Source organism: Elgaria multicarinata, chromosome 8, assembly GCF_023053635.1.
Source record: "Elgaria multicarinata webbii isolate HBS135686 ecotype San Diego chromosome 8, rElgMul1.1.pri, whole genome shotgun sequence".
NCBI classification, from domain to species: Eukaryota; Metazoa; Chordata; class Lepidosauria; order Squamata; family Anguidae; genus Elgaria; species Elgaria multicarinata.
This window is the reverse complement of record NC_086178.1, coordinates 4,984,683-5,245,169: the sequence shown is the minus strand read 5'-3', so window position 1 is coordinate 5,245,169 and position 260,487 is coordinate 4,984,683. Positions and strand designations below refer to the sequence as shown.

At 45.4% G+C, this 260,487-nt stretch overlaps 6 protein-coding genes and 1 non-coding gene across 10 annotated transcripts in view; 3 read left to right on the top strand and 4 right to left on the bottom strand.

Annotated features, from left to right (window-relative positions):
* Positions 1 to 5,130: 5,130 nt before the first annotated feature.
* Positions 5,131 to 12,988, bottom strand: C8H2orf72 (chromosome 8 C2orf72 homolog). The gene is made up of 3 exons (XM_063131755.1): positions 12,286 to 12,988; positions 7,646 to 7,762; positions 5,131 to 5,884 (listed from the first exon to the last, which is right to left on the bottom strand). Exons 1-3 carry the CDS (start codon positions 12,986 to 12,988, stop codon positions 5,793 to 5,795), a joined length of 912 nt encoding a protein of 303 aa, XP_062987825.1. The 3' UTR covers positions 5,131 to 5,792.
* A 14,983-nt stretch (positions 12,989 to 27,971) lies between these two features.
* RPL35A (ribosomal protein L35a) lies at positions 27,972 to 34,355 on the bottom strand. The gene is made up of 5 exons (XM_063131748.1): positions 34,327 to 34,355; positions 31,536 to 31,578; positions 31,060 to 31,212; positions 29,320 to 29,464; positions 27,972 to 28,038 (listed from the first exon to the last, which is right to left on the bottom strand). Exons 2-5 carry the CDS (start codon positions 31,544 to 31,546, stop codon positions 28,015 to 28,017), a joined length of 333 nt encoding a protein of 110 aa, XP_062987818.1. The 5' UTR covers positions 31,547 to 31,578; positions 34,327 to 34,355; the 3' UTR covers positions 27,972 to 28,014.
* Positions 34,356 to 34,662: 307 nt separating this feature from the next.
* On the top strand, positions 34,663 to 60,899 carry IQCG (IQ motif containing G). The gene is made up of 10 exons (XM_063131754.1): positions 34,663 to 34,697; positions 40,299 to 40,446; positions 41,712 to 41,959; positions 45,466 to 45,594; positions 48,101 to 48,182; positions 50,251 to 50,412; positions 53,569 to 53,643; positions 54,773 to 54,904; positions 58,585 to 58,686; positions 60,753 to 60,899. The coding sequence occupies exons 1-10, from the start codon at positions 34,663 to 34,665 to the stop codon at positions 60,897 to 60,899; spliced, it is 1,260 nt and encodes a 419-aa protein (XP_062987824.1).
* On the top strand, positions 53,014 to 53,137 carry LOC134403222 (U6atac minor spliceosomal RNA). The gene has a single exon (XR_010025761.1). It is a non-coding gene; the product is annotated as a U6atac minor spliceosomal RNA (small nuclear RNA).
* Positions 60,900 to 65,193: 4,294 nt separating the features above from the next.
* Positions 65,194 to 181,678, bottom strand: LRCH3 (leucine rich repeats and calponin homology domain containing 3). Its single transcript, XM_063131753.1, has 21 exons — positions 181,183 to 181,678; positions 145,436 to 145,580; positions 140,012 to 140,138; positions 136,589 to 136,694; positions 136,291 to 136,427; positions 131,834 to 131,943; positions 125,089 to 125,182; positions 121,209 to 121,329; positions 118,194 to 118,258; positions 112,573 to 112,649; positions 104,780 to 104,831; positions 104,514 to 104,663; positions 100,948 to 100,995; positions 98,180 to 98,233; positions 90,812 to 90,892; positions 87,825 to 87,873; positions 87,016 to 87,135; positions 83,345 to 83,463; positions 80,718 to 80,855; positions 79,485 to 79,562; positions 65,194 to 66,954 (listed from the first exon to the last, which is right to left on the bottom strand). The coding sequence occupies exons 1-21, from the start codon at positions 181,676 to 181,678 to the stop codon at positions 66,787 to 66,789; spliced, it is 2,535 nt and encodes an 844-aa protein (XP_062987823.1). The 3' UTR covers positions 65,194 to 66,786.
* Positions 181,679 to 188,513: 6,835 nt separating this feature from the next.
* FYTTD1 (forty-two-three domain containing 1) lies at positions 188,514 to 228,921 on the bottom strand. Its single transcript, XM_063131787.1, has 9 exons — positions 228,772 to 228,921; positions 212,317 to 212,445; positions 209,755 to 209,900; positions 204,678 to 204,790; positions 200,893 to 200,989; positions 197,391 to 197,452; positions 195,056 to 195,130; positions 192,952 to 193,078; positions 188,514 to 190,325 (listed from the first exon to the last, which is right to left on the bottom strand). Exons 1-9 carry the CDS (start codon positions 228,848 to 228,850, stop codon positions 190,230 to 190,232), a joined length of 924 nt encoding a protein of 307 aa, XP_062987857.1. The 5' UTR covers positions 228,851 to 228,921; the 3' UTR covers positions 188,514 to 190,229.
* A 6,253-nt stretch (positions 228,922 to 235,174) lies between these two features.
* Positions 235,175 to 260,487, top strand: part of RUBCN (rubicon autophagy regulator) — an 84,907-nt gene continuing 59,594 nt past the window's right edge. For all 4 annotated transcript variants that reach the window (XM_063131767.1, XM_063131765.1, XM_063131766.1 and 1 more), the window contains exons 1-2: positions 235,175 to 235,281; positions 257,207 to 257,360. In XM_063131767.1, coding sequence (XP_062987837.1) covers positions 235,253 to 235,281; positions 257,207 to 257,360 — 183 coding nt within the window. In that variant the 5' untranslated portion in view covers positions 235,175 to 235,252. The remainder of the gene's footprint in view (positions 235,282 to 257,206; positions 257,361 to 260,487) is intronic.

Here is a 260,487-nt window from a genome sequence, read left to right as displayed (position 1 = left end):
AGGCAATTCCGTCCTAGGGCAGCAGGAGAAACGGAAACGGGGGCCCGTCTGGAACGGGGAAAAAAGAAAAAAAAAACAGGCCGCAGTCATAGGCACGTTTGGACAGAAAGAAGTCCCCCAGCAGGGCATGCTGGGAGTTGTAGGCCTTCCTCGCCCTGTCTAATCACGCCTAGCATTGTGCCCTAAAGCAAGCAGGCGGCGGAACGGGCATCCCAACCCCGTCCCAAAAACATCTCTCGCAGGGGTTTTTTTAAGACACGTGTTATGTGTGTTTCTTAAGAACAATAGACAAAGTCAAGGGATGGCCCTTGATGGTGGGACTGATGTTGTTGGGTCCTGTGACAGTGTTGCCTGAATACACACGTGGGGCTGAGTTGGCACTTGGGTCTATTGCATTAAGATAAAAACGAGTATACAAAATTTAAAATTCTAAAACACGGAACGTACACACATAAAGCATTAAAAAACATTAAAAGACTAAACGTTTGTGATTAAGATGTGCCGCCATATGCCTGGGCAAAGAGGAAAGTCTTAACCCAGCACCAGAAAGATAGCAGCGTTGGCGCCAGGCGAGTCTCATCAGGGAGATCGTTCCATAGTCTGGGGGCCACCACCGAAAAGGCCCTGTCCCTCGTTGCCACACCCCGAGCCTCTCTCGGAGTAGGCACCCGGAGGAGGACCTTAGATGTTGAACGCAGTGAGCGGGTAGGTTCATGTTGGGAGAGGCGTTCCGTCAGGTATTGTGGTCCCAAGCCATGTAAGGCTTTATAGGTCAAAACCAGCACCTTGAATTGGGCTCAGAAACATACAGGATCGCTGTAGGAGGGCAGGTCTGTAGGACAGGACTTGTCTGCCTCTCAAGGCTTCTGAGAGAGAAGTGTCTGCTGCTGGGTTGGAGTTCACTGATGATCCGTTGCAGTGGTTTCAATTGGGGGCTGTAGGTGACCACCAGTGGTGTACGTCTCTTGGTCTGTTGTCCTTCCTGGGTATCCGTATGGCCCTGTCCATCTGTCTTTAAGTTTAAGGTGCTGCCAGTGTTGGTGATCATCTGTCCAGTCGTGAACGAGAAATAATGTGTTTGGCTTGTGGGGGGGGGGAGGCAGGGTCGGTGTCTGACAGGGCATTTGTGCAGTTGGGAAATTTACTTTTTTAAAAACCCTGATTTCTCACACCTGCCTGGGCTGATGGGCTCCTTAGGAAACTGCCTTATACTCTGTCAGACCTTCAGTCCATCAAGCCCAGTACTGTCAACACTGACTGGCAGCAGCTCTTTGGGTTTTTCAGGCAGGCTCCTTTCCTAGCCCTACCTGGAAAAGCTGGGGTTCAAACCTGAATCATAGAATAAAAACATAGAATAGTAGAGTTGGAAGGGGCCTCTAAGGCCATCGGGTCCAACCCCCTGCTCGATGCAGGAATCCACCCTAAAGCATCCCTGACAGATGGTTGTCCAGCTGCAACTTGAAGGCCTCTAGTGTGGGAGAGCCCACGACCTCCCTAGGTAACTGGTTCCATTGTTGTACTGCTCTGACAGTCAGGAAGTTTTTCCTGATGTCCAGCTGGAATCTGGCTTCCTTTAACTTGAGCCCGTTATTCCGTGTCCTGCACTCTGGGAGGAGCGAGAAGAGATCCTGGCCCTCCTCTGTGTGACAACCTTTTAAGTATTTGAAGAGTGCTCTCATGTCTCCCCTCAGTCTTCTCTTCTCCAGGCTAAACATGCCCAGTTCTTTCAGTCTCTCTTCATAGGGCTTTGTTTCCAGACCCCTGATCATCCTGGTTGCCCTCCTCTGAACACGCTCCAGCTTGTCTGCATCCTTCTTGAATTGTGGAGCCCAGAACTGGACGCAATACTCTAGATGACGCCTGACCAGGGCCGAATAGAGAGGAACCAGTACCTCACGCGATTTGGAAGCTATACTTCTATTAATGCAGCCCAAAATAGCATTGGCCTTTCTTGCAGCCATATCGCACTGTTGGCTCATATTCATCTTGCGATCTACAACAATTCCAAGATCATTCTCGTTTGTAGTATTGCTGAGCCAAGTTTCCCTCATCTTGTAACTGTGCCCCATCTTGTAACTTTACATAACACGCACAGTATATCTTACAAATTTCAATCGGTATAAAGCGATTTATTTAATTTTTACATTGCCTTTCTGAAACCAACCACGGTTAGACGGAGTTTACGCGAGGCTTATGCGGTTTTGTAGTACTTGTGTTTATTTACAGATATACAAGGTGGGCAAAGTGGAGGTACACAGCTTCCAAACACTCCAATAGATCAAAATCCGCCCCCAAAATGTTATTCAATTAAAGCCTGTCCCTCGTACCCACATACCCGAGATTCCTTCCTTCTTTGCTGGGGTCAGGGCGGTGGGGGGAGGGGGAGGTCTGCCCCCTTCTCTTAGTTTTCCCTATTCAGATCTTCCCCCAAACATATTGCCCGTAGTTTAACCTAACAAAGGGATGTGCTTTGCCAGACTGGACTCGAGAATCCTCTCCTGCCCAGCTCCGCCAATGGCCATGCTGGGCGGGGATTATGCCAGTTGCAGGTCACCATGTCTGGGGAGCTTCAGGCCGGGGAAAGCTGCCGTGCCCTGTGCATTACAGCCAAGGCTGAATTGCAGTCCTCCAATTTATCTCCAGGTAGCATGATGCGCCATGCAGCCCAAAGGTTGATCGATGAAGCTGCTGAAACTGGACCAGCTCAAGGCCACGTCATTTGACCCCCTCTGCAACGCCACCTTTGACCACTTCATTTGACCCCTCTGCAATGCCACCTTTGGCCACGTCATTTGACCCCTCTGCAACTCCACCTTTGGCCACGTCATTTGACCCCTCTGCAACGCCACCTTTGGCTACGTCATTTGATCCCTCTGCAACGCCACCTTTGGCCACGTCATTTGACCCCTCTGCAATGCCACCTTTGGCCACGTCATTTGACCCCCTCTGCAACGCCACCTTTGGCTACGTCATTTGACCCCCTCTGCAACGCCACCTTTGGCCACGTCATTTGACCCCTCTGCAACGCCACCTTTGGCCACGTCATTTGACCCCTCTGCAACGCCACCTTTGACCACGTCATTTGACCCCTCTGCAACGCCACCTTTGGCTACGTCATTTGACCCCCTCTGCAACGCCACCTTTGGCCACGTCATTTGACCCCCTCTGCAACACCACCTTCCCCAACCTGGTTCCTTCTAGATGCGTCAGGCTACAACTCTCAGAACCCCGTGGTTCTACACCTCTGGAGGACACCAGGTTACGGAAGGCTACTGGAAGCGATACAACAGAGTACTGAATATAGCCAGGGATAGCTATTGCTTGAATATCCCTCTTTAAATCCTTGCTTTTCCACCCATGAGCTGTGGCGCACTGAAATGAACTCATGAGCTTCCACGAGGCAAGACTGAAACGTTTAGTTTTGTATTTTAAGGACTCCTTGCTTTCAACAGGTCGCACGACTGCTCCCAGCCTAGCCCACCGAGTTAAATGCTGTGCAAGTGTTCTGAGTATTACAGACATACAGGCCATTTCTACACCTGTCTTATTCCCCCTGGATCGTCCCTGGATCATCCCTGTGCATCCAAATGACACACAGGCCCTTTCTACAGCTAAGGATTATCCCAGGAAAATGGAGGGATTCTCCCTGCCTGCTCCTGGGATCCCGTGTGTCATTTGCATGCACAGGGATGCACTGGAAAAAAGGCAGGTGTAGAAATGTCCACAGAGGATCCCAGGAGCAGGCAGGGATGATCCCTCCATTTGCCTGGGATAACCCTTAGGTGTAGAAAGGGCCACACACACACACACACCCCAAAATGGGAGACATTGAAGTGTCATCACCTACTTTTTCTCTGTGTCATTGTTAAAAAGTCAGGCTGGTGGTGCTGGGAGGAAGATAACCTTACAGCAAACTTCCCCAGCCTGGTGTCCTTTGGATGTATTTGGCCACAACGCCCATTATCCCCAGGCAGCATGGTCTGTGGGGTGATGGGGCTTGTAGTCCAACACCTCTGGAAGCTGCCACGTTGGGGGGAGCCGACTTACAGACGGAGACTTAAGAAGGGGAAGCTGACCTCGCCCAGCTGGCCTCTCTCTTCCTGCCTCTCCATTCGGCCCCACGCTTGCTACCCACGTGGACGTCATTCACGCCCTTTCCCCATTGTTCAAACTCCTCAGAAGGACGGGATGCCCGCTTGCCCAGCATGAATGCCATGGAAAGGGAAAGAGAACAACTAACACCTTCATACTCTGATCTACTGACAATGGAAAGCGAGATTAATCTTATGATATCTTAGACTAACGAACATCCTTTATTGGCAAACTACTATGCACCAAAGCCCTCTTGTTCACACAGGTGAAGTCCAGCAGGTTGAGGAAAGGTGGCCCGGGCCACTAAAATGCAAACCCATCCCGAAAAGGGGAGGGCAAGATTTCTAAGGAAGCTCCCCCAGGGCGACATTCAATGCATAAGATGCTTTGGACCCCCATTGTTATAGAAAATGACCTACGGGCTTGAATAGTACCTGTAGAAGGTCTGCAATACATTTTGAGAGCTAGAACAACCATGGAGAAGAAGCGAGCGATCCGTGCTCTGCGCACCTGGTCCCGCAAAGGAGTTGACTGAGAATCTGGGTGGAATCTCTTCGCGATGGTAAACAATTCCAGGTAGAAAACCGGGAGCAGTTTGTTTTAAACGCATCAGGGTTTGCCTCTCACTTTTCTCCCAGGTGTAACGGCTGTTGTTGTTGTTGTTATTATTATTATTATTATTTTATATAGCACCATCAATGTACATGGTGCTGTACAGAGTAAAACAGTAAATAGCAAGACCCTGCCGCATAGGCTTACATTCTAATAAAATCATAATAAAACAATAAGGAGGGGAAGAGAATGCAAACAGGCACAGGGTAGGGTAAACAGGCACAGGCTAGGGTAAACAGGCACTGGGTAGGGTAAAACTAACAGTATAAAGTCTGCACAAAATCAAGTTTTAAAAGCTTTAGGAAAAAGAAAAGTTTTTAGCTGAGCTTTAAAAGCTGCGGTTGAGCTTGTAGTTCTCAAATGTTCTGGAAGAGCGTTCCAGGCGTAGGGGGCAGCAGAAGAAAATGGACGAAGCCGAGCAAGGGAAGGAGAGACCCTTGGGCAGGCGAGAAACATGGCATCAGAGGAGCGAAGAGCACGAGCGGGGCAAGAGTGTGAGATGAGAGAGGAGAGATAGGAAGGAGCTAGACCGTGAAAAGCTTTGTAGGTCAACAGGAGACATTTTCCCTATCTATTTCACACTGGAAGGGAGCAACTCCTGAACTTAAAAGTAAACATTAAAAAGAGAGAAGCCAGAGGTAGTCAGAGCCATGTGCTCGAACACCGCTGTGAGGTGGTGCGCACCCCAGCCCACAAGCAGCACTGCGCTGCCACTTCTTGTGCAAGGTTCAAGCATCTGATGTGGTTCTAGTGCAGTCGGAGATGCCAGGCTGTCACCCCTTTTACTTCACTGAGCAGAGACAGCGCTGCCCCTGGGTGGGGCCTTGCACTGGAGCACAGGCGGCGGCGGGCGGAGGAGGTGGCGGCCTCACCCAGGCCGGTTGCATTGCTGCGTCTTTGCTACAAAAGGGCTTGCGAGGATCAAACAAAGGCAAAAAACAGCTTCTTTCAAAGAAACTGAGTAGTGGATTTGGAAGGCGTTTTCTCCAAAAGTCATTATTTGGACAACCCCCTGCCCACCATCCTTCTGCTTCCAAAAGGAGACGGAGGGAGGTTCCAGCCGCAACGGAGGAAATCCACCGGGTGTTCTAAGGGCCTGCCCCTGCGCTGCCGTCTTCACAGTTCCCGTTGGGCATCACGTTGGTCAAAGCGATGCCTTCATTTGGCTCATGCAGGGCGTCTGTGTTGGGAAAAGGAAAAGCAATTTAGGACAGGTCATAGAATCATAGAGTCATAGAATAGCAGAGTTGGAAGGGGCCTCTAAGGCCATCAAGTCCAACCCCCTGCTCAGCGCAGGAATCCATCCTAAAGCATCCCTGGCAGATGGTTGTCCAGCTGCCTCTTGAAGGCCTCTAGTGTGGGAGAGCCCACAACCTCCCTAGGTCACTGGTTCCATTGTCGTACTGCTCTAACAGTCAGGAAGGTCCTTTATAAACATAATCTCCATTTCAGGTGTTGCCTAAGGGTGACAGCTTCCCCTCCCCCAGCTTAGCACCCTCCAGATGTGTTGGGATGATGGGAACTGTAGTTGGGATGATGGGAGCTGGAGGGCCCCAGGTTGGGGAAGGCTGTCCTACGGGTTGACTCTCTCTTTTTTTTTTAAGTGGAGGCTGGCGCACAATTGTCCTTTCCAAGAATGGTGCCCTCAACTCAAAGTCACAAGAGATCTAGGAAAGTTGCAGAGTCCTGGAAAGAGATTGTACAACAGGATTGGCACTTCTGGAAGACTTGTGGGACTAAACCCAGAGCAAGCAAAGTAAGGCCCAGGCAAATGACGCAGTGAAACAGAACAACTGGGTTGAGTACACTGGTGACAATATAAGCGGTGACAGTAGCAATTAGATAACAATGATGATGAAACAATTTAAAATTATTTAATCAATGAAAACAAATACCAATATATATTGGGCCACTAAAAACTCAACAGTATAACATTTAAAAACTGATACCAAACGCATTTCGACCAATGGTCTTCTTCAGTGGTAAAGTAAACATACACTCTTGTATAATATACACACACACACACACACACACACACACACACACACATATATATATATATGTTCACAATACATACAACACAAATATCAGTAAAGCACTATTGAAGTGTTAAAACCTGTAAATAAAAGGACATTATTATATTAAAAAAGGGTTATTTATTAAAAATACAACCCAGTTCTGTTTCACCGCTGTATTTTAAGGGGTTGGGAGAAATTTCCAGTTTTTACCAGGCAAATGAAAATGCATCAACAAAGTGCAACTGGCCAGCATCAACCCACACAGGGTACAGGCAGGTGCGTTCAAGGGGAAATAAACAGCAGTCTGTTACACAAAAGGAAGCATCAGCCAGCATATGGCATACTTCCAAATCATGTGAGGTACTGGTTCCTCTCTCTTTGGCCCTGGTTAGGCCTCATCTAGAGTACTGCGTCCAGTTCTGCGTCCAGTTCGCCAGCAGAGCCCTGGACTGCACAATACCAAGCGTCATGAGAGGTAGAAACTTTAAGGGCTTAAAAATAAATGAAAATGACCAGAAGATATCGCTGCACTCTTGCCAGGATCTCTTCTCGATCCTCCCAGAGTGCAGGACAGGGAATAACGGGCTCAAGTTACAGGAAGTCAGATTCCGTCTGGACATCAGGAAAAACGTCCTGACTGTTAGAGCAGTACAACAATGGGACCAGTTACGTAGGGAGGTGGTGCGCTCTCCTGCACTAGAGGCCTTCAAGAGGCAGCTGGACAACCATCTGTCAGGGATGCTTTAGGGTGGATTCCTGCATTGAGCAGGGGGCTGGACTGGATGGTCCAGAGAGCTTCAGCTATTGGGTGGTATAGAAATGTAATAAATAAATAAATAAATAAATAAATAAAATGGCCTTAGAGGCCCCTTTCAACTCTACTATTCTGATAAGGCATGTTAGAATCACTCAAACAGTGTTACCTTCGTTATGTTGCTTGCCGGCTGATTCCAAATGCCTTTTCCTTTGCAGTCCCCTTCTGCCCCAGGGGAGACATTGCAGGAAGGCAGGGAGTCTCCGCTTCTTGGTTTCCACCCCATCTTTGAAACGGAAAAAAAAGACGCCATAGTCAGATCTTTACGGCGCAAACTTACTGGCAGAAAAGATACACTGGGCTCAGTTCAAATTTGATGAGCAAGTTGGTCTAACGTGCAAGATATAACAAGGGCCCTGAATCTGGATCAGACCAAGGGTTTGTCTAATCCAGCATCCAGGTGTGGAAGCCCACATGAGCGCAATAGCACCGTCCCACCCATGTTCCCCAGCAACTGGTGCACACAGGCATACTCTGCCTCGGATATTGGAGGTAGCACATAGCCATCAGGGCTAGTAGCCATGGATAGCCTTCCCCTCCAGGAATTGATGCACCCCCCTTTTAAAGCCATCCAAATTGGTGGCCATCATCACCTCTTGTGGTAGAGAGTTCCATAGTTTATGCGCTGTATAAGAAGTCCTTTCTTTTATCTGTCCCGAATCTTCCACCAATCACTTTCATGGGATTTTTCTAGAAATATTTGGAAAGTGGGGGGACGGGGGACATTTTTTTAAAAAAATCATGGGTTCCCCCAGCCCAGTGTTTCTCCCTACCCTGCCACACCCTAAGGCATTCACATGACTACACAGAACAGTTTATTTATTATTCATTATATTTATATCCCGCCTTTTTTCCTCCAAGGAACCCAAGGCAGCATACATAATCCTCCTCCTCCACCTCTCCATTTTATCATCACAACAACAACCCTGTGAGGTGGGTTGGGCTGAGAGTCTGTGACTGGCCCAAAGACACCCAGTGGGTTTTCATGGCCGAGTGGGGACTAGAACCCAGGATCTCCAAATTCCCAGTCCGACACTTTAGCCACTAAACCACACTGGCTCTCCAGTTTATACATTTAAAAAAATGAAGGTGAAGTTTGCCATCAATGATTATAACTCATTCCACCTTCCAACTGTTTGACAATGGAACCAGTTACCTAGACAGGTGGTGGGCTCTCCCACCCTAGAGGCCTTCAAGAGGCAGCTGGACAGCCCTCTGTCAGGGATGCTTTAGGGTGGGTTCCTGCATTGAGCAGGGGGTTGGACTCGATGGCCTTAGAGGCCCCCTCCAACTCTACTATTCTATGATTCTATGATATAAAATGAAACTTCTATCAATGGATCTGCTCTAAGTGGGATTTTCGCTGGATTTTACCCAATGGGTTGGGAGAACAGCAACGACCTGTTCACCTTCACCCGTATCAGCTTGCCTCCACTTTACAATCAGAAAGAGAAGCTCTTCTCATATGCCCATCTGTGAGAGCAATTAGGTGGGTGCCCGCAGCGGAGAGGGCCTTCTCTGCGGCGGCCCCAAAACCTCTGGAACAAACTCCCATCGGAGGTCTGCCATGGACCATCCTTGCCGGCTTTCAAGAAGACCTTAAAAACATTCTATTTTACCATGGCCTTCACAGGATAATTTTTATTTATTTATTTATTTATTACATTTTTATATTTTTTATTTATTTATTTATTTATTTCATTTTTATACCGCCCAATAGCCGAAGCTCTCTGGGCGGTTCACAAAAATTAAAACCACAGTAAAACACCCAACAGTTTAAAACACAATTACGAAATACAGTATAAAAAGCGCAACCAGGATAAAACCACACAGCAAAGTTGATATAGGATTAAAATACAGAGTTAAAACAGTAAAATTTAAATTTAAGTTAAAATTAAGTGTTAAAATACTGAGTGAATAAAAAGGTCTTCAGCTGGCGACGAAAGCAGTACAGTGTAGGCGCCAAGCGGACCTCTCTGGGGAGCTCGTTCCACAACCGGGGTGCCATAGCGGAGAAAGCCCTCCTCCTAGTAGCCACCTGCCTCACTTCCTTTGGCAGGGGCTCATGGAGAAGGCCCCCTGTAGATGATCTTAAGGTCCGGGCAGGTACATATGGGAGGAGGCGTTCCTTCAGATAACCTGGCCCCAAACCGTTTAGGGCTTTAAATGTTAATACCAGCACTTTGAATCGGGCCCGGACCTGGACTGGCAGCCAATGAAGTTGTAAAAGAACTGGCGTAATGTGATCTCGCCGGCCAGTCCCTGTTAATAACCTTGCTGCCCTGTTTTGCACCAGTTGAAGTTTCCGGACCGTTTTCAAAGGCAGCCCCACGTATAATGCATTGCAGTAATCTAAACGAGAGGTTATCAGAGCATGGATAACTGTAGCTAGGCTATCTCTGTCCAGATAAGGGCGCAGTTGGTATATCAGCCTGAGCTGATAAAAGGTGCTCTTTGCCACTGAGTTCACCTGTGCCTCAAGTGACAGTTCTGGATCGAAGAGCACCCCCAAACTACGGACCCGATCCTTTAGGGGGAGTGCAACCCCGTCCAGGACAGGGCAAACATCACCTCGCCAGACAGAAGAACCACCCGCTAACAGTACCTCCGTCTTGTCTGGATTGAGTTTCAGTTTATTAGCCCTCATCCAGTCCATTACCGTGCCCAGGCACTGGTTCAGAACAGCCACTGCCTCACCTGGGTTTGATGAAAAGGAAAGGTAGAGCTGGGTATCATCCGCATATTGATGACACCTCAGTCCACATCTCCGGATAACCTCCCCCAGCGGCTTCATGTATATGTTAAACAGCATAGGGGATAAGATAGAGCCCTGTGGAACCCCATGGCTTAGGAGCCACGGCACAGAGCAATAATCCCCCAGCAACACCTTCTGGAATCGGCCATCCAGGTAGAAGCGGAACCACTGCAACGCAGTACCTCCAACTCCCAGCTCAGACAACCTATCCAGAAGGATACCATGGTCAATGGTATTGAAGGCCGCTGAGAGGTCCAGGAGAACCAACAGGGTCACACTCCCCCTGTCTCTCTCCCGACAGAGGTCATCCCACAGGGCGACCAAGGCAGTTTCCGTTCCAAAACCAGGCCTGAAGCCCGATTGAAATGGATCTAGATAATCCGTTTCATTCAAGAGTGCCTGGAGTTGTCCTGCAACCACCCGCTCAAGCACCTTGCCCAGGAAAGGGATATTAGCCACCGGCCTGTAGTTGTTAACATCCTCCGGGTCCAGATTAGGCTTCTTCAGGAGTGGTCTAATTACCGCCTCTTTTAAAGAGGCCGGCACCGCTCCCTCTCTCAAGGAGGCATTTACAACCTCCTGGACCCAGCCGGCGATCCCCTCCTTATTTGATGTAATGAGCCATGAGGGGCAAGGGTCAAGCACACAGGTGGTCGACCGGACTTGGCCAAGCACCTTGTCCACATCCTCGGGCCTATACTGCCCAATAGCCGAAGCTCCCTGGGCGGTTCACAAAAAATAGAACCATTAAGAACATAATAATCATGCCAGTCCTTTTCCAGCTTCGTTGGCTGCCAGTCCAGTTCTGGGCCTGATTCAAAGTGCTGGTATTAACATTTAAAGCCCTAAATGGCTTGGGGTCAGGCTATCTGAAGGAACACCTCCTCCTGTATTTACCTGCCCGGATCTTAAGGTCATCTACAGGGGCCCTTCTCCGCGAGCCCCTGCCAAAGAAAGTGGGGCAGGTGGCTACCAGGAGGAGGGCCTTCTCTGCTGTGGCACCCCGGCTGTGGAATGAGCTCCCTAAGGAGGTTCGCTTGGCACCTACATTATATGCTTTTAGACGCCAGGTGAAGACCTTTTTATTCTCCCAGCATTTTAACAGTCTATAAATAAATTTTAACTTGGTGTTTTAAATTTGTAATTTTGCATTGCTGCTGTTTTTATCTTGGTTGTGCTTTTATATTGTATTTTATATTATGGTTTTATACTGTTGTTTTATACTTTGAATGGCTTTAATTTTTGTGAACCGCCCAGAGAGCTCCGGCTATTGGGCGGTATAGAAATGTAATAAATAAATAAATAAAACATCCCACAATCTAAAAACCCAAATACAAAATACAATATAAGTATTGTTATTGATGTTGTTGTTGTTATTATTGCTATTGTTGTTCCTGCTGGTTTTATTGTTTTACTTGCTGTTTTACTGCTTTTAATATTTTAGGTATTTTGTGGCGAGCCGCCTTGTGAGCGCTTTGCCCTGAAAGGCAGCCAAGGAGTGTTTTAAATATAAGTAAATATAAGTAAAGACATGACAGCACTCTTCCAATACTTAAAAGGTTGTCACTCAGAGGAGGGCCAGGATCTCTTCTTGATCCTCCCAGAGTGCAGGACACGGAATAACGGGCTCAAGTTACAGGAAGCCAGATTCCAGCTGGACATCAGGAAAAACTTCCTGACTGTTAGAGCAGTATGACAATGGAATCAGTTGCCTGGTGAGGTTGTGTGCTCTCTCACACTAGAGGCCTTCAAGAGGCAGCTGGACAACCCTCTGTCAGGGATGATTTAGGGTGGATTCCTGAATTGAGCAAGGGGTTGGACTTGATGGCCTTGTAGGCCCCTTCCAACTCTGCTATTCTATGATTCTAAATAAACCCTCCGATGGGGCCGGTGTGGGGTGGGGGGCAAAGCGTGCTAAACCCCGTGAGGACGGGACGGATCCGGATTAGCGGCTGTTGCGCTGCGCAGGCGCCTCTCCCCGCCCCCCCGCGCACCTGCTCGGAGCTTCAGGGCGGCTCTCAGCGCTCGGCAGGCGGCGGCCCGGACCTCGGCGGCCCCCTGGGCGTCCCCCGGGCGGTACGTGGCGGCTTGCAGCGTGTCCTGGTGCCCCGGGCGCCGGCCGCGGCGGAAGACTTGCCGGAGCAGCGCCTCCAGCTGCAGGCGGGCTTCTTCGGCCTCGGCCGGCTGCGCGCCACGCTGCTCCGAGGGGCCGCTGCACGCGTGGGTCCCCGGCAGCTCGGCCGCCGCCACCACCACCACGCCGACCACGGCGGGCGGAGGCAGCGCGGAGGCAGCGCGGCGTCCGGGCAGCTGGCTGCGCAGGTCGCGCAGGATCTCGCGCAAGCGGAGCCGCTCCCGGCGCCAGCGCGGCTGCAGCAGCGACCCGGCGCGGAAGAGCACGAAGAGCAGCGGGCACGACAGGCGGGGACGCCCGCGCCCGCACCCGCCGGGGCCGCCGCGCACCCGCACCCGCCGCGCCACGGGCGGCCGCGCCGGCTCGGCCTGCGGCGGCTTGCCCGGCTCGGCGAAGAGGTCCCGGGCGAAGGCCTCCAGCTGGGCCCGCGGAGGAGGAGGAGGAGGCGGCGGCGGAGGCGGAGGCGCGCCCGCCCGCGCCTCGCCCACCAGCAGCAGCCGCTGCCGCCCGCCCACGCGCTCCACCAGGCTCTGGAACTCGCGCAGCGCCTCGGCGCGCTCCATGGCACAGCCAGCCGCGCGCAGGAGCCCCGCCGACGCCGACGCCGCCTTTTCTAGCCGGGCCCCGCAGGAGGCAGGCAGGGAGGGAGGCAGGCAGGCAGGCGCCGCCCCCGGAGGCCTCCTGGCAGCCCAGCCCGGCCGCGAGAAGAACGCCGCGCTTCGCTCTTGGCTGGCCTTGAGGCTCGGGAAAGGGCGGCTTTCGCCCCAGCTCCTAGGCGTCTCCTCGCCAGTAAGAACATCACAGAATCATAGAATGGCAGAGTTGGAAGGGGCCTACAAGGCCATCAAGTCCAACCCCCTGCTCAATGCAGGAATCCACCCTAAAGCATCCCTGACAGATGGTTGTCCAGCTGCCTCTTGAAGGCCTCTAGGGTGGGAGAGCCCACAACCTCACCAGGCAACTGATTCCATTGTCGTACTGCTCTAACAGTCAGGAAGTTTTTCCTGATGTCCAGCCGGAATCTGGCTTCCTTTAACTTGAGCCCGTTATTCCGTGTCCTGCACTCTGGGGGGATCGAGAAGAGATCCTGGCCCTCTTCTGTGTGACAACCTTTTAAGTATTTGAAGAGTGCTCTCATGTCTCCCCTCAGTCTTCTCTTCTCCAGGCTAAACATGCCCAGTTCTTTCAGTCTCTCTTCATAGGGCTTTGTTTCCAGACCCCTGATCATCCTGGTTGCCCTACTCTGAACACGCTCCAGCTTGTCTGCGTCCTTCTTGAGAAGAGCCCTGATGCTGGATCAGACCAAGGGCCCATCTGGTCCAGCACTCTGTTCCCACAGTGGCCAAGCAGCTGTCAGCCAGGGAGTCACAAGTGCAACAGCACCCTCCCACCCATGTTCCCCAACAACAGGTGCACACAGGCTTACTGCCTTGGATACTGGAAATAGCACACAACCATCAAGGCTAGGAGCCATATATAGCCTTCGCCTCCTCCAGGAATTTATCCAACCCCCCTTTTAAAGCCATCCAGATTGGTGGCCATCACCACATCTCGTGGCAGTGAGTTCCATAATTTATTAAAGCATGCAATCATAGAGTTGGAAGGGGCCTACAAGGCCATCAACTCCAACTCAGTGCAGGAATCAGTGTACATGGGGTTCCCTGGTAGTTGCCCTTCCAGAAACTGACCAGGCCTAGACTCACTTAGCTTCTTCAAGGTTGCAGCATCCCATGCCATCACACCAGATAAGCTGGATTTATTTATTTATTACTTTTATTTATTTATTACATTTCTATACCGCCCAATAGCCGGAGCTCTCTGGGCAATTCACAAAAATTAGAAGCATTCAAAGTATAAAACAACAGTATAAAACCATAATATAAAATACAATATAAAAGCTCAACCAGATAAAAACAGCAGCAATGCAAAATTACAAATTTAAAACACCAAGTTAAAAAAAAACTATAGACTGTTAAAATGCTGGGAGAATAAAAAGGTCTTCACCTGGTGTCTAAAAGCATATAATGTAGGTGCCAAGCGAACCTCCTTAGGGAGCTCATTCCACAGCCGGGGTGCCACAGCAGAGAAGGCCCTGCTCCTGGTAGCCACCTGCCTCACCTCCTTTGGCAGGGGCTCACGGAGAAGGACCCCTGAGGATGACCTTAGGGTCCAGGCAGGTACATATGGGAGGAGGCGTTCCTTCAGATAACTTGGCCCCAAGCCGTTCAGGGCTTTAAATGTTAATACCAGAACTTTGAATTGGGCCCGGACCTGGACTGGCAGCCAATGAAGCTGGCTGCCAGTCCAGTACACACTATTGTCTCCTCACCACTGCGGTGGTCTACCCGAGGCTGGGCACTGCTGTTGGGCACTCGCCGTGCACCGCCTTACATCACCTATCCCAGGGCTGGATTAAGGCCCTCAGCACAGCGCATCATGGTGCCTCCTTGGCCCTTCCACTGCTTAGCCGGCAAGACATTAAGACTCCATAAGTGCTGAATGTGAAATAAGAATGAAAAACTCAGTTTTCTTCAAGGCCATCTCCCAGCCAGAACACACAACTGGTTAGGCCTCATCTAGAGTATTGCGTCCAGTTCTGGGCACCACACTTCAAGAAGGAGCGTGTTCAGAGGAAGGCAGCCAGGATGATCAGGGATCTGGAAACAAAGCCCTACGAAGAGAGACTGAAAGAATCGGGCATGTTTAGCCTGGAGAAGAGAAGATTGAGGGGAGACATGATAGCACTCTTCAAATACTTCAAAGGTTGTCACACAGAGGAGGGCCAGGATCTCTTCTCGATCCTCCCAGGGTGCAGGACACGGAATAACGGGCTCAAGTTAAAGGAAGCCCACCCTAGAGGCCTTCAAGAGGCAGCTGGACAACCGTCTGTCAGGGATGCTTTAGGGTGGATTCCTGCCTTGAGCAGGGGGTTGGACTCGATGGCCTTGTAGGCCCCTTCCAACTCTACTATTCTATGATTCTAAATCTAAACTATGTTTTGTTATATTTATTTAGCACTAAATAGCAGGAAGCAATATAAGCCAATGACTCACTTAGAACTAGAGCAACAGAAAAAATACAAATTTTCATCACTGTTTCAGGCATTTTTTAATAAAACTGTTATAAGGGGGAAATGCAAATGCAAATGCAAAACGTTATTGAAAACGATTTTTAATCTGGAATTCCTTAAAATTAGATGGCTACAGCTATGGTACTGGTAGGCTGCGGTGCCCCCTTCCCTTGGGGCCCTAAGCACGTGCTTATATTATTATTATTATTATTATTATTATTATTATTTATTTATTTATTTATATAGCACCATCAATGTACATGGTGCTGTACAGATAACACAGTAAATAGCAAGACCCTGCCGCATAGGCTTACAATCTAATAAGTTGTAGTAAACAATAAAGAGGGAAGGAGAATGCAAACAGGCACAGGGAAGTGTAAACAGGCACCGGGTAGGGAGAAGCTAACAGTATGACCTATCCATTCCAGCGAGATCTAAGCCTAGCATCTCCTTGACCTGTTAGTTTTCTGTGATGCAGGGACATTTTTCTTCACACTTCAGGCATCTCAATCCCAGCCAGCCTGCAGCACCCTAAAGTGACCCAGGAGTGGATTGATTGCTTGAGTTCATGCGTGCTTACTCCCAGGTAAATGTGGGTAGGATTGCAGAATCGGAGCTGACAGAATTGGGATATCATTAGTAGCTGTACTAACTAGCACTGGAGGCAATGAACACTGGTTTGCATTATTATTATTATTATATTTATTTATTTATTTATTTATTTAAAGCATTTTTATAGCGCCACCTCACCATTTCTGGCATCGAGGCACTCTACAATAACACATAAAACAATTCCATTAAAACCCTTAACCCACATTACAACAATTCCATTAAAACCCTCACCCTCAAACCATTATTATTATTATTATTATTATTATTTATTTATTTATTTATTTTTATACCACCCAATAGCCAAAACTTGCTGGGAAGTTCACGCAAAGCAAACAAACAAAAAAACCCACAACAACATAATACAGTAAAGAAAAACATAGTGAAAAAATTTTTAATGTTCAACATTTAAAACAATTTAAGAGCTATTAAAAATTTCAATAATAGACCTGTTCAAGACAGCTGACCTTGGTGCTCCATGATATGGTATTAAATGCCTGGGAGTAGAGCACAGCGCAGTCTTAACCTGGCACTGAAAAGAGCGGTCTTGGTGGGCAGCTCGCTCCGAAGTTGGGGGGCAACCCCAGAGAAGGCCCTCTCCCTCGTTTTGGAGCAATGTAATGGTTTGGGCCTACTGTGCCCAAGTCTAGGATACCAGTGAGGAGCAATCAAACAAAGTAGTATTTGCTCAGCCTTAACCTGGGATGTCTGTCAGTCGTGCTAAGAAATAAATACATTCCTAAATATTCTGCAGCCAAATTCTCAAACGAAAGCTAAATTTGCATTTTACTTTGCATAATTTATGCTGCAATTATTACAGTTTTGCACAATCTATTCTGATCATCCTGGGGCACAAGACTGAGCCACATGGGGCACTGAAGTTGCATCCCATAACCCCGGGCACCAGCATCCGCTCTGGCTTCTGAGATTCATTAGGCGTTGTCCAAAAGCATTGATTATACCAGTTGTCAGGAACGCTAGGAGTTGTTCTCTAAAACCAATCAGTGGCACCAGGTTGGTGAAAGCTGCCCTAAGGATTAGAAACTTGCTTTTAAATAAGTGCTGAGATTCTCAGCTGAATCTTGTGATTTTTGTAAACCAGACCCGTCTAAATGTGGCATATGTTCAATCCTGGCCGTAAACATACAGATCTGAAGCCTGGCTCTTTGGCTAGTGTGTAGTTAGCAGGGCAAGAAGGCACCGCTGTGCAGGTGCCGATTGAGAGACCAGCTCTGGTGCTGTTAAAAATGATTAAAAACTTTAATAGTTGTCTGTGTCTGGAATGTTTGACGTTTCGGATTAAAAATAATCCCTCAGGAGCTACAATCAATCAGATTGTACAATGTGTTATGCATATAGTTTACTATACTAGTGCCAGCATAGGACAGTTGAAACTGTAAAACGTTTTGAAATTCAAACAAAATAATCTTCAGGTGGTTTTACAATGCAGGCTTTGCAAGAATTTTAGTGTGATCATCGAATCACAGAACAGCAGAGTTGGAAGGGGCCTACAAGGCCATCAAGTCCAACCCCCTGCTCAATGCCGGAATCCACCCTGAAGCATCCCTGACAGATGGCTGTCCAGATGCCTCTTGAAGGCCTCTAGTGTGGGAGAGCCCACAACCTCCCTAGGTAACTGATTCCATTGTCGTCCTGCTCTAACAGTCAGGAAGTTTTTCCTGATGTCCAGCTGGAATCTGGCTTCCTGTAACTTGAGCCCGTTATTCCGTGTCCTGCACTCTGGGAGGATCGAGAAGAAATCCTGGCCCTCCTCTGTGTGACAACCTTTTAAGTATTTGGAAAGTGCTATCATGTCTCCTCTCAATCTTCTCTTCTCCAGGCTAAACATGCCCAGTTCTTTCAGTCTCTCTTCATAGGGCTTTGTTTCCAGACCCCTGATCATCCTGGTTGCCCTCCTCTGAATACGCTCCAGCTTGTCTGCGTCCTTCTTGAAATGTGGAGCCCAGAACTGGACACAATACTCTGAATGGGGCCTAACCAGGGCCGATAACTACTGTGGTTCATGTTTAATGCTCTAGAGAAAACCATTTGCTGCACTTTGTGAGAATTAAAAAAAAACCCCAAAACTTCTTATAAAACTATGAATCAAAGTACATTATATAGATATAAAAAACCCTCTAAATTTGATTGTATAGGCAATAAACCTCTATTAAAATGTTAAGAATACCATAGGTGTTGTACCCCATGTGAGTTTGGTTTTGTAAATAAGTTTTAAACAGTGTTAAACTGATTGATTGTAGCTCCTGGGGAAGGATTATTTTTAATCCGAAACATCAAGCATTCCAGACACGGACAACAACTATTAAAGATTTTAATTGTTTTTAACGGCACCAGAGCTAGTCTCTCAATCTGTGCCCTTTGGCTACTGTCCATCTTTATGCTGGCACCAGTGGTTAAAGGACCAGGAAGAGTAAGAATTAGAGAAGTGCTGTGTTTAAGGGATTTATGGGACAGGTGGAATTACCAGTCCTTCCCCCACCACCAATGTCAGATTAATGCAGGTCTGGTAACAAGCGTGGAGAATTGCATTGCTAGTTTCCCCACATATTCAACTTCAGCTCAGCTCCTTGTCACTGGCAGACTTTTCTTTCCAATGTGATGCCGATGACAAAAGAGTCCTGTCTGGAAATGTGAACATCATCTATGCACAATGTACACACTAAAACTGTTTACCTTTCCTTTACTGATTAACGGAGTTGAGACCTCGGCTCTAAGGTTTACTTTTCTTGCACGCTGATGAACTGATAAGCAGATCGATTGTTTGCTGCTTTTAAAAAGCAGGGGTTAACTTCACAAAAAAAAAGTGGTATGTTACGTGTGGACGTGCCGTGGCTAAAGTTTGCCTAACACAGGGATGGGTGAAGATTAGAAGACTTCTCGGTGTCCAGGGCTCCGCCAGGTGAACCAAACTGCCTCTGTGGACGTTGTCTGTTCAGCAGGTACCGTGGGCCCCGATGCATCTCAAGTTACTTGTGACTTAAGGCCAACTTAGACAGGACAGGTGGCTCTTTCATTCTTCCTCCCAACTTCTTTGTTTTGATTTCAGTCATTTTGTCAAAATTTCTTCGTGATGGATCCAGGTCTGCTTGTTTTAACTTGTCATACAGAACTGAGTGCACACACTCAGAGACATCAGATATTACAGAATCAAAGTAGAATCATAGAATTGTAGAGTTGGAAGGGGCCTCTAAGGTAACTGGTTCCATTGTCTTACTTCTCTAACAGTCAGGAAGTTTTTCCTGATGTCCAGGCTGTTTCTGGCTTCTTGTAACTTGAGCCCATTCTTCCGTGTCCTGCACTCTGGGATGATCAAGAAGAGATCCTGGCCCTCCCCTCTGTGACAACCTTCCAAGTCCTTGAAGAGGAAGCAGTTTTTTCACATGCAGCCCCCCACCCCCAACCCCAGTAGTGTCAAAACCATTTATGCGCAGTGCAATCCAATATTATGGAGAAAGGTATGGATGAATATTGCAACCTCAAGTCAGAGCGGACAGTTCTTTCTAGGGCTGTGCACAGACTCCCCCCCCCCCGGATCCCCAACTTCCGGATCAGGTCCGCTCCACCCTGCCTCGATCCGCCTATGCTCCGGTCCAATCCACTGTGGGGCACCAGATCCGAATCGGAGCGCCGCAGCGCCGCCGCCAGGTAAAACCCCCTCTTCTGCTTCCGTCGTGGTCTGGTGGCAGCTTCAACTGAGGCTGAGGCCTCAGTTGAATCCGCCGCCAGACCACGACAGAGTCAGGTAAGCCCCCCCTGCCCCCTTACCTGGCCCTGCCACCGTCGCTGCATGGACTGCGGCGGCGCCAGGTAAGCCCCCCTCCCGCCACACTTACCTTTTTTTCGGAGCTCCGGATCGAGGCTAAGGATCCGCTTTGTCTTGATCCACAGCTCCCCTGACCCGATTCATCTCCACTTTTGTTGGAGGCGAATCAGGCCGCTTCGCTATCGGTTCTAAGAACCAAAGCGAAGCGGAGCACAGCCCTAGTTCTTTCCCCACAATTGCCACTCCTGTTAGGAGGGAAAGTTTCAAGTATGAAAAACTCCCATGTTCTTATATCTTTAAATATTTTAAAGCAGCAAAAGAGGATACAGTCACTGCATTCTTGCTCCCATTCCCCCCCCCCCCAGCTCCTTGGGCTTCTCCTTCCTCCTGTAGCAAGCAGGACTCTGGGTTTACCCGATGGTGGACAAGAGTACCAGTGGAGGAACAAGATGGAAGGCAGGGAAGCAACATCTGTTTCCTGCCATTTGAGAATGTTTAAGGGAATTGGGCAGAATCTCTGGTTCTCCTAAATCTGGCCACAAGATCAGCGTTACCACCACAGACCAGCCCACACAATTCTGACCACCTGGCCCCGAGTGTAAGAGCAGAAATGCAGAAACATAGCTGCAGAGGAAAATATTTGCTGGTTCAAGCAATTAAGCTGAGCTGCATATTACAGGCAACCGTCCCCAGGGTCTCTAGTATAACTAGGATGTTTTTCTTTGCAAGCTCCTATGTGGAGATTAATTAATTCTCAAGCACAAACAGCCTGTTCCCAAAGGAAATTTGGTGTGTATTCACACACGTTTTTAAACGCTGTCCCTATGAGAAACACCACTGCTTCTGTCACTGGGGTGGATTCGAAAGGGGACCAACCCTGGACCAGAGCAATAACCAGCTCAAGTATTACAAACTATCAACAACATTGTACAACCCCTCAAATTGTTATTGACACAATGTTTACTAGGACAAGAGGGCAAGGTCTACCTACCTCTTCGTACAGAGCTAGCAGCAGCAGGTCATAGAATCATAGAAAAGCAGAGTTGGAAGAGGCCTACAAGGCCATCGAGTCCAACCCCCTGCTCAATGCAGAAATCCACCCTAAAGCATCCCTGACAGATGGTTGTCCAGCTGCCTCTTGACGGCCTCTAGTGTGGGAGAGGCCACAACCTCACCAGGCAACTGATTCCATTGTCGTACTGCTCTAACAGTCAGGAAGTTTTTCCTGATGTCCAGCTGGAATCTGGCTTCCTTTAACTTGAGCCCGTTATTCCGTGTCCTGCACTCTGGGAGGATCGAGAAGAGATCCTGGCCCTCCTCTGTGTGACCTTTTAAGGTCTGCAGAGCAGACATTTTGCACATCTCCTGGGAGGGCCCAGATTTATCGTCACGCCCAAACATATACCCTTGAGCATCTTAAATATACCTGGACACATGGAAGGCTCTAAAAAGTCCCATAATAAATGCTCCTCTCCCCTCAGTTGTGACCCCCAGCAGACATGCCGGCATAATGTGCCAAGGAAGATGAGAAGGCCATTCTGCCTTGACGACAGACTTAATTTTTTTCCCCTCTTGCGTTTTCATTCATTGTGTATTTTGTCTTCTTGTATTGAAAGCTTGCAAGCAGGGACGATCTTCTTTTACTAATTATTTGTAAGCTGCTCCTGGAGTCTTTTGGGGTGAGGGGTGGAATAAAAATAGACTAAATAAAATGAACTGCCCAGAGAGCTGCGGCTACTGGGCAGTATAAAAATGTAATAAATAAATAAATGCATGTTCTGGCCTCCTGTTCAAAGAAAAGTGTCTATGGAAGAGAGGGGAAGTTTGTGTACTGCTGGAAGCCAGCCACTTACACATCTTGGCAGGCTTGGATTGCACCATAATTGCCATGGTTCAATCATCAGTTATCCACACGTTGGCAATGCCCAGCTTAGATTACTGCAACACACTGTGGGTGGGGCTGCCTATGAAGACTGCACAGAAATGATAACTGATTTAGAATAGAGTAGGCAGGCAATTGACTGGGATTAGAATCCTACAATAGTAGAGTTGGAAGGGGTCTCTAAGGCCGTTGAGTCCAACCCCCTGCTCAATGCAAGAATCCACCTCAAAGCATCTCTGACAGAGGGCTGTCCAGCTGCCTCTAGTGTGGGAGAGCCCACAACCTCCCTAGGTAACTGATTCCACTGTCGTACTGCTCTAACAGTCAGGTATCCGGCTTCCTTTAACTTGAGCCTGCTATTCTGTGGCCTGCACTCTGGGAGGATCGAGAAGAGATCCTGGCCCTCCTCTGTGTGACAACCTTTCAAGTCCTTGAAGAGTGTTATCATGTCTCCTTGCAATCTTCCCTTCTCCAGGCTAAACATGCTCAGGTCTTTCAGTCACTCCTCATAGGGCTTTGTTTCCAGGCAATATTCATTAAGTTGAAGATATTAAACTGGTGCAGAGAGAACGTCACTGGTGTCCAGTGACTTTCCAGGATAATCCAATGGGCTGGTTTTTGACTCAAGCCCCAAACAGCCTGGGAGCAGAAGATCAAGTAAAAGCTTGCCTGGGTATACAGATATTCAGTGGAGGCACTACTCTGGGTGCCGCTACCCCTGGAGGTAAGATGGGTAGCTACCTCAGGAGGAACCATTTTGGACTGTTCTGCCCCTGGTTATGTAACACTCCAGACATACCATGCGCCCACATTTCTATAGTTTGTGCCAGGTGAAAGAGATTTTATTTTCTTTGGTTTTTCGAGATTTGATTTATTCTTTTGGCCACCTTCTGTCCATGGACACACAACGCAGCTCTCGAGATTAAAAGCAACAGGAGATTAAACTATAAACATGCTGTCAACATGAAAAATAAATGGGTGAAGACAGCAGCAGATAAAACCAAATTAAAAAACCAGCAGGTTAAAAAGCCAGGCCTAGTAAATGTTAAAAGAAACATACGAACGCCGAAACAAGTGTTAACACCTTATTATACACGAGTTCACGTTTCTGTTGTCATTTTGCTGCTGTATTTTGTATTGTTGTAATTTTGTAAGGTGCCTTTTTTGTTGTTGTTTATTCGTTCAGTCGTTTCCGACTCTTCCTGACTTCATGGACCAGCCCACGCCAGAACTTTCTGTCGGCCGTCGCCACCCCTAACTCCCCCAAGGTCAAGTCTGTCACCTCCAGAATATCCTCCATCCATCCATCTTGCCCTTGGTCGGCCCCTCTTCCTTTTGCCTTCCACTTTCTCTAGCATCAGCTTCTTCCCCAGGGTATCCAGTCTTCTCATTATGTGGCCAAAGTACTTCAGTTTTGCCTTTAATACCATTCCCTCAAGTGAGCAGTCTGGCTTTATTTCCTGGAGTATGGACTGGTTTGGTCTTCTTGCAGTCCAAGGCACTCTCAGAATTTTCCTCCAACACCACAGTTCAAAAGCATCTATCTTCCTTCGCTCAGCTTTCCTTATGGTCAGGCTCTCGCAGCCATAGGTTACTACGGGGAATACCATTGCTTTCACTATGCGGACCTTTGTTGTCAGTGTGGTGTCTCTGCTCTTAACTATTTTATTAAGATTTGTCATTGCTCTCCTCCCAAGAAGTAAACGTCTTCTGATTTCCTGGCTGCAGTCAGCGTCTGCAGTAATCTTTGCGCCCAGAAATACAAAGTCTTTCACTGCCTCTATGTTTTCTCCCTCTATTTGCCAGTTATCAATCAAGCTGGTTGCCATAATCTTGGTTTTTTTGAGGTTTAACTGCAACCCAGCTTTTGCACTTTCTTCTTTCACCTTCGTCATAAGGCTCCTCGGCTCCTCCTCGCTTTCAGCCATTAAAGTGGTATATACACAGGTGTGCATTTCACAAAGTTAGGCTTATAGAGCAAGGAACCTACGTTTGGATCTGTATGTTCACTGTATTTTTTCCCCCTGAGCACCATGCTGATGTGTGCTGCTTCCACTCAGGAAAAGCAGGAAGCAGAAAGAAAAAGAGCTGGGCTGGAAGCAGCAGCCGCAAGCAAACAAAATCATCCAGTACATCCAAAGTGCAAAGCAACAGCAATCGATTATTAACACCCAGGGAGCAGAGGTTACGGAAAAGCACACAGGGGAGAGCATGGGGTCACCTGAGATGGGTCGGGGAACCATAGCTCAGTGGCAGAAGCACTGCTTTGCAGGCCCTCAGCATCTCCAGATAGAATGATCTCAGGTGATGGGAAAGACGTCAAGAGATCCACAGAGCAGATTGACCAACGACTAGTATGAGCCGATTTTATATGCAATGTCATATGGACAGGCACATTTGTGGAAAAGGCAGCAAGGGCTCCAGAAGCCAAATGAACCAGGGTCCCACCATGCTGGAAGCCAGCCCCTCTTGTCCTAGGAGCCATAACAGTCAGCAATAGAGCCAGAGCTGCAGTGCAAACACAGCCAGAGACCAATTCATCAGAGGAGAGCCATGGCTGCCAGTCATTGTCAACAATACTGCGCTAGATGAGCCCCAATAGAATCACTGACCATAAGACCCGTAGGAATTTTAAGGTGGACAAGTTTTCTCTTCAAATGCTGTTAGGGCATGCCTGAAGGAAGGGTAAAATCTTGGATAGACATCTGGCAACCCGGGCATAAATTTTGTAGGACGCCATTTTGTTTTGGGCATATACCCGCAGTAGCTAATATTGAATTTCGTACTATTTTGTTCTTGTCAGTATACCTATACTAAATACGACATGGTTTTTGGATTCCTTATACAATTTCCTATTAGATAAGACTATTTTTATTCCTCTAGGACATTTGAATGTGACTATTTTGACTCTATTTTGCTAGTATTAAAACCATTTTTTAAAATTTTATCTACTTATTTCCTGACAAAAGATATTTATATTTTGATGTACAAATATAACAGCATTTGAAGAGAAAAATATATATGCCCAAAACGAGTACCCAGTTAGCTGGGGGAAAGGTAATAACGGCCGGGGAAGGCAACGGCAAACCACCCCACTATAAGGCCTGCCAAGAAAACGTCAGCGAAACCAAGAGTCAGTCATGACTCAGTGCTTGCACGAGAGGTTCCTTTCCTTTCCTTCAGGCATGCCCTAACAGCATTTGGCATCTAAGGTCCTCCTCCGAGTGCCTACTCCGAGGGAAGCTCCGAGGATGGCAACAAGGGAGAGGGCCTTTTCGGTGGTGGACCCCTAACTGTGGAATGATCTTCCCAATAAGGCTCGCCTGGTGCCAACGTTATCTTTTCGGCGCCAGGTCAAGAACTTTCTCTTCTCCCAGGCATTTTAACAGCATTTAATAACGTTAAGTTTGTTTTAATGGACCCCAGAATTGTTGTTTTAAATGAATACTGTTGTTGTTTTTATACTGTTTTTATGTTTTTTAAATTTTTTGTATACTTTTAATGTCTACTATTTTAATTGTTGTAAACTGCCCAGAGAGCTTCGGCTGGGGGGTGGTATATAAATGTAATAAAATAAATAAATAAATAAATTTGAAGAGAAAACTTGTCCACCTCAAAATTCCTACGGGTCTTATGGTCAGTGACTGGACTACCCATGGTCTGACTCCGTAAAAAAGAACTTCCTATGTGGCTTCAACGAAATGGGCCTTTGGAGGATACCAGAACCAAGTACTGGGACCAGTGTGGGGGAACCAGGACACTGAAGGCTTGAAGTCGAGGGTTTTTATAGGATTTCAACAAAAGGATCAAAGCAAATAGTTCTTGGTCCAAATGAGATGCCCTAAAACAAGGAAGGGAAATGGCTTTGAGTACTGTTGGGACAGCAGCTTCAACAAGACGGATCTCAGACGGACCCCAATCCAATCACTAAGTGATTATAGTTCTTGAAGGTGTGGATCTTCTACCCCATCGCAGTGCTTGACACCAATTCTAGGGACAGGCAATATACTGTGACCACTTTCCTTACCACAGTTGCAGTTCTCCCAGACAGGCCTTTACTCACTGGGTTTTGAAACAGCTACATGCAAGGATTGTGCGCATTCTCCAGCTCCAGTGGCACAGTACAGACAAGCATAATTGAGCAACTGAAGCCACCGAACGTTAGGACAGCAGCTGTCTAGAAGTTATCAGATGACAACTCTCATCATCATTGACCACTGGCCATGCTTGCTGGGGCTGATGGGAGTTGAAGTCCCTCATTATCTGGAAGTCCACAGATTCCCACCACTGCTTTAGGCCTTCATGTATCTTAGAAAAGCTGTAACATTAGTAGAGGAGGGCCAGGATCTCGTCTCGATCCTCCCAGAGTGCAGGACACGGAATAATGGGCTCAAGTGACAGGAAGCCAGATTCCGGCTGGACATCAGGAAAATCTTCCTGACTGTTGGAGCAGTACAGCAGTGGAACCAATGACCTAGGGAGGTTGTGGGCTCTCCCACCCTAAAGGCAGGTGGACAACCGCCTGTCAGGGATGCTTTAAGGTGGATTCCTGCATTGAGCAGGGGGTTGGACTCGATGGCCTTAGAGGCCCCTTCCAACTCTGCTATTCTATGATTCTACTAGAAGTCAGAAGGGGCTGCCAAGGAGGGCCTCCCTTGGGCAACAGACGGGGCTCCAAGACGCCTCCTCCATCACAGCAGAAGCAATTGAGCTTAGCTGCCACGTCTACCAGGTGCAGAGTATGACTTTTCTTCAGAGATGAATGTGGGTCACCTTGGTGGAGAATCCACATTCCTTTAGCTTTGAATATTCACTCTCCGAACAAAATCTTCCCTTGAAAAGGCTACCTGAACACTTCTTGCATTGCCCCAAAGTTCAGTATATTGTAGTACATGAAAGAGAACAACACTCAGTCAAACAGCACGGATGTTCAACTGAGATCAAAGCCCCCTTCGCTACTGGAGAAAGAAGTTGTGTTGCACATCACCAGTTATTCAGCTTCATTTCTGGGCATACATTTAGGCTGCCCAGCCTGCATCTAGGAGAGACATTTAGTTGATTATGGATTTCACTCACTGCAATACTCAACGAGGGTGGCTAGTTTCCAACCCTAGCTCAGCAGGAGAGCACCTGCTTTGTGTGGAGAAGGGCCCAGGTTCAATCCCTGGCATTTCTAGGAAGGGCTGGGAAAGTCTTCTCCCCGGGAGCCACTGCCAGGCAGTGCTAGATAGACCAAGGGTCTGACTCGGTATAAAGCAGCCTCCCACGTGCCTAAAGGCTCTGCAGAAGACTTAAACCACGTCTTCACCCACTCTCCCATGTGCCCTGGGGCTTGCTTCAGCAGGTAGGATGGTGGCTGAAGAGAGTAGGAACAGGGTGGGCTATACAACAGCTGCAGCCAGTTTTGCTGCCGTAGAGAGTTTAAAGGCAAAGAAACAATGTTCTGAATTGGGACCTGGCAAATTCAATTATTGGCAAGGAACAAGCAGAAGAGAACACTGGTGGCCAGGGAACTAAGCAGACGAGAAACAGGCATGTGCGGGCACACTTCATAAATACATCCATCCAGTTTCATATGCTCTTACTGAAGAAGTTTAGGCATCTCATTTAAGTCACAGTTCTTTCAAAGATGTCGAGATGGGTGGAGGAAGGAACCAAATGTCAATTTCCACTAGAGCCTAGCAAGCAATTAAACTGTAAAGCCGGGGTGGGCAACGTGTGGCCCTCCAGATTATTGGACTGCAACTCCCATGGTCCCTCACCACTACCTATACTGGACCGTACAGATGGGAGCTGTAGGCCAGAATATCTGGAGGGCCACGAATTACCCAGCCCGTGCTCTAAACGCACAGCATTGGAGAATCTGAGATTCAGAACTGCCATAAACTAACCTTATACTCTTCAGCCGACGAGAAACTTATTAAATTGGGATCAGGTTTTGTGCCAGGACTAGCTACAGAGGGACTTACTTCAGCCGCATACTGAGGGAGAACTTGGGCACCTTAAGTCCTATTAGATAACTTGAATAGGACCAAGAATGCTAGCGCTGGTGGAGATTACCATGAATATGGGTTACTGCTTTATTTTAAAAGGAATCTGTTACTGCAATGCCTTCGCTGTTGTTAACAAATAATCCTCTACGCCTTCTTACGTATGATGAACCACGGGGAAAGAGAACAAAAGGCAAGACAAGATCAAATGTACAAAAATGGAATATAGTCTGAATTTTATTTTCAGTCCAGTTTTAGACTCTAGATGGATACAGCATCTGTAAAAAGGGGGGGAAAGAGAGGAAAAGTTAGAAATTCATAAACGAAAACCACAGATACACAACACTTAGGTAAAGTCTGAATCCAATGTTAGTCCTACATAGAGTAAACCCACTGAAGTGAATGTAACTTACTAGATTCAACCTTAGGTAAGAGAACCTGCTTCCAATAATATTGTATTCACAGCCTCTATATGACACGCAGGGATCCTCTAGAAGTGCCAAAATTACATTGTCCCCAGTGATTCAGGCTGGACATCAGGAAAAACTTCCTGACTGTTACAGCAATACGGCAATGGAACCAGTTACCTAGGGAGGTTGTGGGCTCTCCCACACTAGAGGCCTTCAAGAGGCAGCTGGACAACCATCTGTCAGGGATGCTTTAGGGTGGATTCCTGCATTGAGCAGGGGGTTGGACTTAATGGCCTTAGAGGCCCCTTCCAACTAGACTATTCTAAGATTCTGACATTACATCAGCTCTATATATCTCTAGACACACTAGAAAGATTCTTCAAGCGCCAAGTCCTAATTTCCTTGTTTGCCCAGGAGCAAAACGCTGCTGCCTTCCAGTATGAGCCCAAGAATCCATCGACTGACATTCCCAAGGGGCAGTAAAACGCCTCAACACTGCCCAGAAGGGCCAGATGTCCCTTTGCCTGACAAAAGGGGCCAGGGGTCACAGCGCCAGCGATCAGCACCATAACTTCAGTATCCACTGACAATAGCGCTAGGGAAAGAACTTGAGATGCAGCTCACAGACATCGCTGCTGGGTTCAAACCCAATGGACTCCCCCCCTCTTCTCATCTATCCTTACAGCCACCGCTAGAGGCAGATTAGACTGAAAACTGTATTTTCTGAGGACAATGGAATGACTTAACCAAATCCTACATTAACTACTTTCCCACACTAGCACATGAACTTTTTAAAGCCATTTATTAGGAGCCTTTGGAAGCATTATTTTCTGCATGTGAATTCCATGCCTAAAGTAACGTGGCACTATCAGACCCCCCTACCAGCCCTCCACAATACACCACAGCCAACTGTGACACTCACTGCAACTGGAGGCAAACAGCAAGATAAAGTACATGGGTGCCAAGCAACTGACACAGAAAAAACCTCTCACTACTCCATTTATGTCTTTATTTATTTAAGAATGACCACCCCACATCTCCATCTATTAAAAAAAATAATCCTAGAAGCAGTTTATTTAGCTGGTCATTCGAAGGCCAAACAATCTCGCTCATCCAGGCCTCAGGCCTGCTACAGACACTCGTCCTCACCACTCGGATCCTGTGTCCAATGGCTTTGGCCGGGAGGTTGGAGCGGAACTTTGCTCGCACCATGCCGCTGTTTCCGTGGGCGCGCGTCACTTTCCCCCAGATGACTCTGGTCCTGTTGGGTTTGCCGCCAGGAGTCACCGTGTTGCTGACAAAGAGAAACAAGCAAACTATTAAGGCCCAGAACCTTGTACACCTGGGGCAAATACAAGACAGCTCTAAGCTCTGTTCCAGTTCATACATGCAGTATGTCACTTGAACATGTGAACTGTTTTCACTAAAAAAAAGTACTGTGGGTGAATAGCTATCGGGCGATATAGAAGTTCTCTCTGTGATGATTCATTCACACATCCAAATTGTCCACTGATGTAACAACCAGTAGTAAGTGATGAACGTGTGGATTTGATAGACGTACAGCTCCCCACAAAATGAGAACTGTTCCGCTTTATCCCAACAGCCAATGGACTGTTCTTTTCACCAAGGGAGGACAACTTCAGAATGGCGAAAGGGCTTTGAGAAATTCTTGCAGCAGCGCAGTAATTCCAAATATGAGCTCAGTCTGAGCTTGCTCTGTTGGTCCCACAGAATCAGAGAGAATAAGGAAAGGCTGATCTTTCTGCCAAATTTCAATCCCTAGCAGTGTCTTCAGGAGACAAAAGTATTAGATCCCTTCGTCAATGAACTATCCCTCAGGTAAGTAGGATTCAATGAAGAAGTCATCATCTGCATTAGCTGCAAACTGCAGCAAGTACTACACCAAAAGGAGAAAATGTTCAGACAACTAACAGTTATGCTACATCTAACTCCAGCCTTTTATCTTTAAGTTCCTCCAATCTGAATCAGCAGACCAAATAGTACCATAAAGAGGACACCTCTTTTTCTTTGCCTTTTTTACACCTAGTAGGCAGGTGTGGGGTTATTCCTGATCTTGAAACATTTCCAATTACTAGAGGCAGCATAAAATCCTAGCAGCTGGGTGGGAATAATGGCAAAATTTGTAAGCGCCAGGATCCAGAAGTGCTTAGTTGCCCGGGACTTTTATTTTACTTGGCATATTTATATTTCATCTGCTTCAGGAAGCTTAGTATACATGTATTCTGCATTTTAACCTCAAAAAAGCCTCATCATAGGATATCACCAGGTCAGGCAATTTGTCTATCTAGCTCCATGTCATATACATTGACCGACAGCTGCTTGCTCTCAGGCAAAGAGTTTTCCCACATCACTTGCAACCTGATCTTTTTAACTGAAGATGCCGGGACCTTCGGGATTATGCTCCCAACCTTACACAGTTATGTTAGGCTGAAAGACATCAACTTGCTCAAGGTCACTTAGCAAGAGCAGCAATCTGGACCCCAGTTTCCCTGATCCAAGTCTAAAACTAAGTCTAAATCCAAGACGCCCTATGGCCTCTCTTGGCCCAATTATTCACGTCGCGGCCTCTTGCTCCAAACGTGTGTAACTTCACACAAAAAAGAAAACAAACTCTTAATCAGTTTTTGCTTCTTTTATTCCAACACATACTCCTCCCCGCGTCACTTTGCCAAACTGCTCAGGGCTTAACTGAGACAAAAACACATGTTTAATTCCGAACTATATTCTAGACCTGACTTCATGCATTTTACCAGTCAAAGTAAAACTTGACCTCAAAGCCACAGCAGTGTGTAATACCAACATGTCCATGAGAATACATGACAAAGATCAAGTACAAGGCACTATTCTCCATTAAAGACAGGCACTCACTTTTTTGCTTTGTACACATAGGCGCATTTCTTCCCTAAGTAGAATTCTGTCTCGTTGCGGGAATAAACCCCCTCAATCTTCAGAAGAGCTGTGTGCTCTCTTTGGTTTCGGAGGCCTCGCTTGTAGCCAGCAAAAGTGGCTTTGGACCACAACCTAGGGAACAAAGCACACACACAGAATTAAGTACCAGCCATTCCAGCACACTTCATTGCAACATAAAGCCTTTAGGTCCAAACTGATTCCATATCAGCAGAAAGCATGTTACAGCCTGAATTGCTAGGGAAAAAAACCCTATAGATGCTTCTGTAGTGCTAAGATATTTAATATACAACAACCTTTTGTAGCTTGTAAATACACTGGCACTAGTCTATCCATGTGACACACTGCACAACAAAGGAAGATGCAAGAGAGAAACACATGTAAAAGGAGAGGTTTTAAGAGGAAGGCAAGAATTCCCAAGGAATGCAGTGTCCTACCTGCCAGTCATGCTGTTGCCTTGAAGTCCTGTCTCCAGCAGGCCTAAGGAAGGAAACACACACAAAGAACTTATCAACTGGAATATGCAGTGCTCAATACGAGCCTAATAAACCTGACTTGTGTGAAATGGGTAATGCCAGTCTTCCTGAAGCTTTTTCCTTCTCCTTTACATAGCAAGTAGACAGAGAAAAGACTGACTAGGATAACCTAGTCAGCAGCACAATTCACTCCATCCAGGACATTCCCTTAATCTGGCGTCCAAGTCCCGTAAGTTCACTGTTCCCTCTCTGCCTACTTACTTCCTCTACACTTCACCATAAAGTATCAGTAAGCCATTTATGTGCCCCAACAAATACGGCCACTAAAAAACCTACCAGCAAACATGTACATAGACAAAAAGCTTTTCCTCTCTTGCAGTTCACTAACAATTTCCCAATTAAAAACGTTAAAATGTGGGCTGTGCTAACAGTGGAGAAATGGCTTGAATGAAAGGCTATGGGTGCTGCAGTAGTCTGAAATACAGAAATATAACACTTCACTTGACATGGTTTGCAGTAAGAAGCAATAACCACAAAGTAAGGCAAGTTTGACAAAAACCAAAATACCTTTCACAAGTGATGTAAATCCCTCTTTATTTGAACAAACATTTAATATCCAACCGTTATTCAAGATTATATAACACTGAGTAGTTGAGAACACTGGCTAGCATTTATATAGTCCTGTCTGGCTGAAACAGCAGCGTTAGAACTGGACTGGAGAGACACTGGTTTAGATTCCTGCTGATCCCACTGGGCAATACACTCTTAGGAATATTCAGGTGGTCATTAAACAACTTCTATACCTATGCAGGCTCTAAACCACACAGGGAGCCTACAAAAATACAAAAGGGTCTCCCCTGAAGAGGTTATGTATCAACATGAAGAGGGTGATGAGGGAGGAAGCAGGTGGTGGAGCTGATGTGTTCATCCTTGCTCTCTCTACGTGTGTTCATTATACCGTAAACTGAAAGACCTAAACTGCCTCAAGTAGCTGTTGTGAGAATAAAGAAGGATAAAACCAATCTACCCCATCCTGAGTTCTTTGGAGGAGGAACGTGATACAGAGGTGACACATTTAGTCAGCAATGCTCAAAGCGGTTCACCTAAGCTCTTACAATAACCCTGCAAAGTAGGCCAGTATTACTATCTCAATCTGCAAGAGAGGAATGGAGCTTAAAGAATTGCTTGTCTGAGGTCAGATTTCCTAGCTACTACAGCTGCCAGCTCATTAGAATTACCACTACCCCAACCAGTCAAATGTCTCATTGCAGCGAAGCCCACAGGCAGCGCACCCCAGCAACTGATGCCTCTAAATATACAGGTCCCATTTAGTTATCGTCAACAGAACTACCCACTTCCATGAGTTTGCCTAAGCTTTTGTGGCACCTAAAACACTAGAACGTTATATTGGGGAATCAGGTTTTGTGGACCGGAGCCTGCTTTGTCAGGTGCAACAATGGCGACCGAAGGAGACAGGCATGAAGTAGTGCAGCCTCCCCAACCTGATTCCACCCACATGCCTTGGACTATAAGTCCCAGGGTACCAGATTGGGGAAGGCTGCACATTAGAGGGCACTGATACTCCTTTTTTTGGCTGTTCTTAAAATCTATAGAATTGTCTGCTCTTGACTGGCAGCTGTCCTTCAGGGTCTCAGGCAAGGCAAAGGGGTCTTTCCCCAAAAAAAACCCTTTTTGCTGGAGATCTTCTGGCTTGTATGTAAAAGGCTCTTCTAAGACAAGCACTCTGTCACCAAGCTATAGCTACTGAGTCTTAAAAACATTTCCCAGCTTTAAATATCACACTCCCCAAGAACCAAGGCAGCAAGGCAGGATCTAGTCTCCTGTAAGATTAATGGCAGCCCACCTTGATTAGCAGTCAGTCAATCCAGGCCAGACAAAGAATTGATTTTTAACTCTCTGTGTGATTTTAAGGCAGCTTTAAAGACCAGGCCTATCCAGATCAATGTAAAATCAAGAATTTTTAAAGATGTGTCAATTCCTGTTCTAACGTTGTTCCCCGCCTTGATCCAAAGGGAGAGGCGGGTAAGAAATAAATATATTATTATTACTGCCTCTGATACTGGAGACAGCAAGCAGCCATCAGGACTAGTAGCCACGGACAGCCTTAGAGTCATAGAATAGCTGAGTTGGAAGGGGCCTACAAGGCCATCCAGTCCACCCCCCTGCTCAATGCAGGAATCCACCCTAAAGCATCCCTGACAGAGGGCTGTCCAGCTGCCTCTTGAAGTCCTCCTCCTCCATGGGCTCTTTTTCTACGTGCCTTAGAGCCAAGGGGCCCCTTTGCACCACCAACCCATCCCAGACGTTGGCCCCGTTCAGAAGACACCTTAAACCACGGCTTTAACCACCGTGAAAAGGGGCAAAACGCCTTCTTGGCCGTGGTTTAAGGTGTCTTCTGAACGCGGCCCTGTTTTCTGGCTTAGCCGCCGTGGTTCGAGCTGTCTTCTGGATGGGGGCGCCCGGAGTCTTCCCCCCCCCGCCCAGAAAGAGATCCCCCCACCGCCTAGAAAGAGATCCCCCCACCGCCTACTGCCAGAGAGGCGCTCTGTGGCATCAGCCCAGGCCCCGGCAGCATCCATCCCGCATCCGAGCCATCCCGCCGCCGCCCGCCGCCCAACCCGGCCATTCCCGCCCGCCGGCCCTCGCCGTGTCCGCCCGCCTGCCTCCGAGACCGCTTCGCCCCGCTCCTTCGCCACCAACGCCTCGCACAGCTCCGCTAGCTCGCTCTCACCTCAACAGCACCAGCCCAAGATGGCGGCGAGAAAGAGCGAGCGCAGCCGCGGGGCAAGCTGGGATAGGGAATCGCAAGGACCCCCGTCCGCCGCCGCCGGTCGCTTGTGAGGTGTCTACGGCATCCGCCTGCCTGACATCTCCCGTCGGAAGCGCTGCTGTTAGGCGCCCGCTCGATTTTAAAACCCAGCTCCTCTTCTACTCCAGCACGCCCCCAGGCCCTTTGATATGCGGTGCCCCCCCCTGATATTTGGGGGTTGTTGTTGTTATGACGACAGGCGCTTGAGTGGCCTAGCGCTTTCTCAGCGAGGACCCCTCCTGAAGCTTGGTGGTAACCATGGCGACCGCTTCGCCTCGGCGGGGGCCTCCCGGGTGAGTCTGGAATGGAGGATAGAATAAAATCAATAAAACTAATTTCCCTCCCTCCCGAAATTGCAAAGTAGTGTGCAAGCTTTGGCGTTTCACAGAATTCTTCTTCAGGGTGAATGTTAGGCCAAAAAAAAAAAAAAAAAAGGAGGGGGGAAAGGGGGATAAGCCCCCAGTCTTATTGTTTAAATTTATTCAATTTATTCACTTAGATGCTTACATATTTATATTAATTGATTTTTTTTTTGCATCCCGTCAGTGTAAATATTACCAGGGTGCCTTACAAAATGAAAATAAATATCTTAATAATATATCTTAAGTTGCAATTCCATTCGTATTGAGACAGAAAAAAAATGTCCTGAGCTGGTGGTGACCGAACAAGAAAAAGATCTTGGGGTTGTGGTGGAAAAGCTCGATGAAAATGTCCACCCAGTGTGTAAAGAAGGCAAACTCCATGTTAGGCATGATAAGAAAAGGAATTGATCACCCTAATGCAATCCTTTACATACTTAATCTCATTCTGTATTTTTAGTGCTGTGGTTTTAACATTGTACACTGCTATGCTGTTTTTATATTCTGTAGTATATTAAGTTCTACAAATACATATGGCTTGGGTGACCCTATGAAAAGGAGGACAGGGATCCTGCATCTTTAACAGTTGCATAGGAAAGGGAATTTCAGCAGGTGTCATTTGCATATATGGAGAACCTGGTGAAATTCCATCTTCATCACAACAGTTAAAGGTGCAGGAGCTATACTAGAGTGACCAGATTTAAAAGAGGGCAGGGCACCTGCAGCTTTAACTGTTGTGAAGAAGAGGGAATTTCCCCAGGTTCCCTATATATACAAATGACACCTGCAGAAATTCCCTTTTCAATACAATTGTTAAAGATACAGGAGCCCTGTCCTCCTTTTCATAGGGTCACCCTACTATCATGTCTCCCCTCACCTGCCTTTTCTTTAAGTAAACAATACCAGATGTTATAACCTTTCCTTGTAGGGGAGTTGTTCCAACCCCTTGATCATTTTAGTTTCCCTTTTCTTCACTTTTTGAGTTGCACAGACAGGTGCCTAATCTACACCAAGCAAGATATTGCACTGTGAAAGCGGTATGAAAGTGGAGCCACACCACTGCTTTATAACGAGCAGTATTGAAATGCACTGTTGCAGCCCGTTGACACATACCATATACTGCTTTCATAGCACTATATCCTTCTTGGTGTGGCTCCTGCCTTTTATATACTACTTTCATAGTGCAATATCCTGCTTGGTGTAAATTAGGCCTAGAACTGTACACAGTATTCCAAGTGTGATCAGACCATAGTTTTGTATAAGGGCAGTATGATATTGGCCATTTTATTCTCAATTCCTTTTCTTATAATGCCTAACATGGAATTTGCCTTTTTTCACAGCAGCTGAATTCTAGTTCCCATCAGCCACAGCCAGAATCGCTAATGCTCAGGGATGATGGGATATGTTGTTCAAATCTGGTGGGCTCCCCACTCCTGATTTAGTGATTTCTGTTGAAGCTTTTCACATAGATTCCGGCAGTAATCCTTACAATAGTCTTGCCAGATATGTCAGCTGTTGTTAGAATTATTGTCCGGGTGCTGTGATGGACAATGTGGGAAAATGGGTTGAGGCTGAATTCAGTCAAGACAGGAATGGTTTTGGCCAGTGGGTAGGCTGACCATAGGAGGACAGGGCTCCTGTATCTTTAACAGTTGTATTGAAAAGGGAATTTCAGCAGGTGTCATTTGTATGCATGCAGCACCTGATCAAATTCCCTCTTCATCACAGCAGTTAAAGCTGCAGGAGTATAGCTAAAGTGACCAGATACAAAAGAGGACAGGGTTCCTGCATATGGCCACCCTACCAATGGTAGAGCACGCCCCCTGAAGTTTGGGAATGGTGCTTTAAGCTGTGATCAAACATGTTAAGGTCTCTTCTGGCCAAAAGAGGGCACTCCAGATTGAACTGAAATGTTTCCTGGTTTTAGTTTTACTGGTTTTGCAGCTACAAAGAACAAAAGGGCAAACACACTTGTTAGGAATAAGGCTGAAGTTCCACCAGTAAAAAGTAATCAAGAGCAGCACAACTTTAGTACAAAGTTTAGTTAGTTTGTTCAGTTCCACACTGGTCCCAAGGGCTCAAGAACAATACTTAAGAATAAAGTAACATACACATAATGAAAACAAAAAACCCAATTAAATTAAAACCACACCTGTTTAATCCTGAATGCTAGCCCATCCCCTCCAACATGCCAGAGATGAGAATAAGGCTTCTGACTCCATACGCTGCAGTCATTTGCTCCCGCATTGGCTTCTGAAGCAGGTTGTTTTGGTCAAGAGTTCAACTGTCATGTTTTCCATCTTATATGCAGCTGAAAAAAGATGTTGATGGAATAAAGCTGCATCAGCATTACTCTCTCTTGCTTAACCTCGTCCGAAACCCCTCCAGACCATGGCCTCTGGGAGAGGGTGGTGGTGGCATAGGAGAACAGAAGCCTTCCGCAATGTGCTTTCAGTCCTGCTATAAGACCAGGGTTTGGAGTGCAGCAATGTGATGTGGAGGACCTGAGTTTAAAGCCTGTGCGCATGAAAGGATCTGAGTTTAAAGCCTGTGCGCATGTAAGGATCTGAGTTTAAAGCCTGTGCGCATGAAAGGACCTGAGTTTAAAGCCTGTGCGCATGAAAGGATATGAGTTTAAAGCCTGTGCGCATGAAAGGATATGAGTTTAAAGCCTGTGCGCATGAAAGGATATGAGTTTAAAGTCTGTGTGCATGAAAGGACCTGAGTTTAAAGTGTGTGCGCATGAAAGGATCTGAGTTTAAAGCCTGTGCACATGAAAGGACCTGAGTTTAAAGCCTGTGCGCATGAAAGGATCTGAGTTTAAAGCCTGTGCGCATGAAAGGATCTGTGTTTAAAGCCTGTGCGCATGAAAGGAGGAAGAGTGTAGAATACCCTTCCACAACCTGATGCCCTTTAAGTGTGTTGGACTGCAACTGCTATTATTCCATGCGCATGCATACATACGTACCCACATACATACACGCATGTCCCTCGCTTCACTTCAAGCACATGAAAAAAACACTATTTTTCAAAGTCCCTCCAAAATCCCCCCAACCTTCCTCTTTCTCTCTCACACACACCCACACCCTATCTGTTCAGACATACAAGCACACAAGCCTCCCAGTCCCCTTTGGTCGCTCCCAGCAGGCTCCTCCAGTCCCATGCTGGTTTCCTGCTGCTCTCCCTCCACTCTTCTCACTGCCTTCCTTGACTCACCCTCCTCCTTTTCAGAAGATGGCCTTGGAACCGCAGGTCCAACCCTGTTGTGGGTTGCAACCATCGGTTGAAAACAAATGGACTAGATAGCATGTGCTGTTGGGGTTCAAGAGGAATGAAAACCCCAACCTCTATGTAGTGTTGGAAGTCTTGAGGTATTATGTTCTTATCATAGAATCATAGAATCATAGAATAGCAGGGTTGGAAGGGGCCTACAAGGCCATCGAGTCCAACCCCCTGCTCAATGCAGGAATCCACCCTAAAGCATTCCTGACAGATGGTTGTCCAGCTGCCTCTTGAAGCCCACAACCTCCTTAGGTAACTGATTCCATTGTCGTACTGCTCTAACAGTCAGGAAGTTTTTCCTGATGTCCACCCGGAATCTGGCTTCCTGTAACTTGAGCCCGTTATTCCGTGTCCTGCACTCTGGGAGGATCGAGAAGAGATCCTGGCCCTCCTCTGTGTGACAACCTTTTAAGTATTTGAAGAGTAGTATCATGTCTCCCCTCAATCTTCTCTTCTCCAGGATAAACATGCCCAGTTCTTTCAGTCTCTGTTCATAGGGCTTTGTTTCCAGACCCCTGATCATCCTGGTTGCCCTCCTCTGAACACGCTCCAGCTTGTCTGCATCCTTCTTGAATTGTGGAGCCCAGAACTGGACGCAATACTCTAGATGAGTATACCCTAACCAGGGCTGAATAGAGAGGAACCTGTACCTCACGTGATTTGGAAGCTATACTTCTATTAATGCAGCCCAAAATAGCATTTGCCTGTCTTGCAGCCATATCGCACTGTTGGCTCCTATTCAGCTTGCGATCTACAACAATTCTCGTTTGTAGTATTGCTGAGCCAAGAGTCACGCACAGCTGACTCTTGATACTCAGAGCCAGTTGTGCATGCCCTACTTCTAGTGTTTCTTCCCAGGTTACTATTATTCCCATTTTACAAGGCCACCGAATGAATCCCCGGTAGAGGTGGTACCTGGAGCACTCCCTCCAGCAGATCTGCTGTGAAAATGCTGCATCCAGACCCATCATTCGTCTTCTACCATGCTGATAGCCATGTAGGAGGCTTCCCAAACATGGGGGTACAAAACCCATATGAACACATGGAGCTGCTTGTACCAAGCAAGGCTGTTCGTTCATCTAGCCGAGTATTTACTCACCAGGGTCTCTGGGAAGAGCTCTTTCCCAGTGCTGCAATTCCTTTTAAGTTCAGACATGGGGTGGGGGGTGGGGCTGAACCTGGGATTCCCTGCATGCAAAGAATGTTCTTTGCCCTCGATCTATAGCCTCTCCTCTGCTACTTTGGCCCTTTTGATTTTTAAGCAGCTGATTTGGCCCTAATTAGATCAAGGATTGTTGTAGCCCACAACTGTTTATTCTACATCTAGGAAATAGAAACCAAAGGCACAGTTACAAGATGGGGGATACTTGGCTCAGCAATACTACAAACGAGAAGGATCTTGGAATTGTTGTAGATCGCAAGCTGAATATGAGCCAACAGTACGATATGGCTGCAAGAAAGGCAAATGCTATTTTTGGATGCATTAATAGAAGTATAGCTTCCAAATCACGTGAGGTACTGGTTCCTCTCTATTTGGCCCTGGTTAGGCCTCATCTAGAGTATTGCGTCCAGTTCTGGGCTCCACAATTCAAGAAGGACGCAAACAAGCTGGAGCGTGTTCAGAGGAGGGCAACCAGGATGATCAGGGCTCTGGAAACAAAGCCCTATGAAGAGAGACTGAAAGAACTGGGCATGTTTAGCCTGGAGAAGAGAAGATTGAAGGGAGACATGATAGCACTCTTCAAATACTTAAAAGGTTGTCACACACAGGAGGGCCAGGATCTTGTCTCAATCCTCCCAGAGTGCAGGACACGGAATAACGGGCTCAAGTTACAGGAAGCCAGATTCCAGCTGGACATCAGGAAAAACTTCCTGACTGTTTGAGCAGTATGACAATGGAATCAGTGACCTAGGGAGGTTGTGGGCTCTCCCACACTAGAGGCCTTCAAGAGGCAGCTGGACAACCATCTGTCAGGGATGCTTTAGGGTAGATTCCTGCATTGAGCAGGGGGTTGGACTCGATGGCCTTGTAGGCCCCTTCCAACTCTGCTATTCTATGATTCTATGATTCTCCTATGCCTTGGGAGACATTTTTTTCCAATTGGTGCCAGGGATGGAACTTGGAGGTGCAAAGCGTCTGCTAACATAATCACTGAACTGGCTGCCCATCACACAGCACCCCGATGGAATCGGGGTACCACTTTCAATATCCTGTTGGCTTTCTAAGCGGAATGTGCTCTTTCTTTTGCACAGAGAGGCTTTGGTCAGGAAGAAATCACCCAAGCTCCTTCCTCTAGATGCTGTCCGGGTTTCTGCTGTACTGGAGGACTGCACGGACCAACTTGCCATCCTCGGCTTCATCATGCCAGTTTCGTACGAGGGCAGGAAAGATGTCAGCAATGTACGTACATCGCACCCTCGTGAAAGGGTGCGGCCGCACTCTTTCCCACGGGGTCTGCTTCTGCTTTTGTTACGATTGGGGTACATTTTTGTCTGGCATCCTGAGCTATTCCAGTGTAGTCTCATTCTATAATCGTAGTATTTTTGCAATTCGTTATCCCTTCTGCAATGGGTACCAAACTTGCCAAGTTCATCTCCCCTCGTAATATGAATCAGAACGCTCTTGGATGGTCTCAGGGCTCCTTCTACCTCCACTACTTATCCTTTGTCCTTCCCATTTTTCTCGCTACTGCTTCACGTGAACTATACAGAGCTGCTTAAACCGAGTCACACCATTGGACCCCCGGGCCCTGTACCATCCATTCTGACTGGCAGCAGCTCTCCAGGGTTTGAGGGGGTGGGGTGAAGCTCTTCTCCAGCTGTTACTAAATTTTCTGCCTCAGATTCAAACTGGCAGAGCTAAAGGAAGGCAAGAGAAGGTCGGCCTGGCTATCTTCTCGCCAAAGGCTTCTTCTGAACCTGTCTCCTTGAAACTGAAGTGTTCTGGGAAAGGGCTTTGCCTTATTCTTGAATGGACAATTGTCTCGCTTAGTTTGCATAGATTTGCTTAGAGGAACGTTCCTAGAAGTTAGACTCTCTTCAGGTGGGAAGAGATGTTTATTGCCCGAATAAAGCTTTGTGGGTTATGTGGCAGAGACCTCTTCATTGTCTCCCAATAAGGCGGGAGGTTTTATTATTATTATTATTATTATTATTTATTTATATAGCACCATCAGTGTACATGGTGCTGTACAGAGTAAAACAGTAAATAGCAAGACCCTGCCGCATAGGCTTACAATCTAATAAAATCATAGTAAAACAATAAGGAGGGGAAGAGAATGCAAACAGGTACAGGGTAGGGTAAGCAGGCACAGGGTAGGGTAAAACTAACAGTAGAAAGTAACAGTAGAAGTCTGCACAACATCAAGTTTTAAAAGCTTTAGGAAAAAGAAAAGTTTTTAGTTGAGCTTTAAAAGCTGCGGTTGAACTTGTAGTTCTCAAATGTTCTGGAAGAGCGTTCCAGGCGTAAGGGGCAGCAGGTTTTGGGAAACACGACACAGCCCTCCAATGTCGCTTGCCTTCAGCAACTGGTATAAAATGGAGAGGGATCGTGGGATCCCAAGGGTGTCCCCTGACCACATAGCCAGGTTCTGGCTGCAGAGGGCCCGTTGCTTCCTCACGTTTTCTGCCTGTCGTTCATGAGCCTCTCCTTTGCTCCCCGTTCAGCTCAATGAGACAGAGGTCAAGAACGTTCTTGAGAACCAGAAGGAGTTGAGCACCAAATTCAAGAATCTCATGGACTCTCGGGCAGAGAGCCAAGCTAAGATTCCCCTCGAGCTTGGCAGGATTGCGGAACTCGGGCGACAGCTGCAGAGCACCAGCAACGACCTGAAAAGGTCCAACCACCTCTTCAACATGGTCACCAAACAGAGTGCTTTGTCCGTGGATAACCTCAAGAAGGTTCAAGCTGACAGGTGAGACCCGTGAGCCTCAAGGTATTTCCAGAAAGCACTGCAGTGAAGGGGATCCCAAAAGATCATTCGTTGGGTCAAGTGCCACAGTGGGACGGCCAGATAGACAATCCCTGGTGTGTAGGTTGTGTGTGAGCCTACAAGCAGCAAAGCTCCTTTTCCTGATTCCTTCTGCAACAGAGAGGCAGTAAAACATCTTGGCACTTGAAGAACAAAAACCAAATTTCCCTGTGAACAGCACGCGCCCAGTCTGCCAGGGAGCTCAGTGGTTCTTGAACTGCTCCCGTTTTTTTTTTTTCAGTGGGGCTTGACCAGGAAAACTTCCCAATAGGTTGCATCCCGTGGGTCTGATGACCTGACTCCTGTTCTACCATCCTCAGTGGTACCCAAACCCACGGCCTCAGCTGGTCGCCTCACAAGGCCTCATGGTAGGGGCTGCCTCTGAGCACTTGTCCTGTTTTATAGGGATATTTTGATGGTTGCCTTTCTGCAATGAAAGTTTCATGTTGACTCCCCTCCTTCCTGTATTGGGCTCATAGTCTGTAAGGCTGCAGTCCACACCCTGGTTTCTTCTTCTTTTCTGAAAAAGAAAAGAACAGGTTCGTAGTTTGGGGGTACTCTTAGACCTGTTTCTGTCGTTGGAGGCTCAAGCAGCCGCCACGGCTCGGAGTGCCTTTTACCATCTTTGGTTGGTTCGCCAACTACGGCCTCTCCTGGACAGGGATAGCTTGACCACGATGGTACAGGCATTGGTAACCTCAAGATTGGATTACTGCAACGCGCTCTATGTGGGGCTGCCCTTGAAGCTGCTCTGGAAGCTGGAGCTAGTGCAGAAGGCTGCAGCTTGGCTGTTGTCCGGAGCTGCCCCTTTCCAGCATGTAACTCCTCTGCTGAGGGAACTGCACTGGCTGCCTATTCGCTACCGGGCCAGGTTGAAGGTTCTTGTACTTGTGTACAAAGCCCTAAACAACTTGGGACCAGGATACCTGAGAGAACGCCTTCTCCCTTACCAACCTGCCCGGTCACTGAGGTCATCCGAGGGCCTGTTCCTGGTGGTTCCACCTAGATCCATCCTCCAATTGGAATCCACCAGGGGAAGAGCCTTCAGCGTGGTGGCCCCCCTCCTGTGGAATTCCCTGCCTCTAGAGGTCAGACAGGCGCCAACCTTGTACTCCCTTCGGCGCCTCCTGAAAACATCTTTATTCTGTTATTGCTTCTTTTTAAATTTTGTTTTAACTGTTTTATTCTGTTTTTATTTTCATTTTAACTTGTACACAGCTCCGAAATTTTTCAATGGGGGGCGGTATATAAATATTCTAAATAAATAAATAAACAAATAAATAAAAGCAGGGTGTTTTTTCTTGGGCAGTGGGTTGGGGCAGGATGTTAAGGCACACCCAGAGGGCCCAGCATCCCTGTTTCAGAAGAGAAGCCACACTCTTATTTGCTTCTCTGGTGCTGTGCTGACTGCTGCCCAGCTCACTTGATCAAAGGCAAAGCCCCATTGAAGCAACAGGGGCAAGAGGATGCATGGGGACCATTATATTGTTTTATTATTTATTTATTACATTTATATCCCACCTTTTTTCCTGCAAGGAACCCAAGGCGGTGTACATAATCCTCCTCCTTCTCCTCCTCTCCATTTTGTCCTCACAACAACAACCCTGTGAGGTCGGCTGGGCTGAGAGTCTGTGCCTGGCCCAGAGTCAGCCAGGGAGCTTCCATGGCAGAGTGGGGACTAGAACCCGGATCTCCCGTCTCTCCGTCCGACACTCTCACCACTACACTGAACTGAACTGTATTTCACATGAATAGGACCCAGTGGGCAAGTAAAATTGGGGCAGGGGGCAGATGACCTCCCCACACATAATCGGTTTGGAGATAACAAGGGGATTCCTCTCCCTGCCTCCTCCCCAAGACCTGGTAGGTCCCAGGCGAAGGACCCAAGCTTAAGGAAGGGGATAGATCGCTGGGGCATTCTGGGAGTTGTAGTCCTACACATCTGGAGCGCCCCAGGTTGAGGAAGGCTGGGGTAGATGGAACCCGCAAGGAGCCCAAGCTTCCATAGGCTGGACGGCCAACCGCTAAGAGCTGTATTAGCTCCATGGGCCGTCAGATGCCCACCCATGTTCTGGAACATGAGCCTAGTGGGGGTTCAGACCAGCATCTGGTTCCCAGCCAGCTGCCATCAGGAAACCTTCAAACAGGACAGGATGTTGCTGGCTGTTCCTTGTTGTTTGTCCCCAGCCCTTAGTACTGAGGGATGCACGTGTCGCCTCCAGAAGCAAGGCAGCTCTGTTGAGCTCCCATGATGAATATTTCTCCACCATAGAAGAAGCCCTGCTGGATCAGACCAAGGCCAGATAATCCAACATCCTGTTTCTGACATAGGCCAACGTGATGCCTCTGGAATGGCCATGAGGGGGGCATGGAGGCAAGGCCCTCCCCTGTTGCTCTCCCTCCCCACTGCCAGCCGCTGGTATTCCGAGGTACACGGAGCCTTTGGAGAGGGGCGTCCTGTTGAGTTCCGTCATCGATCCAGATGGCAGCAGCACCTTGAATCCCCCGTCCCTTGGTACCCTTCATGGCTGGCTAGGGGATGTTGAGAGTTATAGGCCAACAGATCTGGAAGGCACCAGGTTGAGGAAGCCTGCTTTAGAGAAGGATGTGGGGCAACTGGGCTGGGTGCCCATTCGATCTGTCCATCCGAAAGTTTATATGACTCGTGAGATGTGCAACCTCACCGAAAGACGGTTTCCACCCAGTTCTGCTCTTTCCACCCTGGGCTGTGGGGCTGCTTGGGCAGGTCAGATCTGCTCCTCTGGTTCTCTGGGCAGGTAAGCTCCTGCAGGTGTACAGCTGGGGTGGTGCAGGAGTCTTCTCCTCTGCGCTTGGCGGGAGGCGGTGCCAGTGACGGCCCATGGAGCTAATACAGCTCTTAGCGGTTGGCCGTCCAGCCTATGGAAGCTTGGGCTCCTTGCGGGTTCCATCTACCCCAGCCTTCCTCAACCTCAGGTGCTCCAGATGTGTAGGACTACAACTCCCAGAATGCCCCAGCCAGCTGGCTGGGGCATTCTGGGAGATGCAGTCCAACACATCTGGAGTGCCCCAGGTTGAGGAAGGCTGATCTACCCCCTTCCTCAAGCTTGGGTCCTTCGCCTGGGACCTACCAGGTCTACTGTTACTTTCTACTGTTAGTTTTACCCTACCCTGTGCCTGCTTACCCTACCCTGTACCTGTTTGCATTCTCTTCCCCTCCTTATTGTTTTACTTTGATTTTATTAGATTGTAAGCCTATGCGGCAGGGTCTTGCTATTTACTGCTTTACTCTGTACAGCACCATGTACACTGATGGTGCTATATAAATAAATAATAATAATAATAATAACAGTGCAGAGCACACTAAAAGAAACCGACATGGGCAGGCCCCACAGTAAACAGCTGGAAACCCCGTCTTCCTCCTTGACCCCTGACTTCCTCCTTGACCCTTGACCCTCCTTACCTGGCAGGCAATACGCGAGTGACGTGCTTGAAGACACGACGGATGAATTGCTGACGTTGGGAACCTTTCAAACCCTGCAGCTAGCTGTGGATAGAGAAAAGGAAAAGAGGGCCAGCGTCCAGGACCTTGTCCTCAGGTAAGCGTTTTACATAGAAAGAGCCTGTACCAAGTTAGATAGTTTAGCCCAGTATCCTCTGTTCTGACTGGCCCAGACATGTTTAAACTGAGAGGACGGGACTAAACGTGGAACTTGCTTGCCACATCAAAACACGCAAGATTTGCCCCAGAACTGCTCCCCAATTGTTTTTCATTCATTCATTGTTATTTATTACGGTCACAGACCAGCAAAACCAACACCAAAACATACAAAGGGTATATAAAAAGTGACATAAAATCAAAATACAGCTTGGTGAGTTGCTTCTCTCAGAAGGATTGCAATGTTATTTTTCTAATTTGCATTGAGGTCATGAGAAACCTAGGCCACAGCTAGACCTAAGGTTTATCCTGGGATCCTCCAGGGTTCGCCCCTGCCTGAGCACTGGATCCCCTGTGTGTCACCTAGATGAACAGGTTTGACCCCTGGACGATCCAGGGATAAACCTTAGGTCTAGCTGTGGCCTTAGAGACCCTTTCAGTAATATGGGAGGACACATCCCTTAAACAGATTAATACCAACGTTGTGGGGCTACTTCCAGAAAAGGCTGTTAATAAAGGAAAGATTAACTTTTTTCTGCATTCCTCATACATGTTACAGTGCAAAAGGACCTGTTCAACAGATTCTATTGCTCCAGAACCACAGGGACAAATCCGTTCATTAACCGGGATTTTACTACATTGTCCTTCTAGTAATGCTGACGGCAACACATTAAAGCGAGCAAGGGTAAATGCTCTCCTGTACTTGGGAATGGTTAAAGTAGGCTGACCATATGGAAAGGAGGACAGGGCTCCTGTATCTTTAAAAGTTGTAATGAAGAGGGAATTTCAGCAGGTGTCATTTGTATGCATCCAGCACTTGGTAAAATTCCCTCTTTGTTACAACACTTAAAGCTTACAGGAGCCCTGTCCTCCTTTTCATATGGTCACCCTAGTTAAAGCATACAGATATGAAGACTCCCCAATTGTAAACAGGCTTGCTCTGGTTTCACCGCTGTTCTCAGCACAAAAGAGTGTATTGTGTGAAGGCCGGACCACCCCTCTTTAAACACGCAGTGAACAAATGATGAGGACCTGCAGCTAATCATGGCTCCCTGTTTAGGGACACACCCATCTCTTCTCTCCCCGTGTCTGCTTTGGGAAGCAGTGATGTAGCTGTGACAAGCGGGGTTTGCCACATAAAGCTCACAGCGGCTCTGTAATGCTGGCCGTGTTCTGGGGATGCTCGTTGTGTGGAAAGGTCACGGCTTGCTCTCCCAGGTGGGCCAGGCTGCCGGATGAAAAGAGCTTAAAAATAAGGGATCTTCCAGCACCGTGGGGTCCGCTGAAGGACATTACGCAGAACGAGGCTCCTCTGAAGTGAGGTTTCAGTTACATCCTGTGGGGTGTGTTATCCTGGAATAAGGCACCTCCGTTTGGAATGAGGACGGTCTGGCACTGTGCTAACGCATGAGAGACATGAGGAGGGAGATCCCTCCATTCCAGCTGGTCATTATCACAGTCTATCCATGAAAACAGCACACAGAGCTGATACAATCCATATGTCTTCCTTTGTCGTGATTCCAAACACCTTTCATTATTGCTCTGCCTTGTGCATTATTTGGAACCTCAGAAAATCTCCCCACAGTGCCTTTTGCTTATGTGTGGTCACACATTTCAGGCCCATTGTCCCTACTTCCTTAGTTATTCATGTCTTCTTTCTTTAAAAAAAAACAACACCCTGGATATGCACATCACCCAAGTTACCATAGGCATCTTACTAGATATATAGAATCATAGAATAGTAGAGTTGGAAGGGGCCTCTAAAGCCATCGAGTCCAACCCCCTGCTCAATGCAGGAATCCACCCTAAAGCATCCCAGACAAATGGTTGTCCAGCTGCCTCTTGAAGGCCTCTAGGGTGGGAGAGCCCACAACCTCCCTAGGTAATGGAATAACGGGCTCAAGTTACAGGAAGCCAGATTCCAGCTGGACATCAGGAAAAACTTCCTGACTGTTAGAGCAGTACGACAATGGAATCAGTTGCCTGGTGAGCAGGGGGTTGGACTTGATGGCCTTGTAGGCCCATTCCAACTCTGCTATTCTATGATTCTATGAGAGGCGCTCCCTCACATATTGAGGTCCCAAGCCACGTGGGGCTTTAAACGCCTTGCGGGTGGGGGAATGCTATCCTCACTGAGGGATCTTTTGGCTTGCCGGAGAGCCCCTTTGCCTCACTTATGCTCAACCTGTATATTTGCAGATAGAAAACATGACAAGGCCCCCTCCATCTCCAGCCCGCTCTTTCCCAAAAGGCGGCTTCCTAACGTTTCCTCCGGTTAAAGTACCTGCCCGTTTGCTGCCAGTTAACGAGGAGGAGGAAGCAGCCATCTCTTTTGAACTCTGGTTACTTGCCAGGAAGTTTCCCCTTCTTGGCAAAGATGTTAAAATAATCTCATGTGATCCGAAGAACTGTGGGGATTTTCTTTTCCTTCTCTACTCCGCTTCTAGGGAAGAGATGGGGAGAAAGAAGATCAAGTCTCTCCAGAAGCAGCTCAGCGATGTCAACAAAGAAAAGGAATATGAGCTGCAGGTGCGCTTACTAGACGTTTTAGAAGTACAGGGGAAGGAATTCTGTGTATGTGTGTGTGTGTGTGTGCGCGGGAGGGGGAGGGGGGAGATGGGCCCGAATCCTCCCGCCACTGACACATTGTGCCGGGTGTACCATAATGCAGGAATTCAAGAGGGATTGAAAGAAGATTGAGGGGAGACATGATAGCCCTCTTCAACTACTTAAAAGGTTGTCACACAGAGGAGGGCCAGGATCTCTTCTCCATCCTCCCAGAGTGCAGGACACGGAATAACGGGCTCAAGTTACAGGAAGCCAGATTCCAGCTGGATATCAGGAAAAACTTCCTGACTGTTAGAGCAGTACGACAATGGAACCGGTTACCTAGGGAGGTTGTGGGCTCTCCCACACTAGAGGCCTTCAAGAGGCAGCTGGACAACCATCTGTCAGGGATGCTTCAGGGTGGATTCCTGCATTGAGCAGGGGGTTGGATTCGATGGCCTTGTAGGCCCCTTCCAACTCTGCTATTCTATAATTCTATAATTCTATGTGTACCGTACTGGCCACCCATGGAGTAGCAGGGAAGCTTTCTCCCCAGCTCAACTGCCCAGGTGGGCCATTTTTGTGTGTGATGAAAGCTTTTGCCTTGAACTTACATGTGGGGCTGGTAGATAGGGACCCCTGAGCATAGGTCCTTTCTATAGCCAGTGGGGTGTAGTGGCTAAAGTGTTGGACTGGGAATCGGGAGATCCAGGTTCTACTTCCCACTCGGTCATGGAAACCCACTGGGTGACTTTGGGCCAGTCAAAGACTCTCAGCCCAACCCACCTCACAGGGTTGTTGTTGTGAGGATAAAATGGAGAGGAGGATTATATACGCGGCGTTGGGTTCCTTGGAGTAAAAAAGGCGGGATATAAATGTAATAATAATAATAATAATAATAATAATAATAATAATAATAGCAGCAGCAGCAGCACTCAGTTCTTTTTCTTCTGTCAGATAAAATAGGCTGCACATGAAAGTGTACACTGTAATAATCCATTCTTACGCTTTATTCTTTTTTTTTACAATTCTGGGTGGAGGGGTTCTTTCTACTTTCCCAGTGCTAGTCTGGGTTAGGGTTGGGGGCACCCCTCCCGAGGAGGATCTATTGCAAGACATTGGCCCTGATTCCTGACCCATGGGGAGAAACTGTCCCAAAGGGTAAGGGATCAGAATGACCTCTGGGAGTCCTGAGAAGAAGAGTTTGCCTTAAGAATGTCCTTTTTAGTCATGTCTAATGGCCAACGAATTTCTAATGTGCAGAGATGGTTTCGTAGCCTGAGCTGCCATCTAAGAGGCATTAGAATCATAGAATAGCGGAGTTGGAAGGGGCCTACAAGGCCATCGAGTCCAACCCCCTGCTCAATGCAGGAATCCACCCTAAAGCATCCCTGACAGAGGGTTGTCCAGCTGCCTCTTGAAGGCCTCTAGGGTGGGAGGCCTTAAATCATAATGCACATTAAAATGTGTATTAAATGTGCATTAAATCATAATGCACTCTGTGCTAAAAGTTTGAGTTTATTAATTTATTCAGTATGAAATTAAGGGGATTAAAGGAGAGTTTCATGCTGGGCAACTCACACAAATGTGAGGTTGTGGGCTCTCCCACACTAGAGGCCTTCAAGAGGCCGCTGGACAATCATCTGTCAGGGATGCTTTAGGGTGGATCCCTGCATTGAGCAGGGGGTTGGACTCGATGGCCTTGTAGGCCCCTTCCAACTCTACTGTTCTATGATTCCTTCATTAAAAAACACGCCACCTTTTCTAGAGAAAATGGGCTCGTTGGAGAAAAGGCATCTTTTGTACGGAGGGGCACCTGGCCCACTCCTAGTTTGAAGTGGCTCAGCAGATTTCCTGCAGGTGAGACTGAGGCCCAAGTCTCCCATAGGAAACCTTATTGGGGCGCGAGTCCACCTGCCCTCCTGCAAAGGAGGACAGAAACTAGTTCAGCCTGGGGAAGGATAGACCCAAGAAGGACAGCAGTCTAGCGAGTTTCTTGGCTTCAGTCCCCACCCAGCAATTCTCTTCCCTCCCCTCTCTTCTTCCGCAGAACCGGGGCGAGATGGTCGCCTACCTCAAAGACCAGCTTCAGGAGATGAAGGCTAAAACGGACATGGAGAACCGCTACGTCAAGAAGGATACGGAACTCCAGGTGGCCCAAGTGCAGAAGAAATGCTCTGGTGCAGAGAACGATCTGCAGAACGAAATCGAGGTGAGCCGTTGTGGCAGCGGCCGGGGGCTCACAGGAAAGAGAAGGGCAGGGTTTCACCCAGCCTTCCCAAACCCCCAGAGGTGTTGGCTACAACTCCCAGGATGGGGGACCGAGGGAATTTAGTGCCATAGCAGCTTTGGTGGTGTAGTACAATAGCTGCTGATAGGGAGTCAGACACGATTGTATCCTTATAAAGCAGTTGTTCCCAAAGTGGGTGGTACTGCCCCCTTGGGGGCGGTGGGATTGCATAGGGGGGCACTAAGAGGCAAAGGGGCAGCAGGGGGGTGCTAAGAGGCAAAGGGGCGGCAGGGGGGCACTCGAGGTGGTCTTTTCTGAGAAGCGCCTCTCGAGAAGGTCTTAAAACCCAGGGACATTTTTATGGGTGAAGGTAGTTTGGTCCCAAGCCATATAGAGGAAGAAGCCACACATGTATTAATACTGTTTAAGAAGAGTCCTTTTAATGGTGAATTGAAGTGTTTCAAAAGCACCAAAACGCTAATGAAGAGACATATCCTGCTTGGTGTGCCCTGCCACGCCGGCTGCAAAACAGAGGTGTTCGCTCTCTTTTCCCTCCCTCCCTTGGCGAGCCTGCGGCGGGTGCTTCGGATTTTGAATAAATATTCAATTAATTGTTACTGTTTTGAATTTCATTGTTATTATCTTCCTTAGTGGGTCGTTGAAAACCGCTATTCTGAATAATGGTTTTTATAGGGTAGGGTAGGGGGGCACTGGGCATGAGTTTGTGGAACCAAGGGGCGGTGACCTGAAAAAGTTTGGGAACCACTGTTATAAAGCATTGTAATAGTTTCACCATGATAACCGCCCCCTGTGAGGCAGGCTACTATCGATTCCACGTTACGGATGGGAAATGGAGGCCGAGAACGTTCCAAGCTCAGCCCTCTGGCCGCTGCTTGCCACCGTCCATATCGCACCACCCCTTTGCTTGCTGACCACACGGCCTTGTCTTCCCAAGCCATTTCTATCATCTGTAGGGCGCCGCTGAAAGCTGCAGCGTTCCACCAAGGTGACCTTGGCGCAGAAGACGCCTTTGTTCTGTGCTTTGGAACTGACTTGCTGCAAGGGCCACTCGGGGCTTTCAGCCCGGTCCCCTCGACAGGAGGGGAATGTGTTTAGGTGCTCCTGCAGAGGCACCCCACGACGATCGGACGTGTTGCAGGGCTGAAAACAAGGCGGTGGGAGCATGCCTTGGCTCCAATGAAGCCGCAGTTGATCTAACCCCCAATCTAGTGAAGGGGGGGGACCTTGACGTCACCCAGCCCATTGTTTTAAACTGTCACGGATTTCTTTGTCCTGAGTCAGTCACTCACACGGCCAGATAGTGTTCCCAAAAGCCAAGCGCTTTTATTCATTTGCAAGTCAGGGCCCTGTCGCAACGGACTCCCCAGCCTCGCAGGCCAGGGAACTGAGCCCCGCCTTGACGCCTGCAGCATTTATATTGCTATGCAATCAACTAGCTATTCCCTCGCATGGCCCCCTCCTTTATCTTAGTAGAAAGTTAAATGCAAGCCACCTTAGTTTCTAGCATAGCGTGGATTATCTTATGATATGCTGGCAGCACATCTCCGAGGCCTTGGGCAGAGAAACATCATAGAATAGTGGAGTTGGAAGGGGCCTATAAGGCCATCAAGTCCAACTCCCTGCTCAATGCAGGAATCCGCCCTAAAGCATCCCTGACAGATGGCTGTCCAGCTGCCTCTTGAAGGCCTCTAGTGTGGGAGAGCCCATAACCTCCCTAGGTAACCAGTTCCATTGTCGTACTGCTCTAACCGTCAGGAAGTTTTTCCTGATGTCCAGCCGGAATCTGGCTTCCTTTAACTTGAGCCTGTTATTCCATGTCCTGCACTCTGGGAGGATCGAGAAGAGATCCTGGCCCTCCTCTGTGTGACAACCTTTTAAGTATTTGAAGAGTGCTCTCATGTCTCCCCTCCATCTTCTCTTCTCCAGGCTAAACATGCCCAGTTCTTTCAGTCTCTCTTCATAGGGCTTTGTTTCCAGGCCCCTGATCATCCTGGTTGCCCTCCTCTGAACACGCTCCAGCTTGTCTGCGTCCTTCTTGAATTGTGGAGCCCAGAACTGGACACATCTTTTCCTGTCACCTGCTCCTTGCTCTTTGCCAGGGACTGAAGCTGGGACCATCTGCTTACCACTGAGCTGCCATCTCTCCCCAAATATCAGTTTGAAACTTCCAATCTAGAATGAAGTGTACAGGTGTAATCTCATTTCAACAGTGTCCCACATCGCTGTCCGTATCGACGTTGTCCCATAGAACGCAAAAGGCAGCTCCTGATGGGATCTTGGGACCTGGCTTCTATAAAGAAGGTTCCCACTGTTTCTCTATTTGCTCCTGGTCACACCCAGGGCTTTCCCACTTCTACCACTTCCACTTACCTTTCTGACTCACCCAACGTTATGTGACTCATGAGGCGGTGAATCCGAGGACCAGTTTTAGGGATAGCAGCTCTGGGCAACAGTTGTACAAATGTACCATCCCTGGACCATAAACTCACCCTTCAGCGTGACTCAGAAAAGGATATATGATCCATGTGTTTCTTGGGACAGCTGATCTTGGGATTTTAGATATATTTGTATTAAAGGAGTGAAGGATTAGCACTCCCCTTGATAAGGATGGAAGAGGTCCCAGTGGCCTGTACAACACACATATGGGCATTGCCACTTACTTCGTGGCATCTAGCCAGGTTTTTAGGCCTACCCAGTTGAATTTTAAGATGCCTTTTTAATAATGTGCTGCTTTTAATAATGTATTAGTTTTAAATGTTTTAATCAATTATATATATTTTATGGTGTTTTGCATTTGTGTTGCACCCCACCTCGATCCAGAGCAGCCTTCCTCAACCTGGGGCGCTCCAGATGTGTTGGACTACAACTCCCAGAATGCCCCAGCTGGGGCATTCTGGGAGATGCAGTCCAACACATCTGGAGCGCCCCAGGTTGAGGAAGGCTGATCCAGAGGGAGAGGCGGGTAACAAACGAACAAATAAATAAATATATTATTTATTTATTAATTAAATATTAATTAATTAATATTAATTTATTAATATTAAATAATTTATTAATTATTAATTAATTTAGAGCCAAATAACGTTTGGTGCGTGCTCTCTTTTTCTCCCATCGCAGAAACTCAGAAACCAAACCGAGCAAGAGACCAGAGTCCATATGGACATTGAGAATTTCCTTAAGCAGCAGCAAACGGTGAGTGGAGGGCCATTTTCCCATGTTCCCTTTGGCCTCTTATTATACAAGGCAGACCTAATGCCATCCGCTCTGAAGCTGGCTGCTAGAGGTACCTTCTTGTTCTTCAGAGGGAGCTCTTGGGTTTCCTTTTCCTCATCCAGAGTCTTTGATTCTGCTGTTCAAAGCTTTTTACGCTTTAAATCTTTTCATCTTCAACAACAAGCGGGTGGTGTTGGCATACAGTTCCTATGGGTTGAGCTGATCATAGAATCATAGAATAGCAGAGTTGGGAGGGGCCTACAAGGCCATCGAGTCCAACCCCCTGCTCAATGCAGGAATCCACCCTAAAGCATCCCTGACAGATGGTTGTCCAGCTGCCTCTTGAAGGCCTCTAGTGTGGGAGAGCCCACAACCTCCCTAGGTCACTGATTCCATTGTCATACTGCTCAAACAGTCAGGAAGTTTTTCCTGATGTCCAGCTGGAATCTGGCTTCCTGTAACTTGAGCCCGTTATTCCGTGTCCTGCACTCTGGGAGGATCGAGAAGAGATCCTGGCCCTCCTCTGATAACTGAACCCGGACTAGAACGCGCTGAAGAGGTCAACTGGACCCCAGGCTGTATTGGGTGCGGGGGAGGAAGGTAATATCACTGAGTTCTTTTCCATACCCCAAACTCCCTACATCATAGAAAACTATTTTATTTATTTAGCTGGACATCAGGAAAAACTTCCTGACTGTTAGAGCTGTACGACAATGGAACCAGTTACCTAGGGAGGTTGTGGGCTCTCCCACACTAGAGGCCTTCAAGAGGCAGCTGGACAACCCTCTGTCAGGGATGCTTTAGGGTGGATTCCTGCATTGAGCAGGGGGTTGGACTCGATGGCCTTGTAGGCCCCTTCCAACTCTGCTATTCTATGATTCTATGATTGTGGACACTGTCCACTTCGAGAGCATATATTGGAGATCACACACCTCTTTGGACTTGGTCCTTATTTGAAATATCAGAAATAACTTTCTAACTATAACAGTTTGGCAAGGAGATTTGGGGTGATTTTAGGAATCGTCCCCAAGTTCCCGCCAAGTCCTCAAATATGCCAACCCATAATGCACCCAAGGGCAAAGTGCCTGTGTATTTATATCACAAACAGAGCATAGAAGAGAAGCTGGAGTACTGGATGGAAAAGTATGAGAAGGACACAGAAGCCAAGCAGCAAGCCCTCAACTCCCTGAAGTCTTCCAGAGCCGCTGACCAGGCGGCGCTGCAGGAATTGGCCAAACAGGTAGGGAGAAAAGCAAACAGTGCTCATGTCTGCATCCGTTCAATGAGGAGGGGATGAGGAGCAGATTCGTGATCCAGAGCGGCACGCGTCGCAAGGGCAGGGATGTGCAGGCGTGATCAGGGTTTTCCTCAGTTGCTGAGAATACGAACACCTGCAAAGAGCAGAAGTGAACACAGGAGCAGCATTCGAAGGAAACGTGGCAGCTGCTGGGACTGGGGTTCTGGAATCCACGATGAGCAACGGAGGAAGGGGCTGTGGGAGAAGGCAGTAGGAGGTGATTCAAAAGGCCCAGCTGTCATGTGTGGGCTGTGTTGGAACAGTGTCATTTATTTATTTATTGCATTTTTATACTGCCCAATAGCCGAAGCTCCCTGGGCGGTTCACAAAAATTAAAACCATAAAATATGAAAGCACAACCGGGATAAAATCAGCAGCAGTGCAGAAATACAACTTTAAAATACAAATTTAAAACAGCAAAGTTAAAATTAATTTATAGACTGTTAAAATATTGGGAGAATTAAAAGGTCTTCACCTGGCGTCTGAAAGAATATAGTGTAGGTGCCGGGCGAACCTCCTTAGGGAGCTCATTCCACAGCCGGGGTGCCACAGCAGAGAAGGCCCTGCTCCTGCTAGCCACCTGCCTCACTTCCTTTGGCAGGGGCTCACGGAGAAGGACCCCTGAGGATGACCTTAGGGTCCGGGCAGGTACATATGGGAGGAGGCGTTCCTTCAGAGAGCCTGGCCCCAAGCCGTTTAGGGCTTCAAATGTCAATAACAGCACTTTGAATCAGGCCTGGACCTGGACTGGCAGCCAATGAAGCTGGAAAAGGACTGGCGTGATGTGGTCTCGTCGGCCAGTCCCTGTTAGTAACCGTGCTGCCCTGTTTTGTACCAGTTGAAGTCTCCGGACCGTTTTCAAAGGCAGCCCCACGTATAACGCATTGCAGTAATCCAAAGAGTATCTTGAAGTAGCACTGGGTCACTGTGCTAGGCGCCACTTCCAGCTCTAGAGAGCTGCTTAGGTTGAGCAGATGGACCGTCATGGTCACAGCAGAAAACCCTCCTTAAGGAGGCATTTGCAACCTTTACCCTCCCCACACACTTTTCCTCCAGAAAGTAGATTCTAGACCAGCCTCCCCTAGCCTGGTCCTCTCCAGTTGTTGGGATTACAGCTTCCACCATCTGGCAGGGGATGCTGGGAGTTGTAGTCCAACATCTAGCGGACACCAGGTTGGGGACATTGCACTAGTTTCCTGTCTCTAACCTCCATCTCTAGGTAGAACTATATAAAAAAAACAACCTGTTCTACTTTCCTCTGAAAAATGAACTGCCACCCAGAGGGAGATGTCATTTCGCTTCCCCTCCTCCTCACTTTAAACAATAGATGTCATGCAAGGAAAGCGGAATTCCGTGCAGGTGCCTGGAATGCCGTTAAGTGACCTCCAGTTTCTTCACACAACCCGTTCTTATTGAATTATGATGGCAAAACCAGCCACTTTGAAGTGTTCAAAGACTTTTCCTATCTTACGTTGCTCGGTTCATTGGCTTCAACCACTGGCCTGCGGTGCACCCCAAACGGTCCTGCAGGCTCTCCTCCTGGTCTCCTGCCCAGCAGCTTCTGAGGCTTCCGGGAGGAGGCCACCCCTGCAGTGGGGGATCCCAACCGGAAAGGCAGCGGGAGAGCGTTGGGAGTTTCCCCGTGTGTGCTTTGAAACAGCAGCGGTGGCTCCCTGACAGAGCCCCTTCACCCTGCCTCGGGAAACCCGCTATCGGGAATGGCAGTCCCTACCTTTCAGATCAGGGAACAGGGATTCAGCTTGTGCTGGATGGGGGGTTACACTCCCCCTGAAGACGCAGGTCCGCAGCTGGGGTGTACTCCTGATCAGCCCTGAGCCTGGATGCCCAGGTTTCGGCGGTGGCCAGGAGTGCATTTGCACAGTTAAAGCTAGTGCACCAGCTGCGCCCGTTCCTAGAGATGTCAGACCTGGCCACCGTGACACATGCCTTAGTTACATCCCGATTGGATTACTGTAACGTGCTCTACGTGGGGCTGCCTTTGAAGAGTGTTCGGAAACTCCAGCTGGTTCAAAGAGCTGCAGCCAGATTGTTGACCGGGGCTGGTTACAGGGAGCAGACAACAACTCCTGGGTTAATTTATTTATTTATTTATTACATTTCTATACCGCCCAATAGCCGGAGCTCTCTGGGCGGTTCACAAAAATTAAAACCATTCAAAGTATAAAACAACAGTATAAAACCATAATATAAAATACAATATAAAAGCTCAACCAGATAAAAACAGCAGCAATGCAAAATTACAAATTTAATACCATGTTATTTAAAATTTATAGATTGTTAAAATGTTGGGAGAATAAAAAGGTCTTCACCTGGCGTCTAAAAGCATATAATGTAGGTGCCAAGCGAACCTCCTTAGGGAGCTCATTCCACAGCCGGGGTGCCACAGCAGAGAAGGCCCTCCTCCTGGGAGCCACCTGCCTCACTTCCTTTGGCAGGGGCTCACGGAGAAGGACCCCTGAAGATGACCTTAGGGTCCGGGCAGGTACATATGGGAGGAGGGGTTCCTTCAGATAACCTGGCCCCAAGCCGTTTAGGGTTAAAACAGCTTCCACTGGCTTCCAGTCTGTTTCCGGGCACAATTCAAAGTGCTGGCTATGACCTATAAAGCTCTATATGGTTTGGGTCCAGGTTATTTGAAAGAACGTATTCTCCCTTATGAGCCTGCCCGTGCTTTGAGATCTTCTGGAGAAGCCCTTCTTTCAGTCCCACCTTCTTCACAGGCGCACTTGGTGGGAACATGGGAGAGGGCCTTCTCGGTGGCTGCTCCGGTGCTCTGGAACTCTCTTCTCAGGGAAGCTAGACTGGCTCCCTCCTTGATGGGCTTTCGGAAGCAGGCTAAAACTTGTTTGTTCCAGCAGGCCTTTGGAGAATAATCTGGCCCTCCGTCTATGTTAATGTCTTATAATTTTGTTGTGTATTTTTTAAATTGTTTATGGTTTTGTTTCCCTCCCCCCCCCCCCCATGTATATTTTAAACTTTGTAAGGCCGCCTTGAGGCCCAGCATTGGGCAAAAGGCGGGATACAAATAAATATAATAATAATAATACCTTTCCTCAAAGAAGGGCCGCTTGGAGGCACACGTGTGGCAGCTTCCAAAGCCTGCCCACCACCGTTTTTCCTTATAAAAGGGAGAGGGACAAGGAAACCTTGAGTAATGGCCACAAGGGAGAGGGCCTTTTCAGTGGTGGCCCCCCAATTGTGGAATGATCTCCCCGATGAGGCTCGCCTGGCGCCAACATTGTTATCTTTTCGGCGCCAGGTCAAGACTTTTCTCTTCTCCCAGGCATTTTAACAGCATTTAACAACGTTAAGTTTGTTTTTAATGGACCCCAGAATTGTTGTTTTTAAATGGATACTGTTGTTCTATATTTTTCATGGTTTAAAATTTTGTATGCTTTTTAAATGTTCACCGTTTTTAACTTTTGTGAACCGCCCAGAGAGCTTCGGCTATGGGGCGGTATATAAATTTAATAAATAAATAAATAAATAGAGGTGAGGGAGACTGGAGTGACAAGGTGGGAGGGGGTTAGTGAGAAAGAACGAACGTTTGGGGTAGCGTTGCCTGCTCCTGTTCTAGTCACACCTCCCTTTGCTTTCTGCAGTGCCTTGTGTGTGAGCGGGCAATAATTGAAGACCGGAAGGAAAAGGAGCAGGCACGGAAGAAAGTGGAACAGGATGCTCTGGAGATGAAGTGTATCTTGAAGGTAAGATGGAGGAATCGGTCTCTACCTTTGGGGACCAAGGCCTAAAATGGGGATAGGGGGGAAGAGGACTTCTCTCCAAACTTTTCCGTCCCTATCCCAAGAGCTCGTGTGGGATATTTACTCCGCAGCATGGGGTGGGGAACTTTTTCTTTCTGTTGAGGACTACATTTCCCCAGGGGTAATCTAATGGGGGCTGCATCCATGCCAGGGGTGGACAGAGACCCAGGCCCGCAGGTTGCTCACCTCTGCCTACTGTTCCCATCTAAGACAGTGGCAGGCAACCTCCAAACATTTTGGACTATATCTCCCATGAACTGTAACCATTGGCCATGCTGTTTCCTAAACACCTCCAGGGCATCCGGTCGCCTTTCCCCGATCCAAGGGCCTCCACTTTCAGGTCTAAAAGGGCCTCTTTTGCTTTTATGGCCCTTAATAGTAGTGGGACATACAAGTAGCACTATGCAGGAATCAGCACCCCTCCACAGCTTCTTTACAACCACCAGGGCCTGTAGGGGTGCTTTCAGGCCGGTCCCCCGCTCCGCCTGGTAGCTCTCCTTACCTAAAACGGTCATTTCCTAGAGGCAGCCCCAGACGATGACATGAAGAGCAGCCCTGTCAAGCAACAGGGGTGGACAATTTGTGGCCCTCCCGATGTTCTGGCCTACAGCATCTCTCACCATTGGCTGTGCTGGCTAGACCTGATGGGCGTTGTGACCCTTCAGACGTTTGGGTCTACCAGTTGCTCGCCCTTGAGCTAGAGGCTAGCTCTTTTGAGTCCAATCAACCCGGACCTACCCGGACCTTAAGACCATCCACAGGGGCCCTTCTCCGTGAGCCCCTGCCAAAGGAAGTGAGGCAGGTGGCTACTAGGAGCAGGGCCTTCTCCGCTGTGGCACCCCGGTTGTGGAATGAGCTCCCCAGAGAGGTCCGCCTGGCACCTACACTGTACTCCTTTCGTTGCCAGCTGAAGACCTTTTTATTCACTCAGTATTTTAACACTTAATTTTAACTTAAATTTTACTGTTTTAAGTATTTTAATCTTATATCAATTTTGCTGCATGGTTTTATCCTGGTTGTGCTTTTTATACTGTATTTTGTATTTGTGCTTTTAACCTGTTGGTTGTTTTATCATGGTTTTAATTTTTGTGAGCCGCCCAGAGAGCTTCGGCTATTGGGCGGTATAAAAATGTAATAAATAAATAAATAAATAAATAAACTGCAGGCCTGGCCTGGAAGCAAGAACAAAATAGCAGAGGAAACCGCACAAACGAAGCCTGAAACCTTGTTGGGACTGTAACGGTCTCTGGGGCACCTCCTAGCCAATTGGCAGCGAAGGCACTGCGTGAAATATAATTTGCGTTTTTTTGCATTTGCATTGTATAGTACAGCACATATACTCTTTGAAAAGAAGAAAGGAAGGGAAGTTCTTTTACATACTGCTTCAGGGTGACTTTACTATATTGGTGATGTGAGAAAGGCAGTGGTGTGTGTGTGTGTGTGTAAGAATTTTTTCAACAGCCTGGAGAAGTGACCCTGAGCTCAACTCCGGCCATTCATTTCGTCTCCTCCGTGGTACAGCTTTTCTCTGTTTCTGGGCTACCCAGGGACATCTTGAAGGATTTTCTACAACAGATGCCAGTATTTCCCCACCCAGATGCTTCCTTGGAGTGTGTCCAAGGCAGAGCCTTTCTGCAGCTTGAGATGGCAGCAGTGAGATAAATGGGGGCATTAGATGCTGTGACTTAAAGCAGACAGGCTGCAGATGTTACACTGGACTCAAGCCAGGTGGCTGGGAGAATACAGGGAAACTGGACTTCTACTCAGAAATTATTACTGGAAGCCCATTATTAGCAAAGCTTGCAGGATAGCTGGAAGTGGTACAGGCACCAAATCATAGAATCATAGAATAGCAGAGTTGGAAGGGGCCTACAAGGCCATCGAGTCCAACCCCCTGCTCAATGCAGGAATCCACCCTAAAGCATCCCTGACAGATGCTTGTCCAGCTGCCTCTTGAAGGCCTCTAGTGTGGGAGAGCCCACAATCACTCCCCCTTTCCTTGATTTCAGCTACAGGCATGGTGGAGAGGCATGATGGTCCGCAGATTCCTTGGTCCTTACAAGAACCTCAAGAAAATGCTGGAAGAAGAGCCAACAGCCAAGGACAAAGGGAAGAAGGGCAAAGGGAAACCTGCAGCAAAGAAGAAGAAGAAGTAACGGGAGCTGGGCCCAGCCCCCTATTCACACTGAGCTTTGGGGCAAGGCGGTGGGTGGGTGATGGGGCAATGGAATGTATTTGCCATGAGGTTCAGAAACAATAAAACTTTGAACAGTCAGTTCTACCGTCTTGCGGAAAGCAGGATGCGGTTTTTGATCCCAGCCAGCAAAGGAGCATTGAAGCGGGTGGCTATTTTCCTTGTTGTGAAAGAGAGCAGGCCATATAAAGATAGGCGGACACCCACACTTTCTGTGTGTATGCATTACTCCGGAATACAATGCAATCTTTTGTTCTGATTTTCCCCAAAGCTCAGGGAAGCTGCAAAAATGTGTATTTTGATCTTCTGAAGCCCAATGGTCTGTCATCTTCACAGTCCTGGATGATAGCCATTTTATAGAGAATTGTCGCCCTGAGGATGAATTTCTCTTATGTATGTAATGAATTAGAGATGCAACCATATGAAATTTTTCTGCTGAAAATTAGCTTTGAATTCCACAAGACTTTAGCTGTAGGAAGATTTGCCCTGAATAACAGTAGTGATCTCTCTCTCTCTCTCTCTCTCTCTCTGTGTGTGTGTGTGTGTGTAAACTAGCAAAACCAAGTAGTGTATTAATATGTTAGACATGCACACTGAATACACAGGATAGGATTCCAACTTCATTGTACAGTAACTTCCTAGCCCTTGGTATTTGAAGATGTGGTGCCAAAATTGGAAGTAACTGAAGAAGTCTCCTCTACCCCAACAAGAAACAATCAAGGACACTTGAGAGACAGGCCAGACCTGCTTCAGAATAAATGCTTCTGCTCACAGAGGCAAGTTTTAAAGCTTTAGCCTTTATTTCAAATCACCCAGGTTTGGAGTTTATAATATCATGTGCGCTAGAAATTGACTGGTAGCGTACAGGCAATTTAAAATAAAGTACATGATATTATGCTGTTTATACTTGATAAGTCTTTGAAAACTATGGAATGTATTTACAGACATACAAATACAGGAAAGAACTTTTAAAAAATCCTTTAGCTACAATACTAATTACACGTTTACAGTCTGCAGAAACAACAAGAGTGAAGTCTTGATCCTCTGGGCATTCTGCCAAGTGCCAGCCCAAGGGGAAATGGGAGATGTGAGTTGGAGCCCACTGAAAATTGGGGCTTTCGAAAGCTCTGCAAGGCAGACTTTTAAAAAACAAACAAAAAACACCCACCCAAATTAACTGAGGAAACCCCACTGCTCCTAAAGCAAAACTTTTAAAAGAATCCTTCCAACATATAACAGCACCAGTCATTACTGAACAGCCATGGAAAGTTTCCTTAAATGTTTTGCAGCAGAAACTGTCTTCAGATACTTTTCATGAACTTACAGTTGCTTTCCCCTCTAAGACTCTTCTTTGATTAACCAGCAAGAAAAAAAAGGAGTCAGAAACCCTTCATCCATTCATAGGCAATGAAGAGGGAGGTGAAAAGCAACTTATTCCCTGTTAGCTGTGCAAATACTCCCTGGGATATGTAGAGGTTATCGTGTCTGATTCAGTAAGAATTTGAATAGGCTCAGGGCCATGGAAAAGAAGCAATGTTTATCTACTTCCATGCAGCTCTTTTCCTATCCTTTTCCACGCTGTCTTTTCCTATCACTATGTGGTGGAATTCACTGGAATTAGATAGCCTGAAGGAGCCTGATGAATGGTAAGTTTCTACCGCCAGTGCTCAATGGAGAAATCTGGCTTGCTTATCGAGTGGTTGCTGCAGAAACCATCACGCACTGGGTCATTCTAGGCAACGTGCCTCCTCTTGCGCCCTACCATACGAGATAAAATGGACATACATGCAATGTACAGGAAGAGGATGCCTTTTTATTGCTCTTCAAAGATCAGGCCATTGAGAACGTGTCAAGCTTTCAGGCTTACAAAAATAGACTCTTCACGTTGGCGGAGGAAATAGGGGTTGAACTATACAGACTGGCCTTTGCTGGAGCAGTCTTGAGAACCGCTTCCCTTGCAAGATGGAGCTACATTCTGGAATGTAAATCTGCCTTTAACCACACTGATTCTCACAACTGCTTGATACTGTTTGGGGATTGGGTAATAAAATGGAAGGACGTATAGAAACCTTAATGACAAGCACTACGTCCAGAACGGGGGACCCATTTCACAGGTATCCCTCAGAAGAAAAGGACAATCACCTATTGTTGCTTCAACACACAAAATAAAATTGTATACACTTTTTTTTTAAAAAAACCTTCTTTTCACTGAATACAGGAAAAATTGCACATAAATATAACAAAACACGAAAAATTCCCAAGCTATTTAAAACTTGCAACAGAAAACTCAAGTGGTTTTTGTTTTTTGGTATAATACATTAAAAAATAAACCGTAAGTTGAAAAGATCCATATTTCTTTCATGCTGTTAACACCCATCCAAGGTGGAGGCTTTTGCTATCATGAAACCATAAAACTGAAGAGTCAAAGCTGATGCAGCCACATAAAACTGCACACTTAAAAAAACGAAAGGAAACCTGCCATACGCCTACACATCTGGGTGCTGGTTTGTGTGGGCGACGTTAGCACCGGATTGTGCTTTTCCCCCTGGCAGTTAAGTCCAGGGCGTTGCAGGCAGAAGAGCTGCACTGGCAGTCCAAAGACGTGACCGAGGGAGGGCCTCGCAGGGGGACCCCACCCCAACGCCAGCCAGCAGCGGAGTCGCTACAGTGCTGCACGTAGGTATTTGCATGTCTTTGGTACGTTACTCTGCGTCCTTTTTCACAGCATGGTGAGTTTCTGGCCCTTTAAAGGCAGCAGGGATGTTGTGAGCTGGGATCAACCCGCATTTGTAAGGGTGTGTGTGTGTGTGTGTGTGTGCGTGCTTCTCCACTTGGCAAGCATTGGGTTGAGCTTCTTTTGCCATTAAGCTCCCAACATTGCTTTTTTGCTGCAGCTAAAGTTGACCTTCACAACCCAGCCCAACATGCAGGCTGAGCAGTCTCAGCAAAGGATTGCCCCTCAGATAGACAAAGATGGTTTTAAGGTGTATAAATTTGCCATTTTTGGTGGCTTGGACTGAACCTCCAAAACTGTTCCATGTAAAAACAAAAACAAAACTGTTTCATATATATATATATATAAAAGTGCAGGAGTGTGGGGAGCAGAATACTAACCTTCATGAAACGTCCATCTTCTATCAACCTTGTTACTCTAAGTTTGCTTCCCTCGATTCTGAGACCTTGCTAGTATAAATAACACAAAACCACAGATGTGTACTGAACCGATTGCCAAGGATTGGTAAAGCAGAGCGAAGGTAAAGCAGGGTGCAAGTCAGGCAGTCGGAATATGGAACTTAATATCCTACAGCATAAGGATTCAGATGAAACCCATTCAAAATGCTGTGTAAAAACCATACGTCGCTGTCTGAGTCAAAAGTCCTTAAGGGCTGCAAACTTCTAGCCTGCACCATTCAAAGGAAACAGGAGAGGGCCTTCAATCCTTCTACTATATCTGATGTCATCCTTCAAGAATCTCTTCTTCTCTACAAAACCATACAGCAAAACACCAGACACAGCTTTTGCAATGGGACGGACAGTTTTGTGGCACGTCTGTCAAGCATTTGCAGTCCCTTAGGCTCGCTGAAAGGATTTTTAAAAATTATTATTATTTCAAACCTATGCTACTGTTTTGCTTAAAATATTCTTCATGTGTTTTAGAAGAGCATGTCACAAACGTATAAGGGTTAAGCGGCCTGCACTGATACAGGAACCTAGCAGAGAGAGAATTAAAATTAAGCAACTGCAGATATAGAGGGAAGGGAAAGTGATCAGGATGTCCTAAGAACATGTCCCATCCAAAGCCCAGGGAACAAAAAGCAGACTTAAGCCTGGCTTCTGTTTCTAGATTCTTCAATCTGTTGCCTTCAGTCTCCAATTAACCTACTCTCTTGCCTCCTCTTCGTCTCGCCATCTATCATGAAATCTCAGCATTGCCTGGTTTATTACAAGCCCCTCACCTACAGAACACATTCGAGTCTCCCGATTTTGTTTACGAATTTACTAAACTTCTCAAGAATCAGTACTGAGAGCAGCGCCTTCCCCTTGGAACTTTGAGAAGGCACAATGCACAGGATCCACCAAACGTTCTGCTGCTCCAAGTGGGCTGCAGCTTCCTCTATGGCAGCCTTCCTCAACCTGGGGCGCTCCAGATGTGTTGGACTGCAACTCCCAGAATGCCCCAGCCAGCAGAGCTGGCTGGGGCATTCTGGGAGTTGCAGTCCAACACATCTGGAGCGCCCCAGGTTGAGGAAGGCTGCTCTATGGCGTTGCAAAGGATTGTGTGGGTGTGGGTGTTGGTCTTAGATTGCACACTGCTCCCCTAAGGGATGGCAAAGTTTGCCTGTACAGACAGCTTTCTGATTGCCCTGCTTGTTACGCTTCCTCTCAGTCACAGGATGAGCACAGCCTTTGACACAAGACTTCCAGTCCTCGTCCCTGGCTCAATCTGGAAGTGTCCTGTTAATATGAGGCAGCTGGTGGCTTGTGTCTGGTTTCCCAACTGGGAGACATTTCAGTGACATGATTCCCAAACCTACACACGCTGTGGAACCTTGGCCCAAAGCAGGAACATCCTGGGAAAAAGACCAGCAATTGCCTGCATTTCCCAGAGCAGCAGGTATACAGTACAGACAGACTCAGGGAACTGTGGCCAGAGTCAATATTAGATTCAAGCAGATCCCAACTCATTGATGTGCTTTCTAGGCAGAACTGCTTTTTAAAATGCACTAGCATGGTTTTCAGCTTCATCTGTATACTTTGAAAAGCGACTTTTGGGCTGCCTTTAAAGATGGAATCTCACCCTTAAAGGTACATTTTTCTGAATGTCTAAGGGAGGCGATGAATAAGGAGTAGGATAGATGGGGTGGGGTAGGAAGATTGCAGAAATGGACGAAAAAGCCTGGATTAAACCTTGTGCATGAAAAAAAAAACACTTAAAAGGGAGATTTTTTTCCCTTTCAAATCCATTGAAGAGCACCTTTTTCTCTGCAACACCCAACAGGCCGCCATTGACTTCAATAACCTACACCCTTCTCTAGTTAACCTGCCTTTGAAATACACAGGCCAAGGACTCTGTTTGCTTCTAAAGGAAAAGGCATTTGTGGGTTGCTTCAACAACGGAAGTTAAATTCGTACCAGGAATCTCTCTCCCCAGGAATCTGTGTAATTAATTTATAGAAGAACCATGTCATGTTTAATTTCTCATGCTGTCCCATGACACAGAATGCCAGAGGAAGATCTTCCGTTAAAAAGCATTCCCGTACAAAAATCCAGTGGGCTGATGTCAAAAATAAAAGATAATCGAGCAATTAGATGTATGCTTCAGAAGTACTGGCTGAGGAATGCGGGTGTGTTCATAAAGGGTCCAGTCTAAAAGATGTGCCTTGCATGCAGGCCTTGCTGAAACAAACTAAAGCATTGCAAAAAAAAAAAGTTATTTCCTATTCGAATTAGACATACTAGGAATCTCACAGTTTTCTAACATGTCTGTTTCTGGGATAAGAGGCCGTCCTCCTTTCTCTGCCCACACTGCCAATTATTATTATTTTTTTGCAGTCATATTTAAAAATCAAGCCAACAGCCAGTGAAATTCTTCCCCCAGTTCCCACCCTCCTGTCCCAGCAAAACTCAATTTACAAAGAACATTTTAAAAAAGAGAAAGTTCAGTGGAAACTTTTGTAACCTCCAAAAAAAGTGGAGAAATGAAACAAAATTATTCCCGTCAGGAATCCCGGACACAGATCTCCTTCTTCGGACACGACGTCGTCTGTGTCTGGACGCGCTGCACCAGCGGTCAAGTCTGGGCCCTCTTCAGCTTGGCCAAGGACAAAATAACAAGGTGTCAGGGAACGTTACACAGCAGCCAAGTGGTGTTGCTGCTGCTGCTGCTGCTGCTGCGGCTGCTGGTGGTGATGGTGCTGCTGTTTGGGGGGGGCCCACTCCAGAAGTGCCTGCACAGTCTCTGCCACCCGCGTCAACCCTCTCTCTTCTAAAATATGCAGAGGCAAACATAATCGCTCCTACATGGGAAAACACATACACAAAAAAAGAAGACATAAAGAAAACAAAGGGATGAAAACTAAAACCAACGGGGGGAAAAAGGAAGCCCCAAATTAAATGAACACGGTACATATGTGTGCGTGTGTCACAGATGTGAAGGGGAGGAGGGCACAGCTCAGTGGCGGAGCACAGGTAGCGTTGCATGCAGACGGTCGCAGGCCCAGGCATCTCCACTTCGAAAAAGGTCCCCGGTAGCAGGAGAGAGGAAAGACGGAGATGTTCGAGAGCCACCGCCCAGTGGAACAGAAAGTGGTGGGCTAGGAAGAGACACGCTTCCACTCAGTGTAAGGCACCTCGTAAATTCAAGCCCCATTTTATTTATTTATTTATTTATTTATTTATTGCACTTATATACCGCTCCCATAGCCAGGGCTCTCTGGGCGGTTTACAGAAATTCTAAAATTAAGATTAAAACGAGTACACAAAATTTAAAATCCTAAAACACAGAACATATACACATAAAGCATTAAAAACCGTTAAAAAACTAAACATCTGGGTGATTAAGATGTGCCGCCATATGCCTGGGTTCCATCCCAACCACAGGTAGCAAGTGGGTGGCTCTCAATGTGCCTTATGTGGGGGTGGGGGGGCTGCGGGATTGCGTTAGGGTCCTAGATTTCACTTTTTGGGGCCTTCAGGATTCCAGAGAGAGAGAGGGGGGCTTGAAAAATGTAACGGCCCCAAATATAAAAGCAGCCTCCCTCCACCTGGCGTCCTCCAGTTGTGTTGGACTGCAACTCCGATAATTCCCAGCCAGCGTGGCCGATAGCCGCAAATGCTAAAGCAGCTTTCCCCAGCCTAGCTGGGAGTGATGGGACTTGCAGTCCTACACATCTGGAAGAGGCACCCATTGGGGGAAAGCTGTGCTCTAAGATTGAAAAGCAGGAAAAACAAATGTCGTTAGGGTTTTCAACATTAATTCTAATAACGTATCACAACATGCATCCCCTCCCCTCTCAAATGTCTGTCTTTTTTCAACAGCTGAGGGTAATAAGTACATCCGGCTCTCCCGGAAGAAATACCGCATGGGGTGGGCGACTCCATGCTCATGAAGGTGACATGCAAATGAGGCTTGCTGTTACATGCAGAGCGGCCCACGCCCTCCCATTTCAGAAAGCCTTCCCAACAAAATACTCCGTTGCCCATCTCTGGACTGAGCCAACGCCAGCGGCAGCACGTGCGACACAGTGAACGACGACGAGTCAGCCAGACTCTGTGACAGGAACTTTATTTAATCGAGACATTTAAAAACAAACAAACCCTGCAACAAAACCACAGACACGCACACATATAAAACAGGAGAATTTTTAAGGAGTGTATGAAGTGGAGGGCCGGGGGGTGTGGGGTGGGGAAAAGCATCATTTCTTAAGTTTAAATTAAACCAATCGATATTCATCTGGAAAATCTGCTACAAAGAGTACAAGCCAAAAAACAAATAAATGCATTTTCATTTGCGCAACACGTCAACGAGGAGGAAGGGGGAGGATTTTGAAGGGGGGGGGAAAGAAAAACACCCTTTCCACCTGCTTGATGGAAGAGAATGCAGTTTTAAAGCTTATGGCAAAATAGGACCTGACCTTTGTGAACACCCTGCCTCTGACCCGAGAGGTGGCAGGTGCAGTCATTACGAGAGTAAGGGATCCGTTGCCGTTCCTGTTCCAAGCACACATCTTCCCCGCCTCCCTTCAAGCAACACACAGCGAAGGACGTCCCATTTCGCTGAGCAGCCAAATTGCTTCCCCAGGCACTCGTTTCTTATAAAATATCCCTAAAAAGAGCTCTAAGTAGAAACAGTTTTCCAAAAATATACAAAGTACAGTGTTTCGACACATGTTTATTCACATAGCTGAGGTTCTCCGTTTCCTTGACTAATTCAGGATCGGTTCCTGCGAACTGGGCATGTACAGGACGCCTCCCCCTCTCTGACCCCTGAAACTCTGTGGATTCCAGAGAGGGCTGGAGGCCAGCTGTGGGATTCCTCTGAGAAGAACAGACTGCAGGACTCTCCATCCCTCACATGCAATTCCAGGATCTCCCCCCCTCCCCACACACACTTTCACAAAGATTCCAGAAAAGAGCAGTGTTAGTCTTTAGCAGCGAGAAGTGCACCAGCACCTTCGAGACCAACGTTTATTGAGGTACGAGCTTTGGCAGGCCAAAACCTGCTTTATAATCATCAGGTGCAAAACTCAAGCACTGTCTCTCTTGGTCTACAAGGCGACCGAGCGCTGGATTTCGACCCAAGAGACGAGCGACAGATTGCAGCTCGCACGTGGGCGTGCGCCCTCTGACTCTACACGCGACAAGGCCCTGCATTTAATCCTCGGTGCCTCCCATGTGAAGCCCTGGAAAGCCAGTCACGGTGAGACGAGACTATCCCGTCCCCTGCAGCCACCGCGTCAAGCTACGGTGTCAAGAAGAGCTCAAGTCAATGCACCCATTCTGCGGGAACAAGAGACTGCGGTTCAGACTCTTCTTTTATGGGCCTGGGTCTCGTGGTCCAAATTCAATAAATAATCATTTCCCCTCTGCTTCATCCCAGAATCATGGTCTGGGGCTCAACAGAAGATGAAACTGACAAAACACGTCATCAGCTGAAGGATGCGCCTGAAGTAGCTGCTTCTCCCCAACTCCCCCCCCCCATGCCCCACTAAGGTCCCGTTCTTGCGATCCTCTGCACTCTTGATGCTGCAATTACACATGAGACCAAAAAAAAAAAGGAAGGAAGGAAGGAAGAAAGAAAGTTAACCATGTACTCCAGGACGGAAAGGAAAAAAGGGAACCGAAGCATGTTTAGAAGAGAGCCGATCCTTGTGAAGGGATCGTATAGCTTGTCCATTGTTTAATGTTAAGGCAGAAGTGCAGGAAGCCGCTGCCGCTGCGGCTGCCACCACCCCACCCCTCTTCCAAAAGCCGCTGCTATGCTGTACTGCAGCCTTCCCCAACCAGGCACCTTCCAGATGTTTTGGACTTCAACTCACATTAAGACTCCTGGGAGTTGTACATCTGGAAGGTGCCAGGTTAGGGAAGGCTTGTTCCTGGCTTGCAAGACTCTTCGAGGTGGGCTGGGCCGCTCAGAACGCTGCCACCGGTCCCTTTGATCTGCCACTTGGATTTAGCAGGCATTCGTTTAATGACCAGCACAGGAGCCATGAGGACTGTTAGGATCTGAATCTATTTCGTCACTACACCTCCAGGCCCTGACGAAGCTTCCTTATGAGCAGGGCTGTATATGCTGTGACTCTGCAATAGCACAGAAAAAGTGCAGAATGAGAAACTGTGCGTGCGATTCAGCTACCTGAGAAACCTGTCTTTCATTTAAAAAGGAAGCTCCCAGCCTTGTGAAGGTAAGTTTGGAAGTGTCGACGGCAATGCTGGCTGAGGTCTCAGAGGGGGGTGGGGGGTGGCTGAGTAAGATTCCCCATGGGGGGGGTGGGCTTCACGGCCCTGCATAACTTACTGCTTTTCCACATGGTTGGTAAAAATATATATATGCAGATCTGCTCAATCCACACCATTTATATCAAGGTTGCAGCATTTAGAATTTCTTGGTGCAGAATTTTAATTCTTTTTAGGGTCTTTAACAGGGGCCTTAGCTAGACGTACCTTTTACCACGCAATGGAAGAGTGAAGATCTCGCGTTGTGATTAACGCGAGATCCCTCCTCCGTTTACACGTAAGGCGTGACGACCTCAGGAAGAGAGGCGTCGCGCCCGCCATTTTTTGGGGGGCGCAGCGCTCCTGAGGAGCACTGTGCCCCGTGCGCAACTAATCACACGGAGTGGGGTGAAGCCGCGGAAATGGGCCACACGTTCCGCCGTCTTGGGCTCAGCCCGGGACTGTGGAAAAAGTGGGCCCAAAGGGGAGGGTTCTATCTCGGGGCAAGGGAGGGATGATACCTCCCTGATTCGGGGACCCCCTGTGCATCATGGGGACAATCCCGGGGTTCGCCCCACGATATAGCCTGGTCTAGCTAAGGCCAGGGTCTCAGCACACCTGGCCTGGCCATGGTGGCATCTTACACACATGCACAGTGGTGCAAAAGGCTTGCGATTTCTGGCCTGCAAAGCAGACACCGAGGCTGACGAAGGCTGACCGGGGCTGGTCCACGAATTCAGCAAAGAACGGCCATAAATCTGGAATAAAAACTGGTAGGGATGTAAAACGTGCAGGCCAGGAACAAGGTAAAAACAGCAGAGCTAGCTCAGGCTAGCCTAAGGTAAGGCGAAGGCCAGCTGCTTCGACCCATACACTTGCAAGAATAAGTCTGTTCTTTGGGGAGAAGAGGCCTCAAAAAGAAACACAAATACAGAGAGGTCTGTCGGTAACACCGCAATGTAGCCTACAGAATCCAATCCAACAGCCTCAGGAATGAAGAACACATGCAAAAGGTTAGAGCAAGATATAACTGTGCCTCCCATGGGCCTATTTCCATGCATCCAACTTTCATATTCATATGTTCACACGTGGCAGCACCTCGCCAGAGGGTTCCTCTGTCATTCATTCCAGATACAAGATGCCTCTGTAACTAGAATTTGGCTAAAATAGTGCCTAAAACGGGCATGTAATTAAAAATGTAAAAAATAGAGACAACCAATTGTTCTTGATTTATTGAGCTTTAGCTCCCAGCAAGAAGCGCAGTGGAGAATGAAGGACACAACGGAGGCAGTCCGTATCGAATGAAGACCGCCAGGCTAAGGCGATTCTGATACTGCTGCCCTTTCAGCCATACTTCCCCAAGGCAGAAGGGCAAACGCTTGTGCTCTGAGATCCACTTTAATAGTAAAGGTATCCCTGAGAAAGGTAAGAGTACAGTGCATGGACAGACTTAAAAGGCTGAAGCTTCAATCTGGATGATACCTGAGCTACATAAACTGTCAAGAAGCTATTCTTCAAAGCTAGTTGCAGGGGGGGGGGGCAAAGAACCTTGATGCTCCCCTCCAAGGACACTGTTGTTAAATGGCCAACGGGCCAAAGATGTGTGCACATCAGTGCAGCTAAAAGCACCTTAAAACACCCAAGCAGGGTTGGTATTCTACATGAGTGATAACACTGCCGAAACAAGCAATTTGGTACCAGAAGAATTCAGCATCCTGAGAACCTCGCCGGGTTTGCACGATCGCAGGGGGGAAATAACACACTATGGTTATTTCTGCCACTGCGGGACTAGCATTTGCTTAATTAACTGTGCCGCGTTGTGGTGTCGTCTGAATCTAGTGCACAGTGCATGCGGGGTAGCTTCTCACCCATGGGTTGTGTGGTGGGTTAGAAGCCACCGCCGTTGCACCTTGTGTCGGGTTTGGACAACACAGCAACCCTCAACGCAATGCGGGGAATTAAGCTAATGGCAGGCACGTGCAGGACTGGGAGGAACAACCCACGTTGTGTTGTTTTCCCTGCTGGTCTTGCAAACCTGGCTATTGTTGCCAACTTAAGAAAAACCATCAAGTTTCCGGCCCCTAAGGCAGGAGAACAGCCTGGAAACATGTGGTATATTTTCTAGTGAACTCTCAGCAGCCAGCGGGAGAAGGCTGAGCTAGATGCCCAGTGACTTCTGAGGGCTCACTTCTTTCCCCCATCCTTGGCTTTATTCTCACCTACCCCCTTTCAGGGGTGAGCACCAGAAGAATATGGACCCCCGCTCCATCCTCATCCCAAAAAATAAGGACAGAGAACATGGCCCACAATGGTAACGTGGAACATGCTTTACGTATCGTTTGTTTCGCTAAACATAAAATGGCTAAAAAATCCACAGGTAGTGTGAACAATATTTTACAAGAGGTGCAGCTCCTTAAAGAGTGCTGTGACTGTTTCCTGGAAAGCTGAGAGAGTGATATCTATCTATCTATATCTATATGCTGAGAGTTTTAACAACTCTTCATGTGCAGTTCCTATAAGGAAGCCAGAAAGCCTCTCACTCTAAGATGCGCATGAAGCGCGCCGAGGCCTGTTTCAGAGATGTTGGCTGAAATTCTTTATGACTTGCGAGATCTACTGAGAAATACCACTTGTTGAGGAAAAAAAAAAAGGAAACATACAAGCTACATTGGCACAGTTGTGTAAAGGTGGGTAGGAGCCCAGTTCAGAGGTGCAGAACTGTGGGGCTCAGTTTTCCAGTGCTATACATCACCAGTAGCTGAAGGTTAACACTAAGAGTTGGTGCAGAAAGATATTATGGTAGGCGGCTTACTGGTACAACTATTTGCTCACACCAGTTGTCTGCCTGGATGAGCACGGAAGAGGGGACTCGCTTCTCGTTGACTAAAACTTTTTGCAAGTGGTGGCTCTTTTATTTATTTATTTTTTTGGAGAAGAGGAGAAGCCGTCTTTCGTGAGCCCCACTCCTCCAATGTAGACCAGTCACGTGGGCGGTTATTTGTGCGGATAAGACCATTTGAACAACATCGGCACTGGCTTCAAAAACCTGCAGTCTTACGATCTATTTCCCGACACTGACTGTCGTGTAAATCTAGCGGAGATATGAAGGAATCTTGCAAATCGGCACAGCTTGGGTGAAGGCAAGAGCCCTGATGCATACAGGCTTGAGGCCTCTGAAGGATCTTGAGCAATCTCCACATTCTGTTTTAAATAGGATGCCGATATTCCTAGGCTTCGAGAGAAGCTTGAAAAGCATTTCGTTCGTTTAATCCTTCAGTAACCAAAGGAGGTCTAGACGGGAAATCTGAAGGTGAGGAAGATGGGGGGTGTCTTCCTTCGGCATAGCATCCCAGTTCTCTCCCATCTCATTCCCAGCTTTCCATGAGTTCCAACCACCAAAAAGTTCCATCACTGCCTCTATGTGACCCCACCTCGAGGAAGTGGAGAGAGTGAAATTCCCCATTCTATAAAAATGTCCAAAGCTGTGCAATTAAAATAAATGACTGTGTACAGGTTCATTTTTCTTTGATTTGCATGAAGTATTCAAATCACATTAATATAGGGTGTTTTTTTTTTTTAACCACACAGAATTCTAGACTCTTGCATTACTTAAGTTAACAGCAAACTCCGACTGACTAGATCACAGCCGTTTCCACATCACACAGAAGAGGTTGCTGGTGGATCAGAAAGAACGTACACATACAGAATTCTCAAGCAAAACACAGACTGTTTACCAACCGCTTGGAAGCGCTGGAGCAAGTCCATGGGCACCTTTGGGCTTTAGTTAGAGGGGAAAGACCCAGCGATAGAACACACAGAGTATTAGCATCAGAGCACAGTAAAATGCTGCAAAGCCACAAAGTTGGGTGGAAAGGGAGGCAAGATTGGGATCTTCTGAATCTGTCCCCAGAGAAAGAAGAGATTCTACAGTCCTTTTAATGCTGAGGTTTAGCTGGAGAATGTCAGAAGGGGAACAGAGATTGTCCTGTCCAAAGTGTGAGCAGGAAGGGAAAACAGACAGAGAAAAAAAATTAGCATCAGTCTTATCAGCCATGCAAAGTATCCGTGAAGTAGTCAAGACAGCCCAATGTCATCCATTTTCCACACAGGAACTTTACATTTTCTTACCTCTGTTTATATTTATATATAAAACCATGGAGCAAATAAATGAAGTCTTAAAAACAAACTGCCACTAGCAGGCCCTTATTTTTCAGGAAACGGCTGTTGTTCAAAGAGGGTGCCTTTTTCGCAGAACCTCCACTGGAATGAGTGGAACACACACACACACACACAAACGGAAGGCGCCCCTTACTGCTTCGCAAGGCAGAGGTGATCTCTGAGTGTAGGATCCCGGTACAGGTTTCCAGCCTGCCATCACTCATCACGCTTTTATTTTTTAAGATTTAACATTTTTGGACTTTTCACTTTTCTGCCAGCAGAGCCGAGGGATGGAGTTGCAAAGCACACCGACGCCTAAAGACTGTTCCGTTGCAAACTGTACCCAACAAATCCCTTAGCTGAATTTAGGTGTGCTGTATGGTGTGAGGGAAGTCTGGCTGTATGCAAGATACTACCTTTGGAGAACAACAGTTTTTAAGAAGGGGCCTAATCTGCCCTCTCAAAAGGTAAGTATTTCCACACAGGGCCATACTTAGGAACTTCTCTTTATTGCTAATAAGCACACGCCCAACAGGAGGGGAGTGTGCCAGCTGTTGTGGGTGAGCATGTGTGGCTCAGAAACAGGAATGTAGCTTGGTGCAGTCTCTACTATCCTCTCCAGTAAGTCCAGCGTATTTCCCAACAGTGAAGGGAAGCGGGGATCCTGATGAAACAAACTCCTAGGAGCACTGGGTTACAAACTCCTAGGAGCACTGGGTTACTTAAAGTTTTTAACTTTAAGTCTAATCAAACTGGTGGTTTTAGCTTTCTCCTAGACCAGCCTTCCTCAACCTGGGGCGCTCCAGATGTGTTGGACTACAACTCCCAGAATGCCCCAGCCAGCTCTGCTGGCTGGGGCATTCTGGGAGATGCAGTCCAACACATCTGGAGCGCCCCAGGTTGAGGAAGGCTGGTCTAGACAGAGGTAGGCAACGTGTCGGGTGTCCCCCCCAAAACGTCTTCCTCGGTGCCCACCGAGACACCCCGGTCCTCCCAATTTTGATGTAAAAGGTATGTCAAATGTTTTCTTACCAGCAGCTGAAATTGGTTCAAAGTGAAGTGGGAGCCTTCAGCTGCTGCCATCTTAATTCCTCATGAATGCCTCTGAACAGGGTATTTTCCCTTTGTGATTAGCCAGGCCTACCCAGGGCAGCCATTTTGTGGTTGCGCCCAGGACAGTTCCTCAAATTTCCAAATGTGACCACAGGCCCAAAAGGTTGCTTGCCCACATGTATCGCCCCACCCCCACACCTATTGAGCACGACTCTTGTTTCCTCTGCTTTCCTGATGCTGTCACACCCAACACCAACAATGCCCGCAGCTTAGTTCCTTAGCCCAGGCATGCTTGGCTTGAACCTCTTGTCAGTCTATGCGCCCTGCTACTTCTGTCCCTCCTCCCCCAAAACTCAAAGAAGGAGACTTCACAAGAACTTAAATGAAACAATAAGCAAATAAAACTGTATCAGAAACTATGTTCTCCCCTAGTTAGTTCATAGAATCATAGAATAGCAGAGTTGGAAGGGGCCTACAAGGCCATTGAGTCCAACCCCCTGCTCAATGCAGGAATCCACTCTAAAGCATCCCTGACAGAGGGCTGTCCAGCTGCCTCTTGAAGGCCTCTAGTGTGGGAGAGCCCACACCTCCCTAAGTCACTGGTTCCATTGTCGTACTGCTCTAATAGTCAGGAAGTTTTTCCTGATGTCCAGCCGGAGTCTGGCTTCCTTTAACTTGAGCCCGTTATTCCGTGTCCTGCAGTCTAGGAGGATGGAGAAGAGATCCTGGCCCTCCTCTGCGTGACAACCTTTTAAGTATTTGAAGAGTGCTATCATGTCTCCCCTCAATCTTCTCTTCTCCAGGCTAAACAGGCCCAGTTCTTTCAGTCTCTTCCGCTTCCCCCATGTCTCTTCTTACATTGCCAGACTGCAGAGAGACTGCTCAACAAGTCAGAGCAAGAGGGGTTTGGTGGGGTGGGTAAGCTATTTCATTGGGCCTTTAGTTAACTACGGGACAGAGAGATGCTGTGAAGATGAGAATGAAAGAAGATGAGAAGGAAGGAACGTGTATGCCAATGATACACAATTATATCTTTCATCTCAGGATCTTTCTCCTGATGTTCACGATCGTATCTCGGCATGTCTTTCAGATATCTCCGCTTGGTTGCTTCATCGTCGTTTGAAACTTAATATGGCAAAGACTGAATTGCTTGTTTTTCCTCCTAAACCTTCTCCTCATCTCTCATTCTCTCTTACTGTCAACGATGTCACGCTTACTCCAGTCAAGGAAGCTCGTAGTCTTGGCTTTATATTTGATTCCTTGCTCTCCTTTATTCCTCATATTGAGGCAGTAGCTAAATCCTGTCGTTTTTTCCTGCATAATATTGCCAGGATTCGATCATTTTTGTCTGTCTCTTCTGCCAAGACTCTCGTTCATGCATTGGTTCTTCCTCGGTTGGACTACTGCAACCTTCTTCTCACTGGCCTTCCTTCTTCTCACATCAGTCCGTTGGTTTCTGTTCACCACTCTGCCGCAAAGATCATCTTCTTGGCTCGCCGCTCTGACCATGTTACTCCGCTTCTGAAATCTCTTCATTGGCTTCCAATTCACTCCAGAATCCAATATAAACTTCTCCTGTTGACCTACAAAGCTTTTCACTATCTAGCTCCTTCCTATCTTTCCTCTCTCATCTCACACTATTGCCCCGCTCGTGCTCTTCGCTCCTCTGATGCCATGTTTCTCGCCTGCCCAAGGGCCTCTACTTCCCTTGCTCGGTTTCGTCCATTTTCTTCTGCTGCACCTTACGCCTGGAACGCTCTTCCAGAACATTTGAGATCCACAAGTTCAACCGCAGCTTTTAAAGCTCAGCTAAAAACTTTTCTTTTTCCTAAAGCTTTTAAAACTTGATGTTGTTCGGACTTTATACTGTTAGTTTTACCCTACCCTGTGCCTGTTTACCCTACCCTGTGCCTGTCTGCATTCTCTTCCTCTCCTTATTGTTTTATTATGGTTTATTAGAATGTAAGCCTATGCGGCAGGGTCTCGCTATTTACTGTTTTACTCTGTACAGCACCATGTACATTGATGGTGCTATATATATAAATAAATAAATAAATAATAATAATAATAATAATAATAACGTGAGTGGTTCAACCCAGCATGTCTGGAACACGGCAGCAGGTAATTCATTTACTTCGGGTACCAATCTCATGCACCTGGGACTGGTAAAATGAGACACAACTGTCACTTGTCACCCCTGGTCAGTTCAAATGCTGGCCCCCGCTCTTCCAAACCTTGCCTACCTCTTCTGCCTCCAGGGACCACTGTTTAAAAAGGAGAGGAGGTGGATGCAGGAAGGGAAACACTATGAAGGAGGAGGAAAGTGCTGCTGGCAGGCATTGCGGGGGAATAAGGAGGCCTGGGATGAATGGGACGCACCTGGCGTCTGTGAAGGTAGGCAAGGAAAGGTAACGCCACTACAACACGGAGGGCAGGACTTTGATCAGAGGTTTACGCAGCAGGTCTGAAGTCTTGTAACCCAGGGAGGATCCAAGATTTCTGTACGCAGCTTGTGGAGTGCAGAATTTTGGCATCTCATACACCAGCTGATTGCCGGCGATTCAAAACGCAGGCAGGCAATGTGCTTCTCATAACCCGATATAGATGAATATTGCCCTTCATGATAAAAGGTCCAGAGATCTCTTGCCAAAGAAGGAGCTTATAACAGTGATGATTTAGCTAATGATTTGGGGTGCAAAAGTAGCCTGGTCACTAAAAATAAGATTAACACACTTACAGGAAGAGGCTAAAACTTCCAGTGTAATTTAATAAAACTGGACCACTGAAAAATACCCATGCTAAAAACTTCAGCATACACAGATTTCGTTTGTAACGACTGCGTTGCTTTGAAGGATGGTGAATTCAGAAGCCAAAGCAGCTAATGAGGATGTGCTGAACTGCCTCAATGCTGCCTTGGAAGAGCTTTTGCTTAAAGTTAGCATGTGCATCAGAAATTTGGAAGATGAAGTGTCAAGTCCAGAAATTATTAGCACAGCATGCAATGTCAACAGTCAAGCGGGAATTTATACCTGGATTCCTACCATCAGAGACCAGGTCAAATGTCACAGTATCTTGCTGAAAACAAATCACTTTTAAATTTTCTATCAAAGTTTTCAGGAACAGGAGTGACAAGATCTTTGGAATCTAAGTAAGAAACATCTAAAATACACTAGATAAATGTCTTCAATTTCTCTCAGATTGCCAAAGACACAATTTCAGGGCCTATGCTATGTATTTTATTAGAGGGAGTAGACCCAAAATTTCTCTCTCTCTCTCTCAAAAAAAGGAACAATGTGGGCAAATTCTACCGGTGTAACATCAGGCACGGTATCTGACCCACTCCTGGGCTCTCGTAAATTGCGCTCCAATTCCTTAGACACAAGTATGCCTGAGGGCCTCGGAGCGATCCAGAACACCATGAACAATGTGAGCAGACAAGGGTACAAATCTTTCATTCGTTACGATTTTCATTATGGGTGGAGAACAAAAGTACCAAATTAGTAAACAGATTTCTCATGCTTGCAAGATTCAGTTAATTGTGCCCAATGTTATACTGTACTCTAGAGTCATTTGTATGCCTCCTTCATAAACAGAAGACAGCAACGTTGTGCTGATTTCAAGCATAACACTTTCTTCCAACTCAATTCATTAAGCAGGAGTGGCCAACTCACTTAGGTGAGCCAGAATAGGCAGGGATTTGGTCTCACATTTTGTTTTGCCAGCTTTTCTTTAATTCCCTTTCCTTTGTGCCGATTTCTGAATGGAAACCTTCAGATAAGCATTTCTCTTCAATATTGCCCACTCTGCTCAGGTGCTATGAAGTCCTGGGCTCTTGAGGGATTAGCAAACACCTCGATTATGCATGCAGTTCAAAATAAAGATGGAAGGTTTTCTCTCTTACCTGAGGCACACCAATCTTTCGACAAGCTTCCAGGAAATTTTCCACGTTCCGTCTGCATTTGGCCATTGTTAACTTAGGCTGCAGAGAGGAAAGAAGGAACACGGCATTCTTTATCAGCAGTGATTTATTCAGAATTCTTGAACATATTGAAGTGTTAGGAGCCAATGGTGGTGGACTGGTAGGGTGACCCTATGAAAAGGAGGACCGGGCTCCTGTATCTTTAACAGTTGCATAGAAAAGGGAATTTCAGCAGGTGTCATGTGTATATATGGAGAACCTGGTGAAATTCCCTCTTCATCACAACAGTTAAAGCTGCAGGAGCTATACTAGAGTGACCAGATTTAAAAGAGGGCAGGGCAACTGCACCTTTAAGTGTTGTGATGAAGAGGGAATTTCACCAGGTTCTCCATATATACAAACTGTTAAAGTTTGTATATATGTTAAAGTTGTATATTCTCCATATATACAACTGTTAAAGATACAGGATCCCTGTCCTCCTTTTCATATGGTCACCCTATGGACTGTGGCGCTAGAAATTTCAGGCAACTTTTCAGAGGAGGAAAGGTAGAAGCATCAGCGACTGATGAATCATGGGCTCTCTCTCTTCCCACACAATCTTAGCCCTCTCCTAAGCTGCCCATTGGCTATCTCCAATGTTCTACCTTTCATGCACTCCTGTCCAAATCCCGTTTTTAATCCCCCTGTCAGTAGCTACTTCTAAGATAAGGTAACCACTAATGTAGCCCAAGCATCTTAATACCAACTCTGGATTTGCATGGTAAGATTTGGGATTCTTATGCAGAATTACAGTGTCTGCTCAGACAGTCACACATTAAGTATCTAAATATGGTTTTCATCTCTCATTTGACCATTATTTACACATTGATCAGTGGATCAATAGTTGTTCCTTACAATGTTTAAGAGAAATCCAAGATATAAATCTCCCTATACACCAGCCTTCCTCAACCTGGGGCGCTCCAGATGTGTTGGACTACAACTCCCAGAATGCCCCAGCCAGCTCTGCTGGCTGGGGCATTCTGGGAGATGCAGTCCAACACATCTGGAGCGCCCCAGGTTGAGGAAGGCTGCTCTAGAAGCAGGGCACTACTCGGAGGTCCTTTCAAGAGTGAGGGGAGAATAAAGTTTGCCCCTCAAAAATAAGTAAGGTGAAAAGATGAATAAATAGGTCCAAATTCTATGAAGCAGCCACAACACTACCCACTGGATACTTACGACAGCTGGTGAGGGGACATGAATACTAGGAACAGAACGAGGCCGCACATAGTTCGCTAAATGGCAGAGCACTACTCCATCAGTCAGCGCTGCTCCAAGATCGCTGGGCAAAGACACTTTCAACCGTGACTCAATGTTCTGAAAGAGGAAGGACAGAGGACGGATATTGAGCTCCATCAATAAAAGATATGCTGCCAAGAGACAAAGTGGAAATAGTGGCAAAGGCCACAAGCCGTAGGTTTATTTATTTATTACATTTTTATACCGCCCAATAGACGAAGCTCTGTTGTTCACAAAAGTTAAAACCATAATAAAACAACCAACATGTTAAAAGCACAATTACTGTTGTAAAAGGACTGGCGTAATGTGATCTCGGCGGCCAGTCCCTGTTAATAACCGTGCCGCCCTGTTTTGTACCAGCTGAAGCTTCCGGACCGTTTTCAAAGGCAGCCCCACGTATAACGCATTGCAGTAATCCAAACGAGAGGTTATCAGAGCATGGATCACTGTAGCAAGGCTATCTCTGTCCAGATAAGGGCGCAGTTGGTATATCAACCTAAGCTGATAAAAGGTGCTCTTTGCCACTGAGTTCACCTGTGCCTCAAGTGACAGTTCTGGATCCAAGAGCACCCCCAAACTACGGACCCGATCCTTTAGGGAGAGTGCAACGCCGTCCAGGACAGGGCAAACATCACCTCGCCGGACAGATGAACCACCCGCTAACAGTACCTCCGTCTTGTCTGGATTGAGTCTCAGTTTGTTAGCCCTCATCCAGTCCATTATCATGCCCAGGCACTGGTTCAGAACAGCCACTGCCTCAACTGGGTTTGATGAAAAGGAAAGGTAGAGCTGGGTATCATCCGCATATTGATGACACCTCAGTCCACATCTCCGGATTACCTCCCCCAGCAGCTTCATGTATATGTTAAACAGCATAGGGGATAAGATAGAGCCCTGTGGAACCCCATGGCTTAGGAGCCACGGCACAGAGCAATAATCCCCCAGCACCACCTTCTGGAATCGGCCATCCAAGTAGGAGCGGAACCACTGCAACGCAGTACCTCCAACTCCCAGCTCAGACAACCTAACCAGAAGGATACCATGGTCGATGGTATCGAAGGCCGCTGAGAGGTCCAGGAGAACCAACAGGGTCACACTCCCCCTGTCTCTCTCCTGACAGAGGTCATCCCACAGGGCGACCAAGGCAGTTTCCGTTCCAAAACCAGGCCTGAAACCCGATTGAAATGGATCTAGATAATCCGTTTCATTCAAGAGTGCCTGGAGTTGTCCTGCAACCAGAAGTCCAAAGAAGAAGTCCAAAAAGTGCATCCTACAGATCTTGTTGGAATGCAGAGAGGAGGAGCATATAGCTGCCTTAAAGTGATGTCCTGCTTTGCCACTTGTCTTTGTGAAAGTGCTCTAAAACATTTTTCCTACGCTTTAAACAGTTACCACGGAATGAGTTTCTGCAAGTACTGATGTACTATGAATCAGAGAAAATGGGGGTGGCGCTATAAGACTAGACATGTCTATAAATCCTTCCCATGTTATCTTTTTGTCACAAGACCGACTTACAAGAAAACGCCTGTGCACAAAAACGGTAACATAGCATGCAGTCGACAATTCAATAATTTATATATTACATTTTTATACCGCCCAATAGCCGAAACTCTCTGGGCGGTTCACAAAATGCAATGCTGATGCCCAGCTGAATAAATATTTTAAATAGTATCATGGAAATTTTTTTAACCCAGAATGCCAGCCACATCTAGAGTATTTTTCAAGAGTAATTGAGAAAAGCATGAACTTCACTCTTAGAGCTTTTGCCCCTCAACACAATTCCATCATGTCTGCACCTGAGGCATCTGTGATTTTTCTATTTCATAGAATCATAGAATAGCAGAGTTGGAAGGGGCCTACAAGGCCATCGAGTCCAACGCCCTGCTCAATGCAGGAATCCACCCTAAAGCATCCCTGACAGATGGTTGTCCAGCTGCCTCTTGAAGGCCTCTAGTGTGGGAGAGCCCACAACCTCCCTCGGTCACTGATTCCATTGTCGTACTGCTCTAACAGTCAGGAAGTTTTTCCTGATGTCCAACTGGAATCTGGCGTTCTTTAACTTGATCCCGTTATTCCGTGTCCTGCACTCTGGAAGGATCGAGAAGAGATCCTGGCCCTCCTCTGTGTGACAACCTTTTAAGTATTTGAAGAGTGCTATCATGTCTCCCCTCCATCTTCTCTTCTCCAGGCTAAACATGCCCAGTTCTTTAAACAAAAAAGGTTGCCAAGACACAGCAATGTATGTCAACCTTCTGGTCCAAATCATCACTGCACTCAGAGGATTGGCAAATTTTCTCTGGTACTACCTTCTAAGCATTTTAAATTGGACAGGACGGAGAGAGAGACACACACACACACACACACACACACACACACCCCATCCAGTGAGTAGGCAGCCCTCGTGCTCACAGTGAATGGCCTTCATGGCCTTCTTGCAAGCTTCCTAGAGGCATCTGGCTGGCTGCTATTGGGAACGCACTGCTGAATGGGAGTAGACGAACCTCGGCCTCATCCAGCAATCCGAGGACCATATTCTTCAACACAAGAGATAAACCTTTGCTACGTACTTTCCGCAGTTGCTCGATCAGCTCGATTTCTTCATCCTGCAGCTTGGAACTGTGGTTTTCGCTATAGTCTTCAGTGCTGTTAGCGGGAGTTGAGGCAGAAGTGGACAACGATGTAATGGCTAGAAAAGGCAAGAAGATAATGAAGGGTGGGGGAAACACTTTAGTAATGGGATTCTGTTTCACACAGCTTGGAGGAGTTTGGGAAACCTTCATTAATAACCTTGGCAAGGCATACCTGCCGTTGGCTCTGTTCTTTGTCTTTACTACTTGGCCAAGTGACGTGTAGCATGCTGAGTTTGCCACCTTGCCTGGCAACAGCCACTTAGAACAACCAGTTTCCCCAGTATTTGAATCAGGTTCCAGGTTGTACACATGAGCCACCAATCAAGAGTTGGCTGGTGTGTGAGGTTGAATTGCTTTCTGCACATCGTAAGTCAGGCAAAACCTTATTCAAGTTTACAAAACTGGGGAAAAGCTGATTAAGCCAAGATTATTCATAGAATCATAGAATAGAAGAGTTGGAAGGGGCCTACAAGGCCATCGAGTCCAACCCCCTGCTCAATGCAGGAATCCACCCTAAAGCATCCCTGACAGATGCTTGTCCAGCTGCCTCTTGAAGGCCTCTAGTGTGGGAGAGCCCACAACCTCCCTAGGTAAGTGGTTCCATTGCCGTACTGCTCTAACAGTCAGGAAGTTTTTCCTGATGTCCAGCTGGAATCTGGCTTCCTTTAACTTGAGCCCGTTATTCCGTGTCCTGCACTCTGGGAGGATCGAGAAGAGATCCCAGCCCTCCTCTGTGTGACAACCTTTTAAGTCTTTGAAGAGTGCTCTCATGTCTCCCCTCAATCTTCTCTACTCCAGGCTAAACATACCCAGTTCTTTCAATCTCTCTTCATAGGGCTTTGTTTCCAGGCCTCTGATCATCCTGGTTGCCCTCCTCTGAACACGCTCCAGCTTGTCTGCATCCTTCTTGAATTGTGGAGCCCAGAACTGGACACAATACTCTAGATGAGGCCTAACCAGGACCGAATAGAGAGGAACCAGGACCTCACGTGATTTGGAAGCTATACTTCTATTAATGCATCCCAAAATAGCATTGGCCTTTCTTGCAGCCATATCGAACTGTTGGCTCATATTCAGCTTGTAATCTACAACAATTCCAAGATCCTTCTCGTTTGTAGTATTGCTGAGCCAAGTATCCCCCATCTTGTAACTGTGCCTTTGGTTTCTATTTCCTAAATGTAGAACTTGGAATTTATCCCTATTAAATTTCATGCTGTTGTTTTCAGCCCAGCACTCCAGCCTATCAAGATCGAAGTTTGTTTCTGTCTTCCAAGGTATTAGCTATTCCACCCAATTTTGTGTCATCTGCAAATTTGATAAGCATTCCCTGCTTCACGGAATTGTCCTTCTCTGCATGTCGCAGCCTCCTGGACCTTTTTTGTGGCATCACCTAAACTTCCAAACATCCTGTCTACAAATGTTTACAAACTGTTGCCCTTGCTGTTAGTTTTTAGGTACCAGGTGAAGTCCATTCTTTTCACTTGTACTTTTAATAGTATTTAAGATTCCTTTTATTTTATTCAGTTTTTAGCCATGTTAAGGCTTTGCTAATTTATTTATTTAATAATCTTTATTGACGTTTTTGTTGTTTGAAATCAGGAGTGGGGAACCTGTGGCCCTCCAGGTGTTGCTTGACTATAATTCCCATCATCCTGACTGGGGTTGATAGGAATTCTAGTCTACAACATCTGGAGGGCCCACAGGTTCCCCAACCCTATTTTAAATGAAGAATTGTAAACTGTTATGTGTGCTTTTTAAGCTGAATCGTGGGATATAAATCTCTTGAAGTAAACAAGCACGGGGCAACTTCAGCTGCACTCTCACAGGGGCAGAAAATGTAGGCATCTGTTCTGTCACTTCCTGAAATGGTATCATCATATAAGTTAGAAGCGTTTTTTTTGTGTAAATTGGAGTTAGAAATGTGCTGTTACCTACTCTTATCTCCCTATCTCTCAATCCACAAAATTGTAGCAAACAAGAGTGCTTTAGAAAGAAAAACAGGAGACGTTAACCATCCCAACACACATGTGGATATTTAAAACAGAGGTCTTGTTTTCACAAACCGTTGATGAAGCGGTGAACCTGGGCTCTGCCATTTCAAAATGTCAGGAAGAATGGAACGCCTCTCCCGACATGAACCTACCCCGTACACTGCGCTCAACATCCAAGGTCCTCCTCCGAGGGAAGCTTGGAGGACAGCAACAAGAGAGGGGACCTTTTCTGTGGTGGCCCCCCCAATTGTGGAACAATCTCCCTGATGAGGCCCACCTGGCACCAACATTGTTATCTTCCCTTGCTCGGCTTCGTCCATTTTCTTCTGCTGCCCCTTACGCCTGGAATGCTCTTCCAGAACATTTGAGAACTACAAGTTCAACCACAGCTTTTAAAGCTCAGCTAAAAACTTTTCTTTTTCCTAAAGCTTTTAAAACTTGATTTTGTTCTGACTTTTATACTGTTAGTTTTACTCTACCCTGTGCCTGTTTGGTGCATTCTCTTCCCCTCCTTATTGTTTTATTATGATTTTATTAGAATGTAAGCCTATGCAGCCGGGTTTTGCTATTTTATTGTTTTACTCTGTATAGCACCATGTACACTGTTGGCGCTATATATATATATATAAATAAATAAATAAATAAATAATAATAATAATATCTTTTCAGCGCCAGGTCAAGACTTTCCTCTTCTCCCAGGCATTTAGCAATATGTAATTAGCCTGGGTTTGTTTTTGTATGTTTCTGTGGTTATAAATTGTATGTTTTTGTGACTTAAAATTTTTGTATATTGTTTTTAAGTGTTTTTATCCTGTGTAAACCACCCAGAGAACCTTGGCTATGGGGTGGTATACAACTAATAATAATAATAATTAATAATTAATAGTAAGCAATGATTACTATTACTAATGGCTGCCAATTAGTTTCCGGGCAAAGTACAAAGTGTTGGTCATTACCTTTAAAGCCCTAAATGGTTTGGGTCCAGGTTACCTGTGGGATCGCCTTCTCCCATACAGTCCGCCCCGCACACTCAGGTCCTCTGGGGAGAATCTACTTCAGTCAGCTAAAACTAGGCTGACATCAGTTTCCCAGAGGACCTTTTCTTCTGTCGCCCCCAGATTGTGGAATGGCCTGCCGGAGGAGATTCGTAAAATTAACACTGTGATTTTAAGGCAGCCTTAAAGACTAGCCTTTTCCGGCAGGCCTATCAGATCAATGTAAAATCATTAATTTTTAAGATGTATTGATTCCTGTTCTAACGTTGTTCCCCGCCTCGATCCAAAGGGAGAGGCGGGTAAGAAATAAATAAATATATTATTATTATTATTATTATTATTATTATTATTATTATTATTATTATTATTATAGCTTAGCTTTTCCCTGGACACATTCTTTTTCCATACAGAACATTCAGTTATGTAAACCCCCACCTACAATCTGAAGTGGTCCAGCCGAGACACAGGAGGACCACTTTATCTGCCGGCCGTGAGAACTAGCCCAAATATTACGAGAACAAGGCAACGGCCTAAACCAACACAACTGGGCCCCATATGGGGTAAATGAGACGTTGAGACTGCTTGGCCACAGTGTCATGTGTTCAGGCTGTGCAAAGCCTACCTTTGCTCACTTCATCCCTTGCAGCGTTTCGGAAAAGGAAACTGTCAGGACGCTGGGGAGGATTTCTCTGGGAAGGAGCAGCAGCAACAGCAGGGCCAGGATATGGAGCAGAGAGGTGAACTGGATGCAGACATGCAAGATGTAGAGCGGGGTGGGGTGGGGTGGGCAGGGAAGAGAAAATAACATTATTTAAAATGTTGTGTGAGCACAGAACCATTAGAAGAACAAACGTTTTGACTGGGACAACAAGATAACTGTGTGTTTCCGAGCCCAATTCAAGGTGCTGGTTTTAACCCACAAAGCCTTACACAGCTTGGGACCACAATACCTGACGGAACGCCTCTCCCGACGTGAACCTACCCGTTCACTGCGCTCTACATCTAAGGTCCTCCTCCGAGTGCCTACTCCGAGGAAAGCTCGGAGGATGGCAACAAGGGAGAGGGCCTTTTCAGTGGTGGCCCCTCAATTATGGAATGATCTCCCCGACGAGACTCGCCTGGCGCCAACGTTGTTATCTTTTTGGCGCCAGGTTAAGGCTTTTCTCTTCTCCCAGGCATTTAACAGCATATGCTGAGTTTTTTAACTGACCCCAGAATAGTCGTTTTTAAATGGATATTGAATGTTTTTGTTTGTATTTTATGCTTTTTATTGTTTTAAATTTTGTATATTTCTTTTTAATGTTCACTGTTTTTTAACTTTTGTAAACCGCCCAGAGAGCTCCGGCTGTGGGGTGGTATATAAATATAACAAATAATAATAATAACAACAACAACTTGTAACCAAGTTATTTCTACCCCTTCCCAGTTTACCTGTTTGAGAAGTAGGGGAATTTGGTGAGATGGTGGATCTGTCATCACTCTGTGGATAAAAGAAAGAGATGAAGCAGTAGAACATAGAACAAATAAGTTATATTCAAATACAATACACAACCCATCTAGAATGCCATTTTGGGAGAAGACAGGTAAGGTGTATGGTGTGAGGGTTGGGAAGAGGTGATTCTGTAAGAGGGAAAAAAGCATGCTGTAAAAAGAATTAGCATAACTATACTGGGAATGCAATAACAGAGAACAGTATTCATTACCGTATTTCTTCAATTGTAAGACGACATTGATTGTAAGACGTACACTAATTTCAGTACCAACAGAAAAAAAGCTTTGATTCTAAGAAATAATAAACGCGTCTGTGATTCTAAGACGCACCCCGTTTTTAGAGATGTTTATATGGAGAAAAAAGTGCGTCTTAGAATCAAAGAAATACGGTATCTGCCAAGGTTCAATGTACTTGGGACAAGAGCTGCAAAAGAAAAGAGCTTCCGCTGCAACAGGCATTGGAAAGCAAGTAGGTAAATACTGCAAAGATATCAGGCCATATCTTTGATCGTATACAAGACCTTCACCAAAGCCAAATGAGTACAAAGCAAAACACTCGACTGCAGTGACCTCCCTAGATCAAAGGCATATTCTGCAATTTCTTTTGAGAACTTTTAGGATTGATCACCGTTTCCATCATGTACATATAAAATAAAACACATTTGGATCTTGGCAGGGTGTGCATGCAGACAAGAGTGGCAGTTAACGTGGAGACCAGCGATAAAGACCCCTCTTTTGTAACGCTTAATTCATCAAATCGAGCGGGGTGGGGCACATCTCGCTCCAAATGTAGGACCAGGTTTTAGAAGGCTTGCTTGCATGCACACCCACCAGGGACCCAACAGTGTCTTTCTAATGAGAAGTGCAAAGCCACCAAAAAGGAAACCGTTTGTAAAGCACAGCCCACAAGCCTGCTGAGGAGATCTTCATTTGGGGAGGTGTCAGCCATTGATTCAGCTTTTACTCCCTCACCCAAATTCACCAAGAAAAGAAATGTAGGGAGACCAGTCAGAAGGAGACCTCCACAACAGTAGATGGGCCAGGTGATACTCCTCGATCTCTCTAATAGCTTCCAGGTCAGGCCTGCTTGCTTGTTTGTGGAAGCGCAAGTGAGACCGCCTTCATCTTTTCCCTGCTCCCAGAATGACAGGTCTTACAGAAATTCGATAGCATGTTCATCATTTACTTTTGCTTGAAATGCTTCTACTGGATGATTAAATCACCACAGAAAGGGATGCAAATGCTTGGTCATTTTCATAGTGATTTTGCTCTGCCAAAAAGGTACCAAAAAATCCAGATGCAAAAGTGACAGGTGGCGATGGATGTGACATGCGGTTATTTTAGTGGTCAGAAAACTCTGGCGTGATCTGTTGTCCAAGATGCAACAGAGGAGCTCTGAGATTTACAGGTGAATTCTTGACTTTTCCTGTTTAAAAATGGGTTGAACACCACATACTACTTTAGAAATGGTTTCTCTGAGAAGTTATTACCTGGCAATCCTGTTCTGACTAATTCAAATGGCCAACCAGAAAAGTGTACCACTGGTACTTCTGGGTGGTATATATGGGACTTAATATGCAGAAATTAAAATCTTGTGGTCTTCTCAACTACTTTAGGCGTCCAAAATGATACAGTGGCTCGAGCATCTTCCTTATGTGAGAGGACTAAAGCATTTGTGGGGTTTTAGATTAGGAAAAAAAGTCAAATAAAGGGAACATAGGATGGAAATCTTGTACAGTAACGCATAATAATTATTCATTTTCCACAAGGTGGAAAGAGAATAATTTTCTCCTGCTCTCACAATTAAAGAAGTCAGCATCACCCAATGAAAATGATTGGAAGAAGATTTAGGAGAGACTGAAGAAAGTACTTCCTCACATAGGACAAAAGAAATATACGGGACTCGGTGCCTCCAGGTGTGACGATGGCCGCTGGCTTAGATGGCTTTAAAGGGGGACTGAACCATTCACGGAGGAGGACTGGTTTAAACACGGCTATTAGAGCAGAATGAGCCTCGTGTGGCACAGAGCGGTAAAGCAGCAGTTTCTGCAGCTGAAACTCTCCCCACGGCCTGAGTTCGATCCCAGCGGAAGCCGGTTTCAGGCAGCCGGCTCGGGTCGACTCAGCCTTCCATCCTCCCGAGGTCGGTAAAATGAGTACCCAGTGAGCTGGGGGAAAGGGAATAATGGCCGGGGAAGGCAACGGCAAACCACCTCGCTATAAGGCCTGCCAAGAAAACGTCAGCGAAAAGCTGGCGTCCCTCCAAGAGTCAGCAATGACTCAGTGCTTGCACGAGAGATTCCTTTCCTTCCTCATTAGAGCGGTGGCTAAATGGACCGTTCACATTCGGAGGCAGTCTAGTTCTGCATACTGCCTGTTGATCGACGGATGGACGGAAGCGGAGGGTGGCTGCCTTCATACCCTGCTTTGGGTTTCCCAACCTGGTGGCTATGGTTGAAGACAACATGCTGGCCCAGACAGACGCTTGGTCTGATCTAGCAAAGCTGCTCTTATGGTCTTACTTAATTGCATTTTGCTTAACTTCCCTCAGTTTCACTCCCTCTTCCAGACAAAGTATGCAAACTTGCACGGCACTCTCCCCCCCCTCCAGGCTCATTCCATAACCAAGCATGGTTCTTAGTTCCGTTAGATCAGGGTGGGCAATTTGTGGCCCTCCAGATATTTTGGCCTACAGCTCCCATGACCACTTGCCACTGGCTATACTTGGGGAGTTGCAGGCCAAAACATCCGGAGGGCCACAAGCCGCCCACCCCTGCCTCGAAGTTTCCTCAGGCCTTCATTTCAAAGCACGTCAGGCCAGGACGGGTCAAGAACAGGGATCAACACTGCCCTCAGCCTCAGAGAGGCAGGAAAAACCAAAGGGGAATCCAGCCAAGACAGTCACAGGCACACAGCATGCTCTTCACCTGGTTGAGGGTCCCCGGCCTCCTCTTAATGGTGTTGGTGTTACTGTCAATCTCAAACACTAAGAGAGGCTCAAAGCCATTCTGTCGGGGATGGGGGAGAAGAGAGAAGGGGGAGAAGAGAGGGAGTAAGGCAGAGAATCACCTGTAGAAGACAGAAGGTGCACAGCAGAAGAGACCCACAGACGACTTTTGGCAACCGGCTTAGCCTTGCATCCAAACGTATGAAGCTGCCTCACGCAGGGTCAAGCCCCTGACCCATCTGAGTCAGGGTTGGGCAGAATGTAGATCCGGATTGACTGGTCGATCTCTGGGCGATGTGCAGTTCGTGGGCCAAAGACTCCTGATTCCCAGTTGTTTACGAATAAAATGACTCCCGCTGCCCTGCTTCAAATTATACTGTCCTTCCACACAGCAATCCAGGAGTGGATTGCTGTGTCGAAGGACAATGAGCTCCACTCCGTTCTGGTACTCAAAACAGTTTCCTGGGCTCCAAATTCTTTAATTCAAAGTGTCTGCCTTTTGTCCCAGGCTCCTGTTGGTGGATCTCAGTGCTCTAGTAAAAAACAAAGGAGGTCCCACAAGCCCGAAGTTGGTCCACCCCAGTAATGACTACTCTGAACAACAACTCTCGAAGGACTCAGGCAGGTTTTCCAGGCCTGCGAATGACCGATTTCACCAGCAATACCAAGGACTAAGCATGAGGTGTTCAGCTTGCAAAGCATGCGCTCTGCCAAAGAGCCATGCCCACTTCTCACTACTTGAACCAAGGGCTGCTTCAAACAATACTGCGCATTATTTATTTTATTTATTTGTGGCACATGCTGCTGCCTTTCTTGAAGCGACCCTTGACAATTTTTCACATAAAGCAGGGAAGCACAGCTGCACCTGACGCTGGTTCAGGGGATGGGAGCTGCACATGCACACGCACACACACAACAGATCTTGATAGACTGCTCTTTCCCTGTTACTATGGAGATCTCTTGGGAAATGAGTGAAGGGTACAGGCAGGGGGGAAATTTGGTGGCAGCAGGGTCAGGACACCTGTGGGAGGCCCACAGTAAACACCTTGGAAGACAGAGGTTGTGGACTCTCTTAAGCCAGTATAGCGTAGCCCTTAGACTGCTTATTTTATTTATTTATTTATTCAACTTATTATTTATTATTATTATTATTATTATTTATTTTTATAGCACCATCAATGTACATGGTGCTGTACAGAGTAAAACAGTAAATAGCAAGACCCTGCCGCATAGGCTTACATTCTAATAAAACCATAATAAAACAATAAGGAGGGGAAGAGAATGCAAACAGGCACAGGGTAGGGTAAGCAGGCACTGGGTAGGGTAAAACTAACAGTATAAAGTCAGAACAAAATCAAGATTTAAAAGCTTTAGGAAAAAGAAAAGTTTTTAGCTGAGCTTTAAAAGCTGCGGTTGAACTTGTAGTTCTCAAATGTTCTGGAAGAGCGTTCCAGGCGTAAGGGGCAGCAGAAGAAAATGGACGAAGCCGAGCAAGGGAAGTAGAGGCCCTTGGGCAGGCGAGAAACATGGCATCAGAGGAGCGAAGAGCACGAGCGGGGCAATAGTGTGAGATGAGAGAGGAGAGATAGGAAGGAGCTAGACAGTGAAAAGCTTTGTAGGTCAACAGGAGAAGTTTATCCCACCTGTATAGAAAATACTCTAAGCGGCGATACTCTTCCAACAATACTTCAACCTGGTCTGCACATAATGCTAACCCATAGTTATTTCATCCATGGATAACCCATGGTTGGTTGCTCTACTCAGGGTTTGTCTGGCAGATGGTCGAAGAAAGCATGGTTTGTTTTCTCAGTCCCGGGGCTGTTTGTTTCCCTCCTCCTTCGCTTGCCGGACTAGAAGTGGAGAGACCCAGGTTCAAATCTCCATTCAGCCACATAGCCCTCTGGGTAACTTTTGGGCCAGTCAACTCTTAGCCTAACATACCCCACAGGATTGTCGTGAGGATAAGTGGAGGTGGTGGAGTGGAGAACCATGAAGGAAAGGCAAGATAGAAATGAAATAAATAATAAGCCGCTGGCAAACAATGAACTACCAGCCTCTTGTGTCAAGACCCAGTGTGGTATAGTGACTAAAGTGTCGGACTGGGAGTCAGGAGATCCGGGTTCTAGTCCCCACTCGGCCATGGAAACCCACTGGGTGACTTTGAGCCAGTCACACACTCTCAGCCCAACCCACCTCACAGGGTTGTTGTTGTGAGGATAAAATGGAGGAAGACGAGGATTATGTACTCTGCCTTGGGTTCCTTGGAGGAGAACTGCTTTCGTCGCCAGCTGAAGACCTTTTTATTCTCTCAATATTTTAACACTTAATTTTAACTTAAATTTAAATCTTACTGTTCTAACTCTGTATTTTAAGCTTATATCAATTTTGCTGCGTGGTTTTATCCTGGTTGTGCTTTTTATACTGTATTTTGTAATTGTGCTTTTAACCTGTTGGTTGTTTTATTGTGGTTTTAATTTTTGTGAACCGCCCAGAGAGCTTCGGCTATTGGGCGGTATAAAAATGTAATAAATAAATAAATAAATAAAGGCGGGATAGAAATGCAATAAATAAATAAGATGTTTTCCATCCTACAGCCCAGGCGGTAGGCCTAGTGAGGCCAGGATCGTAATATCATTGTATTGCTGTGCGCTGACAGATCTTTTGGGCATTATACACATCCGCACTTCATGATGTGATGGCATCACCGTTAGGAGATGCAGGAGAATCAGCATGAGGCAGCTCCCAATGACCTCACCCGCACACCACCACTTGCCAGTACCATATAGTAAGATAAATTTTTGAGGATTGGGCGCCCATCGCTCAATTATTAAACTAAGAATAACTGTGGCATGTTAAGCATACAACAAAGTAACACATTGCAGTAAAATGTCTCCTTACGGGCAGCAAGTGCTATCCATGAGCGCCAAGGTGGCAAAAGTTGCTATAAAACCAACACTCTTATTTGTGCCCAGAACTGCCCAAGGCTGCAATGGGAACTAGTCAGATCTGACACTTGCATGCAGAATTAGGATGATCTCATGCCGAAGAGTTTATAGTAAACTCAAGATGAAAGAGGACGCGCAGACACAGGGACGAGAGAAACAAGTCAGGAGAAAAGTAGCTGCTTACTGCAGCCAAGTCGGAAGGAACACGTTGGATAGTTATCATGGTGAGTTTTAAAGGCAGCTGGTGCAGTGCTGGTCCCAGAAGCTGGTCCAATAACAACTGTCATCAAACAGGTTTTATATCTCTAATGAGCTTTGAAACATTACAGCTAAAAGATATTTAGGAAAAGAGTCTTCCTTCAAATCCCTCCACAAGGCCTTTTTCCTTTTCTCCGATTTGACCCCTATTTCTTCACTGCCTAGTTGAAATGGAGTATAAGTAGCTGTAGCTGCATTATTCTTCTGTGATCATCAACTTTCCCTATTTGCCCTTCCCACTGCTCCTCACTAGTAAAATTTAGAGCGCAAGATCCTTGAGTACTGTCGTTCTTGCCTGTTGGAATATACACCAATAAAAACCTAGCTAATTTTAGTCCTCACAGGTTAAGTAAAAAATGCAAACAATGGGAACGCTGAATCTATTAGGAATTCAAATATGGTTGAACTTATTTCCAAGCCCATCTGATAATTTAGAGGTGTGTGTGTGGGGGTCATTAATATCAGCCTTCACCACTGCAGCAGTAAGAAGAACAAGTGCTCTTCCTGCCCTATGTGATTTAGGATGGATTCCTGCATTGAGCAAGGGGTTGGACTCAATGGCCTTGTAGGCCCCTTCCAACTCTGCTATTCTATGATTCTCTGAAATACTTGAAAAGTTGTCACACAGAGGAGGGCCAGGATCTCTTCTCGATCCTCCCAGAGAGCAGGACACGGAATAACGGGCTCAAGTTAAAGGAAGCCAGATTCCAGCTGGACATCAGGAAAAACTTCCTGACTGTTAGAGCAGTACGACAATGGAACCAGTTACCTAGGGAGGTTGTGGGCACTCCCACACTAGAGGCCTTCAAGAGGCAGCTGGACAACCATCTGTCAGGGATGCTTTAGGATGGATTCCTGCATTGAGCAGGGGGTTGGACTCAATGGCCTTGTAGGCCCCTTCCAACTCCGCTATTCTGGACATCAGGAAAAACTTCCTGACTGTTAGAGCAGTACGACAATGGAATCAGTTCCCTAGGGAGGTTGTGGGCTCTCCCACACTAGAGTCATTCAAGAGGCAGCTGGACAACCATCTGTCAGGGATGCTTTAGGGTGGATTCCTGCATTGAGCAGGGGGTTGGACTCGATGGCCTTGTAGGCCCCTTCCAACTCTGCTATTCTATGATTCCTGTCAGCGAGTTGCCTTCACCTCATGCACTGGCCCTTGCTTAGCGTGAGGGAGGGTCTTAAATACTGTCAGGTTGCACAGAGATGGCAGGACTACATCTCTGGCTGTGGCCGTGAACACGCTGGTGATCCTAATGCAGTGATGTTCTCAAATCTACCTCCAATACTCTCTCCTTCAACCTTATGCATGGGGGACGGACATGCAACTGTTAGTACGAAGCAAGCACTGATTATAGTGATGCACTGCTTTCCAGAATACGGCAACGGCCAGCGTTTAGCTGCAGCTGAAAGCTTACAACGCTTCAGAAACAAAAACACAGGCACAGCAGCAACCAAAACATAGCAGGTAACCGGAAAGCCTGCTAAAAGGCTCCAGCGCAAGAGGAGAAAACACACGCACACACACACACACACCTGCAATTCCACTCCTGACCATGCCACAAAAATGCAAAAGGGAGCGAGTGTCATGGTGACTGCAAGAGGCACAGGGGCAGTTTCATCCTGCCTGTTGTCAGATCTACTTCCAAGCAGTTTCCTTATACAGGAGTTAGCATTGTTCAGAGCAAGGGGAAAGCACGGTGATGTAATAGGGGAAGTGCCGAACAAAAGGCCTTCATTAAAGAGTTCTACACAATATTCTCTTATGCCGTGAGAGCAATGACCCAAGATAAAGCAAGAATAATGCAGGAGCCTAAAATAGATATATAAAACGTATGCTGGAAATGGCTGGTATTGCCCAGGTCCCATCCATTTCAATGGTGCTGGTCTTCAAGAAGTTAATAGTGGATTGTTCCCTAAACAGACAAGCAGGGAGGTATGCAAAGGCACGGCTGGGATAACAAGAATATATTATAGCTAGCCCAAAGCCTTGGGATAGGAAAAGGAGGAAATCTTAAACAATCGAAGAAGTCAAATATAGAATAGCAGAGTTGGAAGGGGCCTCTAAGGCCATCGAGTCCAACCCCCTGCTCAGTGCAGGAATCCACCTTAAAGCATCCCTGACAGAGGGCTGTCCAGCTGCCTCTTGAAGGCCTTGAGTGTGGGAGAGCCCACAACCTCCCTAGGTAACTGGTTCCATTGTCATACTGCTCTAACAGTCAGGAAGTTTTTCCTGATGTCCAGCCGGAATCTGACTTCCTGTCCCTTGAGCCCGTTATTCTATGTCCTGCACTCTGGGAGGATCGAGAAGAGATCCTGGCCCTCCTCTGTGTGACAACCTTTTAAGTATTTGAAGAGTGCTATCATGTCTCCCCTCAATCTTCTCTTCTCCAGGCTAAACATGCCCAATTCTTTCCATCTCTCTTTATAGGGCTTTGTTTCCAGACCCCTGATAATCCTGGTTGCCCTCCTCTGAACCCGCTCCAGCTTGTCTGCGTCCTTCTTGAATTGTGGAGCCCAGAACTGGACGCAATACTCTAGATGAGGCCTAACCAGGGCCGAATAGAGAGAAACCAGTACCTCACGCAATTTGGAAGCTATACTTCTATTAATGCAGCCCAAAATAGCATTTGCCTTTCTTGCAGCCATATCGCACTGTTGGCTCATTCACATACTGGAAAAAAGGAACTCAAGATGACATTTTCCTCTCTAACATCTTTGCTACGAATTGGTTAAGCTTAGCTACTACTGAACACTCATTTTCAACAGACAAAAATGTTTAGAAAAGGCCAAATGCAACATTTTGCAATTTTGAATGACTAATTATCCTTGCAGATATTATTTGCACACAGAAAAATAATGACCAAGGCTCACTAGACAACTTGGCTTGTTCCTTAATCCACTGGGCCATAGGACTGCATGAGTCCTTCTTTGCTTTGGGATGAATTGCTTCCACCCTCCTTAACCCCAATTAAGGTTTAAGCTGGCATCAACCTTAGCCACAGTTAATACAAAACAGGGTTTGTGAACAGAACTTTGGAACTCATTTTCAGGTCTCTTCCTTCCATGTATTCTTACAACATGAAGTCAGAAATGTAGTGCCTGAATGTAATAACTGAGACAAGAGTGAATGCTTCTGATGGTTTATTCCACAGCTAAGTCACATTTCAGCGCTCCTGAGTTGGTATTATGGCTGCACATATGAAACCTTAAGCACATAACTGAAGAGAATATAAATGAGCAAGTAAATTGGAAGCATGCAAGTCATGCAACGGCAGGCAGGGAGAGCAGAGGAATTTTCCACAGACAAGGGGAGACAAGAAACCCAAAGTCAACAGCTATTTTTAAGATACCAATGGAGGAAGGAAATAGCATAAAACATGGAAATGGTGTTATGTGAAATGCTGACAGCCTTAAAAAGAAAGAAAAAAAGGTGGGCTCACGTATAGGTACCTTCATTGATTTAAGAAGTGATGCAACAACGAAGTGTTTAATCTTGGTTAGAGTTTATCAACATATTCAAATGGATCACCACCAGCCATGTAGAAACCCTCTCATATCTTCAGCAGAAGACCTCAATGAGTTTCTTCTGCATATGGTTTAGACAAGGGGGATCCTGCGGTTAAATGCAGGAGGCTGGCTAACATGACCCGTCATGTCTCTTCCAAATTTATGATGCCACGCCATGATATTGAACTGTTCACCAAGGAAACAGAAATGCTCAGTTGAGACGGCCACTGAGGACCATCTTTTGACAGAACATTTGGAACGTATCAGGGCCATATTTGGGTATTGTAATGAATGGCCTTTCCACATAGCTCATCTGTGGAGGAATGCACACAGGCACCAAAGTTCCTGCTTATTTGATTATCCCAATGGTTCTGCGAGTTCCCACCTCTACATCAGAGACGTAAGCTTAGAAAAATATTGTTGTGAACCTTGGTGCCGGTGTGCCGTTCCAAGGAGGAAAGAGACAAAGGTAACAATTTACAGCAAAACAGCTATTATGAAACGAAAGACCGCCATGTTTTATGCTATTTAGAGTCGTGCGAAACTGCCTAATCTGAGCAAACCACAAAAGGCATGCTAACTATGATCTAGGATGCTGACACATAAAAGGTCATTGCGTGCAGGATTCTTACCACCAGCAAGGCACTATCATCAGTGTGCTGAGACCTTCTGGATGGAAAAGGGCACTGGATGGAAAAGGGACGCGGGAGAGAGGGCAATGTCAGAAACATAAAATACCACAACACAATAGGCAGACAAGCACAGACATCTGGAATTGGCAAGGTTCTTTCCACAAGCAGGCACATGGCAGTAATCAGTAAACTCTAACTGAAAAAACAGGGGGGAGGAGAAAGGACCCCATTAGTCTTTTAATAATCTCAGCATTAAACACATCTGCAACTGATTCAGGGGCTGGTTCTGTTTTCAGTTGTTGTCTCCAAAACGGAGCGCAATTTGGTATTCAAATCTTTCCAGTGGCAAACAAGGCAATATTTAGCAAAGAACACACACAGGCACAGCTTGGGGAGGAACTGAAACAAAAATCAAATAAAAAGAGCAGAGCTATTTGAAACCAGTCCAGAGTCACAGAGAGCAGACTACCGAAAAACACTTCCCTATGAATTTGTGGAATATTGAGTTAAGCGATCTGGCACACCATGAAGGAAAAACCATTTTCCATTAGTGAAACAAGAAAATCTGCCCTCGTGGTGAACAAAAATATTTTGTGGGGAAAGACAAACGCCATTCTGGGGAGGGGTGGGGTGGGAGGCTAAGAATCAACCCAAACTCTTGTTTTACGGCACCGACAAACGACCTTGGCTACTTGCTACCTTGCCAGGATAACATGGTTGCTCAAATTCAGTGAATAAAGCAGCGCGCTGTGAAGGAGCCAGCTTGCGTTCCAAAGCAAGTGTGCTTGCAGTGAAAGTGCAATTACAGAGAAGCGGAGCTTTGGCTGTTCAGCGGTGTTAAGCAGTGTAAATGTCAACAGAGTCATGTTTGGTGGTCAAACCCACTCAGGTGGGAATTCAGGCATTTAGTAATGCTGAAATGAGTGAACGGCAGGGAAATGAAGCACCAGCTACGTTGTTTTGTATTTCTAGAATATTATTTGCTCTAACATCAGTTCTACTTGGAAATGTGAAGGCCTGGGGGCGGAACACTCCCACTAACCCCAGCTTTCCCCAAGGACCTTTTTGGGGTTCTTCAAAAAACTTGGAAAAATAGAAGAACTTTGCATTAGGAAATATTTTCTTTTAGAATGATGAATAAAATGGTTAAGATGAGGTAATCATACAATGCTACCCAGTCTTTGCTCCCCAAAAAATATTTCTAAAAACTATGTAATAGAAAGCCTTTTATCTAAGATGAGAGAGGTAAAATTTCTGGAAATTTTGAAGCCATGGGGAGATTTTTCGTTTTAATTTTCTCTGTGAGATTCCCAGCATAGTTATTTCTTCCTTATTGAAGACATTGATCTAATGTATCTTTTACTGACAGTCATTTAGGGAAGCTCCAGGTCACGCTCAGTTTGTACATTCTTGACGGTTTGGATTTTATTGTATAAAGTCCTGTATTTCTGGGCTTGTTCTGGTTCGATATTGTAGCAGTCAATGAAGTTCTAAAACCCACATGCGAGAGAAACACTGACCCAGTTCACATGGCACGACAGCAAATCGTTGGTTATTTAAACCATGGGTTAACCACTGGGTTGTTTAGCTGCTAAACTACACATTCATCCAGATTCACACGTCACAGTCACAACCTCCAATCAGGCTGGGTTTAGCCCCTAAATAGCCCATCAATCAGGTTTATATGTTGTACTCCCAACCTATGATCATCTAGAATGTATTATGTATAACTTGGTTTGCTCATAAAATTATCATGTTTGATATATTCATAATAATAATAATAATAATAATAATAATAATAATTTTATTTATTTATTTGTTACCCGCCTCTCCCTCTGGATTGAGGCAGGGTACAACACAAATAAAAACACCATAAAATACATACAACTAATTCAAACGTTTAAAACCAGTGCATCATTAAAAGCAGTACACCATTAAAAAAGGCATCTTAAAATTCAATTGGGTAAGCCTGCCGGAAGAGATCAGTCTTTATGGCTTTCTTAAATTCTGGAAGACTGTTACGTTGACGAATCTCTCCCGGCAAGCCATTCTACAAACTGGGAGCCGCAGAAGAGAAGGTCCTCTGGGTAACAGTTGTCAGCCTAGTTTTGGCTGGCTGAAGGACGTTCTTCCCAGAGGACCTGAGTGTGCAGGGCGGATTGTACGGGAGAAGGCGATCCCGCAGGTAGCCTGGGCCCAAACCATGTAGGGCTTATAGTTTATTCAGATAATAACTCACATTTACTAATTGAAGTTCCTCTTAAATTATTTTAATCTTAATTGTGCAGGCCAACCAGGTTATACATAATACATTTTAGGCTCCTAAAGTAACCAAGTGAGTTTAGACCTTCTAGAGTGCTAAAAAAAGAAAAGAAAAGAAGAAGTACTGCATATTTTTCTAATTGTCTCAAAATTTTGTTTCACTCTGAAATAATAAAAAAAAACCTTTAAAAATATAAATGCATCTGCTTATATACATTTTCTATATGGAAAAGGCTCAGTGCACCAGACTAATCTACAGACCAAAGTGAAAACGAAGTGGGAAGAGGAGGGCGGGGGGAAGAAGGCTTACAAGGCAATACAAAACAAGGACGACTCCGCCAGAGCGAAGTAGTAGTCTTTAAGCTCCTTAATCCTAAACATATTTATTTCAAGCCATTGACTCTAACCGGAGTTTACTCTGCAATAAATGTGCTTGCAATCAGATCCTAAACATCTCCCACAGGGTTTAAGAAATGGCAGTGAAGTTTATGGCTTTCAGTTCTTACCTCACTATGCAGATGGCTTTGTTTCTGAGGGCTCTGGGATGCCTTTTGCTTTGGAAGAATAAAAAGGAACAATTTAACAGGGGAAAGGCACACATATTTATTTGTTTAATTTAATTTCTATACCGCCCAAAGCTCTCTGGGCAGTTTACACAAGCCCGAATCTAAAAGAAAGCAGCTGGTGGTGGGGGTGATGACAGTGATTTTGGAAACATTAGCGTACTTGTTTCAATCAGAACCGCTAAATAAGAAATGGCAAGTTTTGATTTAGCACAGAAATGTAGAGGCTATCGTAGCTTAAAGGAGATGTTGGCTCTGTTCAAACAATACACTACACCATGATGGTTAAGCGTTTTGAGCTAAACATTATGGCTTAGCGTGCTGTGTGAACAATTCTGTACCATGTTGGCTACATAACCATGGTTTAAACATGCTCACCAACCACATGCCGCAAAGGGGTTAGCGGCCTAACCATGGCTTAAAGTGCTGTCTGAACAGGCCCGATGTTTTTCAGCATGAAACCATCACCTGTGAGCCCAACCAACCTGCCTAGGAGAAAGAGGCTCAAAAGTTGCCATTGCACAAAAGTGCTGAAGTATTTATAGGAGCCAAAGACGGGACACAACATGCCGTCCTAATAATAATACGAATGTAATAAACTCCTTCCCACAGGCCTGAGGGTATTTGGGGATACTTTACAAAATCAGAGTTTCTTTTACAGCAACCACCTTCAAAGACAATATTAAAGCACCATGAACTGATAATTAATGGTGTGATTAAAATTCTGAAGTAGCTTTGCCGATTTTGAAACAAAGCACCCCAGTATTTGCTCACATCTACTGCTATGATAACCCTAACTGAGCATGTGTCACTACAGAGTTTCATAACTAGAAACAAATCCCAAAGAATGACACTGGCAGAATTCCTAACATGCTACACATCCCGTTTTTCAAATCCTTCCTGAATTCCACCGTCTTCTGTTATATTTCTTCTTCAGTCATAACCTGATGTGGCTTTGTTATGCTCCACATCAGGACTTTAAACCAGCACTAGAACAGCTCACTGTGCAGGATGCTGAAAACCCTTTTATCAGCTTAGGCTGATATACCAACTGCGCCCTTATCTGGACAGAGATAGCTTAGCTACAGTGATCCATGCTCTGATAACCTCTCGTTTGGATCACTGCAATGCGTTATACGTGGGGCTGCCTTTGAAAACGGTCCGGAAGCTTCAGCTGGTACAAAACAGGGCAGCCCGGTTACTAACAGGGACTGGCTGGCGAGATCACATGACGCCAGTCCTTTTACAACTTCATTGGCTGCCAGTCCAGGTCCGGGCCCGATTCAAAGTGCTGGCATTGACATTTAAAGCCCTAAACAGTTTGGGGCCAGGTTATTTGAAGGAACACCTCCTCCCATATGTACCTACCCGGACCCTAAGGTCACCCTCAGGGGCCCTTCTCCGTGAGCCCCTGCCAAAGGAAGTGAGGCAGGTGGCTACTAGGAGCAGGGCTTTCTCTGCTGTGGCACCCCGGTTGTGGAATGAGCAACCCAGAGAGGTCCGCCTGGCGCCTACATTGTACTCCTTTCGTCGCCAGTTGAAGACCTTTTTATTCACTCAGAATTTTAACACTTAATTTTAACTTAAATTTAAATTATACTGTTTTAACTCTGTATTTTAACCTTATATCAATTTTGCTGCGTGGTTTTATCCTGGTTGTGCTTTTTATACTGCATTTTGTATTTGTGTTTTTAACCTGTTGGTTGTTTTATGATGGTTTTAATTTTTGTGAACCGCCCAGAGAGCTTCGGCTATTGGGTGGTATAAAAATGTAATAAATAAATAAATAAATAAACCCAAATAACAAAGTTGATGAAAACAGTTGAAAGTGATCTAATTTCCAGACACAGCGTAAGTGGATGGACTATTATGTAAAATCTTAAACCCTTCCTGAACAACTTGTTGCTCCTCAGTTTTCAGAGGTAAGGAAAAAGCAGCTTACGTTTTATTACATGTCTGCTGCCAAGCAAGATAGCCATCTCTTTGACTTTTAAAAAAAATGTGGGCGTGATCCACATTCGAGATGAGGATGTGGTGACCTTTTCATGGATGAATGGATCAGCAGTGGTCCAACACTGGTCTCCCACCACCAGGATGTATGGACCATCACTGCAATGTCAGGCTCTATGCACCTTTCAGAAGATGATCCTTCCACCTGGGAGGCCTTTGCATGCTGGCTGATTCTATTCAGAGGTTTTGAACTAGGCTAAGTATGTGTATGCATGGGCACACACATGTGTTAGTCATACATACCAGCACATACATACTAGGAATGATCCCATGCAGTCTTCTTTTGGTGGGGAAGGTGTCATGTGGGATGACCTTTGTCAAGAGAGAGACAGGGTGTAACCCTGTTGGACCTCCCGGACCTCTCAGAGGCTTTCTATACTAACAACCACGGCATCCTTCTGGAGAATTAATGATCTGGGCATTATGATCATATTACGCCGGGGTTTTGTATCACCGTCACTGGCTCCCAGTTCATTTCTAGGCTCAATTCAAAGTGGTGGAGTTAATCTACAAGGCCCTTCACAGCTTGGAGTCATGGCACCTGGAGGAATATTTCTTCTCATATGTATCTACTCAAGCCCTGGGATCACTGCTGAAGGCCCTGATCCAAGAGTCCTCGAATGCTGACAAGCAACGGCTGACTACTCAGCAATACACCTTTTCAGTAGTAGCCCCCAGTCATGGAGTACCCCACCCGAGAGAAGTCTGCCTGGCACCTACTTTGTTATCTTTTGGGCATCAGGCAAAGAACTTTTTACTCTCTCAAGCCTTTTAATCCTCTGTATTTCTGTGTAGTTTTATTTTTAAAATATAAAGATAAATATGTAAAAATACAAAGATAGAACTACACAGGAATGCAGAGGATTAAACGGTTTTATTGCATTATTTTGAATGTGGATTTTAAATTGTATTTATGCTTACTTCTGTCACCCTGAAAGCTTTTACCTATAGGGTTACTAATAAATCTTAAAAGGGGGGGGGGGAATTGTACTTATCAATCCACAGCCCGGACCTTCAGAAGGAGCAGGTCTACCATGTGGGTGTGGGTGTGTCTGGGGTCTTACAATCCAATACCCGTTAATGGAAATGCTGTTTTGTACTGTTTTTGATATTGCTGCATTTGGTGTTTAGTTGTGTCCATTTTAACCGAGTTGATGTTTTATTGCAAGGTTGAATGCTGCTGTGGTCTTCCTTGGCAAAAAATAAAAATGAATCCACAAATGGGGGAATACTAAGGCTCCCTGTAACCGCCCAGGGAGCTTCGGCTGTTAGGCGGTATAAAAATGCAATAAATAAATAAATAAATAAATAATGATGCCAGGGATGGAACCACCGCCATTGTCTCCTTAGAACAGCCTTTCTCAACCTGGGGCACTCCAGATGTGTTGGACTACAACTCCCAGAATGCCCCAGCCAGCTGGCTGGGGCATTCTGGGAGATGCAGTCCAACACATCTGGAGTGCCCCAGGTTGAGAACCACTGCCTTAGAAGGTCCTTACTTTGACAAAGTCAAGGACAGCTTCCCTTTGGATCTGTTTCGTCCTCATCTTCTCCTCCTCATACTGTAGGGCAGCGAGCTGGGCTTCTCTCCGGGTCCGCTCCACTAAATGCTCACGTCTTTTGTGTGGATCTCCCTCCAAGTGAGAGACCTGGGGAAGACATTGTTTTAGAGCGTGCATCAAGAAGAAAGGAGCAGGGCACACACACGAAGTGGAAGGCAGCATGTTCCTAAATGCGCAACACAAATGCGGAGAGAGTCCATTACCTGACTGTGGGTGCTGGACAGCGACAGAAGGCATGATGAGTCACTGGAGCCCCTGAGGGGAAAAGAGAACTTTATAAGAGGCAAAACAAACAGTTCTCCTCAACGTCCCTGTATATGATGCTGTAATAATGTATAATAACACAGGCTGCAGGATAAAGGGTTGCACTATAAACTCCAACCACCAGATGTTTTCATTCAAATAAAGCTGGTTTGAGACCTGGATGTTTCCAGAGGAAAATCAGCAATCTTAAGACACTTTCTGCCAAAGTTGTAGAAACCAGGAGGCATTCATTCATTCATTCATTCCTCCGAATTGTTCCAAGACCTCACAGCCCACCGTTGCTTCTTCCCCCCTTTTTTTTACAGTTAAACGGTCCATGATATTCCACAATCTCAGACCCAGAAACATAGTGCTTCATTTGCCCTACAGCCCCCATCTACGCTACTAGAACGAAGACTGACCTGTTGCATAACTTACTCAAGTAGTGAAATGGGAGGGGTTTTTTGATGGCAGAATCTTTAAGTGAAGAATTTCTACAAGCATACAGCTGGTTTGCCTGCCCTGAACCCGGACACTTCTTGCAGTCCCCACACCACCATCTCCCATTGGATATTTATGGCTCATAGTCAAGTGGCAGCCTGGCATTACTCTCACACATTAACGTGACCTGCAGTAAGGCTGGTCGAACTCGCTCCACAACCTTAAGTAGCACGCTTTGACCTTCACAGCCTTAGCTTTCAACTCCTTCTGGGCCATCCAACAGAGGACGGATTGTTCTCATCATATAAAGGCTCAGGAATCCACAGCACCAGCCCTCAGCAAACTGGTCAGTAGAAGGCTTAACTAAGGTAACTTACTATGCCTTAAGACAGGCATTTTAATCTTTTAGAATGAGGGAATACTACACAAAAGCTGGAAACTAAATGATCAGCAGTTGTGAGAAAGGGAGTGTAGCCATGTGGGGAACCCCGGAAGGCTGGATTGGGACCCTAGGAGGGCTGAATATGGCCCTTGGGCCTGAGGTTCCCACCCCTGCTCTAGGCCTAAAAGTCTGGAAGCACATGTCAAATGGTTACACGTGTGCATATATGTAGACTTTTGCATGTGAGAGACGATACATGATACCCACAGTGATTACACCACAGACTTAAACAGTACGTGGTTTGTGCAATCATAGAATAGCAGAGTTGGAAGGGGCCTACAAAGCCATCGAGTCCAACCCCCTGCTCAATGCAGGAATCCACCCTAAAGCATCCCTGACAGTTGGTTGTCCAGCTGCCTCTTGAAGGCCTCTAGTGTGGGAGAGCCCACAACCTCCCTAGGTAACTGGTTCCATTGTCATACTGCTCTAGCAGTCAGGAAGTTTTTCCTGATGTCCAGCTGGAATCTGGCTTCCTTTAACTTGAGCCCGTTATTCTGTGTCCTGCACTCTGGGAGGATCCAGAAGAGATCCTGGCCCTCCTCTGTTTGACAACCTTTTAAGTATTTGAAGAGTGCTCTCATGTCTCCCCTCAATCTTCTCTTCTCCAGGCTAAACATGCCCAGTTCTTTCAGTCTCTCTTCATAGGGCTTTGTTTCCAGATCCCTGATCATCCTGGTTGCCCTCCTCTGAACACGTTCCAGCTTGTCTGCATCCTTCTTGAATTGTGGAGCCCAGAACTGGACGCAATCATAGAATCATAGTCAATTTAGTTATATACTGCCGGTCACTGGGATATGTGATTTGTCACAAAATCTTTTGCAAAATGTCACAGCAACAATATGTAGTTCGCTTTTTAAAAAATGGCAATCAAATTGGCTATTGATAGCCAGACTCGCACTTCATAAATAAGGGAAGTTTCTCCCATTGCTTCCTTACCTCTCTGCCCGGTCTAAGAAGCTCCTTAACACGTGCTGCCGCTCTCTATCATGTGTCAAGCTCAGACTTTCAGGTCGTTTTAATTCATCTACCTCTCTGCAAACACACACATAGAGTGGGAGTGGGTTACTGATCCAGAGAAAACAAATGGAAGAATATGGAGGAAAAGTTACAGCTTCTGAGTAGACAAAACCAATATTTTTAAGGGAATAGCAAAATTAAGACAACCAAATGTGAAAAGCTCATTTTTAGGGCGCAACCAGGATCTAAATTCAGGACTGATGAAGTCAAAGGGTAGTATTCCCAGCGCTACCAATAATGAAGTTATGCTAGCGTAAACGGACACTCGCGCAAAGTAAGCCGCGCTTGCTAGGGCAAAGTGGTGATTTATTGCTGAATTTCTGAACCAACTCACTGTTTTTCTCCGTTGTCCTAGCAAGCACTAATTATGTTGTGCAAGTATTAGTTTGGACACATGCTAGCGCTCAGCTGGATCCTGCCTATAACAGAGAATGCTACGGCCAACAGCATTTTTAAAGACGGGCAAAGATGGGATTTCTACCATAACAGTAAACTTCACTCTGAGCGAAACTATCATAGTTAATCATTCTTAACTGCAGTTACCTGGCCAGAGTTCATGTCCATGTGAAGAAGACATACAAATTGTAGGGTCAAGTTCGGTTCTAAAAGCCTATTTGCACTGTCGGTGTAAACTGCAAAGCACTGAAAAGCATTTGTACATCTTCCTTTTATCATTCTTACAGTACATTATTGTTATTATTTATTTATTTATTTATATAGCACCAACAGTGTACATGGTGCTGTACAGAGTAAAACAATAAAATAGCAAAACCCTGCCGCAGAGGCTTACATTCTAATAGAATCATTATAAATCAATAAGAAGGGGAAGAGAATGCACCAAACAGGCACAGGGGAGAGTAAAACTAACAGTATAAAAGTAAGATCAAAATCAAGTTTTAAAAAGCTTTAGAAAAAAGAAAAGTTTTGAGCTGAGCTTTAAAAATTGCGATTGAACTTGTAGTTCACAAATGTTCTGGAAGAGCGTTCCAGGCGTAAGGGGCAGTGGAAGAAAATGGATGAAGCTGAGCAAGGGAAGTAGAGACCCTTGGGCCGGTTATTATTATTATTTAGCGCCATCAATGTACATGGTGCTGGACAGAGTAAAACAATAAAATAGCAAGACCCTGCCGTATAGGCTTACATTCTAATAAAATCATAATAAAACAATAAGGAGGGGAAGAGAATGCACCAAACAGGCACAGGGTAGAGTAAAACTAACAGTATAAATGTCAGAACAAAATCAAGTTTTAAAAGCTTTAGGAAAAAGAAAAGTTTTTAGCTGAGCTTTAAAAGCTGCGATTGAACTTGCAGTTCTCAAATGTTCTGGAAGAGCGTTCCAGGCATAAGGGGCAGCAGAAGAGAATGGACGAAGCCGAGCAAGGGAAGGAGAGACCCCTGGGCAGGTGAGAAACATGGCATCAGAGGAGCGAAGAGCACGAGCGGGGCAACAGTGTGAGATGAGAGAGGAGAGATAGGAAGGAGCTAGACTGTGAAAAGCTTTGTAGGTCAACAGGAGAAGTTTATATTGGATTCTGAAGTGAATTGGAAGCCAATGAAGAGATTTCAGAAGTGGAGTAACATGGTCAGAGCGGCGAGCCAAGAAGATGACCTTAGCAGCAGAGTGGTGAACAGAAACCAACGGACTGATGTGAGGAGAAGGAAGGCCAGTGAGAAGAAGGTTGCAGTAGTCCAACCGAGAAATAACCAATGCATGAACAAGAGTCTTGGCAGAAGAGACAGACAAAAAGGATCGAATCCTGGCAATATTATACAGGAAAAAACGACAGGATTTAGCTACTGCCTCAATATGAGGAATAAAGGAGAGCGAGGAGTCAAATATAAAGCCAAGACTACGAGCTTCCTTGACTGGAGTAAGTGTAACATTACTGACAGTAAGAGAGAATGAGAGATGAGGAGAAGGTTTAGGAGGAAAAACAAGCAATTCAGTCTTTGCCATATTAAGTTTCAAACGAGGACAAAGCAACCAAGCTGAGATATCTGAATGACATACCGAGATACGATCATGAACATCAGGAGAAAGTTCCGGAGATTCTTTTTACTACTCTGAATAAAGTCAGATTCCCTACTAGGACGGCATACTAAGTTTCAATCCAAGGCAAAATGGAAAGCCGATATATCAAAGACGACAGATCCCTAACTTTAGCTGCAACAGTGAACGCTGTGATTAAACGAATTATATTGTCCTGTGCACACACACACCGCCCCTCTGCAAAGCACTAGGAAGCTCCAGGGGTCGACTTCCATGAGAAGAGAGCGTTGGAGATGCTGCATTTTTCTAGAATCTACTGTTGTTGTTGTTTTAAACAAATGAGCAAGTTGAACAGGGGAGGAATGGAACAGACAAGCATCCAGACAGACAATAATAGTTTGTAAAACAGCATCAGCTCCCCACAAAGTAAACCACATACATGATCAGTCTCCCACCGGCCCTCAAAGTTCACACACCCCCTTCACTGTATCCAATGCAGATCCAGTAAAACTTGTCTGGTTTGAATCATATCATGAATTATGCAGTTTAAGAAAAACCTTCTTCGCTTGGCATGAGTTTAACCAGATCTATTTTTATACTGATAGTTAACAACACAGATTTTGTTAGCATAAGCCAATCTGAGACAACACTCAATTCTTATGCCTTGTTCTAATTTAAGCTTCTAAAATCCTGGGACAGCATCACCACCATAATGCCCATTTTTGGTTAAGTAATTAAAAGCCTATAACCAGTTCAAACAGTTCAGAAGTGAATTTATTTTACTTTAATAGTCTCTGCTACATTTGGATCAGGTATTAAACTCGGGGGGGGGGGAACAAAACCCCTTTTAAAGACTCATATTTCAAGGAACGTTATTCTATATAACCTAGCGAGTTACTCTTTCTGTTCTAACGAAATTGGTTGAGTTACCAGTTTTGAAGCTGCTTATACTTACAAAAACTGGGAGCAATATTGCCATATATGGTGAACAGAGAAGACTTACTGCTGACACTGATAATTTATTACGTGAGACAAAATGCTTTTGCATGGAAGCACACATTTTGCATTGTATCAGTAATATACTATAACCTGGTGCAGAAATACTATTCTCCATTGTTTAACCATGGGTAGAAGATCCAAGAAGCTTACTACAGGCTTACATGCACCTCCTCTCTGGGATTCAACTCTCCACCACGAACACTGCCTTTTCAGAGCTAACAATTGTCCAGTGTTATATATGCACAGAATATTAATGCTAATGAACATTAGCATAAATCTGTTTGCAAGCCCACTGTTGTTGTTTTTATTATAATCCCCCCAATTCAATTTGTTCAAGATTACAACATCTCAGTTTAGCACATATACAGTATACAGTCTGGGCCCGATTCAAAGTGCTGGTATTAACATTTAAAGCTCTATACGGCTTGGGGCCAGGTTATCTGAAGGAACGCCTCCTCCTGTATGTACCTGCCCGGAATCTAAGGTCATCCTCAGGGGTCCTTCTCCGCGCGAGCCCCTGCCAAAGGAAGTGAGGCAGGTGGCTACCAGGAAGAGAAGGGCCTTCTCTGCTGTGGCCCCCCGGCTGTGGAATGAGCTCCCTAAGGAGGTTTGCTTGGCACCTACATTAGATGCTTTTAGATGCCAGGTGAAGACCTTTTTATTCTCCCAGCATTTTAACAGTCTATAAATAAATTTGAACTTGGTGTTTTAAATTTGTAATTTTGCATTGCTGCTGTTTTTATCTGGTTCAGCTTTTATATTGTATTTTATATTATGGTTTTATACTGTTGTTTGATTTAAACTTTGAATGGTTTTAATTTTTGTGAACCGCCCAGAGAACTCCGGCTATTGGGTGGTACAGAAATGCAATAAATAAATAAATAAATAAATAAATATCTATACTTGCTAAATCACCTGGCCAGAACATATTCCAGCTTTTTGGGGGAAATTCTGGACAGAGTTCATTCTTCCCTCCCGTCAGCAACTTATAACTTGCTATATTATTCGTCACCACGGCAGTCGCAATCTTCTTTTTCCATTGTACCAGAGACGGTATGCATGTTGATAGCCAAGCTTTTGCTAAAAGGATCCCTGCCGCTATTAACATATAACTCACCATCATGGTGAGCTCAAGCCTACTTTTAACCATGGTGAAATAAAGAGAGACAGGGAAGCGTGTACCCTGGTGATTCTCTTTGCCGTCTCAGTGGCTTTAGATACTATCAACTACGGCGGGTTTTTTTCTGCAGCAATTGTCTGAGTTGGGAGTGGGAGGAACTGCATTGCAGTGGTTTCACTCCAGCTTGGATAGATGGCTCCAGAAGGTGGTGCTAGGCGGGGTGGGTGGGGATATATCACTTGGCCCTATGGATTCTCCAGCACGGGGCTCCTCAAGGGTCGGTTTTGGCGCCCACGTTATTGAACATCTAGATGAAACAGTTGATTATTTATTTATGTAATTACATTTTCATACCGCCCAATAGCCAAAGCTCTCTGGGCGGTTCACAAAGATTAAAACCATTAGGAACGTAATAAAACATCCAACAAGCTAAAAACCCAAATACAAAATACAACATAAAAAGCACAACCAGGATAAAACCACACAGCAGAAATTGATATAGGATTAAAATGCAGAATTAAAACAGCAAAGTTTAAATTTAGGTGTTAAAATACTGAGAAAATAAAAAGGTCTTCAGCTGGCAACGAAAAGAATACAGTGTAGGCGCCAGGCGGACCTCTCTGGGGAGCTCGTTCCACAGCCGGGGTGCCACAGCGGAGAAGGCCCTCCTCCTCGTAGCCACTTGCCTCACTTCCTTTGGCAGGGGCTCACGGAGAAGGACCCCTGAGGATGACCTTAGGGTCCGGGCAGGTACATATGGGAGGAGGCGTTCCTTCAAATAACCTGGCCCCAAACCGTTTAGGGCTTTAAATGTTAATACCAGCACTTTGAATCGGGCCCGGACCTGGACTGGCAGCCAATGAAGTTGGAAAAGGACTGGCGTGATGTGGTCTCATCGGCCAGTCCCTGTTAGTAACCGGGCTGCCCTGTTTTGTACCAGCTGAAGTTTCCGGACCATTTTCAAAGGCAGCTCCACGTATAACGCATTGCAGTAATCCAAACGAGAGGTTATCATAGCACGGATAAATGTAGCTAGGCTATCTCCGTCCAGATAAGGGCGCAGTTGGTATATCAGCCTAAGCTGATAAAAGGTGCTCCTTGCCACTGAGTTCACCTGTGCCTCAAGTGACTGTTTTGGATCTAAGAGCACCCCCAAACTACGGACCCAATCCTTTAGGGAGAGTGCAACCCCGTTGGGTTCGTAAGACAAGTTAAGACACAATGGTTTATTTCTCAGAAATAATCAGTGGCTTAGCATACATTTCCCCCCCAACCATGGTGGCTTATTTAGCAAAAATAAGCTTCTCTGATAAGCCATGGTCTGTTGCAAGGTCTATTTTAGCCACTAGCTTATTGTGTCATGTGGTGCTCCAGCGTGGGTAAAGGGCATCAGCCAGAATGCCGCTTGGCAAGAGTGGTAGAAACCCATGCCGCTTTTGCCCAGTGGGGTTATGGGTGCCATTTGAGATCTTGCTGAAGCTGTTGCCCATACCCTCTTCCCGGCTCTGATCACAATCGCAAATCGGGGTAGGGTCCCCCCCCCTTTTTTTTTTAATGTTCCTGGTCCTGTTTTTGCACCTTGCCTGGGGACCTTGCCTACATTTCTGGGAACTCTGCCTGCACTTCCATGTAAATTTTCCCATGTGCACAAATGGGGGTTCCTATCTGTGCACATGGAAAACCGATGGATGATTTAATCTGCAGATTTCTCGAACTCTCTGTTTTATGAAACAAAAGTACTCACCTATTATGATGCAAGTATCTCCTTGCATCTTCTGACCTATGCAATTCTCGGATGGATATTGATTTCACTGGAGAGCCCTTAAGCAAAGGAAGAAATTGGATACAATAATCAACATTTCTAGTATGCTGTGAATGGTCCAACATCCTTTTCAGAATTAAGCCTGCCATTCCCGAGAACCTTGTTCGATAGTTAATGATCTTAAAATGTCTGGATCAAAATAAATGTGCCCAAGGAGATTACTTATAGATTTCAACCATTTGTTAGCAAGCGGATAATAAACTGAAATTGCTGTGTGCGTATCAAATTAAAAAGAGGACTGCCTACTATGCTAAATTGACAGTATCACCTACAGCCTTAAGAGGCTGTAGGGTGGATTCCTGCATTGAGCAGGGGGTTGGACTCGGCCTTATAAGCCCCTTCCAACTCTACTCTTCTATGATTCTATGAGGGAGAAGCAAACGTACAGATGCAACTAGGTTAATTATGCAAGGCATTCAGGACATAAAACATATATATTTAAAGAGCCTGGACAGTGTACTCTAATGTCTCTTCTCTCAGATTAAACAGCTACTATTCTTCAGCAATGCCTATGAAGACAAGCTAGTCAAGAAGAAGGGTCAAGCTTGAAGAAAATTGGCTATTGACATTCAATATTATTTAATCCTTGTCGGTTTTATAAATTGTTGTATAGATGTTCAAATACCTGCTGCCAGCTTCAGTTGTCACGGGGAATAAAACGAGCTATATAACTTTATTTTAAAATTTATTAACCACTGTTCTGTTACAATTGTGAGGTACACTAACACTGATTTAAAGAGAAGAAATCACAAAACTTTACTGGGCGCTAAGAACTAATAGACTTGGTAAGCCTCTAAGACCCTAGTTCAAACAAAGCAGTTAACCATTGCCTTAGCTTCAGTTAAAGATTGGCTGTAAATCAGAATATGCCGAAACCATGGCTTGCACTGAATGTTTCCCCAACTCTTTGCTTGCAAGGCGACAAGCAGTTTTAGCAACTGTCTCTGTGCATGCACTCCTCCAGGTAAAGGGCTTTAGCTCAGCAAATTAAGGCAACCTGGGTCTCTGCAATCCCAGTCCCACTGGTCTCACCACATAATTAACTTTAATAAGGACTGATGGCCTCTTGCTACCGTTTGATTTTTTTAAAGGGAATTCTGTGTCTCATTAGTCTATAGGTCTGTTCCTGAAGTATGCCTTGAGCCATGATGCCATCCTTTTGACTCATTACTGGGCTTGCAGAACTAATACACGGTCACAGGAAATCTGAGCCACCGCAATTTCAAGAATGGAAATTAGGGGAAATATAAAAGACCTTTTCAGCTAACCACTGAAGAAGCAGTAATTAAGCTGGCCCAACCGACTTGGTGATATTATCCCACAGCGCACAAAAGCAGCATATTCCGCCCCTGGGGAAACCTTGGGGCATTCAACTGGAAGATCATCCGGGTAATTAAGGAGCAACAAGGCTCACTGCTGCTTCACCCAAAGAGAATAATGATGGCTATGTTGGGCCCTGGGTGCGTATGTGGGATATAAAGTGGAAGCGATTGGTAGGACACTGAAAGGCCCACCAGAAGAGAACAATAGCCCATCCAAAATGAGCTTCAGCCCAGACCCATGTTATAACCAATATATGAAGGCACAGACAGTAATCTGAGCACAGGACGCATGGCTTGTTGAGCAAGGCTGAAGATTATCCCACGCAGGCTGCCTGTGCCACATGGGATGCAGCAACCCGCTGATCCGAGCCTCCTGTTACACTCATGAAGAAGGGTTTAAGATTAGAGGCCATGGAGGAGCAAATGTATTACTTTAACATTTCCTGAATTTGATTTTAGGCTTATTAAGATCCCTTCCATTTCCTACAGTCCAGACGATCACAACAGGGGGCAGCTTTCTCCGCAATCTGCCTGCAGCAGTTTAAGAGGCCAGAAACAAAGGGAAATTTACCCCCACTAATTAGCTTCGAAGGAGATGCTCTGAGGGTGCGAAAATGAAAAAAAAAAGTCAATATTAAATTGCCCACTCTCATTAACTCCCCTTCCAAGGGTTTCAAATGCACTCTCAAAATCAGTCAACTGATTAAGTATGGAAGTTTTAAGCAAAGCAAACACTACAATGTACAGAGAGCATTTTGATAGATCTATATATATCCCACACTATCGTTAGGTTTAGGGTGCATTACCAAAGAAGGTTAGAAACTTGTACCAAAAACACAAACTCCATCAAAAGCCAGAACTGCAGCTGTGCCAGCATAATGGCATCCATTAAACAAGAAAGACCAAATGGAACAGAGAAAATGCCTTTCATAGAATCATAGAATAGTAGAGTTGGAAGGGGCCTACAAGGCCATCGAGTCCAACCCCCTGCTCAATGCAGGAATCCACCCTAAAGCATCCCTGACAGGTGGTTGTCCAGCTGCCTCTTGAAGGCCTCTAGTGTGGGAGAGCCCACAACCTCCCTAGGTAACTGGTTCCATTGTCGTACTGCTCTAACAGTCAGGAAGTTTTTCCTGATGTCCAGCCAGAATCTGGATTCCTGTAACTTGAGCCTGTTATTCCGTGTCCTGCCCTCTGGGAAGATCGAGAAGAGATCCTGGCCCTCCTCTGTATGACAGCCTTTTAAGTATTTGAAGAGTGCTACCATGTCTCCCCTCAATCTTCTCTTCTCCAAGCTAAACATGCCCAGTTCTTTCAGTCTCTCTTCATAGGGCTTTTGTTAGTCCAGCCATTTCTTCTGATAATAATACGTTAGATTTAGGACATAAGGCCTTTAGCACAACCCCACCCAGTATACTATCACGGCAATTTCTAATGCCCAAGGGAGAAAGAAAAGGTCAAGCATCTGCTATCATGTCTCCCCTCAATCTTCTCTTCTCCAGGCTAAACATGCCCAGTTCTTTCAGTTTACAGGTGGTACATACGGGGCACAGCCAAGAGAAAATCTCCAAAATTGCAACCAGCCACACACTTCATGTCAAAGCACTCAGACTGAGCCTGTAGCTGCCTTGTAAAAGAGATGTCATTAGCTGCCTCCAACTACCTCCTCTCAATAAAATGTGAAGCGGCCTCTCCAGTTACTTGAACGCACACTAAGTGGCAAACAAGGGGGTACTTCTACAGACACATCCAAAGACCTGTTGACACTGATTCGGGATTATTGCTGAGTGTGCTAGAATGGACCATCATGTACCACTCAGAGTTCCTACTCAACTGGCCTTATAGCAGCTGCTGAACATCCTGCCATCCCCCGGGATGGTAAAGCCATTATGATATCAAGGAGCAGGCCTTCTTAAAATGGCTGGGCTAATTCCATTTTGTGATATAAAAGCTAGCGGTCTAATGTTGAAATTCTGGAAAGCTCTTAAGATGATGACAATAAGAATCTGGTTGTGTTATCAGGACCTAATTTGTTACTGCGAAGTCATGCATCTAATTATATGAAATCAAGGCAAGACATCCCTCCTCTTCTCATTTTGGACAAGCAATGCTTTTTTTCAGTCTGACCTGCAAAGCAACTTGAGAATTTAAAGCGAGAACGCTGGTACAACGACATTAGCTTGGATGTCTAAATTGTAACCTTTCAGTTCAAATACCACAGGCCAGATTTAAAACAGCACAGTTCTTAAGGACACAAGCAGGACATTGTTCAAGCTTATATTCCAAGAATAACCCCCCAAACTGGCTGAATGTCTTTATTTCTTAGAAAGACAGAAAGGCCGTATTTTACAGATGCTTGACCTTTTCCTTCTCCCTTGGGCATTAGAAATTGCCGTGATAGTATACTGGGTGGGGTTGTGCTAAAGGCCTTATGTCCTAAATCTAACGTATTATTATCAGAAGAAATGGCTGGACTAACAAAAGCCCTATGAAGAGAGACTGAAAGAACTGGGCATGTTTAGCCTGGAGAAGAGAAGATTGAGGGGAGACATGATAGCACTCTTCAAATACTTAAAAGGCTGTCAGGATCTCTTCTTGATCTTCCCAGAGGGCAGGACACGGAATAACGGGCTCAAGTTACAGGAAGCCAGATTCCGGCTGGACATCAGGAAAAACTTCCTGACTGTTAGAGCAGTATGACAATGGAACCAGTTACCTAGGGAGGTTGTGGGCTCTCCCACACTAGAGGCCTTCAAGAGGTAGCTGGACAACCATCTGTCAGGGATGCTTTAGGGTGGATTCCTGCATTGAGCAGGGGGTTGGACTCGATGGCCTTGTAGGCCCCTTCCAACTCTACTCTTCTATGATTCTATGATTTTAATGGAGATTCACTGCCGTTTTTTTTGTTGTGCAAGTGCTGGCAGATGACTTTGTAAAAGTAAGAGCTACAAGCAGTTGTACAAGTGAAACCTTAAGCTGGATTCTCCCCTTGCACATAATTCAGAACTTGGCTTCCTCTAGCGCAACATCATTTGCACTATTGGAAGGACACTGTAGTATATGACCCCAAGAAATGTCTCCCTCTGAGGCTTGGTGGATGTGTTTAAGTTTACAGCCAGTGTCCAACTGCTAATGAGACAATATTTGACAGACTAAAACAGAGGATGCGAAAACAGAATGACGAAAAGGCAACCCTTAAAAACAAGTAAGGATGGATTAGATCTGTATAACAAGGGGGTAAAAAAACCTGCGTGCATTTAAATGATATCCAAGCACCATATACTGTATTTCTTCGATTCTAAGACACACTTCCCCCCCCCCCCCCATATAAACATCTCTAAAAACAGGGTGCGTCTTAGAATTGCGGATGCAATTATTATTCTTAGAATCAAAACTTTTTTTTCTGTTGGTGGTACTGAAATTACTGTGCGTCTTACAATCGATGGTGTCTTACAATCGAAGAAAAATACGGTATAAAGAATAAAAGTTGACAAAACCATTCCAGCTCCTTGTTTTAGTCTTTTGTATGTTTGTGGCAAATTAATTTTGGATTGGATGCCGTGTGGGAAATTGGTTCTTGTCTGAAAGGACTGGCTGCGTAACTCACGGCTCTTGTTTTATTCATGCTTGCCTTACTAAGGCAATGAATAACTTGATAGTCTAAACAGGGTCTCGTTACCACAGAACTGCACAGTGGCATACCTACTTCACATTTAATCCAAGTACCATGAGCCATTTCACAAGGGAATGCGATATTATGGAACACATAAAACAGCATGCTGTATTCCCCAGTACTTACTCTGTCATGCATGAATTATCTCCGCTAGCTTTAAGGGTTACATCAGTACCAATGTTAAGAATGGTTGTTCTTAATTAGGATTTGAAACATGGTTAACCAGGGACCAACAAAACAGGACGTGGTGCAATAGCACCCTCCCACCCATGTTCCCCAGCAACTGGTGCTTACAGGCTTATTGCCTCGGATACTGGAGGTATCCAAGCGTAGCACTGGGGCTCCTCAAAAAACTAGTTTAATCAAATAATAAAAGCCACTGCAGGTAAGAAACATCAACACAAAGAATAAGAATTTCACAGGGGCACGCACACATATGCAACCAATTTAAAAGGAAGCACCACCTCGTGAGATATGCGCCGTTGTTCAATATATGCCATGAACTGTGAGCTGAGGCTGTCTGACTCCATGCACTTGGGTTGCCTCACCTCTTCCTCCTCTTCTTCAGTGACAAAGCTGTCAATGAAGTCAATCTGATCCAGATCATGTTCCACTTGACATATATAAAGAAAAGGACCATGATTAGATAAACAGCAGACGGGTGGGGTGGGATGGAGGAAGCAGCAACAGAAGTCAAACTGCAGCCACAGCCTCAGCAAGTACATTTTTTCCCCTCCCAGGACCTCCACCTGATTTGATATTTATTCAAGACTGAGGAATGTCTTGTTGCAGACTGGCTTATACAACCAATGAGAAAATATCCACCTTTATAAAAAGTGATGCCTGGGAGGAGATTTCCAATGTTTAAATCTTAAACAAAAGACCATTTATACTTTTGAATACATTAGAAAGTAGAACCCTACAATATAGGGGTTTTATTAGCCACTAAGGCAGCCTTCCTCAACCTGGGGCGCTCCAGATGTGTTGGACTGCATCTCCCAGAATGCCCCAGCCAGAGCTGGCTGGGGCATTCTGGGAGTTGTAGTCCAACACATCTGGAGCGCTCCAGGTTGAGGAAGGCTGCACTAAGGGAACCAGAAGTGAATGGATTACAGCAATTGTCTTAGGTAGTGCCCATTACGCTGAAAGACGCCTTGCAGCACACCTGCGTTGAATTCTCAATCAGTCATGCGTAACAATATAAGTCTCTCAGAACCATTTTTAATGTTACATTTTGCAGAGGCAGGTTGATATGACTGTTTCCTACGTGTCTAAAAGGGTACTTTGAATTGCACAAGTTTCTGGCTTCTATTCTACCTGCAAACTCAGATGTACACATTAAGATACACAAAGACACTAGACTGGCCAACTGAATCTGCAAATAACTTGTGGGAATGGCCTTTGGTGTGTACGACTCTTGTGCAAATAGTAAAGATGCTAAGTTCTTTACAACTCTACTTTCTGTTTGCTAACTTCAACTATGAAATGAGAAATGGAGGAAGAGAAACTAGAACAAGAGCATAAAGCACAGAAGAGACCGCTTACCTTGATTCCCCCATTCATTATCTTAACTTGGGCATATTATTATTATTAATCACTGCTCCTATAAATTAAGCAAGGCATTGCCATTTTAGTGCCACAACAAACTTTATGAAAATACTGCATTTGATACAGTATCCAGAATAGGGATTCCCATCCTTTCAGAGCCATTGAGCTCATTTGCATGTAACAGCAAGTTGTGGGTTAATTAATTTAATCAACCATGATTTGCTGTGGCATATGCCAGGTGTATTCCACCACCATTTTGTATATGCAGCCTCCAATTTGGCCGACCGGAGGTTACTATGTGACATCCAAATCCAGACAATATAGGTTAACTGTGGGTTAAAAAACCCATAGTTAACCTAACTCCTAATTGCCCATGGCCTGGTGCTGGATTAACTCTGGATTATTTAACTCCCAAACAACCCAGAGTTCCTAGGTTTGGCTGTGATGTTACTGGGTTAGCTGAAATCAGAAATGACTCGTGCACTCTGCTCATCCCCACAATTCCTGGGATAAACAATCCAGGAATTGCTGCCATGACATGAGAACTTGGTCAAAGTGGAGGAGAGCTGGGAATTTGAAAAGGGTGCTATGCTAGACGCAAGTCAAACTCAGACTCAATTTCTCTCAGTTAAAAGCTACTAATTCACTCTATTTCCTAGTCCAAAAGTACTCAAAGTTTTATAGCTGCTTATGTAATATTGAACATTCATTAATACTGTATTTCTTCGATTCCAAGACGCACTTTCCCCCCCATATAAACATCTCTAAAAACGGGGTGCGTCTTAGAATCGCAGGTGCGTTTATTATTTCTTAGAATCAAAGCTTTTTTTCTGTTGGTGGTACTGAAATTAGTGTGCGTCTTACAACTGATGGCGTCTTACAATCGAAGAAATACGGTATGTTCTGAGAGAGGAGGAGGAGAAGACTGATGTCCAGAATGGCTGGAACCATTTGTTTGCTCTTCCTGTCCCAGAACTGCTTCTATTACCACCCACTTCTACCTAGCTGCATCTGAGGGACAGGGAGACAGCAAAGCTCTTCCATGTCATTTGACTCTTCTCCCTCACTGAACTGTCTTACAGCAGTTACCACAGATCTGCAACCATATTGGGAAGGAAGGGACACAGATGAGAACTACAAGTTCAACCGCAGCTTTTAAAGCTCAGCTAAAAACTTTTCTTTTTCCTAAAGCTTTTAAAACTTGATTTTGTTCTGACTTTATACTGTTAGTTTTACCCTACCCAGTGCCTGTTTGCTTTCTCTTCCCCTCCTTATTGTTTTATCATGGTTTTATTAGAATGTAAGCCTATGCGGCAGGGTTTTGTTATTTTATTGTTTTACTCTGTACAGCACCATGTACACTGATGGTGCTATATAAAATAATAATAATAATAATAATAATAATAATAATAATAATAATATGTCCAAACGATAAACCTGCTGAAATATTCCAATTGTTCACACACCACTAAGTCTTACACATCTCTTCATCATCCAGCAAGTAAATAAGTAATGCTCAACAGCTGGAAACAGACTTATCAGATATTAATGAACACAACCGAAATAGCAGACTTTGTCCCAGATATGTTGACAGTTAAAGAAAGCAGCACTGACTCAAGTTTAATGTAGTTAAATAATGTAGCTAAAAGCTTTGAGGGCTTTTAAAGTCAACAGGTAAACTATAATAACTATGGCCTTAGCTAGACCGAAGGTTTATCCCAGGGTCATCCCTGTTCATGTAAATGAAACACAGGATTTCCCGGGAGCAGGCAGGGACGATACCGGGATAAAACTTAGGTCTAGCTAAGGCCTATGTTTAGTTCTTGTAGCAAACTTTAACAGAAAAATTTAGATGTGGCTCTGCTCATGGTCTGAGAAATACAGAGGGACATGGCTCTGATTAAATGTATAGACACCTCTCGGACAGAGAGCACTACAGTCTTTCCCACAGTCACGCACCGAGGGAGCAACTAAATACACATTAAGAATAAAGGTCTCCAATGAGTGCTATTTACCTCCACCATTGGTGACAACTGTGCTTCCTCTATGGTCCTGGTACTGACTCTCTCTTCTCAGTCTCTGTTCTTTTGTGATTTCTGCCACCCGCAGAGGAAGATCAGAAAATTCATCTGTAGGCTTCATTAAAAAACAACAAACAGATGATCAAGAAACATACTTGCTGCCTCGCATGCTCTTTTATCGAGCTTTTTAAAATAGGATCTTCTGCACCCCAATACCTTCACAGAAAGAGCTCCTTCCTAAGTCACAACAGAAGTTTAAAACATACAAAGACAAAAACGAGTACATGAGACACTTACAAGACTTCTTGAATGTTATGTTGGCTTTTCTCCATTGCTATTCATTGCTAGGGAACAGCTTGACTGTGGGTTTGTAGGCAGACACTGCCTCACAAATTAAGCACACTAAGGGACAGTACCATGTACATTGATGGTGCTATATAAATAAATAATAATAATAAGTCATTCCAATGGAAAGTTCTTTCATCAGTTAAGCTTATCATTCCTTTCTATGTATTTGCATAGCTGGACAGAACTGGATCATAGAATAGTAGAGTTGGAAGGGGCCTACAAGGCCATTGAGTCCAACCCCCTGCTCAATGCAGGAATCCACCCTAAAGCATCCCTGACAGATGGTTGTCCAGCTGCCCCTTGAAGGCCTCTAGTGTGGGAGAGCCCACAGCCTCCATAGGTCATTGGTTCCATTGTCGTACTGCTCTAACAGTCAGGACGTTTTCCTGATGTCCAGCTGGAATCTTGATCCTCATCAAGTGTTCCAAAGCTCCCACCAGCTTCTAACAATAGAATTCCATGCTCTCAAACAATTAGACTGACCTCTCCCAAACTCCAGTGATTATAGTACCAAACTTTGAGGCCAGCTCTGGAACACAAAATCATATCCTAAAGTTTCTTAAGCAACATTTGGGTATTGGGCTAGGAAATAAGAACCAGAAGTACAGCTCATGTCCCTCAAAGCTACTCAGTAGTATAGGAGCAATTTCGAGTATTTATTTTTTATTATTTTATTTGCAACATGTACATACTGCTGAATATAATAGAATCTCTCAGCGGTTCCCAAAATTAAAATGGTAAAATGATCTATGAAGTTTCTGCTGCAAGGAAATTAACACGGGTATGTCCGAAGATTAAATGTGCCTGGTTACTGCACCCTCGTCTGTGAAGTAATATGCTATTACATTAAAAAAAACACTAGTCAAATGTTCCACATATTGAGGAATAGACAAATGATTAAAATATTTCCCCAGCATGGAGTTTTACAAAACTTTTGGAAGCACTATGAGCTACAGCTCATAGAAATATTCCAGGTGTATTATCTTGGTTCGTTAACTAACATTAAGCCAGAGTTCCCCAGTTCAGACATAACAGGGAAATCTCACAAAAGGCAAGCCAGGATCAACATGGTGAAGCCAGTATGTGATGGAAGGAAAAACTGATGAAAATGTCAACCCAGTGTGTGGCTGCTGTGAAAAAGGTAAACTCGATGTTAGGCATAATTAGGAAAGGAACTGAGTATAAAACTGTCAATATAGTACTGTCCTTATACAAATCTATGTGACAAAACTTAGAATACTATGTGCGCAGTTCTGGTCACTGCACCTAAAAACGGATATTGTAGACTTGGGGAAAGTGCAGAAAAGGGCAACTAAAATGATCAAGGTGGTAGAGCAATTCCCCTATGAGGGAAGGTTACAACAGCTGGGATTGTTTAGCTTGGAAAAGGGCCAAGTATTTATTTATTTATTTATTGCATTTTTATACCGCCCAATAGCCGAAGCTCCCTGGGCGGTTCACAAAAATTTAGGGAAAAAGTAAGAGGGCACATGATAGAAATGTACAAAATTATACATGGTGTGGAGAATGGGGATCGGGAGACATTTTTCTCCCTCTCTCAGAATTCTAGAACCCAAAGGGGTCATCCCAAGAAGCTGAATGATGGGAGATTCAGAACAGATAAAAGGACGGACATCTTCACACAGCACATAGTTAAACGATGGAATTTGCTATCACAAGATGTAGTGATGGCCACCAGTTTGGATGAGTTTAAAAGGGGGTAAGACAAATTCCTGGAGAAGGCTATCCGTGGCTAATAGGCCTGATGGCTATATGCTGCCCACAGTATCAGAGGCAGTATGCCTATGTGCACCAGTTGGTGGGCTATATGGGCAGGAAGGTGCTCTTGCACTTGTGTCCTGCTTGTGGATTTCCCAAAGCCAGCTGGATGAATACCGTCGGAACTGAATACTGGATTCGATGGACCCTTGGTCTGAGCTGGCATCTCTTCTTTTTTTTCCTTTTTGTTCTTAACGTGGCCATGGCTTCATGACTGCCTTCTCTTACGTATATACACCCAGAAGACATTTAAAATCCTCAGTGGAATTTATTTATTTATTTATTTATTGCATTTTTATACCGCCCAATAGCCGAAGCTCTCTGGGCGGTACACAAAAATTAAAACCACTAGGAACATAATAAAACATCCAACAAGCTGAAAACCCAAATACAAAATACAATATAAAAAGCACAACCAGGATAAAACCACACAGCAGGAATTGATATAGGATAAAAATACAGAATTAAAACAGCAAAGTTTAAATTTAGATGTTAAAATACTGAGAAAATAAAAAGGTCTTCAGCTGGCGAGGAAAAGAATACAGTGTAGGCAAGAATACAGTGTAGGCGCCAGGCGGACCTCTCTGTGGAGTTCGTTCCACAGCCGGGGTGCCACAGCGGAGAAGGCCCTCCTCCTAGTAGCCACCTGCCTCACTTCCTTTGGCAGGGGCTCATGGAGAAGGGCCCCTGTGGATGATCTTAAGGTCCGGGCAGGTACATATGGGAGGAGGCGTCCCTTCAGATAGCCTGGCCCCAAGCCGTTTAGGGCTTTGTATGTTAGTACCAGCACTTTGAATCGGGCCGGGACCTGGACTGGCAGCCAATGAAGTTGTAAAAGGACTGGCGTGATGTGATCTCGCCGGCCAGTGGAAGTCTTGCAGGACATTCCGGAATGAACAGAGTGTCGCCATGAAGAACCTCGACAGTGGGGCCTTCTCTTTAACAGCACCCACCATCTCGAAAACCTTCCCTCGTATGCTTCGGGAGGTGGAAAATGTAACATCCTTTAAACGCTTCCTGAAAACATATCTTTTCACACAGGAGTTCCCTGGACTGCAGCTGCTACTGGGTTTATTTTGGTTTTACACATTATTTTTAAAGTTTTAAAGCTTTACATTATGTTTTGATTTGTTGTGTTTTATGGCTTTAATTATGAACTGCCCAAAGAGCCTTGGCTATTGGGCAGTATAAAAATGCAATAATTAAATAAGTTCATAAACCATCATTTATAAAACCGAATGTACAAATGTGACCAGTCACAATAAAAGCATTGGCTTCGTCATCTTAAAAACCTCAAGTTATGAGAGGAACTATAAGACGTTCAACTCCGCCTCTATACACTTCACGTCTACTGAAAGGGAATCTACGGAATAATCTGCAAAAACCCAATATAGTCATTCCCTTCTTTCTTTTTTGCAAATTCCTTTGCCTACAACAGTTTCATTTCAAAGAAAATGTATTTGGTCCCTGTGTTTTTTTAAATTTAAAGCGTTTTGAAATGGGGAGCAGCACAAGCAAAATCATCTGAAAATCCCCACCTGACTTGAGGTTATCAGATTATTTTCAATCTAAGACGTGGAAATGACACGTTGGCCTCTGTCCTTCGGCCACGGCAAAATAAGCTGTTTCAAGATTATAGCCTTCTGAGTTTTAGCTACTAAGCCTTCTACTGTTGTTCGGTCTTGTTTTTTCCTTTTCATATATGCTACAATTATCCCCCAAACAAAAGCAAACCAAGCGCGCTTACTTCATTTCCTGACCACCTTTTGTCTCCGCTGTCCACACTATTGAAGCCAGAATCCAGTGCTCCGTAGGGTCGGCTGGAGTACAGTTCCTCGTGGCTGTCAAGCAGATAAAGTTTTGGTTATTGTCCAATAAAAGTAAATGAGAAATTCTTTGGGAAGATTAGACACCAAACAAAGCCAGGCGACATAGGGCTCATCGACACCAAGCAGGATATTCCACTATGAAAGTGGCATGAAAGCGGTAGATAAAAGGCAGGAGCCACACGACTGCTTTATAGCGGTATTGAAGTGCACTGACAACGGTTGGGGCCCTTTGACACAGACCATATACCACTTTCATAGTGCTGTATCCAGCTTAGTGTGGCTCATGCCTTTTATATACCGCTTTCATAGTGCAGTATCCTGCTTTGTGTAGAGGTGTCATGATGAAGAGGTGTCAGTGCACTTCAATACCACCATAAAGCAGTAGTGTGGCTCCTGCCTTTTATATACCGCTTTAATAGATGAGCCCAAACGCAACCTGTCAGTCATAATGCACTTTCCATGCACAATGTGATCCTCTTGAAGGATCACACGTAGTTTTCATGTAGTCTGAACCTGTATTTATATGGGATTCACTGCAACAACCAAGCAGTGAGTGCTTTTTAGGGCATGTAGGATTATTCATTCATTTAATTTTCTACATTGCCTTCCAATCCAAACAAGACAGTTTACAAAAAAACTTGAATGTGCTTACACTCAGATTTGATAAACTGATGCTGTACGCCACACCTCTATGTTACATATTAAGAATCCATAACCTGCTTCAAGCATGTTTTAAATAAGCCCCCAAGCAGGCTGAATGTAGCTTTTATCCATTAAACTGACAACTTCAATGCCATCAACTAGAGACAGACATTACTTATGGACTATTAGGAGTGGACTGAAGGATACAGAGCATAGTGTGTGCGTATATGCAGCAGTTTCTCTATTCTAAATGTACACAGTGACTAGACAGCTCAATACTGTGGTCATCACAGACATTGTATATGGGAACTGCCACAGACAGCGGCAATCTAACAATGGGACTTGTTTGACCCGCTGCAGATGGGAATTTAACAAAGGATCAACTATCCAACTAGCACTTGATGCCTCCGGGAGAACTGCAGCAAGACAGCAATAATGGTGAAAGTAGGAAATTCGGCACCGGATGGCTCCACCCAGACATCGCTAATTGCAGGTCACTCCATGGCTGGTTGTCACTTGCTTTAAAAATCACTTTCTTGGGGAACAATTTATAATCATTATTCTTTATATGGCACCACTGAGGGGATTGCAGTCTAAGCAAGGCAGATCTCAACAAGTGATTATTACAGAAAGTGTGCTGTAAACATCAATACCGCTGGCATTATGTACTCCAAGTAAGAGACATTAAATGAGTCAGGTTCTTGTTAATTTTAATTTCTATTGTGGAACAGAACTTCTGCATGTGTATCCAGCTTAGTGATGGTGCAGAAGACAACACAGCTGAACATTTGCAACTGTTACTTAGAGGGATACTCTGGGAAATCACACAAGCAGAGCTGCATGTACTCTGAATGTACCATGCAGGTGTTGAAGGACCCAGGGCCCATCATTCTGAGAATCTCCAGTTCTATTTTAAAAGAGCTGTTTCCAAATACCAGCAAGGATAGATTTGAAAACAAATGGGCAATGTGTGGAAAAGTTTCAGAAGTCTAAATAGTTAATACCCTTCATAGTTTTACTGCTTTTAAATTATATATCTCGTTTTAACTTGGTTTATGGTTTAATTTGTTTTTAGCTGTGTATATTTGCTGTTTTATACTGTATGCTTTTATCTGTACGCCGCCCTGAGACCTTATTGATATAGGGCAGGATATAAATGTTTTAAATAAATAAATAAATAAAATAAATAAATCCCTCTTCTTAGCACACCGAATACAATTTCTAGTAGTCATAGGGCAGTTTTTTCCGTATCTTGGCATAAGCTCTTCACTCTTCCTATGACTAATTAAAGAACAAATTATGCAAATATAAACAGATGTACTTAACTTGAATAATCTATGTTTTGCGGAATTCAACAGCAGTGTTTCCACCCCACCCATCCCCAGTATGCAGTGTACACAGACTTTCATGTGTAGGCCAAAGTCTGGAGCATTTAAGAGATTATCTTAATTGTTTCACGTTTTTGTTGTTTTTAAGGTCTCGTTGTACACAGAAGTGGTAAATAGTGATGTTGCCAAATTTCATAATTAGTCAGGTTGCTGGTCGAACTTTGCCTGTTCGTAATGCTTACCATTTTAACAAGCCTGGACCAGAGTTTTATGAATTTGCTATTAAGTGCAGAATTGAAGCTACTGAGCATGCTCAATCTGTATCTAAACAACACTATATGCACGCGTGTGCCAAATTGACTAGATTAAAAAATTTCCTTGCTTATGATAAACTGTGATATCACATCTCTGTCTTACTCTTGTAGGATCAGATCTGGGTCATCAGTGTTTGTACAGTACTTTCTTTGTAAGCACATACTTTACTTGTTGCTGCTGGTGGGTGGAGTGTTTCTGGGAGAGGCTGTGCAAAAACTACCAATCAGGAAAGGTGTACTTAACGTGGTGACACACGACATCATGACGCACTACACATTTCCAAACTGCACTTTGATATTATGCATGCACAAGTGCTCGTTTATGCAGAATGTGAGTTCGTTTTAAGGGAGAACTCTCATCTAAGCTTACATGGGTGAATTCGTTATAATCCATGGAAATAACGAATTCAGCCATCGTAGGTTCAACCATCACTAGCGGTAACCTATAAGGAATTCAAGTGGGGAAACGGAGAGTACAGGATGCTTTTTAAAAATTTGGTTGCATCCCCCTCCAGTGACACAACTGTCCTCAGGCCCCCTCCATACATCCAAATTCAAGATGTTTTTTTTTAATGCTCCTGTTAAAGAGATTTAACAGGAGCACATTCCACGGTACTGTTCTTTCAGGCTCTCTCTGCTTATTCCTTGCTCTTGTTCATGGCTCTTTCCCCATTTTTCCTCTCTATTGGTGGACTCCAAGGTTCTAACATCTTCTCCCTTTTTTCTTCTCATTCTTCTTTTGGTTTCATCTGTTCTTTAGGTTTCCAGAACTGCTTTCGTGCTCAGCTTCTCTGTTATTACTCATATTTAATTGGGATGAGGCATTTATTTATTTATTTATTGCACTTATATACCGCTCCCATAGCCGGGGCTCTCTGGGCGGTTTACAGAAATTCTAAAATTAAGATAAAAATGAGTATACAAAATTTAAAATTCCAAAACACGGAACATACACACATAAAGCATTAAAAACTGTTAAGAAAGAACTAAACATGTGGGTGATTAAGATGTGCCACCATATGCCTGGGCAAAGAGGAAAGTCTTAACCTGGCGCCGGAAAGATAGCAGCATTGGGTTTTGTTTTGTTTTTATTTATTTATTTATTACATTTTTATACCGCCCAATAGCCGAAGCTCTCTGGGCGGTTTTTTATAATTTGCATCAGTAATGCAAATAATGCAGTAATGCATTATTTGCATTACTGATGATTTTATTTAGCAGACTCCACTGAAAATAATTGTTTTTGAGGTGATATGAGTTGACATGAACGTTTCCTCTGTGGTATTAAATATGTGTGGGCCGTTTCAAACACGCAAGTCTCATTACTTCATATTGTAATTTTTGTGCAGTCAGCCTCGTGGGTCTCTACCTTTTTCTAGCTCACGCCATCACATTAACATTAGTGTGCCCAGAACCAAATCTGTATTGTTTCTACTCAAATCTCCTTTCTCCTCCTCACTATTCACAATTTTTTTTGTTTTGTTCTTGGCAAGCAGGATATAAGCAATGAAGGAAAGGAAACGTGCCTGCTGGTTCCTCACAAGCTTGAAGTCTCAGTGACCCAGTTCGCACATCACAACAACAAATTGTGGGTTATTTAACCCATGAATCACAGGGACACACACTGCCTCCAAGCCACTTCCAATTTCCATAATTAACATGAGATCAGAATTTGTGAGCATGACGTGTGAACCTGGAATCAATGGGTTGTGTATAGGCTAAACAAACCAGCAGTTAACCCATGGCTTGTTGTTGGGATAACCACTGGATTGTTCAGCCCCATTGGTCCAGGTTCGCATGTCATGCTCACAACCTCTGATCAGGTCAAACGGAGGTTGTTTACAGAAAAAGGAAGCTGCTTGCAACTTCCACATTACTCAGGTTTTATGTTGCATTAGAGTGGCCTTTTTCCTTCTACTGACTCCTTTGTTTTATTGTGTTTGCAATAGATTTAGATTGTAAGCTTTCTGGCAGAGACTATCTTCCTTTTAATCTTGGTTAAGCATCCAAGTACATCCTTGCGCACTTGATAAATAAATATCCCTATGAAGCATAATGCACGGCAAATGTGGTACACTCAGATGTTTGAGTCTTGAGTTCAGACTACGTCATTAGCACACCTCACCATCATTTTTATCACACATTTCATGTGGAAAGTGTCACCCAATCCCTAAATAAAACTTTGCTCCCTTTATACGATTCCATTTTACTTCAGGCAATTCTACCAAATGCTTTCCTAACCAATAATGACCAGATGTCTGAGTTGTTTTCAGTTCCACTGCCAACACCCCGACTGCAGATACTCTCTGAAGCCTGTTATCTGCTTCACTGATTCTGTTCTTTCAGTTCAGCTTCTGAATGGAACTCAGCTGCTCCAAAGCACCTGTTTTTGTCTCTATTCTGCCAGAAGTACCTGCAGGCCGACCAAGCCTGGTCTTTGCACCTTTCTCCAGCTATTTCCAGTGGGTACCAGCACCTCAGCCTTAAATGTCTACATTCTCCCTCCCCACCCAATGGCATCCATTTTGGGAGCTCATTCATGATGCCCACGCTCAGCTTTGAAAACAAGCTATAGCTTTGAATTGTCAAACTTGTAGTGATGCAGAAGTCCAAATTCATATTATAAGTTGCCTCTAGTCTACTAACTGGGGGCAAATACCAAGCGTCCTCTGGTGAGTCCTCTTACGTAAGCTACATGTCGTGATTCAGGAAACAGCAGCTAGTTCTCAGTGACAGGAAGCCCATCATTAAAGGCAAGAGTCAGAGATTGCCACAAGCACAGCTGCTGAAGGGCAGTGCTTCCTGCATTTCCCAGCCTTCAGGCTGCATACTCCTTCTGCCACCCCCACCCCCGGTTGTCCTGCTGAGCAACCTAAAGCAGAAGAACTCACTGCTGGTGCTTCACTGGGCTTGCCTGGTCAGGAGCAGGCGGCAAAACAGGCATTGCCCTATCACACTACACACCCCAAACAAAGCTTAATTTTGATCTCCTTTCCAGAGCACAAGGCCATCGGCTTCCATTGCCAAGCTGCAGGGCATTCCAACTTCTCTTTGGGGGGGGGGTTCCACAAACTGTCTCTGGGCCTATTAGCCAAAAGTTATTTATACTAGCGAGCAAGAAAATAATAAAAGCGCCTTTGAACGCATGCAATGTGCCTTTCCCTTTCCACCCAGTGAGTGGCAGCCTGCCCCTCCCACAGGCTAGCAGCATATATGGCATTGCTCCAATAAGCCTGAGTGCCTGGCAGACACCTTTCTGAAACCTAAACACTGCCCCCTCTTCCTTAGCAAGCCCCATCAACCATCTGCTTTCAAAACAAGAGATGTAAAAGGGAACTGATATTAACCTCTCAGTCAATTTAGAGAGCAAACCTGCCACGTTCCTAAAAAAAAAACCCAAATCTACCTGCAGTTGGACTGACCATGTTGACTGGGGGATATTTGGAAGGAAAATGTTTTCTGGGTGAAGGGTGGAGGAAAGTGCTAAGGGAGGGGAGCGTAATAGACCACATAGGGGAAGCAGCTTTGCATATGGAGAGGGACAGAAAGGAACCGAGCAGCACCAGAGAGAAACTGAAAATGGTACAACCATGGCTTTGCCCTTTCAACCCAGCAATCAGACCTGCAGTATTCCCAGAAATGGAAGGAAGGGAAAAGGAAGAAACCCTTGCAGATGCCGTTTAGAAGATGAACTCTCTTCCAAAAGGCTAATTCTTCTGGCAGGCTAATTTAGCTGTTGTAATATCTCTGGCCATTTTAGCTCACCAAGATAAAAGACTTCCTTGCCCCTTGTTGGTGAGTGGTTTTGTTGAAGGCTGCCTTTCCTCACAGACCAGACAAGGAACTCTCTGGCTTGTTCATCAAGTTCCCTTTCTCATTTAGACACGGGCACAACCACACTAGCTTGCTTGTTTTATTTACAGTTCTCCAGCTTATATTTCATTCACTTCAATCTTCCACTGCCTAAGGTACAGCAATGCTCTGCAGAACGTTTCCCATGTATTCCCTTCTCTTTTAGCTACTTTGCGTCCTTCGGCACTGTATAATCTGAACACAAACTGTACTCCCAGAGCCCATCATCTTAATTTAGCAACTCATGTTGTGGCTGACTGCTGAGAGATGTATGCTACTGGGCTAAGCCAAAAAGAAAGCCTGCCAAGAACAACACAGCTTGATGAGGGGGGAAAGAGATCAGCGTTTACACCTGCGGTTAGACTAGGGAAGTTATACAACCCTGCACAAAAGGTTAAAAACACAGAGCAACATTATCTGGTGATTTCACCCACCCACCCTCAATGTCTTAGTAGAGAAAACAAAGGGCTAAAACTTCTCCAAACGCTCCTTAAAACATAGTTAACTTGAGTTCTGCGCAGACTTACCAAGAGCCAAACCCCATCGGCCGTCTGTCGTAATCTGGAAGTTCTGGTGCTACTTTGCATGCTTCCATGTTCAGGTACTTAAAAATGTGGACTTTTCCTTTTATGCATATCTGAAAGGGGGGGAAAGGAAGCAATAAAAGAACATTTGAGAAAGATACAGGAACAATTACTATCTGCTCTGCCTTACAAATGACCATGTGTTAGATTTGTATCTTTATATTTTAATAATGAAGAACAAAAAAAACCACAGCCCTGCTTTTTTTAAAAAAGAAAAAGCCTACACCCAAAATTTAACAGACCAAAAGTTGTTGTTTTTGGCCTGGAATCCACAATTAATCTGCTCTGAGTTCTTCAGAAAAACAAATATAGAAGTGTTATAGCTAATATTATATACTTGCAATTACTTTAAAATCTAGTATTTGTATTCCATGTTTTCTTTTCTAAGAAACACCAATGAGGTTAATGTAATTAAACATGATTATAAAGATAAAAACAAGAATTCAATAGTAACACCACATGCCCGAAATCTAACTGGATTTTACTCTTTCATTTGACTGCAGCATCAAGTTCTGGCAGGGTGGAACTTTATAAAACTCAGGTCTTTCCATTTTAATGCAATGAACATAAGAACGTAAGAACAGCCCTGCTGGATCAGACCAAGGGTCCATCTAGTCCAGCACTCTGTTCACCAACCATCGGCCAGGGACCAACAAAGCAGGACATGGTACAACAGCACCCTCCCACCCATGTTCCCCAGCAACTGGTGCACACAGGCTTACTACCTCAAATACTGGAGATAGCACACAACCAACAGGGCAAGTAGCCATTGCTAGCCTTTGCCTCCAGGAATTTATCCAACCCCCTTTTAAAGTTATCCAAATTGGAGGCCATCATGACATCTTGTGGTAGTGAGTTCCATAACTTAACTACTGAGAGCACATTGGAGTGGTGGAAGGCAGACATTCTCTACGTCTAAGAGGTTAACATTCCCTCTACAAGCCCTCATGGCTCTTGCAATCATGGTAGGGACAGGGGTCTGATTCAACTATCCTGGCTGCAAGAGCTAAAGCCATCAGCTACAAGGCAGTAAGCCTGTGTGCACCAGTTGCTGGGGAACATGGGTGGGTGAGTGCTGCCTCCTTTGTGTCCTGAATACATGAATGAATGGTGTGGAGAATGTGGATAGGGAAACATTTTGCTCCCTCTCAAAATACTAGAACCTGATGTCATCCTGTGAAGTTGATTGGTGAGAGATTCAGGACAAATAAGAGGAAGTACTTCTTCACACAGCCCAGAGTTAAGTTATGGAATTCACTACCACAAGATGTAGTGATGGCCACCAACTTGGATGGCTTTAAAAGGGGGGTTGGATAAATCCCTGGAGGCAAAGGCTATCAATGGCTACTAGCCCTGATGGTTGTGTGCTATCTCCAGTATTCGTGGCAGTAAGCCTGTGTGCACCAGTTGCTGGGGAACATGGGTGGGTGAGTGCTGTCTCCTTTGTGTCCTACTTTGTGTGTCCCTGGTTGATGGCTGGTGTGCTGGACTAGATGGCTGGAGTGCTGGACTAGATGGACCCTTGGTCTGCTCTTCGTATGTTCTTACGAGAATGAGGTCTACTGCAAGGCCATCTGGACTCGATGGCCTTGTAGGCCCCTTCCAACTCTGCTATTCTATGATTCTTTGATACCACTATTGCTGAAGGCTCTATAACACCCTCCGCCATGAGATGTGGAACTGCTATTCTGGAGAGGATGCAAGACATTAAAGAATAATAATCTGGAAGGTGTTTTGAACCGCCCAGAGAGCTTTGGCTATGGGGCAGTCTAGAAATGTAATGAATAAATAAATAAAATTTGGCTGCTGTAAATTTGGCTGCCTTCCTGTGGCTCAGCCCCCATCAGAAAGTGGACAGCGACATTCTGCACTAGATGAAGGTATCTCCTTCTGTTTAATGAGGACTACATATCTGGTACATAATGTTTGCATCAAGAACAACCAAATTCAGAAATCGGAAGAAATTATATAAATCAAGCAGGCTTACATAGTCTTGCTAATTATATGCAATTTTATCTCATTTGCCATGACAAGGGAGGAGCAGCAGCTGAGAGCCCCCTCCCTCCTGCTGTCAACTGACACTGCAGAGGCCACCAGTGAGGGAGGAAGCAGCAGCCAGGCACCTCTCCACCGTGCCTGGGTCCAGCTCCAGCTGAGAGCCCCCTCCCTCCTGCTACCAACTGTCTCTGCAGAGGCCACCAGTGAGGGAGGAAGCAGCAGCCAGGCACTTCTCCACCATGCCTGGGTCCAGCTCCAGCTGAGAGCCCCCTCCCTCCTGCTACCAACTGTAACTGCAGAGGCCACCAGAGAGGGAGGAAGCAGCAGCCAGGCACCTCTCCACCGTGCCTGGGTCCAGCTCCAGCTGAGAGCCCCCTCCCTCCTGCTGTCACCTGTAACTGCTGAACTTTCCAACTAAGATTGTAGTGCCTGAGTTTGCTTTCCTTCCCCCCCTCCTCCTCCCTCCCAATCCCCTTTCCTTTTGTGTCATGTCTTTTAGATTGTAAGCCTGTGGGCAGGGACTGTCAAGAAATACTTTTGTAAGCCGCCATGAGAGCCTTTTTTGGCTGAATGACGGCATAAAAATCCTTAAATAAATAAATAAAAATAAATAAAACCCACAATTTGCTGCAGCCTACCCAGCATGTGCCATCACGATTTTGAATATGCAACCTCCGGTCAGCCTGATTGGAGGTTGCTCATGATGTGTGAATCCAGATACTATGGGTTAATGGGGTGGGTGGGTTAACAACTCACAGTTAACCTAAGAACTAATTATAGGTTACCTGTGGGTTGTTTAGCCCATGATTAACCTGCACTGTTTGGATTCACATGTCATGGAGCCACATATTCAAAATGGCAGCGACATCAACCCTGGCAAATTGTGGGTTAATTTATCCACAATTTGCCACTGTTGTGTGCGAACTGGGTCAAAGTGCCTTAGCTCCTTCTCAGAGATGGCCCATGAAGAGCACTGAGACACCATCTCCTAATTTGCGACTCGCTTTTCAGCTTCCAAAGTTTCACGGCATTTCCTGCACATTTCTCAAACTTACCATTCTTTTTCAAAAATGAAAGCTGACATTTCCAGCATGCTAAATTGTGTACCACAGCACATTCTCTGGTTGCTTGACACACTGCCAGAAGCGCAGAACACACATTGCCTGAGTTCTCATGAAAGCTGTCAGTCACTACCCATGCTGAAGAGAACGCTTGCTTCTAATTTCTGGGGTAAAGTACTGCAGGTTGCTTTTAAAGAAATTTCTGGTGAAATCTACTGCTGCCATTTGCTTCTTTTATTTCTATGTGATCAGCGACTTCCACTCTAACAGAAGACAGTGTAAGCTTTCTACGGTGTCAATTCCCTTCCTTATCATGTGGTACAACCCATTGTGTATGTTACAATCATATCCCTGGCTGCTTTTTTCAACTTTGCCATGTCCTCTCCCCTCTAGCTTTCCCCCCTATCTTTCTTAATTGTTAACTTTCTTTGCAGAGACATCACTTCTGTTCAGCACCTCACACACTGCAGGTGCAAAAGTATTTGTGCACAGCCATTTCTGAATGCATTTGACAGCAGTGGTTTGTGCACACTATCCACTGCATACAATATCCTCTTGATCACAGTAGCAGCAAAATGAATAACAGAATAGTAGAGTTGGAAGGGGCCTCTAAGGCCATTGAGTCCAACCCCCTGCTCAATGCAGGAATCCACCCTAAAGCATCCCTGACAGATAGCTGTCCAGCTGCCTCTTGAAGGCCTCGAGTGTGGGAGAACCCACCACCTCCCTAAATGAGTGGTTCCATTGTCGTACTACTCTAACAGTCAGGAGGTTTTTCCTGATGTACAGCCAGAATCTGGCTTCCTGTGACTTGAACCCATTATTCCGTGTCCTGCACTCTGGGAGGATCGAGAAGAGATCCTGGCCCTCCTCTGTGTGACAACCTTTCAAGTCTTTGAAGAGTGCTCTCATGTCTCCCCTCAATCTTCTCTTCTCCAGGCTAAACATGCCCAGTTCTTTCAGTCTCTCTTCACAGGGCTTTGTTTCCAGACCCCTGGTCATCCTCATTGCCCTCCTCTGAACCCCCTCCAGCTTGTCCGCATCCTTCTTGACGTGTGGTGCCCAGAACTGGTTGGCCATTTTAGTTACCCAATTCTAAGGTTTAAACAGCGTAAGTAGAAGTAGTTCCTATGGATTGGCCACTCTCCAGAATAAATTCTATGCTTGTCTCCAAAGAGCACATCAAGGGAAGCCTTTTAACAATGATCAAATAATCCAAAAACATCAGGTGCCTTGAATTATGCTAAAATTAAAAGTTTCCCACTCCCGGACTTCTCTGATACGTTTCGAGAAAATGTATTGTGGTCAAGATTAGTGTTTTAACATTTGATCATACATTACCTGTGCAGGGGGTGACTGCAGTGGGTTGTTATCTAGGGTGATTGTCTGTAAGTGCCTGAGGTTCCGGTAACAAACTGGGATTGTTGTGATTTTATTGCAGGAGAAATCTAACCGAATCAAAGGCAGCTCTGCAAGCTCTGCAGGAGTAGAGACACACACAGACACATACATAAAAAAAATATGTTGTAGTCAACTCGTTGTAGGAGAAACAAGGCATTCCTATGTAACAAGTAGTGGATTTTGGGAAGTGTCCAGAAATTCTAGCAGTTGCACACAGCTTCTTCCCTGCATTTCTTACCTTCAGGTAAATGTACCAGGTGATTTCTTCTGAGGTTCAGGTCCCGCAGAGAATCCAGACTGCCAATCTGTGATGGAACTGTCTGTATTTCGTTACAGCTTACATCCTGGAAAACAGAGGAGCGAACAGAAACCTTAATGCTTTTCACATTGCACCTTGTTGAAGCAATTTCCTTCGCTCAGAGCCTTGGCTTGTAAATGAAAAGTCATGACCTTTAAGTCCAACCTAGGTAGGGGCTCATTCCTCTTTGGAGAATGTCAATAGCTCAACGGTATGTAACAGTAACATCCTACTTCAATCCCCAGCACCTCTCCAGTTAAAAGGATCTTAGGTAGCAGGGATGTGAAAGACTGCAGCCTGAGACTTTGAGGTGCTGCCACTGCCAGTTAAAAGTAGACCCTCCTGGGCTAGAAGGACCATGGTCTGACTATGAGTTTGGTCTTTCTTTCTTTCTTTCTTTCTTTCTTTCTTTCTTTCTTTCTTTCTTTAGAATATTTATATACCGCTCCCCATTGAAAAATTTCGGAGCGGTGTACAAGGTAAAATGAAAATAAAAACAGAATAAAACAGTTAAAACAAAATTTAAAAAGAAGCAAAAACAGAAATCCAAGGCTGCATGTTAAAGAAAGGCTTCTTGGAATAAAGATGTTTTCTGGAGGCGCCGAAAGGAGTACAAGGTCGGCGCCTGCCTGACCTCCAGAGGCAGGGAATTCCACAGGAGGGGGGCCACCATGCTGAAGGCTCTGCCCCTGGTGGATTCCAATCGGAGGATGGATCTATGTGGAACCACCAGGAGCAGGCCCTCGGATGACCTCAGTGACCGGGCAGGTTGGTAAGGGAGAAGGCGCTCTCTCAGGTATCCTGGTCCCAAGTTGTTTAGGGCTTTGTACACAAGTACTAGAACCTTAAACCTGGCCTGGTAGCTTTTTTTTACTAAAGCTGGCCGTGTGACAAAGCATTTAACTGACATATTTGGCACTGATCAACACCAAAAAGGCTGCTTTTGCATTTCTACAGTTTTCATGTTCCTTTATATTTGTATTTTTCTTTTACTGGAGAGAAATAGATGTAAGTGGACTTTCCCACCCCTCCTCCCCCCGGCACCTCCTCCCCTTGGCAGCTGCTCCAGCCCCTCAAAATAGAAGGCTGCTGAATGGGGTAGGCTGTGGTATTGGGGACTGAGAGGAAGAGGGTGGGGGGATTCTTGAAAATCAGGCAAAGGCACCTTCCCTGAGAGGAATTGATTTTAAGCGCATGCCACCCTGGGATGCTTGTGCTGAAGGGCAGCTCATAATTTTACCAAATAAATAAATAAATAACATACTGTATAGTCCTGAGTTTTGACTGGCGGTAGTGTTTCATTTATAAATATAACGTTATGATACAGGCACAGCAATTTACACCTCATTTAAACATGGATAATTGCTGGAATCCAATGTCACACTGACTTCCGCTTGCACAACAGGATTTCCCTATTATTTCCTCTTCTCTGCAGCTTCCTGCGTGCCCCCAAATCTGGTCTGTGGAATTCCCCCAACCCTATGGAGCAGACTGGGGTAGGGGTGGGGAGAGGAAATCCATTTTCAACCTGCTGGCGGAACAACGTTTCTATCCAAGCCATGAAGTTCAGAGATTAGTTATGAGCCAAGTTCCATTTCCAAGATAGATGGCTTGAAAAACCTGCCAGTTGACAAGATTCTGGATCAAGCAACCTGCTCGCCTAAGCAAATTGCGAACTACAGAGTTAATGGATACATTTATTTACTTTTGCTCATATGCATATTAAAACCAGCAAGTAGGCTGCTACCAAAATGGCTAATCCTTTACTGGTGACATACTTCTGAAGCAGACTATACAGCCCAAATATGCATTTTTAGAAGTAATGCTCTCAGTTTATATTTTTGTAATATTAAACCTCAACATTTATCTAAGGCCATCTTCAAAATGCACCTAAAAATAGTGCACCAATACAACTACAGAAGACTGAAATAATAAATACCAAACAAATGGCTAGGTACAACCATTTAGCTGACCCTTCTCCTCAAGCTATAAGCTTGGAGCAAACAGAGGAGGGCAACCAGGATGATCAGGGGTCTGGAAACAAAGCCCTATGAAGAGAGACTGAAAGAACTGGGCATGTTTAGCCTGGAGAAGAGATGGAGGGGAGACATGAGAGCACTCTTCAAATACTTAAAAGGTGGTCACACAGAGGAGGGCCAGGATCTCTTCTCGATCCTCCCAGAGTGCAGGACACGGAATAACGGGCTCAAGTTAAAGGAAGCCAGATTCCGGCTGGACATCAGGAAAAACTTCCTGACTGTTAGAGCAGTACGACAATGGAATCAGTTACCTAGGGAGGTTGTGGGCTCTCCCACACTAGAGACATTCAAGAGGCAGCTGGACAACCATCTGTCGGGGATGCTTTAGGGTGGGTCCTTGCATTGAACAGGGGGTTGGACTCGATGGCCTTGTAGGCCCCTTCCAACTCTGCTTTTCTATGATTCTATGATTCTATGATTAAGTGCATTTTATGTCACCAAGTATCAAATTTATCTTTCAAGCACTGGAAGAGATGCAAAGTTGTCATTTTTAACAAGGAGAGAGAGAAAGAGAGAGGTCTCTTACTGAGTCAATCCAGGCTAGTAGATGCAATCCCACAATCACTGCCATAAGTAGATGAGGTGGGATTTCTAAAGATGCTACAACAGTGGCCACTCAGAAGTAAACACCCCCTAATCACTAACTTGGGGCAAGGCATAGTCATTATTAGGATAACTTTCAATTCAGGGAGGTACCCTCAACTTTGGCAGGCAATCTAATTTTAGCCACTGCCTTAATGTAACACATGATAAAGCACACAAATTATCAGTCAACAATACAGTGATAGCCTGCATATTTCTAATGCCAAAAGAGTGACGAAAGAATGATCAAAAATCACTTGTGCCTCTCCTTGGTATGTCAACACCTTACTGTTTAAACAAATTCAGCACTTACTTTAGCAACTGGCTATAAACCTAAACTAAAACCACAAGAATTTGGCAGCCATCCCACTCATTTCTAGGAGGCTAGAAGAAAGCAGCATGTCAGGGCTGTAAAAGTAAAGCACATTAATAGCGTTTAGCCTGTTCCCTTTGCAGCCATCACTGTCGTGTAAATAAATGGGTTCTGGCACACAGAGTGTGGATGACTTCAACTATATCAAGGTATTTACAGCGGAATTCTTAGCCTGATTACTCAACATATGGCCAGTACTTTGTGGCCATCCCTTCATACGCCATTGCTGCATCTCTGAATCCTAAAGGACATCTGTCTAGTATTAATCAGGTTGGACAAAAGCTGGTGCTTCATCTATAAACTCTAAATCCGCAAGGTTGACTGAATTAAGGAATTAAATGCTAAACTAGAAAATACTTATATACTTACAAGCTCCATCAGGTGCCTGAGATGTCCTATTTCTTCAGGTAGGGAGACCAACTTATTATTGCTTGCTATCAACACTTTCAAGGGTAGGTTGCACAAGTGAACTGGCAATGTTGAGAGCTGATTCCGGCTTTTCAGGAAGAGGAGAGAAAGCAAAAACAACAAGTAATCAGAAGAGAGATGAAGCATTACCAGTTCAGGTGCAACATGAGAAAAAAATCAAAATATAATCCTGTCAGAACAAAAGAAAACCAGGTCAGTTTGGGCACCTCAGCTTGACAGCCAGATCCCCCTTTTTCTGTGTGTTACTTCCAGTCTTGTCAAACAGTTAGGGAAACCCATTGAGATCCGCTATCCGTTTTGGCCAGGTTCAATTATTTATTCATTCACTCATCAGATTCTTTAAAATCATAATTAAGAGTAAAGGGCAATATTGTTAAGATTTCTCATCCTCTTCATCAGGGATGAGCAACTTGTGGCTAGGGATATCGGAGGGGTCTCTTTGGGGGGTGAAGCTCAACAGATTTTTTTCTGGCTCAGCTCTGCAGATTCTGTTCCATTTCCCTCTGCTCGTGTCATAGAATCATAGAATAGCGGAGTTGGAAGGGGCCTACAAGGCCATCGAGTCCAACCCCCTGGTCAATGCAGGAATCAACTAATTGTGTAGTGAGTTGAGCTGATACGCAGATTTCAGTGTGTGTGGGTGTGTTTTAAATGGCTGCAATTTGCCCTCCCGCATCCCAGGTTACACCATTTGTGCAAATTGCAATTTGTGTAAATTTTACATTTCTAAGTGTAGTTAACACTCAGGGCTCATCTACACCATTTGTATGCAGTCATGGTTATCATGCCATCAGCTCTCCTCCCTAGACAGATTTCGCATCTATGATAATTTATCTGCCACATAATTTCAGACAACTAAACTACTGTGTCATAAAAGCAGTTATGCAATGGGGCGGCTTCAGACTTCTGTCAATGCCATTCAATCAAAGATTGAGAGGAAGGAAAACATTGGGAAAAGCCCGCAAAAAGACTTCTTTCTTTTGCTTTCTTCCTATCTGATGGTTAGACTATTCTAGGAAATTAGAAAATTCTAGAGAGCTTTTCCTGAAGTGCATAGCCTACAAGAAAAAGATTAGTAACACTTCATAGTCCCTGAGAAGATAGATGTTCTACTGTCAAAACATCTGCATTCTTTCTTTCAAACTGCTGTATATGGATCTGTGTTTAATATTAATGCTGGTCTCTTTACACTATAAAGTTGATCTATTATTGACGTGACCTTTGAACGGCCTTCCCCAACCCTGTGCCCTCCCGGTGTTTGGGACTACAACTCTTAGGAATCCTGACCACTAGCTATGCTGGCAGGAGCGGATGGGAGTTTATTTAATATTTTACATTTATATACCGCCCTATAGCTGAAGCTTTCTGGGCGGTTTACAAAAGTTAAAGACAATGAACGTTAAAAACAGATATACAAAATTCAAAACCACCAAAAGTATAAAAAAGTTGAAATCTGAAACATCTGGAGGGCACCAAGTTGGGGACGATTGTCTTAGATTGACAGAATTTACAAGTGACTTTAGGCTGGCATAACTACAACTGATTTTAGGTTACTGAAAACCAGCTGCGAATAGGAATCAAGGAATTCAGAATTTGGAAATCTGAAGTGAGGAATCACTAAGAACATAAGAAGAGCCCTGATGCTGGATCAGACTGAAGGTCCATCTAGTCCAGCACTCTGTTCACAAAGCGTCCAAACAGCTGTCGACCAGGGACCAGCAGGACACAGTGCCACAGCACCCTCCCACCCATGTTCCCCAGCAACTGGTGCACACAGGCTTACTGCCTCGGATACTGGAAGTAGCACGTAACCATCAGGGCTAGTAGCCTTTTAAAGCCATCCAAATTGGAGGCCATCACTACATCTCATGGTAGTGAATTCCATAATTTAACTATGCGCTGTGTGAAGTAGATGAGTCTACACCAACTGGTTGACTGATTGTTTCTACATCAATTGTTTAATTGTCTGCCAGAGGTAAACAAGAGCTACACATTTGGTCCCTGACGAATCAAAAAGCAAGTTTGAGACATTTTATTAACTACCAATGAAAGGACCTGGCTTCACATGGCCCTTGGTTTTTATACAACAAAAGCTTCAAGCCAAGTTACGAGATATCACACATTGTGCCCACACCATCTAAAAAAAGCCATCCCCTACTGCTATTAATGATAAATTGACATGTAATATTAAAGTAAGAAGAGGTATAGCAAAATCGAATGAATTTGAGGGGATTTGGAGACAGTTCCTGGTATATGTGTTATCTAAAGGAAGTGGGAAACCGCCTCCAGAAGAGGTTTTAAGGTTTTGGAATCAGGAATGATCCCGAAGGGCAGGGGGAGCACTATGTTTTCTTTTTTGATTACGTTTATGGATAAAAATATATGTTTACAGTCAAATAATCAAGTAATTTGTTATGTATTATGACTAGTTTATGTATGTGATGTTATGTTGCTGTATTTTATTTAGTGTTTAATAAAATTATATTTAAAAAAAAAGCCATCCCCGCTGGCACCCCTAAGCACAGCCTCTACCATGGCGCACCCATATAGCCCCCCGAGGGAAGGGTCTGTTCATTCTATTTCCCAAAGCGGGTAGTAATATAATTCTGACCTTTGGGATACTCCCCACTGGCTTCAAACAGTGTCAACTGCAAAGCTATATGCTGGTTAAGAATGTCTGCTACCTAGTGACTAAAGATGATACTGCAGACTTCGAACAGATGGATACATTTAAATGTATTAAAATTAATTAATGTGTTTTAAAAGCCAAATAACCCTTATGTACCCACCCCAGGGGTCCCCAAAGTATGCATGTCATGTTTTAGTTGTCTAGGTTTCATGATCTTGGACAGACATACCCCTCTTTTATTACAGAAAATTTAAGAAAAAGTTTCTGTAACATAGAAAGTGATTTATGTGATATTACTATATGCAAGTTAGTAAGATCTAGCTAATATTTGTCTCATCTTCCTTCTTTGAGATGAAGCCCTCTGGACAAACTAACCAAGTTTTATCTGTACCATCTAATGTCTGTCTGCATGCTTGTATGTGTGTTCATCTGTGTTGTACGCTCTTCCATAAAGAGGGAACCATGTGAGTGAAAGCTGGCAGACAGAAGACCCTAGACAGTAAGCATCTAAAAGGGAAAATACAGCCAACTACTACTGGATATTCTAGCATTAATTTAACTTAACGCTAAATATCACATAAATGCACCCAACAGTGAACCTGAAGAAAACCGTAAGAACAACAACAACAAGAGAGAAATGTAAAATCCTCACATAAAGTTCGCAACTAGTTGGCCTCAGAAAACTGTGGTAGAATACAGGTATACCAACATGAAAGGAAAAATGAGAACTGGGTGAATGAGGCATGATAAAATTCCTTGATTTAACTTTACAAGTAATTATACTAAGCAGATGCAACTGGAAGGCTAGTGATTACAGCTCTCTTTTTCAAGTGCTGGAAAAAGAAGCAGTTCTGTGAAGGTTTGTTCTTCTCGGTGGAAAGGGGGGGGGCATCCTGGAGTAGGTTGCTCCTCCCACTCATTCTGAAAGCAGAACTATTCAAAATGCTTTTGTAGATTCCAGTGGGAGGAAATTCCCCAGTTCTAGAACGAACTGCTACAAAGAAATCCAACAGGCTGCAAACCTCAAATTGCATAACAAGAACTTCAAATGGTAACACACAACAATGAAGCAACTTCCATGAAAAAAGAGTTGCCACATAGACTGGGTTCAGACGACATGCTAACCCATGATGGTTTATTTTTCAGAGCAATCTGTGATGGGTTAGTATGTTGCCTGAAAGCTATTTTTCCCAGGAAAAAAGGAAAGGAACTTCTCATGCAAGCACTTGAGTCATTGCTGACTCCTAGAGGGACGCCTGCTTTCGCTGACGTTTTCTTGGCAGACTTCGTAGCGGGGTGGTTTGCCATTGGCTTCCCCAGTTGCGGCCACCTTTCCCCCAGCTAGCTGGGTACTCATTTTACCGACCTCGGAAGGATGGAAGGCTGAGTCGACCTGAGCTGGCTGCCTGAGAACCAGTTTCCACTGGGATCAAACTCAGGCCGTGGGGAGAGTTTCGGCTGCAGTTACTCAATTGGGGGATGCCATAGGATGCTGACCTACCCCCGCACAAATGGGAAACCCTTCAGTAAGGGGATGTTTAAGACCCATTCTCCATTCCCCCGCCTTAAATATCCACTTACTGAAAGGTTCCCCAATCATGCTGGGATGAAAGAACACCCCAAGTGCCCCCCAATTCAGCAACTGCTCCCACCCTGTTCCGCCCCCCAAAAGCATTTTCCCCCTGTTCGGGTCAATGATCCTTCTCGTGGTTTGCCTTTTAAATGCAAAGCGCGAGATGGGTCCTTGACCTGGAATGGGGGGGGGGGGGAAATCCCTTTTTCAGTGGGTGGGAGGAAGGAGGCATGGGGTGGGGGGAAGTGGATCCCCAACTGGAGTTAATGGGAAGTATTTCTCACCCCAAGCTGCCCTCCTCCACCGAAGGAACACAGCTAAATTCTCAAGTCCGCCAAAAGAGAATATTGTTCTTTTTAATGAAAGGAATCTAAACTTTCCACTGCAAAATCCTCTCTCTTCAAGCAGTTGATTGCCCTGTGTCAATGGGCAGCACATAAGAAATATTTTGAAATGCACAATAGGAAGTTGTCCTCTGACTCACATCCTTTTTTACTTTTAAGTCACTGTAAAAAAAAACAAAGGAAGCTAGGCACAACTGAACTGGTCAGGGGATAGTGCCAAAGCAAACTCTATTACTTATTTTTACATTGTTGATATTAGCTGAGCTATACAAACATCTTAAAGCACTTTTTGAAATAATACAGGGCAGGACAGAGCACACTATCAATAAAAATACAGCACATTACCACCAAGTCAGTAGAGGATTTTTTTACTAGAACACAATTGTGCATATCGTGCAGGAACGTCTTTAGCACAAAACCAGTATTACAGAGACACCCAAGGGGAATTCTCTGACTCTATCACCTGCCCACCATATCCTGCCCCCCAAGCTGCAGCCCCTCACAAAAAAGATGGCCCTAAAGGTCAATCCTCTACACAGGCCTCTAACGCTGTACAAAGAGCTGCTGTCAGAACAGGAAATCTGGAGAGTCCTGGCACGCTTGCAGGACTCTTTGAATCAGAGCCAATGTTTTTATTTGAGTTTAACTCCTGAAAATGAGCCCTGAATTCTAGAAATGTGAAGCATTGCTTGTCTTTTCCACAAACACTTTCCCCTATCTCCTCGGAGTCTTGGGCTTTCGCTTGGTGTAACCCTCCCCAAAGTGACAAGTCAAGAGTCGCATAACGTAGGATGGTACTACTATTGCGTCATATTTACCTGATATTCAGAAATGTTAATGACTGTAAGTTCAGAATGGCTTCTGGAATATAGCGAATGCAATTCTGGTACAAATTAAGGCTCTCAAGGGAAACGAAGAGACAAGCTTCTGCAGGCAGCTCCGAGAGTCTGTTCCGTGATAAATCTAAAAGAGAAGCAACAAAGAATGAGATACTAAACAAAGTGGAAGTGAATGACTTCATTGCAGAATGGAGTACAAATAGGATGTTTGTGGCTCAATGAGGTATTTTGTAAATGCCATCCAACAGAGACAGGAAAAGTGAAAAGTCATTCAATACAGAGTCAGACTATCTAGTTGCTAAACCCTTCAAAATCTAACAAGCTTGTTCTGCTTTTTCAGAACGAGACTTAGCTAGCAGTTTTTAAAAACAATTAAAAATGAATCTTGCATTTGGGGATGGAGGGTTGCAAGAAGAAGAATTTGAGAGAATCGCAAGACAAAAAGAAATGTGACAGTTCACACATGCGCGGACTTCGAATACACATCGCTGCACCCCCTTTTGCAGCAGCCCACATCGCTCACTGAGGTTTCCTACTTAAAAGAAGAAACACCATGAAAAATGGGAGGTGCCCCACTTCAGCAACCTGAACATAGCAATGGGCATTCTCTACCTCCTGGGGTGGGTGAGGGAGCCCGTTCCGAGCACAGCAGCATGAAGGAAACAAAGGGGTCCAACAGTTATCAAAGGGGGGGAAAGCCTTAGAAAAGGAGTTTGGAATTATGTTTACATGCAGCACCTGTGTAGGTTCTTTGGCATACCTCTGCCATTTTCAATGTTCCTACTTAAAAAAGTGCCAAGTTTTCCCCGCCGTGTAATTTTCTATATAAAGGTGAGAGAACAGCTGCTCTGAAATGGAAGTGATGCTCATGCTGAAATATTTGGTTTGGAATGGATGGTCATGACTGATGTTCAGGAATCAGAATTATTCATTCCCCAAAATCTACAACATAAGTGAATATAAGCATGCCAAAAAAGGGGGCAGGAGATAAACGGAGAGAGCCTGTGGAGGGAATATCAAGCGGGGGAAAGGGGCCTAATTTACACCAAGCAGGATATTACACTATGAAAGCAGCATTAAAGGGGAATATAAAAGGCAGGAGCCACACTACTGCTTTATAGCAGTATTGAAGTACACTGACAACCGTTGGGGCTCGTAGACACATACTATATACCGCTTTCATAGTGGTATATCCTGTTTGGTGTAGATTGGGCCAAAGAAAAAGAGGAAAATATGAGTGCAGACGACTTCAGTATATGCATTCAGATATCATTCTAAACCAATTATTTTAAAGTTACAGTTAATATAACTGTAATTTTTGTGAACCGCCCAGAGAGCTCCGGCTATTGGGCGGTATAGAAATGTAATAAATAAATAAATAAATAAAAATTAAAACCTTGGTTTAAAGAAAATGCACATACCCACCATGATTTAACCAAAGGGTAACTGGGAATATTATTAAGTTTAATGGTTGTTTAATGCCGTCACCTTTACAATACCATTCTATGAAAAAAAAAAAACCAACAACCTTACATTGTGATGCTCTTCATGTTTCTACAAAAGCATCCTAATTTTATAGGGAAAATTGTGAAGTACAGACATTAGATAGATGATACTCAATTTCTCCTCTGTCTCTTGCTACTTTTGTCCTTCTGCCCAACATTCTGCTGTCTGTTCCATTGTCTAATCTAGATTATGAGCTCCGTGCAAGCAGGGACCTGTCTATTTTTGGTTATGAAACTGTGTAAAGCACAATGTACATTGATGACATAATAATTGCAATAATAATAGCAATAATGGTAGTAATATTACACTAAAAAAGTGCCTGATGTTCCACCACTTGTTGACTACATCTGTATCCCAAATCTGTTCAACTAGTTAATGTAGCTAAGAGTGTTTTTGCCTCCTTTCTATTGAACAGCACCCCCCTATGTTGCATGGGAATCCTTTTAAAAATTAAGCACTTGTAACATATCTCAAATACCTTTTGCAAGTGTCTGCTTTCAAAAATAAAAAAACTAAACACCACTGAGTACGAACGAGCCCTTGGACGAACCTGTATAGCAGCTCTTGTTTGTATCCTAAACTCAGGGAACATGATATGTCAGTGAAACGGGAAGAAATATCTGTTTTCCAACTCTGAACTTAGTGAGTCTCAGGGTCAATCTGGGAAACATTTATCTGACTTCATGTTTTCCCTCTTCTGTGTTGCAAGCATTTAAACAAAGTCTCTTGTAATAAATGCTGCCTGGTTCAATGCCTGGAGGATTTCCTGAAACAGGAGGGTAGGATGATCTCACGGCTTCCTCCTTGCTGACCGAGGTAAAAATATTTTTTTGACATAACTTTATTTTAAAACAAGGTTTAACTCCCCCTGTGAAACAATACAATTTCTCCTGCCCACAAAGCTACCCTTAAGAAGGAATATTGAACTCTCTTCATTCCCAGCTTAATATCCAGTTGTGGATATTACTCTGATTGCTAATTGAAGGCTATCACTGGGAAGTTCAGATGAAGTGTTTTACTCATTCATCTACTGCTTGTTAAATCAAATATACATTGACAGAGATAATACGTAAGCCCATGCATTTGAAATTGTTTTCCTGCTCTGTGAAGTGCAACTCTCAGCAAAGAACTCCCACCATGTAGATGGACAACCAAGCAATTTAAAACAACAATACAGAGCATAAGAATTAATACGGTTTTATTATGCCCTATTACAATAAGACTGTACACTCAGAAAGAAACCTGCCAATAGCCCATGGTACAGTGCTATGATAGAACTCGAAGCAAAAATCACATTTCCACTGCAAGAACAATCCATACTTTTTATCTGGGACAAATATAATTTATTAAAACATTTATATCCCACCCTATATTATTAAGACCTCAGGGCGGCGTACAGATAAAAGCATACAGTATAAAACAGTAAATATACACAGCTAAAAACAAATTAAACCATATGAGAGGTCAAAGGGTCCCATTTCACCTAATTCAGGAATGGCCAATTAGTAGAACCAAGGAGTGAACCTAGCGCCAACGAAGTGGATTACTGCAATGCATTATACGTGGGGCTGCCTTTGAAAAAGGTCCGGAAGCTTCAGCTGGTACAAAACAGGGCAGCCCGGTTACTAACAGGGACTGGCCGGTGAGATCACATTACGCCAGTCCTTTTCCAGCTTCATTGGCTGCCAGTCCAGGTCCGGCCCTGATTCAAAGTGTTGGTATTGACATTTAAAGCCCTAAACGGTTTGGGGCCAGGTTATTTGAAGGAATGCCTCCTCCCATATGTACCTGCCCGGACCTTAAGATCATCTACAGGGGCCCTTCTCCATGAGCCCCTGCCAAAGGAAATGAGGCAGGTGGCTACTAGGAGGAGGGCTTACTCCGCTGTGGCACCCTGGTTGTGGAATGAGCTCCCCAGAGAGGTCCGCCTGAAGACCTTTTTATTCTCTCAGTATTTTAACACTTAATTTTAACTTAAAGTTAAATTTTACTGTTCTAACTCTGTATTTTAATCTTATATCAATTTTGTTGCGTGGTTTTATCCTGGTCGTGCTTTTTATACTGTATTTTGTATTTGTGCTTTTAACCTGTTGGTGGTTTTATTATGGTTTTAACTTTTGTGAACCGCCCAGAGAGCTTTGGCTATTGGGCGGTATAAAAATGTAATAAATAAATAAATAAATAATCATGCGGTAGTCTCCAAAATTTTAATCTAATTGTGGAAAATCACTTATCTAACATCATAAAAGAAAATCATTTTCACTAATGTGAGAAAGAATTTCACACTTTTATGTTATATCACTATGTCATGCCGAGTCTCTGTGCAGGAAAATATTTCTAGCACCAGACCAGTGTCTGAAGAGCAGGGTAGCCTGGCTGCTGAGATTAAAGAAATTGCCTCTCCCTTAAGTAACTAAGGTTGCACATGAAAGAGAAGTTCAAAGAGCAGCTCTGTTGAATGTGCTGAAGACTGTAACTACTGTGATCATTGGCTTTGTTAAACTCCCTCCCTGCCACTCCACAATTTCCCATCTATAAAATCGGGGAAATGACCTGCTGCACGCAATTGCTGCAAGGATGAACAGGGCAAATTGTGAATAGCAAAGGGTAATGGAAAATCAACTAAGTTACAAAAGAACATCAAAAGCTGCTTTATCATCTAGCCCAATACTGTCAACACTGTCTGGAAGCAGGATTCTTTCTAGCCCTACCTGGGGATACTGGGGATTGAATCTGGGACATTCTGCATGTAAAACTTTGGTTACTGGACAATATACCCCGTATTTCTCTGATTGTAAGGCGCCATCGATTGTAAGACGCACACTAATTTCAGTACCACCAACAGAAAAAAAGCTTTGATTCTAAGAAATAATAAACGCACCCGCGATTCTAAGACGCCCCCCGTTTTAGAGATGTTTATATGGGGGGGGGGAAGTGTGTCTTAGAATCGAAGAAATACGGTAGAAATGTAATAAATAAAAAAGTGGGCTGTGGTTCAGTGTAGAAGACTTCACCAAGTTATACATGGAAAGAATTTTAAAGGTAAAAAAAAACCCAACCCACACAAAATAAAGCACAATTTGAGTCAGGGCCCAGCAACTGCTATGATCTAGTGATAATATAGATGTACTTATAGAGGGATATTATTTCCCACACTATCAACATTTAGACTGATACATAGGCCTATCATTATTTAAAATGTAAAGTACCATGTGTGGTGTAGTGGTTAAAGTTTTGGACTGGGGCTCAGGAGTTCCAGGGTCTCCTCCCCACTCAGCCACGAACTTCACTGGGTGACTCTGGGCCACCCAGTTGTTGTAAGGATAAAATGGAGAGGAAGAGGTTCATATAGGCTGCTTTGCACTCCTTGGAGCAAGCGTGGGATAGAAATGTAACAAATAAACATTAGACTGATGATTTTGTAAACAAGTTTGAAAATGCAATACTGGACACTGCCTATGTACCCTTTTTGTTGTTGTTTATCCGTTCAGTCGCTTCCGACTCTTCGTGACTTCATGGACCAGCCCACGCCAGAGCTTTCTGTCGGCCGTTGCCACCCCCAGCTCCCTCAAGGTCGAGTCGGTCACCTCCAGAATATCATCCATCCATCTTGCCCTCTTCCTTTTGCCTTCCACTTTCCCTAGCATCAGCCTCTTCTCCAGGGTATCCTGTCTTCTCATTATGTGGCCAAAGTACTTCAGTTTTGCCTTTAACACCAACCATTCCCTCAAGTGAGCAGTCTGGCTTTATTTCCTGGAGTATGGACTGCTTTGATCTTCTTGCAGTCCAAGGCACTCTCAGAATTTTCCTCCAACACCACAGTTCAAAAGCATCTCTCTTCCTTCGCTCAGCTTTTCTTATGGTCCAGCTCTCGCAGCCATAGGTTACTACGGGGAATACCATTGCTTTAACTATGCGGACCTTTGTTGTCAGTGTGGTGTCTCTGCTCTTAACTATTTTATCAAGATTTGTCATTGCTCTCCTCCCAAGAAGTAAACGTCTTCTGATTTCCTGGCTGCCGTCAGCGTCTGCAGTAATCTTTGCGCCCAGAAATACAAAGTCTGTCACTGTCTCCACGTTTTCTCCCTCTATTTGCCAGTTATCAATTCATTTCGAAGATTTATATGCTGCTTTCAAACTAAAGTCCTCAAAGTAGCTTACAATGTTTATAAAGTACAACCAATATCAAAACTGAACAAAAACCGGCATCTGATGCTCCTTCCCATAGGGCAGTTGATGTCAGTTAGCCCTGGGGTGGGGCAGGGGGTAACTAGAGCAGACCCTGATATTCCCTTTGCCTGCTCCTGTCTCCTTCACACCACATACACATACAATCTCAAGGCCTGATCATATTAAACAAAATTTGTTATTAGATTTTAAATTTATTATTTATTTAAATTGATTTAAATTTAAGTTTTTTTGTTTTTTTTTTTTAAAAAAAAGACATTATGGATTGCGTAGTGCATTTTTATGGTGCATTCAATTTGATTTAAATCCTGGTAGGGTGCTTATCATTGCAACTTTAACTCCGTCAGTACAATAACATTCCAAGCAATTTTGAAGCTGTGCAACACAGTGTTGTAATGTCTTTACTTGTTTTCGTCATCTTTGTACAGTTTTTCTGCGGCCTCATATCCTTTCTTACTAATGGGAACCTCAAGGATTGTACAGTAAAAGCCTGACTAAGCAGTATTACTCATGACTATGTATTGTTTCAGAACTGCACCCAAGTCACACACTGCACACAGTTTTGTAAACCACCCAGAGAGCTTCGGCTATGGGGCGGTACAAAAATGTAATAAATAATAATAATAATAATAATAATAATAATAATAATGATAATAATAATAATCTGAAGCAAAACAATAGTTTAAAACTGCAATGGGCGTTTAGAGTAACATGCCAAGTGGTCTATAGTAATATCACAGATCAGAACAGGGAAGCTTCCCAAATGATCCCTGGAAATAACGAATACCGTATTTCTTCGATTGTTAAGACGCCATCGATTGTAAGACGCACACTAATTTCAGTACCACCAACAGGAAAAAAAACACCCTAAGACACACCCGCGATTCTAAGACACACCCCATTTTTAGAGATGTTTATATAGGGAAAAAAGTGCGTCTTAGAATCGAAGAAATAGGGTAATAGATCCCTGCTTGTTAAAGTAAGCAAAATGAGGGACTCTGTGAAGCTGTATGGTTGTTCTGATTGCTGTCACAGCAGCAAGCAAGCATGAACAGTGGTCCTTATATGGAAACAGCTATTTTTAATAGGCTTCTAATTTCTTTTGCTCCAGCAGAAAGCAAATTGTATTTCATTAAATTCACAGCAATTGTCAACTCATAAGATTCTTCCCACATAGCAACCCAATCACTTCTTCATTAACAGTACATGTTTAATCCCATTTTTTGGTATAAATTCAAGCATGTTTTGATATGAATTATGGATGGATGTAATTTGATAGAAAAAAACAGGGTTCAGTCCTACACGGAGCCACCTGCATCTTAATTCTACTTGTTTTAATATATATGAATAATGACTGTGGAGGATTGGGTCAAACCCTCTAAACACAAGGTTCTGTTTACCTCCATTTGGCTCTGAACATGAGGGCCCATTGATTGGCCTGTTTCTACCAGCCCATTACTAATTTCATGCTGACTGTAGGATCAAGGGTATTTCGCACACTTTCCTTTAAGCTTATTACTGGGAGCAATATTCTATCCACACATGAATTTCACAAGACAGGGCTAATTACAGGAGAGAGCACCAGTGTGGTTTAATACTGTTTTGATCCTTTCACATTACATCGAGTTCCAACTCTGTTATGCACTCACTAAATAGTGCCACACTAATACTCTCAACTGCTTGAAACACAGGGTGAGTTTGGTGATCACAGTGGGGGAAGAAGCCATAATGGCTTCTCTCCTCCCACCCAATGCTGCACACACAACTGCCATTTGCATTATTTCTCGCTCTGCAGCGCTGTTGCCATGACATCCAAACATGGCGCAGGGAGTTTGCGGCTTCATACCCACCCTACAACCTCTACTACACATTGGGGGTTGTAGGGTAGGTGTGAACCCCACACCCCCACACCCCCGAGCACCACATGCTGGGTTCGGAAAACGTAGCAATCCATGCTGCAGGAGGGGGAATGCAAATGGCAGTTGTGTGCACAGCACGCAAGGGAGAGACGTTATGATGGCTTCTTCCTCCGCCCCAATTGTCCGAACTCAGTCACAAAGGGCCAGTTTGCCCATCATAATAAGCTACCCTGAAAATAAGCTACGGTGAGTTAGCTGTTCACTTGCTAACCCACGTTACGTCCAACAGATGATCAGGACCTCTGCAACTAACTATGGTTTGTTGCTCCCTTATTCTTCCTACCAGCTCCTGGCATGTATCCGATGGGCCTTCGCAACACAACGTCATCCGCCTACTCTGCTAATGAGCACAAAGAGGAATATGGGGGGGGGATTTTTTCCACCTTCAGCGAGGTTTAGCATATTTAACATTATGTATTTGTTAAATTTTGGGGGAGATTTACACAAATTTCACTACAGCACAGTAGCTGCATTTAGCACAGTGGTTTTTTAAAATTAAATTTATGTAAATATCCCTGAATAATAATTATTTTGTACAAATCTTCCTGAACCTCTGTCAGGTTCAGATGTCATGACAAGCCACCCTGAGAACAAGCCATCCAAAACAACCCCGACTACAAGCCAAGGGTTCTCAGGGTGGCTTGTATGCGAAACAGGTTTTAAGTAGCTGTCCAAATTGCTCGCACACACACACATCTCCCCCCTGGCTAGGACTTACCCACTTTCTAGGATTCATGCTCTGTTGCTCTTTGCAAAATTCAATCAAAATCCTCTCCCTTATGGCAACTAAACCATCTTTGAATCTGTTTCTTCAGTTCAGGCTCTCAGCCAACAGGTTAAACAAGTTTCTTTTTCAAGCCAAGAGAAACCACTGAACCAAGAATAGCTAAAATAAGCTGAACTAAATAAATAAACGCTGTAAGATAGTTATGTTGAAGAGTGAATTGGATGCCTCAGCTGGATTACAAGATTTGATATAACTGAATAAGTTCAAGGTTTTAAGAAAGAGGCTTTAAGTCAGTCTCTGCTACCGCTAAGCATTCTATGCAAAACTAAATCCAACTGTCATATGGAGAAAAGAGCCCAGAGGCCTTATGTATCGCAGGAAAAATGCGTACATGTGGGAGGACTAAAAAATCCCCTCAGAGTATTATTTACTTAGAAGTGATTTGTGAGTTCAACTGTGTCCCTGCATTCAAAAATGAATGAGAAAAATGCCATGGAGACAAGAGTATTGTCAGCTCTTAGAAAGGTTCAAGCTATCTATGCAAACTCTTTAATCAGACTGTGGAGCAGGTCGTCTCTAACAAATGAACTCTCTTGAGCCATCAACTCTAACACATTCCTGTTGCTCCGGGTAATTGCATCAACCCAATCTCCACCACCTTTCATTTTGCTACATGGATGTACATGCACAGTATTAAAAACGTATCCTATGAAATGGCATCCTGGAGCGTGTTCAGAGGAGGGCAACCAGGGAGATCAGGGGTCTGGAAACAAAGCCCTACGAAGGGAAACTGAAAGAACTGGGCATGTTTAGCCTGGAGAAGAGAAGATGGAGGGGAGACATGAGAGCAGTCTTCAAATACTTGAAAGGTTGTAACACAGAGGAGGGCCAGATCTCTTCTGGATCCTCCCAGAGTGCAGGACACAGAATAATGGGCTCAAGATTCCGGCTGGACATCAGGAAAAACTTCTTGACTGTTAGAGTAGTACGACAATGGAACCAGTTACCTAGGGAGGTTGTGGGCTCTCCCACACCAGAGGCCTTCAAGAGGCAGCTGGACAACCATCTGTCAGGGATGCTTTAGTGTGGATTCCTGCATTGAGCGGGGGGTTGGACTCGATGGCCTTTTAGGCCCCTTCCAACTCTACTATTCTATGATTTTATGAAACCAACCTGGCACTCTGTACTGTTTGGCAGCCATATTTATACAGGCCGGCACATTATCAAGGACACATGGATTATCCACACCAGTAACAGGAGGGGAAAATGAAGAGCTTTAGCAGGTTAGTCAAATAAGCTGAGAGACTTTGCCAAAGAGCCACAGATTAGCTTGAGGAATAGTTGTTTATTACGAGTTTCTTCAATACTTTAAACCTCATAGATTAAGGACCTGTTCACAAGGTAGTGAAGCGGCAATTCTAAGCACACTGTGGAGGACAAGCAAACATGTGCACTTGCTACCACACATACAACATACTGGGCCAGTTCAGTCATCACAATAAACCAGGGGTGAGCTCTTTGAGAGGCCTAGGGACCATTTTCACTCCATTAAAACTCCCCCGTGGGCTGCAGCCCTCCACCACCACCACCACCACCACGGCACCAAAATTAAAAAACACAACATTGCTTTAGAATACAAGATTTCCTCACATATATGGCTGTGTAAAAGTGTCAATTGAATGGACTGGCTGACACTGGAATTTTATTTCCCAACATTAGAACATTGCTTAGGTATGTTTCCGTAAAGGCTTCAGCTGATACAGGTTGCTAAGCAACAGTAACAACGTGTAACGTCAGCTGATACAGGTTGCTAAGCCCCTCGCCCGACTCCTCCGGGCGTTCCAAGGTAATCCTACTCCCCTTTCTGCCTCTTCGCTCCCCCCCCCCACAAAGGGGCAGCGCCACGGTCCAGAGCATGAGCGAGGCACGGCCAGGGCCCTTGGTGGTCGGGTGGGAGGCCGCTCGCCTGCTGCGAGCCCAGGCCCCGGCCTAATCTCACGCAAGCTGGGCGGCCGGCCCAAGGCTGATATGCTACAACGGCGTATGTTACGCTGGGTTCAGCTAGTAAGAATATATGTAAGAGCCATGCTGGATCAGACCAAAGGTCCATCTAACCCAGCATTCTGTTCACACAGTGGCCAACCAGCTGCTGTCCAGGAACCCGCAAGCAGGACATGAGTGCAATGGCACCCTCCCATCCATGTTCTCCAGCAACTGGTGTACACAGGTTTGCTGCCTCCAATATTGGAGGTAGCACTTAACTTTCTCCTCCAGGAATTTATATAACCCCTTTTTAAAGCCATCCAAATTGGTGGCAATCACTACATCTTGTGGTGATGACCACTAATCTGGATGGCTTTAAAGGGGGGCTGGATAAATTCCTGGAGGAGAATGCCATCAATGGCTACTAGTCCTGATGGCTATGTGTTACCTCCAGTAGCACAGGCAGTAAGCCTATGTACATTATACAATGGTCTTATATAGCAATATTTGGTGACACAGCAAGGTCACCAAATTGCCTGCTTCTACTGTAGACCGTACGTAATGTCTTCAAGAGAATAATATCCATTGAAAAGAAACATTGGTGGTCTGAAGTCTAACGATTCCATCCCGCTCAATGACATCATGCTTAACAAAATAGAGTCTATTATAGTTCCCTCTCCCTATGCCAACCCCCTCTCTCTTACACACACATTTCAATAGGACAATTAGCAGAAAAGTTGGAATGGTGCCAACTTACTGGTAGAGTACAAGATAAACGTTGAGGCATTAATTAACAAAAGAAGACGAGCATTCAGAAAATCATGTCCAAGAGATGATCCAAAAAATAAAGATAAAGACACATTCCTAATCGAAGTTTAAATATAGACACTTAAGTCAAAAAGGTCACTTTCATGCCAAAGAATACACAGTATACCCAAATAGCAAGCGTCCAGTTATATAATTACAAGTATCTTGTACCGGGTTTCAAAACTGCATTTCCTTTTAAAATGTTATAATTGAAACATATGCTTTCTAGTGATAAAAACAGGGGTATGTTAGTATATTTTCATATGAATCTTTTTCAACAACAAAAGCTTATACTCATTTCAAAAATGTCGTATTTCATACATTTCCACTAAGTCAGAAGTTGTTTGAGTCTAATTTGCAGATTAGTCAGCTAATAATGCAACACAGATATGGAGTAGAATGAATCTTTCCCACTCAATCCAGCTTTTTAATTAGATAGGAGTTGTACATAAACCCAATGATGTGAGGTAGAGAAATTTCCATATTGGAAAATTTGCTATTGCTACATTTTTCTGCAGAAAGTTTTATATTTCTCAAAATTTCACAAATGAACGGAAACAATACCAGTCAAATTGTGCCGTTCCAAAATTGTAATTAGCTTATGAATACATAGCTCTTTGAGGCATGCAAAAGTTAATATGGTCATAGAATCATAGAAAAGTAGAGTTGGAAGGGGCCTATAAGGCCATCAAGTCCAACCCCCTGCTCAATGTAGGAATCCATCTTAAAGCATCCCTGACAGATGACAGATGCCTCTGGAATGCCTCTAGCAGGGAGAGCCCACCACCTCCCTAGGTAATTGGTTCTGTTGTCATACTGCTCTAACAGTCAGGAAGTTTTTCCTGACTTCCAGCTGGAATCTGGCTTCCTGTAACTTGAGCCGGTTATTCCGTGTCCTGCACTCTGGGATGATCGAGAAGAGATCCTGGCCCTCCTCTGTGTAACAACCTCTCAAATATTTGAAGAGTGCTATCATGTCTGTCGCCAATCTTCTCTTCCTCAGGCTACACATGCCCCGTTCTTTCAGTCTCTCCTCATAGGGCTTTGTTTCCAGACCCCTGATCATCCTGGTTGCCCTCCACTGAACACGCTCCAGCTTGTCTGCATCCTTCTTGAAGTGTGCAATACTCAAGATGAGGCCTAACCAGTGCCTAATAGAGGGAAAACAGTACCACGTGCAATTTGGAAGCTATACTTCTATTAATGCATCCGAAAATAGCGTTAGGTCACCTTCACAAGTCAGTGAGTTCTTGGGCCTGTTGTCTTTTCACTTGATGCTTCTCCGTTACACAAGAGACACTGTGAGAATTCCCCAAAATGGCAAAAAAGGAAGATGTTTGCTTTTATAGCCCACATTTGACATAGTGTGGCAATAAGATGCTGCTTTACCTGCTCCCTAGACTGAGCACCTCCCTTTCAAGGTTCTACAGTAAGAAAAACTACGCAAGGAAGAAGGCAAAGCCGAGACAAGGCTTTATTGGCTGGCTAAATAAATAAAACAGGTGTGTGGCTGCCACACCTTAAAAGTTTCCAACATCTGTGTTCTAGGCAAGCAGGAGCATTGATTACAAAGTCAGATGTACTGCCCAGGACTTGAAAGGTTGCATTTAAAACCTGCTCTAATGCATGAAGTCCTAAATAAAAACATATGATGCTTGTACAGGTGAGCAAACAACATTTGGCATCACTTCCATTGTCTAAAAAGTTGCATTATATGAGAATACTCCATCTAGTTTGATCCAGGCTAACTTCTTAGTGAGGTTAAAATATACTTACAACATGGCTGTTGTTACTTTAACACCCTTGTAAAAATGAAAACCTATTGTACTTGAATGTATTATAATATTTCTGTACAGCAGAAAGGAGGTAAACTGTCATCTTTGAATGGAACATTTGTTTGCTGTCCCTGATTACATCATTTTTTCCTTTTGTTTGTTTCACTTGTCCTTCCTTGACAAGTGAAACAAAAACTCTCGTGGTTTTTATTATTTTCAAAAACCGTCTGCACGTCTTTTTTCTCAAAGATAAAATGTCTAAATAAGGATGATGATGAGAATTTTTATGGATATGTTGGGAAATAATGGAGAAGCAATGTATCCTGTGAAACCACACCTGCAACCTGAAGTGGCACAGCCCAGAAAAAGGATTATAGTCACATACGTTATTTGCAAGAAGTAGGGTTCAGCACTCTCCACCAAGCTCTAAAACAAACAGGCGTAACCATTTGCAGGACAACTTTTATACACATAACTTCTCTTGATACGTTTCCAATCTCACTCTCCTCACTCTTTCAGCACCGCAGTCACATGCTATGTGAAAGCAGCTTTTTAAAAAGAGTACAGAGGCATCACGCAACATCAGTCGAACAGGAAGTGAGGAACACTGAATCCCATTGACTTGGGACACTCGTGGTGCCCAACAGGGAGAAAGTCATAATCTGAGCTGGAATTTAGACAGAACCAGATTTCACTATCTGTGCGAGAATTTTTATTTATTTATTTATTACATTTCTATACCGCCCAATAGCCGAAGCTCTCTGGGCGGTTCACAAAAACTAAAAACCGTGAAGAGCATAATAAAACAACCAACGATCTAAAAACAAAAATACAAAATACAGTATAAAAAGCACAATACACATTGAGATATACAAGCATTACAAGTTATTCTGCCAAAGAGCAAGATAAAAATCAGGGGTTTAAATCAGGGGTAGGTAACTAGTGGCCTTTGAGGTCGTCTGACTGTTTACTATTTGCTATCCTGGCTAGGGTTGATGGGACTTGCAGTCTAACATCTGGAGGTCCACAAGTTGCCATCCCTGCTTTAAATAAACTAAAATAAATTAATACAATCAAAATAATCCTGAATGTACCAGTACAGGAAAACCATCAATAGAACAAACAAGGTATTTGCTTGGCAGTTGAATGTAACTATAAAGGCATCAGCAGACCACTCACGGGAGGTTATTTCAAAGACATGGTACTAAGACAGAAAAAGCCCCATTTCAGGTCATAGGTGGACGAACCCAGAAAAGGGCCTCCAACGAAGAACTGAGTGGACAGGTAGGTTGATATGGAAGAAGGCGATCATCAGATACCCTTTCACAGGCCTCCTACATTTTACAATATAGTGAGGAAAACGTTGCACGACTCATCAATTTGATCTTCTGTTTGGATGAAGTTGTCAGTTACATCCATCTTCATCGCAAAAACTAAAAATGACAAATGCAAAACTGGATGGCTCCTGTTTCAAAAGCAAAGTAATGACTGTAGGCACTTCTCTCTCTCTCTGAACATTTAACACATGGACCAACTGTGACAGCATTTGCAGACAGGAAGCAGGATGTACCTATCAACACCAAAAAGGAAGAACATATCAAGCGACAGGAAAAGCAAAACACACACACCTTTAAGAAGGCAGATAGTGAGAGAAAACACTAGAAATGTAAAAAAACAAAAACAAAAAACAAAAACCTGGCTTTGTTGCAACTGCAGAAACATGAGCAAGTTACAGGAGTTTAGCTATACATATCTTACAAGGCAGAAGTGACAAATGCTTGTTTTGAGAGTTCTTACTTTTACATTTGAAGCAGCTGCTGCAAATTTGAAGGTAGCTATTAGAAATTAGGTCCTACCACTGCATCTACAGATAAGCAGTTTTCTGTATTATGCTGCAGGCAGGTATGTACAATTACAATGTTGCATAATTCACTTTTTCATATCTGTGTTAAACATCAGCTTGTACAGTAGTCACAGTACCAAGGTAGAATACCGAGTTAATATTACCGTTATTTAGAAAATCTCCGCATAAATCTGCACTGAAGTTCCTTCTACTGAAAGGAAAATAAAGACTCCTTATATTACTAGCCAATGACAAAAATGAGCCAATGATCATTGAGCCAATGATACTAAGCCCAATCTCATCTGAGATCATTTATACTATCTAGTATCCTCTAAATCTTCAGATTTTTCCAACTCATGAACTTTCTAACAACTTGAAAGAAATGGATGCATACTATGAAACAAATCACATTCATTAACTTGTCTGCGTCTTTAAATGCACTAAAAATCAATGTTATGTAACGGCTGAATTCTGAAGTCAATGATGTGTTATTTATTTTATATTTATCTTTTTTTATATATGCAACAAGCTGCCATATTATTCACACCCAGCTTTTCAACCATGATTGAGCCAGTGTGGTGTAGTGACTACAGTGTCGAACTGGGAGTCGGGAGATCCGGGTTCTAGTCCCCATTCGGCCATGGAAACCCCACTGGGTGACTTTGGGCCAGTCACAGACTCTCAGCCCAACCTACCTCACAGGGTTGTTGTTGTGAGGAGAATTATGTATGCTGCCTTGGGTTCCTTGGAGGAAAAAAGGTGGGAATCCATTGGGTACAATTTAATTAAGTATATGCTTGAGGGTCATGTGGGAGCCATCCCTTCTGTTCCCTTGCAGTTGGTAATACTATCCAGGTGTATAAAAGTATGCATGGTGTAGAAAAAGTGGATAATACTTTCTTATAATACTACTGACCAGCATTGTCTTAATGAAGCTGCAGTGGGAGATTAAAGACACACAAAAGGAAGCCCCAGCGCACAGCCCAACAATGATAACACTGCCACAAGATATGGTGGTAACCATCAACATAGATTGGTTTTAAAAGGGTTTAGATAATTTCATGGAGAATAAAGCTATCAGTTCAAAATCCGCAGTTGCGCAATACCTTTATTAGATCAAGGTACTGCCCAAGGTGCTGTGCTGAACAGTGAGAGAGAGTGTGTTCCCATGCATACATGCTTTAGTAAATTATCTGTGCTCGGCACAGAGATCAATTTTTAATCCTATTTTATTGTATTAATATAATACATTGATCCATTCATCTGATGAAATGGAAGAACACCACTGCCATAGCTTGTTCACTCACATATCACACGTGCTAGGAGATTTCTCAGAGTGTAATGTTTACAGGAAAGGAAAACCCCAGTACAAGTACCCCTGGTGGTTCCACATGGACCCATGAAGGAACCACCACACGAAGAAGGGTCATCAGTGTGTCAGCCCCCTTTCTTTGGAACTCTCTGCCCCTGGAAGTCAGGCAGGCGCCAACACTGTGTCGCTTCCGGTGCCTCCTGAAAACAGCTCTGTTCCGGGAAGCATTGCATATCTGACTACCGGTAGCTACAATTTTTAACAGTACTGTTTTTAAAAAGAGTAATTTTAATATGCATCGTAAGCTCCAGAATCTATTTTAGATATACTAATGTGTACAAATGTTGTAAATAAAATAATAGATAAAAAATATCAAAAAGCTATTTTCTCTCACCATATCAGCAAGAAAAATAAAGTATCACAAACCCATGCTGGTGATGTACAGCTCCCTGTGCCAGGTTTTATAACTCTTTGGAAGGGTAACTAAGAGATGCATTTGAAAAGTCGTCATACTGCTATATCACAAGGCCAGCCTCTTGGATGAAATTGAGTAAGCTATTTTGTTTGCCACAATCCCACTTACTTTCACCGTAAGCCTTCTTTGTGTTGTGTGACATAATTAATGTCCTCACAATGCACTGTGGCTTCAGTCAAGATTCTCTGTTGCATCTTGCATGTATCCCTAAGAACATTCTCTGGCCTCAAAGATCCCTTCTCTCCTTGCTTAGTGAAAAGGGAGAGAGAATACGTTTCGACTTGATTTGTACACTAAAATCACCAGAACTCTATCATTTCAGACTGCAAGTGGGGCTCACATGCTTAAATATTCCTCCATACAAAAGATCCCTTGCATGTGAAAAACATGGTACACTAGAGAGAAGGATTCTGAACTAACCAGTTTTCTATGTGCAGGAGATGTGTGTGCATGTGAGGGGGGGTGGGCAGCAGAGAGGGGAACGAAGGAGCATTCAGACTGCTAGGGGGTTCACATGACTGAAGTGGTAAGGTCCAGATATAGATTTATGACCTCATCTGCTGTATACAAGAACTAGGTCCAAGCCTCTGACAGAACACTTTTTATCTAAGATGCCCTAACTATAGATGTTGAGACGTGCATGCAGAACATGTGCTACTTACTTCTTAAACAGCCAGTAACGTCCCCCACCCCCCTGCACACTTTTAACATAAAAGGAATATATTAGAAAATCCAAACTGGTGTTAGAAGAGCAAAGAAAGAATTGGGGTTTTAAAAGTTGGAGGATACCTTGAGCAAAGGCTTCCAAAAACACTCCACAACAGTTACAAGAACAAAGCAACAACAGATGTAAGACAGATGTGGAATTAATATCAATGTGTTGATGGCACTCTTTAATTCAGTCCCATGACAGATGACATTATTGAAGCTCTTACTGAAAATGGAGGTTAAACTAACCCGTCATCAAAATTATAGTCTACAAAAACAAACTGCTGAAGAAATTGCTGGAGATACACCCTACCTCTGAGGCAGCAAAATTAAACAGGGAGGAAACAGCATTATTCAAATTTCTAAACAGGAAATGTTTTGAAAAAAACAAGTATCTTCTAAGTAGTTTTTCCATGCTCTTATTTCCAAAACTCTGCCTTCTGACCGGATCAGCTGAAAATTGTATTATGAACTATTTATTTTTTATGAAATATGTGATTAGGATTTGAAGGATGTTAAATAATTGGTTCTTAACTATTTCATGGGTTATTACTAAAATAATGAATACTAGCATAAATATACTTGTTAAGTATTTTAGTGATCTCTCAAAGTTTAGCATCAGTCAGTTGGACGCTCTGCTTCATAGTTGAAATCTGAACAATGATAATACAAAACGGTCACTGAAAAAAGCAGTACCTACTTAAAATTGCAAAGAGCCCCATAGTATCTAGGACTCAGACACTGCCAGATTCATACAGCTCAAACTAATAGTCCCTGTCAATGGATTTGATTTTGCACTCCTCTCAATGCTTTACATGTTCTCCCTAGAGATTTGGGGAGAGGAACATAACCTCACTGGCTGGGTTAACACATCACACTAACCCACACTGGATGGCAAGCTGCATTGTGTAGGTTATACAAACAATCTATTGTGCTCCCGTTAGACAATCAGGCAAACAAGCTACACAGAGTAGTTTATTTCACACACCCCTCCTCCTCCTCCTCCTCCCATAGTCCTCCTGCTCAACTAGGCCGGAATCCCAGCTTCCTTTGCAGTGGGAATAAATTTCACTTGAGAGGAGCAGAGCAGTGGCAGCGTTTTTGGTCACTCTTGCTCAGCAGCTCTATGGACAATCTCTGTATCCCATACTGTGCGACTGACAACACACTAACTCACCATAGGTTAAAATAACTCTTACTGGGTTTCTCAGGGTGGCGTATTTGGGAGTAGCAACCTATCATTGGAGGGGGGGGCAGAGCATCCCACAGACAACACACTAACACATCATGGGTTGTTCTGGAAAATTAACCATCATGGGTTAGCATGTTGTGTAAACCCTGTCATGGCTCTTATGAGGCCTTTGCTTAGAAAAACAATTCACAAATGACTGATCAGGTTTCGCTGCATAGATCAGCAAGTAGCCAGTACTGGGTCAACGCACTAAGTTTGCTATACTTCTGCATCAAGGCCTAGAACTGACAGGTAAGTTTGGAACTATAGCAAACTTCCACTACTTTGTACGGGAGACTAACAGCATGTAGCATGTGAGCTTTGGCTATTGGGCGGTATAAAAACGTAAATAAATAAATAAATAAACTCAGAATTGTAGATATGTAAAAAAATTCTGGAAATTCTGAAACCAGCGTAAAAAAAACTTTTTTTTCTGGGAGGAAACCACATGGGGGATGAAATGTACAAAATAATGACTTTGTTATCAAGCATAACTTTGTTACTGCTTTTAACAACACATAACATACACAATTTACAATCAGTAAAAAAACCCCGCATGATTAAGCGTATTTATGAAATTTACAGAGCAACTGTATTGCAAAAATACCACATACTAGATAGAGATGCTAACTGGAAGGGTGACTACCAGGGAACCCCATGTACATTGATTCCTGCATTGAGCAGGGGGTTGGACTCAATGGCCTTGTTCGGCCCCTTCCAACTCCATGATTCTATGAAATCTATGAAACTACTGCACCATATGCTACCTAAACATTTATATCATAGATTTTGCCATCTGCGAAGTGGGGAGGAGTGAAAACTCATTGTAGTAAACTAAAGGAAGTATTCTTTGGGCAGAAATAATCTCAAACAGTCACAATATTAAGGAGCAGCAACGTATTTGGATATCAAGCCTAACTTACAATATTGAAAATAACCAACTTTTAAATAGTGTACAATCTATAACAGGATGTCTGTGTCAGACCTCTGAGGTGAAAGGGTTGAATGTAAGGGAGGGACACAGTCAAAAGGTGAGCAAGTGCAGGATCCTTGCTTCTGCATCTTCAACAAGATCAAATGTTACCAGAAAGAGGCAAACACTTTAACATGCCCTGCCTGTATCCACCTCTCATGAACACAACACCCTCAAGGTGCAGAAATTCATCTTGGATTTGAGTATTGTATACTTTTACAGCATATATCAGAATTATCATTATCCAACACTATAGATCAGGCGTCGCCAGCCTTTTTGGGTCAGTGCATGTCTGGAATATCGAGAATAGGTTATAGGTGCTCTCACAAAATGGCTATTCGTTAAACGGCTTCCATGTTGGGCATGGCTAGACACGAAAACCTCTTTTCCCAGAAGGCAAGCTGGTGAGACCATAGGAAAAGTAACTTCCACAAGAACTTAAACACAAGGCAGAAGTAAGGGCTGAGCAAAAAAACATAAAACCACTCTTCTGAACCTTCAGCCAATGAAGCAAAAATGCATAACACAGCGCCTCACACCTCCACCTAATTAGTCAACTGGATCAAAAATGTGACCAACATGATGCAGTCTCTATTATCTGGCCATCATGTGGAAATATAAGATAAAACAAGCTTCTGAGCTTTCTACTCAGACAAAAATGGCCAAAGCACTGTGAGATGGACTCCTCATTTTAATAAGTTGCTGGAAGAGCATCACGATGCATGAAAACTTGCATTCTTTGTACATTTCCACGACCAAAGTGACCCAAGAGAGAAAGTCAAAAGCAGGTGCGGCCGAAATGCGATTCTCAGCCATTTTAAGCCTACTCAGAAGTAAGCAGGACTGAATCATTTATCACTTTCAAATAACATCTCAAATACCAAGCCTCTTCATGTCTACTGAGAAGCATGAGCAGCGTGTATTTTCATAAAGAAGCAGGACAAGCCTGAAAAGTAAGGGCTGAATCACTTAGCAGTTTCCACCCCCTCCCCCATGCAAGGAAAAGCACTTATTTCTGCTCAGGAGCTGAGCAGAGATAAAAGCTTCTCTCTGCTGCCCATTGACAAAGACTCCTTTTCTCCCTGCACAACGTAGAAAAGCTCTTATCTCCTCTCAGTTGCTGATCAAAGATAAGAGATTTTCCCTACTAGGAGAGGGAGCAGGGCCTAGTGAAGAAGCTTGCAAGTTGGGCTGAGAAATCGTATCCAGCCCTACTACCTATTGCTCCTTTTGAGGGGTCAGCAAAGCAGTAACAATCTAAATCAACCAGTGTTAGATACAAAAGCACCCCTAAACACGTTCCTTTAGGAGGAGTGCAACCTTCTTCAGAAGAGGTTGAATATCGCTTAGCCGGGCTAATCCATCAGAATGCATTAGTCTCTAAGGGCGGACAATTTTTGGGACCCTCACCTTTGCAAAGAGGAAAGGCTGGCCAGAGCCTAAATCTCAATAGGAAGTGATCGGACTATGGCATAGGAAGCTGGCTTATGGGGAGTCAGACCTTTGGTTCATCTAGCCCAGTATTGTCGACACTGACTGGCAGCAATGGCAGGACTCTTTCTTGTCCTATCTGGAGAAGCCAGAGAACGGACCTGGGGCCTTCTGCATGTAAAGCAGGCGTGCTATCACACTTTCAGATCCTCCTCCTTCTGTCCAGTTGAGAAAACCAGAGATATAGAATGGGAGTGCAGATGGGAAGCCAGAACTAGGGCTGCAGTTAACTACAGTTGCAAGGCCCTGCCAGGTACAACAGAACTGGACAAGCTAAGGGAACTATCTAGGAGGCAGATGCAAAGGCATCATCTAGCAGGAAGCAGCACAGTGCAAGCAAGAGAGACAGAAATTGACAGAAACTGGAAAATGCAGAGGAGCAGCCCTTTAGATTTTTCACTGCCCTGACTGAGGGAGTACACACCAGTAGACCTTGAAGCAATACAGCAGGCAGTGGCACAGGACAGTTTCTCTCGATAATTTGACACCCAAGGTCAGAAGGAGTCTGGTTTGTGGTGTCCTAGGATGACTGTTTTCCAGAACATTTTGACTCAGAATTTTTACTGCGGTGCCTGACCTATAGGGCTTCTGAAGTTCTAAGGTTGCCAATACCAATTTGGATGACAAGGTTGCAGAATGGTAGTGTACAATGAACACACTTAGAGCCTTCCTAACGTGCAATAAACAGTCAGCGACTTGATCTTCCAGCTAATTCTCCTATATTATGCTAACAGCAGTCTTTCAAACAGACTCAAAAGAAACACAAAGACTGCCCCAGGGCCTAATTAGCTAATCCTGTGTTCTCTGGTAGGGAAGACTTTGGTAAAGGCAGTTGCTGCCAAACTAATAGGTTACTACACAGAACCTGAAGGACTACCTAAGGCCTCCATCAGGGTGGGTCCTCCCTCTGCTGACTCTAATGAGTGGCTAACCTGGGAGAGCACTTCACTTCTCTCATAAGGGCTGCCCTCTTTGAGCAAGGGCAGGCTCTTGCATCTGCCAAGCCGTGGTCCTCCCCCTCCTCATGGAAGGGGAAGACGGTATCTCTACCTGATCCAAATGATTGTTATGCCCTTGGGAAGATTCTTCCCTGACTCCTGAGGACTCTTGGGGAATTCCCTCTCCCATCACCTCACTCAACTGCTCTCCTCCTAGTGCCTCCACTGAATCTAAATTGGGGTCTTTGGACTCCGCAGGGAGTCTGGGCCCAACCCTGACAGATAGTAGGGATCAGAGGAGATCCATTATGGCATTCCCATTAAATGTTCTTAAAAGCAAAAAGCACCATAGAAATTGTTTATTCCTGCAAAGTTCTTTTGCAAGATTCAGCAACTTTTTCCAGTTGATTTACTTTGGACTGTCAGACCCATTGTTTGGTTGTCAGTGCATGATAGAATCCCCTGTCCTACTTTGGTGTGAAACGGCGCTGATTACTATGTTTAAAACACAGTCTGCCATATGTCAAAATCTTTGCGTTTCCAATCTCTTTCTAAAATCCACTTTACCCAACCTTCTATTGCTAAATTGGTTACAGCTTTATCTACTGGTACCCTTCCCCCTTACCTTTTAACCATCTGTGCAGTTTCTGCCCAATGTCAGATGGAAGTCTGGTGAGGCCACGGGCTAAATGCATCTTCAGGCAGGGCTCTAGCTTTTAAACATATGAAAGCGTCACTGCTTCTCTATAAAGGCAACACTAGTTATATATCTTTATGACTGTTAGTCATGGATACGAATTCAACAGACAAAAAGTACTTTTTCACGAGCTAATAAAAACTATCAGCTTCCAATGTTTTACTTGGAAACCACACAACCTACCAGTGAGCAAGCAACATGAAAATGCTGATACCCAGTGATTCCTCCCCTTTCAGAACATTAGAATGTTACTGTCAAGGTCAAGGAGCCATCCAGCGTGCGGCACCATTTGTAAAAACATTTTACTAACGTTTGAACAGCTCAAAATATAGGAAACAACTATTCAAAGTAATTTCCTATCATCATCTTGTTAACTCTGGAGCCATTAATGAACCAGGATTCTTAAAGAATCAATTAACTCCATGAAGAGATTTATCATGGATTACAAGCTGATTTGATTAGTTAAGCTGTCTCTTTTAGAAGATGGGCTGACTATCCAAGTAAATATTTGCAAATATCAGTAGCACCCATGTCTTTGCTTCCAGATTGTTTATTCTTGTTTGCCTTTACTTTCAAGCCTCGAGCAAATAAAATCTTGCTCACCAGAAAATCTGACTTCAAATCAAGGCTCAGTCATGGACAAGCGACTGGGAATGAGTACTGTGCTCACGAACTTGACATAATAGGACAGGTCCTGGTTTGATCAAGCAACAGTTTGCTCTTATACCCAACCTGGCAAGCTGCGGTTGAGCAAGGCCTCCAAGTCAGGATCAAGCTGTGGCTTGCAACACTTGCTCAAGCCAGTTTGGAAGTAAACAGCAAACCTGACCAAGCCAGGAGGTATTTTGTTAAGCCCAGTGTGTAAGAGGAGCAAGGAAGGAGAGCCAGAGGAGGGAGCGCATTAGCACAGGGCTTTTGAAGAAAGTGGCATTAAAAACCTAAGAAGAGCCATGCTGGATCCATCTAGTCCAGCACTCTGCTCACGCAGTGGCCGACCAGCTGTCGACCAGTGACCAACAAAGCAGGACATGATGCAACAGCACCCTGCCACCCATGTTCCCCAGCAACTGGTGCACATAGGCTTACTGCCTTGGATACTGGAGGTAGCACATCATAGCCACTCTTGACTTCAGTTCTCCACTGTAAAGTAGGAATTGTTGCCATTTACCTTCGGCGCATCTGTTAAGTATTTTGTATTATGCCATATACATTATTATTATTATTATTATTATTATTTATTTATATAGCAGCCTCCCAATAATAGTTGTGACTGGAGAACGTTTATATTAATTTTGGTACCTCAGCTAAGTCCACAGATTTTTGACTTGCTTAGTAACCAGACATTATTTTGCTCTCCAACATCTCTTAGCTTCCCACATGTTTTCTGCTCCCCCTTTACAGTCCCCGAACCACTTCTTGCCTTTTCTGAAGCCCCCACCTGTGTAATGAAAACAGTACCCTGCCTCTCCACCAAGCCATATGCCAGGGAACTTGGATGGAGCAGCTAAATAGGGGCTTTGCAGAAAACCAAAGTGCTTTTGTAGGTTTTGCAAAAGATGAGAACTGCTCCCCCGAGTCCTTGGCAATTCAAGCAGAACTTGTGGGAAGGGTTGTTCATGATGTGGAAAAAGGAAAGGAACCTCTCGTGCAAGCACTTGAGTCATTGCGGACTCCTAGAGGGACGCCTGCTTTCGCTGACGTTTTCTTGGCAGACTTTGTAGCGGGATGGTTTGCCATTGCCTTCCCCAGTCGCTGTTCCCTTTCCCCCAGCTAGCTGGGTACTCATTTTACCGACCTCGGGAGGATGGAAGGCTGAGTCGACCTGAGCCGGCTGCCTGAAACCAGCTTCCGCTGGGATCGAACTCAGGCCGTAGGGAGAGTTTCGGCTGCAGTAACTGCCACTATCACTCTGCACCACACGAGGCTCTTGTGTGGCGCAAACTACTTGATGTGACAGGTAGTTTTATAGAGACCTGTACTTGTGCTTCATCCCATTCTATCCAAGATCTTTTTCTGTATTCCTTCTCTACGCATCAACACAAACCACAGCTAAAATTGGGGAGACCCAAGTCCAAAGCCTCACTGTGTGATCGTCAGCCATTCACAATCTCTCAACCTAACCTATCTCCCAGGTTGTTGTAAGGTTAAAATGAGAGGGGGAAGAAGAACCACATGTGCTGCCTTGAGTTCTTTGAAAGACGAGTTATAGTTTTGGTAAATAAAAACTAGATGCACACCACAATAAGAAATTCCTTTTGAGGATACTTGGGTAGGCTCCAGCCTACCCAATATATATATATATATTATATAAATGTAAATAATAATAATAATAATAATAATAATAATAATAATAATAATAGGCTTTTCTTTCATGTTCAGGGTCTAACCAATCACCAGAGCTGAAGGCAAAAAGAATTTGTCTCTCTGACTGGATTGGGTAGCAAATCTGGTTTTGTTGCTTTGCGCTTCTGCACATAACGGTCTTGACTTGAGTGGAGGATTCTGCCTTGATAAACTTCTAGTCCCTCCCAGCCCTGAAGTATCACAACACTCAATAGCCCAAAAGAAATTAATGGGCCACTTCACATATTACACATAATGAATGACCTGGTGTGGGGCATAGCTCTTCGTGAATTCGTAAGCAACAACGTCGGAAGGATAGTGGAAAAGTCCCAAAACAGGGACATAACTGGTAAGCCATGATGAAAAAACTCCTCCGATATTTAAACCTTCTTGTTTTCAACTGCATGCTATTTATGATAAGAGAACTAGAACTAGATCGGTGCTATAGCAGCTGAGACAAAAAAGGAAATCCTCAAGTTAACTGCAGAGCCATTAACCTGATAAGGCATTGTTATGACTTTTACTCTGAAAAAGGCTTCAGAGTATCCAAAATAGTCATGGTTACTATTGGTAACCATGCGGGAAAGAGAAGGTAAGCTCGGTTTATTTTATCTAATGGTAATGCACTGCAGGGTCTATACTTCCTGAACATGCCAATGCACACAGGTTCACAACGTTTTCCAGCCTGTGTAGCTACAACTCAATTTTGAGTCAACTTATCCATACAGGCTCATTAACAACCTTCCTCCCAGAAGCTGGTAAAAGACTGATCTTTTAAAGAGATATTTAATATGTAATTTTAACCTATTGTTTTAATCTCTCTCCATTTTAAAGGTCTTAAATATTTTGACTGCTGTTTTACCTTCTGCTGTTCTTTCTATATTTTAGTACAGCCTTCAACTTGGGTGTCCTCCAGATGTTTATGACTACAACTCCCATCAGCATAACCAATAGTCAGGAATTCTGGGGAAACAACTTGAGGGCATCAAGTTGCGAAAGGCTTTCTCGGTTGTGGCACCCAGACTGTGGAATGCCCTCCCCTTGGAGGCCCGACTGGCACCAACACTGATTTTATTTTGACGCCAAGTAAAAACATGGCTTTTTAACAAAGGCTTTGATGGTTAAATTCACTAAGATGCCACATTTTTAATTGCTTTTACTGCTTTTAAATTATATATTGTTTTAACTTCGTTCATGGTTTAATTTGTTTTTAACTGTGCATATTTATTGTTTTATTCTGTATGCTTTTATCTGTACGCCGTCCTGAGATCTTAATGATATAGGGCGGGATACAAATGTTTTAAATGAATAAATAAATTTAGTACATTTTGTTTAAAACTGTAATGATGTTGTTAATCGTTAAATGTATGGTTTCTGTTGTTAGTTTCTAGAGCTAGCAGGAGGGGGAATAGAGTAGAAATCTTTAAAATAACAATACATACCTTTGGGATAAGTAGAACACTGAATGCATGGGTCTGATAAGGTAAAAGATTTTGTGAATCAAAAACTTACAGAGATGCACTTTTGCCCCACTCTTCCTGTCTCAAAATGCTAGCAAGTTGGGTGGAGGCAGAGCTATGTCAAATAACTGCAACTGATGAGAATTTAACACACAATATACAGAGATTGCCCTCTCACGACAACCAGACGGGCATAAACAATTATTAAAATAATACCAAACAAAGCAGTGCACATAGGCATTTTCTTATAGTCAGAGAAACTGAAAAAGAGGGTTACTCTAGAATCTCAGCACTATCTTAAATAATAAACGAAAGAAATACAGCTGAGCCCTTCTACTATCACAGCTTTACCGTTTCTAAAATTGGCAGCAGTAAACTTCATAGAATCATAGAATAGTGGAGTTGGAAGGGGCCTATAAGGCCATCAAGTCCATCCCCCTGCTCAATGCAGGAATCCACCCTAAAGCATCCCTGACAGATGGTTGTCCAGCTGCCTCTTGAAGGCCTCTAGTGTGGGAGAGTCCACAACCTCCTTAGGTAACTGATTCCATTGCCGTACTGCTCTAACAGTCAGGAAGTTTTTCCTGATGTCCAGCTGGAATCTGGCTTCCTTTAACTTGAGCCCGTTATTCCATGTCCTGCACTCTGGGAGGATGGAGAAGAGATCCCGGCTCTCCTCTGTGTGACAACCTTTCAAGTATTTGAAGAGTGCTCTCATGTCTCCCCTCAATCTTCTCTTCTCCAGGCTAAACATGCCCAGTTCTTTCAGTCTCTCTTCATAGGGCTTTGTTTCCAGACCCCTGATCATCCTGGTTGCCCTCCTCTGAACACTTTGACCAGGAACACAGTTTCTCTGAAAGTCACATGCACGCAGCATGCTTTGGTCTCCATTTGTTAAGCCTCAACACAGCTAAAGGCACAATCCTACACATGCTTAAACAGAAAAAACTCCTAAAACTCCCAATATGCCCCAACTAGCAAAAATGACTTTTTTCTGCTGAACATAAATAGGGTTCTGCCCGAAATATCTTTGTAACTTAACAGCACCACTGGGCTTGTCTTGCGGACTATCTAACAGTAGCCTGGAAAATAAATCCACAGTGTATATTTTTATTCAGCCCACACTTACTTATTGAGCTATTTCTGATGTTTAAAAAGGAACAATTTCAATACAGCTTCTCTTTGTCACCTGAAATATCTATTAGCAAGCTTGATCTATCGTCCAATATAACTGCCTTGAGTTGTTTTAAAGGTTACAGAGCAGACCTAAGTATTTTAAGCACTTTCATAAATCCTTTAGTAACCAACGAATGGGTGCCAATTGCAAATATAAAATTAGTCAAGCCTGGCAGTTTCAGAGATGTTTTTAATGTGTTCTAGGTGATCATCCCTAGCAAGTATGTGAAGATGAGTGGTTGTCAGAATATCATGCGCAATTCTTTAGGTTGCTAACATTTCTTGTCGCTATAGTTTTCAATGTCATTGTGTGTTTTTCTGAAATTTAAACAACCTAAAGGTAGTATATACTATTGTCTTTCAATTTTTACAAGTATTCAATTAAAAAGACTACAAAATATAGCATTTGGATCACATAAGTGTGCTTTACATTTTTTCCTTCAAATATTTCAGGTTAAATAGCTGTGGAGAAAAGGGACAATAATAATAATAATAATGGGCCCTTTTTAAAAGTTTTTTGTTTACTAAATACAAGTAAAATAAACACATTAAATTAGATCACTCAGCAACTACCATTTCATTTACCACAATGTGGTAGTAGCACACTTCATAACTACTACTGCATGCTTCCTTGACTTTTATTTATTTTAAAGCATTTTTATCCCACTCAGCCAAAAATGTTCTTGTAGCAGTTTATACATGATCAATTAAAAAAAAAGACACAACCATCATGGCTTCTATCTATATAGGATACTACGGGGGTTTTTTGGTGGGGTTTTTTAAAGGACAGATATAAAGATTGAGAGCAGGGCTTGCTAAGGAAGTAGTACCCTCCGTTCTTCAAATGTTATGTTGCTCTCCTGCCCAAGAGTTTCTATCTCTCTTGCCCGGCTTCGCCCATTCTCTCTGGCTGCTCCGTTTGCTTGGAATGCTCTTCCAGAGCAACTACGTACCACGAGTTCCATTGTAGATTTTAAAACGCGTTTGAAAACTCATTTGTTTTCAATAGCTTTTGGTATTTTAGCTTGATCTACTGTTCTTATTACTATGATTATTCTCTTATTCCTGCTTTGTGAACACCTTCCCCCCCCCCCTTCATATGTTTTAATGTGATTTTAGATTGTAAGCCTCTAGGCAGGGTATCGGTGTTTTATTTGTATATTTTGTACAGCACCAAGTACACTGTTGGTGCTATATAAATAAATTAATAATAATAATAGTAAAAATGTGGTAAGAGGCTTAATTCCATTCCCTGTCAGTTTACATTTAGCAGACAGATTGTGCATGAGAAAGCATTAACAGTTGTTTGGCTAAGTATTGCTGATATTCCTATCTTCCATCTATTTACTCAGACCTAATTGGATCTCTCTCATCACCATCTCCACACAGGATTCTTAATAGGGGGAGGTGTCCAAGCTTACTATTGTTCATTGTATTTTACAGAGTTTCTTCAAGGCTTGTTTATGTTTCATATTTCTGCTCAGGAAAGTTTTAGTTCATGAAATGCGCCCCTCAGTTGTCTTCCCATTGCCAGGATTTTTATTTTGCGGTATCCAACATTACAAAACCCTCAAGAATTAAAAGGCTGGAACAAGATGCTGAGAACTTGTAACCCATGAATTCCCATCCCAACAACCAGCTCCGTCTTTCTGTAGAAAAAGTTTAAGACCCCAGTTTCATACAAACGTATAACATGTTTTATTTTACGAAATATATTTCTAACACCCCTACATTTTATTCTGTGTGGAGTTTCACAACTTGGGCTTTCTAACAGGAGAGTGTGATGGGCAGATGTTGGTGAGAGGACCTGAAGCCACCTCCCCTCATAAAAGATGCTCAGTAAAGCAGTTCCCACCCACCCAAATCTCACTTCACACCGTGCAGCACTAATGACATTTGACATTTTAACAATGGGGAAGAGGGTGCACTGGGTCTGTACATTACAGTCCGTCCCAAACATCACAGCGGATGAGAAAACATAAGCAATTATTGATTCTAAGGGGATGAAAGCAGACAAGAATGGATTTTAAATCATACTGCTTTATTTATTACATTTCTATACCACCCAATAGTCACAGCTCTGTTATACAGTATTATCAACTGCAAGCATTTGTACTTAAGAGTCAGGCACAAATAACTGAACCCACACAATCTGCATCTCCGTTCTAAACTAATTTAACAGGAACTTTAATTTTCTCTCTGAAGTTATGGCCTTGTATTTTATTCTCTCATGCCTATTGTGGTATAGGCCTTATTGTGACGTCTGCTGACTGGTTCAATAAACTGACTGAGTAAATTGGTATTTTAATTTCAATGAATTTACTTTCAAGTAGGTATGCTCAAGATTACAGATACAGACTCATTTCATTTGCTTTCTAAGCTTTAGGATATTTACCACAGTCACATTTTGAAACTGCTCTAGTCATTAAAAGCATGAGCTATGAACTAGAAAATCCGCAAATCAAATCTCAATTTAGCTAGCTCAACCCACTAGATGGCCTTAGGCATGCCACTCCGTGACCTGGTTCACACATAACAACAATCCAGAGTACAAACCAATTCACATGTAACCGCAAATCACATAACGTGTGAATCATGCACAAGTGGAAGTGAGCAAGCGTGCTGCCTCTGGCGTGTTTCTCACTTCTACTTTCTGTAAGCATTGGGCAAAAGGCGGGCTACTAAGAAGAAGAAGAAGCAACCTATGATCAGTCCATTCGTAGGTTGTGAGCATGATATGCAAACCAGAAGGAAGAGGTTGTTTAGGGGCTAAACTCATGATTTGGTGTTACCTATGGGTTGATTATGGGTTGTCTTTACATGTGATCCATGCACTATGTTTTAATTATGGGTTGTTAACCACAAACAACCCAGAGTTCACAACCCGACAGCAAATCATGGGTTCCCTTCTTGGTATGTTCGTGGTTAACAACTCATAGTTAAAACCACAGTGCATGGTTCACACATAACAACGATCAATGTTTCATTGACAACCCACACTCTGGGTTGTTTACATGCAAACCACTCCTCTGTAATAGGGGAATAATACTAGGGTGACCATATGGAAAGGAGGACAGGGCTCCTGTAACTTTAACAGTTGCGTAGAAAAGGAAATTTTAGCAGGTGCCATTTGTATATATGGAGAACCTGGTGAAATTCCCTCTTTATCACCACATTTAAAGCTGCAGGAGCTATACTAGAGTGACCAGATTTAAAAGAGGGCAGGGCACCTGCAGCTTTAACTGCTGTGATGAAGAGGGCATTTCACCAGGTTCTCCATACATACAAATAACATCTGCTGAAATTCCCTTTTCAATACAACTGTTAAAGACACAGGAGCCTGGTCTTCCTTTTCATAGGGTCATCCTAAATAATGCTGGCCTATCTCACAGGGTTGTCGAGATTACCGAGAATGAATCTGAAGTGTTGGGTTTTGTTTGTTTTTATCACCTGGAGGAAATTACTAGCACTGGCTTTCTCCAAAGGCAGGTAGCTTTTAATATTTTAAAAAGATTACTTCTCAAATATTACTCTTACTCAGAATTTTGGAATCTCCTGAAAGTTGAGAGAACTGCAATTATACTACAAATATATGACTCCTTATACTATCATCACATCTATGGCATTTTTAACATGAAAAAGGTACAGCATTCATACTGACAAACCCTGTCCTGGAATCTATTATTTATGACTTAATGTTGACTTGTCCAAGGTCACCCAACAAGTTCAGAGACAGCTGAACTGGCTGTGAACCCAGATTTTATTTATTTATTTATTTATTACATTTTTATACCGTATTTCTATTTTTATACCAATAGCTGAAGCTCTCTGGGCGGTTCACAGAAATTAAAACCATAATAAAACCACCAACAGGTTAAAAACACAAATACAACACACAGTATAAAAAGCACAAACAGGATAAAACCACGCAGCAAAATTGATATAAAGTTAAAATACAGAGTTAGAAACAGTAAAATTAAAATTTAAGTTAAAATTAAGTGTTAAAATACTCAGGTTCACATCCAAAACTCTTTCAACTGGACCTTTTCCTTGTAGCAGCCTATGTTTAAGAAAATTCTATGTTTTTCTTAGTTTTATCAATTTTGAAATTTGCATCCATGGATGGTAACATCTGAATCCATTTGACAATGGAAATTGAGAGGTTTCACAAAGCTGACTCATTATAGTATTTATTTTCATAATAAACAGTTCTAATCAAAATCACATGTCAAATATACAAAATAAACACTGTACTTCCAGTCACTGAATTATATGCCTTCCTTTTTGGCTATTTGACTATTCATCTGGGTCCATCATTCATCCTGCACAGTCCAGTTTGACAGCTTATTCTCATTTAGACAGGCCTGTAAATACTTAATCCACTTTGCATTATTTCACCCATCTTAAACACTGACTGCCACTCGGGCTCTGCCTTTGCTTGTGTTAAGCGTACTGTGAAATTGGCAGTTACGAGTCTTGCCAAGGCCATATTTAGAATGGAATAGTCATCTCTACAACACAGAACAATAATTTACACATTCATATGGCAGCAGTTCTTTACATGATGGAAGAGGTCCTACTCAGCCCCCAAGCTCCAACTCTGTCCTAGGTTATGATCACAGTGTCTTTAAAAATTCCCCACACATCCCTGGGTCCCTGCCCAACACAACTGACACTCCTCAAGTGTTGCTATCTATTCTCTAGTGAGTCCCAGGGGAGCTGAACCCTCTTCCAGCCCAGGGGCCAAATTCAATTTCAAAGCAGCTCTAGGGGGCCACATTCCAGTAGTGGGCGGGGTCAAAGACAAAAGTGATGGGGCCAAAATACCAGCATATTTTAGCTTAATGCTCTAATTGCTAGTAACCAAGGTTTAGAAGAGCTGTTTCCACCTTTCAGAATGTGGGGAAAAGCTGCACAAAAGCTGGGAAACTACCAAAAAACCCCAGTGATTGGGAGGAGAAATAGGTGGTGCCATGGGGCGGGGTTTTCTGGGTAATTCCACAGCACCAGATTTGGCCCCTGGGCCTGAGGTTCTGCACCCCTGCTCTAGTCAGTGGGTCTTCCCAGCTCACATGGGTGCATGCAATACCCTGCAATGTGGGGGGGTGGGGGGCAGGGAGATGGAGATCCAATATTCCACACTATTTTTCCCGTACCTCAGGGACTCTCAGAGGGCTACATTTTTTCCCAGCCAACCCCAAAACTGCAGTCACCAGGTTCCCCTCTTCCAGCAGGACCAGCTAGGTGGAAGCAGCCAGCAAATGAATCTCCTTGCCCCCACCACCTTCCCTGTGAGAGCGACAGGAAGGAAGCATTCCTGAAGCTGATTCTTCGAGAAGGGGCTGAGTCCCCATGCCACAGTGGCTGCAAAGAAACCTCTCCTCCCTGCTTCTCTACTCTCTGGGAAAGAGACAGGGTGCGCGCTTCCAAACTTGGAGCTGAAGAGGGAGCAGGAATTGGCATGCAGTTGCCAGGACAATCCCCACCCACCTCTACAACTCTTAAGCAGGAAGGAGGCTTTTCACTCATTATGCTTAACAGAAGGCGGTGCCACACTCGCCATGGCTAGTGTAACTGTCAAAGCCTTGGGACTCCTATACTCCAAAGATTCTGCCAAAGCAATGCAATCAGCCACCCATTCCCATGATGTTTTAAACTGCTTTGTATCATTTTAATTTGTTGGAGTGTCAGTTGCGCACCATCTCCAGCATTTATATAGTAGAAAAGCAGGTTGTATGTTTTACAGCCCTTAACTGAAGCAAACCTTTAGCATCTGTAACTGCACTTGCTCAGATCAATCCCTTGTTTGCTTTACTTCTCCTTCTCACCCAGCACGCCTTTGTCACAGAATCATAGAATAGCAGAGTTGGAAGGGGCCTACAAGGCCATCGAGTCCAACTCCCTGCTCAATGCAGGAATCCACCCTAAAGCATCCCTGACAGATGGTTGTCCAGCTGCCTCTTGAAGGCCTCTAGTGTGGGAGAGCCCACAACCTCCTTAGATAACTGATTCCATTGTCGTACTGCTCTAACAGTCAGGAAGTTTTTCCTGATGTCCAGCTGGAATCTGGCTTCCTTTAACTTGAGCCCGTTCTTCCGTGTCCTGCACTCTGGGAGGATCGAGACGAGATCCTGGCCCTCCTCTGTGTGACAACCTTTTAAGTATTTGAAGAGTGCTATCATGTCTCCCCTCAGTCTTCTCTTCTCCAGGCTAAGCATGCCCAGTTCTTTCAGTCACTCTTCATAGGGCTATGTTTCTAGTTTATATTATAAGGCTCATATTCCAGTTTATATTATAAGGCTCATCCTCAGGGCAGGGACCTGCCTTGTGCTTCTGTCTTTCTTTCTCTCTCCAGGTAGTCAAATCTACTGATAGAACTATATAAAACATGATCACCACCATTCACCATACTGAAGTATTTTGCCGGAGAAAGGTGGGTAGATAAGTACCCACCTTTTTAATAAGTATTTCATTATTTGACAGAGCAACACAAACTTTCTCTCCCGCTCATCCCACTTTTGCAAGGCCTTTGGTTTTGCTTATATTCCTCTGTGCACATACTCATATAGATGGAAGATGCTATATAAAACACACAGTGATAGATAGCTGCATAAGTATTATTATTTCACGAAGAAAATACATAGGTATTTGCCAAAAGCCTTTTGCACCTGAATCAGATTTGCAACTTATCAAAAGCTTGGACCACAGTTTTAGAAGTGCTACTTAAAGTCACAAGAAGACAACTCGAACTTATTATGCATGTTTACTCAGAAGCTGGTCCTGTTGACTTAGAATCATAGAATAGCAGAGTTGGAAGGGGCCATCAAGACCAACCCCCTGCTCAATACAGGAATCCACCCTAAAGCATCCCTGACCGATGGTTGTCCAGCTGCCTCTTGATGGCCTCTAGCGTGGGAGAGCCCACAACCTCCCTAGGTAACTGGTTCCATTGTCGTACTGCTCTAACAGTCAGGAAGTTTTTCCTGATGTCCAGCTGGAATCTGGCTTCCTTTAACTTGAGCTTGTTCTTCTGTGTCCTGCACTCTGGGAGGATCAAGAAGAGATCCTGGCCCTCCTCTGTGTGACAACCTTTGAAGTATTTGAAGAGTGCTCTCATGTCTCCCCTCAATCTTCTCTTCTCCAGGCTAAACATGCTTTCAGTCTCTCTTCATAGGGCTTTGTTTCCAGACCCCCTGATCATCCTGGCTGCCCTCCTCTGAACACTTCAATGCTTACTCCTGAGTAAGCATTTTTAGGATCGCAACTCTAATCCTAACCCTTATGGGAAATTAAGCCTAAATATAGGCAGCTGCATTCACCCCCTTGTTACCCTTTCTCTTCCGCACCCCCCCCCTCCACCCACAAGACTAAGCCAAAATAGACTTACTCAGAAGTAAACCTCACTGAATCCAACAGGGAATGTAACCAGAGAGCTCCGGCTATTGGGCGGTATAGAAATGTAATAAAATAAATAAATAAATAAATGTATGCCAGAGCCGCAGTTTTATACACCTTCAGAAATAAGCCCCACTCAACTCAGGGCTGCGCTATTAAACAAGGACACGGGAGAGATAGGATGAGCTTCCTTCGTAGCATCTTTCAGTCTTTTGCTGATTGACTGTATATGAGCCCTTTTGGGGAGGGGTGGGCTGAGGAATATGAAAGCATGAAAATACTTTGAAAACACTTCGAAGCATTTTCATGCTTCCAAGTATTTTTATGCTTCAAATAAACACTTTTATTTGAAAGCATGAAAATACTTCAAATAAAATAGACGTTATTTTAAAAGTACAACGTGCGCCTGTGCATGTTTCCCAGGGAGTAAGGCCAGCTGTGTACCTCCCCCCTCAAGGAGCGTGTTTACTGGGGCAGCTCTTGCCCTCCCTCTCCCCCCCCCATTGCTATGTGGGGCCAAGGGGGAGCCCTCAATCTAGCCCCCCCCAGGCAGACTCTTCCTTAAGGCAGCCTTCCCCAACCTGGTGCCCGCCAGAGGTGTGGGGACGACAACTCCCAGCCCAACACCTCTGGCGGGCACCAGGTTGGGGAAGGCTGCCTTTAAGGGCTCCTGCTCTTCCACCCCGCCCCTCTCATTCCCCTCAGTATATCCGGGGGCGCAGCAGTCGCCGTCCCCCCCCCCTCAGAGAGCCCCCTCGGGCCCCTTTCCCCGCACTGACCGGCCTGGGTGGTGTCGCTGAGGTCGTGGCTGGCGGCGCTGCCCCGCGGATAGTCCCTCAGCTTCCTGCCGCTCAGGCTGAGGGCGCCGCTGGCCGCCGCCTCTTCCAGCGCCCGCTCCAAGGAACGCGTCCACGACGACGGGCCCCCCGCCGCGGCGCCTCCCGGGCAGCCCCCCGCGGCCAGGCTGCCGGAGCCCCCGCCAGGGCAGCCTCCGCTTCCTCCTCCTCCTCCGCCGCCCTCCGCCACCGCCAGCACCGCGGCCGCCATTTCCCCACCCCCCTCTCCTCCCTCAGAGGCTCCGCCGCACTGCGCATGCTCCGCGGAAAGCCGCGGCCGGGGGAATACAGGGAGGGGGGGAGAGACGAGAGAGCGAGCCTGCGCGGGCCGAGAAGGGCGGAAGTTCCAGTCCGCGGCGACACAGAGTGGAAAGGCGCCTGCGCGGGGAGAGACGGGCGGAAGTTTGAGCCGAGGGCGAGGCTGAGAGGAAAGGCGCATGCGCACGGCAGGGTGGGGGCGGGCGCGGGAACGATAAAAAAAGAGATGTCGTGCGGCTCACGGCAAGAGCTGCCTGCTTTCCAAATATAGAGCGACCCTATGGATCCCATTCCACAAGCGTAGGACTACAACTCCCATCATCCCCCTTGTCATATTTGGTAGGGTGACCCTATGAAAAGGAGGACAGGGCTCCTGTATCTTTAAAGTTGTATAGAAAAGGGAATTTCAGCAGGTGGCATTTGAATGCATGTCACACCTGGTGAAATGTTGTCTTCATCACAACAGTTAAAGCTGCAGGAGCCCTGCCCTCTTATAGAATCATAGAATAGCAGAGTTGGAAGGGGCCTACAAGGCCATCGAGTCCAACCCCCTGCTCAATGCAGGAATCCACCCTAAAGCATCCCTGACAGATGGTTGTCCAGCTGCCTCTTGAAGGCTTCTAGTGTGGGGGAGGCCACAGCCTCACCAGGCAACTGATTCCATTGTCGTACTGCTCTAACAGTCAGGAAGTTTTTCCTGATGTCCAGCCGGAATCTGGCTTCCTTTAACTTGAGCCCGTTATTCCGTGTCCTGCACTCTGGGAGGATCGAGAAGAGATCCTGGCCCTCCTCTGTGTGACAACCTTTTAAGTATTTGAAGAGTGCTATCATGTCTCCCCTCCATCTTCTCTTCTCCAGGCTAAACATGCCCAGTTCTTTCAGTCTCTCTTCATAGGGCTTTGTTTCTAGACCTCTGATCATCTGATCTTGACCAGATACAAAAGAGAGGAGAGCGCCTGCAGCTTTAACTGTTGTGATGAAGAGGGACTTTCACCAGGTGCTGCATGCATACAAAGGACACCTGCTGAAAATCCCTTTTCTCTACAACTGTTAAAGATACAGGAGCCCTGTCCTCCTTTTCATAGGGTCACCCTACCAAATATGACAAGGGGGATGATGGGAGTTGTAGTCCTACACTTGTGGAATGGGACTGGGGTTGGGAAGGGTGGAGGAGGCCGCATCGTCTCACAACAACGAGCCCAAATGTATTCATTTCTTGTATTCCTGGTATTTATGTGACGCTTTTCTACAGTGAAATGTCCATTAAGGCATCAAAAGGTGACATTTGAAAGAAACACCAAGTTACAAAGAAACACCAAATTACTTGGTGTCCCAAGATGCTTGATTAAATAACAGTTGAAACCCATTGTGAGAAATAATACAGTTGTGTCTGCTGTCATCAAGCAGCGAAGGCCTGCAAAATAATAATAATAATAATAATAATAATAATAATAATAATAATAATAATAATAATAATTTGTTACCCGCCTCTCCCTCTGGATCGAGGCGGGGTACAACACAAATAAAAACATCATAAAATACATATAACTAATTAAAACATTTAAAACTACTACATTATTAAAATACCTGTCTGTCCAAAAGTACAAGTACAAAACACCTTTAATTTTGTGAATTAAAAGTAAGCACTCCCAAGTCCTGTGTCAGTTCTCATTTCTCTCCTACCCTCTGCTGAAAAACAAAAGCCTTCTACAGTAAAGCCCTATGAAGAGAGACTGAAAGAACTGGCCATGTTTAGCCTGGAGAAGACAAGACTGAGGTGAGACATGATTGCACTCTTCAAGGACTTAAAAGGTTGCCACGCAGAGGAGGGCCAGGATCTCTTCTCGATCAGGACACAGAATATTAGGCTCAAGTTACAGGAAAAACTTCCTGACTGTTAGAGCAGTACGACAATGGAATCAGTTACCTAGGGAGGTGGTGGGCTCTCCCACACTACAGGCCTTCAAGAGGCAGCTGGACAACCATCTGTCAGGGATGCTTTCGGGTGGATTCCTGCATTGAGCAGGGGGTTGGACTCGATGGCCTTGTAGGCTCCTTCCAACTCTATGATTCTATGATGATCCTCAGCATAGGTAGCAGGGTGGAAGCATGTGCATTGGATGGGGCTGCTGTCCTGCACATACTTCATAGGGAACAAGTCTCAAGAAACATATTAGGCCACCCTTCCCCAACCTGGTGCCCTCCAGATGGACTACAACTCACATTGTGCCTAACCAGCAGGTCTCATTAAATGTTCAGAATCTCATTGCCTCCTCAGCCTAAAACAAGACGTTACACAGGGCTGTACAACCTTTCCGTCCCAAGAGGAAATCCACCCCACCCAGGTTTGGATGCAGACCCTGGGGCTGCAGAACGCACCCATGCATAGGGTGACCATATGAAAAGGAGGACAGGGCTCCTGCATCTTTAACAGTTGTATTGAAAAAGAAATTTCAGCAGGTGTCATTTGTATATATGGGGAACCTGGCGAAATTTCCTCTTCATCACCACAGTTAAAGCTACAGGTGCCCTGCCCTCTTTTAAATCTGGTGACTCTAGTATAGCTCCTGCACCTTTAACTGCTGTGAAGAAGAGGGAATCTCACCAGGTTCTCCATATTTACAAACGATACCTGCTGAAATTCCTTTTTCTATGCAACTGTTAAAGATACAGGAGCCCTCTCCTCCTTTTCATATGGTCACCCTACCCATGCACACACTCATAAATCTCTCCCCAACACTCACTCTTCACCCCCAACACACACAGATACACAATTTCCCCAATTTTTCTATTTTTTAAAAAGCCACTATATTAAGGGCTGCTCTAAAAGTGCTCTATAGTTCCTGCCAAAGTGTCCTATTTTTTTTCGCAGTTGCAAAGAGACTGAGATGCCAATTACCAGCAGCGGTTTGGGTTCCGCACAAGAGGGTGGTATGGTGTGGTAGGAGCACAGAAATCCGAGTTTAAATCCTCACTCAACTCTTTAGCTCCCTGGATGACTTTGATGTGGACATGCTGTCCCAGGGTAACCTACCTCACAGGTTTATCATTAGGAGAAAATGGGGGAAGGGAATAAGCATCTATATCACCTCCCTGGAGATGTGCTCCCTGGAGAAAAGGTGGGTGTCAGAGTTCCTGCTATGACTTGGACTCCCTGAGCGAGTCTTTAAGGATCTGTGCCTCCTTAACAATCCTTCCTTCTTTTTACCTCCCCCTTGCAGTTGTGGTGTGAGTGACTAATAAGGTAAAAGAGGCAAACGCACAGCATATAGTTAAACTACGGAACTCGCCTCCACAGGATGTAGTGATGGCCACCAATTTGGATGGCTTTAAAAAAGGGGTTGGATAAATTCCTGGAGGAGAAGGCTCTCAACTGCTCCTAGTCCTGATGGCTATGTTAAGGTGACCCTATGAAAAGGAGGACAGGGCTCCTGTACCTTTAACAGTTGCATAGAAAAGGAAATTTCAGCAGGTGTCATTTGTATATATGGGGAACCTGGTGAAATTCTGTCTTCATCACAACAGTTAAAGGTGCAGGAGCTATACTAGAGTCACCAGATTTAAAAGAGGGCAGGGCACCTGCAGCTTCAACTGTTGCGATGAAGAGGAAATTTCACCAGGTTCTTCATATATACAAATAGCTCCTGCTTGAAATTCCCTTTTCAATACAACTGTTAAAGATACAGGAGCCCTGTCTTCCTTTTCATAGGGTCACCCTATTTAAAGAAATCCAATTCCTTCTAAATTTGCATGAATAGGTACAAATTAGCATACGCAGATTTTACACAGGCTTGTGTCCTACGGGTCTGGGGCCTTTTTGTGGCACCCCTGCGGTGGAATACTGAAAATTATGGCAACAAGACTCTTCAGTATGGAAATATGGAAAGACGCTTCAAGTATTAAGGTAATGCCTTTTAAAGAAATATTGTTAGGGCACACTAACTGAGCTCTGTGGACTTCTAACATTTGCATTTTTGGCTAGCTAGGTTGCCAAAAGCACCTCCCAACCCCTGCAAATACTGTAAAACAAATGTCCTTATTCTTCTGTCAAATGCTGGAACCAGAGTGGGTGTAGCTTTCCCTCTTCCTGCCAACCGCATACCCGAGAGCTGTTCCCTTACAGAAAGCACAGCCGTGCCGTTCTTATCTGCTTTCCAAGTTTTCCAGAAGCGGAAAATGTAGCCCTTGCTGTGTGAGAAAGCGAGAGGCGGGGTGGTGAATCCGCTCTGGGTTTTAGCCTGAACTCTATTGGAGCTATCCAGGATGCAAAGCAGTTTGGAGGGTTCGTTAGAGTTCTGACTGGTACTGGTCTAAACCCGGAGCGGATTTATAGCCCCACTGACATCGGAGCCACCAGCCTCCACCGCCATGATTCGTGGGGAGTTTTTAAGGAGAACAGCCCTGGTCACGGCCTAGGCAAAGAATCATAGAATCATAGAATAGCAGAGTTGGAAGGGGCCTACAAGGCCATTGAGTCCAACCCCCCTGCTCAATGCAGGAATCCACCCTAAAGCATCCCTGACAGATGGCTGTCCATCTGTCTCTTGAATGCCTCTAGTGTGGGAGAATCACGGGCCTAAATTGAATCTCGCCGTTAATCCCTGTAAGGCTTGGGTACAGGTTATCTGAAAGACCGTATTCTCCCTTATGAGCCTGCCAGTGTTATGAGATCTTCTGGGGAAGCCCTTTTTTCAGTCCCACCATCTTCACAGGCACGTCTGGTGGGAACATGGAAGAGGGCCTTCTCGGTGGCTGCTCCAGTGCTCTGGAACTCTCTTCCCAGGGAAGCTAGACTGGCTCCCTCCTTGATGTGCTTTCGGAGGCATACAAAGACTTCTTCATTCCAGCAGGCCTTTGGCGATTAATCTAGGCCTCCGTCTGTGCTAAGGACTGTTAAAATTATCATGTATTGGGCAAAAGGCGGGATATGGATAAATATACTACTACTACTACTACTACTACTACTACTACTACTACTATCTCTAATTTCCATCAGTACAGGCACTAAATGCCCGTTTAAATAGCTCCCTAGCTAACCTCAGTCAATGAAAAGACTAGGCTCAAGGCTCCTTAGTGATACGAGAAGGTAATTTCCCATCCATGGATTTCCTCTTACAGATAAGGGAAGGCATTTTATAAGCAGCAAAAGCATCCTAGGACATAAGTATGCATCATCTCAAAACAAAGCGGGTTTACGCTTGTGGCCTACAGTTTAAACAACTCAAATGTCTTCAGGTTTGCACCTCCCAATGTAATTCACCCAATGTGGATCCTGAACAGCTTTCAAATAAAGTGAACAAGTGTGGTGAAAGGATGACTTTATCTACATCCTTTGGTCCATGAGGAAACTTCTGGCTTCCCTAAGCCAGTTTTTTATTTTACTTACTTATTTATTATATTTATATCCCGCCTTTTTTTCCTCCAAGGAACCCAAGGCAGGGTACATAATCCTCCTCTCCATTTCATCCTCACAACAACCCTGTGAGGTAGGCTGGGCTGAGAGTCTGTGACTGGCCCAAAGTCACCCAGTGGGTTTCCATGGCCGAGTGGGGACTAGAACCCGGATCTCCTGTCTCCCAGTCCTACACTTTAGCCAGAATGTATCAGAGACCCTCAACTGCCTGGCTGCTTAATCTCACATAAAGAATGATTGCTGCTTTGATTAAGTACGGTGTAATACATTATTTTATCAATTTTTTTTGGATTACAAAGAAGAAAACGATTGTTGTGTAAGACCAGGTGGCATGTTTCTTTTAGGCCTGCAAGTACAGAAACAGGATATTCAAAACAGGATGTGTGGCATGCTCACATATAGCTTCCAATATTTAAAACGGCACTTCTAGTCCTCAAGGGTGATGTAGATTGGTAAAGATTTTTTTATATTACTACCGTATTTCTTCGATTGTAAGATGCCATCGATTGTAAGATGCACACTAATTTCAGTACCACCAACAGGAAAAAAAAAACCCTAAGACACACCTGCGATTCTAAGACGCACCCCATTTTTAGAGACGTTTATGTGGGGGGGAAAGTGTGTCTTAGAATCAAAGAAATAGGGTATTAATTTTATATCCTGACTTTTTAAGAGTTCTTACTGGTACTGATTGAAACCCGGAACGGATGCAATGCCCCGCTGACGTCAGAGCCACAAAGGGGCCTGCCAGAAGATGGGACATAAGTCGACCTGGTGCCTGTAATATGGTCTTTTTGGCACCAGGTAAAAGACCTTTTTAATTCTCTCAGTCATTTTAGTGCTTTTAGATGTTAACACCCCTTTATTTTGAGGCTGGTTTTATGTGCTGTGGTGTTTTTTTACTTATGGCTGTTGGTTTTGTCTTGATTTTATTATGTGCCGTTTTTATGCATTGTTTCCTAGTTTGCATTTTATGTTTTTAAACTCTCCTCATGGCCTGAGTTCGATCCCAGCGGAAACTGGTTTCAGGCAGCCGGCTCGGGTCGACTCAGCCTTCCATCCTCCCGGGGTCGGTAAAATGAGTACCCAGTGAGCTGGGGGAAAGGGAATAACGGCCGGGGAAGGCAACAGCAAACCACCCCTCTATAAGGCCTGCCAAGAAAACGTCAGCGAAAGCTGGCGCCCCTCCAAGAGTCAGTAATGACTCAGTGCTTGCACGAGAGGTTCCTTTCCCTTCCCTTTCCTACGCTGCCCAGAGAACTTGGGTTCTTGGGCAATTTAAAAGTACAATAAGTAATTACTTTGCACAGCTACTGCGCACCCCTCCCCACTGCGGACTGCTTTTCCATTTCTTTGTGTAACCCTGGCACTGTGCCAACACATTACAGAAGTACAAAACCAAAAGTAAAATGGTGTTAATAACTCCAATTGCACTACTTGCAATCCTTTGACATAAAATAAGCACAACCGTCCTTAAGACTGATGTGCCATGCACAGAGTTAAACAGTATGTCGAATGCCAAGAGGAATTATTCAAATTTCCTAAATTGTCCCTTGCGGAACACAAAGCACTGCAAAATTCAACTCCAAGTACACACAACCACAAACTTGTAACGTTTTTATTTTTAAAAAGTCCAACAGCTTTAGAATAGATCCAAATGTATTAACTTCTCAAAAAAAAAAATACCAAAAGGTACAGTTTAAAGCATATTCTCCTTAAATACAAACTAGCTCTCTTGAGATGCATTGCATCAATGTTTTGCATCTATGTGGATGCAAAAGGAATTTTTTTGTTTTTTTTGTAATTGCATCCTGGTAGAAAACCAACACAGGATGATCAGCGTACAGCCTACTTCAATTCTAACAGGCCTCTTGAACAGAACTCCTACTAACAAGGTAAAAAAACCAAAAAACTTTTATATTCCAAACTTTTTTTCCTCCGTTGTAAAGGTATAGAAGATATTTCAAAGAATTAAAAACAGAAAAAGTTGAATGCTAATTGTCATAGATACATGACTATGTTAAAACTGCTATAAGGAAAGACCTGCTACTAACAAAAGAGATCTTTGTTTGAAACTCCACAATATACTAATGGCGTGGGAATTTCAAAGAAAAATGAAGACTTGTATTACAACATACCAGGTTTTTGAGACCAAGTAAACCAAGTAGGTGTAGGTGCACCTCACTGGACCACTATGGATAGTTTTAGTCCAGGAAGCAAGAGGTGTCATCACAGGAAATTACTCATGCTACAGTTCTGAACATGGCTAACCTCAATTAAGCTTGGATGCTGGACAGAGGACTGTACCCATCCCTGAAGATGACAACACAAGTTTTGAATTCAAAAATCCAACACACAGGACCTCTGGGTGTGTGTGTGTGTGTGTATCGACTCCGCCACTTCTGATCCCTTGATACAACAGGAAGGTCCCTTGATGCTCACCTGTTGAAACTACCACTAAGTAGAGGAGTCACAAAAGTGCACATTTCTACAACACAACAGAGCAAACAACCAAAATAACTTATCCGGTAATATTAAATGGTCAAAGCATAGTTTCAGCTAACGAAGATTTGAAGCAAACTGCTATCGTTAAGGGGAAAAGAAAATGCCTAATTTGTGTTTAATGATTTACCCCACGGAGACCAGCGTGTTCATTTCTTCAGCATACGGGCCAGATTCTCACGGCTGCCCCAGGGAGGCCTCATGCTTGATTCCTGTCATTTCCAAGTGTGACAGTAGCCTATTCCTCTCCAACAAATGTTGCACTGTTACTTTACTACCCCAAATTCCCAAACAATTTGGCCTGCGGCGTCAGGTGAACTGCAGAGCTTCAAAGACCACTGAGGCAAAGCCGCAGAAAGGTGGCTTGCAGCAGGAAATGCTCTTCGCCAGGGTGACTGAAGCCGAAAAACAGAGCAAACTTTGGCAGTGGGGTAGAATGAAACGGGACAGTTTCCAGCTTTCTGGCGGTGGGTGGATCAAATACTGACCACCTGATTAACCACCAACATCCATTGGCTACACAAGAAACCAAAGTAAGTAAATCAGCCTTTCCCCCTCCTTGCTGAGGCTATATAGGGAATCTTTTCCCAACCAGGCAACCTGACTCCCATTTCCCAAGCATAGACATTTTCTCTTTTTTATGGACCGGTATCATGTGAGGGTTGAGTTTCTTTTAACTATTTAAAGTAAAAACAATTTAAGAAAAAAGAAGAAGATATTCAGCTTCATCAGGACACAAAGTCCAAAAAGGTCCCATATTTTTCGGCCCGCAGTTCGTTCAGTTCCTTAGAAAGACGGGACGTCCTTTGCACGGCCCCTAGCCCACAGTTACGAAACGGCTGCCTTTGTTCTGAGAGAGGGCTGTCCTTTGCTCTTTCAGGATCCCAAAGCGCTCGTTGAGGGTCATATTTGTCTGTAAGCAAAAAGGAAGTAAGTTAACACAACAGTCCACCACCATAAAAACAGGCTGAAGAGGGACAAAGAATCGAGTTATGGAATCCGGTTAACATTTCAGCGATTTTCTCCGGGAGCACTAATTCAGCATCTCTTGGGAGGGTTCATTCGATTGAGCTGGGACTGTGGGAAAGATATGATGGTCTATAACAGCCTTCCTCAACCTGGGGCGCTCCAGATGTGTTGGACTACAACTCCCAGAATGCCCCAGCCAGGCTGGGGCATTCTGGGAGATGCAGTCCAACACATCTGGAGCGCCCCAGGTTGAGGAAGGCTGGTCTATAAAGTATGCTGAGTCCAAAACTTTAAGACTACATGATCAGATTATGGTCTGATGCTGAAGGTGTCCAGGAGGAACTTGGCAAGCAGGCGAAAATGACCCCTGCTTTGGGTCTCTACCTGGAGCAACCAAATAGGTCCAGTAATAAACTCCTTCTGGTACCTGAAAAAGATACCTGGCTCATTCTTCACTTCAATTTATTTATTTAATTTTTATACTGCCCAAGAGCTGGGGCTCTCTGAGCAGTTCACAATTAAAACCATGAAACACAACAAATCAAAACATAATAAAAAACGTTAGAAGTTTAAAAATACCATGTAAAACCAAAATAAATCCAGGAGCAGTTACAGCCCAGGAAAAGCCGGGAGGCCTTTAAAAGATATCGCCACTTTCCGCCTCCCAAACCACATAAGGGGTGTGTGTTCAGATAGTGGGGGCCGCTTCAGAGAAGGCCTACTGCTGAGGTTCTTCATGGCGACATTCCACTCATTTTGGAATGACCTGCAAGACCTCCTCTGAAGATCTTAAATGCTGACTGTGTGTATATAAGGAGAAGCGGTCTGCTAGGTATCCCGGTCTCATGTTGTTTAAGGCTTTATAGGATAATAACATAACCTTGTACATGGGCTTGGTAGTTAACAGGCAGCCAGTGCAGTTCAGTTAACACAGGCGTTATGTGAGCATAGCAAGGTGTCCAAAGAGCACCCTAGCTGCTGCATTCTCTTCTTGGTCCTCCCAGAGGGCAGGACACGGAAGAATGGGCTCAAGTTGCAGGAAGCTGGCTGGACATCAGGAAAAAATTCCTGACAGAGCAGTACAGCAACAATCATAGAATAGCAGAGTTGGAAGGGCCCCACAAGGCCATCGAGTCCAACCCCCTGCTTAATGCAGGAATCCACTCTAAAGCATCCCTGACAGATGGATAATAAATAAATAAATAAATAAATAATAGTTGAGAACCATTTCAGAGAGAAAGCCAACCGCTCTGCGACTCCACAGATGCAGAATACAATAAAGCCGCCCAAACGTCTGGCAGGCGGAATGTCAACACTGCACACCCATTTTCAAGGCTGGATTACTGCAACGTGCTCTATGTGGGGCTGGCCTTGAAGCTGTTCTGGAAGCTGGAGCTGGTGCAGAACGCTGCAGCTCGGCTGTTGTCGGGAGCTGCCTGTTTCCAGCATGTAACTCCTCTGCTGAGGGAACTGCACTGGCTGCCTCTTCGCTACCGGGCCAGGTTTAAGGTTCTTGTACTAGTGTGCAAAGCCCTAAAGAACTTGGGATCAGGATACCTGAGAGAGAGAGCGCCTTCATAGAATCATAGAATAGCAGAGTTGGAAGGGGCCTACAAGGCCATCGAGTCCAACCCCCTGCTCAATGCAGGAATCCACCCCAAAGCATCTCTGACAGATGGTTGTCCAGCTGCCTCTTGAAGGCCTCTAGTGTGGGAGAGCCCACAACCTCCCTAGGTAACTGGTTCCATAGTCGTACTGCTCTAACAGTCAGGAAGTTTTTCCTGGTGTCCAGCTGGAATCTGGCTTCCTTTAACTTGAGCCCGTTCTTCCGTGTCCTGCACTCGGAGGACCGAGAAGAGATCCTGGCCCTCCTCTGTGTGACAACCTTTGAAGTATTTGAAGAGTGCTATCATGTCTCCCCTCCATCTTCTCTTCTCCAGGCTAAACATGCCCAGTTCTTTCAGTCTCTCTTCACAGGGCTTTGTTTCCAGACCCCTGATCATCCTGGTTGCCCTCTTCTGAACACGCTCCAGCTTGTCTGCGTCCTTCTTGAATTGTGGAGCCCGGAACTGGACGCAATACTCTAGATGAGGCCTAACCAGGGCTGAAGAGGGAGGAACCAGGACCTCATGTGATTTGGAAGCTAGGGCCTTCTCCCCTACCAACCTGCCCGGTCACTGAGGTCATCTGAAAGCATGCTCCTGGTGGTTCAACATAGACCCATCCTCTGATCGGAATCCACCAGGGGAAGAGTCTTCAGTGTGGTGGCCCCCCTACTGTGGAATTCCCTACCTCTGGAGGTCAGGCAGGCACCAACTTTGTCTTCCTTCTGGCGCCTCCTGAAAATGTTGTTGTTCCAGGAAGCCTTCCCTTGATGACCAGCCGTGGTTTATTTTGCACTTCGTTTCTTTTAAAAATGTACTTTTAATGTGTTTTTTTAATTCTGTTTTTATTCTATTTTATTTTGTCCGCCGCTCCGAAATCCTGAACGGGGGAGTGGTATATAAATATTAAAATTCAATAAAACAAATAAATGTTATTGGGACGTAGGAGGGCTCGGAAGGACCAACCTGCTTTCCGACGCTGTTAATGTCAAACTGCAGAGGAACCCCTTTTGGAATCTTCTTCTCTTCTGACGGATCCCTCTTCATGAGGAAGGGAGGTATGGGAGTACTGGCTAGCCTTGGCTTCAAAGAGCTGTAGAAAAAGACACACTGAACAGCTTCAACAGAAACGTTGATTTCACCAAAATGTAAAACAGGGGAGGCAAAGCGTTGACTGCCAAGCTAGTAATTAAGAGAGAGACGGTGATGAATACAAAGCATAAGGCCACCATGGTGGTGATGCTACTGCTGGGCCTAGATCAGGGGTAAGGAATCTTAGGCCTGGGGGCCAAATCCAGACCCCCAGCATCCCCCAGACGGCCACACACCCTTGGTTCCCCAGCGTTAGTGCAGTTTTCTCTAGGGCTGCGCTCCGCTCCGTTTCAGGTCGTAGAAGCGGAAGCGGAGCGGCCCGATTGGCCTCTGCCAAAGGCGGATCCGAATCAGGACGGGGGAGCTGCGGATCGAGGCGAAGCGGTTCGCCTCCATCCGGAGCTCCGAACGCAGGTAAGTGGGGGCGCTGCCGCCAGTCCGTGCAGCGACGGCAGCGGAGCCAGGTAAGGGGGCTGGGGGGAAGGGGGCTTACCTGTGTCCATTGTGGTCCAGCGCCGGCTTCAACTGAGGCCCAGGCACCGGACCGCAAGGGAGGCAGAGGAAAGGAGGGCTTATTCAGCCCCCATTTTGTCCTCCCTTCCCTGCCTCCGCAGAGGCAAGTAAGAAGGGAAGGGGGGGCAAAATCTCGATCTGCCCTTCCAGATCTCGCTCCGCAGAGCGGAGTGGGGGAGGGTTGGATTGACCCCAGGAGGTTCGGGCCCGATCTGGAAGTTCTGGATCGGGCCACAAAGCGGTCCGTGGAGTCCGTGCACAGCCCTAGTTTTCTCCTCCATTCTAAGATGCTGCTCCCTAAGGCCCTATTTACTGGCAGGACAACCTTTGAGCTGCAATATGCTGGCATATTTTGTAGTGTTTTTTTTTAGATTTGATCCCGCCCCTTTTGCCGCTGGCCCCACCCACTCCGGAGCTTCTCTGAAACTGAATTTGGCCCTTGGGCTGAGAAAGGTTTCCCGAGCCCCAGCCTAGATGATGAGCACAACTCCTTGAAGGCCAGGTTCTGTCGTCCCCGTCCCGTCCCCACCCCCCACCCCGTCCCCAGAACTATCCTCGTCAACAAAGGCTTTGCAGGAGGTTCTAACGCAAGACCAGGTCCATAGTTTGGGGGTGCTCTTGGATCCAGAACTGTCACTTGAGGCACAGGTGAACTCAGTGGCAAAGAGCACCTTTTATCAGCTTAGGCTGATATACCAACTGCGCCCTTATCTGGACAGAGATAGCCTAGCTACAGTGATCCATGCTCTGATAACCTCTCGTTTGGATTACTGCAATGCGTTATACGTGGGGCTGCCTTTGAAAACGGTCCAGAAACTTCAACTGGTACAAAACAGGGCAGCACGGTTACTAACAGGGACTGGCCGGCGAGATCACATCACGCCAGTCCTTTTCCAGCTTCATTGGCTGCCAGTCCAGGTCCGGGCCTGATTCAAAGTGCTGGTATTAACATTTAAAGCTCTAAATGTCTTGGGGCCAGGCTATCTGAAGGAACGCCTCCTCCCGTATGTACCTGCCCGGACCCTAAGGTCATCCTCAGGGGTCCTTCTCCGTGAGCCCCTGCCAAAGGAAGTGAGGCAGGTGGCTACCAGGAGGAGGGCCTTCTCTGCTGTGGCACCCCGGCTGTGGAAAGAGGTACGCCTGGCACCTACACCACACTCTTTTAGGCTATACTCTTTCTTTTCTCAGCATTTTAACAGTCTAGCAACTTAATTTTAACTTTGCTGTTTTAAATGTGTATTTTAAACCTGTATTACTTTCTGCATTGCTGCTTGATTTTATCCTGGTTGTGTTTCTATATTGAATTTTATATTGTGCTTTTATGCGGTTTTGTTTTATATTTTGAATGGTTTCGAATGGTTTTAATTTTTGTAAACCGCCCAGAGCACTTCGGCTATTGGGCGGTATAAAAATGCAATAAATAAATAAATAAATAAATAAATAAAGACAACACTGTTTTACTCACATCGGGGACGGAATTGCACCGGGATTGTCAATGGACACGGTCAAGATCCCTCCGTTCGTAGTGGATGTCCGCCATCTGGTCAGGAAGCACAAGAACCTCACTTAAACTGACAATAGAGAGCGCCGTAGAAGTGCATTCGGTGGCAACCTTTTTCGCTGGCTGATACTTGAACGAGAATTCAGGAAGAAACACCAGAGCCCCAGCTAAAGGGCTAGGAGGCTTTAGAGGCAGCTGGCTTCAATTCCCCACAGTGCAGGGAATTGGCCTCAGAGTGGCCAAACTCATTTTCCCCCAGCTACTGGCTTCCCTCCAACTGCACGGTCCTTGGCCTCAGCCTAAAGCTATAGCAGTGTGAGAAGAGAGATTGGCTCTGGTGCTGTGAAGGATGATAATGGTATTATCGAAAGATAATTTTTTTTATTAAATATATTATTTTAAAAAAAAACCCTCAAAAAGCTCGACGTTTCGGGTACCAGGATCCTTCGTCAGGAGCAAAGTTTAACACTTCTTCTATGGAGCGTCCTTGTCGAAAACTGCGTTTTCTATCTAAAAAGCTGCAAGTGTCTAAAAAGCAGCTTTTTAGATAGAAAACACAGCTTTCGACGAGGACGCTGCACAGAAGAAGTGTTAACCTTTGCTCCTGGCGAAGGATCCTGGTACCCGAAACGTTGAGCTTTCTGAGTTTTTTAAAATAAAATTTTGATCTTTCGATAATACCACTAAAGATTTCTCATCCTCCACAGCACCAGAGCCAGCCTCTCTTCTCACACTGCTTAGTGGTGCTTTTTCACGTTGGCAATGGCAAGCCCGACCTGCAGGGCCTTTCCAGGGGACCAGCAACCAGGCCGCCCGTGCTAGAACACGGAGTGGGGCCCTTTTCTAAAAGTAGCCCCAGGGAACCGGAGCCACGTACAGACCTGCATCCCGTTTCTTTCAGGCCGGCTGTGATTCTGCAGAATCTGCTTCCATGTGGGAGGCCTTCTGTCCCTCCTAACACACACACACACACACACACAGAATCCCCTTTCTACAGTACTTAAGGAGAAGCAGGAAATTCTGCTTTTCTGGAAACAACTCTCTTTCCCCCCTTATCAAGCCAAGAATATGCCCTATTTTATAAGCCCTATTTATGCCATCCAGACATTTTATCACCAAGCAAACCGGACGGCAATTTTAAAAGCCTACCCTCTGGGGGCACAGCGACCGGGCGGTGGCTGAGATCGCCACGTACTCAAGAGATGCTCAAACCTCTATTCCCTGTTTATTCCTGCCTCCGCTTCCCTCACGGTTGCCTACCCAGTGATAAATTATAGACTGTAAGCTCCTAGGGGCAGGGACCTGCCTTCTTGTAAGCTCCGTGTATATTGTTGGCACCACATCAGTATTAACAACGGCGAAGACAACAAAGGTGCCAGTTATTGGGCAAAACATCCCTGCCAGCTGAACTGAGGACTAGTGGGGGCGGGGGGGCGGGCAGTGAGTCCGGTCCTTTCCATTCTGACTTCTCAGCCCGACTTCCCCACCCCACAAACACCCGGGCTTCTGATTCATTGCCATGTGCCTGGAACATTGCCATGTGCCTCACAGCCAGGACGTTATGCACGTTTGAGAAGCAAGCCCTACCAAATTCACTGGGAGTCAGCGTGCCCGTGGCTGCGGTCTTACAGCAGGCTTTCGGCCACTATCCAGGCCCCCAAGCTGTGCAAAAGAGAGCAGGCTGACCACGTATCTTCACTTTCGGCACGGGTGACACCACATTTCGACAGGCAAAGCAGCGGGGATCAAGAATCACCCTTACTTAAGACTGGAGCAGCTTTCTCCAATCCGCTGCCCTCCAGTTGTGCTGGACTACACAGAACACAGGAAGCTGCCTTATTCTGAACCAGACCCTTGGCCCATCTGGCCCAGTATTGCAAACACTGACTGGCAGCAGCAGCGGCTCTCCAGGGTTTCCGGCAGGAGCTTTTCCTGCTCTGCCTGGCGATGCCAGGGATCGAACCTGTGACCTTCTGCATGCAAAGCAGACGCTCTCTAACCACTGAGCCGCAGCCCTTTCCCTACAATTCCCAGAATCCCCCAGTCTGCACCACATGACCGTTCTGAGCCTCCTTGTTCCTGCTGCAGCCGCCGCCACCTCCTGCTTCTGGCACAGTGAAATCCCAGGGCCACTGGCCACAGATGTTTCCACTTGCCAGATTAAGTCACACACCGGCAGTCTGGCTCCAGCAGCATCAAGACCCTTCAAGAACGGACAACAGCAAGCTACAGCTGCCATTTTAACATATGGGCATAAACGCCTTCACAGTTGCTCTGCCCATTATACCAGGACACCTACGGACGAGATCTTTTTGCGCCTTGGCCGTCGAGGTCGTCTTCGGGATGTATTTGCGCCTGCACCTGGAGGGGAAGAAGAGGAATTCAGCCATCCATGTATAAACAGACAAGTTGAAGCCAGTGCAAAAAAGTTACCGAACGTGTTGGGGGATTAGAGGGTTGATGGAGGAAGGGATTAACACTATTCAGCAGACGACCACAAGCCTTTGTGTCTAGTTTACTGGAACTTAACCCAAACCCTTCCAATAGGGCTGGGAGTCAAAGTTTCCACGAGGATCTATAAAGCTCCCTGCCTAACAAACAGGAATCTACAAAGCGGACTGGCACGAAGATCCAATGCGGGGGATATGTCTACGTTTTCGCATGGGGATTTTAAGCTGATCGTCAGCCGGTTTAAATTAAATAATAAAAAGCAGGGTATAAATATAGCAGAATAAATCTGGAACAGGGGACACATAGAGAGTCTCAGTGGTTATTATTATTATTATTATTATTATTATTATTATTATTATTATTTATTGCATTTTTATTATTGCCTTCTCTGCTGTGGCACCCCGGCTGTGGAATGAGCTCCCTAAGGAGGTTCGCTTGGCGCCTACATTATATGCTTTTAGACACCAGGTGAAGACCTTTTAATTCTCCCAGCATTTTAACAGTCTATAAATACATTTTAACTTGGGTGTTTTAAATTTGTGATTTTGCATTGCGGCTGTTTTGATCTGGTTGAGCTTTTATATTGTAGTTTATATTATGGTTTTTATACTGTTGTTTTACACTTTGAACGGTTTTAATTTTTGTGAACCGCCCAGAGAGCTCCGGCTATTGGGCGGTATAGAAATGTAATAAATAAATAAATAAATAAATACATTTTTATACCGCCCAATCGCCAAAGCTCACTGGGCGGTTCACAAAAACTAAAACAATTCAAAGTATAAAAGAAACAGTATAAAACCATGATATAAATTATTATTATTATTATTATTATTATTATTATTATTATTATTATTATTTTATATAGCACCATTAATGTACATGGTGCTGTACAGAGTAAAACAGTAAATAGCAAGACCCTGCCGCATAGGCTTTCATTCTAATAAAATCATAATAAAACAATGAGGGGGAGAGAATGCAAACAGGCACAGGGTAGGGTAAACAGGCACTGGGTAGAGTAAAACTAACAGTATAAAGTCAGAACAAAATCAAAATATAAAAAAGCTATAGGAAAAAGCTATAGGAAAAAGAAAAGCTATAGGAAAAAGAAAAGTTTTTAGCTGAGCTTTAAAAGCTGCGGTTGAACTTGTAGTTCTCAAATGTTCTGGAAGAGCGTTCCAGGCGTAGGGGGCAGCAAAAGAAAATGGACGAAGCCGAGCAAGGGAAGTGGAGACCCTTGGGCAGGCGAGAAGCATGGCATCAGAGGAGCGAAGAGCACGAGCGGGGCAATAGTGTGAGATACCATACATGATTAAAACAGATTTAAAACATCCTGAAAACATTCTAAAATTTCACTGGATAGGCCTGCCGGAATAGATCAGTCTTTATTGCTTTTTTAAATTCTAAAAGGCTGTCAAGTTGACGAATCTCCTCCGGCAGGCCATTCCACAGTCTGGGAGCAGCGGAAGAAAAGGTCCTCTGGGTAACAGTTGTTAATCTAGTTTTTGCTAGCTGAAGTGGATTCTTCTCAGAGGATTTGAGTGTGCGGGGTGGATTGTATGGGAGAAGGCGAACCCACAGGTAGCCTGGACCCAAAACCATGTAGGGCTTTAAAGGTAATAACCAACACTTTGTACTTTGCCCGGAAACTAATTGGCAGCCAGTGAAGAGATTTTAAAACTGGTGTAATGAGACAGTTTCAGTTATTCCTCTCCCTGCCAACCTCATTTTAAAGTGCTGCTTCTTCAAATGGCCTCTGCGCTCCACACCTGCACCCTCGACAGCTTCTGCTAACCCGCTGGCCTGGCCTTCTGCCCACCACCCTGCCTCCTGCTCTTCCCAGCACCCTGTGCTACAGGTCTGGATGCCTGGCAGTGGACTGCCTAAGGCCATCGCTAGACCTAAGGTTTATCCCTGGGTCAGACCTGTTCATCTAGGTGACACACAGGGGATCCAGTGCTCAGGCAGGGGCGAACCCTGGATGATCCCAGGAGAAACCTTAGGTCTAGCTGCGGCCTAAAATGCTTTTCCTCCCAAGAGTCGCTTTGAGATTCAAGCATCATAATTCTCTGCACCCGACCTGCCGCTCCATGCTACCAACGTTTCTTCTGCCTCACTTTCTGCCTTTGTTGCAAGTCGGCGTGCTCAGAGCTACATAGGTTCACTGCAGCTGAGCGAAGCCAGAGCTGTGGCAACTTACCGGATATATCAGAAAACGTTTGGTCTTTGGCCCGCTGTAGAGACAAGTTGCGCTCAAGCTCCTACTACTACTTCTTCTTTTTTTTGGCTCAAAGTTTTGTTAATCCATGAACCAAGCTATGAAAAACCTGCCTGTCGAGTTGATACACAGTGAACTCGCAGGTTTCAGATTACGATAATCAATACTTTCTCACTGCCTTGATTTGTATCTTGAGCACACAACCCAGACCCCAGACTACAGTTTTGAAGGCTTCTCTAAAAACGACATAGTTCTGGTTCACACGATCAAAATAAGCCACTGTGGGCAGTTTAAATCACGGCGCATGCCGGGTGTGACTTCCATAATCACCACCTGGACGTGGCTTGTTGCGTCATCTGAACCCGGGCTATGTGGCTTGTTGGAGGGGGAAAACAATTGTCCAATAATCAGAGGGGTTATTGGAGGGTTGTTTTACCTTCCAACAAGCCACATCGCCTGGGTTCGGATGACACGGCAAGCCACATCCAGGCGGTGATTATGGAAATCGTGCTCCACCCATGCTGCATTTTAAATGCAGATTGAAGGGAGACATGATAGCACTCTTCAAATACTTAAAAAGGTTGTCACACAGAGGAGGGCCAGGATCTCTTCTCGATCCTCCCAGAGTGCAGGACACGGAATAATGGGCTCAAGTTAAAGGAAGCCAGATTCCAACTGGACATCAGGAAAAACTTCCTGACTGTTAGAGCAGTACGACAATGGAATCAGTTCTCTAGGGAGGTTGTGGGCTCTCCCACACTAGAGGCCTTCGAGAGGCAGCTGGACAAGCATCTGTCAGGGATGCTTTAGGGTGGATTCCTGCATTGAGCAGGGGGTTGGACTCGATGGCCTTGTGGGCCCCTTCCAACTCTGCTGTTCTATGATTCTATGAAATAAGCCCCGGTGGCTCATTCTGTGGAAATCGGCCCACTGAATAACCTTAACCTTCTAGCGATACTGACAAAGATCTTGTAACCTATAGTTAAACAGCATCTGAGGCAGCAATTGGTTGTAAAAATATATCCATAAAATCGCTTTAGCCAAGCTTCCTTTTGACTTCCTCTAGATTGCCAGCGAACGCAAAGAGAGAAACGCAGGACAGGTTTAGTGCAACTGCAATGCAACTGTACTGTACCTTCAGGCCCCTCCTGAAGAGGAATGTTGCTTGGCGTGTGTCTTTCTGCTGGTATAACTTATTTCCAATTCTGGCAGAAGGGGACTGTATATTGGTTCTGTAAACATTTACAAAGGGTTATCACTTATAGAGCACCACTGATATACATGATACTGTTACAGAGTGCCACAACGAAGACAGGCACGTTCCCTGCCCCGAGAAGATTACAATCTAAAGTTTGGCTGGTGGAGGGGATCAAGGGAGAGCCATTGGTAACAAAGGTTGAAAATGAGCCCGTTTCACTGGCAGATACTCAGGGTTGCTTTCACTTATCAAGTATGCAGGATTATATATACATCAACCCTACACTGGCCACTGAAAAGAAAAGTGATTGGTCTGGCGTTAAGAAGTTAAACTGTATTTTGTGTGCGTAAATGAATCTTTACATGCTGAGGGTAAGTCTTAACAGTTTACCATCTTAAGTCTTTTAACTTTACTGTTATTATTATTATTATTTATTTATATAGCACCATCAGTGTACATGGTGCCGTTTTAAATCTGTTTTAAATCTAGAGTATTGCGTCCAGTTCTGGGCTCCACAATTCAAGAAGGACACAGACAAGCTGGAGGGGGTTCAGAGGAGGGCAGCCAGGATGATCAGAGGTCTGGAAACAAAGCCCTATGAAGAGAGACTGAAAGAACTGGGCAGGTTTAGCCTGGAGAAGAGAAGATTGAGGGGAGACATGAGAGCACTCTTCAAAACTTCAAAGGTTGTCACACAGAGGAGGGCCAGGATCTCTTCTCGATCCTCCTCTCATAGCTTGGCACCATGCAGTAGCCATCTTGTAATCTGTGCGCGGTAATTTTGAAACATGGCATCCACAGCTAGAAGATAAGGAGATGAATGGGTTTGGCAGCAAAATGGTTAAGGCTGAGCTTGCTTGTTCTCTTTATGTATGTTATTTGTTGCTTTTAGTTTCCAAGAATTCTTTAGAAAAGATGTCCAGCCATTCAGTTGTAATGCAGCTGTACTATTAATTCAGTTGTGTAGATGAAAATTGAGGGGAGACATGAGAGCACTCTTCAAATACTTGAAAGGTTGTCACACAGAGGAGGGCCAGGATCTCTTCTCCATCCTCCCAGAGTGCAGGACACGGAATAACAGGCTCAAGTGACAGGAAGCCAGATTCCAGAAGGACATCAGGAAAAACTTCCTGACTGTTAGAGCAGTACGACAATGGAATCAGTGACCTAGGGAGGTTGTGGGCTCTCCCACACTTGAGTCATTCAAGAGGCAGCTGGACAACCATCTGTCAGGGATGCTTTAGGGTGGATTCCTGCATTGAGCAGGGAGTTGGACTCGATGGCCTTGTAGGCCCCTTCCAACTTCGCTATTCTATGATTCTATGATTCCATGTTTTTTAAATATGTATACATCTCTGCATTGCTGCCTGGTTTTATCCCAGCTGTGCTTTTATATTGTACTTTTATACTGTGATTTGTTTTATACCTCGAGTTGTATTTGATGGTTTTAATTTTTGTGAACCCCCCAGAGAGTTTTGGCTATTGGGTGGTATAGAAATGCAATAAATAAATAAATAAATAAAAATAAGTTCATGTTGAAAAGGATTATGCTGGCCCATCAACTCAGTGCAAAAAGGATGGACTGGTCAAGAACTCACCGCTCCTGAAGATTTGCGTTTTCTAGCTGGGGATGCAAGTCAATCCTTTTTTTGGAGGACTAAAAAGTCTTTTTGAAAACTGAGGAATAAATTCAACAAATCTTCCTCTTTTCCCACCCATAAACAGTGTCAAGTTGTTCGTGGCATTCTGACTCTGACAAAGCAGTTGCAAAAGAGGTGAAAGAAGCCGGAGGCCTGTAATTCAGTTATCACCGTTTTTGCAAACCGTTCGTGTTTGGTTATCGTTAACAATTTGTTTAGTTTCGTAAACGCTTGATTATTTCAAAACAATTTGTTTGGTTTTTGTCAATTACCATGGCATTCTTACGTTTAACATATGGTAAATTATACAAAATAGTTGTTCACCTATGATGAGTTATATAAAATGTCTGTTTACCGCCCCAGTTCTTTTGATATCATTTCATATTTTAGCAGTTGCGTGCCAATGAAGATTGGGAGACAACGTATGAGGTGTATTGCTAATTCGTATATTTAAATGTCCCTAAGTCACATGGGGCAGCCTTTGAAGACGGTCCGGAAGCTGCAGCTTGTGCAAAATGCGGCGGTCAGATTGATAGCTGGAACAGGGAGGTTTGAGCATATAACACCGATTCTGGCCCGCTTGCATTGGCTGCCTATATGTTTCCGAGCCCAATTCAAGGCGCTGGTTTTAACCTATAAAGCCCTACATGGCTTGGGAGCGCAATACCTGATGGAACGCCTCTCCCGACATGAACCTACCCGTACACTGCGCTCAGCATCTAAGGTCCTCCTCCGAGCGCCTACTCCGAGGGAAGCTCGGAGGGTGGCAACACGGGAGAGGGCCTTCTCAGTGGTTGCCCCCCAACTGTGGAATGATCTCCCCGATGAGGCTTGCCTGGAGCTAACACTGTTATCTTTTCGGCGCCAGGTCAAGACTTTTCTCTTCTCCCAGGCATTTTAACAGCATTTAACAATGTTAAGTTTGTTTTTAACGAACCCCAGAACTGTTGTTTTTATACTGTTTTTTATGTTTTTGATGGTTTTTAAATTTTGTATACTTTTAATGTTTACCATTTTTAATTGTTGTAAACCGCCCAGAGAGCTTCGGCTGTGGGGCGGGATATAAATGAAATAAAATAAATGAAATAAAATAAATAAATAAAATAAATAAGTCGAGATGCTTCATCTCACAGCAACCAAGTATCACGACAGAAGCCAAGCAGAACAGGGCTTAAATAGGCATCAACACAGAAGAGAATGACATGCACTGCAATCCTATGCATGTCTACTCTGAAGTAAGTCCTACTTCGTTCAGTGGGACTGACTACCAGGTATAGAACTACAGAAGTGCACCGTAAACCTCTCTTTTTAAAAGATCACTGGCGACTTCTCTGTACAGACAAACCAGGGAGTCAAGCCTCCCAAATGAGAAGCAAAATAATCCGCCAGTTCTTCCCAGAGGCAGCCTGTGTCCCCTTCGCTTACTCACAGCAACAACCGACCACTTCGGTAATGACTGCTTTGAAAAACCTACTTTTCCTGCAGCACAAAACTTCAGGACAATTTCTCCAAACGCTGACGACGGGTAAATCCACTTTATTAAAGCACTACAGGGGAGCCAGATTTGTATGTATTTATTTACTTGTTCTTCTACAACAGCCTTCCTCAACCTGGGGCGCTCCAGATGTGTTGGACTGCATCTCCCAGAATGCCCCAGCCAGCAGACTGGCTGGGGCATTCTGGGAGTTGTAGTGCAACACATCTGGAGTGCCCCAGGTTGAGGAAGGCTGTTCTACAAGGATTGCATTATCCTTAGGTGACTGGGACACTGAACAGCTTTTTCTCTTACTGGCGTCAAAATAAGAACACCGGAAGAAGCTGCTTGATACCGAGTCAGACCCTGGGTCCATCTAGCCCAGTATTGTTGACACAGAGTGGCAGCAAGGATCCCCAGGGTTCCCCACCCCCACCCCTACCTGGAAATTCTGCCAGGGATTGAACCCAGGACCTCCTGGGTGCAAAGTGTGTGCTCTACCACTGAACCACGTCCCCTCCCTTAAATAGGTCTCATTACTGTTAGAAAAAGACAATCCCTTGACGGGGCTGAATACAAGGCATTTGCGGATTGCACGTGGGTCTCACCTCCTGTTTAACGAAGGGGGCCTCCTGAGAATGGCTGCTTGCTTTCGCTGTAACTCAGAGGGCCTCTGGATGGTCGTCTTCCGTTTCAAAACTGAGTAGTTCCGCTGCACGTTCTTTAGGAAGAGATATTGCAGACGTTAAGGGCGATGTGCTTTTGCAGAGGCAGCAAGTGCCAGCCGCTTGCAGCATGGCGGAACAAAACCGGACAGGCACCTTAAAGCCTAGCAGATTCACGGGGGCAGAAGCTTTCGCAGACTATGTTGAGTCCTGGAATGGACTCTGTTTTTATCTTTTCCTTTATTTCTGTAATGTCCTGCAAATCCTGGAAGAAGTGAGGAGTCAGCAGAAGACAATCACTTAAAGGTCAACTTTGCAGGTGGACAGTTATTGAATAACTGGACTATTGCATGGTGGTATTTTTCTATGATTGCCAATTAGTGGTTGCATCATTTGTACAGAGCTGTCTATAAAAGAGAGTGTTTTGAACCATTGTTAATCACTTCTCATCACCACTCTCATCGCTGTGATCCTTGATGTAAGCTTTATTTACTGCATTTGTCAGTAAAGGATTTATTTTTATAACCACAAAGAATCCTTGTCTTATATTATTGGCCTTTGCTGCGTCCTGACCAAGAGCCGTTGTATACTCTGCTATTCACTAGTACTGTCTGTAACTTACAGCACGTTAAAAGTACAGTGATTACCCGACAGACTAGTCTGATAAAGGCCACAAAAGCTTCTGCCACCATATGCCCCTTAGTTTTCAAGGTGAGACAAGCTTACGTTTTATTTATTTAGAAAAGGTATAAGCCATGGTAGCCCCTAACAAGAAAATACAATCAACAACAAAGATGTCAAAAACAAAACGGAACACAAGATCAAGCAATAACGATGTTAAAGTACTGAAAGGTACCCTACCCGTCCCCGAAGACAGGGTGAGCAACCGCAGGAGGTCGGGGTGGGTGGGTCATCCCCCCCTCCCCGGTCTCTGTCTGCAGCCCACATTCCACGGGGCACAGTATGGGCTGCCCGGAAAAAACATTTTAAAAAATAGGTGGTTTGCTGCTCAAATTCAGTGATAAATAGATCCATCGGGTTACATTTATTTATTACATTTACATCTAGAGTTGCCATATTCTGAATCCACAAAACCAGGGCAATTTTTTTTTGTGGGGGGGGAGGGGAGGGGGCTAGGATTTTTTTTTAAAAAAACTCAGCAAAACGTAAAGGTCTAAGGAAAGAAAGAAAACTATCTAAGCTTTAGTTATCTAACACTGCAATCCTATGTGTGTATACTCAGAAACAAATCCTATTAAGTTAAATGTTAGAGCAGTACGACAATGGAATCAGTACTGTTAGAGCAGTGCGACGGTGAAATCAGCTACCTAGGGAGGTTGTGGGCTCTCCCACACTAGAGGCCTTCAAGAGGCAGCTGGACAACCACCTGTCAGGGATGCTTTAGGGTGGATTCCTGCATTGAGCAGGGGGTTGGACTCGATGGCCTTGTAGGCCCCTTCCAACTCTGCTATTCTACGATTCTATGAAATAGGACTTATTCCCAAGTAAGTATGCATAGGACTGCAGCCTAAAGTAGTTAAGCATCTGCAAATAAATAATAGGCAAAGAACAGTTTGTTTATTTATTTATTACATTTATATACCGCCCTATAGGTGAAGCTCTCTGGGCGGTTCACAAAAGTTAAAACAGTAAACATTAAAAAGTATACAAAATTTAAAAACCACCAGAAACATAAAAACAACAGTTTAAGCAAACAAACAGAAAAAATGACAGTAAATTACATTTCTCCACTAGTTCTTAAAAGTTAGAGGAGACTTCAGTATGGAGGCTTACACTCCACTGAGCAGGCTCAAGGCACCATTTCGGAGGTTGGAATTTCTCCGGCCGGCTGGAACAGGAATCCGGGATTCTTGACTGGCTGGCCGGGACATTTTGGAAATGCTTGGAAACCGTGACGTTCCCGGTTTTCCTACTTACATCCTACCTTTCTTCCATCACGGAACTCACGGCTCCCAGGTGGTCTCCCCTCCAAAAACTGACCTGACCCAGACCCACTTAGCTTCAGCACGGTGGCTACATCATGTGCCTTCGGACCATGGCCACAGCACTCCTTAGTGCTAAACGTTTTCTCTAGCATTCCCACATTCAATGGAGTTCTGCCCCCTGACATCATCCGGCCTGCGGTGGTGGTGGGGCGGCAATTTGGCTCCTAGACCAAATATGGTTCTCCACCCCAGAGCTATGCAATGCTCGGTGATTCCTAGGCTCGTGCGCGCAGTGTGGGAATTAAGCTCTTTAGCGAAGTTATTTAGCCTGCCTTCTTTTTTTAAAAAAAAACCCAGCTTTTGGCAAACAGAGCTGTTTACCAACTTCAATCCGCTGATCATCTGCTGTTAATCTGTGGTTGTGCATGCGGAGATTTGGGCGATGCTTAAATTATGGTGATCGTTTGTAAATACTGTGAGCCTCTTTGAACCATACAGGGAGGTGTGGTAAAAGTCTAAAAATAAATAGTGATTCAACACCATACGACACATGGATCAGAGTAATTTCCCAAGAGCTTCGGTGAAAACATTAAAACTGAAAGTCACGCTTGATCTGTGCTTGCAAATCAGTTCACAAACATTGCCAACTTTCAATATGTTTTTGCTAGCCTACGTGCCAAGGCATACTTATTTATTTATTTATTTGTTTATTTATTACATTTTTATACCGCCTGATAGCCGAAGCTCTCTGGGAGGTTCACAAAAATTAAAACCATAATAAAACAACCAACAGGTTAAAAGCACAAATACAAAATACAGTATAAAAAGCACAACCAGGATAAAAACCACGCAGCAAAATTGATATAAGATTAAAATACAGAGTTAAAACAGTAAAATTTGAATTTAAGTTAAAATTAAGTGTTAAAATACTGAGTGAATAAAAAGGTCTTCAGCTGGGGACGAAAGGAGTACAGTGTAGGTGCCAGGCGGACCTCTCTGGGGAGCTCATTCCACAACCGGGGTGCCACAGTGGAGAAAGCCCTCCTCCTAGTAGCCACCTGCCTCACTTCCTACTTGTATGGTGGGTACAATCTAGAAAGGACAAACTTTTGTGAAGTTTCCTGCCCGGTCACCCGGAGACGTAGAATCATAGAGTTGGAGGGGTCCTTTAACGCCATCGAGTCCAACTCCCTGCTCAGTTCAGGAATCCACCTTAAAGCATCCCTGACAGATGGCTGTCCAGGTGCCTCTTGAAGGCCTCTAGGGTGGGAGAGCCAGTTCTCCAGGCCTCCAATTCACCCAGCAGGGCAAGGGCGTCACGTTGAGCCCAACACGAGACCGGCAGGCTCGAAGTTGGTGCAGACATGAGTCAGGCCCGTTCTGGTTGCACCGCAGCAAGAGTCATTTTTTATGCATTGCTTATGATTTGGGTTCTCTTGTTCGTTATATTTATGCACTCGGCTTTGATGCTGTTTTAAATTCAATGGTTTTAAGCCACCTTGGGGGTCCCTTGGGGACCAAAAGGCAATGTGTGTGTGTGTGTGTGCCTATACTGTACTCTTTTCGTCGCCAGCTGAAGACCTTTTTATTCTCTCAGTATTTTAACACTTAATTTTAACTTAAATTTAAATTTTACTGTTTTAACTCTGTATTTTAATTTTCTATCAATTTCTGCTGCGTGGTTTTATCGTGGTTGTGCTTTTTATACTGTATTTTGTATTTGTGCTTTTAACCTGTTGGTTGTTTTATTATGGTTTTAATCTTTGCGAACCGCCCAAAGAGCTTCGGCTATTGGGCGGTATAAAAATGTAATACCCTATTTCTTCGATTCTAAGACACACTTTTTTCCCCATATGAACATCTCTAAAAATGGGGTGCGTCTTAGAATCGCGGGTGTGCCTTAGGGTTTTTTCTGTTGGTGGTACTGAAATTAGTGAGCGTCTTACAATCAATGGTGTCTTACAATCGAAGAAATATGATAAATAAATATCTCCCAGCTCAAAACGCTGCTTTTGGACAGTGGAGACCTAGGTTCAATCCTAGCTGGTCGGCGAGATCACATCACGCCAGTCCTTTTACAACTTCATTGGCTGCCAGTCCAGGTACGGGCCCGATTCAAAGTGCTGGTATTTACATTTAAAGCCCTAAATGGTTTGGGGCCAGGCTATCTGAAGGAACGCCTCCTCCCATATGTACCTACCCGGACCTTAAGATCATCTACAGGGGCCCTTCTCCGTGAGCCCCTGCCAAAGGAAGTGAGGCAGGTGGCTACTAGGAGAAGGGCCTTCTCTGCCGTGGCACCCCGGTTGTGGAATGAGCTCCCCAGAGAGGTCCGCCTGGCACCTACACTGTACTCTTTTCATCGCCAGCTGAAGACCTTTTTATTCTCTCAGTATTTAAACACTTAATTTTAACTTTGCTGTTTTAATTCTGTATTTTAATCCTATATCAATTTCTGCTGTGTGGTTTTACCCTGGTTGTGCTTTTTATACTGTAATTTGTATTTGGGTTCTTAGATTGTTGGATGTTTTATTATGGTTTTAATTTTTGTGAACCGGCCAGAGAGCTTCGGCTACTGGGCGGTATAAAAATGTAATAAAATAAATAAATAAATAAATAGCTCAGCCACAAATCCCCAACGCGGATTTTGCACAAGCCCTTCTCTCAGCTTCCTTTATCAGCAAACAATAGTAACCAATTACCCCGGAGTTGGTCGATAGTAAAACAGAAGGGGTGGGATCCAACGGGAGTGACTCTGTTCACAGAGGGCGGCTGGCACTCCCAGAAGGGGGGTCCTTCTGTTAGCGGAGCACTGGCTCCGTTCACAGAGGGTGGCTGGCGCTCCCGGAAGGGGGGTCCTTCTGTTAGCAGAGCACTGGCTCCGTTCACAGAGGGTGGCTGGCGCTCCCGGAAGGGGGGTCCTTCTGTTAGCGGAGCACCGACGTTGGACCTCACCCCAGGTAGACCCCAAGTGCAGACCAGGCCTCATCCCAGCACAACACAGAAGAAGATGGAACAGCTCTCGCCCTGCAGAGAGAGCCCGAGACGCCAGGCCAAAAGATCCACGCACGCACCTTTTCACTGAGGGGCGACCTGTTGAGGGGGCTGATGCCCTTGGGAGCGCTGAGTGCTTTCCTCGCTGCCAACCCAGTTTTAAGGCTGTAGGGCCGCCTCTTCCCAGCCATTCGCTTTCTGCGCCCTAAGCGGTTTTTGCCAAAGCCTGAAATGGAGAGAGAAAAACAGCAATAGAGAGGTTGAGGGCACCGAGGCAATGAATTATTTATTTATTTATTTATTGCACTTATATACCGCTCCCATAGCCAGGGCTCTCTGGGAGGTTTACAGAAATTCTAAAATTAAGATAAAAACAAGTATACAAAATTTAAAATTCTAAAACACAGAACATACACACCTAAAGCATTAAAAACCGTTAAAAAACTAAACACGTGGGTGATTAAGATGTGCCGCCATATGCCTGGGCAAAGAGGAAAGTCTTAACCTGGCGCCGGAAAGATAGCAGCATTGGCGCCAGGCGAGCCTCGTCAGGGAGATCGTTCCACAATCTGGGGGCCACCACCGAAAAGGCCCTGTCCCTCGTTGCCGCACCCTGAGCCTCTCTCGGAGTAGGCACCCGGAGGAGGACCTTAGATGTTGAATGTAGTGACCGGGTATATTCATGTCGGGAGAGGCGTTCTGTCAGGTATTGTGGTCCCAAGCCATGTAAGGCTTTATAGGTCAAAACCAGCACCTTGAATTAACATGGGGATATAGTGCCTTACACTGAGTCAGGCCACCAAACCCAGCATTGTCGACACTGACTGGCAGCAATGGCTCTCCAGGGATACAGGCAGGAGTCTTTCCAGCCCGACTGGAGACGCTGTTGGGAATTGAACCCAGGACCTTCTGCAGGCAAAGCAGGGGGTCTGACACGGAGCCAGCCCTCCTCCAATCGCACACAGGGACTACGCCTTCACCCAGAGTGGCAACAAATCCAGAAATAGTTAAGATATTGAGAGAAGGGGGAGATCAATTTCCAAATTTATTTTGGAAAGACAGGAAAAAAACTGGGAGGAAATTAAAACATAGTGATGAGTGTATTTGGTGTAGATTTATGACCACTTTCTTATATTCGAGGCAGTAAGCCTGTGTGCACCAGTTGCTGGGGAACATGGGTAGGAGGGTGCTGTTGCACCGTGTCCTGCTTTGTGGGTTCCTGGCCAACGGCCTGGTTGGCCACTGTGTGAACCAGGGTGGATAAAAATCAATGATTCTTAAAAAAATAATAATTAAAAAATCAGTTTTGATTTAAATTGGATTTTTTTTAATAAAATGATTTTTGACGAAAAATCTATCTAAAGCTAGTTTTCTATTTAAGATACATTATAGTCCAAAGGTTATTCATCATGAAATAAGGATTAGTTTTAAATTATATAGCATGAGGCTGCATATTCATGCCATGTTTAAATTTTTGGGTAAATGAATTCCATTAATGCAGCCTTCCTCAACCTGGGGCGCTCCAGATGTGTTGGACTGCATCTCCCAGAATGCCCCAGCCAGGCATTCTGGGAGTTGTAGTCCAACACATCTGGAGCGCCCCAGGTTGAGGAAGGCTGAATTAATCCATTGCTACGGATATTTGGCCACATAATGAGAAGACAGGATACCCTGGAGAAGAGGCTGATGCTAGGGAAAGTGGAAGGCAAAAGGAAGAGGGGCCGACCAAGGGCAAGATGGAGGGATGATATTCTGGAGGTGACAGACTTGACCTTGGGGGAGCTAGGGGTGGCAACGGCCGACAGAAAGTTCTGGCGTGGGCTGGTCCATGAAGTCACGAAGAGTCGGAAGCGACTGAACGAATAAACAACATGGATATTGCTATTAATGACAATAGGATATTGCTACTAATGACAAATTAACATGTAATATAAAAGTTAGACGAGGAATGATAAAAACGAATGATTTTGAGGGAATATGGAAACAGTTCCTAGAATTTGTATTATCAAAGGGAAGTGGGAAAGCACCTCCACAAGCAGCAATGAGATTTTGGAAACAGGAATAAGATCCCGTGGTTGGGGGGTGCACTTTTATGTTAAGTATGATTATGTTAATAGAATAAGCTAGAATATATGTTATCAAATGTTATCTAATAATTTATGTATTATGTAGTATTGTTTTATTGTATTGATGTATGTTTGAAGTATTAAATAAAAATTTAAAAGAAAAAAAATCCATTCACAGGGTTTCTGTAAGATTATTGGGCAATTTTTCTATCTAGAAGGTATTATCACAGATGCTTGGTTTTACAGTTCTCAAAACTGTGAATTTGGGTCTACAGAGATCACCGTCCCATTGTTCCTTTGCAAACCTACATACACAGAATCAACCCCTGACCTCTTAAGTGCGAAGTTTCAAAAAATTCAATGAATAGAGTGCACTTTTGGGGGGGGGGGGAAGTCACATGATTAAATCGAGTCTCCCTGAGGAGTGATTTATCAAATCCACCCTGGTGAGGACAGAGTGCTGGACTAAATGGACCCGTGGTCTGATCCAGCATCTGGGCACTTCTTATATGCACTCTGCCACTTTACTGCTCAGTTATGAGACCCCATTGGATTTTCCAGAAACGGGAAACTTACCTGTGTATTCCTGGATTCCCCACTTGGTCCTCATCCTGAACTGCCGTGTGCCATTCTGTTGAACTCCTCTCTTCATTCTGGGGGAATACTGCTTCCGCTCTTCTTTCTTATTCAATTTAATGATATCATCTGTAAGACAAAGAGGGCCATCAGCACATTACACAGTTCTCTGAAAGGGGAAACCCCTTGCATGATGTGTACTAAATCCTTCGGTTTCCGACTTAAGTAAACTCCTGGAATCGATAAACCTTTAGGACCCTTGGTGCAAGCTGTTTGCCAATGAACTCACTACTGACCATTTGTAGTCTAGTCATGGCCACCAATCTGGCTTCAAAAGGGGGTTGGATCAATTCCTGGAGGCAAAGGCTCTCAATGGCTATTCGCCCTGATGGTTGAGTATTCGAGGCAATAAGCCTGTGTGCACCAGTTGCTGGGGAACATGGGTGGGAGGGTGCTGTTGCACCATGCTATTTACTGTGTAATCTGTACAGCACCATGTACATTGATGGTGCTATGTAAATAAATAATAATAATAATAATAATAATAATAATAATAATAATAATAATTGTTCCTCCCTGGCCCATGGCTGTTTGGCCACTGTGTGAACAAAGTGTTGGACTAGATGGACCCTTGGTCTGATCCAGCATCAGGGCTCTTCTAATGTTCTTATTTAAATGAATCTCTGAAATCTACAAGTAAAAGGCAGCCTCATAAATGCTTCCAATTTGGGGTATCTTTAAGCTACTTGTGTGGCGCAGAGCGGTAAAGCAGCAGTTTCTGCAGCTGAAACTCTCCCCACGGTCTGAGTTCGATCCCAGCGGAAGCTGGTTCCAGGCAGCCGGCTCAGATCGACTCAGCCTTCCATCCTCCCGAGGTCAGTAAAATGAGTACCCAGTTAGATGGGGGAAAGGTAATAACGGCCGGGGAAGGCAACGGCGAACCACCCCACTATAAGGCCTGCCAAGAAAACGTCAGCGAAAGCTGGCGCCCCTCCAAGAGTCAGCAATGACTCAGTGCTTGCACGAGAGGTTCCTTTCCCTTCCTAAGCTACTCCAAACTATAAACCAGAAGTGAACAACTTACAACCAGCATGCTGGTCTTGGCCTTCTCAAATCCCACCCCCGAGGTCTCTCATTTCTTCTTGGGCTGCAGAGGGAGGAGCCAGACACAGAGGTCTTTTGCCACTCTAGCCCCCACGCACTGTGTTTTCTCGCTCAAGCATAACATTCTGGAGAGGGAAACCACAGCGCATGGGGGCTGGAGGAAACAGGAGAGGCCTGGGGACAAAAGAGCCCCCAAAGCTTTCCTTGGCCAGGCAGGAAGAAGCGACCCCCACCATGCAGGAGAGAAAAATGGAAGCATAGATCCAATGAGAGGTATGTGTGTGTGTGTGTGTGTGTGTGTGTGTGTGGAGTACTGCGTGCATGATGTGGGGCAGGGGCAAAGGGGGATTTTGACCCACCCCTGCCAGGCTGCCCGACACATTACCCCCGAGGGAACGTGGAGCACAGGGGTAAGAAGGCGCCCCCCTTAACTGCAATGTAATCCAATCGACATATATAATAGATGGGAGAAAGAGGACAGCCAGGGATGGTATTCTCTTTGCCAGGTTCCATCTCTAGTTTCTCCAGTCAACAGGATCTCAGAGAGCGGGGGCAGACCCAGACAAGCTGGAGGCCTCAAAGAACGGACACCAGGCAGCTCTGGGCTAGATGGCCAATAGCCTTGACAATCAAGGGCCGCTTCGTCTCTCTTCTAAGCCACACTTTTAAAAAAAATCAGGTCAGGGGAGATGACTTAAAAGTTCGTCACACAGAGGAGGGCCAGGATCTCTTCTTGATCCTCCCAGAGTGCAGGACACGGAAAAACGGGCTCAAGTTAAAGGAAGCCAGATTCCAGCTGGACATCAGGAAAAACTTCCTGACTGCTAGAGCAGTACGACAATGGAATCAGTGACCTAGGGAGGTGGTGGGCTCTCCCACACTCGAGGCCTTCAAGAGGCAGCTGGACAACCATCTGTCAGGGATGCTTTAGGGTGGATTCCTGCATTGAGCAGGGGGTTGGACTCGATGGCCTTGTAGGCCCCTTCCAACTCTGCTGTTCTATGATTCTATGACACAGACAGGTGGCCATCCAGAAGGTGTCTCTTCTGCATACGGAGCAATTATTCCCCCCCCCCCAAATACTGTGCAAGTAGGTGTGTTTAGAGGCCGGTTTCACATCACTAGCTGCATGCACACAGCTCGAGCGAAGCCTTGCACATGTGCAGAACCAATTATGGCGCTACAGAAGGGTTCCTTTCTCCTGCTGAAAGCCCTCCGGATCCCCCGCTGCCCTGACGGTGCTGAAGGCTGCAGGATAGAAGCCACAGCAGTAAATAAAATCCTGGCACAAGCAGGGCAAATTAAAATTTAAAGAAGACGGGGAAGAGCCCTTCCTCGTCTCTAAAAATGCATCGCATCTGCAAGTATGAAGACAATTAGTCCTGTCAGCAATTCAGAGTGCCCCACTTTTCTTTGGCAAAAGTTGTTGAAATTTGCCGCGCTCCATTTCTACAGACATAGTAGAGTTGGAAGGGGCCTAGAAGGCCACCGAGTCCAACCGCCTTGTTGTTCCCCACCTCGATCCAAAGGGAGAGGCGGGTAAGAAATAAATAAATATATTATTATTATTATTAGGAAGGACCCTATTTGTTACAGGCTAACAGACTTTGGAAATGAGGCCAGGAAACCAGTCCAAATCTGAACCTGTGCCTTCCCAGCCTTTAGGGCAGAAGACTTTGCCCTAAATCCAGAATGGACAAATCTGTCAATTTCAGTTTTTCCTCAGTTTCTCCTTTGTTCCAATCTCCACACTTCGTGACTTTTTTTTTTTTAAACGGAAGAAAACTCATACTGTGCATTTTCATGTGCAATTCCCCAATAGACTCCTTTGGTACTCAGGTTTGTCCAATATACACTTTATTTCAATATACACGTGAATATACCCAGTCACTACGTTCAACATCTAAGGTCCTCCTCCGGGTGCCTACTCCGAGAGAGGCTCGGAGTGTGGCAACAAGGGATAGGGCCTTTTCGGTGGTGGCCCCCAGACTATGGAATGATCTCCCTGATGAGGCTCGCCTGGCACCAACGCTGCTATCTTTCCGGTGCCAGGTTAAGACTTTCCTCTTTGCCCAGGCATATGGCGGCACATCTTAATCACCCACATGTTTAGTTTTTTTTTTAACAGTTTTTAATGCTTTATGTGCGTATGTTCTGTGTTTTAGAATTTTAAATTTTGTATACTGAGTTTTATCTTAACTTTAGAATTTCTCACCCAGACAGCCCTGGCTTTGGGGGTGGTATATAAGTGTAATAAATAAATAAATAAAATTTTGCAAGCGATTTCTCTCAATGTAATGCTGTTTTGTACATTTTCCCTTGTAACACGTACATTTTTCTGCATAAGTTTCCCTGCTATATGCACTTTTGTATGCATTTTTGCTCAGAGAACTGCATCACAAAAATTCTGTGGAATGCAAATTCTGAAGGGCAGCTGTGTTCTGGTCCACATCTTGATTGGGGAAGTTCAAATCTGGGAAGTTCTTACACAAATGCAAACGGGAGGAGGGCCTCCCCAATCCCTGCCTTAGTAACTTGGCTCAGCAATACTACAAACGAGAAGGATCTTGGAACTGTTGTAGATCGCAAGCTGAATATGAGCCAACAGTGCGATATGGCTGCAAGAAAAGCAAATGCTATTTTGGGCTACATTAATAGAAGTATAGCTTCCAAATCACGTGAGATACTGGTTCCTCTCTATTCGGCCCTGGTTAGGCCTCATCTAGAGTATTGCATCCAGTTCTGGGCTCCACAATTCAAGAAGGACGCAGACAAGCTGGAGCGTGTTCAGAGGAGGGCAACCAGGATGATCAGGGGTCTGGAAACAAAGCCCTATGAAGAGAGGCTGAAAGAACTGGGCATGTTTAGCCTGGAGAAGAGAAGATTGAGGGGAGACATGAGAGCACTCTTCAAATACTTCAAAGGTTGTCACACAGAGGAGGGCCAGGATCTCTTCTCGATCCTCCCAGAGTGCAGGACACGGAATAATGGGCTCAAGTTAAAGGAAGCCAGATTCCAGCTGGACATCAGGAAAAACTTCCTGACTGTTAGAGCAGTACGGCAATGGAATCAGTTGCCTGGTGAGGTTGTGGGCTCTCCCACACTAGAGGCCTTCAAGAGGCAGGTGGACAGCCATCTGTCAGGGATGCTTTAGGGTGGATTCCTGCATTGAGCAGGGGGTTGGACTCGATGGCCTTGTAGGCCCCTTCCAACTCTGCTATTCTATGATTCTAATCGGGGGTACTGTTTAACTCCAGCCGGCTCTCTCCCAGCAAAATGCAGGGCAGATCCGTTCCGCCTTGAGTCGCCAAGACAACACACTGGCTCTCTCATTCATCTCTTCTGCCACTGGCTTTCCTTGAACCTTTGCCGTGCCAAACACAACCCATCCCAAGAGGAAACCTCTGACTGGGATATTACAGGCATCGATTTGTTTTGGAATGAAGGGAAGATTCCTACAGCTGTTGCTAGAAACACACGAGTCCAAAGAACAGCATTTCATATTGTAGGGAATAAAAAAATACGGCAGCAATATTCCTATTTATAGCAGCTATGAAGAGGGCTGTTGTCTGAAATCCTTGCCTTCACCAAATGCCATATTAAACCGAGATTCCTTTTTTTTAATGTTCTACAACAGCGGTGAGCAACAGAGCCACACCCTAGCTGCCACGCCACCACATCTCAGTGGCAACAAAAAGACACGTTTCCCCTTTAAAAAGAGACACGTGGTGAGCGTGCACCATGTTTTAACGGCAAATAGTGCTCTTACGGCTTTTGTTTTAAAGCAGAAATGCAGGGGGGGTGTTTCTTTTTCCTTTCCCTTGTACAGCTTATTATTGTAGAACAGGACCCTGTACCGTGACGGAATATAACCACATATCAGCAACTTGTTCAAGAAGATGTCACAGCTGAGGCCCATCCCAGGTTTGAAAGAGATCTTCTGCTTTTTTATAGACTTATAGAATCATAGAATAGCAGAATTGGAAGGGGCCTACAAGGCCATCTAGTCCAACCCCCTTCTCAATGCAGGAATCCACCTTAAAGTATCCCTGACAGATGGTTGTCCAGCTGCCTCTTGAAGGCCTCTAGTGTGGGAGAGCCCACAACCTCCTTAGGTAACTGGTTCCATTGTCATACTGCTCTAACAGTCAGGAAGTTTTTCCTGGTGTCCAGCTGGAATCTGGCTTCCTTTATCTTGAGCCCGTTATTCCGTGTCCTGCACTCTGGGAGGATCAAGAAGAGATCCTAGCCCTCCTCTGTGTGACAACCTTTCAAGTATCTGAAGAGTGCTCTCATGTCTCCTCTCAATCTTCTCTTCTCCAGGCTAAACATGCCCAGTTCTTTCAGTCTCTCTTCATAGGGCTTTGTTTCCAGACCCCTGATCATCCTGGTTGCCCTCCTCTGAACACGCTCCAGCTTGTCTGCGTCCTTCTTGAATTGTGGAGCCCAGAACTGGACGCAATACTCTAGATGAGGCCTAACCAGGGCCGAATAGAGAGGAACCAGTACCTCACGTGATTTGGAAGCTATACTTCTATTAATGTAGCCCAAAATAGCATTTGCCTTTCTTGCATCTTGCATTCGCAATCCATGCTTGTCGGGCTGCATTTTGTTTGCTGGGTCTTAGGTTGTGTTGACCTGTTTTATGCTGACTATTGGACCTTGTGATGACACCGACCTCACACAGAAGGCCTTGCCTAGCAGGCCTTCTCAAGCCAAGCGCCACCTCTTGAAAACTTCCTGACTGTTAGAGCAGTACGACAATGGAACCAGTGACATAGGGAGGTTGTGGCCTCTCCCACACTAGAGGCCTTCAAGAGGCAGCTGGACAATCATCGGCCAGGGATGCTTTAGGGTGGATTCCTGCATTGAGCAGGGGGTTGCACTCGATGGCCTTGTAGGTCCCTTCCAACTCTGCTATTCTATGATTCTATGAGGCATTATTATAGAACTCTCACAAAGTGGTTTGCTAAGTCCTAAATGGCAGCCCCATATCAGAAGACAATTAAAAAGATTTCAGCCAAGACTAGAAGCTAAAGTGTCCATTGCAAAGAACCTGTCAGCCACAAACTCACTGGGGGTGGGTGGGAGATATTTATTAGTTTCTACAGCGGCCTTCCCCAACCTGGTGCCCTCCAGATATGTTGGATTACAACTCCCATAATTCCCAGCCAGCATAGCTGCTGGCTGGGAATTATGGGAATGGTAGTCTGGCACCAGGTTGGGGAAAGCTGACCTACAGTAACCTCTGCACAAACCTCTGTCCATGCCCTGATAGGTATCTCACAAAAGGGTTCAATGTAAAAAAAAAAAAAGTTACTAAAACTGGGGGAAGCAGGGAAAAGAATGACAGGCACAACCGGAAAAGCCACCAGGCAGCAGAGAAGAGGTGTCAGCTCTTGCTTTAGATGAGAGACAAATGAGGAGGCCTGCTAGGTAATCCACAAAGCTTTTCTTAAGTGGCAAAGAGAGTCTAATCTCTTGGAAACATCCCCCTAGGCAAAACTACGCAAATTAAGCGAGACAATTGTCTGTTCAAGAAGAATAGGAAGCCACTTCCCAAACACCCATAACTTCAGAGCGCCTGGTGCGGAGGCAGGTTCTGGCGTAATCGAACTGACTTTCTCACACCTTCCTTCCATGCCGTGTGTTTGAGCTTCCGGTGGACCCTAGCACCTCCAGAAGAAACCTCACTTCCCACCAAGTGTGTAGGATTTGGCCTTGAAGAGATAAGCTCTGGAGAAAGCTGAGGAATTGCCCGTGAGAGCTTCCTCCCCCACCGGTACAATCTGGCTGTTGTCTGGCGCTGCGTCTTCTAGTTCTGAATCTGACTGATTCCCTGAAACACCTTCTCCCAAAACAGGGGCAGTAGAGTTGGACATGACACCAGGGATGATTCTAACAGCCTAATGAGGGTTTCAGAGAGCAACTGGATTTTGACATTGGAGGAGACATCAGGAACTGCCAGCTTGACTGAAAGGAGAAGATTTGTCGCTTGACGGAATAAAAACACAGGAGTTGTTCCAACCCAAAAAGTGGGAGGACACTCATTTGACCTGCAGTAAATCTAGCAGGCAAAGTACTGACCAACCATGCAGGCTGCAAGTTCACTCCCTTTACACCTAGTCAAACGGCACGTCTTGCTGAAAGGACCAGCCCCAAGCCTTCAGCATCCTTCCTGACTCAAGAAAGGAGCAGCCCACTAACAGGAGGTCAAGCAAAGCCTCAGTCTCTCCAGTATTCATATTCATCAGCACCCAGTAAAACTATTGAGGTCCTTATCCGAGACTGCGTAATGAGGATAAGATACGCTTTGACGCGCTCTGCCCTCCACCAATTTATGGCCCCAATAGGAAAAAGAAAAAAAAGGTTGCCCAGCCCTGCTTAGCCTATGAGCTAGGGAATAGGCAGGAGCAGGCTGGAATGCATAAGAACATTTAGGGTGGATTCCTGCATTGAGCAGGGGGTTGGACTCGATGGCCTTATAGGCCCCTTCTAACTCTACTATTCTATGATTCTATAAGAGCAGCCCTGATGCTGGATCAGACCAAGGGTCCATTTAGCCAAGCGCTCTGCTCTGTTCAGACAACAGCCAACCAGCTGTCGATCAGGGACCCACGAGAAGGACACAGTGCAACACCCTCCCATGTTCCCCAGCAATTGGTGTATTCAGGCTTACTGCCTCTGAACAAGCTGGAGCGTGTTCAGAGGAGGGCAATCAGGATGACCAGGGGTCTGGAAACAAAGCCCTATGAAGAGAGACTGAAAGAACTGGGCCGGTTTAGCCTGGAGAAGAGAAGATGGAGGGGAGACATGAGAGCACTCTTCAAATACTTGAAAGGTTGTCACACAGAGGAGGGCCAGGATCTCTTCTCGATCCTCCCAGAGTGCAGGACACGGAATAACGGGCTCAAGATAAAGGAAGCCAGATTCCAGCTGGACATCAGGAAAAACTTCCTGACTGTTAAAGCAGTACGACAATGGAACTGGACAACCACCTGTCAGGGATGCTTTAGGGTGGATTCCTGCATTGAGCAGGGGGTCGGACTAGATGGCCTTGTGGTCCCCTTCCAACTCTGCTATTCTATGATTCTATGACACTGAAGGTAGCACATAGCCATCATGGCCAGTAGCCATTGATAGCCTTCGCCTCCAGGAATTTATCCAACCCCCTTTTAACCCTAGCCCTAAATCAAATCCACTTTGTTCACATTCTTTAAGCATTACCCCCCCCCCGCCAAGTTCACTCACTTTCTCTCACCCCGCCCCCAGGAAACATATGCAAAATACACACACACACTGCAGTCCTGCTCCCCAATCCCTCCTGTTGCTCTCCACAGCCCCTGACCTTCTATTTCCCAATTCTATTTCCCTGCTTCTTCCTCCTTCCCAAATGGTTCCTGGTCGCCCCACTTACTAAGCAAAAGCATACGGATCCCTTCTTTCTCCCCCACACCCCCCGGAGCTGGGATCTTTGCTTCCAAAGAATGCCTCCAGACTAACGTGGGATCCAAAGGCATTCTGGCCAATAAAAATGGCAGCCAGCTTGAAGTCAGTGCTTCGCTTTATTTATTTATTGCATTTCTATACCACCCAAGAGCCTAAGGTCTCTGGGCCGTTCACAAAAAGAGCTCCCGGCCGCTTGGCGGGAAGAGCGTGTCTGAAGTTAGGAAAAGGAAAGGAACCTCTCCTGCAAGCACCGAGTCATTACTGACTCTTGGAGGGACGCCTGCTTTCGCTGACTATTTCTTGGCAGGCCTTATAGTGGGGTGGTTCGCCGTTGCCTTCCCCGGCCGTTATTACCTTTCCCCCAGCTAACCGGGTACTCATTTTATCGACCTCGGGAGGGTGGAAGGCTGAGTCGACCCGAGCCGGCTGCCTGAAACCAGCTTCTGCTGGGATCGAACTCAGACCGTGGGGAGAGTTTCGGCTGCAGAAACTGCTGCTTTACCGCTCTGCGCCACACGAGGCTCATGTCTGAAGTTAAAAAACACAAATACGCATACAAAATCAGGTCTGGTGGGGCACTTCCCGGTGCCAAAGGAAGAGACCACAGGTGTACGGTGGCACCCACAGCCACTGAACTAGCAGTTTGGGCTTCATAGCTTATAAGGCACATGTACTCCATTACGTACCATTCTGTGCAGTAAGGTATTACATACAAAAGCCGAAGAGAGCTGGAAGACTGAACATATGAAACTCCCTTACGCCGAATTAGACCATCGTTCTGTCTAATCTAGCAACGGCTCTCCAGAGGTCCTTCCCAGCTCCACTAACTGAGATCATTTGAACTGAAGATGTCAGGGATTGGACATGGGCCCTTCAGAATGCAAAGCTACAGCCTCTGCCCACAGGAAAGCAGGGGATCTCTACTTCAGCGGTTCTCAAACTCTGGTCCGCGGAACAGTCAAAACTAGCCGCGCTTGCCCCTGCTTTTCATCTAGGTGTTCTGACGACAGAGCCAGAGGGCGCTTTGACCGGGGCTAGATTATCGAACAGCCTAACAAAGTCCTGGCTAAGGGCCCATCATTTTCAGAACACGACACTGGCTTCGACAATGATGTAGGCACTGAAGGGGGGGGAAAATGTTATTATGATGTGCGTCATGTGCTTTGGTGTGTAGAACGACAACAAAAAAAGTGTTATGTGGCCTGCCAAGATCCCCGGCAATTTTCAAGTGGTCCACAAACAACAACAACACCGCAACTACCTGAAAACTGCAGCTCTGCTTCTTACACCTTGAAAACATGTTTGGTAGGCCCACCAGAGACTAGGTAAAATGGATCCAAGGCCCACATCCTTGTGCCGCTGCAAGGCTTGTGGGCCGTCCCCTTCCTGATGTCCAGGGCTGCCACAAATCCCCACGGCCCGGGCCACGGGGATTGCGGGTTACAGATGTTAGGCCGACCTGCACGGAACAGCATCTTCCGAAAAGGTGCAGGCCCCATTTGCCTAGCTACATGGGCTTCTGCAAAGGCCTCTCCATCTTTCTATGGGGCCTCTCTCACGGCAAACACACCCTTTGCAGGACCTGCCCTCTTGGGCACTTTCCTCCGTCCCAGCCCCATAAAAAAACTCCCCCAGCGAAACTTCTCTCAGTTCCCTTACGCCTGGAACACTCTTCCAGAACATCTGAGATCCACAAGTTCAATCGCAGCTTTTAAAGCTCAGCTAAAAACTTTTCTTTTTCCTAAAGCCTTTAAAACTTGATGTTGCTTGGACTTTATACTGTTAGTTCTACCCTACGCTGTGCCTGTTTGCATTCTCTTCCCCTCCTTATTGCTTTACTATGATTTTATTAGAATGTAAGCCTATGCGGCAGGGTCTTGCGATTTACTGTTTTACTCTGTACAGCACCATGTATATTGATGGTGCTATATAAATAAATAAATAATAATAATTCTCTCTCCACAGATGAAACATCCTTGTATCAAGAAGGGGCTGATCTACTCCAGTCCTGTCTACTCTGAATAGCGGCTGTTTTTGCAAGGCCCTTTCTTGGACCAGCAGCTAAGATACTGGAAACACCTGGGCTTGAACCGGAGGCCTTCCTGCATGCGAAGCCTATACTCTACCACAGGACTGGGCACGAAGTGGATCTCCAGGTGCTTGGGAATTCAGCGTCCAGCATTCCTGACCATTCGCCCTGCTGACCAGGGCTTCTGGGAGTTGAAGTCCAAAACTTACAGAAATCTACCTTCTGTCCAACTCTACTGTACCATCTAAGAGCAAAATAATCCCATTACTGGATCAAGCCAAGGTTCAAGGTTCATACTAAACTTTTATGGTTTAGCAGCAATTGTCTAAGAAGCAAGAAAAGTCATTTCTACAGAGGTACAACTGCTCAGGACACTTGACAAACCTAGGGAAGGTTACACTATACATCCTGTCCTTGATAGTATTGCATTCCCCTGGAAGGAGCACATACGCACGCGGGGTTTCTCCTTGTCCCAGTGCTTCCTCTGCATGTCTGTGTGGCAAGGAGTGTTTTTATGAGCTTCATCTGGTGTGCCTTATCTGGAGAACTCAGACCTCAGTAATCCATGCCCTAGTTACTTCCCAGACTAAATTACTGCAACACTGCCTTTTCAGGATAGCCCAGAAACGTCAATCGGTTCAGAAGGTGGTGGCCAGATTACTATCAGATTACTATCAGAAAACCAGAGATTGACACATACCAGACAATCACTTTTAATGGCTGCCTGCTTGCTCCCAGGCTCAATATGAACTTTGCATTTTAAAGTGCTGCTTTTAAACCTGGGGTGTGAAACCGCTGGCAGCTGGAGGGCCAAGTTCAATTTCAGAAAAACTTGAGGGGCGTGGGTTGCAAAGTGGCAGGGCCGAAAATACAAAAAAATACCAGCCTACTGCAGCCAGCAATGAAGCCTTAGAAGAAGTATTTCATAGAATCATAGAATAGCAGAGTTGGAAGGGGCCTACAAGGCCATTGAGTCTAACCCCCTGCTCAAGGCAGGAATCCACCCTAAAGCATCCCTGACAGATGGTTGTCCAACTGCCTCTTGAAGGCCTCTCGTGTGGGAGAGCCCACAACCTCCCTAGGTAGCTGATTCCATTGTCGCACTGCTCTAACAGTCAGGACGTTTTTCCTGATGTCCAGCTGGAATCTGGCTTCCTTTAACTTGAGCCCGTTATTCCGTGTCCTGCACTCTGGGAGGATCGAGAAGAGATCCTGGCCCTCCTCTGTGTGACAACCTTTGAAATACTTGAAGAGTGCTCTCATGTCTCCCCTCAATCTTTTCTTCTCCAGGCTAAACATGCCCAGTTCTTTCAGTCTCTCTTCATAGGGCTTTGTTTCTAGACCTCTGATCATCCTGGTTGCCCTCTTCTGAACACGCTCCAGCTTGTCTGCGTCCTTCTTGAATTGTGGAGCCCAGAACTGGACGCAATACTCTAGATGAGGCCTAACCAGGGCCGAATAGAGAGGAACCAGTACCTCACGTGATTTGGAAGCTATACTTCTATTAATTTCAACCTTTTAGAACAGGGGAAACCCTAAACAAAAGCCAGGAAACCACCCAATGATCAGTGGCAGGGGACGGGAGTGTGGCCAGGGAAAAAAGGGAATTATCTTCTGGGGAATCCCAGAGGGCTGGGTTAGGACCCCAGGAGGGCTGACTTTGACCCCTGGGCCTGGGGTTCCCCATCCCTGCTTTCATCTTGAAAGCCCAAAACAGCTTGAGGTTAAATTAGTGTCAGGGTCTTTCTGCTCCCATATTAGACTCATTTTCCCAGCAGTTTAGATCAGCACGTGATAGTTTGCGTGTGGTCTCATGCGCACTTAAGATCAGACAGGCAGGTTTCTATGACAGGGCCTTTTCAGTGGTTGCGCCACCTTCTCCATGCAAATCTATCGGGCCCCTCATCTTTTAATACTTAGACTCTTGCTGAAAACTGTTTTATTCCAGAAACCTTTGGTTTTTGAGCTTTTACCATTTGCTGTGCTTGGCTTTTTAATCTGCTGCTTTGGGTTTGGTTTTTATCTATTGCCATCTTTGTTTTTATGGCAACATTTGCTATTTTTTTTTTAATCTTGCAAGCCACTGTGGTCTATTTATTCATTCATTTATTTATTTAAAACATTTGCATCCCGCCCTATGTCACTAGGATCTCAGGGCGGCGTACAGATAAAATCATACAATACAAAACAATATACACAGCTAAAAACAAATTAAACCATGTATCAAGTTAAAACCAGTATATAATTTAAAAGCAATAAAAACAATTAAAACAGTAAAAACAATGCGCAAACTTGGTGAATTTCACCATTAAAGGCTTTGTTAAAAAGCCATGTTTTCACTTGGTGCCGGAATAAAATCAGCGTTGGCGCCAGTTGGGCCTCCAAGGGGAGAGGGCATTCCACAGTCGGGGTGCCACCACAGAGAAGGCCCTCTCCCTTGTTCCATCATAGCATATGTGTTGTACTGGTGGGATGTGGAGAAGGGCTCCTCCAACAGATCTCAAGTCTCGGGCAAGTATATATTATTATCATTATTTATTTATTTATATAGCACCATCAGTGTACATGGTGCTGTACAGACTAAAACAATAAAATAGCAAAACCCTGCCGCATAGGCTTACATTCTAATAGAATCATAATAAAACAATAAGGAGGGGAAGAGAATGCACCAAACAGGCACAAGGGAGAGTAAAACTAACAGTATAAAAGTAAGATCAAAATCAAGTTTTAAAAGCTTTAGAAAAAAGAAAAGTTTTAAGCTGAGCTTTAAAAACTGCGATTGAACTTATAGTTCGCAAATGTTCTGGAAGAGCGTTCCAGGCGTAAGAAAATGGACGAAGCCGAGCAAGGGAAGTAGAGACCCTTGGGCAGATAAGAAACATGGCATAAGGAGAGGCGCTCCCTCAAGTATCGGGGTCCCAAGCCGTTTAGGGCTTTAAACATCAGGACCAACAGCTTGAATTCCAACTGGAAGCGTATAGGCAGCCAGTGCAATTCCTTTAAGACCGGTGTTATGTGGTGTCTGTAAGATGTGCCTGCCAACAGTCTAGCTGCTGCATTTTGCACTAGCTGCAACTTCCAAGTTGTCTTCAAGGGCAGCCCCACGTAGAGTGCATTGCAGTAATCAGGAAGTTACCAGCACATGCACCCCTGTGGCTAGGTTGTCTAGCATCCTCTTTCCAACAGCGGACAGGCAAACACCTCCATGAAGTCAACAAGCATAAGAACATAAGAAGAGCCCTGATGCTGGATCAGACTAAGGGTCCATCTAGTCCAGCACTCTGTTCACACAGTGGCCAACCAGACACCTCTCCACCGTGCCTGGGTCCAGCTCCAGCTGAGAGCCCCCTCCCTCCTGCTACCAACTGTCTCTGGAGAGGCCACCAGTGAGGGAGGAAGCAACAGCCAGGCACCTCTCCACCGTGCCTGGGTCCAGCTCCAGCTGAGAGCCCCCGCCCTCCTGCTACCAACTGTCTCTGGAGAGGCCACCAGCGAGGGAGGAAGCAGCAGCCAGGCCCCTCTCCACCGTGCCTGGGTCCAGCTCCAGCTGAGAGCCCCCTCCCTCCTGCTACCAACTGTCTCTGGAGAGGCCACCAGTGAGGGAGGAAGCAACAGCCAGGCACCTCTCCACCGTGCCTGGGTCCAGCTCCAGCTGAGAGCCCCCGCCCTCCTGCTACCAACTGTCTCTGGAGAGGCCACCAGCGAGGGAGGAAGCAGCAGCCAGGCCCCTCTCCACCGTGCCTGGGTCCAGCTCCAGCTGAGAGCCCCCTCCCTCCTGCTACCAACTGTCTCTGGAGAGGCCACCAGAGAGGGAGGAAGCAGCAGCCAGACACCTCTCCACCGTGCCTGGGTCCAGCTCCAGCTGAGAGCCCCCGCCCTCCTGCTACCAACTGTCTCTGGAGAGGCCACCAGCGAGGGAGGAAGCAGCAGCCAGGCCCCTCTCCACCATGCCTGGGTCCAGCTCCAGCTGAGAGCCCCCTCCCTCCTGCTACCAACTGTCTCTGGAGAGGCCACCAGCGAGGGAGGAAGCAGCAGCCAGGCACCTCTCCACCGTGCCTGGGTCCAGCTCCAGCTGAGAGCCCCCTCCCTCCTGCTACCAACTGTCTCTGGAGAGGCCACCAGCGAGGGAGGAAGCAGCAGCCAGGCACCTCTCCACCGTGCCTGGGTCCAGCTCCAGCTGAGAGCCCCCTCCCTCCTGCTACCAACTGTCTCTGGAGAGGCCACCAGCGAGGGAGGAAGCGGCAGCCGGGCGCCTCTCCACCGTGCCTGGGTCCAGCTCCAGCTGAGAGCCCCCTCCCTCCTGCTGTCAACTGTCACTGCTGAACTTTACAACTAAGATTGTAGTGCCTGAATTTGCTTTCCTTTCCCCCCTCCTCCTCCTCCCTCCCAATCCCCTTTCCTTTTGTGTCATGTCTTTTAGATTGTAAGCCTGTGGGCAGGGACTGTCAAGAAATACCTTTGTAAGCCGCCATGAGAGCCTTTTTTGGCTGAATGGCGGCATAAAAATCCTTAAATAAATAAATAAATAAATAAACCAGCCATTGGCCAGGGATGAACAAGCAGGACATGGTGCAACAGCACCCTCCCACCCATGTTCCCCAGCACACAGGCTTACTGCCTTGAATACTGGAGATAGCACACAACCATCAGGGCTAGTAGCCATAGCCTTCACCTCCAGAAATGTATCCCTTTTAAATAGGGTGACCATATGAAAAGGAGGACAGGGCTTCTGTATCTTTAACAGTTGTATCGAAAAGGAAATTTCCTCTTCATCACACCAGTTAACACTGCAGGTGCCCTGCCCTCTTTTAAATCTAGTCACTCTAGTATAGCTCCTGCACCTTTAACTGTTGTGATGAAGAGGAAATTTCCCCAGGTTCTCCATATATACAAATGACACCTGCTGAAATTCCCTTTTCTATGCAACAGTTAAAGATACAGGAGCCCTGCCCTCCTTTTCATAGGGTCACCCTATTTAAAGCCATCCAAATTGGTGGCCATCACTACCTCTTGCGGCAGTGAGTTCCATAATTTAACTCTGCGCTGTGTGAAGAAGTCCTTCCTTTTATTTGTCCTGGATCTCCCACCAATCATCTTCATGGGATATGACCCCAATGGGTCCTAGGATTTTGAAAGAGGGAAGCAGCGCTAAAAGGCACTGGCCCTCACCCAGAAAACTGCATTCAGGGGTATACATGCCGCAAAGCTTTTGACGCAACACCCCGGTCCCCTAAGCCCATGACTCCAAAAATAATAACTGCATGTTTCTCCACTGTTCATCCCTCATTCCACCTCCCTCACCTTCTTCCATTCTCTGTCAGGGATGCTTTAGGGTGGATTCCTGCATTGAGCAGGGGGTTGGACTCGATGGCCTTGTAGGCCCCTTCCAACTCTGCTATTCTATGATTCTATGATTCTTCTTTGCGCCGATGTATAGATTGTAAGTCCCCGAAGGCAGGGAGCAGCCCTCTTATGCTTTCTAAATTGCCATACATGTGGATAGTGGGACAATCATACTTTAGCAACAACAATATCAGCATACTGCTCCTGGAGCTGGAGGTTCCACTAAGCTACAGCCCATCCCTGGCAGCTGTAGGGCCCTGTCAGTCAGTCAGTCAGTCAGTCCCGCCCAGCTCACCTGCTGCGGCCCTCATCATTCGCTCCTTAGTCTTTAAGCCCCTCCTCTTTCTGGACTCCCCCAAACCCTCCTCCCCCCCGCCTGCTTCCCATGGTCCGGCCAGCTCTCCCCCCCCCCCAGAAACACACTCATGGTTCAGTCCAAGCATCCTCTTCGCTGGTTCTAGCGCCCGCCCGTCGCCTTTCGGAGCCCTCCCACCCGAGCCTCGACCCCGAGCCTTTTCTCGCCGCCTCACCCAACGACATGTCGATCTTCTCCAGGGTTTCATTGCCGGCATTCCGGACCGCGGCTGCCCCGGTGCCGAACCCGTTCATGGCCGCTTGATCCTTAACGCCACCTCCCCTCAAACCAACACAAGAAGAGCACCGACCCAACCAGAGTGAGGCGGCTTTTTCTCTTCAGCGCATGCGCGTGCCGCGCAAAGCGCATGCGCTTCCTGGGCGGAGAGCGAGAAAGAAGGAGCAACGCCTGCGGCGCGTGCGCGATTCGCCGGATGGAAAAAAAGGGGGGGCTGTTGCAACGCCTCCTGCGCGTGCGCCAGCAGGCAGCGACGTTCACCAGCGTACGTTTTGTCGAGCTGAGCGCATCGCCCCCTGTAGGTGAGGAGGAGCGTAGGGTGACCATATGAAAAGGAGGACAGGGCTCCTGTATCTTTAACAGTTGTATTGAAAAGGAAATTTCAGCAGGGGTCATTTGTATATATGGGGAACCTGGTGAAATTCCCACTTCATCACACCAGTTAAAGCTGCAAGTGCCCTGCCCTCTTTTAAATCTGGTCACTCTAGTACAGCCCCTGCAGCTTTAACTGTGGTGATGAAGAGGGAATTTTATTTATTTATTATTTATTTATTAATTACATTTCTATACCACCCAATAGCCGGAGCTCTCTGGGCCGTTCACAAAAATTTCACCAGGTTTTCCATATATACAAATAACACCCGCTGAAATTCCCTTTTCAATACAACTGTTAAAGATACAGGAGCCCTGTCCTCCTTTCCATAGGAGGAGCATATATAAACGCTAATAAATAATAGTAATAACTAACTGTGAGATAGCCTTGAGTTTGACAAAATATCCTTGATTTCAAGCCTCCAATCCTATGTACATTTCTTCAGGAGTAAACCCTGATATTTCTTTCATTATTATTATTATATTTATTTGTATCCTGCCTTTTGCCCAATACTGGGCCTTTGATTCCTGAAATCATTCAAACCTTGCACTTTCAACATAAAGAAACAAATGCAAAACAATAAAAGTATAATAATTAAGAAAGTAACGTGGCCTGTTCTATTGGCTGAGAGAGCAGCTGCACTTGGCTCTTCCTTAACTGCCACCTGGAAGCAGCCATTTCATCATCAGACTACCTGAACTGTTTTCACCACAGCTGGTCATTGTAAGAACTGTAGTTTTACAAACTGGTGCCAGGATTTTACATTTTCCTCTTCTCTTCCCAGTGCTTTTCTTTTTATATTAAGTCTTTCACATTGTAAACTTGAGGGCAGGGACTGCCAAAAAGCAAGGAGCCACCACCGAAAAGGCTCTGTCTCTGATTGCTAAACACCACACTTCAGATGGGTGTGTGTGGAGGCACTCAGAGAAGGGCCTCTGGAACAGTCACATTGATGGAGGAGAAAGTAAGTGGTTCATTTGGAGCCTAAGCCATGCAGGGGTTTGAAGTTTAAAACCAGCACTTGCAAGCTAGCTCAGAAAATGACAAGGCACTTACTTAGGGGGCATCTTGCCAGCGTCATTTTACCACTTGTTCGTTGAAAAACCCGCGGCATCACAGCTGTGGGGTGGGAGCAGCAGATCTCCACTGAAGGAGCGAACACGGGATTTCTAGGCAGTGCCAGCAGCCTTTAAGGTCATTGGGCCTGCCTTCTGCCCAGCCTTCCCACATGTCCCCTAGGGTGACCATATGGAAGCAAGGACAGGGCTCCTGTATCTTTAATAATAATAATAATTATTATTATTATTTATTTATATAGCACCATCAATGTACATGGTGCTGTACAGAGTAAAACAGTAAATAGCAAGACTCTGCCGCATAGGCTTACAATCTAATAAAATCATAGTAAAACAATAAGGAGGGGAAGAGAATGCAAACAGGCACAGGGTAGGGTAAGCAGGCACAGGGTAGGGTAAAACTAACAGTATTGCATAGGAAAGGGAATTTCAGCAGGTGTCATTTGTATATATGGAGAAGCTGGTGAAATTCTCTCTTCATCACAGCAGTTAAAGCTGCAGGAGCTATACTAGAGTGACCAAATTTAAAAGAGGGCAGGGCACCTGCAGCTTTAACTGTTGTGATGAAGAGAGAATTTCACCAGGTTCCCCATATATACACAAATGACACCTGCTGAAATTCCCTTTTCAATACAACTGTTAAAGATACAGGAGCCCTGTCCTCCTTTTCATAGGGTCACCCTATCTTATGTTATATACTTCGTGCATACTTAAGAGTAGACTTCACTGAATTCAAAATAATTATTTCTGAATAAATACGCATTGCTTTGGGCTCTAAGATTGCACTCCAATGCGTGTGTACTTGGGAATCAAACTCACTGAGTTTACTGAGGTCATGTCTACACCAGCCTTATATCCTGGGTTGATTCCGGGATCATTCCTGTGCATCCAAATGCCACACAGGGGATCCCAGAAGCAGGCAGGGATGATCCCTCCATGTTCCTGGGATAACCGTTCGGTGTAGAAAGGGCCTGAGGCAATAGAAGTTTGTTATATCATTTTATTATTGTGCTGATAATGATTTGTATTGATTTTGGTCCCTCCAGTTATATTATGGATTTCTGTATTTGTGTGTGTGTGTCACTTTGAGATTGCTTTTTGCAATGGGAAACAATGCATAAATTTCATCAATAATAACAATAAAATAGTAATAATAGTGTAGTTACTACACATTACTACACATAGATCTAGAGGAGGATTAAAAAGTGTAGATAGCGAGGTATGTATTCATCATAAATCAAGCACCATCCACCATATTTGGAAGCATTCTGTGTTTGCATTATTATGGGAATAGGCTGGATTTTGGAGACTTGGTTTATATCAGCATCATAGCGGCACAAAGGCTTAAATACTTTCTTTAATCCCTGTACCAATTTGTCAGAACGAAGGATGGCAGATGCAGTGTGTCCAGATGGCAGGTGCAAAGCAGACCAAACACAGACAGTGGGGGATTTGGCAGCAGCTTTTATTATCCAGGCCAAAAAGCCAGCTGTCTGCAACTGGACATCCACAAAAGCAGACTGAGCAAATAACAGGATCTAAAGGGCTATTTATGCATCAACTCTTTCGGTGCCCCCAATGGCAAAAGTCACTCAGGGGTCACTGATAAAGCAAAGCAACCATCAAGACAGGGTTTGGCCATACATGCAAAAATAGAAAAGTGTTACTTAGAAGGGACCAGCATTGTGATATAAATATGCATTGGACAGTGCTAATATTGGAACATGTTAGTAGGCTCAATTTATATAGACTGACAGTAAAATGTTGGTGGTGAATTAAGATGTGTTAGGCTGCGGACGCTGAAGGAAATGAAAGTATACATTTAAAACATAACACGCGTGTACGAGTACAACACACAGCCTTTAGAAAGATTTTGTGCTTTTGCACTATTCAACTTCTTTATCATAAAAAGATAAAATAAAACAGCAAATAAAATGCAGTACACAGGGAAATTCTTTGACCCTAGGAGAACAAAGTACTAGCCTGAAGTCTCCTCCTTTACACGATCCTTTTCTATGTATACTTTTTTAGAGGCATCAAAACATGGTAGCCCTCACCTGCAGCCCATTGTGGTACAGTCCAGGGAAAGCTTGAGCACTTGATTCTGGACAAAGTTAGGTTTAAGTCTTACTGCAAACAAGAACAGGACAAGTGCTGCTATTAACAAAGTGCTGGTATTAACATTGAAAGCCCTAAACGGCTTGGGGCCAGGCTATCTGAAGGAACGCCTCCTTCCATATGTACCTGCCCAGACCCTAAGGTCATCCTCAGGGGTCCTTCTTTGCACGAGCCCCTGCCAAAGGAAGTGAGGCAGGTGGCTACCAGGAGGAGAAGGGCCTTCTCTGCTGTGGAATGAGCTCCCTAAGGAGGTTTGCTTGGCACCTACATTATATGCTTTTAGACGCCAGGTGAAGACCTTTTTATTCTCCCAGCATTTTAACAGTCTATAAATAAATTTTAACTTGGTGTTTTAAATTTGTAATTTTGCATTGCTGCTGTTTTTATCTGGTTGAGCTTCTATATTGTATTTTATATTATGCTTTTATACTGTTGTTTTATACTTGAATTGTCTTAATTTTGTGAACCGCCCAGAGAGCTTCGGCTATTGGACGGTATAGAAATGCAATAAATAAATAAATGAATAAATAAATAAGATATGACTAATCCTGGTTGTGCTTTTTATACTGTATTTTGTATTTGTGCTTTTAACATGTTGGTTGTTTTATTATGGTTTTAATTTTTGTGAACCGCCCAGAGAGCTTTGGCTATTGGGCAGTATAAAAATCAAATGAATAAATTAAAAATTCTAAAGAGGAAAACTGGTACATCACCATGCTCCTGATGATTTGGATCACAACTCCCATCAGCTCCAGCCCGCATGGCCAATGATCAGGGATTATGAAAGTTGTAGTCCAAGATAGCTGTAGGGCATCAGGTTGCCGGCAGGGGGATGGTGTCAAAAAGTGACAAACTTTATTATTATTATTATTATTATTATTATTATTATTATTATTATTTATTTATATAGCACCATCAATGTACATGGTGCTGTACAGAGTACAGTATACTTTAACAAGAACATGCAAATGTCACAATCCTACTTGCATTCCTAGGCATATTTACCATGTATACCTATGTACACTGTACATGTTCCTATGTATCGTTAAACGCTTAGAGAGCTTCGACTCTCAGGTGGTATAAACGTGTAATAAACAAAATAAAATAAAATACTCTGGAGTCTGTCCTGTGGAGTTCAATAGGAGTTATGCCCACGCAGTTGGGTATACATTGTATAGAATAATAGAATATGACAACCTTTTAAGCATTTGAAGAGTGCTGTCATGTCTCCCCTCAATCTTCTCTTCTCCAGGCTAAACATGCCCAGTTCATAGAATCATAGAATAGCAGAGTTGGAAGGGGCCTACAAGGCCATCGAGTCCAACCCCCTGCTCGATGCAGGAATCCACCCTAAAGCATCCCTGACAGAGGGTTGTCCAGCTGCCCCTTGAAGGCCTCTAGTGTGGGAGAAGAGCCCACAACCTCCCCAGGGAACTGATTCCATTGTCGTACTGCTCTAACCATCAGGAAGTTTTTCCTGATGTCCAGTTGGAATCTGGCTTCCTTTAACTTGAGCCCGTTATTCCGTGTCCTGCACTCTGGGAGGATCGAGAAGGATCGCAGCCTTAAATTCATCGAATATTTATATTCGAATATTCTCTCTCCCTCTATGTACACATTATTAATGTAACTGGAAAGATTTCATAACTTTTTTTTTTTTTGCAGTTAGATCGTTATGTTATAGTAATATTGTCATGAGAGGCAGCTTAATTCGTGAGGTCGTTGCTAATATTTTCCATGTTTGTCACGTCTGCAACAAATGCTTGTTAGGCTGAACGGGTTACAATTCCCGAAACCAATAAAGCCAACATGATCTTGTTGATTAATTTTCATGTCCGCCCTTTCCCGCTTCCTTCTCCCGAGGAAAACGCGGGGGCTCTCATGCACGGGCGGGAGAGAGGGAACATCCTGCCCCAAGTTCGGAAAACAGCTGGTTATCGCGATGCATCCTGGGCGTTGTAGTCCCTGAAGGATGGGGGGGGACGTTGAGAGGCGAGGGCATGCCGGGAGTTGTAGTTCACTGAGTGGGTGTGAAGCCGGGGAGTGGTGAGGAGAGAAGTGCACCGCAGTGCCTGCTGGGAGGTGTAATCTCTGTGGAGAGGCGAGGGCATGCCGGGAGTTGTGGTTCACTGAGTGGGTGTGAGGCCAGGGAGTGGAAGAAGCGTACCGCAGTGCCTGCTGGGAGGTGTAATCTCTGTGGAGAGGCGAGGGCATGCCGGGAGTTGTGGTTCACTGAGTGGGTGTGAGGCCGGGGAGTGGAAGAAGCGTACCGCAGTGCCTGCTGGGAGGTGTAATCTCTGTGGCGAGGCGAGGGCATGCCGGGAGTTGTGGTTCACTGAGTGGGTGTGAGGCCAGGGAGTGGAAGAAGTGTACCGCAGTGCCTGCTGGGAGGTGTAATCTCTGTGGCGAGGCGAGGGCATGCCGGGAGTTGTGGTTCACTGAGTGGGTGTGAGGCCGGGGAGTGGAAGAAGTGCACCGCAGTGCCTGCTGGGAGGTGTAATTTCTGTGAAGAGGCGAGGGCATGCCGGGAATTGTGGTTCACTGAGTGGGTGTGAGGCCGGGGAGTGGTGAGGAGAGAAGTGTACCGCAGTGTCTGCTGGGAGGTGTAATCTCTGTGGAGAGGCGAGGGCATGCCGGGAGTTGTAGTTCTCCGGGTCCGAACGCAGGAAAGACGTAAGGCAGGCCGGCCGGCCTGCGGGCGGGCGCAGTGGGCGCGGGAGGCGGTCCTTGGTCACGCTCTGGGGCTGCTGGGGATGGCAGGAGGAGGCGCCCCGGCCGCCGCGCTCGGAGGGGGCGTTGTGCGGGCAGGGTTTGGGGCCGCTGGGCTCTGACTGCCGCTTCCCCCTCCAGGGATGGAGCTCGGGGAGCAGGAGGAGAGCAGGTCAGGGGGCCGCGGGGGGCGGGGGAGGTTGAGGTGGGGGTGTCACTTTGGGGAGCAGGGGGCTGAGGGAAAGGGGGAGGGGGTATTGAGGGAGGGGTGTCACTTTGGGGGAAGGGCTGGGGAAAGGGAATAAATTTGGCTATTGAGGGAAGGGTGTCACTTCTGGGGGGAAAGCTGAGGGAAGGGGAATATTTTTGTGGGGGAGGGAGCTATTGAGAGGGGCTGTCACTTTGGGGGAAAGGGGGAGGGGAGTATTGAGGGTGGGGTGTCACTTTGGGGGAAAGGGGGAAGGGGTATTGAGGGTGGGGTGTCACTTTGGGGGAAAGGGGGAGGGGAGTATTGAGGGTGGGGTGTCACTTTGGGGGAAAGGGGGAGGGGAGTAACATTGGGGGAAGGGCTGGGGAAGGGAAATAAATTTGGGGGAGGGAGTTATTGGGGGAGGGCTGTCACTACGGTGGGGGAGGGCTGAGGGAAGGGGGTGTTGGAGAGGAGTAATCGGCTGAGCGAGGAAGGGTGTATGGGAATATCAAGATTTGGGGGTGGGTTCTGTGGTGCGTGTTGGTGCCAAAGGCTTGTTTCTGTCTTGATGACCCTGTTATATTGTGGTCGGGGGAGAAGAGAAGATGGGCCGGGGGTCTTGTCCTGTCACTAAGAGGCGGGTCTGTCTCTGTCCAGCCGGGCTCTTCTTTTGTTTAGACAAGGCAAAGCTCTAGAGGACGGGACCCAGGTTTGCCTCTTTGGGTCCTGTATATGCTCCGGTGTTACACCGCACTCTTCATCAGACTGCATGTTAAAAAGATTTCGAAAGTGGGGGGAGTATATTGGAGAGAAGCACCTTTCATTTCCTGTTCAATAAATACATAAATATCTAGTTGGTAGCATCCAGCTTGAGGGAGGGTTCTGCTGCTCATTCAGTTCTTCTACATGATGTCAGGATCTGACTGTTGCTACCTCCTCCTCTGTAGACGGAGGCCCCAGCGCAGCCCAGCCCAGCCCACTTTGCAAGGCAAAGTGAAAAGCAACTCATGGAATTTACCTCTCGCTTTCATTATGTCAGTGCATTTCCTATTCATATCTGTTGTCTGAAGTTCAGATGGATGTGCTTTTATATATATATAAGTTTTACATCTTAATGTTTATAATATAAATTTTGTGTAGAGCTGAAGATCTGAGATGCTTTGCGAAGCACAGTATAACAGAAATCAGTTAGTATCTGTGTAAAAATCATATGAAATGAGATTAGATACCAAGTTAAGCAAAATTGAATCTTGTGCTTCCAGTAGCTGGGTTTTTATTTTATTTATTTATTTATTTATTACATTTTTATACCACCCAATAGCCAAAGCTCTCTGGGCGGTTCACAAAAATTAAAACCACAATACTCTGTACAGCACCATGTACATTGATGGTGCTATATAAATAAATAATAATAATAATAATAATAATAAAACAACCAACAGGTTAAAAGCACAATTACAAAATACTGTATAAAAAGCACAACCAGGATAAAACCACACAGCAAAATTGATATAAGATTAAAATACAGAGTTAGAACAGTAAGATTTAAATTTAAGTTAAAATTAAGTGTTAAAATATTGAGAGAATAAAAAGGTCTTCAGCTGGCAGTACAGTGTAGGCGCCAGGCGGACCTCTCTGGGGAGCTCATTCCACAACCGGGGTGCCACAGCGGAGAAAGCCCTCCTTCTAGTAGCCACCTGCCTCACTTCCTTTTAGTGGACGTGACTTTTGTGGAGGGCAGGGAGTGACTGGAGAGCAGACCAAAAGTTATTATGAATAGATGTAATTATTAAAAGAATTTACATGCTACCTGAAAACAGCTTACAACAAATGTTTAAAACAGTTTAAATACAATACCAAGACTATCAAAACGAATACAGGACTATAAAACCAGTAGCAGAAGATAAAATCAATGCAACAGTGCCCAAGCAGAACCAAAGATTTTCTGGAACTCCAAAGGGCACAGTCCTATGAATGTTTGGGAAATGCTGGGAGTTGTAGGACTTGTTTCTGTCCAAATGTACATAAGATTGTGCCCTAAAAGATCTTAAGTTGAAAAGCCCAGGTAAAATAAAAAGGGCTTCATCTGGTATCAAAAGTCATCACAATTTGTCAGGAAGGCATATCAGAATGTGGTCTCCGCTCCAGAAAAGGCTGTCCCTCTGATAACCACTCACTTTGCCTCATTTGGCGAAGGCCTCAAAATATGATCTTAAGGTCTGGATCGGTATATGTGGGCAGATGTGATACTTCAGGAAGGCTGACACGAAGGTTAATACTAGCACTTTTAATTGGGCCGGGAAGCAGACTTTGGATTGGGTTCAGAAATTAACTGGAAGCCAGTGCAAGGTAACAGAGCCTGGTATAAAATGATCATATTGTCCAGTCCCAGTAAACAACCTCGCTGCCCTGTTTCGTAACAACTGCAGTTTCCAGTCCATTTTCAAAGGCAGGCCCACATATAATGGCATTGAGATAATCCAAACAAGAGGTTACCAGAGCATAGATAGCTGTAGCAAGGCAATCGTCCAGATAGGGATGTTGTTGGTATTGTTAATGCTAAAGACTGCTCACTGATTTAGACCACGTGTTGGAAAAGCTGCATGTAAATAAACATGGTATTTATGGACAACTTTTGAGTAGTATATGAGCATGTCCCTAGAGTAGTGTGATATCTGTTTGGAAGATAGCAGGCTGTTAAGTTGCTTTGCATGAAGAAGATAGCTTTAAGTAAAAGCTGTCTTTCTAGAGCATACGAATGAGGAAATAAGCAGGGCACAGAAAACAAACAGGCAGAACTGAAAGGCAGCTGCAGTTCCTCTCCCCTGCATGCCTCAGGATGTGGGTTTGTCTCATGTACTCATGTAGGGTGACCATATGGAAAGGAGGACAGGGCTCCTGTATCTTTAACAGTTGCATAGAAAAGGGAATGTCAGCAGGTGTTGTTTGTATGCATGCAGCTCCTGGTGAAATTCCCTCTTCATCACAACTGTTAAAGCTGCAGGAGCCCTGCCCTCTGTTGTATCTGGTCAAGAGGGCAGGGCTCCTGAAGATTTAACAGTTGTGATGAAGAGGGAATTTCACCAGGTGCTGCATGCATACAAATGACACATGCTGAAATTGTATCTGGTCAAGAGGGCAGGGTTTCTGAAGCTTTAACAGTTGTGATGAAGAGGGAATTTCACCAGGTGCTGCATGTGTACAAACGACACATGCTGAAATTATCTTTTCTATACAATGGTTAAAGATACAGGAACCCTGTCCTCCTTTCCATATGGTCACCCTAACTCATGAAAATATGACATGCTCCTAATTCTCAGCAACAAGCAAGGACATGCTATTTTGTAGTGCATGTGTTTTTAGTTATTTGCAACAGTTGCCTAAGTTCTGTATGGCTCCCAGATGTGCACACAGGTATTCCACCTTACCTATTTTGGGTGGTAAAGAATGGCCCCATTGAGAAGACACCTTACACCATGGCTTCAACCATGGTGGTTAAGCCAGAAAGCCAGGCCATGTTCAGAAGACACCTTAAACCATGCCTTTAACCAAGGTGAGTAAGGCTTTCTGGCTTAACCACCATGGTTAAAGCCGTGGTTTAAGGTGTCTTCTCAATGGGGCCAGAGTGTGGCAGGAACAAGGCGAGAAAAGCAAGGCAGGCTGGCATTTCCTTGTTTTGTAAGTAGCTATTTGTAGCCTTTTTCTTATTTCAGACCCACCTGATTTGCATACTAAGCTCTATGGCTTTTCCGTCTGCTCTGCCCCAATGCTGTAGTAGTGTTATGTTCAGGCACAAACCCACACAGGTGAAAACAAACATCTCTCCATGTATGCATGAGCTGTGAGGTTTGCATCCCTGTTAACTAGGAAACAATTCAGTGGCTGCCAAGTCTTACTGCCAGTCTCTAAATAAGGCGTTGGCAAACCAGTGCCTCTCAGTGTTTGGGGCTAAAATTCCCATAATACCTCACCGTTAGCTATGGTTAGGGGAGGAGATGGAACTTCATGAGACACAAAGGCCAAGACGTCATGCAGAAATTCCCCAGCACCACCTCCTGAGAGTAGACCTTCAGAAAAGGCCAGAACGATTGCAAAATGGTGTTCCTGGCGCCCATCCCAACCAGGCAGTCCAAAGGATACTACCATTGATGGCATCAGAAGCATCTGAGAGCTCTGGCATCATGAACAGGGATGCACTCCCCTGCCTAGTTGCGGAGCTAAGCTATCTACCAGGGCAAACAAAGTTGTCCTCTCCCAAACCCAACAGATTGAAATGGGCCTAAACATTTCATCCCCAAACCTTTGAAGCTGGGTTGCTACATCACAGTTGGGCACTTTGCCCAGTAATGGAACATTTGAGACTGGCCAGAAATTGTCCAGACCTGTTTTACTACAGCCATTGTAAGACTGAATGGCGCAGTGCTTTCGTCTAAGGATCCATTAACAGCTCTTATGAGCCACTCATTTAGGACTCCTCTGTGTGTAGTGTGCTCCTGGCTCATAGGTGCCCTACTTATGAAACGTTGCCTTGTTTATTTACTTTGAAGTCATTCTGCATCAGGTGACTCCAGTAAGGTGGGCGTGGCTGAAACATTTGCTGGGTCAGCAGCTAATAGATCGAGCAAGATGCCAACTCAAGGGCTTGTCCTTGCTAGTAGTTGAGAAATACGTTGGAATCTGATATCTAAGTTCTCTTTAGGAAAGAGTGGGAGTGTAACAGGCAAAGAAGTAAAGCAGGTGTGGGATCTTTTGGCTAGGCAAGGAAGTGGTGAGAGAAAGCTGGGAATGGTACAAGCTGCAGCCTGATGGAGCGCGTAGTTGGTCAAAATGGAGAGCCCAAACCTACCCTGGAAGTGTTATTTATTTATTTATTTATTTATTTATTTATTTATTTATTTATCATACTTATACCCCGCTCCTCAGCCAAAAAAGGCTCTCGGAGCGGCTTACACTTAGCAAAAAAGACAGTCCCTGCCCTCAGGCTTACAATCTAATAAAGACATGACACATAAGGAAAAGGAGTCAAGGAGGGAGGGAGGGAGGAGAGAGAAAGAGAGAGAGTGTCCAGCAGGAGCAGGCCCCGATGTTACTTCTGCCTGCTCCTGTCCCCTCGGTCCTTCTTCTTCCCCACAGGGCCAAGATGGCAGTTTGCGCTGTGGGGGGGGGGAAGAGTCCAGCAGGAGTAGGCCCCGATGTTACTTCTGCCTGCTCCTGTCCCCTCGGTCCTTCTTCTTCCCCACAGGGCCAAGATGGCAGTTTGCCCTGTGGGGGGGGGGGGGAAAGAGTCCAGCAGGAGCAGGCCCCGATGTTACTTCTGCCTGCTCCTGTCCCCTCGGTCCTTCTTCTTCCCCACAGGGCCAAGATGGCAGTTTGCCCTGTGGGGGGGGGGGAAGAGTCCAGCAGGAGCAGGCCCCGATGTTACTTCTGCCTGCTCCTGTCCCCTCGGTCCTTCTTCTTCCCCACAGGGCCAAGATGGCAGTTTGCCCTGTGGGGGGGGGGGAAGAGTCCAGCAGGAGCAGGCCCCGATGTTACTTCTGCCTGCTCCTGTCCCCTCGGTCCTTCTTCTTCCCCACAGGGCCAAGATGGCAGTTTGCCCTGTGGGGGGGGGAAGAGTCCAGCAGGAGCAGGCCCCGATGTTACTTCTGCCTGCTCCTGTCCCCTCGGTCCTTCTTCTTCCCCACAGGGCCAAGATGGCAGTTTGCCCTGGGGGGGGGGAAGAGTCCAGCAGGAGCAGGCCCCGATGTTACTTCTGCCTGCTCCTGTCCCCTCGGTCCTTCTTCTTCCCCACAGGGCCAAGATGGCAGTTTGCCCTGTGGGGGGGGGGAAGAGTCCAGCAGGAGCAGGCCCCGATGTTACTTCTGCCTGCTCCTGTCCCCTCGGTCCTTCTTCTTCCCCACAGGGCCAAGATGGCAGTTTGCCCTGTGGGGGGGGGGGGAAGAGTCCAGCAGGAGCAGGCCCCGATGTTACTTCTGCCTGCTCCTGTCCCCTCGGTCCTTCTTCTTCCCCACAGGGCCAAGATGGCAGTTTGCCCTGTGGGGGGGGGAAGAGTCCAGAAGGAGCAGGCCCCGATGTTACTTCTGCCTGCTCCTGTCCCCTCGGTCCTTCTTCTTCCCCACAGGGCCAAGATGGCAGTTTGCCCTGTGGGGGGGGGGAAGAGTCCAGCAGGAGCAGGCCCCGATGTTACTTCTGCCTGCTCCTGTCCCCTCGGTCCTTCTTCTTCCCCACAGGGCCAAGATGGCAGTTTGCCCTGTGGGGGGGGGGAAGAGTCCAGCAGGAGCAGGCCCCGATGTTACTTCTGCCTGCTCCTGTCCCCTCGGTCCTTCTTCTTCCCCACAGGGCCAAGATGGCAGTTTGCCCTGTGGGGGGGGGGGAAGAGTCCAGCAGGAGCAGGCCCCGATGTTACTTCTGCCTGCTCCTGTCCCCTCGGTCCTTCTTCTTCCCCACAGGGCCAAGATGGCAGTTTGCCCTGTGTGGGGGGGGAAGAGTCCAGCAGGAGCAGGCCCCGATGTTACTTCTGCCTGCTCCTGTCCCCTCGGTCCTTCTTCTTCCCCACAGGGCCAAGATGGCAGTTTGCCCTGTGGGGGGGGGAAGAGTCCAGCAGGAGCAGGCCCCGATGTTACTTCTGCCTGCTCGCCTCCCCTTGGTCGTTCTTCTTCCCCACAGGGCCAAGATGGCAGTTTGCCCTGTGGGGGGGGGAAGAGTCCAGCAGGAGCAGGCCCCGATGTTACTTCTGCCTGCTCCTGTCCCCTCGGTCCTTCTTCTTCCCCACAGGGCCAAGATGGCAGTTTGCCCTGTGGGGGGGGGAAGAGTCCAGCAGGAGCAGGCCCCGATGTTACTTCTGCCTGCTCCTGTCCCCTCGGTCCTTCTTCTTCCCCACAGGGCCAAGATGGCAGTTTGCCCTGTGGGGGGGGGGAAGAGTCCAGCAGGAGCAGGCCCCGATGTTACTTCTGCCTGCTCCTGTCCCCTCGGTCCTTCTTCTTCCCCACAGGGCCAAGATGGCAGTTTGCCCTGTGGGGGGGGGGGGAAGAGTCCAGCAGGAGCAGGCCCCGATGTTACTTCTGCCTGCTCCTGTCCCCTCGGTCCTTCTTCTTCCCCACAGGGCCAAGATGGCAGTTTGCCCTGTGGGGGGGGGAAGAGTCCAGCAGGAGCAGGCCCCGATGTTACTTCTGCCTGCTCCTGTCCCCTCGGTCCTTCTTCTTCCCCACAGGGCCAAGATGGCAGTTTGCCCTGTGGGGGGGGGGGGAAGAGTCCAGCAGGAGCAGGCCCCGATGTTACTTCTGCCTGCTCCTATCCCCTCGGTCCTTCTTATTCCCCACAGGGCCAAGATGGCAGTTTGCCCTGTGGGGGGGGGGAAGAGTCCAGCAGGAGCAGGCCCCGATGTTACTTCTGCCTGCTCCTGTCCCCTCGGTCCTTCTTCTTCCCACAGGGCCAAGATGGCAGTTTGCCCTGTGGGGGGGGGGGGGGAAGAGTCCAGCAGGAGCAGGCCCCGATGTTACTTCTGCCTGCTCCTGTCCATATAGGGTGGGAGAACCAGGTACACCGTGGTCACTAGCCTCAGGATCACAGCACTGCCCATGACACTAACAAAGTCTTTCAACCCTATTTTGTTAGGTATTAAGGAACTCCCCCCCCCCCCCGTTTAAGCCAGTATAATTTACGCCGACAGGCAGCTGCTCTTGACATTTCAAGGTAGAGGCCTTTCTCATTGGTCATGTTGGTTAGGGATGATGGGAGTTGTAGCCCAACACATCTGGAGGCTGCCAGGTTGGGGAAGGCTGCTCTTGCAGTTTCTTTATGTGTGCTGGCGATGCTGCATCTCAATGCATGCTTGATCTGGTACAAATGCTGGAGCCTAGCCTTTGACTTGGCGTGTGCCTGTTTATCATCCTGTTGGGAGTTTGATCCTACCAAGCTGCCTATCTCCACAGACTACCTGGATGCTTCCCCTTCTTCTTCATGAAGAAGATGATACTTCTGGAGGATGTGTGAGGTTTTCCCCAACAGTTTGTTTTGCATGTGATGGATAGGAGCCCCCACCACCACCAGGAAGGGGTGAAAAAGGCTCCTAGTCTGGAAACTTCCTTCCACCCCAAAATTTCAAGTCGTGACTTTTCAGTGGCTCCTAGCCCTGATGGTTATATGCAACCTTGTGTATGGAGGCAGAGTGTCTCTGAATACGAGCTGCTGGTGAACTAAAGAAGGAGAGGGCTTTTGCTCTCATGTCCTGCTTATGGACTTTCCATACCCATGTGGCTGGCCAGTGGATGAAACGGAGTGCTGGACCAAGTGGTCCTTTTGACTGACCCTGGCAGGCATTTCTTATGTCCTTTCCAAAGGGCTGCCTGTTTACTGGCTCATTCCTTCCTTCACCTTCTGCCCTGGCGAGAACAAAACACAAATCAGTGACTTAAGGGCGCAATCCTATGCATGCTTTGATGGGAAAAAAGTCCTACAAATCCCAGCATTCCCCATACAGCATAATATAGGACTTCCTGGGAGTTGTAGGACTCCCCCCCCATCTAAATATGCACCCTTAAGGGCTTTATAAAGTTCGTTCATTTGTTTAGTAGCCCTTATGTGTGGCCACGATTGCAGGCATTGTGCGAGCTGGCCAAGAGCCTGTTTTCTCCCAGCTAGTCAGCCAGTCACATCCGCTCTTTGGCTCTTCTACTTCCTCTGCCAACTTGGTCCATCTTGGTAGGGAAAAAAGTTGACACCGACACACGGTCACTTTCGATCAGCCTTACCCCAACCTGTGTATGGCCTGGTGGCTAGCAAACAGTGGCTGCCTGCAAAGGCTTCTGGGTGAATGGCTTCTGGGTCAAAAGGCACAGTTACAGTGATCTCATGAGAAGCTCAGGTGCCTTTTCTGGAGGCTCTAACAAGCTAACATTCCAAGGTGGTTCAGTCGGAAAACTGGCCATAACGCCCTTAGAAACCCAATTAGTAGGTCTTGCCCAAGCCAAAGAATTGCCAAGTCTTGTTTATCACAACATGTAACCTCATGCTATAGATCCTTATGATGAGAAGAGCTGCTTTGTTATTAATCCCTATGTATGATTTATCACTCTCTTAACTTGGCAGCAATACCAAGTTCAATTATCCTATAATGTTCTTGTGCCCAGGGATGAGTGTCCAGATTTTGCTGAAGGGTCTTTTATTGTTGTTGTTGTTGTTGTTGTTATTATTATTATTTATTGCATTTTTATACCGCCCAACAGCCGAAGCTTCCTTTTGTGAAGGAAGCTTTCGCAGTCTGGCCCGCTTTTATTAGAATATGCCTGTATGTGCTGAAAACTATTCTAGTAAAGACTGTCTCCTTGTAAGCCAGTGGTTCCCAAACATTTTCAGGTAACCACCCCCTTGGTTCCACAAACTCATGCCCAGTGCCCCCTGCACACAGCCCCTTTAAATGGGAAGCACCCACCGCAGACTTGCCGAAGGAGGGAGGGAGGGAAAAGAGAGCAAACGCCTCTGTTTTGCAGCCGGCGTGGCGGGGCACACCAAGCAGGGTATGTCTCTTCATTAGCGTTTTGGTGCTTTTGAAACATTTCAATTCACCATTAAAAGGACTCTTCTTAAACAGTATTAATACATGTGTGGATCCTTCCCCTATATGTCTTGGGACCAAACTACCTTCTCCCATAAAAATGTCCCTGGGTTTTAAGACCTTCTGGAGAGGCACTTCTTGGAAAAGACCACCTTGAGCGCCCCCCTGTTGCCCCCTTGCCTCTTAACGCCCCCCTATGCAATCCCACTGCCCCCAAGGGGGCAGTACCGCCCACTTTGGGAACCACTGTTGTAAGCAAAACCTTGAGTCTGCTAAAAACTTTTCTTTTTCCTAAAGCTTTTAAAACTTGATTTTGTTCTGACTTTATACTGTTAGTTTTACCCTACCCAGTGCCTGTTTACCCTACCCTGTGCCTGTTTGCATTCTCTTCCCCTCCTTATTGTTTTATTATGATTTTATTAGAATGTAAGCCTATGCGGCAGGGTCTTGCTATTTACTGTTTTACTCTGTACAGCACCATGTACATTGATGGTGCTATATAAATAAATAATAATAATAATAATAAATAATACTACTTTTGTCTCCTTGATAACCCTGAAAACAACCTGAAGCTCACGTCCAGAGCTAGATGGATTGGAACAACCGGCTGCCCTCCAGTTGTGCTAGACTAAAGCCTCTATCATCCCCAGCCAGAAGGACCACTGTCTGTGCTCCCGGGGGTGATGGGAGTTGTAGTTCAGCGCATCTGGAGGACACCAGCTTGGGGAAAGCTGCTTTAGATCTTCCCGGCAAAGATAGCTTAGTTTCCGTCTTCCCAGTGTTATTTGAGGAACCAGTCTGATGATGTAAGCCAATTTGGTGCCGGTTGTCCAGGAAACCAGGCCGTTGCCATCAAAGCAGGCTGTGTTTAAATCACAGCTTCTCAGGCCACGTTCTCAAGTTGTGAGGCACACGGGAATGGCCATTTGAGAATTCTTGGCAGGAGGCCCGCAGTAGTAACTGGCGATGAGAACCCTTTTCTATCACTCCACAAGCTGAGATGGATAACGTTTTTCAGGGGACAAATCGGCCCTGGGATGTTCTGAATGTGGATTTAGGCTGCATGTCCAGATTTTGTGCGCTGCTTGCATTAAAGAAGAAGAGCAGAAAGTGCTCTTTTTGTAGGAGGGGTAACTTTGCCAGGTGTGATGAGGGTCACTCTCTGTTTCTGACACTCCGCAGATAGTGATATTGGGCCTGTTCAGACAACACGCTAAGCCTTTTGCAGCAAATGGTTAGTGAGCGCATTTAAGCCATGGTTATATATCCACCACAGTTGAGGAATATTCTCACGACATGCTAAGTCATAGCTCACATGACACGCGAAGCCATAATGTTTCGTTCAACCACCGTGTCTCCGCATGTTGTCTGAACAGGATCATAGACTCTGAGCAAGTCGAGCATTTAAAGGACTGGGAACCTGGTTCAGTTTTTTTTAAAAACACCACCACCCAGGCATCGTTCACATGGCCCTCTTGGTGTTCAAACTTTCTGCTCTTGGGGAACCATTTTTGCATCTATTTGTCTGCCAACAACATCTGTCTGTTGGAGTGGATTCTGTGGCATGTTCTGAAGTACGCTCTTGGCTCACATTGGGTGGTGGCCGTGCCCTGTTTGGCCTTGCTTTGTCCTGTTGTACCCTACAATGTACCCCAAGCCCCTCGCAATGTGTATTACAGCAGTGGTGGTAAGTTGTCCTCCTGCCATTAATGAGTACCTTCTCTGGCATTAATGACATTCCCATTGAGGAGTCCCTGATAAGCTTCTGAGGAACCTCAGGTTCGATTTCACAACTCTGTTCGGGGTGAGTTGCATCCCTCAAGAACAGCAGGCAGGAAGTTGTTCTGGCTTGACTGAGAATTGGATGTAGGTTACATTCTCACCTGTAAGTGCCGGGAAGTTCCACAAGAGACAGACTGACCGACCGGGTTGCCCAATGTATATGATTTAAATTTTGTAATGCCGCCTTGAGGCTCACCATTGGACAAAAGGTGGGATATAATAATAATAATAATAATAATAATAATAATAATAATTTATTTATATCGCACCATCAATGTACATGGTGCTGTACAGAGTAAAACAGTAAATAGCAAGACCCTGCCGCATAGGCTTACATTCTAATAAAACCATAATAAAACAATAAGGAGGGGAAGAGAATGCAAACAGGCACAGGGTAGGGTAAACAGGCACTGGGTAGGGTAAAACTAACAGTATAAAGTCAGAACAAAATCAAGTTTTAAAAGCTTTAGGAAAAAGAAAAGTTTTTAGCTGAGCTTTAAAAGCTGCGGTTGAACTTGTAGTTCTCAAATGTTCTGGAAGAGCGTTCCAGGCATAAGGGGCAGCAGAAGAAAATGGATGAAGCCGGGCAAGGGAAGTAGAGACCCTTGGGCAGGCGAGAAACATGGCATCAGAGGAGCGAAGAGCACGAGCGGGGCAATAGTGTGAGATGAGAGATGAGAGATAGGAAGGAGTTCGATAGTGAAAAGCTTTGTAGGTCAACAGGAGAAGTTTATATTGGATTCTGAAGTGAATTGGAAGCCAATGAAGAGATTTCAGAAGTGGAGTGACATGGTCAGAGCGGCGAGCCAAGAAGATGATCTTAGCAGCAGAGTGGTGAACAGAAACCAACGGACTGATGTGAGAAGAAGGAAGGCCAGTGAGAAGAAGGTTGCAGTAGTCCAACCGAGAAATAACCAATGCATGAACAAGAGTCTTGGCAGAAGAGACAGACAAAAATGATCGAATCCTGGCAATATTATGCAGGAAAAAACGACAGGATTTAGCTACTGCCTCAATATGAGGAATAAAGGAGAGCGAGGAATCAAATATAAAGCCAAGACTACGAGCTTCCTTGACCGGAGTAAGCATAACATCATTGACAGTAAGAGAGAATGAGAGATGAGGAGAAGGTTTAAGGAGGAAAAACAAGCAATTCAGTCTTTGCCATATTAAGTTTCAAATGACGATGAAGCAACCAAGCTGAGATATCTGAAAGACATGCCGAGATACGATCGTGAACATCTGGAGAAAGTTCCGCAGATGACAGATATAGTTGTGTATCATCGGCATACAGATGATATTGGAGGCCATGAGATTGAATAAGATTACCCAAGGGCAACATGTATAAAGAAAACAACAACGGACCAAGCACCGAGCCTTGCGGAACCCCTACTGAAAGGGGAAAAGAAGAAGACGAGAAGAAGATAATAATAATGATAATAATGATAATGTTCTCCTCATTGTCAAATGCATTGCTCAAGCATCCATACTATTAAAATGCATGCAGAACATTTTGCCAACTCCGTCACCTGATCTGTACCATGTGGTATATTTATTTTATTTTATTCCCCCCCTTTTTAATCTTTTCATTTGCAAAACTATGATAACAACAAACAATCAACAGTGATGCACGTCTGGGAGAAGTAATGAATTTACTGCTCTCCTTATTTAACTATTAGCTGTCTGTCCTTTTTTTAAGATCTTGGGAATGAATGGGTTTTGGTTGCCGGCAGAAGAAAGTTTTATGCATGAACGGAATGGAAACAGAAATGTCTGCTTGAAATGTCATTTCACAATATGGCCTAGGTAACCACTGCACTGCACTACTTAACTGCCAACAACATCTACTTATCTATTTATTTCTTTATTACATCTATATCTTGCCTTTCCTCCAAGGAACTCAAGGCATATTGTACCTGCTTTCTCCTTATTCTTATCATCCCAACAAACTATCTCACAGGATTAGGCTGAGAGGTAGTAACTCTCAAAGTAACTCTCAAAATAGCATTTGCAAGAAACGCAAATGCTGTTTTGGGCTGCATTAATAGAAGTATTACCTTGTACACCGCTCCGAAATTTTTCAATGGGGAGCGGTATATAAATATTCTAAATAAATAAATAAATAAGTATAGCTTCCAAATCACGTGAGGTACTGGTTCCTCTCTATTCGGCCCTGGTTAGGCCTCATCTAGAGTATTGCGTCCAGTTCTGGGCTCCACAATTCAAGAAGGACGCAGACAAGCTGGAGCGTGTTCAGAGGAGGGCAACAAGGATGATCAGGGGTCTGGAAACAAAGCCCTATGAAGAGAGACTGAAAGAACTGGGCAGGTTTAGCCTGGAGAAGAGAAGATGGAGGGGAGACATGAGAGCACTCTTCAAATGCTTAAAATGTCACACAGAGGAGGGCCAGGATCTCTTCTCGATCCTCCCAGAGTGCAGGACACGGAATAATGGGCTCAAGTTAAAGGAAGCCAGATTCCAGCTGGACATCAGGAAAAACTTCCTGACTGTTAAAGCAGTATAACAATGGAATCAGTTACCTAGGGGGGTTGTGGGCTCTCCCACACTAGAGGCCTTCAAGAGGCAGCCGGACAACCATCTGTCAGGGATGCTTTAGGGTGGATTCCTGCATCGAGCAGGGGTTGGACTCGATGGCCTTGTAGGCCCCTTCCAACTCTGCTATTCTATGATTCTATGAAATATAATAATATACTACAGTAAGTGCCTTATTGGTTTATCGTTCACACGCTCTTTACATACAGGAGTACATTGCAGGGCTGAGAAGGAACAAACCATGGCTGCTGGATCTCCTGCTTACCTGGCAGTTTGGGAAACATCTGGCTCTCCAGATGTTGGATTACACTTGCCACCATTTCTCACCATTTATGCTTGCTAGAGCTCATGGGAGTTGCAGTCCAACACCATCTGGCAGGCCGCACGTTCCCCACCCCTATTTTGAAACTACAACATGTATCCCTGCTTGGGATGCATTTGCAGTGGGAGAAAGAGAGTGTGGACCTCGGGGCTCTCCTCAGTTATTTTTCAAGTTCTGGATTGTGGGTTATTCATAGCTTGGTACCATGTTCGTTTACATGCAGTAGCCATCTTGTAATCTGTGCGCGGTAATTTTGAAACATGGCATCCACAGCTAGAAGATAAGGAGATGAATGGGTTTGGCAGCAAAATGGTTAAGGCTGAGCTTGCTTGTTCTCTTTATGTATGTTATTTGTTGCTTTTAGTTTCCAAGAATTCTTTAGAAAAGATGTCCAGCCATTCAGTTGTAATGCAGCTGTACTATTAATTCAGTTGTGTAGATGAAAATTGAGGGGAGACATGAGAGCACTCTTCAAATACTTGAAAGGTTGTCACACAGGAGGGCCAGGATCTCTTCTTGATCCTCCCAGAGTGCAGGACACGGAATAACGGGCTCAAGTTAAAGGAAGCCAGATTCCAGCTGGACATCAGGAAAAACTTCCTGACTGTTAGAGCAGTACGGCAATGGAACCAGTTACCCAGGGAGGTTGTGGGCTCTCCCACACTAGAGGCCTTCAAGAGGCAGCTGGACAACCCTCTGTCAGGGATGCTTTAGGGTGGATTCCTGCCTTGAGCAGGGGGTTGGACTCGATGGCCTTGTAGGCCCCTTCCAACTCTGCCATTCTATGATTCTATGTCTGTGCAATGTGCCATGTCACTTCCTGAGATGTCCTTTCTACACTAACGCTAAAAGCCCAGACGTTGCAAAGTTGGCCTTCCCTGACTTTGACTTAGGAGATCTGAAAAATAAGTTTAACTTTCTTATAAAAGGAACTGATTTTTAGACAAACTTTTTGTTTGGTAGTAACACTTCCTGGATGTGTTGAGTCATGGTAGTTGACTTCATTGACTGTCTTTCTCCAGAACCTTCAGGCACATTCTTGACTATGAGAATGCCAGTCAAGCTGATTATATGGTGTTCCATATTTATTTAAATTTGTAATATACTATCCAAATTGTTTGTCATAGGCATCTGCAATTTGCACATAAATAGAAGGGACTGTGGAATAGGATTCATTCCTGTTGCCTTTGGCAACTAAGGCCAGGTTATTACCTACCTGTGCTTCTGGTAGTGGGAGCCACAGCCAATGGGTGGGTCCATAGAATCAGAACCATAGAATAGTAGAGTTGGAAGGGGCCTCTGAAGCCATCGAGTTCAACTTCTTGCTCAATGCAGGAATCCACATCAAAGCATACCTGACAGATGGTTGTCCAGCTGCATCTTGAATGCCTCTACTGTGGGTGAGCCCATTACCTCCCTAGGTAATTGCTTCCATTGTCATACTGCTCTAACAGTCAGGATGTTTTTCTTGATGTTCATCCGGAATCTGGCTTCCTGTAACTTGAGCCCATTAGTCTATGTCCTGCACTCTGGGATGGAGCAGGTGATAAAGAAGACATTCTGTAAGCATCTTGAAAAAAATGCAGTGATTACTAGAAGCTAGCATGGATTTGTGAAGAACAAATCCTTCCAGACTAGTTTGATCTCATTTTTTGATCAGGTAACCTTCCTTGCAGACAGTGGGAATGCTGTGGACATAATCTATCCTGACTTCAGCAAAGCACCCCATGACCAAACCCTATGAGGAAAGACTTAAAGAACTGGGCATGTTTGGCCTGAAGAAGAGAAGACTGAGGGGAGACGTGATAGCACTCTTCAAGTACTTAGGAGGTTGTCACACAGAGGAGGGCCAGGATCTCTTCTCGATCATCCCAGACTGCAAGACATGGAATAATGGGCTCAAGTTACAGGAAACCAGATTCCTGTATTATTATTATTATTATTATTATTATTATTATTATTATTATTATTATTATTATATTATAATAATTATTGCATAGTATTATTATTATTATTATTATTATTATTATTATTATTATTATTGCATTTATATCCCGCCTTTTTTCCTCCAAGGAACCCAAGGCGGCGTACATAATCCTCCTCTCCATTTTATCCTCACAACAACAAGCCTGTGAGGTAGGTTGGGCTGAGAGTGTGTGACTGACCCAAAGTCACCCAGTGGGTTTTCATGGCCGAGTGGGGACTAGAACCCGGATCTCCTGACTCCTAGTCCGACACTTTGGCCACTATACCACACTGATATCAGGAAAAACTTTCTGACTGTTAGAATAGTATTTATTTTTTATTTATTACATTTTTATACCGCCCAATAGCCGAAGCTCTCTGGGCAGTTCACAAAAATTAAAACCACAATAAAACAACCAACAGGTTAAAAGCACAATTACAAAATACAGTATAAAAAGCACAACCAGGATAAAACCACACAGCAAAATTGATATAAGATTAAAATACAAAGTTGAAACAGTAAAATTTAAATTTAAGTTAAAATTAAGTGTTAAAATACTGAGAGAATAAAAAGGTCTTCAGCTGGCGACGAAAGCAGTACAGTGTAGGCGCCAGGCGGACTTCTCTGGGGAGCTCATTCCACAACCGGGGTGCCACAGCGGAGAAAGCCCTCCTTCTAGTAGCCACCTTGGTTCCATGACAATGGAACCAATGACCTAGGGAGGGCGTGAACTCTCCCACACTAGAGGCCTTCAAGATGCAGCTGGACAGCCATCTGTCAGGTATGGTTTAAGGTGGATTCCTGCATTGAGCAGGAGGTTGGACTCGATGGCGTTATAGGCGCTTTCCAGCTCTACTATTCTATGATGATTGAGAAGAGATCCTGGTCCTCCTCTGTCTAACAACCTCTTAAATCTTTGAAGAGTGCTCTCATGTCTCCCCTCAGTCTTCTCATCTCAAGTCTAAACATGCCTAGTTCTTTCAGTCTCTCCTCATAGGGCTTTGTTTCCAGACCCCTGATCATCCTGGTTGCCCTCCTCTGAACACGCTCCAGCTTGTCTGCGTCCTTCTTGAATTGTGGAGCCCAGAACTGGACGCAATACTCTAGATGAGGCCTAACCAGGGCCGAATAGAGAGGAACCACTGATCAGGCTTCTTTCTCTCCCTTGTTGCCATCCTCTGAGTTTCCCTCGGAGTAGGCATTTGTGGTGATAGAAATGCTTTGCATGTAGAAGGGTCCAGATTCAGTCCCCAGCAGAGAGTTGTAGAGTTTGGAAAGATGTCTGAACTGGGTAGCAGAGTTTGAAAAGACCTTCGCGTGAGACCTTGGGGAGTCACTGCCAGCCAGAGTTGACTATGCTGAGTTCGGTGGACCAATAAATAGTCCAACTCCATGTTGGGCAGCTTCATATAGCTGTTTGTGGTTTCATATTGCTAAGTTGAGCTGGTTCTTCAAAGGGACTGTCATTTGTATGGCTAGTAAGAACGTTTTGCATCCTTTGAGCTGAACAGTGGGAGATTTAGGCAGTGATGTGGGGTAGACATTCTTTCCAGTGTTTTATTTTTATGCGGAAAGTTTTCCATTTTGTAAGTTCATTAGCAACGATAAAAGAATGTCAATTGCAAATACAATATTCAGCAAACTTGGCAGTTTCAGAATTGTTGATGAGTAGTTTTCAATATATCATGAACGGTTGTTTGGGTTGCAAAGATGTATTAATGTGTCAATAGTCTCCAGTACTTTTTTGTTTTTGTTTTTTCATAAATTTAAACAATATAACAATTTGTCTTTAAATTTTTACAAGTATTCCAGTAAAAAAAAAAAAAATCTCCGTAATGTTACATTTAAACCACATTAAATGTGTTTTGTCCCCTTCCCCCCAATATCTTAGGCCAAATCCTTCTTGCGTATTGGAACAAAAATAATAATATGGAGTGCTTTTAAAAGCTTTGTTTACTAAATAGAAGTAAAATAAACATGCTAAACTAGTTCACATTCCAGGCCCCAGGGCATCAGTCCGTCTCCCCCTCTAGATTCTGGGGAATGTGGAAATTTTCCAAAGCAAAGTAACCGACGCAAATTAACCTAATTTTTATCCTAATGATGGTATTATGTTACTTCTCCTGGTGGGATTTTTTTTAATGGATTAATATAACTGTCCGCTATGGAGGATCTAAATGTTAGTAGGGGAGAAATCAAAGGGATGGGTTGGATGATAGAGACACAAGCAATAAACAAAATACATGGTTCTGATTTCAGTTTGAATATGAAGATGAAAGGGTTGGGACAAAGGCTGCATAGGAGACACGGATTTTGAGGAGGAATTTGAAAGAATAGAGAGCATCAATGTCATAGAATCATAGAATAGCAGAGTTGGAAGGGGCCTACAAGGCCATTGAGTCCAACCCCCTGCTCAATGCAGGAATCCACCCTAAAGCATCCCTGACAGATGGTTGTCCAGCTGCCTCTTGAAGGCCTCTAGTGTGGGAGAGCCCACCACCTCCCTAGGTAATGGATTCCATTGTCGTACTGCTCTAACAGTCAGGAAGTTTTTCCTGATGTCCAGCCGGAATCTGGCTTCCTTTAACTTGAGCCCGTTATTCCGTGTCCTGCACTCTGGGAGGATCGAGAAGAGGCACTGTTTGGGACTGAGTTCTTTCTGTCTTAAGGGGGTTATAAGCTATGTAAGGCAAACAGAAGAAGGACGTGAGCACAGCCATCTCAGCGCTGCCCTCATAAGCAGTTGAGAATCAAACTTACGTAGCACTCTGCTTTTCCCTGTTGTAGCAGCTTTGGGGGGTGCCAAGATAAAGACGAACACCGCTCAGGAAACCCTGAGCATGCTATATTTGTAGTTAAGATGCATGCACAAAAGCAATTGCTACTTGCTCTAAGAAAGTGGCAAATTGCAAAAGTGCTTTATCCTTGTCACCCAGGACACACACACACACACACACACACACACACACACACACACACACACACACACACAGTCTTGTCCTGCAACATGTGCTTGTGAAATGCTTTTTAAAAACAAATAGACCTGTTTCCGCTGTGGCTGGGCTCACACTCTCACCATTCTGAGTATTCATAAAAGCATAGGACAAAGGAAGTTGCTGAACTAGGGCGGCCCTCTATTTTTTCTTGTCCACGGTGTCCAGGTTTATTCTTAATATGCAAAGCAGGTTCTCCCGATGCACCAGGAAACAGGAGGAAGCTTCTAAATATAGGCCTCATTGAGAGACTGTGCCAGCCCTTGTTTCTGTGCTCTTTGGTTTACAGTGCCCTTGATCTTGAACCTTGGCATCCTGAGTTGCCCAAAGTCTTGTGCTCCCTTAAACACTTCGATCCGTTCTTGTTTGCTGCTCCTTATTTATTTATTTAGAATATTTATATACTTATTTATTTATTTATTTAAGGATTTTTATGCCGCCATTCAGCTAAAAAAGGCTCTCACAGCGGCTTACAAAAGTATTTCTTGACAGTCCCTGCCCACAGGCTTACAATCTAAAAGACATGACACAAAAGGAAAGGGGATTGGGAGGGGGGAGGAGGAGGGGGAAAAGGAAAGCAAATTCAGGCACTACAATCTTAGTTGTAAAGTTCAGCAGTTACAGTTGACAGCAGGAGGGAGGGGGGCTCTCAGCTGGAGATGGACCCAGGCACGGTGGAGAGGTGCCTGGCTGCTGCTTCCTCCCTCACTGGTGGCCTCTGCAGAGACAGTTGGTAGCAGGAGGGAGGGGGCTCTCAGCTGGAGCTGGACCCAGGCACAATGGAGAGGTGCCTGGCTGCTGCTTCCTCCCCCACTGGTGGCCTCTCCAGAGACAGTTGGTAGCAGGAGGGAGGGGGCTCTCAGCTGGAGCTGGACCCAGGCACAATGGAGAGGTGCCTGGCTGCTGCTTCCTCCCCCACTGGTGGCCTCTCCAGAGACAGTTGGTAGCAGGAGGGAGGGGGCTCTCAGCTGGAGCTGGACCCAGGCACAATGGAGAGGTGCCTGGCTGCTGCTTCCTCCCCCACTGGTGGCCTCTCCAGAGACAGTTGGTAGCAGGAGGGAGGGGGCTCTCAGCTGGAGCTGGACCCAGGCACAATGGAGAGGTGCCTGGCTGCTGCTTCCTCCCCCACTGGTGGCCTCTGCAGAGACAGTTGGTAGCAGGAGGGAGGGGGCTCTCAGCTGGAGCTGGACCCAGGCACAATGGAGAGGTGCCTGGCTGCTGCTTCCTCCCCCACTGGTGGCCTCTCCAGAGACAGTTGGTAGCAGGAGGGAGGGGGCTCTCAGCTGGAGCTGGACCCAGGCACGGTGGAGAGGTGCCTGGCTGCTGCTTCCTCCCTCACTGGTGGCCTCTGCAGAGACAGTTGGTAGCAGGAGGGAGGGGGCTCTCAGCTGGAGCTGGACCCAGGCACAATGGAGAGGTGCCTGGCTGCTGCTTCCTCCCTCACTGGTGGCCTCTCCAGAGACAGTTGGTAGCAGGAGGGAGGGGGCTCTCAGCTGGAGCTGGACCCAGGCACAATGGAGAGGTGCCTGGCTGCTGCTTCCTCCCTCACTGGTGGCCTCTGCAGAGACAGTTGGTAGCAGGAGGGAGGGGGCTCTCAGCTGGAGCTGGACCCAGGCATGGTGGAGAGGTGTCTGGCTGCTGCTTCCTCCCTTATGTCTGGGACTCCCTCCCAGAATACCATCCATGGCACCACCATTCCCCCTTCCTCCCAATAAATGCCATGAATTCTTGAATTATCTCATTCCAATTTAAATGAAACCTAAATGCCTATAATGGTATATATATATACACACGTGCTGCCTTCTATGAGGCCGTAGCTCAGTGTAATAGGGCACCTGCTTTGTATGCAGAAGTCCCCTGATTTGATCCCTTGTCTCTCCAGGGAGGGCAAGGAAAGGCTCCTGCTTAAAACCCCAGAGAGCCACTCTCAGTCAGTGTCAGCAATACTGGGCTGGATGGACCAATGGTCTGACTCAGTATAAGTCAGCTTCCTATGTTAGGGTGACCATATGAAAAGGAGAACAGGGCTCCTGTATCTTTAACAGGTGTATTGAAAAGGAAATTTCAGCAGGTGTCCTTTGTATATATGGGGAACCTGGTGAAATTCCCTCTTCATCACAACAGTTAAAGCTGCAGGTACTCTGCCCTCTTTTAAATCTGGTCAGTCTAGTATAGCTCCTGCACCTTTAACTGTTGTGGTGAAGAGGGAATTTCACCAGGTTCTCCATATATACAAATGACACCTGCTGAAATGACACCTTTCTAGGCAACTGTTAAAGATACAGGAGCCCTGTCCTCTTTTTCATAGGGTCACCCTACTGTATGCGCCAGCCAGTCATGCTGTCACCAGGTTGGGAAAAGGCTGCCCTATAGCCTTTACCACTCCTCTTCCCTTCCTCTGCTATCAAAAGTGTAGATTACATGCTTTTGGGGGCCGAGACACATCCCTTTTACTTAAGTTACTTTATAAGGCAGCAGTTTACATTGGTGATATAGGAGCTGTCTGGATTGTACCCTTTTTTTCCTTCCAGGGTAGCTGTAGCGTAGTCTATAGTGAGCTTGGCAGTTGTGTGTGTGGGGTGGTTTCTGCTGAAAGTGAGTGGGTGAGGCTGTACTCTGCTTATGCTGTTTTTCTACAAGTCCGAAACTGCAAAAGGCTCCCGTGTCCTTGGAGGCAGTGAGAAAGCTTCACCTGTGCTACAAAACTGCTGGTTTGCTGAGTGCTGGTTTGCACTTTTCAGGAAGGAGCATTGGAAGTTGCTGGGCAAGCTGAAGACGACCGTAGAGGGCTTGGTGTCGATCAATAATCCGAATGTTTGGTCTAAGTATGGCGGCTTGGAGCGGCTCTGCAGGGACATGCACAGCATCCTGCATCACGGGCTCATCACGGACCAGGTAGGCTTCCTTCGGTGGCGCCCTCTGGAATGTATGCCCATGCTGTCGCTCCAGCAGGTAACATCTTGATCACTTTTCACCTGGGACTGTCACAAACTGACACAGCAGAAAAGGACACACCCCGATCATCTAGTCCAGGGGTGAGCAATGTGTTGCCCTCCAGATGTTGTTGGACTGCAATTCCCATCAGCCCTAGCTAGTAGTGCCTGTGGTGAGAGACCATGGGAACTGCAGTGCAACAACATCTGGAGGGCCACTCATTGCCCACCCCTGCTGTAGTCCAACACCACACCTGTCCTAGGTAGCAAATCTTGAAAAAAAGTGTGGATGCAAATGTTGGCAGCCAGGTTGTGACCACAGAACAAGTGAGACAAGACTGAGTCTTGGGCCAATGAGTGGGTGGTAGTTGTTTTTCAAACACCTGCTCAGTGTGAGCTATGACCCAGGAGGCTGTTGGTTCAAATCTCAGCTACTAGGTGGGCTTAAGCAAGCACCTTTCTTTCGCCACCTCTCATAGAATCGTAGAATAGCAGAGTTGGAAAGTGCCTACAAGGCCATCTAGTCCAACCCCCTGTAATGTATAAAATGTATAAAACCCCTGTAATGTATAAAAACCCCTATATACATTACCCCCTGTAATGTATAAAACCCCCTATAATGTATAAAAGCATACATTATATGCTTTTAGACGCCAGGTTTTTATTCTCCCAACATTTTAACAATCTATAATTTTAAATAACATGGTTTTAAATTTGTAATTTTGCATTGCTGCTGTTTTTATCTGGTTGAGCTTTTATATTGTATTTTATATTATGGTTTTATACTGTTGTTTTATATTTTGAATGGTTTTAATTTTTGTGAACCGCCCAGAGAGCTCCGGCTATTGGGCGGTATAGAAATGTTAAATTTTTTTTTAAAATTAAATCAATGCAGGAATCCACCTGCCTCTTGAAGGCCTCTAGTGTGGGAGAGCCCACAACCTCCCTAGGTCACTGATTCCACCATCGCACTGCTCTAACAGTCAGGAAGTTTTTCCTGATGTCCAGCCGGAATCTGGCTTCCTTTAACTTCTCCATCTGCAGGGATTTCCAACACTGGCTGCCTACCAAAAGCACGTGGCGCTTCCTGTCTCTCTAGGCCAACCTTCTCCAACCAGGTGCCCCCCAGATGTTTTGATTCCAACTCCCATTAGCACCAGGCAATTTTCAGGACTGGTGGGAACCGTGGTCCATAACATTTGGAGATCACCAGGTTGGGGGAACCTGCTTTATGCTATGTGCGAGATCTTCCTTAGCCCTGCTTCCATAATGGCCCTACTTTTTTCATCTCCATCCCTTATCGTTCCTCGTCCATTGCTTATTCTGTCTTTATTTCCTTCAAACCCCCACCCCCCACCCCAGCAAGCTTACCTGCCTCCCTTTTATCTCTTAACAATATTCCTGCCTGCAGCAGTTACTGTTCTCAAAGGCCTGGAGACATGAAGCTATCAATTTCAGCACTGTAGCCAGAAAGTTCTTCCTAATGCCTAGGCCCGTGGTGCAGCCACGTTATTGAAGCTAATCGTCATCATCATCATTTATTTCTTACCCACCTCTCCCTCTGGATCAAGGCAGGGAACAACATTAAACAGAATAATACAATATAAACCAAATGCATAAAACTGATTAAAAGAGCATATAAAACCAATGCAGTATTAAAATTATCAGAACATCTTAACATTCTTAGCTTTAAAATTCATCAGGGTAGGCCTGCTGGAGAAGTTTTGTCTTTGTAATCCCATTTATGCCTTGAGTTCCTTGATGGTGGAAAGGCAGGATATAAATGGACTAAATTTATACAAGGCTGAGCGAAGGAAGATAGATGCTTTTGAACTGTGGTGTTGGAGGAGAATTCTGAGAGGGCCTTGGACTGCAAGAAGATCAAACCAGTCCATACTCCAGGAAATAAAGCCAGACTGCTCACTTAAGGGAATGGTATTAAAGGCAAAATTGAAGTACTTTGGCCATATAATGAGAAGACAGGATACCCTGGAGAAGAGGCTGATGCTAGGGAAAGTGGAAGGCAAAAGGAAGAGGGGCCGACCAAGGGCAAGATGGAGGGATGATATTCTGGAGGTGACGGACTCGACCTTGAGGGAGCTGGGGGTGGCGACGGCTGACAGAAAGCTCTGGCGTGGGCTGGTCCACGAAGTCACGAAGAGTCGGAAACGACTGAACGGATAAACAATAAAGTTGACTGCAACTTGACTTCTCTTTTTGATGCTGCCCAAGTAGTTGGGACACTGAAGATTGAGTTGGAAGCATTTAACAGAGAGCAGTGTTAGAAGGTTAGGAATGGGTCTGAGGCTTTGACTGTTTTGGATTCTCAAGAAAGAAAGCAGTATAGATATGGATGGCCGTTAAGTCGTCTTCAATGAAGAATTTTCAGCTGATGTGTGACAGAGTGCTGCTTTTGTCTCTCCTGAATCTACTGCCAGTCAGTTTCATTGGGTGTGCCCAGAATGTTCTCATATTCATTCTCATTCTCTCTCTGCGGTAGCAAGGCTAAACCATTAACTTGCCTTGATCATCTTCTGGCAGGAATATTATCCTTTTGAGATAAATCTGTTTTCTGGGGCTTTCCCGTCCCCTCAAAGTTATAATCATGTGGTTTATTGTAATGAGTGATCTCTGTGTTAAGAGTGGTTGATGGTTTTTTCTCCGTAGAACAAAGAAATCTGCAAGCAGAGAATCTTTACTCTCACACACATACACCCACCCACAACCACACACCAAGTTTCCGGTTTTGGTGCTGGTTATGATTAGCTTGAAATTGTGTGTTGCCTCCTCCAGATAAATCTCAGAAGGGGAAGACTTTCAGTTCCTGAGTTGGGCCTTCAGTGCTCCTGTAATAGAAACTGCCTTTATAACAAGGTGGATTACTGGTCCATCACATTCTGTACTGCCTACATGACTGGCCTTGGCTCTTCAGAGTTTCAGGCAGAGTTTCCCTTTTCTATGCAACTGTTAAAGATACTGGAGCCTTGTCCTCCTTTTCATAGGGTCGCCCTAAGAAACTGTCCATTATGGTGGTGTGTCACTTCCATGCATTTGACCGCCATTTATTTCCTTGCAGGTGAATCTATGTA

Bases quoted from the DNA above. Each gene is read 5' to 3' on its own strand.
- C8H2orf72 (XM_063131755.1), bottom strand. From the start codon at position 12,988: ATGGAGCGCGCCGAGGCGCTGCGCGAGTTCCAGAGCCTGGTGGAGCGC. The intron at 7,763-12,285 runs GTGCGCGGGGGG...TCCGTTTCAAAG, and splicing joins CGCCCTGAAGCTCCGAGCAG to ATGGGGTGGAAACCAAGAAG. The intron at 5,885-7,645 runs GTAACACTGTTT...TTCCCAACACAG, and splicing joins CGGCAAGCAACATAACGAAG to ACGCCCTGCATGAGCCAAAT.
- RPL35A (XM_063131748.1), bottom strand. The intron at 29,465-31,059 runs GTGAGTGCCTGT...TCTCTTTGTCAG, and splicing joins TATGTGTACAAAGCAAAAAA to CAACACGGTGACTCCTGGCG. The intron at 28,039-29,319 runs GTGAGGACGAGT...CCCTTTTTACAG, and splicing joins TTGGACACAGGATCCGAGTG to ATGCTGTATCCATCTAGAGT.
- IQCG (XM_063131754.1), top strand. From the start codon at position 34,663: ATGGCGACCGCTTCGCCTCGGCGGGGGCCTCCCGG. The intron at 41,960-45,465 runs GTGAGACCCGTG...CTTACCTGGCAG, and splicing joins AAGAAGGTTCAAGCTGACAG to GCAATACGCGAGTGACGTGC. The intron at 45,595-48,100 runs GTAAGCGTTTTA...CTCCGCTTCTAG, and splicing joins GTCCAGGACCTTGTCCTCAG to GGAAGAGATGGGGAGAAAGA.
- LRCH3 (XM_063131753.1), bottom strand. From the start codon at position 181,678: ATGCGCCTTTCCTCTCAGCCTCGCCCTCGGCTCAAACTTCCGCCCGTC. The intron at 131,944-136,290 runs GTAATGTATGAT...CCCCCCTTTCAG, and splicing joins TGCAGTCACCCCCTGCACAG to ATATGCATAAAAGGAAAAGT. The intron at 100,996-104,513 runs GTAAGGACCTTC...ATTCTTCCAAAG, and splicing joins CTGTCCTTGACTTTGTCAAA to CAAAAGGCATCCCAGAGCCC.
- FYTTD1 (XM_063131787.1), bottom strand. From the start codon at position 228,850: ATGAACGGGTTCGGCACCGGGGCAGCCGCGGTCCGGAATGCCGGCAAT. The intron at 204,791-209,754 runs GTGCGTGCGTGG...CTCTTCCTAAAG, and splicing joins GGTCGCCCCTCAGTGAAAAG to AACGTGCAGCGGAACTACTC. The intron at 200,990-204,677 runs GTGAGACCCACG...AAATGTTTACAG, and splicing joins CCCCCTTCGTTAAACAGGAG to AACCAATATACAGTCCCCTT.